Here is a 272,752-nt window from a genome sequence, read left to right on the forward strand (position 1 = left end):
ATGAACAATTTTGAACAGGGTGGAGCTGTGGATCGAGTTATTATACGCATATTTGGCAAAATGAAGAAATTGAGTCCAATTTTTTTGTTGAAAATTAATATAACATCGGAGGAATTGTTCTAAAATTTGATTAATTCTTTCTGATTGTCGCTCTCGGGATGATGGGCGGAGCTTAATCCTTGTTCAATTCCAGCTACTTGTAAAAGCTCCCGCCAGAAGTTGGCAACAAATTGTACTCCTCAATCCGATATTACCTTGGAAGGAAGAGAATGCAGCCTTACAATATGTTTCATGAACAAGCTGGAGAGCTTTTTTGTGGTAGGCACTGTTGTACAAGGAATAAAGTGAGCTTGTTTGGAGAACAGATCTACCACCACTAATATGCACGTACAACCTTTGGAGGGGGGTAGGTCTGTGATAAAATCCATAGAAATGACTTCCCAGGGCCGGGAGGGGGTTCCCAGTGGTTGCAGAAGCCCTGGGGGTTTGCCTCTTCTGGGTTTTGCCATTATGCAAGTCGGGCAGAAGGCTACATATTGGGAGACATCCTTTCTAATACTGGGCCACCAGAATTGCCTTTGCACTAGGTACAGGGTTTTTAAGTAACCGAAATGGCCTGCAGTTTTGGCGTTGTGGCATTGTTGTAAGACTTCTTTTCTTAAGCTAGACGGGATGTAAAGTTTGTCTCCTTTAAACCACTCTCCGCTTGCCGTTTGTGCCATTTTTCCTGTGGGCGCTTCCTCCCCCTCCTTTTCCACTTCGCTTTTCACTTTTCCTCTCCACCCCTCGAGGCTTTCCTGCTTTCTCATTTGTTCCTTGGTTGCCTGGCTACGCGTAGTCACTACACCTGCCAATTGGCTAGGGGAGAATACAGTGTCGATAGTCTCCTCTCTCTTGCTCTGATGTTGGGGCATGCGTGAAAGAGCATCCGCCAGGAAACTGGATTTACCGGGCAGAAAGTTTAAAGTGAAATCAAACTTTGAAAAGAATTCGGCTCACCGAAGTTGTTTAGCATTAAGGCGCCAGGGAATGCGAAGCGCTTCTCGGTTTTTATGATCAGTCCACACCTGGAAGGGTGGATCCCTCCAACCAGTGGCGCCAAGTGGAGAAAGCTATTTTTACTGCAAACGCCTCCTTCTCCCACACATTCCAATTCCTTTCCGCTTCTGTAAACTTTCTGGATAAATAAGCACATGGCCTTATTTTATTATCTTCCCCCTTTTGCATGAGGACCCCCCAATGGCTGAATCACTGGCATCCACTTGCACTATAAAGGGTCAATTCTCATCGGGGTGCTGTAGGACCGGCTCTGTAGTGAATTGGTCCTTCAATTTTTCAAACACTAGCTGACAGTCTGGCCCCCACCTTAGCTTCACCAATGGCTTTGTGGCTTGATCTCCTTTCCCTTTTGTTTTCAGCAAATCAGTTAGAGGGACAGCAATCTGAGCGAAACCCTCAATAAACGGCCTGTAGAAAATTGCAAAGCCTAGGAAGGACTGCAACTGCTTCCGCACTGAAGGCGCCTGCCAATCTTGTACTGCTTTAATCTTAGCGGGGTCCCTTTTTAGCCCTTGCCCTGAGACACGATAGCCCAGATAGTCCAATTCCTCCTTGTGGAACTCACATTTAGATAATTTGATTGGCAGTTTGTGGTGCATAAGGGTTGCCAACACTTTCCTGACCAATTTTACATGAGATTCTTTATTTTCTGAATAAATTAACATGTGATCAAGGTAATCAACTACTTCTTTGTAGAGGAATTCATGCAAAACTTCATTGATCATCGTCATGTAAACCGCAGGGGCCCCTTTTAAGCCAAAAGGCATTACGAGACATTCATATTGGCCTAAGGGGGTGTTGAACATGGTTTTCCATTCATCCCCTTCCCTTATTCTGACATGAAAATAAGCATCTTTGAGATCTAATTTCGAAAAGATCTTACCCTGCGCCACCACACTGAGCAGGTCTCGAATCAAAGGGATGGGGTAGGCGTTGGACATAGACACAGCGTTAATGCCTTGAAAATCCATGCAAAGTCTGAGTCCCCCATCCTTCTTCACGAACAACACCGGGGCGGCATGTGGGGAGCTGGCGGGTCGAATAAAGCCTCTTTCCAAGTTCGTATCTATAAACTTTCTGAGTTCTTGCTGTTCAGCTGGGCTCATGGAGTATAACTTTCCCTTGGGGAGCTTTTCGCCTAGAACCAGCTCTATGGCACAGTCCGTGTTGCGATGGGGAGGTAATTCAGCCGCCTCCTCCTCACTAAATGCTCGGGCCATTTTTCGGTACTCTGGTGGAATTAGATTAAGTTTCTCCGTCATAAGGAGAGCAACCTCCAAATTCGCCGGTGCTTCTTCCCCGCACTCAGACCTCCAGTGTTGCTTTTGGCAATATTCTCGGTTAAAGACTATCATCCTCTTTTCCCAGCTGATGTAGGGATTGTGGTCCCACAGCCATCTACTGCCTAAAATGAGCGGGTACTTGGCTACTTGACTGACCATGTAGGGGTGGTTTTCCCAGTGCTTGCCCATCCTGGTAGGTACTAACTCGGTTTCCAGTACTGCTGGGTTCATGTTAGAGCCGTCCATTTGCTCGAAGATTATAGGGGGCTCTAGCTCATCGGTTTCCAACCCTAACCCATTTACAAGTGCCGGCGCAATAATGTCTCATGAGCACCCAGAGTCTATTAAGGCTTGTACTCTTACATGAGTACCCCTCTTTGGATTAACTAATTTTACGGGGATGAATAATATGACCCCTCTTTCTCTCACCTCCTCTGGGGTGGTTGTCTCTTTGATCTGCTGCTGGGGCCTCCTCACGACAGATCCTCCTCGTTTCCTGGCTGCCCGAAGCTGGTTTCACTGTCTTGTGTTGGGGCTTCAAACTCTATTAATACCTCCTCAGCCTCTAATCCAGTATCGGGACGTCCTCTCTTGGACTGTCCTCGACCCCTTCCAGTCCGTGGAGCAGGGATGGATTGGGTCGGTGGAAGCTGGGGGTTCTGCACCCGACAAGGGCACTGCGCGACAAAATGTCCACTGCTCCCGCATTGCAGACATAGCCCCTGTCTCCATTGAGTCTCCCTGGCTCCTCTTATGACTGGAGCACCCTGTCCTCTTCCTGGGGTTGGAGGGACCCGACGAGATCCAGTGGCTTGTTGCTGCTCTACCAGGCGGATTACTTGGGTGTGGTTCTCCACTTCACAAGCCAGTTGGATCCAACCCAAGAGAGTTGGTGGATCATCTTGCATTAGCGCCCAATCTAGAAGTTTAGGATTCATTCCGTTACGAAACAGTTCAACTTTCACTGCTTCTTCATAATGCGGGCATTTGGCGGCTGTCGGAACTTAGCTGCGTACTCTCTTACAGATTGAGACCCTTGATGAATGGTTCGAAGTTCAGTGTGGGCCCTCCCGCCCTCCAGCGGGTCTTCGTATTGGGCTCTCAGCGCTGCTGTGAAGGCTTGTAAGCTTCCCAATTTCGGGGCCCCCATATCATAGAGAGTTACATACCATTCTGCCACTATGCCTTCCAGGAGGGCCGCTAGATGCATGACTTGGCTTGCCTCATTTGGGAAGGCCCCACTGATTGAAGAATTGCAAGGCTTGTACCATGAAAAATCCCAGCTTATGCTGCTCCCCATCAAAAATAGCTTCCAGCTTTATCCAACTCATGGGTAGCTCTGTCCCCCCAGCGACTAATGCTTCAATAGGTTGGGCTGGTTGACGGGGCAGTAACTGGGGCACAGGGCCTCGAGCTCGTGGCGGAGCGGGCTGTGGCGGTTGAAATGGTGCCCCTGCTCTCGGTGCTGGTCTCAGCGGCACCCCTGAGGGCCGGGTTGTGGCCGGAGAGGAGCATGCGGATGGACGTGTGGCCCCGCTCCTCCGGGCGGTGGTGGAGCCCTTGGCTGTGGCAAGCGAGGTGCCGGAAAGGGGTCCGGAAACATGCGAGGTGCTGATGCCGCTGGTGCAGCGGGGCCCGGTCCCGCTGGAGCCACTGGTGCTATCGGACCTCCCCCTGCTGGCACCACTGGGACTGCAGGTGGAATCACAGGGGCTACTGGCCCGGCTGGAACTGCTGGCGCTGGACCTCCCGGCGCGGCGGGAGAGGCTGGGGCCGGCGGAGGTGGCAGCGGTATTGGTGCCCTTGGGACGGGCTATGCAGGCGGCGGGACAGGGGCTGGCAGAGCCAGTAGGGCTAGGAGCGGGTGAGGGGCCGCTGGGGCGGGGGCCATTGGGGCTGGCCTTGCAGGTTGTGCTGGTCCAGTGGCGCCATCGGTACCCTGAAGGCCCGTCACCCCCACCGCATCTCCCATCGATCCCTGGACCATCAGACCTATGAGATAGGTGGCCTGTGCCAGATCCTCTCGCATTGCTTCCATTTGTGCTTCCAAAGCTCGGTAGCGGTCTTCTTCTTTGCCGTTCAGGCCTTCCTCAGCATCCCTTCCAGCCGTCTGCAACAACCCTTCCTCCCAGGCTCTCTGTGCGCGGTCAGCACACTGTATCTCCTCCTTCGGAAAACTGGCTACCTGGGGGTCGGGAGCCACAGAGGTCTCCGACATGGACGGACCAGGCATCTCCAAAACACTCGCGACCCAGCCTTTGACAATCCCGGTCACCGCTAGCATCTGATATTGCAACACCTGGGCCTGGTCTTGCAGGGCGTTCCAATGCTCTTTGCCCGCCGAGGCCCCCGCGTCACTATCCCAGGTTCTGACCGAACCTACATCGGCACAGTCCCAGCTCATTAATTCCATCCAGGGTGCGGTCCAATCCTGGAAACTTCCCCCTTCACCTGGTGGGGAACACTCCACTAAGCAACCCGCAGCCTCATCCCAGCGATACTGGGGAAGGGTGCTTATTCTGGCAGCTCCCGCAGACAACGTAGACGACGTCTGGCCGGTTTCCCAAACCGGACCTTCAGTGGTCCCCAGGCCTTCCGACACTGGGGCTAAACTGGAGTCAATCATAGAGCGAGAAAACATCATTCCATGATGTCTCTCTCGGCTATCCTGGGGTCGCAGACCCCACTGCCGGGGCCATGTGACCATTTTCAATGATGGCAGCCCACTGAGTTCCACCACCTCTTTTCCCAGAAAAAAGCCCTGAGCGTAACAATTCTTTAAACTGGTCTACAGTTCAAGGGATTCCTGAGACCATGACAGAAATAATGGAAGAAGTCATTTTAAATGTTAGGATTTGCCCTAAGCTCATGGAGAGGAAGAATCTCAATATTTAAAATAAACGAACTGACACGGTGGAAGGACCAGTTGGCAACTGCTCTGTGTGATCAAATTGTGTGTTGGTTCTTGCTCAGCCCTGAGTGTGTCAGATTCTTGACTGACAAACATCTCTGTGACGCAGAATGTGAGAGGTGAGATTGTCAGTGTTAATGTTACGTGCCCGATACGTTCACTGTGTGAAATCCTGAAAAGTAAAAGTCTACATTTTGAAGAAAGATCAGACTGGGCCACGTAATAGTGACCTGTGAGTTAACAATGGGCTTGTGGACAAGAATTAGTAGCCGTGTAGCCTCTCAGTTCCAGTCAGATGCATGAAGATTTCAGACTGGAGTGACTTGCAATTCTAACTTGTATGATTATGTGCAATAAACTTTACTGTCTGTGGTAAGATTGTAAAAAAGCAGAGGAAATGTGCTAATTTTCTAGGCTATTTGCATTCAGGAGGGAAAAAATACTCCTGGATTTATTGTGAGATACACTTACCCCCAGACAAAACAATTTTTTTCTGTCTGCCTTCCTTTTTTATGTAGTGCTTAACATAAGAATCCAGAGATGGAAACCCTGGAAGTATGAATTGGAAAGTCTTAACGCAAAAATCCAGCACAGGGTGAAGAAAGAATTAAGGGCCTCTTCTGCTTCGTGTTTCAAGGGCAGTGCCAACACACAGGGCAATTTAGGGAGCCAAAAAGAAATGGACCTTTTGCAATCACAGACCGTCGAACATGTCAAAGATGAAAAAGGGAAACCTATTTGATATTTTTTATGCCCACCCCCTCACATTCAGTAATTGATCTCTAGCCAGCTGTTTTATTGCAGTCCAACACAGCTACCTGCCTGAAACTGATCTCTACTTTGCACTTTACTAAAAGCTCCTCTCTACCTGGGACCAATCTTTGCATTAAAAGTCCCTGTGTGTGTTGGGGGGCAATGCCATGACTTTGCGTGAGATGTGGGAGTTTTCTGTGCATCCCAGGTGCTCGCCAGCTGTTTTCTGCAATGGCCATATGATATATGGGGAGAAGCTACTTCAGCCTTCCCTCCCATGGCACTTTGGCATCCCCCAACTGCCCCCATGGTGTCACTGTTGGATCCATCGTAAAAATGATGAGCAGTGATACCAATAAAATGAGTTTTGCAGTGAAGCCAACAGTGGCTCCAAGAACGAATCTGAGGATGTGAAAACAGCAGGGTGGTGGTGGAGCCACGAAACACAAGGAGTACAGGGCAAGGGGTACTGCTGCCCGGCTGAATCGCACAGTCATTTCTGGTTCCTGCTGCTAGGAATGGTCTCTGTACTTTTCTTGAATTTTGCATAATTACATCTCATCTTATGCTTTCTGCATTTTGTGGCCTTTTGACTCCACCGTTAGTTTTTTTTTCTTTGCCTATATAATAACTGTCTGCCTAGCAAGAACGCATCTGTAGGTGGGCTCAGCACCACAAAAACAAATGTTGGAATAAAATTTTGTTCGTCTTTGAATGACTGCTGTTAATTTTTGCTAAAGAAAATGGACGTTGCAAATTCAGCCATGCCTTAGCCTCCACACCATGTAAGCCATTTCATGTTCTCATACGCTTGTGGAGCCTGTGGATGGCCTGTTTTACAGAAGGATGAAACTGTTAGATCTTGTGGTTGCTGTTAACACACTGGACTCGAGGCTGCTGCTGAGCAGAGTCAGGGCAGAGCATGTCAAAAGAGTCCTCGTCTTTTCTCAGAGTGCGCTCACAACAGGCTGCACTGGGAGATGCGGAATCATCCCCTGAGGAGCTGATATGGATATGGTGGGGAAGGGGTGTGTGTGTGCCACGGGACTCTGTTTGATCTCCTACATTATTTACTAGCTATGTAAGGCTCCATAATGAGAATGTCCACGGTTTTGCAGTAGGTTGTCTTCAATATACAGATGACACCCAGCTAGACATTACCCTGAACTAATGAGGACTGCTGTCTCTGTGCTGGCCCTGCAGTCGTCCAATGGCTGGAAGTGCTTTTCATACCATTAGTGGTGCACAGCATCTGCTGAAAGACTCTGCGAAGAGCTTGGGAGTCTGGCCGGATCCTAGTCTCCCACAGGAGAAATAGGTATCCATGGCAGCAAAAAATGCTTTCCCCCAGCTTCATTTAATCAAGAAGGGGCTCCTTACTGCCCAGGCCTGATCTGGCCACACTGACCCATACGCTGAGTCCTGACCTCGAGACTAGATGACTGTAACAAGGCTGCCTAAGAGGCTGCAATTCAAGACAACCCCTTGCTGTCAGGGCTTAGCCAGCAGGATTGTAGCGCTCCTCTTCTAAGGTCCCTTCAATGGCTGCCGGGTAGTTTCTGAGTCCAGTTCAAGATGCTCACTCTTAAAGTCCTTCATGAACTCAAAGTGTCGGGCTTAGGCTCCCATGTCTTTGTGCCAATCTTCCCAGTAAGGCCTGTCATCAGGGCGCCGTATTCTGTGACCGTCTGGGCTTGGGCTTTGTCCGCGGCTCCCCCAGGCCTCTGGACCAGCTTCCTGGGACATGTCCACAGGGACTTTCCAGAGAGGCTGAAAAAGAGACCTGTTCCAGAGAGCTGGGGGGGGGGGCAAACAGCAAATACCTGGACAAACAGCAAATACCCTGCTAGTTCGGTTGCCAACCTCCAGTTGAGACTTGGAGGTCTCTTGAAATTATAACTGATCTCCAGACTACAGAGGTCAGTTCTCTTGGGGGATATATATATCCCCACAACAAAACACCCTGTGAGGTGGGTGGGGCTGAGAGAGCTCCAGAGAGCCGTGACTAGCCCAAGGTCACCCAGCTGGCTTCAAGGGGAGGAGCGGGGAATCAAACCCGGCTCTCCTGATCTGAGTCCTGCCACTCTTAACCACTACATCAAACTGGCACCAAACTGGCAGCTTTGGAGGGTGGACTGTCTGCCATCATAATTCTGCTGAGCTGCCTCCCTTCCTCAGACTCAGCCACCCCCACAAATCTCCAGGTTCTACCCACAAATCTCCAGGAATTTTCCACTTGGAACTGGCAACCTAACCTGCTGGTGGGGGAATAAGGTGCTTTTGACTGGCTTGTAACAGTTTTTATATCTGTTGTTTTAATGTTTGTGCTATTAAATTGTTTTTATATTGTTGTTACCTGCCAAAGGTCCTGAAATGCCCAGGACCAAGGTGGGCATATATAAATAAATATAAATATAAATATAAATATAAATATAAATATAAATATAAATATAAATATAAATATAAATATAAATATAAATATAAATATAAATATAAATATAAATACATTATGCTCACTTTTAGCCTAAATCATTCAGTTTGACACTGGACTCTGTGGACATGGCAGAAATTCAGAGGAGCCAGCTTTCCCAATCGCTTGTTACAGGCAGACCTAATGAACGGCTGTGTGAGGCATCCGTAAGGAACGATAAGCAACGAGCCCAAGGGCAATCCGGATGACCGTGCCAGAGAATTCTTAAGTTCTTAAGCGCAAGCCCTGCTCTTCACAAAGACCTCTTCCACTACACAAACAGAAGATAGAGCAGGCACAGGATGGACACACACAGAGAGAGAACTAATATCCAGGAAAAATGTTTGATATAAATATCTGCATCTGCTCTTTCACCACACAAACTATGAACATCTAAATACCCTGTTACAGTTTGGCATCAGCCTAAACTGTCCTGGTTTCATATAATTTGATTTTTGCAATAATAACCACACCCTGTTAGGAACGCAGAATCTGGGCCAGCTAAGACTTCAGACTGGAGTTTTTATTACCTCACAGGAGACCCTGGCCCGATACGCCCACACCAGTCAGAGAACAAACCAGGGAGAAGACGTTTTGTTACTATGACTGGGGCGGGCTCTTCTGGAACCAAGCAGCAACCATTTTTCTTAAAGGTATCTATTCCACAGAAAAGACTTTACTTCAACTATTGTTAGCTTGTCATGACTTAGATACAAAATTACAATGGAGAGGGAAACCTCACAACTTTATTAATACAGAACAGTTTTCAACCAGACTAACAGTGGTACGTCTGGGACATTTCTCAATTGGAGGTAATTGAAACTGGAAACTGGAAATATTTGAGTTATTTTCTGTTTGCGCACACGCACACACACATCACAAGCAGCAAAAAATCTCTAGTTTGAAGCAAAAAATAAGCTGATGTAACTTAGCTATTTTTAATAGATCTGCCTGAATTTTCATCCTATTACACTCCTCACTAGAGAAACGGTAAGTGCCAGATTTCAGCCTGACGGGGGGGGGGGGGGAATACCTGGGGTTTTGAGGAGTTGAGCTTTTAGGCATTATGACATTCGAATGATAACAGTCCCGTGTAGTTCATCTACAGGCAAAAGCCCCATTTCCCTTTCATTCTTTGGAGCTATTATATATGATAGTTTATGTTCTTTGAAGGTATTGCGAATGACGTGTGGTAATAAATAGTATTGACTATAATAAAACCAGTAAAATCATATTAACTACTAAAAATGAAATGTTTTTCTGCTTGCATTTTGGTTTGGGATGAAGATTGTCTTTTCTCTGTTTTTTCTTTGAAGATACAAGATCTCAGCTTTTGATTGGTGGGGGCAGCAGAGGGAGGAATTTGGTCTTTAAACCAGCCCAGTACTCTGAGAATGAGTTAAAAATTCGTCCATAAAATAAATACACAAATAAACAAACATTAATAAAAAAAACAGAGGCAGTCAGCTTCTCGGGGGGGGGAGGGGGGGTCCCTTTCCACTCCAGATCCAGACAGATCAAAGAGAAGGAAGGGCTGTCATGTGCGGAAAAGTTCCCAAAGAAAGCGGTCCAGAAAAGGCCCTTAATGCTGTCAGTCAGCTCAAGATGCAGGCGGAGACAGAGGGGCCGCTGGGGTCCTCTGGACTTTTCCCCAGATGGGTGGGAATTGCTTGTTTTGCGAGCAGCTCCCACAGTTGGGATAATGTTTAAATAACCCACCCACCTCACCACGTGAGGATGCTGCTTCATGGTTACGATCCATGATAGTGGCTCCTTTGTACTCCAGCCATGTAAGAAAATAAAACAAAAGCCTGGAGACATTTTCAAGAAAAACGAAGTTTTTTCTGGCATCACTTTTGGTGAGACGGAGCTCCCTTTATCTGGTGCATTGGAGTGTAAACCCATGCGGCAGCGGCAGCGGCAGCAGCAGCAGCAGAGAGGCAGTTTCAAAACAGATCCAGGTCAAAGATTAATAGGTTTACTCAGCATGGGTGTGAGACATGCCCAGCGGTTGCTAGACAGTCAAAGTGAGCAATCCTACACGGTCCTACCTGGTTGTGTTATGAGTGTTTGTGTTTATATGTTTTATTTAATGGTTTAATTATTTTATATATACTTGATTTTAAATGTGGTTTTAATGTCTCATCAAATGTTTGAATGTTGAAATGTTTTGATGTTTGCTGCCTTGGAGACCCTATTTGGATGGAAAGGCAGTATAAAATGATTTTAAAGAAATAATCAGGTCTCCTCAAAAGTAACCTTCCATGTTATTAGATGGGGCTCATTTCCAGGAAAGTGTCCTTAGCGTGGCAACCAAAATGTCACAGCTAGTGCCGGATGAAATAAGCAGATCCAGTAGGAAGTTACAGAAGTAGATCTGAAGTAATTAACGTCTGTAGGGGGTGGAATATGCAAGACATTAAGCACCTGCTGCAAGCAAGAAATCCAGTTAAGGCCTGGCTGAAAGATCTTGTTAAACCTCTTGATGCAAGTTAATTCAGCCTTTGCAGGCATTCTGTAGAACAGTGACTTTAAGACTGGGTAACAGCAGAATGCCTTGGAAGGGTTATGGTTCCACCACTCACTGGGCTTGAATGCCTTAGTTGTAGGGTTGCCACTGCCAGCACCTCCTCCGTGGGGCAGGGGATGCCCCACCCCCCACTCTCCTGACCCCAGAGCACAGAGCAAAGGGGCAGGGCCTTCCCCTGACATCACAGGGACAGTGGGCCAAACTGGTCCCAAACATAGCAATGTCGGGCACTCAGAGGAGGAGTGGCAACTCCCCACTGCCTGATCAGAATCCCCCTGCCCACCAAGTTTGAAAGTGAGGGGTGTGGCAATTCTATATTTGTGTCTGTTTAGTCTTTTGTGTAAGGGCTGACCTCTTAAGAGCCCTGAGAACACACAAAGTCCTATATGACACTGCAGGTGAACAAGCAAATGAGAACATTCATTTGGGTACTATTGAAGGAGGCCTCTGTGGGGCTGAGGTGACACCCATGTGTGGCCTGGAAGAACTGTGTGTGCTGAGCCCTCTTCAAGCACACAAGGGAATCCGGAGTGGGCAGGACCAGCCCTTGTGACTGGTAGGCCCGAGACAGCCTCTGCATCGGCCAAGCCTGCTCTAAACACGGGAGGGCTGGCCTTGTGTTCTTGCCTGGTCAAGAGAGCCGTGCTTGGCTTGCTGGACAACAGACACTCAGGGCTTTTTTTTAGCGGGAACGCGGTGGAACGGAGTTCCGGAACCTCTTGAAAATGGTCACATGGCTGGTGGCCCCACCCCCTGATCTCCAGACAGAGGGGAGTTGAGATTGCTCTCCGCGCCACTCGGCAATGCGGACAGCAATCTCAACTCCCCTCTGTCTGGAGATCAGGGGGTGGGGCCACTACCCATGTGACCATTTTCTTCGAGGGCAACCCACTGAGTTCCACCACCTCTTTTCCCAGAAAAAAAGCCCTGCAGACACTCAACCATGGTGGATTCAGTCCCATGGTTTGGGGCTCTAGCATGGATATGGTTGCCAACCACGGTGGGAATTTCTGGAGATATGGGGATGGAGACTGAGGAAGGCGGGGTGTGGGGAGAGATGGGACCTCAGTGGAGTCGAATGCCACAGGCTGCTGCTTCATAACATGCAAGGTGCCCATATTTGCTGGTGGGAATCAAAGCAGAAAATGTGATCACCGCTAGGGGCAGAAAAGAAACAGTGCTGCAGCTGGCCAGTCTGGCCACTCACTCAAGTCTTAGAGGGGGGTCTGCTTTAGAGGGGTGCACTGCAGCCTTAATTCTCTTTACAAACATGCCCTCCTGAACATGGTGCAGGCTCCTCTGGTGCAGCCAGCTGTCATGGCTTCAGAACTGGACACAAGAAGAAGACGTCTGCTGGCTATAAAGCTTGCTCTGAGTTTTGCTTTGAGGATCTGTCTCCTCTGCTTTTAAGGGCAGCTTGCTTTGCAGACGTTAGAGGGCTCTGCTTCTTTCAGTACAAAGCTTTGCCTACTCATTTCTACAAATCAGGTGGCTGTTAAAAGGCAAGACAGCCTTTTTCTTATCAATTAACAATCCTGGCTGTAATATATGTATTTTTAATCTAGATCTTCTAACCTCCCTCCCCTTTATTCTTGGACAAGGCAAGCAGATTGGGCAGAGAAGGGAGCTCACTGGAGCCCGGGGGGGGGGGGGGCTGAGGCTCCAACACTTCCAGACCCTTCTAGTTTCTAATATCAAGCCCATTTCCTTCAAATCCATGAAGATTAGGACCTTGCAGTTTTTAAAAAAACTTTTCAGGATTCTAAAAGACATATGGGTGTTTTCAAGGCAGCGGAGCATGTTACGGGTAAGGAAATCTCACCCCCACCCCCAGGAAGGAGTGTGCCGGGTGCAATGGGGGGAAGGGCGTGTCTCTCCCCTCTGCAATCCCAGCTCAGGGTTCGGCTGCGCCCCACCTGGAGCTGCACAGCTGATCTTGGCAACCAGAATCCTTCTTCTGCTGTGGTCAGGGCTTCAGCACCTCTGTTGCGGGAGGGACTCATTCCACCGGCCAATGACTAGCAGGGAAGCAGAGCTCAACAGAGCTGCATGCAGACCACGTGGCACCTCTTTTGAGTTATGGAGAAACTCCCTCCTCCGGCCATTCCTTTCACTGGTTCCTTTTTTCTACACAGCCACTCAAAGCAAAGGAGCTGTGGACAATTGCAGCTCTCCACAATTCATTCTATGCTATTCTCAGAATTATATCTGCCCTGCCTGGCAAGGGGGCTGGAAAGTCTTTATCCTGTAAGGATCTGCCAAGCAACTCTCAAAAGATTTCACTGCAAGCAGTAAAAGAACTTTATTGAAATGCTGCTGGTATCATGAGTTCACGCCATCTTTGCCAGGAATAACATTCACATGCAAGCACCAAACATATATAGGCTTCCAAAGCATGGGCAAATTCTAAAATCGCCACCCGCAGTCTAGTGGTCAACTAAGCAGGAAAGCATCTAAAAGGGAAAACAGCAGAACTGATGTATGGGATTTTCAAGGTCGTATTGTCTGGTGCATACAGATAACAGCAGGAACAAACGCCTCCCTTGCATAGTTTCACACTGCTGGTCCAAAAGACAAGGCAAGTAACATTTGCAGTCCAGTCAAAGAATAGCCTCAGCATTTAACCATAAACATAAAGCATTAGACTACAATCGTAACAGTAGCGTGTTGCTGGGTATGGCAGGTGATGCTAAGCACCTGACATATCCTCCCATTCGCTTCCTGTCCCCCGTTTTCCTCATCTCAAATCCAACCTAGCTGCTCTTTGCTGCCTTGATACTGCCTGGTGTTGTGTCGGACAAATTTTAGTCCCATGCAATTAGCTGTAGCCACTGGGGCCCAAACAGCCTGCCTGTGTGGATGTAGCCTATCTATATCTATCTATTTAATGTATAGCTTTCAAGGTGTTACATCACTGCATGATTAACACTTCCCCATCCTCTTCCCCTTTGTGGGATGCCCCATGTTGAGGAGGGGGAAGGGAACAACAAATGCCATGATGTCATTTCATGCACTTCTTCCTTCACACATGTGGAACATGGAGATACAGGCTGGCTGACGCCCATGTGCTTCCCCATAACACACCGCTTGCTTGGTCCCAGACGGTGGTTCAGAAGCAGTCTGTCCGCCTCTAAGCAGCAGAGACAAATGACCAGAAGGGCTGCTTTCCTACCATTCCCTGCTTCCTGAGCTTCCCATGGCCACCTGACCAGCAACCACTGGAGAGAAGAATGCTGGAGCAGATGCCCCTTCAAGCTGATCCAACCGGGCAAGCCTTCTGCTGCTCTACAGGGGCGCAAGATAGATTTCGGCAATAAACCACATTACTTCCTTGGAACTTGCTTTTCCTCTGGCATCCTAGAGCAGGTCAGAAGTATACTCCATTAAACATCTATAATTTAAAAATTAAAAATGTAGAAGAAACACACCCACAATGAGAGATTGTGGTGGGGAAGGGCAGGAGAAAGGCTGAGTAACAGTATTTTAAAAACAAAAATAATTTTAAAATACACACACACACGGAAACTGAAGAGTATCTTCTGAGCATGAGCTAATCCAGGATCTGGGGTGTGCTGGCCACCTGCCTCCCGCTGCCTGGCTCTCTCTTGGTGGGCAGCTTGCTCTTCCTGGCCAGTCCTTCTGGGTCTAGGAGGAGGCTCCTGACAGTATCGGTGCTTTTGCTGGACTCCCTCCTTCTCCAAACGCCCCCAGGTGCATCTGATGTTTAGATTGGCAGATGGTGTCTATCCCTCAAGAGTGCTAGGCCACTCCCCCCCACTGCCGCCCCCCCCCCATGGCATGGCTGCTTAAATGTTTAGACACTATTCCAGCCATAGGAAAGAGGCAGGGGTGTGACCCAGCTAGTTTCAGGCGAGAGAGCTGAAGGTGGTTGAATTGACGGGCGATGAAGAATGGCCAGACGAGAACGTTCAGTCTAGCAAAGGTACCCTCACAATGCAGAAAGAGCTTTCCTTGGAAAAAACAGCCGTAACTATTCAGGTTCAGTTGGAATACAGCTGTACACATCTGGAGAGATATTCCTCTCTTCCAAGGAACAGGAATACCCACCTTCCCCAGGACTCCCCCTCCCCCAGCTCTGGAAAGGTTCCTGGGCCTCCCTCTAGCGGTCCATCTTTGGGAAGCCGTTGGCTTCATCAAAAACTGCTACAAGAAGCAGACATCAGGGGGGCAAAAGCAGCCAATGACAGGCACTGACACAGTTGAGCTTTGCGTTTGGGAGAAACAGCTGAAGCTTACTGTTTACCAGCAGAGTGGAATAAAAGCGAAAGCTGTACTTTGGCCAGCAAGATAAGCCTCATGTCCAACAGTAGCCCAATCTCCAAGCCTCAAAGCAATTCCTGCAAAAAAAACCTGTACTCAATGTCTGCTTGAAACTGCCCTATTTGGATACATCCAAAGTTAACACACACGCAGACACACACAAATGGCTATGCTCTGCTTTAATTGTTAATAGAAAACAGTAAGGAGGAATGTTTCCAAATTAAGGCCATTGCTTTTTAACTAACTCCTCAAGATGCTGGCACCATCTCTGCTGGTTCTCTAGGAGGGTTTTTTAAATGCTGAAATGTAAACAATGTGCAATCTCTGGGTGTTTGAATTTCAAAACAGGAGAGTATAACAAAGATTTTTTAGCTGGAATTGCTCTGCCTTGTGATTACTACACATAAATCAAAGGGAATAGTGAAACTTCTCTTAAGTAGAGATATCATCTGATTGGTTTATTTATTTATTGTCCATCTTTCTCACTGAAACTCAAGGTAGATTACACAGTGTGAGTCAACACAATCGATAACAGGGAATTCAATAATTAATACAATAGGGCAAGCGCTGCAGAAATTTGATGAGAAGCATAAATGTGAATAAAGAAATAGACATGGAATATTGCCGAAACAAAACATGTAATTTCAGCTGTGGAATGGACTGCCTAGGGATGTGGTTGGTTCCCCCTCATTGGCAGTCTTCAAGGAGCAGCTAGAAGAATAGAAGAATAGCTTTGGGATGTTCCAGCTTTTGGTGGAGGGTTGGACTAGATAGTCTGTAAGGCCCCTTCCAGCTCTATGATTCTATTATTCTAATTTCATGTGACAAATTAAACGACCCAGAAACTACCTAGTAGGAGCTTAGCTCCCATCAACAGACAGTACCCAGTAGCATAGCCTACAGTCCCTGCCTTTCCCAAAGCATCTCTTAAGGTCATTTTTTACAGCATAGCCCTATTATGTGAGTAGAAAGACCCTCCTGGATAATTCAGTTTTGCATAGTTTGTGGAGAGCCAAGAGAGTGGGTTTTTTCCTGACCTCTTCAGGCAGACCATTCCATAAGGTGGGCGCTACCACCTTATGGGCAGCTGTTGACTTTGCCCGCTTGCAGAGTGGTATCTGCAGAAGGCCCCGTTCAGATGAGTGAAGCTGCCATGGTGGAGAATAGGGGGGGGGGGAGAGGTGACTGCACAGATACGAGGGGCTGAGGCTGTGAAGGGCTTTGTACGTGGTGGCCAAAACCTTTAATTAAACCCAGTAACTGATGGGTTTCCAGGAGGACTTACTTCACATGCAGGCACAACAGCAAACCACTGTTGAATACAAACCATTAAAACAAAGCTCCTAGTACTGGGGAAAGACCACTCGAGATGCTCAGAGGTAATTAAAAGGGTTCTACTATATATTATTGTTTGTGTTTGGGGTGGTGCCCAGGTCATGTACCTGATTCACACAACTTTGTTTTGTACAGAGGCTGTCCTACACTAAGGCACAGGGCTTTTTTTCAGCGGGAACGTGGTGGAACGGAGTTCTGGTACCTCTTAAAAAAGGTCACGTGGCTGGTGGCCCCGCCCCCTGATCTCCAGACAGAGGGGAGTTGAGATTGCCCCGTGCGCCGCTCGGCAGCATGGAGAGCAATCTAAACTCCCCTCTGTCTGGAGATCAGGGGGCGGGGCCACTGACCATGTGACCGTTTTCTCCTAGGGCGATTTAAACTTTAAAAAACTCCCCCCTTGTTCCAGCTGACCCCAAGTGACGTCATTGTGTGGTCCTGAGTTCCACCACGGAGTTCCACCACCTCTTTTCCCAGAAAAAAAGCCCTGCTAAGACAGATCAGTGAATCATGGTGTAGCAAGAGATTTCCAGTTCTGAAACAGAGGTCTGTCCTGGCCTTGCTACCTGAAGAAGCCTCAGACTAAATTGGGGACCTCCCAAGGTTCAAAGAGCTACTGAGCAAAGTACCCTCCTTTAATTGCAAGGACTCTCACCGTTTCCCTTTGTTTGGCATAATTCTGAGTCTTCGTGAGCCAGCACTGATCAGGATGGTCAATTCACGTTTCAAATGTTTTAAAGACACAGTGAATGTCAACTACTTGTTCACAAGACTGCTGGAACAAAAAACAGCAAAAAATGCTGTCTGACTTTGTTCCACAATCTCTCTGTAGACCACTTCTCAGTTTAAGTCACGGCGCCTCTGTTGTGGAAGCCCCTCACAAGAGCCGCAGGTACCGCCTGTCTCACCGGCTGGGTTTAAACAGCAAGTGGGAAATGTTCCCGTTTGTCCACGCCGGGAGTTTTGTTTGAGTGGGGGAGGGGGGGCTGACCCTGTGAGTTTCAACACTTTAAATATTTTTATAACTATTTCTAATATGCACTCCCATTTTTACATTTCAAAATGTTATTCCATCTGTGGTTCTTCTATTGACTGGATATTGAGCTGGTACTTCTGTTAGATTAGTATTTTTAATGATGAGTGGTTATATTTTAGTCAAGCTGAGGCAGGGATTGTGGAGGAAACCGGAGTGGCCAGATGAGGAGACAGGGAGCGAAGCCAGCCGTGAGTTTTGCTCCCTACTGACCCCTTTCCCCATCACAGCAATTCGGGGTGCCATACCAGTGAATCACCAGGCCTGAAAATCCAGTTGTTGAATGCCAGGCCAGTAAATGGTAGAACATCCACCTTCCAGGACAATCCTGGATGAACAAGCTGACCTGGCATACGTTACCTGGCTGGACACCAGTGGTGGAAGAGAACTGTCACGGTGGCCAGGTTTTTCAGCAGTGGCAGGCTCAACCTAGTTGCCTGGGAGGGGGGGGGTGCCTTGGCCCACCATTTCCCACTGTTCCATGTTCACCAAATGCCGAGTGCTTCTTCCTTATATTGGGCTCCCATGACAGAGCCTGTTGGAGTGCTGCCCATTCTGCTGCCTGCCTCCCTGCCTGAGCTGCCCGTGAGACCCACGGTGGATCTATACTGGTCTACAGATAGAGGCCATCCATTCCTGTTCATGCACCAGGACCATCAACTATCTTATGCTAGAGAGGCTTTGATCTTTCCTGGAGGGGAAGTTCTAGAAAATGGTGCTGCAGGACTTTTCCCTTTAGACCGCTGGCATATGGGGTTCCATCTTGTCCCTCACACTGTTAAGCATTCACATAAAACCTCTGGAAGAGATCATCCAGAGATCTGGAGTGAGCAGTCATTACTATACCAATGACACTCAACTCCCCTTTCCGTAACACTCCAGGAAGATGGTAAATGTGCCTTTAAGAAGTATCTGAGAGCAGCAGCCAGGGGTGCATGAAGGGGAACAAACTGCAATTTAATCTACACAACACGGATTCTTCTCTGGCCCTCGACACCCAGGAGGTGGAGGTGGCTAGAAGAGCCTTTCCTGTCATCAGCACATTCCGAGAGGAGATGGGCCTGGTCCTATTCACACTTGCCTCAGTAATAACATCCCGGCTGGACTACTACTTTGTATGGATCTGCCTTCCAGAAACTGGTCCAGAAACTTCAGCCGGGTCATTATGCAGCAGTCAGAACACCGAAGGGCTTATCATAACAAGCAGGAAATGTCTACCTGGTTCTATGGTTGTTGTGGGTTTTCTGGGCTGTATTGCCGTGGTCTTGGCATTGTAGTTCCTGACGTTTCGCCAGCAGCTGTGGCTGGCATCTTCAGAGGTGTAGCACCAAAAGACAGAGATCTCTCAGTGTCAATGTGATTTCTGCCTTTCGGTGCTACACCTCTGAAGATGCCTTAGAATAAGCCCAGCTAGGGCCCAAGAGCAGAGCCCATGAACAGAGAGAGGGACAATGGATTAGGTGTGTGCAATCTGGGAGCCAGGTGAAAAAAGCTGGATTTCTGCCAGTTCAACTAAATCCGGCGTTCCCAGATCAAATTAGAGAATCCCAGATCCAAACAAGACGAGGCTCACGTTGGCAATCTTCAATAAACAATAGCATTTGCTTTATAAACCCCTGCTGAACCATCATTTTCTTTCAGCAGAAGCTGTCCTTATTTGAGCAGTCTCTGGAGCACAGGTGTGCTATCCTCCTCTCTGCGCGGGATGCCTGCCCCCTCTCTGCAGGCTCACCAGGTGTACATGGCCTTCCCCTGCACAGTTTGCCAAAAATGTGCAGGAGGTTCTAACTGGATTCCTGCAGTTGGACTCTTCATGCAGACAAAGCAGAAGTACCCATGTCTGCAGCAGTCTCTGAATTACTATGAAGACCTTCTCCAAGTAGACCCTCCTTGAACGGCCGTGTAGGCTGCAGTCATAGAGTATAGAGATGGTCGCATGTGGCACCACAGCTCCCAGTACTCAGTACAACTGCCGCTGGATGCTGCACTGTCCCCCACATTGTCCCACTGATAGATGCCACATTTTGCCACTATTGCCACAGCTGGGGGTGTTCTATAAAAACCATTACGCTGAATCTCCTCCTGCCTGCAGGTCACGGCCACCAGCTGGTGCTGCCCACTGGCTGCCTAAAGGCGCAACTGCCAGTTTGACTCCAGGCAGCTTCTGCTGCTGCTGCTCTTCCCACAAGCCTCCTGCAGCCCTGTTCTTTGCACGTTCAGCTGCCTCAGCACCAAAGCATCGAGGGGGCATATTTTTACCAAAACACTGACCGGATATGTTACTTCAATAGTCACAGTCACTGATTTTTGCCCCTTCAGCTTAACACACTGGAAGCTAACTGCAGCTGTTTCCTCTGTCCACTATGCAGCCCAAGGAACATCCAGAGAGACTGGAGCTTGGTAGCAACCCCTGCCTGACAAATGTGTCCCAGAGCCTGCAGCTGAGAAAGGTAGCTGCCCAGCAAGCCCCTCCTGCAGTTGTCTGCTGCTCTGTCAGCTGGACTGTAGGCCCGAAGTCTAGGCCCACCCTGCAGTGCCCAATGAACTGCCTGGTGCTGCTGCATGTTCCTCCTGCACCCCCACCCCCACCCAATGCATCCTAGGCACCCCAGGGCCCTGCCTCAGGTCCGTAGCTGCTGCACCAGAGGCACCCATCGGGTCCTTGAAGAGAACGCACCACCCCACGGGGAGACGGATGTCTCCCGAGCCCTCAAAATAAGCTTCCACTCTTCACTCAGCCTCTCAGTCATGTGCAGCCTGCTCTTGCGGTGCACGGCCATGTCTTATTTGAACTTGTGTTCTGGGATGTAGTTGTCACCGTGGATGCTCTTGGGGCATTTGGAATTGGTGGGATGTTGGTGGAATTGTTTGTGGACTCACGTCCAGCCTTCAGAACACTCTTGGACCACTTCTTCCGGTCTTGCTGAGATACGTAGTCATCCGAAGCCAGACAGATCCAACACTGCCTGCTGACGAATGAGAGAGCCAGACTCGCCAACGGAGGTCCAGCATCCTACGTCAGACATGCAACCCAGGACCTGGCAGCTGGTCCAGAGGTCAAGGGGGACTCCCCCAGTGGCTTCAGAGGGCTCTTCTCTCTGGCAAGGAACCAGGAAAGGCCCACCTGGGAAGGAGCTCCTAGGTGGAATCTTCCAGGAAGGAGGCACGTGGATGAAAAGGTGATGGGGTGGGGAGAGGGTTCATCAGTGATGGGCTAGAGCTGCAGGCTTTTGCAGAATAACTGCCTGCCATTTCAGGATGTGAAATGATCCCACACGGTGGACATCCTGCCATGCTTAGCAGCACACGCATTTCTGACAAGGAGCGGAGAAGCAGGAGAACACAGACCGCTGGCCCAGAAAGTGGTGCAGGTAGATGCTGGTGACAACTTGCTGGCAGTTCTGGATCTGTCACTGCAGGGAGGCCCTTTGAACAGCAGCAAGAGTGGGTGGATGGACCTCAAATGTAGTCCTGTGGGAAATGCAGCAGGTACTGTGGTGGTGGTGGGGCCTGGGCCTCTGAGGAATGAATGTTGACGATGCACGAGAAAGGGTGCCCTCCTCTGGCTGCTCTTGAACATGCTCTGCTGCCACATCAGATGCATCGCTCTCTCACACCAACTCCTGTAAGAATGCCCCCATGAGCATCTGGAAGGGCACTCCTTTGCCCTCAACATGGTTTCTTGCTGCTCTGCTCTGGATGGTGTTGTAGCTGGAACAACTGGGAGCAGCCAAGGTCAGCTGACGAGCCCCAGATTCAGATTGTATCTTTGCCCATGGTTGGGAGGTCGGCCATGTCCAGACACGACTTCTGCAATTAAGCGAGATCAGGGTCTCAAGAAAGGATTCCCAGCCACCTTTCACCTGCTTCTAGGTGCACGGCCTGGACCTGAGCAAGCAAGCTTTGGGGCCGAAAGGCAGAGCTGATGCAAGCTGCACGGGAAGGAAAAACAGCAGCAAGCAAGGGGGAGGTACAACTTATGTCACAGCAAAGAGCCTCTGCCCATTGCCGCCCCCCCCCGGGCACCTGCACAAGAGCAAAAGGAATGTCAAGAACAGGAGTAGGAAAAACTCAGAGAAAGCGCTTCACTGGACAAGCTTGGAGACCCTCAGATATCCAAGCCTCGTGCCTCCTCTCCCATTGGGAAACGAGCACCGTGTTCACCTGGGGGGACACACAAAAACAAAGCTCTCTCTCCACCTCCCAGCCCCAGGTGTTAAGAAATCTTCAAGGAAACAAAGCCAGGCTGAAACATCCACTTTTCCTGGCACAGCGGACTGAACCCAAGTGGAAACATTCCACATCCCCTCTCCCTGAAAGGAAGCCCAACTCCTACCAGGGGGCCCTGCTTTGCAAGCCGCCGTCTGTCCTGGAGGTTTGGGTGTTCTTCTCTTGCCCTCCAGATCCGCGTCTCTCTGGTCTTCCTTGGTCGTGACGCCTCTCTAGCGCTGGGTCCTTTCTTGTTCTCAGTCCTTTCCATTTCTGGTGGCAATTCTCTGTTCCAAAATAAGCAAAGGTCCCAATAGCACAACAGGCGGGAGGACTTCTAGAGCCCTCAAGGCTCACCTTCTTCAAACCCCCTGACATCTCATTGATGGTTGCTGTGGGTAGAATGCAAAGACTTTTAAAGTGATGGGTTCATTTTCTTTTGGCCTGATTGGTAGCTGATCGCTCAGACGACTTCTTTAAACAAAAGTGCAGGGCCCACCCAGGAACACAAGCGATGAATATAGTGATTAGTTCTTGGGATCATGAGATACATGCTAGATACTGAGTTCCAACGTCATGTAAAACCATAGCTTAATTACACTAGTATTTTTATTTATTTTATTTATGTCATTTATAATCCGCCTTTCTCACTGAGACTCAAGGTGGATTACACAGTATGAGATTAGTGCAATCAGTAGCAAGTCCATTTCCGTACAGTGTCAAGGACATTTCCATAAACTATGCCATAGGGTAAATAGATACAAGTTTAAAAAACATAGTGTTAGCAAGAATCCAATGCAGAGTAGAAAAAATACTGAAGCAGAACATAAGCAGAACATAATCAATTCTAGGACTAACATTAGACAGCATGGACCACTGGTGGTACAGAGGAGTACATATTTATAGTAATAATAATATGTTTATTGCTTTTCCAGCCGAAGCCATAAGCCATACAAACACCAACAAAATAAGAACTGTACACTTGAACATACCCAATTCACATAGACATAACTTGTCATTATCACTTTAAACTATCTAAACTCATGAAAATCTTGTTTCTTTATTACCGTGGCTAAAAAGGAAGCCACTATAGCAGAGGTTTGATTGTCAGGAAAGTTATCAGACAATAACACTGAGATTGCCCAAGGAAGGAAGGGAAGCTTTTCTTTTAACATAATAGGAATAATAAATCTCTCTTTCCTTACTCCACTTAGGGCAAAAAACTATTATATGATCCAAGGTCTCTAACTTTCCTTGTCCACATATTTAAAGCAGCAGATAACATGTAAGGCAATATAGTGATGGAGTCTATGGTCCCTAACTCGAAGCATCTTCCCTACAATGCAGCCCTCCCATTTGAGTAAAAAGCCTTTTTGAATAGTTCGGTGGGGCATGATTAGCATGATTGCTTGAATTCAGGCCCCACTCCCAGGGTAGGTGGCCTGGCCAGCCACTCCCGGGTGATGCCGCAGAGGAGGCCAGGCGGCCAGCCAGGCAGTGCTGCACAGGCACCCGTCTGAGTGGCCAGCCACTCCGGGATGGCACAAGAAAGCTGCAGGAGGCCAGCCAGGCGCCTGGGTTGGCAGACCATTCCCACTGGCACTGCACAGCCCCAGCAGGGCAGCTGGGCACTTGGCCAGGCTGGGTGATGGAGGCAGAGCTGCCACTGGGGGGGTGGGGCTGGCCAGGTATCCAGTATGTGAGTCTGCAAGAGCAAACGCATACAACCTGTCTACTGTCTATCATTTGAGGGTAACGCACAAAAGGGGGGAGAGATTCTGGCTGCACAAGTGGGTCGCTTAGTGGGAGGGTCTGTGTCTCAGTGGAAGAGCACCCGCTCTATGTGCAGAGGGTCCCAGGCTCAACCCTGATCATCTCCAGTTAAAGGATCGGGCAGCAGGTGACGTGGAAGGCCTGGACTCTGGCGAGTCTCCGCCAGCCTGAGTTGATGGTGCTGATCTCGAGGGCCCAACCGGTCTGGCTCAGCATACGGTGGCTTCTTGTGCGCAGGCGACCAGAGCGAGACCCCAGGGAAATGTGCGTTTTCCCAGATGATGGGAAGATTTAGATCACAGAGTGCAAAAGTGACTGCATGCTGCAACACTACTTATTAACAACACACAACTACTTATTTGACAACGCACAACCAGGCCATCACCCTGGACTACCTAGCACGGACACCGAACAACAAGAGTCGGCCGATCTGCCAAGGGGGCTGGACTCCTGCATGAGCAAGAGGGCGGGCAGGATGGGAACGAGAACACAGCCCTGGAGCCAGCCCAGCACAGAGCCCCCTGGGCAGCAAGCCAGCCCTGCGGGGCCCACCACGGCCCCTGGCTCACCCACAGCTGCCTCCGCCTGCAAGCTGCCCGCAGTACTCAGGAGGCCAATGGCGAATTGCCCCCAGCACTCTCTGCTGCTGACAGGTCCAGGCCACCTGGCCCCTGGGGGTCGGCAGAGCTGCTGGGGCGGCAGTCTGCTTAGCCCTGGCTAGCTGCAACCCTCCAGGCCCACCAGGAAATGTCCCTGTAATTTCTGCCCTTGCAAGAAGATCAAGTCGAGTCTGGCTGGTCACCATTAGCAGTTCTGGTAACACGGATGGTTGTTTTGTTTCTCTTTTAATTAAGCCACCAAATGGTTTAAGTAAACAAATAAGTTAATTACCTGCCTTTAATCCAACCAGGATTAAATGAACACGCTATGAAGGCAATTTACAGTTTGATAAACTCCCTATGAGAAAGGTCCCTGTTTCATCTTCTGGCAGCAATGGCCGGCACCCAAACCAAAACGGCCTCAAACTTACCTCTTATCCCCATTGATCACAATTTGTTTCCACTCATTAAAAAGGGCTTCTACTAATTGACTAAAGTTTCAGTTGATTAATTTGGCAATAAACCCAATGAGAGGCTGCCATTCGGTTGGCTTGGCTGGCATGGCCATCCTTTGCATGCCGATGAGTGCCCTCAGGCAGGGTCTCTGCAACAGCCCCTCGCCCCAGTCTTTGGAGGGCCTTTGGCCAGCCCAAGCAAGCCCCGTGTAGGTCTTGAAGGGCCAGCGGGGCTCTGGAGGCACAGGCCCCACTGCGCCCCTCATCCTTGCAGAGTGGGGAAGGGAGGCGGGCAGCCGTAGCTAGGGGCGCAGCCACTGACCCGTTCCCGGTTCGCATAGTACCTGCGTGCCTTGCACAGTCAGATTTGCGCACCATCGGGATTACCTGCGGGGAAGATGGCAGCATCCCGTGCCGCACAGAAGTAACCGAGGAGCACCTGTGGCGCTGGCGAGGGCCTTCCAGGAAAGCCCCCCGAGTCGACGCCCAGGCTCCGCGCAGCAGCCAGGCGGGCGCCCCGGTCGCAGCCAGCGGCGTCGGCACCGCGGCCGGGCGGGTAGGCGTGCGCGCGGCCCGGCCGGCGGGCTTGGAGGAGAGCCGCCCGGGGGCACGTGCGGCGGGGCGTGCGCTTGCCGGCAGCAGCGCCGGGCGGCGGGTACATAAGGCGGGCAGCGCTCGCCTGCGCCGCTTCCAGGCTGCGAGCCGGGAGGGACGGGGCGCGCCGGGTCACGAGGCGGCGGCGGCGGCGGCGGCCCTCTGCAGGCTTCCAGCCGGCGGGAATCGCGGGACGGAAGGGAAGCTATTTCCAGGCTCGAGCAGCGCGAGAAGCCAAACCCCCAACGCCCGGATTTGGAAGCGCGGCGGCATTCCAGCGGGGCGGAGCGGAGCCGAGCCGAGAGCCGAGCCGGAACCAGCGAAGCAGGCGAAAGGGGAGCGCCGCAACTCCGGCCAAGCGCCGCGCCAAGTCCCCGCCGAAGCCTCGGGCAGGGCGGCCCAGGCAGTCCCCCGCCCGCCCGCCCGTCCGCTCGCCGCGCTCTCCAGCCCACTTGTTGCTTCGCTCTCCGCAGGGCCGGAGCGGAGGGGGCGGGGAAGGAGCCGGCCGCCCGCTCGCGGCTCCCTCGGGCCGAGCCGACCCCGAACGCCCGCCCGCCCGCCGCAGCCAGAGGCAGCCGAGCGCCGGGCCCGCAAGCAGCTGGCGTGGTGGTTCTGAGACGGGCCGCCCAGCTTCGCCTCGCCTCCCGCCGGCCACTCGGGGCCGCAACCTCGGCTCGCCCGGCCGGGCGAGAAACGTCAGTTCGCAATCGCAGCGCCTGAACGAGGCGGGCGGCTCCAGCCCCGGTTGTGAAAGTTGCCGAGGAGTTAATCATTGCCAAATCCCCGGCGGAGCTCGCTCTGCAGCGCGGCACCGGCAGCTCTGCTCTGCTCCGCGGCTCGCGGCCATCGCGCCAGCCTTCCCGGGCGGGCGGGCAGGCAGGCCGTCAAGGGGCCAGCCCCGAGCTCAGCCCGACAAGCCCACCGCCGCCGCACCTGCTCCGCCGCCCGCGATGGCCGCGCTCGGCGCCCGCCGCCGCCCCTGCTAGAGCCCCACGCAGGTAGGCAAGCCGGCTCGCGGCCGCTTCTCCCCGCCGAGAACCCGCTCGCCCGCCGCCGTCCCGCCGCGCCAGCCATGGAGGTGCACGTCGGGCTGGGCAGGGTGTACGCCCGGCCGCAGGGCAGGACCTTCCGCGGCGCCTTCCAGAGCCTCTTCCAGAGCGTGCGCGAGGCGTTCCAGAGCCCCGGGCCCGGCGCAGCGCGAGAGGAGCCCGCGCCCGGGCCCAGCCAGCAGGCCCCCGCCGCCGCCAGCCCGCGGCACCAGCCGCCGGCGCCCGGCTCTCCCACCTACCTGCCGCTGGACGAGCCGCCGCAGGTGAGCAAAGCGCTGCAGCCCGACGACCGGGAGCCGCTGCCGGCCGCCGCCTCTTCGGCCCCGGCCGCGCCGCCGCTGCCCCTGCTGGGCCCGGCCTTCCAGAGCTGTCCCGGGGACCTCAAAGACCTGCTGGCCGAGAGCGGCGCCCTGCAGCTGCTGCCGCCGGCGGAAGGCGAGGCGCGCGGCGGCGGCGGCAGTGGCGAAGCCGCGCCGGGCAAGGAGGACTTTCTGGGCGAGAGCGCCAAGGAGCTGTGCAAAGCCGTGTCCGCCTCCATGGGCCTGGCGGTGGAAGCGCTGGAGGCGCCCGGCGGCGAGCTGCTGGCGGCCCGCGGCGACTGCATGTTCGCGCTGCCCGGCGCGCACGCACGCCCGCTGACGCTGGGCAGCTGCAAGATCGTCGAGGCCGACGAGGAGGGCGCCGGCGGGCGGGCTGGCGAGGGCGCGCTGGCCATGGACGTGCCGGGCAGCCTAAGCCTCTACAAGGGCTCGCCCGAGCTGGACGAGCCGCTGGCCGCCGCCTTCCCTGGCCGCGAGTACTACAACTTCCAGCTGGCGCTCGCCCCGCACGGCCGCATCAAGCTGGAGAGCCCGCTGGACTACGCGGCCGGCAGCGTCTGGGGCGCGCAGTGCCGGCGCGCCGCGGAGATGCCCCCGCTGCCGCCCCATTACGCCGGCCCGCCCGGCCCGGCCTGGCACCCCTTCTTCGCCGACGAAGGGCAGCTCTACGGCCCGTGCGCCGGCGGCGAGAGCGGCGCCGCCGGCCCCTTCGGCTACGGCAGGAGCCCGGGCCCGCCCGGGCAGGAAGGGGGCGACCTCCCCGCCGAGGTGTGGTACCCGGGCGGCGTGGTGGGCAGGATGCCCTTCGCGCCCGGCGCCGGCTGCATCAAGACCGAGCTCAGCCCCTGGCTGGAGGGCTACGCGGGCGCCTACGGAGACGTCAGGTGAGCGGCGGAGCGGGAGCGGGAGCGGGAGGGGGACCGGGAGGGGCGCGCGCAGCGCCCGGGCCAGCTGGGCCTCCTCGCGGCAGCCCGCGGCGGCCCCTGCAGCCTCGTGGAGGAGCTGAGCGGGGAAGCGGCGGGGCCGCCAAGGAGCGCCCGGCGCGCGCTGGGCAGGCGGAGGCGCCCGCGGAGCCAGGGGCCGGCTCCTGCCCGGGGAGCGCGGAGCGCGTCCGGAATCCGGGCTGCCTCCGCGCCGGCGCAACTGCCTGGGCCCCGTGCACAGTTTGCTTTTGAGAAGGGCCCGGGGGTCTCGATGCAAACCCTTGGCCGCATCGCCTGAACTTTTGCTCGGCGCGGTCCACAGCTCCAGCGCCGCTTTTCTTGCTTCTCATGACTCAGGCAGGAAGGCGGCTGCTCCAGAAGCTCCATGTTGAAACTTAATCCACTGCAAGGTGACTTAGCGATTCCGTGGAGATAGGTTAGCTTTGATGACAGGTGTTTCAATGAGCTACCCGTTTTTGTAATATGTGCAAGTGTAGTTCTGATTTTTTTTGATAACAGTTTAGTTGTGGATGCAGAGGGGTTAGCCGTGTTAGTCTGTGGCCGCAAAATCAAAAAGAGTCCAGTAGCACCTTTAAGACTAACCAATTTTATTGTAGCAATAAAATTGCTACAATAAAATTGGTTAGTCTTAAAGGTGCTACTGGACTCTTTTTGAGTTTAGTTGTGTTTCACTCCCCCCATTTTCCTAGTTGTGTTGGAAAAACAAGAATCCCGTGACACTTTAAATATTAGCAAATTTATTATAGCATGATATGCGAAGAACTGATTTTGAAGCTTATGCTAAAATAAATTATTTCAGTTGTCAGGGCGCCCTTTGTTTTTCAGCAAGAGACTAAGAAACAAAGTGTATTGGCACGTCTTTAGAACCGCTGACAGTGGCCCTAGGAGAAAGCGAACCCTCCAAATTTGCTTTCAGGAATATGTTTTGCTGCTCTGAGTTTTAACATTGAGTTAAGAATGTATATTTAATTTTATCATGCACACATTTTCCCAGTGTCCTCTTTATGCTAAAGAAGAGAGATAAAACTTCTTTGATGTTTCAACAAGTAACAGGTTGCAGTGAAATTTTTGTTTTATCTTTATCCAGTTCTTTCTAAGGGAACAAAATAATGCAATGGATGGAAATTAGCTAAATAATGACTTATGCATGCCATAGATACGTGCGCATGTGTAAGTTCCTGTGGCGTAAAAATGCTGCCTTTCAGTTAATGAGGCCAAATAAGACACCATTATCTCTGGTGCTGTAGCAATGATTTCGCTGCACTCTACTCCGCTTAATGGACTGGAGACCATTCAGCTCTTACCTGCCTGCTTCCGCCAATTTCCCACATTCTCCCACAACTAGCTAATTTGCTTAATAAGATGGCATCATTACAGGTTCTTATACCCCCCCCCCTTTAAATCTTGTGTGCTGCTTTGAAACTTAAGTAACGTGTTTCTAGCTTTGAGGTCACCAATTCAGAACTAGTTTGGAGATTCTCGGCACAGGTCCTATTTAGCCAGTCTCCATGTTGCCACTGGCGCCCAGATTGACATTCATTCTCAGCAGCTGTGCCATGAGTTAAAATGGAGACTGGGCAAGTTTCTTCCCAGAATCCAGTTGCAAACAACTCAGACTTTATTTATCATTCCCTAAGTCTTACATCTCCTGATGTAAGAATGACTTTCATTTGCCCAGGTGGTAAAGAATCTGTCACAAGCAATAAATCCCCCATTGACATTTCAATATTTTTTTGCAAGGGAGTATTAGCCATGCTCAAAAGTAAGGTATTTTGGAAGCAGAGGCAGCTTATTAGATATCGGAGTTGTCTGGTCTTAACTGATTTATTGGAAAGTGAAGGAACCTTGAGATTGCAGCTGGGCACCTCCATCTTATTTTCAGTTACTTAAGTATTGCAAATGCTTGAGCCCGGGCTACAAGCCAGTTAAGCGGATCAACTAGAAGCTGAGCCTGTTCATTCCCATTGGCTACAGTAAGGTTGGTGATTGGCAAATGATCCTAACGTGCAGCCCTAAGGAGACTGCAGTGAGTTTAGAGTGGAGTAGCTCTAGTTAGGATTGCTCTGTAGCCGTGCAGTCCTAAGAAGAGTTACTCCACTCTAAGCCTCTTGATTTCAGTCGAATTTATTTCCACATGTCACGGACCTACAATTCTAGCAGTTAAGCTTTGCTGAGGTGTGCTTTGGACTGTTTGCTACAGAGCTGATGATTTGCAGTTGATTGAAGCCCTTAGCTAAGTAATTAGATTGGGGCCCCACCTGATTCAGAGGCTCTCAGTGAGCTTTGCAGGCATAACAGCAGCAGGAGCCGCAAAAACGGATCCCTGGTTCCGTGGCCCGGAATCAACAGGGACTGGAGAAACAGTAGGAGTAGCAAAACAGCAAAACCAAATGCAACTTTGTACAAAGTTGTTGCAGCACTTCTGTACTTTAGATTCCTCATCAAGCATTACAAAATTTAAGAGATATAATAAAACGAAGCTCAGATTTGTTTGTATGCAAACTGTAACCTAAACCCACCCCCAATATGATGCACGCTCACATTCGAATCAGGCGCTGCTTTTTACCGGTTTGGGAAGCATAAAGAATAATATTGCTAAAGAAGACAGGAGTTTCTGTAATGTCCAAGTGTGTGTTTTTGTGTCTGTATGAAGCTTGTGTAGAAAGTTTGAACAGTCCACCGTTTTCTCCAGACTTCTCTAAATGTAACAATCGTGTAAGTAAGAAGTTCTGCCAGTTCCTTGTGCCAGTTCCTTGTGGCATCCTTTGCACCCCACAGCACCCATTTGGGGTTTAGGGACAGTGTCCGTAGTAGTGTTGAACTGTTGCAGAGGCTCGCTGTTCGGTACAAGTGAACACCCACAGACACAGATTTTCTTTCTTGACGGTGCTTTGATGCTGAATGCCTGTAGCCATTGTTGTCTGAAAAATAGGAATTTAAATCCAAGTCTCTAGGGGATGAAAACTCTATCAGATTTACATGCCTTCCATATCAGTTGCAAGAATCAGAATTGTCCAGTCGATGAGATGGAGTATGTTACAAAGTGAAAAAAATTGAACAGGATAGGATTTCATGCACAGATCTCAACAAAAGACCTGCGAATAATTCTGAAGAAGACGTTTCGACTTAAATTATGGGGCAAGTGATTTTCGATGCTCCAAAGATTGCTTGTGCATCACATTTGTGCTCAGATTAACCTCACAATGCCCCTATGGTTTATAGGATGGGAGCCAGACATGTAGAAATCGGATAGACTTGCGTGGAGGAGCCAACTCTGGCCTGCCCAGGTTTAAACGAAACAAAACAAACCTCGCTATATTGAATGCAGTGGACTATCCTTTCCCTCCTTAACCTTTCCCTTGGGCCTCATCCTGCTGTCCACAGAATCTAATGGAAAGCCTCCCATTGACGTCAGTGGACCTGGATTATCCCTTTACATTTTATGATTATAAAGACCCGTTGCTGAGTTCAAGTGTGGTGGTCCATTCCGTTGCTGTTTGTAAAGTGTTACTTACTGTCGGTCTAGTTGGGTCAGCCTGGGAAACTTGGTCTTATGTGCACATTCAGCACAGCGTCCTCCTTGTAATAATTGGCGGTGAAGCTCCCGTGGCTTCCCGTGACCTTGTATTGAAGCCCCATTTTAACCATTGGGATACATCCCCCCCCCCGCCCATCATTTTGCCGTTTCGTACCTTATCAAACAGCCAGAACAGCAAAAGGTTTTGTGGCTCAGTGGCCTGAGAATGCAGGAGCAGCAGCAGCGGGGTGTGTGTGTGTGTGCATAAAGTAGTGAAAACTTAAATGCAAATAGTCTAATATATTCAATTTTGTTGATAAAATAAAATTACACATTAAAATTACAGACCAAGTGCCCACGTACTCTCAATCAGCCCAGTCTCTGGCTGTGATATTGGAAACCAAGAGTAGATTTATTTCTCTCCAGGCAGTTTGCTAGGAAACCGCCTGCTTTTTTCCCCCTTATATATCATAATGATTAAAATACTTTTATTTTGAATCCTTCCAAAGTTGCAGCACCTTTCCTATTAATTTCAGTGGCAAAGTTCAGCAAGTTCATGTTTTCCAATGAAAGCAAGTAACTGGAAGCAAACTTTCCTTTAAAGAGAGAAACGCCACCACCCCCCTTGCCAGACACACAGCTCAGTAATGTCTCTTTGGAGGAACTGCAGAAATGGTACCTGCGAGTCCGTATGGCAGAATATGCAAATGCACAGCCCTAAAGTTGCGCTGGGATGTCCCTCTCTCCCTTTCTGCTGATATATATATATTGATTTAATTATTAGTTAGTTAGTTAGTTAGTTGGTTTATGTATAAATCCACCTTTCTCACTGAGACCCGAAGCAGATTACACAGTGTAGGTTAATATGATCAACAGTTAGGATGTTCAGTACAAAATACAATAGGATATGGACAGCCTGAATCCAAATACAAGCATAAATCTGACTATAGGGATGAAACAAAACATAAGCAATTTGACGTGACATATTAAATGATGCAGAAACTAACCCACAGGTGCCTACCTACATCAACAGACAACCACTAAATATGTTCAGCTTTTAGTTATTTATCTTATTGGTCTTTTTTCTTTGGTTGCTTCTAACAACTTTTTTCCTTCTCCATGAGGGCAATAATGATAATAATATTAAATACGCTGATGCTGATGAGGGTCCCATCCATGTAGTCAGTGGCCTAAGCAGAGATTAAGGCAGCAGCCTTGCATGACTGTCAGGTGATTCTGCCCCCCCTCCCCCTGCCCCCCTTCTTCAGAAATTTTGAATTGCATCTGACCGTGCAACTGCTTTATATTTAGCTTTTTCGCTTCTCTTCGGTGTTTAAGTAAAGAGCAGAGAAAATTGCGTGTGGTCTTTCTCTTGTTGCTATTATACAGATCAGTCTCCACAGAGGTTATTTATTCTCTTATACTTGCTGTGTAACTTTATGATTAGCTGCCTGTTGAGTGGCTTTTGATTTACTCCCCTGATGGAAGGAGATAAGTAGTGAATAAATTGTCAGTGCTGTGATAAGAGTTTCTGATTTATACACACAGCCCCCCTTTTAAGCAAAGAACTGGTACAAAGGCAGAGTGTTGCTGTGGTTAAGGCATTTTTCTTTGTTTCCTCTTTTCCACAACTTCCTCTATTGAGAGAACCCACCACTTGGGACATGGGCAAGGCTCTGTATGGCCAAAGAGCACTTTAAATAATGGGTCCAGGACATCAGTTGCCCGCTGTCAGGTACAGCGTGGCAGGTACAGCATGGCAGGAGAGCTTTCTTCTGGCTCTTATGCGCAGCGCCAAGGGCTGGACATTCTCTTGATGCTCAGTGTCCGGTCTGCATTCAAGCTATGCTGACGTGTTAGCTCTAAACTGTTTCTAGACTGGAAGACTTACTGTCAGGATTAAGTCCCCATAGATCCTGGGATAATTCCTTCAGCTCGGTATTTCTTTTGTTATGAATTTAGAACATGTATACAATGGCCTCTCCAGAGAACTACTTGAGGCACATCACAAATAAGCTGTACACTATTGATTAAGAGACCTGCCTGCTGCGTTCCACAGAGCAGAAGGAAAAGAAGTAGATATGGGGGCTCCTAGAGTTTCAGCCGGCCAAGCTCCATCGCATGCGTCATTAAAGACCAGATTGGAAACAATCTCAGGCACCCAAGAAATTGATGCTGGCATTGAAGGATGTTTTGGCATTTCCCCTTGGAGGCTCAGTGTCCAGTGGTGCCTCAGTATTTGATGCTGACTCTGTCGCTCTGTCTGCTCTCCTTTGGGAGATGAAACAGAACACACGCACGCGCACACACACCCTGTTGCTTTTGCCGTGCTGTTTCACTTGCCCACTCATTACTGTTTCACCTGGGAACAGCATTCTGTCTAATTCGCATTCATTGTCTGTCCCCTGCCACTTTGCACCAGGCTTTATTTTAGCAGCTGCTTCCTTTGTCTTTCTTTAGTGCCGTAGAAGAGAACTTGTTGGCGTAACAGTTTGCCAGTGGGGCCTTTTTCACCTGCAGGCCATATATCTGGGTCAACTTCTGTGCCTTCTGCACAATAAATGGTTACTTTTCACCTGTAGTGCCTGCTGAATTCGCTTCTGGAATCAGCCAGATTGCGTGTGAAAAAACCATTTGCTTTGTGACAGAGAGCCTTGTCCCTTGATACTGCTGTTGAACCTTGCCTGTAAGATGGGGCTTGGCGAGAGACGGGTGGGAAGGAGAGCAAACTGTGTGTGTGTGTGTGTGTGTTTGGAGGGGGTTGAGTTCTGTTGAAAGGTTCAGGTTTCCACACACTAGAGCTGCTTGCCCAGAATTTCCTCAGCCACAAAGGGGATCTCAGTTTAGCCAGCCAGGTAACTACACTTAAAAATTAACGAAGAGAAGATAGGGAATAGATCAGTGGCCCTCAGCGTTACTTTTCAGTTCTTTGGGGTATTTAGTGTCAACAGCAATCTTCGTCAGATTAGCGCACTCTCCTTCAAAAGTTGTGATGAACGTCCTTTCAGCCCGTTCAAGTAACGGAGCTGTTCAGAAGCAAAGCTGCCGTGATTTCTACGAGATCATCATTGTATGGACAGGCAGCACGAAATAAATTGCGGACTTACTCCTATTTGTTCTAAACAGCGTTGCTTGGTTTGAAACAGCAGGACAGACTAGGGACGGGGCTAAGTGGATTAAACAAATTAGAGGGAGAGACAACAAGATGAAACCATGGCGGCGGGCACACGTCTAGTCTTCATAACCACATTTTTCCTGACTCTGTTATGGTGCTCCGTTCCCCGCCTCTGCCATTTATTTGATAATTATACCTTGATTTTTTATGTTCTGCTGTAAAGTAGATTGCTATCTTTCCAGAGTGACTGCTGCCTCACAGTGTGTGTGTGTTTGCAACATTAAACATATTATTTCTGGAGTAACTATAATACGAATGGATCATATCTGTACTCTAATAAATGTACTTGAAGAAATGATAATAACAGAGGAATAGCGATGAGAGCAAGATACCAGAACGAATGAAAAGGGGGTTGTTTTTGATCTTTTTTTCTCCATTAAAACTTTCCCCCAGAAATATTAACCACATTTTTATATGAACCAATCCTTCAGCCGGTCCCTGTTTGAGTATACTAGTGAAAGTGGTCTGTAAACCAGTGTCAGGAGGTGGTGTCTCTTTGGTTCTCCATTGTGGGGCAATACATTAATCTTTGGTTTATTCAGGTTGCCTGATTAGTGTCTGGTATCCTGTAATAAGGCCTTCATCCAGAGATAGTCATAAGTAGCATTGAAATAAATGGAGTGGTCAGTTAATCACAAGTAATCTGTCCAATTGATTTCAGTGAAATTTTAAACACATTTGATTTGCTCTCTCTGGATTGGGGTGTTTGATCAGAAGTGCTGAAAAATGTATGTGAGCTGTAGCTGTAGTGTTTGTTTGTTTGTTTAACAAAATCTTGAATTTGATCATGTCCCTCCTTTTTATTTACCCACATCACTTTAAGTAGGCTTTGAGTATCATTTGAATAAAGCAAATAATACTGAGAATCGTGTTTATGTTGCAAGTAATGAAGTCTTTAAGAATTCTGAAGCTTTTGGGAATATGTTGGTCTAACTTACGTATCTGCAATGAAATTGTTAGTTGAAGATAATTCAAAATTTTGAAAATAGGAATCTTTTAAAGTTGCATGTAGGTTTTTGTGCATGGGGCAGGGATGAGGGGAAAGTGAAACTAGTTCCGTAGGAGTTTTCAGTTTGAATTCAAGAAGATAATTTTTTTCAAATATTTTCCTGTTGGTGTCTATAAAAATAGGAATGCCCTGTTTTCTAATGGGTGCCTCTGACCTTTTTCTTTCAATTTAATGGCAATAGTATGCAGATACTTCTTTTGAAGATCAGTGGTGCATGGAGGAATGCTGCTTCTGAAACCTGCCCTTCTGGCTGGCTTTCGGATACACTCTCAAAGTCCGTGGTTGCTAGGACCAATTTTATGTCCTGTGAATTCCAGGTAATGGTGAAAATCATTGATGTGATAAATCCTGTCTTTTGTAGCAGAAAATGTTTGGGTCCATCTCTTCCTCATCACCTCTTTTTAACCTTTATTAGTGCAAATTAACAAGCAGAATGTCTAGGTCACATTGTCTTTGCAGTTATGCTTCGCCTCCCCACTTTTCCTTTGTCCCCAGCAGGTCTTGTAGTCAGGAAGAACTTTGGAGCCCGATATGGAGAGCTGGTATAAATATAGGAATGAGCTGAGCAGGGAAGACAAAGTTTATCTGTTTTATTTATTTATTTGGGTGTGTCTGTGTTCCTGCATCACGGTCATTATTTGTACGGCCTATTTGATGTACTTTAATGTGCTTTATACTGGGATGTCTTTGCTGACCATTTGGAATCCCCCAATGAGGCAGGCGTTGCCTGGAAACATTATTTCAAATGCATTGTGGACCTGATTTGATGCACAGAGATTCATGCAGAGAGGAGTTTACAGTGGTTGCCTCTCTAGTGTTCTTTTTCACTTGGAGACTCACTGAAGTCTTGGCCTGGGTGTCTTCCAGAAACAGTGTTAGCTGCAGGGGAAAGGGGGGCTTGGTTTTGGTAGCCAGCAGTAATAGGGAGGGAAAGAGTAAGATAACTGGAATGTTAAAATGCATTTTGTTTAGGTAAGAGACTACAGAGGATTATAATTCTTATCTAATACATCTGTTAGCAAGCTTGTAAAGTTGTTGTTCTCCTATTTTCTAATTGCAATTTGATGCTAAGAACAAAAGTGCTTGCCAAAAGGTAACTGAGCCAAGGATTTGAATGGAGGTTTTAGTTCAACCCAAATACATTGTAAGTATGGAAGATACTGCCTCTGTGAGGAGTCCCATGATCCTCTGGAGTCCCTCTCTTCCTTTCATTAGGAGGTTCTCAGAATTTGACAAAGTGAGCCATCTTTAATAAGGCAGGAGGGAAACTTCCAAATTGTTCTGAATCTCCATACAAGTGACCATGGTTTGCAATGTAATGAGCATCTCCTCTGAGGGTATCTGTTTAAAGATGGCTCACTTTGTCAAATTCACAAGAACAGATCATATGGTGAAAGGGTTCCTGGACTGGACCATCTCAGAGCCAGGCTACAAGTGACAAAAGGCACAGGTTGGACCCTTGTCAGCTTCCCTCAAGTTTTGATGGGAAATGTAGGCATCCTGGTCTTGCAGCTTGGCTCTCTGACTGCTGTCCAATGGACTTTCCAACTGTCACTTGTCCAACATTCCGCCAAGCTGCCTTGGTTCAATGAGTACCGCAGAGATGCTGGGCGGGGCAGGGGGGGGAGAGCTCTGTCCCAAGCAAATATCAAAGGAGCTCTCTCAAAGCCTCTCTTGGCAATTTACTCACCAGGACCCCCTGCCACACACAGACAGGCAAACAGCCAACCTAACCTCCAGTGATGGTATTTCTGTTCTTGGTGACTATTCTCTTGGGTTCCTGGTAAGAATCATTATAGCAACATGCTAAATTATTACTGTCTTCCAGCAGAAATATCCCTTTGACTTCTTATCCCACCACAGTCCACCACTATTGCTCTACAATGCATAATTAACTTACGAAATTCACTGCTGGAACATGTGGCAATAGGACACAGGATTTTTAAAAGCATCTGACAAAGCCATAGAGCACAGCTGTCACCGTAGCCATGCGGCCTGATGTTCAGAGACAGTCTACCGCTCTGATTGCCTGGCTCTGGAGACGAGTACCAGGAGATGCTTAATAAGCTCCACCAAATCCTTGACTTGTTTCAGACCATGAACAACTCACTGCCACCAAGAGCACACAAGGACGGCGTCACAGCACACTTTCTCTGCTGCTCATGTCCAGCATCTCCTATCCAGAGGTGAATGACATGAAGATCCCATGCGAAAACAGAATCAAGTCGCCTTCTGCCCACAGCCCTTCTAGCCAATATGGCCTAGCTACAGTTCCCCAAAATCACGGGCCAGGGTTTTCCCCAGTCCTGACACTCAAAAGACACTTTTCACTGGAAATTCCAGGAATTTTATCTGGAACTGTCAGCATGCCAAGCAAGCACTTTGGCCTCTAAGCTGTGCTCTCCCCCTCCCAATAGCTTCCACTGGGCCACCACGTCTAACAGACAGTGTGATTGGTTTATCCTCCTCCATGAATGCCTATCTCGTGGGGCCTGAGAGAGGCAGTGTCAGAAAGAGGTTATTCTATCTAGGACAGGCAAGTTGTGTGGAAAGACCTACGGTAGGGTGACCTACTGCCACCACTCACCAGGTTGGTGGAGGGAAAAGGCGCGGGGAACAGGCCTGGGAGGCAAAAAAAGCCCTCCCAGACTAGAGTGCAGTAGGAGCACTCTCCACAGGTGCAATGATGTCACTTTCAGGGGTGAGGTCATTATGCCTGGTTAGGGTTGCCAGCCTCCAGGTGGTGGCTGGAGATCTCCCGGAATTACAACTGATCTCCAGGTGACATAAATCAGTTCCCCTGGAGAAAATGGCTGCTTTGGAGGGTGGACTTTACGGCATTATACCATTCGGAGGCCCCTCCCCTCCCCAAACCCCATCCTCTCCAGGCTCCACCCCCAAAATCTCCAGGAATTTCCCAACCTGGACCTGGCAACCCTACGCCTGGTGGTGAGCATGCTCACACCCGTGGGGAGTGCACACACAGGTTATGTACATCCAAAGACTCAGGGAAGGTGAATGCCTGCCCCCCCTCTCCTGCTGGGAGGGCAAGGGGACCTGGCAAGCCTGGCCTGAGGGAATCTGTGTCTGTGGGGATGAGAGGAATTTTTATTCTGTTAGTGTGGAAAGTTAGTTTTTCCTGACTAAAGGTTGCCACCTCCAGGTTGGGAAATTCCTGGAGATTTGGGGGGGGGGGGTGAAACCAGGAGGTGGTGAGTTTTAGGGAGTTTAGAGGGATTTCAGCAGGGTGTAATTCCACAGAGTCCACCCTCCAAAACAGCCATTTTCTTCAGGGGAATTGAAGAATTGATTATTGATGTTTTTAAAGTAATATGTTTACGCATTTTATATATGTTGTATTCCACTCTGAGCCCATTCACGGGGAGAGCGGATTAGAAACAACAATAATCTGTGGCTGGGAAATCAGTTATAATCTCAGGATATCTCTAGCTACCCCCTGGAAGTTAACAACCCTACTGTAGCTGGGTCTGTGAATAAATATATAGCTATTTTTGAAAACATCAAGCTTATAAGCTATCCTGAAATCAATATGCTTATCAAAACTCTGCAGCCGTCATGCTTATGTTCTTATAAACCAAAGGACCCTATTTTCCCTGACAGACACCCCCCCCCTGCCACATGCTGACCATTCTGTCATAATACTATTTATAGCAAAACCTTCCTACAATACCAGTTAAACAAAAGACGTTAAAAAAGTAAAGGTAGTCCCCTGTGCAAGCACTGAGTCATTGCTGACCCAAGGGGGTGGGGGGAGGACGTCACATCACGATGTTTTCTTGGCAGAATATTGTTACGGGGTGGCTTGCCATTGCCTTCCCCAGTCATCTACACTTTACCCCCAGGAAACTGGGTACTCATTTTACCGACCTTGGAAGGATGGAAGGCTGAGTCAACCTTGAGCTGGCTACCTGAACCCGAACTCAGGTCGTGAGCAGAGCTTGGGCTGCAGCACTGCCGCTTATCACTCTGCGCCACGGGGCTCCTACTAAACAAAAGAGATCTAAGGCAAAAAGGAAGCAGCAGTATATAGGTCATACAAACAGGGCAAATGCCACAGGTGGTGTTAGCAGTGGGGTTCAAACCCCAAAGGGAAGGTGTTCTTGAGGTGAAAGGCCTGGGAAAAATACAGCGCACCTGCAGCTCTGTGTCTGTGGAAATAAAAGAAGCGTTGGTTGTGGCCAGGGCCCTCCTGAGGTCGAAGTCTAAGGTCACGTGAGGAGGAGCTGTAAAAGTCCAAGACAGGTTTACAAAACACAAAATTGTTGCAACCGCCTTTGGCCCGTAATCAATGGAATGATCGATCCACAGCACAGGTTTCATCAAAGACTTACTGGCCAATCAAGACCACCCAGAGCTGCCAAAGGGCCTGGAGAAAAATGTCCCCTCCCTTTAATAGAGACAATGCATGGAAATGGGCAGCTGCAGGTTTGCATAGCATTGAGGTAAACAATCTCACCCGGCAAATAACATCCCACTAGGCCGGACAGTTGGCACCCCTGACCCCACGTCTCATACCAGCCAAACAGGGAGAACTATTTGAAAGCAGAAGGGGGGAGAAACAACATTTGCAGTGACAAATGAAATATAAGACAAGACACATCATACAGGCAGGGACTGCTGTGAGCGCCTCAAACAAAGGCTTTTCTCCACCAAGCCAAAGGAAGAAAGAAAGGTTTTGTTTTTTTCAAGCAGGAGCAACATACTTTTTTCAGTATATCACCACCTTCCCTGTGACAAATTGGGAATGACATCCAAAATAACTCAACTGTTTGTGTTATTAATTTTTTCGCCTCAGGCCTACCAACAGCAATAGAAAGAGACCCCATCCTATAAAGAGATTAAGCCTTTTTATCCTTTGAGCAGAGAGCAGAATACGCTCGACTGTTGCTGAGCCAGTCAGGTTCAATCTTTGGATTCTCAAGAATTTATCTGAAATCAGCTCTCAAAAACAAAACCAGCTTCTACCTTATACTTGCTGCAGGCAGATGTCAGGAGATCAAGAGATCAAATATAGAAGCATCTCAATTATCAACGAAACACCAGTGTGGAAATCAACGTCACTAAAACAAAGAAATGAATAAGAAGAAAATATGAAAAAGAATTTACTAATGCAAAGTAGTCATCTCAGCAACTGGAAAACCAAAGAGTCACTGTCACTATCCATCTGAGAGACTAAAACCAAGAGCATTCCTGCCAGCGCTTCAGCCACAGCCACGAACCATCTACCAGGTTGGTGCATTTCCACCAGGGCAACATGGAAGAAAGAAAGTATGCATGATTCCATGCAGCATGTGTGTGTGCGCGCGCACACACACACACACAAACACACACAAACACACAAAGACAGAGCATGAAAACGGAAACAGAATTGCACTTTCTGAGACTCATGGTTAACGTTCTTAAACAAACAAACAAACAAACAAACAAGTTTCTAGGACTCGGAATTACTTTACTGCAGTATTCACACAGCTCAGACGTATAACCCCACACTCAAGAATTGCCAGTACCCCTGAGGGACACGAGAACCCGTCCGAGAAATTTCATTAATTTGCTGCCCTCAACATTCCATGGATGTGAATTCTGCTTCCGACCAAGCCGGGTAGCACCACAAAGGTGTGAAGAACCCTCTTGAGACATTTTACTAGCCTTGCTGAAAATTTTACTTATTTTTCTAGACTATTCTACTGACTCCATGCAAAATTCCCACTATAAAATTTAGTAGTCACAATATAAAATTTATAATTTCAATCACCAAATAAAATCAATGAAATCGTCACCAAAACAACAATGCAAACAGAGGGAGCTGCAGCACACCCACAACGATCTCTCGTTCCATAACAAATAATGTAGAACAATTTAATGGCAGAGATTTTAAAAAGCAGACCAATTTGCCAAGTAGTTAAATCATTATAGACAGCAGCATCAGCAAGAAAAATCCCCCCCCCAATCAGTCAGAAGGTCATCAATGACACTGAGCAGAAAGATAAAAGCAAGGCGGGTAGCTAGAACACCATGCAGCGATATAAAAATCTGATAGTGCCTCTGAAAATTCATCCAAAGGAAAAGACGATAAAATCGCACACACACACAAAAACAAGAAACATCAACAGTAGGAATAAAAAGGTGGTAAGACATTAAAATTACAGTAAAACTGAAAGACGTGTCCTTAGAATTTACAGAAACATAAAGAGTTTCTGTGGGGTCTTCCACTAAAAATTCATTAAAAGCTCTGGATAAATAAAAATGTCTCCACCTGGTGCCTAAAACCTTGAAGTCTAGAGACCAGGTGAGTTTCTGTAAGGACAGCATTCCACACTAAGGATGCTACCACTGAAAAGGCCCTGTCTCTGGTTGCCGCCCATTTTAAGAACCTTGGAGGCAGTTCTTAGCTAATAAGCAAATTGATACGGGAATTGGTTTTGTTACTCTCCAATTTGTCTTAAGCTTTTGGTCTAGGCAAAAAGCTGAGTAGAATCACAGAATATAATCATTTCCTTTGACGAAAGGGGGGGGGGCTTTACATGGCCCTTGAGGGTGGGGCAGAGGGTGCCAAACTAAAACTTCCTTGTTAGATTTATCTAGAGCAAGAAATCATGCTTCAAAATTCACTTGGTATAGAACTAACTTTTAAAGGCTTGTGACTTGCCCTAGCCTGACTCAGTGACACAACCAGACTTAGTAATAATTAACTCACTCTGCCATGGAAGGAAGCCTTCGCCTCAGTGACCTGCCAACTCTCTCTGTGAGGAGTCAGGAGATAGCCAAGTTCAAAGCAAGTGCCGCACCTCAGAGACGGTAAGAGAAGCACAAGAAAGAGGCACAGGGGGGCTTCCAGAAGCCGCCCCAGCAATCTCTCCAAAGCCTTCCCAAAGAACGTCTTTGTGCATCTTTACAGCTCCCCCCCCCCCCGAGGGCATTTGCGTCTCTTGTTAAAAGTAACTATGCCACAAATGGAGTGGTGGTGGTGGTGGTAAAGAATTATTTCCATAGTTATCTATCGTAGACACACACAGACAGCTGATTTTTAGTTAAGTTAATGGAGAACTAGGACCACACATGTCACTCCTTGGACAAAGGAAAGGACAAAAAAATGTACTAATCTGACAAGTAATTCTGAGGCTCAGAGCAGCTTCCACCCAAAAGGCCCTTCCATATTTCCCTTCTGGCCGCTTCTCTCCCATTTCCTTATCTTGAATGAGCCCTCAGGCTCCCAAGCGTGGGGTAAGCCTGAGAGGGACGCAAGGAGGCCTGGCTAGTGCCTGTCAACAGATGCCAGGAATCACGGCCACAACAGCACGAAAGTGATGAACAAAGGGTTCAGCTGGCAGAGAATGGAAGCCGCTTTGGCTGCTCTCAACACAAGGACTACAACGCTGGGGAAAAGCAGTTATATCTTACCCCAGCCATGGTCTCCCGGGGGAGCCTTGTGCAAGCCACTGCCATGCCCCTCAGCCCCTCCACTGTGATACAGGGAGGCTAATCCTGAGCTACCTTCACCTCATAAAGCACCATACTAAAAGGTAACTGTTTTACAGAAATCGTGGGGCGGCCCCCTTTGCTGTGGAAGCCAACTGCTTTCCTTGACAGATATCCTGCACCCTTTACAGCACTGAAGAGCTGCACGGCAGCAAAAGCCTCTTTCTTAGTGTGGGGGGACTCTGAGGGGAGAGAATGGGGGCTACCTGGGGCCTAGCAAGTCTTGCATTTTAACCAACCTCCTTATTTGTTTTACTACGGCCTTCACGTGTTTCCTAGAGACCGTGGCAGTGATCCTTCAGACTAGCAAAATTGTGTGTATGAGTTTTCTTCCATCATCACTGCTACACTCCCCAAGGGCTTTCCGCCTTCAAGATTCATCTGCCCTTCAGCAGCCAAGCAGAAATGCGCTCACGGTGGAGTGGTGTAAATACCTCACTTGTGTGGGAGACATGCGGCAACTATCAGCCTGTGCCCGCTCACCTGCGCATCATTCCTTCCGGCTCAAGAATGCCTGCACCAGGCGTCCCAAAGAGTACAGGCAGATGCTAAGAGACACGTGTGAGCTCCCTCCAGACTCCTCCAGGAAGGGCAGTGCCCCGGCTTTCCCTCCCCAATCAAGCCACTCACTGGCAGAGGATGGACACTTACCACAGCAGGAAGCCAAGTGGAGTCAGGAGAATTCTACCGAGCATCAATCAAGACAGACGTGTGGGAAGCAGTTGTCTGAATCTTACTGTGATGTACAGGAAGTCAAATGAAACATCCAAATTGCTTATAAGATATACATTTTCTTGAAGTCCCTCCTGGATGCTCACATAATCTTTCTCTGACCTGCTTTCTTCAAATTCCGGATGAGATCTGGGCTACTTTTACTGTTGTACTCTAACAAAGATGCTTAGCTTTAGCACACAATACATTGTTCATATTTTTTTAAGTGGTAGACACCATATTCTTACTTTAAATGCAACATCTTTGGCCTAAATATACAGCAGAATTATACATTTCAGAATTAATGTGGTATATCAGATGACTGAATATTCTTCCATGAAAAAATATTCTTGCATGTAAAAATCAGTATGTCAGGGAGAAGAATAGACAGAAAACTAGATGACAGGGAAAATATTCTTGAAATGCAAGGACCTCAAACATGTGACCCACCCACTATTTTAAAAAAAACCCAACCCGAAGCCTGACGGCGGAACTACAAGTGACAAAAGGCACAGGTTGGACACTGAGGTGTGTGTGTGTGTCTCTCATTGCTGTGTTTTGTAAAGATAACTAACAGTGAGGTGGGAGAGTAGCAGAGGCTGTGATTAAGATGTCCCTGATATCAGTGGACTCCAGTTCTTACGTACCCTTTGAGCAAAGACCGTGCCCATACATTTTGAAGTTTTAAAACCAAGATTTAGTGGCTAATGTACTGATGGTAGGAAGCCTTTTGTATTGAGCTTATATTAATTTTATCCCTCCATCTCCTGGTCATCAGGGGCTTTAAGCATTTATCACCATAGCTGCATGTATTCACAACATTTGTGGATTCTCCACTCCAGGGCAACGTCTGGCATCCTGAACCTTCAGTTGTTTTATCCTGGCCTTTATTCACCATATTTCCCTTAGAGTGCAAGAATATGTACCGGTGTGCACACATGTGGGTGTGTGGGTGTGTATAAGGAGAGAGCGAGTGCATGCAGCCTGTCCACTTTCAAAGAGGGGTGAGGCAGGAGGGGGACGAGTCTTCTGTCCCACACTGCTTTACAAATGAAGTTGCTTTACTCAAAGTAAATCCATTGGTTTATTTAATAGTCTTGTATGTTTAGTCTTGTATGTTCTGAATGGCAGTAGCTCTCCTGGGGTTCGGGAAGAGAACAGCATTTCCTTACACCTGCTACCCAGCACTGAATCTGGGACCCTTAACTGCTGTACCACTGAGCGAGCACTGCTTTTCCTACAGAGTTGCAGCATGCGCACAGCCCTACTTAAACTGCCTACCTATGGCATTATATTGAATTCTGAATGTTGATCGAAATCTCTGCACAATGGGGCCATGTACAAACGCCCCACGTTTGCAGAAAAATACAAAATGTAAAAGAATACATTGTGTGATTTAGACCCTCTCCCCCAAGAAAAATAATAAAAACAATGTCTACTTTATGAAGAAACAATGCCACTGAGATCTTACAAGACTTTATTGGGAGATCTTAGCAGTCATTTTGGAAATTGCCAGGCAACTCCCCAACCAAAATTTCTGAGACTTTCGAACCTCAGTTAGCATCATTGTGTGTGAGTGGGGGGGGGGTGAGGGGGAGGACACAAACTCAAAAAGGTAAAAGATAGAAGGAAGATAAAGCTGGAGGGGGAAGAACAAAAATGGGAAAAGGGGAGGGGAACACAAAAAGATTGGTGGTTAAGTGAATGCAGGGAAGAAGCTGCCAGAAAAAGAAAGAGGAAAGGGGTAGGTGGGAACAAAGACAGGGAGAGGCTGCAGGCACTACCAGATTGGGGGGGGGGGGGTGCAAAGAGGAAAAAGTGACAGGAAATAGGAAAATAAGATTCCCCCTCCCCCCCCCCCCGTCCCATGAGCCTTTGTGAATCTTCACACTCTTTTTTTCTTGTCTGTCTAATTTGCAAGTCAAAAGAATGTTCAAAGTCTCTCAATTCCTAGTAAGCCTATATGTTGAAAGTGGAATCAGTGATTCAAAACAAGTAAATAGATACAAAATCACTTCTACTGCAACGCCTCTTTTGGGTTAAGAACTTGTATGGGAGAAGCTGGAAGTTTGTGTACAAATTTCACCTTAGCTGCAAATGCATTAAGTGGCCTTAGTCAAGCTGCTGCTTCTCAGCGTAGTTTGGGATAATCCTGGCCTGTTCTACAGGGTTGTTGTGAGGAGTACTGAGATTAAGTATTGCAAGTGCTCCCAGCGTTCTAGAGCAGACTGGAATGTTCCCCACTGGTCCATTCTGGGGTTGCCTGCGGTTCCTTTGAAACAACACACATTCCTTCCCATGAAGATCAGAAATGGGGGAAAAAACCCTTCTCTGATCATTAGCTTGGCTACTACAATTGATTTTTTCCTGCAGTTAGTAGTTGTAGAGAAGTGTCAAGTTTGTCCTGCTCTGCTCTTACACTCTCAGTAAGTGCAGGTTGACAGTGGCTGTATTCACACAGTGAAGATTCTGCATTTTGCATTAATTGCTGCTATGAATGCAGAGGTTTGCGCATTTGGAATAGAGCTGCCACATGTGCATTTTCTGCACACTTTACAGCCATTTCCCCTGCATTACCCCCATTGCACCAACGGGGGGCTTTAAAAAACCCATTCAGGTGTGAGTAGTTCCTTAAAGACTAATAGAGTTTATTTCAGCATGAGCTTTTTTGAGTCAGAGCTCACTTGCTCAGATGCTTGGAAATGTACATCCATTAGGTTGGATTAAAAACTCAGAAGAAGGGGGAGAGGTTACAAAGAAAGGCTGATGTAAAAAATCTCCAGTCAGAAGAGAAATCAGTTCACCTAGAACAGGTCTGAAACACTCAACCAACCGCTGCAAAGCAGCAAGAACATCAAATCTAACGCAAGAAGAAATGAGAGAACAAATTAACAACTATTGGGGGGGAATATGCAAGCTATTATTAAGATGGCTACTCTTCTGAAATGAGTTATTATTTTAAATTAAAAACTATACATTACTATATTGTTTCAGTACTATAGCAATTACTCATTTTGTTTTCAGAAAGTTCTCAAAAAAATGATAGTATGGCTGGGAAAATGGCAGCCACAAGAGGCTGCCAGAAGTAAAATAGTGCCAATGTGGGAAGGACCGTTGAATGGGTGACCTTCCGGTACAGCCATTCATGGGCCGGGCCGGCCAACAAAAGTGGGGGCCACTGAGCGTGCAGTGGCGTGCTGGTGATACCTGGTAGCGAGGGTGGTTCAGGCACTGATTTCACATAGCTGTTAAAAAAAGTCCTAGGGCAAATCCATACAGCAAGTTCAAGGGGTCTGGAAGGTCAGATGCCAGTAAGTATACAGAGTCAGGCAAGAGTGAGGTCAACACAGTCTGGAGTCACAATGTGTAACAGGCCGTTGCCCGTGTCTAAAACTAAGCTTCAACTAGCCAGGAGAAAGATGGATCTCTCTCCCAGGAGGCCGAAAGCAGTTAGTCTTTAGACCTGTCAAACAGATAAGTTCTTTGAACCAGCTGTTTATCAGTACATGTATTTATATAGGGTTTAATATTGCTTTGCAGCTCCTCATCAAACACACAGACACCAATCTAGAGTTTATTTCACTTTATTGAAATTACACCCTAGTTTTTTAATGAAGCAAGTAATCAAAATATAAATGGCTATTAATATGAATCCTATAACAACAGAATACAGAAAGGCAATAAGAAATAAGTTCACTAACATTTCTTAATAAATCCTAAATTTAACATTGCTCAAAGTTTCTGTGAAATACATAGGTAGAATAAGTTCTCACCTAGATTCTCCCAAGAGATCTCTTCCATCAGTACCCTGCTTATTCTATCTGTGTTTGTAATTATATACCTAATCATATGCAAATATTTAAGGCCTATTCACATGATAGCACAAACAATGATTGGTTTGACACTTCACTGAATATTCATAATTTCATAGTACAGCCTTCCAATTAGTTAAAAAATTAAGTCATAGTCTGATCTGCAAGAGAAAACTATTACTCTCTAACAAGTGTCAAAAAAAGTTAAGTTGGGCAATCACCATTGGTTGAATCTCTGATAGAGGAACATCAATCTCGGTAGAGTCCACTATTTTAATTAATTGTCAAAGGATGAAAGCACACCTGCTGAATTACCTTACACATAGAAAAAATACACTGAAAGTTCATGCAAAGTTTAAAAGTTCATCTAGAGAATACAGAAGCTAGGCCTAGTATTGTTCAGTATTGATTATTGGCATATGATTTTAATCTATATTGGCATAACAAATGGTTCAGGCAAGATGCAGGTGGCAGCTGCAGCATCAGGGATTCAGACTTGTTGCCTCCAGGCCCTGCAGGTCTCCTGGGCTGCTCTTTATAGCTGTGTGCTGATCACAGCCAGCTGTGTGGGAAGGATGATCATGGGCAGCTGTGTGAGAGCCAGGCTTGCTCCACTGAGCATCGCTCTCCAGGAGCCGCTGGTGTCGACTCAGGAGGTGAGCAGCGCTTCATCACCTCTCCTGTAGGTTCATCCTCTCCTCTGCACCCGAATAGTCCTCACTAGAACTCAGCTCTGGCGTGGGGTCTGGCTGGCTCCTGACAGACTTCTTCTGGGGCTGAGAAGAGGGACTGACCCAAGACCACCTGCTGAGCTCATGGCGACATCAGCAGTGTGAGAACCTATGTGCTGTTTCCAGATCTGCACGGCTGGTGGCATCCATCCCTTCATGATTTCACCAAGCTGGAACATGGCTGAAAAATGTAGGATCAAATGAATTCTGAGCTGGTAATATGAGAACGTGTTTGGTGTGTGTGTGTGTGTGTTTAAAGATTTATCAGGCAGGCAGAGTGAGCATGGTCAGAAAATGAGAGACACCAAATCGGGACTAAGAGGACAAAGAAAAGTGTCTTCTTTGTAAGCAAGGCTTTCCCCCCTGCCATGTGCTTTGGGTGAACGAATACTGCTCCTGCATTGGGCAGGGGGTGGGACTACATGGTCCCACACTGTGATTTTATGATTCTCTCCTGTGATTCTATGATTGGGAGAAGGACAGCAACGGCAAGGCATTATGAGAATGTGCCATGCACCGAATATTTCCAATCCTTATGGGAAAACTGGATGAAGAAGCCTAAAGGATTTGGACAGTTAAAATGCCACGTGACTAGGCAAGCAGCCTAGTTCCTTCCCCCCTCCCCATTTCATCAGGCTCGAAACACACCTCTTTCATGTCACCACTATTTAATATACAATAAAGGTGGTGCAGAAAGGACAGGGGGACAATGGAAGTATGTGAGAACATTCATGCGCACACATTTTAAAATCCAGTTCTGACCAAACTGGAAAAATAAACAAAATGACCATTTGGGGAGGATATGGAAGCAGTTCAAACTGTGGCCCCAAACAAGGAGCATTCAAAAACAGGACATCAGGACGGCTTCTGCTGGGCCGATTCCAGACGGCCCTCCCCACCCCGAAACGTCGTGCGGAAAACATGAAATATCGTGTTTTCTCGCGTGAGTTTTGCGCGATGTCATGCAAAACTCGCGCGAGAAAATGCGATATTTCGCGTTTTCCGCACGACGACGCGCGACGTTTCAGGGTGGGGAGGGCCGTCTGGAATCGGCCCTGTTTTCTTCCTGCTCCCCAGTGCAGCAGAGGGGTGCTTCATCAGGCTCAGGCTTCAGGTCCCATCATGTTCCGCTTAGACGGCCACGTGGCTCACAGAGCCCCAGTCTAGGCTGGGATTCCAGATTAACTGAAGCCCAAGCTCAGAACGGCCAACTGATGTCTTGTACTTGACCTGTAGTTCCAGTTTTTCTTAGGTTTTAGTTCTGTGTATATTGAACCTCTGAACCTCACTGAAGTCATGCTGAAAGCTACTTGCTGGTCTATGACGGCAATAAACTTTGATGCCGTTGAAATCTGTAGGACTCGCTTTCTGACCTGAATAAAACACCTGGCATTTTGATGCAGTTGGGTGAGTGGGCACCATGTATAGGATGGCCCTACAGAGCTTTTTGCCAGTGATAGTCAGTCAACATATGCACTATTCAGAGACTCTGCGTGCCACCGCCAGTTAAGCTAAGAGTGGCAAGTTGGCAGCTTCTCTCTTTAGAAGAGGTCTCTTCCTCCAGAGGGCGGCCTCCAGATGTATTCCCCCCCCGCCCCCCATTTGAAATTTTGTACTGGCAGGCAGTCCCACTTGAGACCTCTGTCTGGGAATTTTAATGATGCTTGGCCGTGGACTTGCTGAGGAGAGCTGCGGATTGCTGTGCCTCTCGCTCTTCCAGATAAAGCTGAGCTTAGCCGGAAAGGGTGGCCTGTCAGTATCTTATGTACTAATAGCCAAGTGGCCCTGATCTGAGGAGACTCAAGTCCAGAGACTGAAGCCGTGAACGGACAAGGCAGCTCTTCCTGCACACCTGAAAAATGCCCCAGGTTTGAAAAAAAAATCTGAAATCTAAAAAAAAAATGCAATGTTTTTTTTTAAAAAAAACTCCAAAATGATTAAAGGGGCTCCTGTGGCTTTAACCAGATGCCTTCGGGGCTATTGCTGGGCAACCAAATAACAGTCGGGTCAGTTTTCCGGGCTTGGGTTCTGTCCAGAAAAGGCAGGGGGAGGGGCAGGGCCCTTTCCAGGGCTGTTCTGGCCTTTGAGGGAGGACTCAGTGGGGCCAGGCCCAGAAGCAGCCCCTGGGCAACTTAATGCTACGCAGCTTGCATGACTCACCCAGGCCCAGCTGCTTGCTACTGCTCAACAGCAGCCCCCACCCCACCGAAAGCCAGTGTAGCATAGTGGTTAGAGTTTCAGAGGAGGGTGTGGGGGGCCCAGGTTTGAATCCCCGCCCTGCTTTGGAAGCTCACTGGGTGACTTTGATCCAGTCACACACCCTCTGCCTAACCTTCCTCTCAGGGTCATTGTGAGGATAATATGGAGACGAGAAGCATGATGCAAGCGGTTTTGGGTCCCACTGCAGAGAAAGGTGGACGTAAATGAAGTAAATTAGTAAATACAGATGAAGATGGGGGACAGAAAAAAGGAAGCTGTTTAATAGTTTTGAAGGAGCGTATAGGGGCTGCCAGGAGAAGGGAATGAGATGGGGAAAGGGAGACGGGGAAGTGGAGTAACGCCCCCCCCACAAGTCCTTAGAAGTCGCCCCCCCCCCTGCAACTGGGCCTGCTCAGCCAGCGCCATGCAAGTGGGCTGTAGGGAAGAGGCTGCCTGGGGTGGGAGGAGGAAAAGTAAAATGGGGACAGGCAAAGGTGGGTGGGAAGGAGAGAAGGAAGCAGGAAAGGGGAGAAGCGGGGAGGGGGGCAGAAAAGGGAAAGAGCAACGTGGGCTGGGAGGAGACACAAGATCCCCCCCCCGCGCGCAAGTCCTTGCAGGTCCCCACTCGTCTTCCCTGCTTAAGGCTGCTGCCTGAACAGCAAGTGCTGTGCTCTGAAAAGGTGGCTTTGTGGGCACGAGTGGCATTTTACAGCCAGATACCTTGTAGGTGAGCAAAGGGCCGTCCTGATCCATTACTGTGCCCTGCTTGGAAGGGTTTGGCTTTGCATGTTGGCTTTTTAAGCACATGGATAGCTCGAAGGACGTCTGGATTTTTTTTTTAAGTAACAGGTGCAGCACTTTTTCCTATAAAATGGAAACAAAGGATTGTCTCTCTGGCTATCCTAGTTAAGCACAGCCCATTCTGCAGCAATCTGTCTACTTCTGTATATCTGTTTTCTGTTTTCTTGTCCTGCTGTTAGAGTCTGCATCATCCGGGCCAGACTACCATACGGTTGAAGAAATGAGACTCTGGTGTTTCTCCTTTCAAAATATGTTAAAATCTCCCATTCCCACATTCCTTTCTGTGCAGGAAGAAACGAGTCTTCAGTCTAAGCTCCAGCCCTGCCGTGGGCTAATATAATCACACACGTGAAGCTGCCTTAACCTGAATCAGACCGTACAGGACAGGATGGTCTGCTCAGACTGGCAGCAGCACTCCAGGTCTTTCCCGTCATCTGCTGCCTGACCCTTAACTGGAGGTGCCGGGGGGGAGGGGGGGCTGGACGTGGGGCCTTCCGCCTGTCAAACCGATGCTCCAGCGTTGAGCCTCAGCTCCTTCCCAGCTCCTGGTGATGCTGGGGATAGGCGACCCACAGTTCCCTAGTTGTACAGTGGGGATCATGGTCATCTCAGAGTTCGTGGAAGGGTTAGGGGGAAAGCAGAATGTGTGCCTTTGGTGCTTGGAAGTCTGAAGGATTTGTACAGCCTCATATTGGCCTGTGCCTTTGCTGCTGACTCTGAGGGATTTGAAAGAGTTTTTCCAACCCTTGTGAACTCAGTTAAAGACTGTAAACCACTTTTCAAACCAGATGTGTCGTATAAATGATAAATCGAAAGCTGTTTCAACTCCTGACCCAGCCAGTATTTGAACTGGTGACCCACTCCCAGAAGAGGCGATGAAACTCTCTGTTGGAAATGATCTCCTCCTGCGATGTGATGGGCTGTGACAGGTATCCCGTGACAGGTGAGCTGCCTGCCAGGGATTGATTGTCTCTCTCCTGCCTGGTTCGTTTTTGGCCTCGGCTTTTGCTAAATGGAACAGGGCCTTTTCATCGATGCAGAGGAGTAGGACAGTTGGGCCGGCTCTTGTTTCACAAAGAGATTTCCTTTCCATAAACATTTAGGTAATAAGAAGCAGGCGTGCTGTCTCCATGCACTTCGCCGACCAAAGTGCACGGCCTTCTGTCTCGGCCCTTCTCATTTTTCTCCTGGTCCCAGTCTCAAGGAGAACAGTTATATTGCAGTATTTCACTCATAGAAACTATGTGGGGGAAGAAGAGGAACTCCGAGTGCTTCTTGCTGCCGAATGATCAGTTTTATAAGCAACTGATGGAATTTTTATGATGGATTTTTAAAAAGGGATAAAAGCAACGAGGGCCTTCTTCGTAAGCCTCTCAAGAGACTCTCATGGTGTTCTGCCCTCCTTTCCTGCCTAAGGCCATTAAGGTTTCGTTAACTTACATCTGGAAGATCATGTCTGAAAGACCTGGCTGGTGAGGTCTGTCTTTCTATTATTTCTTTGTGCTGGCCTGCACCAAATCTTGGTGGCCTTCATACGGAATTGTGACCGATCATCCATGATGAAAAGGGCCAAAATGATGCCTTCTGCAAAGCGCTGCACAGTTGAGCCTGCTGTGTTTATACTGGGAGGGTTTTTTTAAGGGAACCTGATTCCTCTAAGCCACCTTCCCCTATCAAGAATAATTTCTCACTTTTTTTTTAAGTCGGAGATGGATGTGCAAAGGTGTGATTCTAAAAAAAAAAAGCTTAAAAATAATCTTTGAACATTGAACTGAGTGGAGAACAATAGCAATTAATAGTAGGTTCTGAGCTAAAAAACGATCCTACCTATTGGAGAACCCTATCCTTGCAGATCAAAGCCGGGCTGCTTCTCGCTGATGGCAGAATATCTGTGGGGAAACAATTTGGGAAGTCTTCATGTTTTATGACATTTCACCAAAACAATCCCTATTCTGATTTTGCTTCTTCCTTGTTCTAATAGAACCCAGCATGTTCATGCCATCTTCACCACACCAATTTTTTATTCTAAATTAGGGTTGAGTGTGAAATCCACTTTGGGCAGATTTTGCCATCTGATGTTGGCTCTGTCCCATTGTACACCTTCAAGGATTGAATTTCAGTTTACGGAAGATCTAAAGAGAAGTCACAGAAGTCATTTTGGGGTATCTTGATTCTCCCCACCCCAACAGTGCAGTCCTAATGGAGAGTTACTCCAGTCTAAGCTCATTGACTTCAATGGGCTTAGACTGGAGTAGCTCGCCATAGGATTGCACTGCAAGAGTCAGATTGTGAACACGGAGGAGTTTTTTTTCCTTTGGAGTTCCATACGTTGTGCTCGTCTGCAGCTACAAAGTTTAAGGGTCCTAGGGGAAAAAGGCACATCTGCACATAGGGAGGAAAAACACAAAATTATTAGACGCACCTTCAAAATTAGCCCTTTGTGGACCAGAGTTATCTTTAGCATTTTTTTGCACAAGGAGTTGACTTTGAATGGGCTTTTTTGTCTGTTGAAGAAAAGGACAAAAAAAGAACCTTTTATTTATTTATTTATTTATTTATTTATTTATTTATTTATTTATTTATTTATTTATTTATTTATTTATTTATTTATTTATTTTATTTTTTCAATTTATATACCGCCCATCCCCAGAGCCTCTGGGCGGTGAACAGTTAAAATAGATAAAAACAAAAACTAAAATCAATACACAAATAATAAAACAAATTAACAAGGTGCAGTGGTGGGGAGAACCTTCCCCACCCAAAGGTGGGAGGCCGACATGGCACCGCCCCCTTCAATCACCAAACGCCTGGCGGAACGGCTCTGTCTTACAGGCCCGGCGGAACGATAATATGTCCCGCTGGGCCCAGGTTTCCATTGACAGAGCGTTCCACCAGGCTGGGGCCAGGACTGAAAAGGCCCTGGCCCTGGTTGAAGCGAGGCCTTGTTGTGTGCCCCCAAACCTATATTTTAAGAGGATATTTTGGGCAAACAAAGGCTTGGGGTTTTTTTTTATATTGTTACTTCCATGCTGCAACAGATTGGTGCCTTTTTTTCAAGATCCACTCAAGAAATCCGCTGATGGGACAGGATTTCTTTTCCCATGGACACTAGGAGTGGGGGAGAAATCTCTGTTGGGAGCCTCGAGCACCTTTAGTGTGGGGAAAGAAGAAAAATTTTCATAAGTAAATAAAATTTAATCTGTGGGTTTTGTTCCGTGAAGTTCACTGAAATTTGACTGACGATCTTGGGCGGATTATGATGGAGTAGCCCCATGCCTTCCCTTTTACTCACTACTAAATTTTCGCAGATGGAATACAAAGAGCATCTTAAACATACCCAAGCAGTGAGATTCCCCTCACCTTTAAAACAGGAGAAACCCAGTCCCATATTCCGAACTGCCTTGAACACTCTCCTCAGCTCTGGAACCTGTTTCCCCTGTGTGAGAGAGGCTGCTGTGTGTGAGAGGCATGTCTAAAGCATTGCTGGTTGAGAGCACTGGAGAGCAATCCCAAGCAGGTCTACTCAGCCCTCCTCATGCCTCAGTGGGGCTTACTCCCAGGAAAAGGAATCCCTAGGATTGCAACCCTAGCCCTCTGAATCCTGACCAGTGTGTAGTAAGCAGCGTGCTTCACAGCCTCTCAGGTCACTCTTGCGGCAGCCCCTATTAGACCACATCCAAGTCGGCTGTTATCCTCTTTAACCCTCTGCATGTAAGCATGACAGACAGAAGAGAGGCTCGAAGCACACCTGCCACTTGGGCTCATGTTCTGCTCCTCCTTGTGCAGTGGAACTGTTTGCAAACAGCTCAAGCCTTTCAGCGGGATCTCCTGATGTAAACTGCCTGATGTGGTTGTCACAAACAAGGAGGGTCTTGAGTAGAATTAACAAGGAAAGATTACAAGACCGTCTAACGAAATCACCACTTCAAAAGTATACTTTTGAAGTGGTGATTTCATTAGACGGTCTTGTAATCTTTCCTTGATGTGGTTGTCAGCTTTACAGGGATATCAAGCTTAACAGAGTGCTGTGTATTAATACAAAATATTAGAAAAATAGCCGCAAAGCATGCCCTGATCTTCCAGCAGCACTTTAATATCAAAGGGCAAATTAATCCCATGTACCCCACTACCCAAAACAAGTCTCCTTGGCAGATAATTCCGTGGATGTGTAAATATATGATATTCACCATCGCCACCCGATGATATTTGACTTTTGTTTAAATATGTGGTATTAATTGACGAGGTGCAGTACCAATTTGTTTTACTGAATACAGGGCCTGTGAGATCCCCATCCTACCCCCCCCCGCCCACACCGCTATCCTTTTTGCTTTGCCTGCTCCTCTCCCCTTTGGCCTGCTTTTCTCATGCTTCACTCTGCTTCCCGGCTCCACTTCCTTGGTTTCCCAATTCCTTCCACCATCGCCAGCCCCAGCTTTGTTCCCCACTACCTCTGTGTTTGCCTCCATCCGTCTCTCCCATCTGAGTCCAACTATTCTCCACCCCCACCCCACCCCGCACTGTCCTCCATTCCTCCCTGTCTCTTCTGCTCTGCTGGGTCCTAGTTTTTCCCAGACCTGCTCTACTTCCTTTGTTCCTCTTAAAGGCTGGCCTTATCTTCTTTCCTGGCTCTCTCCCACTCTCCTCTTTTATGCCCCCCCCCCTTTGGGTGGGATTTTAATCCACTTTTTTGATAAAATCTTCCATATTTTTCTGCAAGCCTAGGGGGTTTCCCCTAAGTGTGTAGAAGTCTATCTTGTAGGACCTGTGTGCTCCCCCTTCAGATGTTTTGATCTGTACATGAGTCTATATGTCAGTCTCTGGCAGTTAAATCCCCAAGTTCTCCACAGTTAACACACAGGTGTTCCAGTAGAAGTAACTTTATTAGAGATCCATTCAGTACAAGGTGCTTAGACAGTGAAATTGGCAGACGTGAAGTATATGGGGCTAGCATTGTTAGTTATAGGGAATATTCCCACCTTGGGAAAGAGGACCGTTAATGGGGGTTGGGGTTGGAGTGAAACATTGTTTTAGAGCAGACAGTGAGAAAGATGAACTTATCTTTGGTTCTCAAGAAGGATACATTTCGAGCCAGTTTCAGCTGGTAGTCAAGGACACTGGCTCAGCGGAGCGAGAAAGATAAAGTAAACATTTGTGAGACAACATACTGGCATTGCCGCAATAAAGAACTTCCCATACTCTCAGAGACCAGAGGCAGAGCCAATATACATTCGTGGCAGATGTGCAAGAGTCATATATGACATACTGCCCTCCCCAAGAAAGCCCTCCCATCTTCACAAAGGATTTGGCTTATTGGGATAAGCCTTATGAAATTTACATATCAGTTTGGGAGCATTTACATCTGAGGCTTTTACCTACTCATTTTGTCCCTCATCAAAGTGCTCCCAGCGAATTAAGTAAAACAATTCTCCCCATTTTAACTTAGAGTCCAGAATGTCCTTCACTTCGTAGTGCAGTTGTCCATCCACTATGGGGGGGGGGAGTTCCTCGATCCGGATGCCATTTGTCGGGAGGGGGTGCTTTCTTCAGGAGGCTGAAATGGAATACGGGGTGGACATTTTTTAAGTTATTGGGTAGACTCACCTCTACAGTGACTTCATTGATTATCTTTTTTACTGGAAAGGGTCCCAGAAATTTCCACCCCAGTTTTTGTTGGGTTGTTCCCCCCCCCTTAGATTTTTAGTGGAAACATACACATAGTCCCCTGTTTGCAGTTTCCATGGAGCTGGTTGTTTTTTGTCAGCCTGTCTTGTGTAATCCTCTTTGGCTTTTTCCAAAGTATTTTTAATTATTTCCCATTGAGTCTTTAACTTAGACTACCATTCTCTTAGGTCCTCTGGTGCATCGCTGCCTGGGGTCTTTACAGAGGGCATTGCTTTGCCTTCATAACCATGTGCTACCATAAAAGGGGAGGCTCCTGTGGAGCTGTGTACCATGTTGTTATAACAATGTTCGGCAAAACACAGAAAATCAGTTCAATTGTCTTCTTGGTAATTAATGTAGCATCTTAAAAAATGTTCTAATACTTTATTAACCTTTTCGGTTTGCCCGTCGGTCTCAGGATGATGGGTGGAGCTAAGCCCTTGTTCAATTCCAGCCAGTTTCAATAGCTCCCGCCAAAAGTTGGCAACAAACGGGACTCCACAATCTGATATCACCTTGTCTGGAAACGAGTGTAGCCTGACTATCTTTTTGCATGAAGAGTGGCTAATTTCTTGGTTGGGATTTTACAGCACGGAATGAAATGAGCTTTCTTAGAAAATAAATCAACCACCACCAGAACTACAGTCTTCCCTTTGGCCAGGGGGAGATCAGTTATAAAGTCCATTCAGATCACTGACCAGGGCCGAGGTGGGGTTTCCGGGGCCTGGAGGAGACCTGGTGGTTCCCCCCGCCCCCGGTTTTACCCATCAAGCACACTTGGCACATGGATACGTATTGAGAGATGTCTTTCCTCATGTTTGGCCACCAAAATTGTCTTTGAACCAAATGCAGTGTCTTTAAATAGCCAAAGTGGCTGGCCAGTTTAGAATCGTGACAGTGCTCTAGCACCTCCCCCCTCAAACTAGCTGCTATGTATAGTTTGCCGTGATGGTACCATCCGCCTCCCTCTCCCTTTTCCAGTTCATCCTTAGGCAAGGCATCCCCCTCCTTCTCTGCTTCCTTTTTCGCTTTCTCCTCCCAGTCCATGACTGGAGACTTATGTTTCACTGGCTTTGCCTGGCTGCAGGTGGTTACTGCCCCCCGCCCCAACTGGGCCGGTGAAAACATTGTGTCTACTACTACTTCTCTCTCGCTCTCATGTTGGGGCATGCGCGAAAGGGCGTCTGCCAGGAAGTTAGATTTGCCAGGGAGATGCTTCAGCATGAGGTTAAATTTGGAAAAGAACTCCGCCCACCAGAGGTGCTTAGCGCCTAATTTTCACAGGGTGCGTAATGTTTCTACATTTTTATGACCAGTCCAAATTTCAAATGGCACCTTTGCCCCCTCCAGCCAATGTCTCCAAGTACATAAAGCCAGTTTGACTGCTGAAGCTTCTTTGTCCCACACTGACTAGTGCCGTTCAGCCTCAGAGAATTTTTTTGATACATAGGCACAGAGGTGCAGCTTCCCCTCCTCATCTGCCTGTAAGGTAACTCCTCCCATGGCCACGTCACTAGCGTCTACCTGCACCACAAACTTCCGATTTTTATTGGGGTGATGCACGACAGATATGCAGGAGGCATATATGACACTATACTTACAGACACATGCATGATGTGAGAACTGATATGCTGCATCTCTCAGCATCTGGTAATATTGGGCATGAAGAGGTCTGAGAACAGATGTAGTACCTCAGAGCCGACACACAGTAACAGTCTGCATGTGATAGTAAGTAGTAGCTGATTTGCAGTAGTATTTACAATGTTTGCTGTAGAATCATAGAATCATAGGGTTGGAAGGGACCACTAGTGTCATCTAGTCCAACCCCTTGTACAATGCAGGAAATTCACAAATAACACCCCCCCCCCCCCAACTGCCCCAGTGACCCCTGCTCCATGCCCATATTTAGGGTGTGTATATCTTATGTTCAGGGTCACCTTCTTTTTGACTACATATGTTAGTACTAGTAGTACTTTTGAGTAAATATGGTAGTACTAGTTGAATCCATTTATTTATGAATACAGTGAGGACACAATTTGGTATTTCTTCTTGGCTGACTGATCTGGTATATTGTCATTCTATCCAAACTGGTTTACAACTTAAAAGAATGTGCATAATGCAATAGACACAGTGGTGTGAATCCAGCCATTCTCCAAGGGGGTCTTCCTCCAACTTCCTCCACTTAAGCTAGAGGACATCTTCAGCTGGAGAAGGACTTTAAACAAGGAGAAATGAAAGACGAGTTATAAATATTTTGATAAATTGATGCATAAATTTTGTTCAGCTGAGTGATAGGTTCAGGGAACGATCCTCTCCAGTGCAAAAGGAAAAGAGAAATCAGGGGAAAGAATACCAAGCAATTTGCTTATAAATTGCAAATTAATAACTTAAACCAAAATAATCAAATTCTGATGGTGGGCCAAATCTTGATATGAAATGTTATTTGCAGAATTGGTTAAGTTCTGTTCAGCAGAGTTCATGTTTGAACATTTCTATCCAGTTCCAGAATCCCAGCGTTCAAGCCGTCCACCTTACGCAATCTCACCTTATTTTACCATCTGTAAAATTAAACCAGTCAGTGATTTCCCTTATTGGTAAGGTTGGGCATTTAACTGGTCAAAATTGGCCTGTTGAATCTTACATATTTTCAAGTATTTTAACTATATTAAAGTAACAAAATGACACTAATCATGAAGATACCTTTGTATTAAAAAAGGAATGAATTATTATATCTTTTAAAAGTGTAGGTAAGATTTCTGAACCATTCAGAGGGAAAGACTATTCAGTGAATGATCCTTCTCTCTGACTTTTATCTTGGAACACCAGGATCAGCCCACAATTTCCATTAAAAAAGTGAAATTTAAAATAGATGTGCAGCACAGTAGCAGCAACTACTGGCAAAAGGAAAGTCAGGGTTAAAGGCAGTTGTGCTACGTAGGAGACCAATTCTTCTTGTTTGGAGAAGCCAGCCAGGAGTTGTTGTGCAATGCCGGCAACCCTGGAACGAACGCCAAATGGTGGGATGCCAGGCTATTTTCTTGAAAGATGGGCCCAAGAAACGGGGGTGCTGGCACTGCTTACTGGGAATGGCAGCGTGGGAGAAGGCAGCCAGTATGGTTTACGCCCCTCATTGCCTGCTGGTCCTGCACAGCCTCCCGCGGCTCTGAGCTGAACTCACCTTGCCTTGCTCCCGGGGTTCCTGGCCAAGGGCAGCTATCTCCTCCCTCCTCCCTTTCTCCCTTGCTTGCAGGCCAGCCGACATCTTCTCAGGTGGACTCCTGGCCCAAGATGCTTGGATACCTTTGTTCAAGCCAGAGAAGGAGCACTGTGCTGTGAGGTTTGCCCTGAATACAAAGGCCTTAGGCTTAGCCATCCGCATGTCTGCGCTCCAGCTCACAAATGACACTAGAATGAACCAGAAAAAGAGAACCTCCCCCTTGCTCCCAGGCTTTTTAAGGTCAAGGAATATTTGAGAGGAGTAACTGATTACTATCAAATAATGACAACGTTTGACCAGTCGTTGACGAGTTGCCGCCCTTACCTGCTGAATTGTGTGGGCGCATGAGAGAGGTGTTTTCAACAACGTTGTGCAACAGAAATGGTAAGTGAAAGAGAGTAATTGAACAGTGCCACAAAGGACATATCCCCGCACAATCCTACTGTGTTGTAAAGTGTAGAAAACTTTGGCTGTATAAACAAATGGCTGACTGAGTCTGAACTGTGAGCCAGGAGTAAACTTTGTACATTTCCACTGGGATACAAAATTGTTTTCTGTTGCACACAGAGGCAAAGCCAGGGAAACATTTGCTTTCTTTTTGAATGATGTCTTTTGGGACTATACCAAATGTAATATTTTGGCTCCTGATAATTCAGTGAAAATATCTTTGTGTTTGAAGCAAAGCCTGTGTTGCCAGTTGAAAAGGAGCCCTGATGGCGGTTTTTGATAACGCCATTACCTGCGGCCAAGTTGGTGCATTTCACTCATTACATGTTATTAAAATTGCTTAAAGGGGGATGGGTTAGTTTTGTGTACTCTTGATATGCGTTTGAAATATAAGGCAGAAGTTCCAGTTTGGATAGCCAAATGGAGCTGGTGCCTCGATTCTTGAAAAATAACCCTACTGAACAGTAACTCCTCTTGCTGCTGCTCCGCGGGGCCTTGTGTTCACACAGTTCTCGGTAGAGGAGCCTCGCTCGTGAGATCTTGCTTGTTAACCTTACAGACTAGCAAGCCCGTTGGAGGGGCTGGAGTGGGCTTGCTTTTGAAAGTTTTATATTTCAAACTACACAGCCCTTTTCTCTCGCCCATTCCTTCATCTGCCAGTTGTCTTGTTCCGGGAAATATGAAGGAAAATGAGGAAGAAGGAAGGGAAGAAGCAGATGTCATAGCCAACTAGTTATTCACTTTAGAATCCCTCCTAGGCAACTAGAGTGGGTTGCCGAGAGCGCCTTTCCCCACCTGCTGAAGTCAGGGGCTTCCTTTGCAGGTTGATCTGGAAGCGTCTCTCCCACTGGTGGTCTCTGCCTTCTGGTATTGCAGGATGGATCTCCTGGGCCGCATGTGTGGTTCCCAGTAGTTCCAGACATTGGCTTTGGGTTGCCAGCGTGTGGTGCATTGTCTCTCCCTGGATGTGTTCTCCTGCAGCAGGGACAGTGCAATCTTCTTGAGGGATCGAGGCAGATGATCAAGTGGGGCTTTTTCCCTGCAGAGTTGAAATTAGTATAACATAAATTGCATCTCATCTTCACTTTTACAGCACGTCAAATAAGTTTACAGGCTTGTTATTCTTTTTTCAAAAATACCCCAGCAACTCTTCCACTCCTGCCTGATTGGAGGAGCCAGGGGTAGGGTGAGGGAGCTGAGAGGGAGGAGCGTGTATTCCCACTGATCTCTTGAGCAGCACGTGCAAAAGGGTTCTGTCTGCACTGGTGGAGGGTCATGCACTCATGGCTGTGGCGAAATTGGACTAGAGCCAGGTATGGGGCACATATTTGTGGCAGGCAAGCGGCCTCAGAAAATAAACAGCCTCAGAAGACTCTCTTTTCAGGCCACTAAAGCTTCCATTTCTGGAGGTGATTCTGAGTCCTCCTGGTCTTGCTTGAGACACCCTGCTCTCTCCTCTCCCAGCCTTTAGCCTTCCTCAGCAGCTGCTGTGGATTCTTCTCCTGCCACAAATGGTGCTTGTGGGCTTTTCCAGGTGGCTCTTACCCTTTTCTAATAATCGTAGCCTGACCTTTGTTAGCCACTGGCTCAAAAAAAATGATGTTGCATTGATCCAACAGAGACAGACTGGCTTGGTTGAAATCTGAAAGACTGCAGTGAGTTTATGGCTAAAAGGAAAAATGACAAATGTTTTTTAAAAATTAAGCCTTCGAACCTGTTCGTACAGAAGTTTACTGCTTGTTCATTAAGGATCAGCTGTCATGCTTATTTACACCTGCCATAAACATTCTGGACTCTGATTTTTTCCTGGTATATACAGCCAGGCACAATTTACAGCCTGATGTTGTAAAATAAGTAATGGAACTGTTAAAATGTAAAAAAATGAAATATGTCTCTTACTCTGTACATCAGCCTACTGGGTTTCTTGATCGCATACAAGAGTGTACAGCTTTGAGATATGATCAGGGAACACGTGAAATCCCTTAAGAAATGTTGCTAGTCTTACCCAACTTTTAATTTCTCTCAAAATTCCTCTAGTGCATACCTTTAAATATGTCTAAAATTTTGGTCTATAGGAAATTTGGTAGCAGTTTATAGTGAGGCACACCTCTCTTCCTCCTTTCAGACATGTTTGTAGTCTGAGAAAGCTGGGATTTATGCTATTTGTAGTCTGCCTTTCTCAAGGAGGTTTACAGTGTCCATCTATACGTTCAATGGCTGGTGCGTTCAATAAACAGTGTAATAGGATATGTATTTCAGTAATTTGAAAACCAGCAGAAATCCCTGGCTGAAGTAATGTGTAACAAACAGTTTTCAAGCAGGGAACGCAGAGTTGTAAACTACCCCCACCCCCCACCCGCCCTGTACTCAGAATTTTAGTTCTCGTTGCTTTAAAAAAAATCTATTTCTCATTTGTGGGCAAAAGCCGGAGGAATTCATTAAAAAGCTCAGGAACAAGAGGGAACCTGTGTGGCACTCTCAGCGATCAAAAGGCTGTTACTTACCAGAAAACCAGAACTGGAAGATACTACAGGAGCTATCTAGTGAGTTCAAAACTGTGTCCTTAACATGGGAAGTTCTATAAACAATCCAGGGCAAAGTGGATCCTGCAGTTTGCATCCTGGGCTCTCCTTCTTTGGAGGTCTTTAAGTAAAGACTAGATGGCCATCTGTCAGCGATGCTGATTCTGTGTCTCAGTAAAAACTTAAGGTAGTGAAGACAGATTTTGGAAGTCTGTGGGCAATACCCGGACAGATCTCTGTAGTATAAGTACATATATGAGCACCATTTCTGTTGGTCGGGTTGGGACTTCTGAGCCCTGCTAATTTAATTAGTTATAATTCATTATAATTCATTCAGTTTATCTTGGCACAGAATGTTAATCTTTTAGTACAAGCTATACCTAAAACATTCCCGAAAGATGCTCCTCCAGTCTCCTTTTAAAAGCTGGAGAAGCAGAAACTTGCAGCATCTTCCACTGTCAATTCTTCTAAATGCTACGAAAGCATCGTTCTAAATATTCTGTCCTAATCTGCCCAGCTGCAGTGTCTTCAGTCTGTACAGCAATCTGTCTTTCCTCTCCTCGTGGATGTACTGACAAAACCGTTCCAAATCCTGCAAGGATACCAGTTTCTATGGCCAGTATATATCGTGCTAATAAACATGTCTGTGCCGGTGGTGGGGCAATATAACCATTTGGCAAGCCTTCAGTTGTCTGAATATTTTAAAACCCAGTTGGAGTGTGGGAAGATATAGTTACCAGCAAAAAATAAAAACAAAAGGAAATCTGTTAACAGACGCTGCTGAGCCATGCATCCTTCAGTAGGAAAGCATCCTCTACCACTGGGAGACATTTTATTTATTTACTCCATTTATACCTCACCTTTCTCCCCAGTGAAGCCCAAAAGACAGGAGGCATACCTAGAACTGTTGTTTATTGTAATGTTAACTAAACATGGGTGGTATTCTTTCACCTTCTGCACTGCAAAATAATTGGGCAGGAGGTGGGAAATAAGAGTGGAATGAACCTCCACTTTAATACTGGAAAAGATGTGAATGCTGTACACCATTCATGATATAAGGGATTTATTGGCTAATTGTTGCATAACTAAGCAAATTGCCAGGTTTCTTCCAAATCCATCAGTTTCTTACATTTTTAGAAGTGCCAGTGCATGCATGGAACTCCTTTTCCTGCAGCCAGTCATTTTGATGGAGGCAGCAGAGCAAATCTGTGTCACATTCCTTGGTGCTCATAGCTCTACCCTCCACATTTGAAATGAATGGGTAACCCTGTCCACACAGAAGTTCCACGTATGCTTTAGGGCACATGTAGGACTCCATATCAAAGCAGATAGAGGTCGTTATACAAGCTCTGTGATTTGATTTCTCTGCCCCGTGCAGGGTTACCAGTCCCCCACTTCCAGCCTCCACCCCCCCGCCACCACTCACCTGGCTGGCAGGTGGGGGGAAGGCACCGGAACAGGCAAAGGACCCCGGGAGCATTTCTGTGTCCCGCTGGGAAGGATGCCCTTCCAAGTGTGATGCAGAAGTGCTCCCACGCGCACAAGGTGAGTCCTCCCGTCACCCCTTATAACCAGCTTCCAAGCCTGGGGGATCTGGCAACTCTAGCCCCATGGATAAACACTTTAATGCCAGACAGTCTCGATAGGGAAATAAAGTTTTTATTTTGTTTTTGTTCTCTCCATTTATTGAAAAAGAGACATTTCCTCACATCAGGCTTAAAATCAAATGTGCAGTTTATTTTGGCATGATTATTTACTAGCTCACCATGAAACTTAATTGCCTTTATTAGCTCTTGCTGTGACATGACTAAGGCCACTGGAATAGAAGGAATCAGTCCGGGTTGTCATGGCAAGAAGAGGAGTTATTCTTTATGTGCATTTTCTACTTCCTGGCTTGCAGCTCCAGTGTTTGCTCAGTGTGTTTTTTCTCTCCGTATGCCTTATCTTCTTCACTTGTTTAATTTCTAGAGTACCCAACCCAACAGAAGAATTCTCCCCCAAAGCCCAGTTCTGACGAGTGGTAGCTGTGTGGGGCCCGAGGCTTCCTTTCTCGCTGGGTCAGGATCAGGAACGCATCCAGAGAGGCCTCGGTTGGTTCATTTGTCTGTCAAGGCCCATTTCAAATGGTAGAAAGTTTTCAGCGATACAAGACTGTAAATCTCTTGCTTGAACATATCAATAATTGTGTTAAGTACAGAGAAAGAATTCAAACCCAGAGTCTCCAGATGTGGAATGAAAAATGTGTGACACATGCACAAAGTGTGAGTGAAAGGTGGTGCGATGTGATGCAGATGCTAAAAACAAGAGCCAGGAGGCCCCTGGTTTAAATCTCATTCAAGCAATAAACTCACCAGGGCCGAATCCACACTTCCCTATCTTCCTCTTTTCATACGCTATAATTGCGCTGGATTCTATCCCGCAATGTCCCAGTCTGTGTTCACAACCCCTCTTTTACTGCGCCAGCGTTGCGCTATACTCCGTTCACATTCCTGGGAGAATCGTGCAATACGAGACGGGTTTAGATCCACCATCGCTAATGACGACATCACGTAGCCTTTTTTAAAAAAAATTAATGCTAGATTTTCACTATATCGATTTTCTGCTCAGTTGCAATGGTGGGGCCACACCTACGATTGGTTAATGTTACCGCTCAACTATAATTATAGGATAGCAATTTTTCGCTATACCGATAATTTTAATATTTTTTTAAAAAAAAAGACGGAAAGAGTCAACTTTTGCAGGCACAGTCCACTTATCAGAAATTACCTAGGCTCTCCTTCGGCAGTGAAACATTATTTACTGGGGGGGAAATGCCCCCCTCCCCGATGCCTCCACGGACTTTTTACAACGCCACTTCCCAAACCGCTTGTCAGTGATCTTCATGAAGGGGATTGTGCAATAGCGCTAGGAATGCCCCCCCCTTTTTTTAAAAAAAAAAGTCAACCGGATGGGGGTGCGGGCATGCCTCAGACAGAGTTGGGACCATAAGAATTGCTTGGCAAAGAGGGACGGTGTTCCGGAAAGGCAAGAAACAAGGAAGTGGGGGCGGTTAAGAGGGGGCCGTCTCTTTGGGAACCGCTTCTATTTGTTCACATCCATGGTGAGAACTGCGCAAGAGAAACATTTGAAAGCGTGACAATCTCGTCTGAGGCGCGGATGCGAAAGAATGGCGGGATTGAGGTGAGAGTATGTGAACAGCCCTCTGAGAAGCGCATAAATAGCAGGTAAATAGTGGCAAACTTGAGCCGTGTGGATTCGGCCCAGGCAGACTTACGCTGTCGCCAAGGTTTGCCAAATAAAAAAAATCTTACTTTCCTAAACTCTATTTTCCAAACTCAGACCCTGTGCCTGAGATATAGATTCATTAGCAGTGGCTTAACTTGGAGGCCTCCTCTAGGGGTCATTGAGATAAAGTTGCTTTGAGAACTCCTGAGTGTTGCCTGATGTTGTTACTACAATTAGGTGGGATCCATCCCACTTTTCACCTGGTGGAAAACGGAAGAGGGTGTCTTTGGTGACGAAAAATGCTGTGCTTGAAATCCTGGGACCTGCATTGACAAAAGCCACGTAGGATGGATGCTATAGTAAGGAGGAGAATTGGGCATGACTGAGCTAAAGGGTGGCTGGGTCTAACCCATTGCCTACACACAAAACTCCAGGCTTTTGTCTTGGAATAAAGGCTTTACCACTAACCTGACTTCTCTTTGCTTTACTGTGCAAAGTTAAACTTTATATTCTGGGTAGCTCCAGACCGTATCTCTAATTGAAAATCATGGGCTTGCAGGTGGCTAGGGCGGTTTGTGGCTCTGAATTGCAGCCCTCCTCTTTCCCACTTGCTTTATTAGAAACTGCTTTTCAAGCTTCCTTGAACTGCAGAAATAGCTTGCTGTGTGATAGTGGTGATGTCTTGTGTTTTGGAAATGTATGTTCAAAGCTAACAACAGATCTTTGCATGGTCATGAAACTGTAATTGCTAGGGACCTTCGGGAACAGTAATGGTGGTTGAACTGGTTTGAAACCTGTTCAGATGTGTCAGGGAGATGTGCAGGAATGGAACTGTAGCCAGATGTCATGTAGAGCTGGATGAGGCAGCATTTTTACCCAGGCTGAGCATCCAGATGTGCTCCCACTTCCCAGACCTTTGGGTAGGGCTTTCCCTTCTCTGATGCGCACCCAAGCCAGGTGCTTGTTCTGCTGCCAAAATCCACATGATTTGCGGAGCTCAGCAAGCTCTACTTCCCTTCTCAGATACCTTTTCTGCTGTGATTGTTGGAATAGTGAGGGGCATGATCCATGGCTAATGGCCATTGGCAGGCTTTGTAAGGCTTGGCAGGGGTGCATGCTCGATTGCGACTGCAGCCCAAGAAGTGCTACTCTCACTGCTGGCCCAACCAGCAGTTGGGCCAGTTGCCAGGTAGGTCATTCCATAAAGTGGAGGCTATCTGTCAGGAGCTTGGGATGCCGAAGGGCTGGGCATCCCAAGAATTGGAATGCCGTGGCTGAAGAACTGAACCAGCTGCTTTTCAGTTTGGTTATACCTTTTGGGCTGTTTGTCTGGAATGAGCTGGAGGTGCGCCTAGATGGCGTCAAATTCCGACATGGATGTAATTACAGGATTTCAGTTGAGGAGTTGGTCTAGAACTTGGTATCTTTCTTGCACTATCCAGGGAGTATTATCAATACAATGTAAAAATCTGGCCCCTGTTCACGGAACTGGTATCTCCAGGCTTCTGACATCCCTGGCAGAAAGGCCCACAGCATGACGGAGACGCGTCATCTTTTCAGCTTGTTTCATTCCTCATGTACTTGAAGCTGCTGAGTAATACCATGTCAGTATAGCACCCAGTCCCGAGTCTTGTTTTCATCTGGCCACAGCCCTGTAGGCCTTAGTTAATACCTGGCCCGGGGAGGAAAATGGAGGCCTTTCAGCCTGCTGACATTGCACCCAGACTGGGCCCGTGACGGCTGCCTGACCTGTGTCTGGAGGAAGCAGAGGCACCCAGGCGGGTCAGGGCCCCCCTCTTCCTCTGGTTTACAGCCTCAGAATGGTTGGGGGGGGGGGCTCAGATGCTATGTAGTGGCATTTCTTAGTATCTCCACCTGAATCTTTGTTGAAGAGTCTGAACTGGTAGCTGTCATGTGTGCTTTTTGTTTAAATAGGAAACTGGATGACTTTGAGGCACTCCATGCAGCCTTGCCCTTGAAGAGCCTTTGCAGGCTCCAGGTGGTACAAAGCCTGGCCCGGTTGGCTGGTTTCTCAGGGGTGGGGCCTGGATTGGCTGGCCTGGATTGGCCCTTTGTCTCTGCCTTTCCCTCTGGTGCCTCTGAAGGTGAGCTTCAGGTGTCATCCTTGGGACGGTTGTGACTATCTGTGCTAAAAAGGCTGCACAAGTCAGTAGGAGCCCACTCACCTGTCAGGTTCTTTGCTCCCTTTGCTTCTGCTGTCCGAGGAGGGCAGCAACTGCAGGAGGCTGATTGAGGCCTGGGCAGACCCCCGCCCCCCCCCCCATATGTTGAGCGTCTACATTCAGTTAGGCAGGAGGGCTTACGCTGTAGGGGCCTGGAGAAGGAGGGGGGGCTCTTAGGCCCTCTTGTGTGCTGATGCAAAGGCCCCCTAAGGCGCAGTTTTGTGGGGCTGGAAAACCCCAATGGGGATGCTTTAGAGGGAAAGGAAAATGTCTTCTGAAACATGTTCTCTTTTAGACTGATGAATTAACTGCTTTGCTGGGGCTTGGAGGCCCTTTACTCCCTCAAAATGCTTTCTAATAACTATGAAAGGCAATCTATAACATCCTGATGTTAGTTGAAATATAATTTTGAGAACAGAAGCCGGTGATCTTTTAGAAGGCCATGCTGCTTAGAAACAAGTATTTTCAGTAGTATGATTATGATATATTATGTATTGTTTCAATGACACATGGCTAATTTTGTAGTTAGCTGTTAAAGCTACATTCAGAAATAATGACAGACCAGGGCCTGTTGTCAGGAGAATGAGTCTTGGCTCCCTCCTGTTCTCACTTGCAGCTTGGGAACTGAAGATTTCCATTCTTTTCTTTGTGCCCTCAAGTCTTAGCTGACTTATGGCGACCCCTGTTGGGGTTTCCATGGCAAGAGTCTAACAGAGGTGGTTGGCCATTGCCTGCTTCTGCAGCCCTGGTCTTCGCTGGAGGTCTCCCATCCAATTACTAACCAAGGCTGATCCTGCTGAGATCTAATGAGATCAGGCTCACCTGGGCTACCTAGGTCAAGATGAAGATTTCCATAGACCTGATTATTTGGATATATTGCTTATAGAAAAGATTTTCACCTTTCCACCAAATACGGCCTCAAAGTGGCTTAGAAAATCCACTAAGAGTACAACGAACTGGCAGGACGCATGCTGAGCTGCTGGAAAGAAGTTTCCCTCTCCTCTCCTCAAGAGCTTCTTGCTGCTGGTCCTCTGGCTCTTGTTCGGGGGGGTGAGGCTCCTCTTCCTCTGTGCAGGCACAGTGGAGGCTATAGCAGCTTCCTCTCCTGCCTCTGGCCTCACCAGTGGCAGCAGAGGGGAGCTGGAATGACATCTGAATGTAGTCTGTTCGTGTTGTTGTTGCTTGTCAAAGTGGTCAGGGATATTCTAAAATTTATCTCAATAGCTAGATTTATTGTTAGTAGCCGAGACAGGCACGTGTTTTGTTTTCTTTTCAGAGAGTTAGTTTGATACAGAACATGATGCGTGAGGTGTATTTACTAATCACACAGCTCATGGTCTCCGTTTTCAGCTCTCCCCCCGCACCCAATCTTCCTAACTGACACAAACTAAGTTACTCTTAGGTACTTTTTGCACTAGGATTTTAAAGTGTGTCTATACCTGTTCTGCATCCCATATTTGCAGGGGTTTCAAACTTGCAAGCTAGTCATGGGACGCGGTGCCGCTCTTCCCCCCCCCATTACCCTGATTTTTCTCCCTGCGGGCATACCTCAATCTTAATTTTTAATCAGCTGCCCAGTCGGGGCTGACTCAATTAATGCCAATGTGAACATTTCGCAGCACTCCCCCCCCCCTCTCCTTTTCCCTGGGAGCTGATTGGTTTGTGTGGAATTAACCACACCCACCAAACTCAGCTCTCTGAACTCCTTTTCGGCCATTTCTGCAAATGTTTAGCTCCTAAGAGTTAAGAACAAGGAGCTGGTTGGGGGGTTAGATCCACAGGCAACTGAGTGATCTTTGAATCATGAAAGCTTATGCCCTGGAAAATTTTGTTCATCTTTCAGGTGCAATTAGACTTACATTTTGTTCTGCTGCTAAACACTGTTACCCACCAGAAACGAGCTCCACAGAGTATCTTCAGACCCCCCCACCAGCCAATTCTTTTGAGATTTACTCTCTTTAGTTGTTTCCTTTCCTTGAGTATTTTAACTTTATCCGATATTCTCTAGCAGATGCTTCGACAGCTCCTTTCAGAGATATATAGTTCAACTGCATTGGCTTCTTTGCAAATCAGAATGCCATGTCCTTGGTTCCTTGTGTGGAATTGTGTGTTTATGTGTGTGCGGGTGTGAGAGAATAATCAACTGCATAAATATTTCCTTCATTTTTTTATGTCTAGAACAAAATCTGCACACTTTCTAGGATGATGCCATGTCCTTCAAACAAAGTATTTTCTTGCTATTTGACTGTTAAAGGGTTGATGAAGGGGGGAGGGCATTGCCACCTGCTCCACTCCCGATCTTGGATGGAAGATGGGTAGGCAGGCATTGCCACCTGCTCTGCGCCTGATTCCAGTGGGTTGAAGGGGGAGTGGGCATTGCCACCTGCTGCGCTCCTGATCTTGGATGGGTGAAGGGTGGGTGGCCATTGCTGCCTGCCCTGCCCCTGATGCCAGCCGGGTGAAGGTGGGGATGGGGTGGGCATTACCGCCTGCTCTGCTCCTGATCCCAGCCAGGTAAAGAGGGGTTGGACATTGCCTCCTGCGCTGTGCCTGATTCCGTCCAGGTGAAGGGAGTGGTCATTACTGCGTGCTTTGTGTCTGATCCCGGCTGGGTGAATGGGGGTGGCAGGAGTGCCACCTTCTCTGCACCTGATTCCAGCAGGTTGAAAGTGTAGTGGATGTTTCCACCTGCTTCGTTCCTGATCCCAGCTGGATGAAGGGGGGGGGCAGGCATTGCCATCTTCTCCGCTCTTGATCCAAGCTTTGTGCCTGATCCCAGTTGGGTAAAGGCAGGGGGTGGGCATTGCCACCTGCTCTGCTCCTGATCCCAGCTGAGTGAAGGGGCGTGGGCATTGCCACCTCCTCCACTCCTGATGCCAGCTGGGTGAAGGTGGGGAGTAGGCATTGCCACCTGCTTCTCTCCTGATCCCAGCTGGGTGAAGAGAGCCCGGGCTTTGCCACCTGCTCTGTGCCTGATCCCAGCCAGGACTTCCCACCTCAGAACACTCTCTGGAGAAACAGGCCGCCTTGTCTGGAATTCCCTCCACGGCAGCGCCCTCTGGAGGTGCACCAGGGTAGGAGCTGAGCTGTCAGGAATGTAGTTTGCCTTTTATATAGTAGGATGGCCTGTGTAATATGAAAGCAGCTGGTTAAGTCATCAAATGAACATCTTCAATGTGATATGTGAGCTGAAACCCAGGAGTGCTTGAATATGATGGCAGACGTAATTCCTTTATTGTATGTGGCAGGCATATTCTTTTAAAATTGTTCTTTTAAGCTGATCTTGTATCAAAATAAACTTTACGTAGCTCTTACCTAAGGGCCTAGGGTTGCCAACAAGTCTGGAGAAAAAAGTCCCGTCCCTTTAATATCCTCCAGATAACCCTTAAGGGTATTTGTATTTATTTTTAAAAAACATTTCTATTCTTTCTTTCCATCAAGTTCAGCGTCCCCAAGGCAACAAAAAAAGTCTCCACTTTCTGATGGAAGAAAGTGCTAGAGGGAACAAACGAATCTCCTTGGGGAGGACATTCCCTAAGTTTAGTGCCATGGCTGAGAATGCCCGTCCTCAGCTTGCCACCTGGTGAGCCTCAAATAGCAAGGGCACACAAGACGGGGCCTCCGCAGGTGACCTTAGCAGTTGAATGAGTTCAGGTGGGGTCGGGCAGTCCTTAGGTGGGTCTCAGGCCATTTCCGCCTTTCAAGGCACCCAGAAGCAAATTAGGAGCCAGTGCAGGGTGGAATAAGGCTGGAGTGAAGCTGCCTCTTCAGCCTGCTCCGGTCAGCATTCTGGACACAGCACTGTAGCCCTCAGGCCCCCTTCAAGAATAGCCCTATAGAAAGCTCATTGTAGGAGGCTGATCTAGATGTGTAGATTTTTCAGTCTCCTAGAGGGGGCTCCGACTGGGCCGTACCTTGAGAAGCCACAAACCCAAATGCATGGAGAGTCCTAGACTGTACTAGACTGTATACCCTGAATCCACAAAATGGAAGACCAAAGCCCAAGAGTCAGCAAAAACAATCAAGAAAAAAGATCTGAATGACAAAATTAAACACAAATTAGATGAACTGTTGCTAATCAGAAGAAATACATTCAGTGTGCACATTGCTAAAATTTCTTTCAGCCTGAATGTATTTCTTCAGATCCCATTAGCTATAATATGATCCTTCTTAAAGAACAGGATTTGAGTCCAGTGGCACCTTAGAGACCAAGATTTTCAGGGTGTAAGCTTTCAGGAGTCACAGCTCCCTTCTTCAGATAGGAGAAGGAATGGCGATTGGGTGGGGTGTTACAAGGGAGGGCATCAGGTTGTGAAGTTACAGTGCAGCTTGATTAGATGGGAGGGGTGTAGTTAAATGATCTTGAGAAGCAGAAGAGCTATGAAGTTGCCCCTTGGCTGAGGGCAGGAAAGCCTTTATGCTGTGAAGGCCGGAGAATGGCCTTTCTGATATGCCAGGTAAAACACTATTTGTAGTCCACCTTTCTCACTGGAACTCACGGCAAATTACACAGATAGTGTCAATACAGTGAACGGGACGGAACATCAGACAATGCGCAGCAGGATCAGGAGGGCTGGAATCCAGAACCAACCAGAAATATAAACAGAACTGAAGCAAAACATTAAGCATGAATATGGCATGTTAAATGATGCAGAAACTACATGATAGGATGCTACTTAGAACACACTGAACGAACTTCACACCTCGGTATACACCACAGTCACCAACTCTTTACCAAAACGTCTTTCTGAACCATTTTGTTACAGTAAAGCTTTATCGTCTGTGTAGAAAACCCCCTTTGAATAATAGTTGGTGGTAAGCCAGGAGAGCAGGAGCCTTCCTGACCTCTTCCGGCAGGCAGTTCCATAAAGGGGGGGGGGCACAACAGAGAATGCACATGTATGGGCAGCTGTTGATTTTGCCTGTTTACATGGTGGTGCCTGCACACCTATCATGACGGAGCAAGAGGAGAGAGGGAGTCCCAGGCTATGACGGGCTTTGTATGTAACAGCCAATAACTTGAACTGAGCCCAGGAACTGAAGCAAAGCTGGTGGGATGGCGATAGAATACGAGTCCTGTGCCTGCTCCATCTAGCTCCTGATAATGGCCGGACTGCAGCGTCCTGCACTAACTGGAGCCTCCAAGTTGATTTTGAGGAGACACCAATATAAAATGCATTACAGTAGTCTAGCCTTGATGTTGTCGTGGTATGGATCCAGATGGCCAGATTAGCCATATCAAGACAGGGGGCCATCTTTTCTGCTACGCTGAGTTGGAAGAAAGCATTTTTTGCAGTTGCATTAACTTACAACAACAGCAAAGCCTTTATTGGCATATCTCAGGTTATCGATACAGGCAGTAAACAAATATAATGTGTCCGGGGTCTGAGCCTCAGCCCCCAGACTTGACAAGAGGGAATAGCAGGTCAGCCGGGCCGACGGGCAAACAGAGGGGGCAGCCAGCAGCCAGCAGGTCAACTGGTCAGCCAGCAGACAGTAGGTCAACCGGTCTGACTGGCAAGCAGAGGGCGCAGCCGGGGGACAGCAGGTCAACCCCTCCCATGGGCAAATGGAGCCAGAACCTGCCTGTGCCAGGGGCAAGGGGCAAAGGCCCAGGGCCTCAGGAGGCAGGGGGAGACAGAAGGAGGCCAGCGAGTCCCACTCCCCTGGGGAAGGAAAGGGGACTAAGCAAGGCAGAAGGGGGCAAGGGCAGAGGGATTGGGGGCCCAGCAGTCACCCACCCAAAAACCTTACCTGAGGAGGAGAAGCAGCAGCAGCCCCAACAACCCAAAGCCACGCCCCAGCTAGAAAATAGTAGCCTGGCCCAGGAGTTGCCAAAAGCCAAGCCACTCCAGGTGGGGCTATTGGAGGCACTCTGCAGGGAGCCCTGGGCAACCAGCCAAGGAGCCGCAGCTGGACCCACCTTCAGCCATCAGCTCAGCCAGGCAGGCCGGGCTGCTAGCCAGGGGACTGCAGCTGGACAGGCCTGCAGCAATCAGCCAAGGCAGGGAGGCTGGGCAGCCAGGGAACAAGGCACAGCTGGTGCTGGTCAGTGGGGCCAGATCAGCTACCCCAGCTGCAACTGCTTGGTGCAGCCCAAGACCAGGCTGGAAGAGGGGTGGGACAGTAGAAGGAAGCCCTATAAAAGCTGGCTGGGAAGAGCCCTGGGGTGGTGGGTGTGAGTAGGGAGTGATGATGTGGAGCAAGAGCGGTGCGATGCAAGCGTGGAGGTTTGGAGGAGAGCTCTGGGAGGAGGAAGTGAAAGAGGACGCAGAGGGTAAGCAGGTCAGGTTGAGCAGGCCAGCGAGTGGACTGAGAGGGAGTCTGGGTGAGGTATACCGCCCCTCCTTCCACAGAGCAGGGTCCTGCAGAATCCCTGGCCCCCCTATGACGTCAGGAGCAGACCGCCCAGTGCCACGCCCAGTGGCAGCGGTGGCAAGCCCTGACAAGTTGGTGGCCCGTACGGGGAGAGACGTTCCAACGCAGGCGCCAGTCAAGGGGCGGCCTCCCAAGGCCGCCACCCCAGCGGAGCTTGGACTGTGGCTGGAGGAACGCCAGGATAGGATGTGGGGAAAGCTGGAGGCAGCCTACCCAGCCGCTCCAGTGGAACTAGCACAGACAGCGGAGCTGCGGTTGCAAGCCGGCGCGCTCACGGAGGCCTTGCCAAGGGTTTGTGCCCTCGTTTGGGAAAATAACCCACCGCCTGGCAAGCAGGTGCAGAGTCTATGCGCCACCGTGAAGATAGGCCGGCTGATCCTACAAGCCCTGTTAGACACTGGGAGTGCAGTCTCAGCAATTCGGCCCCAGCTCCTCCCAGCTGCTACCCCAGTGCACCGCTGGATCCCGGTGACGGATGTGATGGGCCGCACCCAGCCGTACCCTACGGCCCTAATCACGATAGAGTACCTAGGGGTCCGCCACCAAATGGAAGTTGCCCAGTTAGCTCACCTACCCGTGCCAATGCTGCTGGGAAGAGATGCCCCGGGGTTCTTCAGGCTCCTCCAGCAGGCAGCGAAGAAATTGGGAGGAGACACCCCAGGGATCGCCGGGTCTCGGCTGAAGGCAGCAGGGGAATTGACAGACCCCCAAGTTGCCACCGCTCTGCAAGTGGAGGAGGCCGACGACCCGGGAGAGGGTCCCTCTACCAGACCAGGGGCAGAACCACGGACTGGAGACCCAGCTGGGCCCCCGGCCGATCGCCCATTCTGTGACGCCCAAGGGACAGATGAGTCCTTGCAGCGCTTACGAGAGACGGCAGCTCGTGAGGAGGAGCTAGTGCGGGATGAGCGGAGGTCCCAACGGCTCCCGCGCATCGAGAAGCAAGGAGGGGTTTGGGTTCGCATAGCTCGCGCCCCAAGTGGCCAGGGGGAGGTCCGCCAGCTATTGGTGCCGACTGCCTACCGGGCCGAAGTCCTCCGCACGGCCCATGAGCATGCGTGGGCCGGGCATCTGGGGCACCACAAGACCCTGAAGAAGATCCTTGAGCAGTTCTACTGGCCCTCCGTGAATGCCGACGTGAAGGCCCACTGCCGCTCGTGTCCCACCTGCCAGCGGGTGGCAGCCCGCCGCCCACCGAAGGCCCCCCTCTCCCCACTACCCGTCATGGGGACGCCCTTCCAACGCATCGCGATGGACTTCATCGGACCGCTGCCACGCACACCCCGGGGCCACCGCTTTGCCCTGGTGATTGTGGACTACGCCACACGGTTCCCTGAGGTCATCCCGCTGAGGACCATGCAGACCCCGGGGGTGGTCCGGGCACTGTCCAAGTTCTTCGCGATGGTGGGGCTGCCGGATGAAATCTTGACAGATCGAGGAGGCCCGTTCCGTGCCACCGCCATGCGCCAACTCTGCCAGAGTTTGGGGATCCGGCAGGTGTTCACCTCGGCTTACCACCCTCAGACAGACGGTTTGGCAGAGCGGCTGAACCAGACCATCAAAGAGGCCCTGAAGAAGATGACACGGGAGAAGCCTCATCAGTGGGACCTGTACATCGACCCACTCATGTTTGCCCTCAGGGAGACCCCGCAGGCCTCCACTGGCTTCAGCCCGTTCGAGCTGCTGTATGGGCGCAAGCCAAGAGGGATGCTCTCCCGGCTGACAGAACGCTGGGCGCCCCAGGCCAGCAGCCCTGCGCCCACCGCACGGGAGTACATAAGCCAACTCCGTAACCGGGTGCAACAGTCCCAAGCCGAGGCGAACCGCAGACTGACTCGCACCCAGGCGAAGCAGAAAGCCACCTACGACCGGGGTGCACGGATGAGGGCCTTCCAGGCGGGAGAGAAGGTCCTGGTGCACCACTCGGTATTCCCCAGAGAGGAAGGGGACCCATGGAGGGGCCCCTACCCGATTCGGAGGGTGCTGGGCCCCACTACTTACGAAGTCCAGTGTGGGGTTGGCCGGCGTCGGCGGAGGACCCTGCACGTGAATCTCCTGAAGCGATGGCATGAGCGCCCAGAAGAGGAGTGTGACGTGGCTGAGGACCCGTTGGAGCTTCCTGACAGTGAGCTGCCATGGACCTCCGAAGCCCCGGAGTTCGAGGAGCCCAAGGTAGACCCCCAGCTTGATCCAGCTCAACGGGCCCAGCTACGAGACCTCTGTGCACGGGTTACCGGGGTCTTCTCCCGCAGGCCGGGCAGCACCAGCCTGATTCAACATGCCATCCCAACCAGCCCGGGGCAGACAGCCCGGGCTACCTGGCGCCCCATCCCCAGGAAGCGGTGGGAGGCAGTGGAGAAGGAGACAAACGAGATGCTCCGGCTGGGTGTAATCGAACCCTCACGAAGTGCCTGGAGGAGCCCGATAGTCCTGGTGCCCAAGCCAGATGGGACCACCCGGTTTTGCATTGACTATCGTGAACTGAATAAGGTGGCCCAGTTCGACGCCTACCCCATGCCCCGAGCAGACGTGCTGGTGGACCACCTGGGGTCCGCCCGCTACCTGTCGGCCCTGGACTTAACAAAGGGCTACTGGCAGGTGCCCGTACGGCCGGAGGACCGGGAGAAGACGGCCTTTGCCACCCCCCAAGGCCTCTTCCAATTCAAGAAGATGCCGTTTGGCCTGCATGGGGCAGCAGCCACCTTTCAGCGGCTGGTGGACCAGGTGCTGGGAGAGTGCCGGGCGTACGCCATGGCGTACATTGATGATATTATTATCTTCAGCCCCGACTGGCCCACCCACCTCCAACACCTGGAAGCCGTCTTAAGGGCCCTCCAACGAGCTGGACTAAGGGCGAACCCAAAAAAGAGCCACCTGGGGTTCCAGGAACTCCAATACCTGGGCTTTGTGGTCGGGGGAGGACGAGTCAGGCCACCACCGGACAAGGTGGCCTCAATAGCCGATGCCCCACAGCCCAAGACCAAGAAGCAGGTTCGGCGATTCCTAGGACTGCTGGGGTATTACGGGCGGTTCATCCCCCACTTTGCCTCCCGAGCGGCGCCCCTGACGGACAGCTTAAGGAAGGGGCTGCCCAACCAAGTCCGGTGGACCCCAGATCTAGAAGCAGCTTTTAAGGACCTGCGGTTAGCCCTCTCCAATGCCACGGCCCTATGGAACCCGGACTTTGACCAGCCCTTCACACTGGCCACAGACGCCTCGGACACCGGCCTCGGGGCTGTGCTGACCCAGGAGCGGGATGGCGTGGATGTCCCAATTCTGTTCCTAAGCCGGAAGCTCCAGCCCGCCGAGAAGCGCTATGCCACAGTGGAGCGGGAGGCCCTAGCGGTCAAGTGGGCGGTGGGGGCCCTGCAGTACTACCTGGCCAACAACCCCTTTGTACTGCTGACAGACCATGCACCCCTGCAGTGGCTCCATCGCATGAAGGCGCACAACCCCAGGGTGCTGCGGTGGTACCTCTCCCTCCTACCCTTCCAATTCACCATCAAATACCGCCAGGGGGCACGGCATGTGGACGCGGACTTCATGTCCCGCATGTTCGAGGCTGAACCGGACCCCCACAACTCAAAGCCAAGTGGGGGGGTGTGTCCGGGGTCTGAGCCTCAGCCCCCAGACTTGACAAGAGGGAATAGCAGGTCAGCCGGGCCGACGGGCAAACAGAGGGGGCAGCCAGCAGCCAGCAGGTCAACTGGTCAGCCAGCAGACAGTAGGTCAACCGGTCTGACTGGCAAGCAGAGGGCGCAGCCGGGGGACAGCAGGTCAACCCCTCCCATGGGCAAATGGAGCCAGAACCTGCCTGTGCCAGGGGCAAGGGGCAAAGGCCCAGGGCCTCAGGAGGCAGGGGGAGACAGAAGGAGGCCAGCGAGTCCCACTCCCCTGGGGAAGGAAAGGGGACTAAGCAAGGCAGAAGGGGGCAAGGGCAGAGGGATTGGGGGCCCAGCAGTCACCCACCCAAAAACCTTACCTGAGGAGGAGAAGCAGCAGCAGCCCCAACAACCCAAAGCCACGCCCCAGCTAGAAAATAGTAGCCTGGCCCAGGAGTTGCCAAAAGCCAAGCCACTCCAGGTGGGGCTATTGGAGGCACTCTGCAGGGAGCCCTGGGCAACCAGCCAAGGAGCCGCAGCTGGACCCACCTTCAGCCATCAGCTCAGCCAGGCAGGCCGGGCTGCTAGCCAGGGGACTGCAGCTGGACAGGCCTGCAGCAATCAGCCAAGGCAGGGAGGCTGGGCAGCCAGGGAACAAGGCACAGCTGGTGCTGGTCAGTGGGGCCAGATCAGCTACCCCAGCTGCAACTGCTTGGTGCAGCCCAAGACCAGGCTGGAAGAGGGGTGGGACAGTAGAAGGAAGCCCTATAAAAGCTGGCTGGGAAGAGCCCTGGGGTGGTGGGTGTGAGTAGGGAGTGATGATGTGGAGCAAGAGCGGTGCGATGCAAGCGTGGAGGTTTGGAGGAGAGCTCTGGGAGGAGGAAGTGAAAGAGGACGCAGAGGGTAAGCAGGTCAGGTTGAGCAGGCCAGCGAGTGGACTGAGAGGGAGTCTGGGTGAGGTATACCGCCCCTCCTTCCACAGAGCAGGGTCCTGCAGAATCCCTGGCCCCCCTATGACGTCAGGAGCAGACCGCCCAGTGCCACGCCCAGTGGCAGCGGTGGCAAGCCCTGACATAATGGTAACAAGGGAAATCTGAGTGAAAGCAGTTAGGCGTTTTTCAGTTGATCCTTGATTACCAGGCTTAAAAATAGGGCTACCTTTTCAGTTATTTCGGATGAGATTAACTTGCATCTCTAGCTCTTAAGTGAGTCAGCGAGGGTCCTCTGAATCCCATTCCCCACCATCCTTCCAATTCGAAGTAACTGTAGCCCAGGCTTCTGTCCTCTTCTACAGCCCTGCCAAAATAACACAACCCCAGTGACACCAACCAAACATAATACACAAACACTAAGCCGTGTTGCTCACATGCAACATCTGATTACCTTATTCAAGGTGCTAAGAGCACAAAAGTTGCTATCAAGCTCCCCGGCAACCAGCTTCTTCCTCAGCTCCTGGCTCTAGCTACAGACTTCGCCCTACTGGGCTAAAGCAAGGACCTTATAGGGGTTGCATGAGCAGCAGGTCAATGCAGTTGCAGAAAGTGCCTTCTTCAAACTCAGTCCAGCTCTGAGGAGGCCCCCCTGCCTTGACATGGCCAATCTGGATCCACACCTTGGTGATGTCGAGACGGGGCTACTGTAATGTACTCCACAGAGATTTCCCCTCAAAGTCAACTCAGGCGCTCCCGTGGGTGCAAAATGTTGCAGCTCAACTATTATCAGGAGCTAGTCAGAAGATACCTAATACTTTCAGCTTTGTTTCCTCTATCAGATTTCTGGTTGTTTTTAAATCTGGGCAAATCTGTATTACCCCGGCTGTTGCATTGTTTATTGACTATCCATGCTGTTGACAGTATTGACTTACGCTGTGTGATTCTCCTTGAGTTTCAGTGAGAAAGGTGGACTATAAATAATGTAATATAGATATAGTTAGAGAGAGAGAGAACTATTATCAGCATATTGATGACAAACAACCCCAAAACTACAAGAGATAGGATTGTGCCCTGTGGAAGAGGTCTCGTCCTAAAGATAACTGCTCTCCAGTGGTGACCCTTGGAGTTTGATCTATGAGGAATGCTATGAATCAGTTCAAAAGCATTTCTGGTGGTAGCCTTCAAAGATGTTTATCTTGTTCCCACTCAGAAGACAGAGCTCATCCTGAACTTGCAGCTCACTAGAATTTGCCATGGGTAAGGATGACGTCACGTGCATTGCAGGCTTTTGCACAACTGGCTTGGCTGCGTCTCCGGAACCACTTCAGTATGTTATGCTGTTGGATCCACATATCACAGTGAAGATTCACACCCTAGTCAATTATGTAAAAGGTTGCAATGCATGCGCTATCATCAACTATCACTTTCAGCTAACTTTTCAGGTTTGCTTATGTGTTGGCACACGTCTGTGGAAAATGAATCATGCAGATGCCTGCAACTGTTTCCAGAAACTTCATGAAATGTTTTGCTGTAGAACTCCAAATTGGTGAATTTCAAACCCAACAGGTCTGTCGGCCTGTCTGACTGTCTTTATTTATTTATTTATTTATTTATTTATTTATTTATTTATTTATTTGATGCCTCGCCTGTTTCCCTAGTGGGCACTGATCATTTCCCTTTCCTCCATTCTGTCCTCACAACAGCCCTGTGAAATAGGTTAGGCCAAGGGGGAGCGACTAGGCCAAGGTCGTCTGGCAGACTTCATGACATGTGAGAATCTGAACCTGGTTTTCTCAGATCCGGGCCTGTCACTCTAACTACTAAACCAGAAGGGCCATCAGCATCCATGTTTTCTGAATCTAGGGAGAGTGGACTGCCTCAGTCCAAATGTTTTGCTGTCAGGGTGGTCTTATGTGACTGTGTGGGGGGCAGAGAAGAATAGGCCAGGCTCTGTGCCAGGGGAGGAAAAACTGTTGGAGAACTTCCCATGGCTCCCCTGTGTCACTTCGGCAGTCATCTTCCGGAGGAGGGTGCCAGATCTGAGGAGGGGGGTTCAGGCTAACTCAGCTCTTGGCTGAGCTGGTTTGGGGGGGGGGGGGAGAAAGGCACTGCCTTACCAGGCACACCTCTTCAGCCAGAGTCTCTTAGGGCTTGACACACATCACTTGCCATAATTTGGTCAACTGTATAACAGAGGACTGACTAATTCTGCTTGGTGTGATTTTACACGTTAAGATCAGTCAACGCCTAGCATCAACCAGAGGGAGGCCCGCCTAGCATCAACCAGAGCTCCAGCCTGGTGGGACGCTTTGTCTAATGAGACCAGGGCCCAGCAGGAACTGTTACTGTTCCGCCGGGCTGTGAGACGGAGTGGTTCCGCCAGGCGTATGGTTGATGCAGGGTCGGCCCCCTGCCGGCCGAATAGGGTAGGGCAGAGCCCTCCCTATCAGAACATCCACCTCCAAAGAAACTTTAGTTACCGTGGAAATGGTTTAACTGAATTAATTTAGTACTGTACTGTATTTGTATTTTAAATATTTATATTGTATTTATTGTGTTTTTAAGTGTAAATTTTTAATGTGCATAAATGTAATCCGCCCTGAGCCTGCTAATGTGGGGAGGGGGCATAGAAATCAAAACAAATACATAAATAAATAAATGAGGTTCTGGAAGCCAAATCAGAAAGAATCTGAACTTGTCAGGCAAAAGGGGGCCATCAATACTGAAGGCAGACAACAGAGGAGGAGAAGTTTCACTCCAGCACCATTTAGGTTACTGGTTAACAATATTCAGTGGACAACAGAGAGACTTCCAGGCATATTGTTACGGAAGGTGTCCCATTCCTTGGTGCAGTTGTGGTTGTTGAAAGGTTCTACCCTTGAGTGACTGGCGGGTAGAGAGCAGGGAAGGGAAGACAAAGTCAACCTTTTGAGGAGTCACTCTGTGTTGTCAGGTCACTTTGCTCTTGGATAGCCCAAGCCAGGAGGAAGCGGAGGCAGCCTGAGGGTATCACATGGGGAGCCTGCGGATGATGCACGGCGGCTGGGGTGGGAGGCAAACTGGCGTGACCTGAATCTTGTCAGCCCTCCCTCTAAAACTTTATGCCCGTGCCAAAGGCAAACGTATGAGAGTTTTAACATCAAGGCATAGCTGTGATTTGCTCAAGGCAAGGTTGAAAATATCCCAGGCAGCAGAGTGCCCTGGAGCCTGGATGTCTGGTTCTTTTTACTTGGCAATTACTTGGCAATTTGGAGGATTTCACAATGGATGTAAATATATAGCAAAGTCTCATTTTGGGAATTGCTGCCATTCACCGTACACATTTTCCAAAATCAGAGATGGAAAATGATGTCACCAAGTTTACCCGTTTTCATGACGATGCCAGGATCTCAGAGAGCTTAGGGCTGCTCTGGCTACAGAGCCCGGACCCTGTAGGCCCCCTACGGAAGGAGTGGCTTACCTCACCACTGGCTAGGGTTGCCAGCTGGAGATCTCCTGGAATTGCAGCTCATCTCCAGGCATCAGAGCTCAGTTCCCCTGGAGACAATGGCTGTCTTGGAAGGTGGGCTCTATGGCATTATATCCAGCTGAGGTCCCTCCCCTCCCCAAACCCCACCCTCTCCAGGCAGGAATTTCCCAACCTGGAATTGGCAACCCTACCACTGGCTATGCACACTGCCGGAAGAGTCGCGTGTGGCATTATGGTTCCTCTCCTCTGTCCAGAGTGCCGAGCCCCACAGGGCCTGTCCTGTCCTTCTGGGATCCAGGTTTCAATACTCCCCCCATGTGAATTCACACAGTTTTCTAGTTTCTCTAGTGAAGGGCTATCTTGCAGGGAGGACTTCAGCCAAGGCAGGCCCTTCCCTTCCCTTACTCTAGCGGAGGGGCTGCCTGTTGGGACCAGCCTCCTCCTCGCTTTCTACTTTCCGCTTAAAATAGGGTTGATTTTGGATGAATGTAACTGGCATTTGTACAGGTTATTAATTGTTGATAGTTTTTGTATTTGCATGGCTTGTAGGCCGCAATAAAGATTGTACTCTACTGTACTGCTTTCCACTTCCCAGTTCTGCCCTTCCTCTGGGGTCGGGGTGCCATGTGTGTCCCCAGAGCTAGAAAGCAGGAAATGGGAGGGGGGGCAGGCACTCGCTGGGAGGACTTACCTCGTACGTGCGCAGAGCTTGTGCTCTGGAGCACTTCTGCGTTGTGCCATGAATGAAGTCTTTCCCAGCGTGATGAAGAAGCAATGGGTCTCGCTGGGAGCCAGTTGGGTAAAATTCGGCCCACAATCCTAGAGTTTGGGGCTGATTTTTATCCAAATCAGCTCCTGGTGCGACCCCTTGCTTCTGTGTCACGCCTGGAATGGTGTCGTTCCTGGTGCGACATGGAAGAGTTCTGACGCACGCTCCAGGGGGTTCTCCCCCAGTGCCTGCACCTTTCCCCCTGGCAGCCGTGAGAGAGGTGGCTGGGGGCAGAGGCTGGGAGTGGGGGAACCCCAGCCCCCTCCAGGAGAATGGGATCCCTGTTCTTGGTTCATCTGCAGTGGTCACGGCCCCAAAAGGGCTGGGGGAGGGCATTGCATTCTCGGCTGGGTGTGACATCATCACGGTCACTCTGCAGTGACTTGACTTTTGGTTTGGGCGGTCAACTTTGGAGGGAGCTGCTGAGGCTGTGGCAGGCTCTGGAGCTGACCCTCAAGCCCCTGATCACACTAAATAACCGAGCAAAAGAATGGCTGATGCGATTAAACTCAAGTGCAGGGAGGGACACGTTGATACAGCTCACTCCCCAGCTCCGTCTGTAAGCAGGGGGTGGCTGCTTTGGAAGCAGTAAGGAGATGTTCAGAATCATAGCCCAAAGTAGCAATGCCTTGCGCTCTGGCAGGAAGAAGATGCCAACTGCATGTTAGAAATGATGGGTCTGAAAAAAGCATGATGCTCTCAACAACCATTGGGTTTCCACGCTTGCAAATCCTGTGTGAAGTTCAGTCCTACCTGAAAATGATCAGGGAAAGGCCCTTAACTGGAGAATTGGTACTTTGCAGAATAATTAACCATGCATCAGGGCAACCTGATAGAAACATACAAAATTGTGCATGGTGAGAAGGAAGCAAAGAGGGGGAAAGGGTTTTCTTTCGTTTTCAAATATTGTAAATTGGAGTCAGCCATTCAGAGCAAACACCAGACAGGTCTTTTCTTTATAAGGCTATGAACAAGGTTTGTCCTTTTAAAATTAAGTCATTATTATAGCATCTATATCACTGTATAGCTTCAAGAAACAACTTTAGAAATGAACTGTCAAATTTTTTCTTTGAATGTGTTTATGTAGATAACTTTTAATCTGAAAAACATCCAAGGCAGCTAACAATTAGAAGCAGTTAAATGTGTACATGTTGCTTGTACCATCTAGTTCTGTCCTCGGGGAGGCCTGGAGCGGGTAACTGTCTCCCTTCCACCGTGCTTGCAATGCTGGGCGTGGCCAGAGGCAGGAGCCTTTGATGGGAGCCGCACGGCAGGAGCTGAAGGGTCCTCGGCTCCTGGCCCACGGCTTGTAGCCTGTGGCCTTATGGAACTGGACTAGAAGGGCCAGCACCAGCTCAGGACGTTGCCCCATCTTGTGTGTGTGTGTGCAGGTGTATATATTGGTTTAAATTGTACTTTTTATTTTGTAAGCTCTTTTGAGCTTCCATTTTCTGACAGAAGGGGAAATAAATAATAAATACATCACCTAATTGCAAGAAGGCTATGCGAGGTTAAATTTAAAACATACTTTTCTGAAAAAATTAGAATTTATTTATAACATACTGGAATACCACATTTCAGTATAATGTAAATATGTATAAATTATTTCATGTGCTCTTTCTTGGAGTATTTTAATTTTAAAATAATAATAACTATGCTTGTATACCACTCTTCTAGACAGCAATTCAGTTTTGTTACTATCCCCATAAGACAGCGGGAGAGCTAGGTTGAGAAGAGCAGCGTAGGCAGGGGAGGGCCACTTGCTAAGTTCATGGCAGTTGTGGCCTCTGGACATACAGAGTGCTGTTTTGCCCCCCAGCCACTTAACCACTAGGCTACAGACGTGTAAGCGAGCATTGTGGGACTCGGGGAGCTCTTTTGATCTGAGCTACAAGCAACTTGCCAGAAGTCCATCAGCAGACGGATCGTCACTGACTTGGCTGTTCGCTCTCCCATCTCTACCTGTGGGCTTTGGCCTGGTGAGGGAGTGGATCTTGGACGGCACGCTCTTGAAATCATGTACTCTTAAGAGGCGACATAATAAGGGCACGTAATAATAGCCTGCCCCTTGTAAAGCATAGTTCAGGGACTGGTTTTCATGAGGCAGGGTTGAATAGTTTTAACCTAGTTGTTAATTCTCCTCTTGTTCCTCTGGAGAACAGTCTTTTGCCTCAAGGACGTCCAGTTCCCACTCACAGGCAATTAGGGAGTTAAGAGCATTTAATTGTAACGAAAGATTTTCTCCAGCAATGCATTGTATTGCCCCTTTTCTTCTGGCCACCAACTCTGTTCTCTCTTTGCTTCAGTAGCTGAGCATTATAGAGGTTCAGTTACTGCTGCAGGCGGTTGAGCCAACTGGAAGGAACAGGAGCCTCCAGTTTCACTTCAAGCGACAGGCGCCCAATTCTCCTTTGTGGTAGTCCACTGTTTCTTTCTGAAGCCTTTAGTGAGACCAAGCGTGGTGAAGAGGCTAGAACAGGGGTGGCCAAACTGCAGCTCAGGAGCCACAGGCAGCTCTAGCAGACAAGTCATGTGGCTCCCAGAGGTCTCTGAGCATCGCAGCCGTGGCCATACAGTTTTAGTGGGGAAGGAAAGAGAAATAGGCCAGCTTGCAAGCCCCTCGCCTCCACAAGAGTCCTCCAGGAGGAAAGACCAAGTGGGAAAGGAGAGTGCACAACCACATCGCTCAGTGAGGGATCTCATGTCTGAAGGCTGCATGTGCCCCCAGCTGCAGTGGCAGCGAGAGGTGATCTGGGGAGCCAGTCGGCCAGTCAGGCGAGGCATGCACGCGTGCCCCTTCCCCATCCCCTGGCTGGGTGGCTGGACCAACAGCAGGTGGGCGTGGTGTAGGGCTGGTGTGGTCAAGCTGGACTGGAGATGTGGCCATGGTGCCGGGCCAGGAGGCTGCTGGCAGGCAGGCGGGCAAGGCAAATGATCTCAATACTTCTCTCCCTGATTGTTTAATCAAAGTTTGCAGCATGAATTCTTTGCACAGTGGTTTACACAGAAGGAAGCCCGAACAAGAAACTGGAACAATTTGTATCTGCAAAGTGCAAAGGACACCCCCCTCCCCCACAGAATCAGATGTACTTGCGCATGATTTCATGGAGAGGCATTTGTGTACTCCTCCCCCCACTGAAACTCAGTTTGCTTTCGGACAGGTGGAGCCTTTTCTAGCTCCTCGCCATGAGAAAAATAGCCATTGCCTCTGCATCTCCCCAGGTGAGCCCACCGCTTCCTTTTGTATCTTGTCAGGTTCATATCTGAAGAGGAATTCAGGGAGAACATGTCCCACATTGCAGATGGCTGGAGACTGTGGAACTTACAGTGGTGCCATGCAGACCCATAGGGTGATTGCCTACATTGTGGTCATTACTCATTTATGGCGATACTTCTTAAATAAAACAACTTGATATGGAAAGATAAAGCCCCCTTGAAAAGTCGGAAAGCAAAGCTATTGGTTGGATTTCCCTGATGTTTCTCCTGTGGTCCTGCGCAGGCACAAATGAGCCCAGTTCAGATCAGGATGCGGCATATGGGGAGCAGGGTCTTCAGTCTTCCTGCCTGTGCTGTTCTCCCAGCCTGAAATGATCCCGGGGGACCTCTTATTGGTCCCAGTAGTTACTCGACATGTACTCACGGGGCACACCAAGTTCCCCAACATGGAAAATAGAACGCTTTGGGTCTGTTACAGGTTGGGGAAACAATGCAGGGGAGTAGACTGAAGCCCCCTCTCCCTGAGCCCTGTGGTCCCAGTCCAAATCGAGGACCCATTTGTCTGGGATTAAGTTCCTGTGGTGGAACTTGCAATGTACTGTTGGTTATGCAGCCCCAGGGAAAACGGAGCTTGTAGTCTGGCCCATATTGTCAGAGTTTTGTTGCAGTTATGTGGGAGCATTCTCCATTCCAGCCTATTTTATGAGATTGGTGAAATGTTATACATGTGGCTTGCAATAATTGCCTGCGCACAGCTGCATCTTATGTGGCTGCTCAGCTTTTGACTCCTTGCCAGGCATGAAGCTCCAAGGATCTGTTTGATGGAGTGCTCAAGTCCAGAAAGAGGCAGGAGTGCTGTAGGGTTTTCGCAATAAAGGCCACAAAACAAAGCAGACATCCCTGGGGTTTCTTCCCGAAATACTGGCTTCAAAGGAGGCGAGGAGTAACAAACACACCACTGAGGGCCGCCGGTATTCCACTTGAAATCAAGGTGGGTTTGCATCACCGCTTCAAGGCAGCCCCTTTTCTGACCACAGGACAGGCCCTGCCTCTTCACTGTGACCTGGGGTGGGGGGCTCTGTGAGAGCTGCTCTGTGCAGGTCCTTTGCCTGTACAAGGATGTCTTCAGAAATTGTTTGAAGGTTGCTCAGAGATCACTCTAGACCTCTTGCTGGCTAGCGGGAAGTATGCATGTGTCAGGTATGTTTTTTTAAAAAAACAGCACATTTAGAATTCTGGGGGGCAGTTACCCCCTGCCCCCCCCCCCGCAGACACTCATGTGGCTGCGATGAATCCCTCCCCATGGGCTTCTGTTATGGTTAGGAAAGCGGGGAAAGGGGCTTTCCTTGTTGGGAACAACCTTTGACCAAGGGTTCCCTGGAAAGCATTCTGGTAGTTGCTTGCCACCACTCAGGTACCTGCTGAGAACAGCTAGACTGACCCACTGGGAAGCTGCCCTTCTAGCTCAGTCCTAGCAAAATAACAAAGGAACAGGGTGGAAACCCTGAAGAACTACCTTATAGCAAACTGGGTAGCACCCAAACGGCCTGGCACATAGGGAAGAGAGTCAGAGAAATATCCCAGAGAAACGTATCAAGGAAGCCAAAAACGCCTTTATAGAAAGAAGGTTTAATTCTAAGAAGAAGAAAAAAGAGGAAAGTGTGGGTGGATTCAAAAGGGTTAAGAAGCAGGACAAAATACAAAATCCAGGGGAAAGCACACTGCCACAAAGCGCACACGGTCTATCAAATAGAACAATGATGCTGAGCTAACTCAGCTAAGCACACTTTACCTAAGTTGCAGAAGGTTCCTCAGAGCATGCACAGAGTTCCTTGTGTAGTGGAGGAGTCCTTAACCTCTGGCCCGCTGGTCTTGGGGTCTCCATATACTCCAAAGTAGGGACAAAGAAAAGTCCAGAGCTCCCAGGTATTTATGGGCAATAGAGTCTGACCAAAGCCAGCCTTCTCGGTGAGATTGATTGGCAGATAAAATCAATCCCAAGCAAAGCTCCATCTCTGATGTCAGAGCCTATTTCTACCAATCAGAGAATTATTACAGGATGGTCCTGCCATTTGAATGGCTCTGCACTAACGTGACAAAAACGGATTCTAGCCCAAACCAGCGGCCCTGTGTCAGAAAAGGATTGTTGGCCGGGGAGCCCTGCTGTGGAATGGAGTATGACGCTTTATTTTCGTGCGAGCTCCAGGGGTCCAGGAACGCAGGCGCTCTAGAGGGCACCCTTGAGCCGTATGGAATCAGAGGGTTCCGTCACAGCCTCGGAAGGTGTCATGGGGAAGGTTGCCAGCATCTGGGCTTGGAAATTCCTGGAGTTTGGGGCGGAGTCTTGGGGGGGAGGGGGCGCCACGGCATCCACTTTCTCCCGGGGAACGTCTCTCTGTTGTCTGGAGATCAGTTGTAATTCTGGGAGACTTCCAGTTCCCACCAGGAGGTTGGCAACCCTAGTAACTTCATACTGTTTCCCTCATGAAAGAGATGGACACCTTCGTGAGGCCTTGGAAAGGAATAAAGAGGCTGTTCTTCCATTTCTGGTTGTGCCCTCTCAGTCATGAAAAGAACCAAGCGGTTGCCTTTCTTACGTGGTCTGGAAGACTTACACAGAGGCCACGAGAGAGATGCACCCATAAAATGTGGGGTATCAACCAAACCCTCAGAGCATGGTGCGCAAGATTTTGAATTCTCCAGATCTCTCAATCTGGTTGGATGTTAAAAAGCAAAAACGGGGGCAAGGGGGAGGTGGCTCCGGCTGCGGCCTTGAGGCCTCCTGAGTAAACTGCTGGGAAGATTTGAACGGGTAAAACGGTGATTGGGTGAAGCTGGTGAAAGGTTGTGCCTTCGGTCTTCTGGGGAAGAGGAGGAAACCTGGAAGCCACCAAATGAAAACATAAAAACAACGGCTGCTCTGGTGTCTCTCTGATACCTCACAGAATACACAGCTCCCTAGAAACAGCGGGGAAACATAGTCGGCCTCGGCATAACAGATTAATTTTAAGTCAAGGGTCAATACAAAATGGGTAGTATTCGTGTTAGAGAAAACCCCACAAGCACAGCTCCATGCTCAGATCTTTTTCTTCCAGCAAAACAATCTTTATCGGCTAATAAACTCTTTGCAAAATAGCACAAAGCAAAGTCAGAAAACAGAAGCAAAATAATAAGTAGCACCTTTAAGGCTAACCAACTTTATTGAAGAATAAGCTTTCTTCGTCAGATGCATCAACAGCTTTCGAGAGCTACAGATCTCTTCTCAAAAGCTGTTGATGCATCTGACAAAGAGAGCTGTAGGTCTCGAAAGCTGTCGGTGTAATAAAGTTGGTGAGTCTTAAAGGTGCTACTGAACTCTCTTACTATTTTGCTAATACAGACTAACACGGTTAACTCCTCTGGAAAAACAGAAGCCGTGTAATGCCATTTATTAGGATCAACCAACCCTAAAAACCTGTGTGTGAGCTTCAAGTTCTCTAGAACCATTTGTCAGGCTGGCCATTAAACCAACACAAGGTGAGAGATGCCTGATTCTTGCCCTGGCAAACAGGTGTGTGGCCAAAGGCACGCCAGCCGTGCTCGGTAGCGCTGCTCTGTAGGTTAGGCTGCCCCAGCACCGCCAGCTGGCCATCCTTGTTTGGCATGTTTACGTTCCTTACAGTTTGAGGACAGGGATCATCATTCCTGGAGGCAGGTTTTTGAAACATAAGGATACTGTGAGAGAGCTCAGGGCGTGGACTGGGGTAGCCCACGGCTGGGACCATTTCCCACAAAACAGAGTGTTGCTGTAGCCTGGTGGTTAAGTGGCTGAGCTGCAAGTCAGCACTCTGCTGGTTCGACTCCCACGACTGCCCCGAGCTCAGCAGGTGGCCTTGGGTGAGCCCCTCCTCTCAGCCCCAGCAGCTCCCCAGCTGCATGGTGGGGATAAGAACAACACTGACTTTGTTCTCTGCTCTGCATGGGGCACTAGTCTGTCCAGAAGGGCAGTATCTAAGCACACTTGTTATTCTGATCATCACCATCGCCATCACCACAGTCTCCTGCCCTGAAGTCTCTTCTATATGGCCCAGCGCCATATAAGTGACGGCAAGAGTTAATTAGTATGGTGCAACTAGATGGTGAAATGCTCTGGTGAAATGTTATGCTATTGCTTAGATGAAAATAATACATTTGCTTACTCAGAGTGTTTGCCTTGAGGGGCTGAGTGGTTACTGTTCGGTAAACACTTTGTCAAATGCCCCCTTCTTTCCTGCCCTGCAGAGGGGCAAGGCTGCTCCTGGAGTTTGGTCTTGAGGGTGGAAAGGGCCTGGAGACCTGTGCCTGCAAAATGGCAGGGTAAGTTCTTGCCACCATTTTGCAGGAGACTTATGGGAAGCTTGGCAATTTAATGTAAGTGTTGGGCAAGAGCTATGGATTGAATGCTGTCCAGGAGATTTATGTTGTGTTGCGTGCAGGAAAACATCAGGTGCGGTGGGGCAACAACTTATTGCTGAAACAGCAGCCTGTCTCAGAAACACATCAGCAGCCCTTGATTTCTCCATCTCTGGGACAGGCTCAAGTGGAAGCCCACGGACATGTCTCTGCCTGATGCTGCAGTTGTGCAGAGACGGAGATGCACGTGTGAATCAGCTTGCAGAGAGCAGGCAGCGTATTGATCTCCTTCCAATGGGTGGAGTGCTAGCCCTGGGGATGGCCCAGACTCAAGCCCAGCACCAGGGTTCTTCCTTACAGGCCTTACAGCAAGGAGGACTGTGATATTTATTCACTCAGTGCCTCTTTTTCGTGGCTTTTCGGCTAAAGCAGCCCTCAGAGCAGCTTCCAACCCACACGAATGCAATGACCCTTCACTCGCCTGCCTAAAACGGGCATGGGCAGAGCGGCAGCTCGGCAGGCAGGCAGGATGCCACCAGCACTTTCTTGAGCCACCTCCGGCGGAAGGGTGGCGGCCACAGGCTCCTTTCTGGCATGTTGGTTTGTTTTTCATTTATTAAAAGAGCCACACACACCCCTCTGCTGCCACCTTTCCCTTGTGGGCCAAAGCAGCTTTCAGTTCCAAAAAACCCAGATGAAACAACCCTGTGCAAAAAAAGCCTGTAACCCAGATCCCATTAAAAATTGGAGCAAATCCAGCGCCTTGTGAAAATGGCACCTGCCTCGCCTCCTCAGGGAGCCTCTTGTAGGAAAGCATTGGGCTCCAGTAGGCGCCGAGTGGGCAACCTTAAGCTGGGGGGGGGGCAGAAGGTGGCCACAGTCCTTTGGGTGTGTGGTTCCTAGGCCATGGAGAACTTTCAAGCAGTGCCTGGAACTAAACTCAACCAAACTGGCTGCCAGTCCATCTGTTTTCAACAAATGAGGGGGGATCCTGTCGGCTAGTTCCTGGCAGCACTTGAGCTGCTGCGTTCTGAACCAATTGCAGTTTCCACGTTGCAGTATTAGCAATACTTTCCCCAAATCCTGGCTCTCTATGAGATAGGGACGATAACAAGGCAGTGCTCAGTACCTGAACAGTGTGGCAGAAACAAGCCTGCCCTAGACTGCGTTGGACCGTTAGTCCCCATAGCCCAGTCTCGTTTCTCGTGGCATGGGAAGGTCTCTCGTGTCATCTCCTACCTGGTCCTTCAGGGATAGATTCTAGGGATTGAATGTAGGTCAAGCTGCATGCAAAGTGCTTTCCCACTGAGCTGTGGCCTCTGCCTGTGTTGCACATTTGTTCACATTACAGGTTCTTCTAAAGCGTTTGCGTAAGATGCCTGCAGAATTGTTGCCTGTGAATGTAATGTGCAAAGGGGTACTATATATGTGACTTGACTTCTTTGTGATATGAAATATTCAGCGGGATATTTCCTCCCTTAAGGCTCCACGAACATTTCTGCCCCAGTCTCACCAGCTTTTCATAACATTCAGTGTGTGCATCATATTTCTGTCGTGGCGCATCTGTCGTCCACGCAGCGTCATGGTTAGGGCTGGGCTCAGGGCCTGCGCCCGCTTGGTGACTTGGCCAGTTGCGTTCTGTCCACTTAGCCAACTTTAAAGAGTTCTTATGAGGCTGTAAATTGGGAGAAACACAGATGTCTCTGTAGAGGAAGTGTGAGATAAAAGTGTGTGTTTGTGTAAGGGAGAGGGAAAGGCGTATCGCTCGTTTATGAGGTGGTTTGGCCTTTCCATTGACTTTACCATAGTATTTCTTCAGTCCTCCATAACGATGCCATTTTGGACTGCCGTGAGGACCCCTCTGGCCAGCCCGCTGACTCGCCCGGTGACTTGGAGTGCTCAGAAGAAGAACCTGAGAAGCCAAGGCCGGGGAGCCCAGAGGGCCAGAGGGGTCAGTGAGGGCCTGACGCCGCAGCGGTGCCTGAGGGGCCGTCGTCACACGGGCATCTCTTCCGTTAAATTTACAGCATATAGCGTCCTACCTGTTATCGGCACAGTAACGTTTCTTTGGGTCATCTAACGGCTCTTTGCGCCACCAGCTGTCCACACCGAAGCACTCTGTTCTGTTCTCTCTAACCGCGCAGAAGCAGCTCCTCCCCCGCTTTTTAAAATTATTCTGGGGTTTAATTCCGCTATAACGGAATAACAGCATATAAACATTCCGTTAGAGCAAAACATTACGACCTTTTTGTTTTTCCAACTTTGAAATTATATAAATAGCCCTTTGCCCGCAGAAAACTCCCTGTCTGACGTGATCCCCATCGCTGAAGACTCTGCCATGGCGATTGAGTCATTTTTACTTCAGCAGAAATTTTGCATTGTGTTATGTCGTTATGGCGTTATAAGGACATAATAAAATAAAAAAAAGGGGAGTCGCAGGAAGAAATGGATTCTGGGATTGAAGGGAGGGCATAGGACGTTGCGAGGCGAAATACATCGATGTGAGGCATTCACACTGAGGCACAAAATAGCGCGACTATCAAGCACAAAGCAGAAGAGAGAAAATCGCTACAGTGTTGGAATAAGGTGGGTGTTTGCTGGGAAATAGCGCCATTTTAGCGCTAAATAAAAGCCCGTGTGACGACGGCCAGGGACCCTCTACTCGAGTCTGCGAGTGAGACCTTGCCACCAGCCTTGGAGATAACCACTCAGCCTCCTCCAGCCAGGACATGAACCCACTCTGCAAGAGCAGCATTGGTGGAAGGCCCCAGGGTGAGATAATGCAAAGGAAGCAAAGAGGCAACACGCAGTCCCCGCCTGGACCCAGAACCAGGCTCTGAGAGTAGTGCTGTTTTGCAGGATCCTGGCCAGGGCACACTTTGGTCTCAGGAGCCTCAACACCTGCCAGCCAGTGCTGCTGAGCCAGAAGGCTGCACGGCTGGATCACCCAGTCTACGACACATAAGCCCCGGGTCCCAGCTCCCTACCTGCTGCTCCAGGCTCCTGTCTACATTTCCAAGTCTAGCTAGCCAACCGGGCAGCACTACTCCAGAAGAGCCCAAACCTGGCCAGCCTGTAGAGTGCGGGTCAGCAAGAAGGAACCAGGAACTGTGCCAGGGTTTTTGTTTTTTACATTGTTCTCTGCAGAAATCACAGGTACCCCCCTCCCCCCCAAAAACCCCTGCTTCACTCAACAGAGCTTTGATCGTGGTCTGATCTGCCATGTTCAAAAAGTCGAAAGAGTTTATTGTCTGTAGCCATAGGCCGTCACAATCTGCCATGTTGTAAAGCCCGTCTAGAATGCTGCTGCAGGCCAAATGCCGACTGTAACTGGGAGCTGGACTCGCAGGGCCGAACGCCTCGCTTACAAGTCCCTCCAGCCTGCTGGGCTGGTCCCCTCATTGCAGTGGCTTGAATTGAGATCAGCCGCACTGCTGAGCAGCTCAGCATCCACACAGTAGTTGCTTATGCTTCTGGGTCAGGGCTGGGGCGTGGCCGATAAATAAGCCAAGTTTGTAGCTTATTTGTGGCCGGTTTTGTGCCTGTACAGTTGATGACTTGCTAATTAATCTGGTGGGTATCGACTGAGCAATGCTATCATATAACAGACGGAAACACCAAAACAGTCTGTCTCTCAAAAAACCTCACATAATGCTTTTAATGGCGACAGAAGATGCAGGGGAGGGGGCTATGGGTGCCAGGTCCAGGTTGGGAAATTCCTGGAGTTTTAGGGATGGAGCCTGGAGATGGTGGTGTTTGGCGAGGGAAGGGATCATAGTGGGGTATAATGCCAGAGAGTCCACCCTCCAAAGCAGCCATTTTCTCCAGGGGAACTGATCTTTGTCACCTGTAGATCAGTTGTAATTCCGGGAGATCTCCAGTCACCACCTGGAGGCTGGCAACCCTAGAGGGGGCAGTGGGGACAGCGGCTGGTGCAAAGCAGATGCAGTGATGTTTTCCTCTTCTCAGCCTGTTCAGGTATAGACAAATCCTGGGTTGGAAAATTTGGTACCCATGACTGCCACCTGTGAGCGAGGCGCAAGCTGGCGGGTAGAGGGTAGAGCTTCCTTGGAGCAGGCAGCAGCTCTTCGTGCCAGGGCAGAGTGGCCATTTAACTTGCAGAGAAGTTTCCCGGTGGGCCATTGCCCCGGGGGGAACGGTGGCCAGGAGCCAGCACCACCAAGCCCCAGCGGCTCTGCCAAAGCCTCAGGGGCTCCCTTGGCCCGGACCCCTCACCAGCCATGGTCCTGGGTCAGCTCACCACCTGTCTCCTCCTGCACTGCTTCCAGTTTAGGGAATGATGCAGTGGGAGAGCGAATGCCCTTGGTTGGCCCACTGAGCCGAGCAGCACTGCAGTGCTGACTTGTGCCGCAGCAGCCGCTTGGCTTGGCTTGGCTTGGCTTGCTCTGGGGCTGTTTTCACTGCGCGCTTCAGTCCTGTCTACGTGCCAAACTGAGTGTGGCCAGCTGCTCCTGTGAAGAACCCAGGGTGCTGTGCAGTCACCTGCCTGGCTTTGGCGAGGCAGTTCATAGCAGCACCCAAATTGCTGTGTTTCTATTTGATGCTCCGTTTCCGAGTTTCGCACTTTTTGGCCAAACCTCGTTGCTTCTGAGTTTGGCCATTTTTTTTTTAAAGGAAGCTCTGCATCCAACCTGCACCTGGATGTGGGCAGGGAGAACGTGCGAACTCAGTGCGAACTCAGCTTCAGCTGGTACAATCCGGGAGGCGCTGAGCTTCAAGGGGAAACGAAAGGACGATGTGGGAGGCGCCCTGTGACTGTCCCCCCCATTTCCAGGAAACCATCTTTGGCAAGGCCTTCAGAGGCCCTGGGGTGGGGGTGGGGGGGGCATGTGCCTGCAGTGAGCTCGGCACCTGATTGATGCAGTTCTGGATCATCGTTCTTAAGCCCAGCCAGAGAGGCCGATGGTTAGAGTGCTGGACTAGGATTTGGGAGACCCAGTTGGACCCCCCCCACACCATGAAGCTGGCTGGGTGAGCCTGGGCCACTCCCTCTCTCAGCCTCACCTGCACACAGGGGTTTCGTAAGGATGAAATGGAGGAGAGGAAAATGGAGTTGTAAGCTGCTTTGGGTAGGAGAAAAGTAGGATAGAAATAAATCAAATCAAATCTAAATCAAATAAATAGGGTTGGGGAGAAAAGTAGGATAGAAATCAATCAATCAAATCAAATCACACCCCATTCAACCTGGGAGGCGGTTTACTGTGTTTTCACAGTTGGGTAGGATCCAGACCCTTGTCACCGGATATTGCCACCATCCTATTCCTGGAATAGCCGTAGACTGTTTTTAAGGCCACCAGTGAAGAAACTAGGGCATGAGTTCCTGCAAACTGGCCTCTTGCATGAAGAGTCTTTAATGATCTGCTTGTGAGAGGATGCAGCTCGTTTACTGCCAGACTGGCTCCTGGAGGTGGCTCCAGCCCTGCCCAGTTTGCATTTGACCAGCTGCCTTAAATTACTGCTCACAGAATCACAGAGTTGGAAGGGGCCAAACAGACCATCTAGTCCACCCCCCTGCCCAAGGCGGATGAGCCTAAAGCATCCCTGACAAAGATCCATCCAGCCTCTTCTTGAAAACTGCCAGTGAAGGGGAGCTCACCACCTCCCTAGGCAGCTGATTCCACCTTTGAACTACTCTGACTGTGAAAAAGTTCTTCCTAATATCCAGCCGGTACCTTTCTGCATGTAATGTAAGCCCGTTGATTCGGGTCCTACCCTCTGCTGCCAACTGGAACAGCTCCCTGCCCTCCTCCAAATGACAGCCTTTCAAATATTTAAAGAGAGCCATCATGTCCCCCCACCCCCCGGCAATCTCCTCTTCTCCAAACTAAACATTCCCAAGGCTCTCAGCCTCTCCTTGTAGGGCTCAGTCTCCAGACCCCTGATCATTCTTGTTGCTCTCTTCTGCACCCTCTCAATTTTGTCCACATCCTTTTTGAAGTGAGGCCTCCAGAACTGCACACAGTACTCCAGGTGCAGCCTGACCAAGGCAGTATAGAGAGGGGCTATGACCTCCTGCAATTTCGATGCAATGGCCCTTTTGATACAACCCAAGACTCAGTTTGCCTTTTTTGCCACCGCATCACACTGACTGCTCATATTTAGTTTACAGTCCACTCTTACCCCAAGATCTCTTTCGCATACACTACTACCCAGAAGTGTATCCCCCATCCAGTATTTGTACTTCACATTTTTGTGGCCCAGATGTAATACTGTGCACTTATCTATGTTGAATTGCATCCTGTTCACAACCGCTCACTTCTCCAGAGTATTTAGGTCTTGTTGAATTTTAACTCTCTCTTCTTGGATGTTTGCCACTCCCAATTTGGTATCATCAGCAAATGTAATGAGTAGCCCGTTTACCCCTTCATCCAGATAAAAATATTGAAAAGTACCGGGCCCAAAACCGAGCCCTGCGGCACCCCACTGGACACTTCCCTCCAATCTGATGAAACGCCACTGACCACCACTCTTTGGGTGTGGTCCTCTAACCAGTTCCCTACCCACAAAACTGTCCTACAGTCCAGTCCGCAGTCTTCCAGTTTACCCATTAGAATGTCACGGGAAACCTTATCAAAGGCTTTACTGAAATTCAGGTAAATCACCTGGATTTACAGCAAGAGTAGCTTCTTGCTGTTTCTGTGGGCTGCTTAAAAAGAGCAGTGAGGACAGTTCTGGAGCAGAACCTAGAAGCGAAGAAGAAGAATCACACTGTGATTTACGAAGGCAGCGCTTTCCATCTTGTGAGCCACAAACCGAAAGCAAAAACATGTCGAGGTGGATGGGCTGCTTGCCGTGCTTCGGATACGAAGCTAGATCATAACCGATAGTGACGGGCCAGCACAGCCTCCTTCCGTGTTCTTCCTCCGAGGAGTTCAGGGTGATGCATGTGCCCCTCCCCCATTGCATCCGTGCCACAACCCTGTGAAGGAGCTTAGGCTGAGAGAGTGCGCCAGGCCCAAAGGCACCCACCAAGTTGCACGGCAGAGCTTAGACTGAAACCCAGGTTCAAATGCCTCAGCTGAAATGCATGGGGGGGGGGCGGGGCGGGGGGGCTTTTCTTTCCATGCCGTAGCAGGGGAGCCCCCCCCCCTCCTGGAGGCTGTTAATCACGATGACTCCAGTGGTGGAGGTGAGGTGGCAGCACTCCACCTGGCAGCCAGCGGGTCCTGGGGAGGTGGGAACAAGGGGGGGGGGGTGCTGCTTTGAGTGCACCCCAGTGTCCCTTCTGAGCAAACCGAGGTGTCGTGTCGCGTAGCTCTAGGAATTGCGGGAAATTCTGTGGTAAAGCCTAGGACTGTCAGGCCTCCTGCTATGGCGGGAGACAAAAAATTGAGAAAATGTTTTTTTAAAGGGCAATGTTGGCTAGAATGCTGCACCGTTTCCAGAGGAAACCCAGAAGTGATGTGGGGTGGCTCCAAGAACAGTGGCCTAGGCGACATTGCAGCCCATCTCCATGTCCCCACCTCTACCCCTCCCACCAGTTGCCAAGCACAGCCTGGCAAGTATGTCAAAAAACAGTTTCCCCAGTGATTCCTGGAGCTGCGTAACATCACTTTTGGATTTCCCCCAGAAACGGTCTCAGTTAGTAGTTGTAGAGAAGTGTCAAGTTTGTCCTGCTCTGCTCTTACACTCTCAGTAAGTGCAGGTTGACAGTGGCTGTATTCACACAGTGAAGATTCTGCATTTTGCATTAATTGCTGCTATGAATGCAGAGGTTTGCGCATTTGGAATAGAGCTGCCACATGTGCATTTTCTGCACACTTTACAGCCATTTCCCCTGCATTACCCCCATTGCACCAACGGGGGGCTTTTTCGGATTTTTCTTTGCTCCTCTCAGAGCTGTGGAGGGCAGTGAGACTGGCCCGCAGGATGCCCCCTGATGGAGCAGGAGGACTTGGCAGCCGCGCGTTGAGGAGCAAATCTCCTCACTAAAGACGAGGCCAAGTTCTCCTCTGAAGCTTTTGCTTCCTGTTACCTCAGTCAGCCGTACCTTTCCTGCTGCCAATTCATGTCTGCCAAATACTTGTACATTTTGAGCAAGCGGGAAATCAGTACAAAATGAATACAAGCATAATAATCTTTGATGAACATTGGGGTTCCCTGAATTTGGCCTCATTTTTAATTATATAAAATATACACATTAAAGCAGTTGCTAAAATTCAGAACTGAAAATTATTAACTCTTCTACCCTCTGACAGAACCCTATGGGTGTAGCTGCTGCTGCCCTGATAGGGGTGTCAGTTTTCAGTTCTTGCCCCCCAGGGCTTGTACCCAAGCCATTTCCTGGGGGTCCGGCTCTTGAAAGGGAGTGCTTGGGAAGGAGGGGTGGGGCATCCTTGCAAGGGCTGACTTTTCAGCCATGTGAACATGACTGAACAAATGATGTTTACTTAACACACGGTAATTGCAGCCTTGAAAACTGTGCAAGCGCTCAGCCTGCTGCTGGTGCTATGAAAAGTTAATAATGGTGCAATTAATTAAGCTTCCATTACCTTGGCTGTGCTAAGAGTATTTTGATTGTCTGGCAAGGATTTTTCCCCCATTATGTGTGTCATTTATGTTTTCCTGGTTTTTAAGCATGCAAATTCCCTTCCCATGTATGCTGCCCACCCCATTTGTGCACTTCAGCGCAGGATTAGCTCAGTTTTTGAACTTCTTATGTCACAACTAATCATGCACTATTTTCCTTAACAAAGCAATCTGCATAATCTGGGGGAGAATTCTCCCTTCCTGGAGGAACATAAAAACATACAGGCAATTAAAGGCTTTTGAAATGTGTTTGATTTGAAAGAGAACACTTAAGTTACAAATGCCCTGGTCTTGATGTTTGCAGGGAGTTTTTCAAATTGATTAAAAATCAGTGATCAATGGGCAGAGCAAATACCTGAATACATAGGGTGAAACGTTTGCTGAGCCCCCCCCCCCCGCCCCATTCCACTGCCCACATGATTCTAAATGCAAAGTAATGTGCAATGCAGATATGGCAGTCTGTTGTTTCAGGCACTGGCTGTTCAGGCCCTCTTTGCCCTAACTTTAGGGCAAGTTTCTGTCTTTTTCCATTGGCTCATGGTGTGCCCTCTGCATGCCCATGATCCCCACCTCAAGGGCTTTATGAGAGGTTTTCTTGGCCTTTGACAGAGTGGGCAGTTTGTCCAGTCCTGACTGCTCATGCCACTGTTTCTGCCGCAAAGAAGTACACACTTACTTAAACTTAAATCTTAAACTGAGTTACTCCAGTCTAAGCCCATTGATTTCTATTAAAGACTTAATTGGTAGAGCTGCAAACCTGATACAAAAGGCTTTAAACTAAATCCTATGGGGGAGAGAGAGAGACAAAAATTCAAAGCCTATAACTGGAGATGAGAACACTGAAGATTTGCAGGGAGTGGAACACATGCTAGGAAACATCAACTTGTGGGTAAGCACAGAAGCAAAAACCTCAGGGCATATAACTCATGGATTCCGATGTCTCTACGCTAATGCACAGAGTATGGGAAACAAGCAGGAGGAACTTCCTAATAGAGGAAGGGGACTATGACATCATAGGCATTACTGAAACTTCTTGGAATGACACTCACAATTGGAATACTAGGATTGAGGGATACAACTTGTTCAAAAGGGATAGACAAATAAGGAAAGGGGGAGGAGCAGCATTATATGTAAAGGAGGTATATACATGTGAGGAAATACATGTATCTGAGCATTAAAGTTCAGTTCTCTTGGAAAAAATAAAAGGAGTAAGAAATAATAGTGATATTATGGTTGGGGTCTGCTATAGACCTCCAAGCCAGGAGGTCTATAGCATACTTAGGTGAGAAACTCTTAGAACAAAGAGATGGGACACAGTTGCAATGGGATAGCTGTTGGCAGTCTGACTCTGCTAAAGATGAAAAGTCAAATAAATTCTTGACTTGTCTTGCTGACAACTTCATTCTTCAGAAAGTAGAGAGGGAAACAAGGGGTTCTGCTATCTTGGACCTGATTCTCACCAACAGGGAAGAACTGGTTGACGAGGTGAAAGTAGTGGGCACCCCGGGTAGCAGTGAGTGACCATGTGATTTTGGAATGTACAGTCTTGGGGAAGGGAAAAGCTGTACGTAGTCAGACATATAGGCTGGACTTCAGAAAAGGAAATTTTAACAAACTGAAAGTTATGCTGGGTAGAATCACATGGTCAGAAATCCCATGGTCAGAAATACTTAAGGAGAAGGGAGTTCAAGAGGGGTGGGAGTTTCTTAAAAGTGAAATATTGAAAGCACAATCACAAACGATTCCTATGAGAAGGAAAAAGGGAGGAACCTAAAGAAGCCAAGGTGGCTCCATAAACAGCTTTCTAAAGAGCTGTGAAATAAAAAAGTTAGTGCATGAGATTAGTGCATCCATCTCCTACTTGCTCTGATGAACTACCACAGGGATAGCTTACTGCATTTGTGCACTCTGGGGATATAGTGATCTGTTGATCAGCTGCCTCCCTCCCTCTGGCACCTCCAAAGTGGACCTCGTTTTTCTCCTGTCAAGGGAATTTTATCTCCTCTGTTCTCCCACCCCTTGGGGTCCGTCCTCCTTTTTCTGTTATTTCTAGGAAGGCAGACAATACAACATTTGGCATCCTCGCCTCTCTGTCTCCTCCTAGGTGTCATATTCTTGCCAGGGTGTAACATGGCCTTTTATTGTTCTCAGCTGCCTAGACACATTTGCCTAGCCAAACCTTAATTATTGGGTGCTTGTGAGAGCCCTCAATAGGATGGGGTGCTTGAGAGCAATTAACCTCCCTTTGCCCGTAAGAAGAGCCCTGCTGGGTCTGATTGGTGGTCCGTCTAGCCCAGCCTCCTGTCTCACACAGCGGCCAACCAGTTACCCTGGAGGGCCAACAGCAGGGCACGGAATCCACGGCCCCCCCTTCTGCTGCCTCCTGGCCCTGCTTTGCTGCCTCTGAATATGGCGATTCCATTTACGCACCTTGGCTGATAGCCATTGATGGGCCTCCCCTCCATGGATCTGCCGAACCCCCTTTCAGTAGCCATCTGGCTCTGATGTGCTGCTACAGCTGCTCCCCCCTCCCCTTAAAAGGTAAACTCCCCCCCACACACACACTGGCTAAAAGACACCGGAGTGAAAGAGAAGGGAAGTTGCCAGCTGCAGGGGGGGGGCATTCAGGGCTTCAGGGAATACTTGACAGTAGTCGACCATGGTCACATAACAAGCATTCAGTTGGCAATGTTATGAGTCAGTCCATCTGCATGCCTGTCTTTGGGGAACTACAGACCCATTTTTAACCTCCCATTCCTGTCCATGCAGTTAAAATGGTGGTGTGTTTCAACCTCAGATTGTTTGGGATGAAATAGATCCCCTACTTCCAGAGCTCATTTCGGGGGGGAACGTGCAGGAACGCAGTTCCGTCAGTTCCCCAAAGAAGTCACATGTCAGGTGGCCCCACCCACCTGACACTCGGCCATTTTGGGCCCGTTTCAACCTGGATTGGAGCCGAAACAGCCCAGATCAGGCCTCTGACAGGTGGTGGATCACTCTCCCACTCAACAGCGGCCCAATCCTGACCATTTTGGGCCCCTTTTTGGCCATTTTCAGCCCTTTTTTGCCATTTTGGGCCCAGTTTCGGCCCCGAATGGCCAGGATTGGGCCCAAAACAGCCAGGATAGGTGATCTCTGGGGGTGTGGCAAATGCAAATCAGTTATGCTAATGACACACTTCCAGTGATGTCAAGGGGTGTGGCATATGCTAATGAGTTATGCTAATGAGTTCCTCCAGCTCTTTTTCTACGAAATGACCCCTGCCTACTTCCATTTCAATTTCTCATCTGTCTTGGATTCAAGATAGGAACTGCCTTAGATGATTTGTACCAGAAAGGAGGGGGGAGGAGCCCTTTGGCTTTTGATGTCCTCATCCACAGTATTATTGTGATCTGCCTGCATGTAATGAGAGCTGGAAGCTTTGCAGTAATTCCACCGCTGTTCTGCAGATCTGTTCTGCAATGTCTCCCACACTGTTTAACATCCGCATAGAGTTGCTATGTGAGAATATTAGAGGTATGAGCAGAGTGTCACTCAGTATGCTGTAACACCCAGTTTCCCCCTTGATTCTCGAAAGCTTATGCTACAATAAAATTGGTTAGTCTTAAAGGTGCTACTGGACTCTTTTTGATTTTGCTACCACAGACTAACACGGCTAACTCCTCTGCATCAGTTTTCCCCTGCTATGTCATCATGTATTGAAGTGTCCACCTTGAATGACAGTCTTGGATCAGTTGATGAGGGTGTACCAAAATATCTGCTACTGCCATCTCTACTTTTTCAAAAGCACGCAGTGAAAAGAAATCCAAGTTTGATATTTTTGAATTGGAACTTACTACTTATGTGTGTGCCTTCAGTATCTGCCCGGAAGCCCAGCTCAACTTTTAAGCAGTTCTTGTGATCACTTTTCCAATAGGTGCTTGAGACTATGCATGCGCAAAAAGGAAGGCAATCCCACATCTACTGCTAAAGTTGCAAAGAAGGGAGGAACTGCAAGCAGTTCCATGCGTTACAGTACAAGTTGGTTGGTTGGTTGGTTTACAGGGCAATCTGAGACATCTTTCTAATCCCATTGAATTCAGTATACGCAGAAGTGTGTCACTGTGTTGAGGATTATTGAAAAGAAGCCCATTAGCATTTTAAAGGTTAACAAAACTTATTCCTATTTAAACTTCTGTGAGTCAGAGCCCACTTCATTACATGCATGGAGTATCCATCTAAAGCAGCTAAATTTATACTCAAAGCAACCAAAGAGGATGGGGGCAGGGAGGGATTACAAGGAGAGGCCAGCGTCAGACCAATTAGAGAGTAGTGAATCCATTCAAGGAGCTGTTGATAGATCAGAACAAGTCTAATTATGAGATGTACAGCATGAGACTCATTAAGCAGATTCAACAGGGCAGTACAGAAACCATTCAAAGGTAAAAGTAAATGAATTAACTCCAGCAAAGGGCCAGCTTTAGGATGGCATGTCTCGGCCCAACACCAGCCATGGGAGCTGATGCCTTTTTGCTGATTTTAGTCCCGGGACTGCGGCAGCCTAGCCTCCGGGCACAGCCGGCCCCTATGCAAGCGCAGAGGTGCTCCGCATGGGATGGTGCTTAGAAGGAAATTTGACAGGGAACAATTGGAATCTCACCTTGTCTGTCATCTAGGGACGGGGATTTGTAATCTAGGGAGTTCAGTCAAGCTATGCTTGCCTGGAGACTGTGTTCATCATGACTAACTTCCCAGAATGTCTAGTGCATGAGCCTGTACATTTTCAAGTTCTTTTTGGGTTCAGCCATCTTTGTGATGTTGCAATGCTTTCCATCTAAATTATTTATAATGAATTTGGCTGATTCACTAAATTTTATTTGATTTGCAACCATTGCCCAGAGAGGAAAGAAACGGCAAATACCCCTCTGCAAAGTCCAGGCTGCCTGGCAAGCATACCAGAGCCCCTGGCAACTGAGGCAGACTACACCCACCAATCTGGATGCACAGTGTGCCCTGAGCTGCATGGGTGGGCACAGCTAAACACTGCCAGCCAGTGCAACCACCGCCCCCAATGCCATGTTGCCTCCACCCACAGGCAGAGCTTCAGAAGCAGGGGAAACGAGGGCTGCCAGAGATGCCGATGGTGCAAGCAAGCGGTGGAGTCCAGGAGCAGTGCTGTAGGAATGGTTTGGATTCACACCTGCAGCCAAGTTTCCTTTTGCCTGGCAGGGGAACACAAACATTGAGGCATCCACAAGGCAACACACAACCACACCCTCAGCAAAGCCATCCTGTCCCCCTTCCCGCCCAAACTCACTGGAGAAGGGCACACATTTCACAAATGGGAGACAAGAGTTCGAGTCCCTGGAAGCAGGAACTTGGCCAAAAGGCAAAGCAGAGGACTGAGTGGCAGAAAAACACAGGGCAGAGGTCGAACCCGCATCATTTGATGCCAGCTCCCTAACCACTTGGCCAACTGGGCACATACATAGGAGACACTGCATAGGACATTGCACGTTCCCCAGGGGGGAGGGGACAGCCATTCTGATTGGCTCTCCTACGCATCTAGCGTTTGGGCTGACATGCCTTTTACACAACAGCTGCACCCAGCAAAGACCAAGAGGACATGTAGCCAAGCTGCAAGCAAGCATCATATGGGAGAGCATAGGATATCAAATGGGCGTGATCCTCTCTATCAGAGTCTCCAGCTTGGGGCAAACTAGACAAGAGAGCGCCCCCGAGTTTGCCCCTCACCCCATCACTTTTTCCACTTGGAAAAATGCCATATCCTAACCCTGCACTACGGGGGGGGGGGGGCTGCTGCACTGTTAAAAAGAGTTCTCCAGTAGGGACTCACTCTACAAAATGTCACCAGTCACCACATCCCCAGGGCGAACTTGGGGGCATCAGGCAGCTTGGACACTCCCTGGGCATGAGAGGCGGGCAGCCTTTTGGGCAGGAGAGCCAGCTCAAGCAAGCCTCCCTTGGACCGGCAGACAAAGCGAGAGGGAAAGGGCCAAGGGGGTGCCACCCCACACCCGGAGGTGCTGACATATGTTGCAGCCCCTTGAGGAATGCCGCCCCGGGGAGAGATGTCTTTGGTCCAGGTAAGCAGAGGCCTGCAACGTAAGAAGTGCCCTCCAGTCCCTGAGTTCATTTGCTAGGTATAATTTGGGGCCTCTGGCTCCAGTCAACAAATAAATAAATGATGGGCATTTAACACAGTCCGTTTTAAATTTGCAGAGGAGTTAGCCGTGTTAGTCTGTGGTAGCAAAATCAAAAAGAGTCCAGTAGCACCTTTAAGACTAACCAATTTTATTGTAGCATAAGCTTTCGAGAATCAAGCTCTCTTCGTCAGATGCCTGATACAGTGACTGGTCAAACACAGAAGAGCAGGAGAGGGAAGAGGCCATTAGGGGGGGAGGGGGAGGGAGCAACCAAAACATTCCTTTGCTAGTATATGTAAACATCTCCTTTTGGTGTGTGTATCAGTTGGCTTCAAAGGAGTTTGCCCTGTTAGTTTGTAGCAGCCAAACAGCTAGACCATCCAATTCCAATGTAGTATGGGCCTTCGACAACCACAGCTCTCCCTGCCAGATGCATCTGACAAAGAGATCTGTGGTTCCCGAAAGCCCACACCAGGTGCCACTGAGCTCCCCCAGACCCCACCTCTGTAAAGGAAATCTGTTACCTGTGGTAATGTGATAACCATTCATAGTCCCTATTCAGTCCCAGCTTGACAGAGTCAAATTTGCATATGAATTCCAGTTCAGCAGCCTCCCGTTGGATTTTGTTTTTGAAAGGTTTCTGTTGAACTACAGTGACCTTTAAGTCTTTGATGGAATGTCCTGGTAGATTGAAGTGTTCTCCCACTGGTTTCTGGACGTTTCCATTTCTAATGTCAGATTTGTGTCCATTTATTCTTTTGCGTAGAGGTTGGCTGGTTTGTCCAATGTACAGAGCAGAAGGACATTGTTGGCACACGTTTTAAATTTAACTCTCTTCCAGGAAAGACCGGCAGGAGAGGGTCTGCTCTTGCCAATGTTCTCAGGTCAGCCAGTGAAGCCCTGCTTTGGCTCCCACTAGACACACCAAGGCCGAATCCACATGGCTCAAGTTTGCCGCTTTCCCCCCACAATTTATGCGCTTCTCAGAGGGCTGTTCACATACTCTCACCTCAGTCCCGCCATTCTTTCGCATCTGTTGCGCTGCACCTCAGACGAGTTTGTCATGCTTTCCAACAAAATCAAAAAGAGTCCAGTAGCACCTTTAAGACTAACCAATTTTATTATAGCATAAGCTTTTGAGAATCAAGTTCTCTTCATCAGATGCCTGATCAAAACATCATCAGGCATCTGATGAAGAGAACTTGATTCTCGAAAGCTTATGCTATAATAAAATTGGTTAGTCTTAAAGGTGCTACTGGACTCTTTTTGATTTTGCTACTACAGACTAACACGGCTAACTCCTCAGGATCTATGCTTTCCAACGCTTCTCTTGCGCTGTTCTCACCATGGATGTGAACAAAAAGAAGCGGTTCCGAAAGAGATCGCCCCCTCTTAACCGTCCCCTACTTCCTTGTTTCTTGCCTTTCTGGAATACCGTCCCTCTTTGCCAAGCCATTCTTATGGTCCCAACTCTGTCCAAGGCATGCCCCCCGTCCAGTTTATTTTTTTCAACGGGTGCTTTCCTGGCGCTATTGCGCAATCCTGTTTCAATTCCCAAGCGGTTTGGGAAGTGGCGTTGTAAAAAGCCCACGGAGGCCGTGGAGTTGCCATTTTTATTACAGTGAATAATGTTTTACTGCAGAAGGAGAGCCTCGGTAGTTTCCGATAAGTGGACTGTGGCTGCAAAGCTGGACTCTTTCCAGGTTTTTTTTTTTAATTTAAATTATCGGTATAGCGAAAAATCGCTGTCCTATAAATATAGTTGAGCAGTAACACAGTAGTCTGTGGCAATTGGCCATGCGAACACCTGTGTCCCACCAATGTCTGCAGTCTTTTTCAGTGACCCATTGTGCTCTCCTGGGGCTCTCTGATCAACAGAAAATGCTCCTTCAGTCTCACATGGCCTGAGCATACGATGCAGCGTGGCGTTTTCTATAAATCAAACGTATTTGCAATACAGTGGAAAATCGATATAGCGGAAATCTCTCATATTTTTTTTTAAAAAAATGTCATCTCATCGGCGACGGCGGATCTAGACCCCGACAGTGGATCTAGGCCTGCCCCTTATCCTGCTTTTCTTTCAGGGATGTGAATGAAGCATAGCGTGACGCTCACTCAGTAAGAAAGGGATTGTGAACACAGCCTGGGGCATTGCGGGTTAGAATCCAGCGCAATAAATGCACAGGAAAACCGGGAAGGCAGGGAAGCGTGGATTCGGCCCAAGAGATTGTCTTCTATGAACAGCAGTGGTACCAGAGCAGTGCTGTTCCCTCTTTCTAGTTGTTTCAAAAGAATTTAAAGACATTTTTAGGTCCTGGTTACTGGTCTTTCACAACTGCTGCTGCTATAATATTGTGCAACGTTGTATATTGTTCGATTCTTTTTTATGATTATATTTTGAGGGCTTTTGAAATTTTGTGTATTTCTTTGTGCGTGCCTGCTTTGCAGTTATTGAAAAATGGCCTATAAATGGTGTGTGTGTGTTTGTTTAATTTATTTGGAAGAGTTACAGGCCCACCTTTCTCCAAGCAATATGGGCCCCAGTGTGGGTAACAACATAAACTGGAACAATAAAAACTCTGTAGAGCGATGCACTTTGAAAAGACCTCCCACAGATTTTGTTTTTGGAACTGTGCTGTGCAGGTGTGCTGTGCATCACTTGTAGGGGGGACCTGACAGATCAGCAAGATGATTACAAGAAGTCGACGTTTCTTGGTGCTCCCTCCTCCCACTTGACCTATGGAGTGCCACCATATCTGTCTCCAACCCCTTTGGAGCATGCTGGTTGCTTTGATTGGATCTAGTTATAGCTCATTTTGGGACGAATCTCTGCCTCCTTGTGACATACTCCCCAAACACACAACATTGCATTGAATTGTAGGTTTAATTGTATATGGCCAAAGGCCATCACGATACAAAGTTAAGAAAAGTAAAAATAGAAATCCACCTTACAAGCATAAAATACAGTTATTAAAATAATAAAAATACAATACAATTAAAATGGGACCTTAATAAATAACAGATAGTTATGAAAAAAGTTATGTTTCTGTGGAAACCATCTTGGCCCTAATCTTTTTTGCAGCTAAGGCAAACAGGGATACTCTGCTAGTGACAAATGAATCAGTATCAGATAACAAAAAAACTAATTTGTCAATATCAGAGGTAAAGTTACGCCCCACTAACAAGTTAGCAAGAAATTTAGCTCTAACCTCTGCATACATGGGACAAACATCAATATTAGCGACTTCGCTGACAGCATCGTCTGAAGCAAGCCCCAGGTGTGTTTGGATGCAAGCTTTGATTGACAGTCACTCAATCAGGCGTCTGCTTCTGACCGCAGAGGTCATCCACAGGGCAAGGTTACTGCCTCTTTCAAAACATGTGGACCGGGAATGTTTGCAAAGCAGTTCTGAGGAGTGGGGCCGGTAGGTGCAGATCATTTGCAAGCGCAGTACATTGACCTAAAATTCACAGCATTTGTTCCACATTTTCTGTGTTGCTTCTTCCCTTGCTTCTTTCCAGTATGTTCTTGTTCAAGATGGAAGGCACTGCATGCTTGAGAATTGGGGGCGGGGAGCGGGGAGTTAGTGTTAATCATCAATTTAAAGCCAGGTTTAGCTTAAGGACCAAGAAATCCCCAGACTGCCCATCATGACCCGTCTACTAGGATAACATCCAGCAGCAAGGGGGAGGATGCAGGATACGTGCGCAGTTCACATTGAACTCTAGCCATTGTCTTGTGTGAACTCCAGAAGGGGCCCAGAATCCTCTGCAGGCAGCTCAAGGAGAAAGGCGGGCAAGTGTGGCTTTAAGAAGATGGTGGCTAAACAGAAGCCCCCCCCCCCCCCCCCGTCTCTCTATGTAGTTTTGGGAGCAGCATTCAGACAAGATCAGGGTTTGGGAGCTCTCCAAACTTCTGTGCCTGGAGCAGAGCCCTTTTGGGGTGAGCAAGTGAAGCCTTTGCTAGTCTAGCTTTGATCTTTACAGCTTTGATCTATCCACGGGTTTCCACAGACATATTTTTTTTGGCCCTTAGTTTTCACCTATGCTTTGTGTGTTTGTGTGTTTTATTCTTTTGAGTGGTTCTTTTGAGACCACTTTTACCCCAATCCTGTTTTAGAAAGCTGATTCTCACTTGTTTTCCCTGTGTGGAATGCTTCTTTCGATTTTGTTTGTCCTGCCATTGCCCACCTACCTCTAACTCACTTTTTGATTATTTGTTATTCATCATAGTCAAACCACTCCTCCCTCCCTCTGCCTTCCTTCCCTCTCCTGGCTTCACTTTCAGTCTTTTTTTTCTTAAATCATCATTTTCATAATGTTATGATGATCTTCTAATAACAGGTGCAGCAGGTTCTCTGAATTCCCAGCTTTCAAAAAAGTAAGGCTCTAGCCCTTTCCACGGATGAGGTATAAGGGAAAGGGCACATCACAAGTGAAGGGGGTGGAGACTTCTTTAAATGAAAGCTGGGGATTCAGAGAACCTGCTGCATCTGCCGTTACAGTGTTAGGTCATTGTAACGTTATAAAAACGTTTTCACAAATTGCATGTGCTAAAAATATAAAAGCGGAGGGGCACTGTCACATCACTGATGATGACTTCACCCTTGTTTGGAAATCCTGCGCGCGTGTAGGAAACAAGAGGAAGAAAATAAACCCACTCCACAATGTAGAGGGGGGGAAGAACTGCACCCAAACTGATTCCCGTGTTTGTGGATTGACTGCTAAGAAAATCAGGAATAAGCTGATTGTGTGGAAAGCCAGAGGCAGGCAGGCAAGAGGCTGTTCTCTGTGCCTGGAGCTCCTGGCTGGCCGCTCTTTGCTTCTCCACTGGTCTCATTGAGTAAATATTACCAGGCTTAATGATTTAATAGGGGAGAGTAACTGTGCCTTCTCCCATAAGAATAGCATGCTGTTAAGCAATAATGTAATCCTTTTTGTAGCATGCAAAATAAAATAACACCCTGCTAATGGCTTTTGTCTGATCTTTAGCAAATGTTCTTTCTGTCATTCTGGCAGGGCCTCTCCAGGGCATGGAAGACTGGGATTAAAACTATTTTGTTTCTTGTGATCTCTCTGACACTCACACTCCCTTTACATTGCCAGCAGGGACTGGAGTTTATAGAATTGGAAGCCTGCAGTTGGAGTGAAATGAAATTAGAAAAGATTAGACAGGACAGGTTCAGGTTGTTTCCTTGGGAACTGGTTAGGACTCTTGGAACACTGAAGGCAACCCCAAGGTCCTCTCCTTGGCGAGTCAGGTAGCTCTCAAGTCACAAGGATAACAACAGTGTTCAGATGTGGCAGCCGGGTGACCGCTTTGAAGGCTGCTCTCAGTTTCATCCTCCCTTTTCTTTTTTTCTTGCATTGCTCTGACAGCCTGGATCATCTTAGCCAAGGGTCAGAACCAGAGTCTTGTGGACAAGTTGATAGTTAGCGCTGCTGCACAAAATTATGGGTTTTGTGAACGGGTTATTAAATTTGCAGCAGAACCCACCACCACCACCCCCACGCAAAAAAGTTGGGTTGCATACTTTAATTAATACAGTAAGCGATGCAACATTAAGCCACATCATTAGAGGGTTTGGTTTTGATTTGAATTTGTTCTGCCTCCAGTGCACTTTAGGAAATGCCACGGCGTGGCTTGCTACTATTGAGCATCAGGCAGTTGTGCTCAGTCAGACAGTTTGTATGCTTCTGATGCAGAAGAGGAAAATAATTAACAACTTTGCTCTTTGATGGATAATATACTGATTAAGGTTCACGTTTAAAGTTAAAGAATTGCTATGGTGATGTCTTTTAGTAGCTCCTACCGGGGTAACCCTTTTTGTGAAGCAGGGATACATTAATATAAGGCAGATTTAAGTATATTGTCTATGGCTTTCACGGCCGGAGAACAATGGTTGTTGTGGATTTTCCGGGCTGTATCGCCGTGGTCTTGGCGTTGTAGTTCCTGATGTTTCGCCAGCAGCTGGCAAAACGTCAGGAACTACAACGCCAAGACCACGGCGATACAGCCTGGAAAGTCCACAACAACCAGATTTAAGTGATTGACAATGTCTGCCAGAAATATGCTCTTGTCAATATTTATTTGTATTATATATTGTCTGCCTTCTCACTGAGACTCAAGGTGGATTTCACATTAGAAGTCAATATAATCAACAACTGGAACATTCCATGAATAATGAAATAGTTGGAATGCAAATACAAATGTGCAGAAATTTGAAAACAAGTAGAAATCTGATGTAGAGCTGAGACAATGTATTTAAACATGACATATTAAACAGCACACAAATTATCTGATAGGAATATACTTAGATCAACAGACAGTAAACAGTAATATACTCTATAGTCCCTGTCCCTCTACTAGTGCATCTCTTTGAACTGTTTTCTTATAGCACAGCCTGATTACCTGTGTAAAAAAATCCTCCTGAATCATTCAATTTGGCATAGTTTGCAGAAAGCGGAGAGAGTAGGGACGCTCCTAACATTGTCAAGCAGCCCATTCCATAAAGCGGGTCACGAGAATGTGCATCTACAAGCATGTGTTGATTTTGCCTATTTGCAGGGTGGCACCTACATAAGGCTCAGTTCAGATGAGCAAAGCTGCCGTGTCAGAGCATAGGGAGAGAGGCGGTCCTGCAGATATGAGGAGGGGCCAAGGTAATAACAGGATTTGTATTTGAGAGCCAGTACCTTGAATTGAGCCTAGTAACTGATGGGAAGCTGACGGAGTGACTGCAGATTGGAAGCCGTATGCCTAGCTCTTGATAATAGCTGAATTCCGGCATTCTGCGCCAACTGGAATCTCCAAGTTGACTTCGAAGGGAGACCTAGGTAAAGTGCACTACAGTAGTCTAGTCGATGTTAGTGGGGCGTGGATTCAGGTGGCCAAATCAGCCGTGTCAAGAAAGGGGGCCATCTTCTGGGCTGAGTTGGCAGAAGGCATTTTTTTGCAGTTGCATTAACTTGCCTCTCTAGCAGTAAAGCTCAATCCAGTATAGCCCCTAGGCTCTTAACTGAGTCAACAAGGGTTAGTTAAACTCCACTGAAAGTGGGGAGTACAGTGTCCTTCAAGATGCCCCTCTTCCCAACCAGCATCCCCTCTGTTTCGTCTGGGTTCAGTTTCAGTTTGTTCACTTTCAGCAATTTGAGCACAGCTGTCAGGCAGTAACTCAAGGTCTCTATGGCATCACCAGGGGATTTGGATAGTGAAATCTAGAGCTGGTGTGGATGGTTTCAGAGAGATCCCCCTGACTTAAGTGAAGTTCAGCATCTGCAAAGCAGACACTTGTCCTTCCTGCCTATTGAAATATTGCCAAGATACGACAGGCGCATCTTTGGCCAGGATTCAGCCTTCATAGAGGGAATTTTCCTTAATCTTTTTATGGAGGAAAGAGTGAAACTTTCTGTTGAAGACGCCTAGTGTTCCAAAGAGTAATTTATAGGCCTGTGTGAGATTTGCTTTATGGGCGTAAGGCTTTTGAACAGGTGGTTGAGTAGCTCCAGGCATACCTGAAGGGTCCTTCTCCCTTTGATCACTTTCAAACTTGTTTTATGCCTGGTTAGGGGGTGGAGGCTGCTTTAATCATGCTGATAGATGTTCTTAGACTTCAAATAAATACAGGGATATTCATCATATCCTATCTTTTGATAATACTAAATCCTTCTGTAGCCTCTGGACCCCGCTCGTTTGTTCCATCACCTAGAAAAGAAGACGGGGTCTATAGGCACGGCGCTGCTGGTTTCAGTCCTTCTCATTGTATATAATGCGGAAAGTCTCCCTGCCGACTCAGTGGGCTGCCCTGTGGTGAGCCTCAAGGTTCTGTCGGCTGTCCAGTGTTCTTCAGCATTTATATTAGACCTTGAAATAACAACATCTGGATCTTGCGGTTGGGTGTCAGTACACAGGTGACACTCAACTTTATATAACTTCTACAGTGTTAATTTAAGCTTCTAAATGCAGCTATCACAATCTAAAATCAGTGCTTAGATATCCTGGCCGAGGAGGTAAATAGATGGAGGTGATACAGTTGGCACAGCTGGTGCTCTCATGAGATTGATTTACTGAACCTTCGGTGGTTTAAAATGGTTCACAGATAATTTGTTGCTGGGCATAATTGTTACGTGAGAATCAAGTGCAGGAGGTGGCCAGGAAATTATTTGTTTAGTTGTGCATAGTGAAAAGAATATTCTCCCTTATAGACTTGACTGATCAGGCCAGTCTGATTAGGGGATATTTGGGTATGCCCAAGCCCAAATTAAACCTGAAATTGGTTGTTTCAGGTCAGCTTGACTCAAAACACTTGTGAAATTCTAAGAGTAATGATAAATTATGTCCCAGAATTTCAAATGTTTCACTTTTGGGGAGGTGTAGGAAGAAGGGAGTGAGGGGGAGGAAGTGGGCCCTGGCTCCCAGCTGTTCTGCGGTGCATGATTTCCTATGGGCAGCAGACCTGTCCTTGGAGGCCGGGAGTAGGCTCCGTCAGCACACCCCCAGCTGTTCAGCAGCAAATATATGCTTCGTCTTTTAAAGGGCCATTATTTTCAATGGGGGTGGGCCTGGCCTAACAGCTGTTCTCCGGGGGGGCGCTTTCTCTTCTTCCCTGTTCCTTATGTCGTTTCTAAGGTAACTGCACTAGTTGTTGATTTGTTTCTTGGTTCTGTTCAGGATATCGGATCTAACCTTTACAGCCCTTCACAGCCTCATCCTCACAGATCTAAGAAATGCCCCCTTCTGTGCATTCATTAATCTCTGTCCTCAAATTGCATCTCATCTCATCTTTAAAAGTACAGCTTGGATTTGTAGACAGAGGGGGACATCTTTTCATTCAGTGAAGCTGAGAAAAGATTGTCAAATTGATTCAGGCCTTTTTCTCTCCTTTTAAATTGCTGCAGCCTCAGATTATCTTATTGATGATATAAACAAATGCAATATTTAAGTGAATCAAGAGGTTGCAATTTCAGACTAAGTAAGGGTGCAAGCAGGCTTTAAAAATTACAGAGGTATTCATTAGAATAACTGATGCTGCCTTTGAAAAGTGCAGTGGCCATCATCCCAATTGTTCTAGGTCTGTTTGATCCCTTTTCTTATTATCAGCGCTGGCTGAAACATTGCTAGCACCCCTGCCAATATTTGTAAGTGACTAAATGGAAAAACCCAATTTCTTTCAGTGTGTTTACTGCAGCTGCCCCCCTGCAGGTCAGAACACAGTTTCTGTCTCCCAGAGATGCTATCTTGCACTTCTGCCTTCCTGGCGGCACAAACAGACAAGGGGGGATTCATCTGGAAACATACTCAAGGCTGTGGCGGAAAAGAGAAACAAAATTCAGTATGTTTGCAGACTGAATGCAGAGTGATTGACAGAATAGAAAACCTGGCAAAACTGGCTCTTTTCAGCCAAGCATCTGGCAGAGAATATAGAAGCAACCTTCTTCCCACCGAAGTCAACCAGTCTTTCCCAGTCCCCCTTTCAGAAATGCAAGCATTTCCGTACTCATACAAACCGATGAGATATAGAGAATTGGTGTATTGTTATCATTATTAACTTCATTGATAGTCTCCCGTTCTCGTTGAGGCTGAAGCCTCCACACATGTCTTGCATATAATGCAAAAAGCACATGACCTAACAGGCCGTGCATTGTGACGCACCAGGAGCTTGAAAAATCAGCTGGAAATTGTGACACATCTAGTCTCACGCTCAGGGACTGGTAAAAATAAGGTAGACATCGTTTCATCCCTGCAGGCAGTAAGCATGCTTACCCCAAACATCAAGTGTGGATGGGTGATTAGACCTGTGGTCGTTTGTACAGGCTCATTATCACATGTCACTGAGCCTAGTCGAAGACCACAGGTACACACGACTGCTTGATGTTGCTTCTTTGTTTTCCCCTTGCCAGTTCAGGTACACGTGGAGACTTCCACACATGTCATTCAGCTGCCTGACACACTGACATCTCATTCAAGCCACAGGCTTGAGGTGTCCTTGAGTCATTTGTAAAGGTAGAAGTCTTTGCGTCTTCCTGGGCCAGCAGAAGAGCAGAGGCATGGGGGCAGCCTTGCCAATCACTCCAGTGATACCTGGCGCCTCGGGAATGTTACAGCTTGTAGGACTGGCACACAAACCGGGAAGCCATGGGGTGGTCAAAATTCTCCATAGGCAGCACAGTGAGAAAGAAACACGACGACAGATCAGAATGGGATGAACTGCCGACGCAGCAGCAGCTGTGCTTGGAAAAGGAGGCTGCAGGGACACTGTCTTGCAAGCCCCGTTTCTGTCCATGCAGGAGCTTGGAAGTTTAATGGCCATTCCAGGTCTCAGCCCATCAGGGCTTTCTCCTTATTTACACCTGGTGTGTGTTGTTTCACTCTGGGTAACCTGTTGCCACTAGCTGACCTTGAAGAGTATCTTCTGCTAAACCTCTTTAGCACTCCTTACCCTATGGCCACTTAAAGGCTCAGCATTGGTTTTGCTTTTGTGACTTGCTGTGGGGACTAAAATGCTGTTGAGCACAATGGTGGTGATGAGTGACTGCTGCTCCCTCACCTTCCTTCTCCGTGGTAAGTGTGACTGAATTGGGCTAAATGTAGGTGAAGAAATCAGTTTACCAATGTTCCAAATTTAATAAAGAAATAACTAGCGCGGACAGCAATTTGAAATCACATCAGAGCAATAGCACACAGCCCCTAACTCTGTACATGCCCTAACAGATGTTAAATCAGGACAGGGTCCCTAGTCTCAGAGTTGCAAGCATTTAGAAATCACCCATTACCTGGGTTCTCAGGGTCTGGGGATTTCCTCTGTTCAGCTACATATGCTCAAAATGGAGTTATCACTGAGAGCAAGAGAGAAATAACAGCAAGAGAGAAATAACAAGACAGCTTCTCATTCATGTCTGAGTTTAAGTAATTTCTCCTTTGCCTGCCGTTTGTGGGTCGTCATGTTTTTTCTAGGGGTGCCAGGTCCCCCGGTCCTCCTGGTGGGAGGTGGGGCCCCCAGCCGCGCGATGATGTCACTTCTGGGAAGTGACATCATCGTGCGGCTCACTGCTGTCCCCGGCAGTGTTCCCACACTCCATGGGGGTCCTGTTCAGGCTGAATTGGGCCCAATTTGGGCTGAATCGGGCCGCTGTGTGGTGTGGGAGCGCTCCTGCACTCCACAGCAGCCTGTTTCAGGTCGATTTGGGCCCGATTCAGACCCAAATTGGTCCTGCGGGAGTGTGCATCCAGGAGGCCTGTGCCTCCCCACCGGCCAGGTAAGTGGGGACGGGGGGTGGAGGATGGGAACAGAAGATTCCCCACCCCCAGCAGGGGAATGGCAACCCTGATTTTTCCCTAACCTCAAGAGGATGATCTTCTTTGTCCCTTTAGACCTCCCAGCTTTGTGGCTTGAGTGTGACTCTAGCCTGTATTCTCCCTTTTGTACCTGTTACCTTGCAAAAATGCTCCTTGTAATCTCTGAGCCTGTACAGAGTGCAGACACAATTGATGCAAACTTTGAGATGAATTCTCAATAATATTCAGCTGAAACCAGCTTTGAATTATCGCCTTTCTCATAAACTGGTTTGCTTTCACTGGCTGCTAGAAATCCAGACTCGGCTACCCTGTTTTCTAATGTCTCACCTCTCAAAAACATGGTACCAGAACACTGGCATGGACCGTGGCCAAAACTGGGGAGCCAGGGGCTGCTGAGACTAGAGGGGGACAAGGGTTCTGGCAGTGGGAGTGAAGGTGTGGAGAAGGTGCAGACATCGGGCTTTTTTTCAGGGGGAACGCGGGGGAACGGAGTTCCGGAACCTCTTGAAAATGGTCACATGGCTGGTGGCCCCGCCCCCTGATCTCCAGACAGAGGGGAGTTGAGATTTCCCTCCGCGCTGAGGGCCATCTCAACTCCCCTCTGTCTGGAGATCAGGGGGCGGGGCCACCAGCCATGTGACCATTTTCTCCGAGGGCAACCCACTGAGTTCCGCCACCTCTTTTACCAGAAAAAAGCCCTGCCTGTAACAGTCATTGGATGTCAAATCAGCATGCAGTGCAGATTGTAGTATAAAATTACAGCATGTGCTAATTTGTTAAAAATAAGAAGAGAAGAGAATTCAAGCTGATGAAATAAAAATAAGATTCTAGTTTGGCAAGACCCTCCCAGTTTTTATGAAGGGTGTTACTTTATTGTATAGCAACACATGTTAAACATAACTTGGCCAGTGCCTGTATTTGCCATAAAACAGTGGTGGTCAAACCAGCCACGGGGGTCACGAGGGGAACAAATTTCAGGGATTTATTGACCACTCAAAGTGTCAGAATCCCAGAAAACGGAAGGCCATTCTTTTGTGAGTAGAACAACCAGAGCAGAGTTGAAACGGCCCTGTATGCGGCAAGATTCAGCCCTGATCTCAGATGCCTTCACAGACAGGGCGTTTGTTTGATGTTAAACAAAGCAACTCCCATCAGCAGTGCAGAATTCAGTGCTATTTTCCTACTTCTGCAGCCTCTGGATTTTTGGGGCCAGTCTGGTCTCCAGGGAACACTCTCTGATCTGTGGGCTGCAGCCAATGGAGCTACATCTAAATACCTGCATTGACACTGTAAACAGAATCCAGAAAGAGGAAAAGGCTATCACAAGGGGGGGGGGCGAGGTGGATCACTCTACACATTACTTGAGCTTGTTTGGAGGTTCTTTACTTCTTTTCATTACTTCTTTTACAAGTTCTCCACAGAGCCAACGCATGCTCCACGCAGACACATGTAAGCTCTGGGGACTGGCTTCTGTTAAAAAAACGAGAGCGCACATGGTCTCAGAAAGCCACTGCTGTGGGAGGGAGAGCTCACGTCTTTTTCCCAAGCTTTTTTTCCCTGTGCAAAAACAGTTTGGAGGGGAGAGATTTCCCCATTTCTGCTGCTCCATGTGGAGGTACTGTGTGTACACGCGGCAGCAGAAAGGGGAAAACTCTCCTTCCCAGCTCTACTTTGGCTTGGTGGGAAAAAAAACTTGGGAGAAAGGCAGGAACCCTCCCTCCCCTGGCGGCAGCTTTCCAAGCCCATTTGCCCTCTTGTTTTTTATAGAAGCCAGTCCCCAGAGGAAAGTAGTTGGCTCCATGCAAAGCCATCTGTACATTCTTGGAGAATGCCCTGGGTGTGCAGGAAAAGTAGGACTTTGTAGATTAACCCAACCCCTTACGTCTTCGGCCCCTCTGCTCTCCAGTGCCCTGGCCTGTTGAAGACTGACTGGGCAAGCTCTAGAACGTTGAGAGCTGTTGAGAGTTGGTTCAGCAGAGAAAAGGGAAGGGGGATTCCAGGAGGGCCTCACATAATCCTGGAGGAGAAGATTTGAAGAGCAGGGGGGAGATTTCCAAATTACAGCCCCCCACATACACAATTCCTTGTGAGCCCTCGGCTTGTATGCTTTTTATGTGTTTGTTTCTACCCCACCTTTATTCCCGATGGGAAGTGCTGCTCAGTGGTGGAGCATCTCCTTGGCATGTAGAAGGTCCGAGGAGGTTCAGTCCTCAACAACTCTAGTTAAAGGAATTAGGTGGTAGGTGGTGATGGGAAAGTCCCGTACCTGAAGTGCTGGGGAGTGGCAGTTCTGAGTAGATGATACGGACTTTGATAGACCAGTATAAGGCAGCTCCTTGTTGTGTTCTCCTGTCCTCCATCTTATAGTCGTATAACAACCTTGTGACGTAGGTTAGGTTGAGAGTGCGTGACTGATCCAAGGTCACCCAGCAAGCTTTCGTGGCAGTAGGGATTTAAACCTGGGTTTCGGATCCTAGAAAATTCAAACACTTGCACTGGGCTTTGTGTCATTTTTAGTTGGTCTTAATACAGGGTGGCACTTTGCTCTTAGGTCTGGATTTGACTCAGACTTGGAAATCAAATTGCTTTGGTCTTGTATCCTCCAGTTGACCATTCCTCCTTTAGGGAGAGAATTTATGTCACCCTTTTATTCCAAGTCTGTATGGTAGAGGAAGCCAGAGGTCTCCGGATACCCGGCGCCTTAAGTATTGGGTAGGGATGCCGCTGCTGACAGCATTTAGAAGGGGACTGAGCCTGTTGCTCGTAATTCAAACAGAATGTGGCGTGTGTAGAATGTTGGGAGGCAGGACCCCAAGCGTGAGCGCACGTCTCTCACGGTGCTGCCGATAGCGAAGTACCCGATGCTTTCCCCTGGCCCACTGTAAGGATCGCAAAATCCCACACGCAGGAAGAAGCCAGTCGAAGAAATCCTGTGTGTGAACACACAAATTACAGATGTCTGCGATGCGGCTGCCCTTGAAAAGGATGTTCGACTCCTCTCTCCTCTTTTATTGTTCAGGTGTAAATTGTTAATCCAAGCAGTGGCAGGAGGGAGTGGACGAGGTAGCGGGGGGGGGGGGGGCTGAAATGCCTGTTTATTCAAGATTGCCCTCAGAGAAAACAGGCGGATCGCTGCAATAAACTATTGACACCCTGGTGATTGTTACCGGGCTAGCTGAGCGGTTCTTGGCTGCTGGAAAATGCCTGTACTGTGCGCCACGTTTCCATGTCCCCTTAGAGCTGCAGAGAGCATCCTAATCAGGGTCTTCCATCTTGCACCAAGGAAAAAGACAGGGCAAGTTTGTTTCTTTCTTTCCTTCCTAAAGCGATGTGAATGCCTCCGACCTTGACTTTCCAGTCATGAACCGGGTGAGGAATCTCTGGCCGACGTCATTCCGGCACCACCCGGGTTTGCTTCGCGCTGCCTTATCTTCATTTTCTGGACTTGCCAGCTCTGCCAGAAGAATTGCTGTGCATTTTTTAGACAGCATTTGCAGTGTCTGTTGCCATGAGGCAGATGCAAAAATAAAATCAGATGCCACCTTTGGGTCTGAGTGGCCTGGCCTCTCTCCTCGCACCCCTTGTCCCTACGGGCTTCTCTACTTATCTGGCTCGGAATGTGTGCTTGCCAGTTGTGTAAATGGTGGAGAGTTGTCGATGTTTTCATGCAAAGGAGAAGAGAAGAACTTGCATGGGATGGATTTTGAAAATGTCATCAGGATCTAGATTCGAATCCTGACACTGCCATAGACTCATTACGTGGCGGTAGATAAGCCACTGTCTCAGTTTCTCTTTTGATAATAATGAAGTATTCACAGTCCAGATCTTACTACATTTCTTTGCATGTCTCATCATATTAATTATACTGATTTACTCTGTGTAATCTGCCTTGAGTCCCAGTGAGAAAAGTGGACAATAATCATGACATTTCCCTTGAAACTCTGAGCCCAGTTGAGTTTTGAGCTTTACTATAAGTCTGTCTGGCTTAAACCTGCAGTTCAGTTCTTTTCTCTTGAAAACTGCAGACTGGGTGTTTCCCATTGTAAGCCTGACTTAATGCCATGCGTAGATGTCCTTTCCCCACGAGCCATTTTTTGTTCAACCCCTCCCCCAGCTGCTTTTTCATTCAGAAACATTCCTAAAACAATATTTCATTGTTTCACCTGGACACCCCTCTGCCCCCTCAAAGGTCACTAGGTCTCCCTGGCAACTGGTGTGTGTGTGTGGGGGGGGGTCAGTACTCACTGATGTTCTTTCCGTCATTCACATGCACACCCGGTCTGCACATGACAGCATCACTTCTGGAGGTGGTATTCTTGCTCTGGCTGAGGGAGTGCCCCTGCACTTTGTGCAGGGCCAGTTCTTTAAGAATTGCCCTGTTTGGGACTGAAATCGGCCCTGCGCAAAACTCAGGAGCCCTCCCACAGGCAGTGTGATGCTGTCACTTGTAGAACTAATGTTGCAGCCAGCCAGGAGCTTGTGGGCACTGCTCATTTGTCCAGGTTGCCTGCCAATGGCAGGTGATTGCCAAGCATCTTACCCTCTCCCACTGCTCACTGGTGATCAGCAGGCACAGAAGCAAACTTCCAGGAGTTTGCCCCCCCCCCCAGCCACGGGCATCTGGGTACCCCCCTCCCTCCATGGTGGGAAAAGCAACTTGTGTGGCAATTATGTGGACTGGGAAAACTGGGTTAAATCTTATCATTCCTTAAATCATAACATTTTTTAAAAAATACTGCTGGCTTTTGTTACATAGATTTGCATGTAACATATCATTTGCCTAAGAATTGCATGTCTGAGAGGAGATTAGCACCCCTTTCCATTTCTGATCTGGAAATGCCTTCAGATCTATGAGCAGAGATGAAACAGGACCTTTTTGGTCCTGGCTCCAACCTGGTGGAACCCGGGCCTGGCAGGATTGACTATCCTGTTTTAAGCTGTAAGTTTTATTATGACTGTTTTATAAATGTAATCTGCCCTGAGCCTGCCTATGCAGGAGAGGGTGGAATAAAAATCTAAATAAATAAATAAATCAATAAGAAAGCCTTTCTATAATTCATTATTTTAGCTGATGTGCAAGAGTTTGCCCCATCTTGATGTTAAAAAAAATCAGCTAATTATTTTACACAGCTCACAGCACCACATTCTGCCCCTGTTTCAATGTTATTTAAATACAGGTTTGTTTAATTTTGTTTTATGTCAATAAAGGGACTGACTGACGGACGGACTGACTGACTGAGAAAATCTGCTGTTAGCTCCAGTGGTTCTGAGCATGCCCAGCTGTTTAAAGGGGGGTGAGGGATAAAAGGAGAAGTGGCCGCCGGGTCTGAGTTGGGGAATGCCTGGAGATTGGGAGGTGGAGCCTGGGGACGGCAGAGTTTGAGGAGGGGACTTCAGTGGGATCTACTGCCACAGAGTCCACCCCCCCAAAGCTGCCATTTCCTCCCTGAGAACTAATCTCTGCAGTCTAGAGATCAGTTTCAGTTCTGGGAGATCTCCAGGCTTGCATCTGGTAGTTGGCAACCTTATTATTGAAGCAGCCAAAAGCTTCTGATATTTTATATTTCTTTTAGCAATTCTTAGACACTAAATGCACAAATGACACTTGGGCCGTTTCCACACGGCTTACCTGAAGCCGGGCCATGCCACAACGTTGTGGATCGTGCCAGGGAAAATGCGAAATATTGCATTTTCTCGCGCGATTTTTGCGTGACGTTGTGCGAAAGTCGCGCGAGAAAACGCAATATTTTGCGTTTTCCCCGGCACAATCTGCAACATTGCGGCATGGCCCGGCTTCAGGTAAGCCACGTGGAAACGGCCTTGTGAGAGGTCTTGTAAACATGATTGAAGGTTACCTGTGCATTCTTATTCTGTTCTTGTTCTGTGGGCTTGCTCAGCCTGGGATTCTACTCCTCAACATCTCCTCTTGTTGCTCTTCTTCCCTTGCACTATTTGTATCCCCTTTGTGACCTATTTGTGGTGTTTTGCTGCTGTACAAAAGGTCTCCTCTTCAACAGCAGAAAAAACATTGCACAAAAAGAAAAAACATGCTGAACAATGACTGGAAGGCTGTTTGTGATGGCTTGTCAATGTAAGCAAGTGAAGCTACAACACTGCACAAAAGCTAATTCTGAAACACAATGTGCATGAAGACAATTATTTGTAGATTTTATATCGGTTTATCTGTATACCCTAGTCATTATGAACTTTGGCAAATGGCTCATGCATCTGTGTCTGTTCAAAATTCAGAACCGTCAGGGGATTCCCCCAATGCCTTGATTCCGTATCAGAAACAAGACCAGGTAACACGGAACTCCAAGATCCAGGGAGAAATACAGCCGAGGAGAATTTCTGAAGCAGTCAGAGCCCTCGATTTGGAAGTTATGGAATTTCCATTCATTTTTGTGGTGGTGGAGGCTGGCTGCAGCCCAGTCCTCTGGCAGCGCACCAATAAGTGCTGGCCCAATTTGGGGATTGCTTTAGTGGCTGAATACTGCTGTGTGAGGCTGGGGTGGAGGGAGCAGAAAGAGCTTCTGTAGGGAGAGAGCTTTCGATCCACTCTCAGCACCAGATACGGCAGACTCATTCAGCAGACTTCGGACTTTCCAGGCCCGCTTTCACCCCTCAGGAGGCAGCCTGAAAACCACTGAGTTGCAACTACATGGCATAAAGTTATGTGACATCAGGAAGAAGAAGAACCAGAGTTAGGACCTCAGTGAGGGCTGTGCACCCCACAAGCACTCATGGAACACTGGAGGTGGGTGGGCTGGAGTAGGGGAAGAAAGAGAAGCTGTGGAAGAGCTTTTGGGTAGGGAAGGGTCAGTGAACCTGTTTGTGCCAAAACAGAAGTCCTCTTCAGCCCCAAGTGGCCTGTCTTGGCTGTCCTGGTGCTCCTCTGATTACGCATGCAAAGAGAAACAGGAGGCCACATGGAGCAGTTGTGCTTTGCACATGAGCACTAGCAACAGGTCCTTCCAAAGAGCAGCCCAAATTTTGCAGTTCTGCAGAGGCTCTTGGCAACCTCCCTGAGGCCTGAAGACTGCTGAGCTTGTTTGTCCCTGGTGTTCTTTTGAACCTCAATCACAGAAAGAGGTTTACGCCTAACAAAAAGAATAAGATCTCGTTTAAAAGCAGGCTTACTCTGCTTTTCTCACAGTTGTACAGTAGTCTTATTTTTTTAATTCCAGATTAGGAGATCTAGTATGTATTCAAGAGTAGGAACGTGGATTAGAAAGTCTACTCCATCAATTACACTTCCTTGGAAAACTCTAATCCTCTTAATCATATTTAAACCAGTCTGTTGAGTGAAAAGAAAGATGACTGTAGTTCCAACTAATGATTTAGGATCCTAACCTAATGGTGCATGAATTTCAGTGGATTTAGAAGGCTGTAACTCCGCATAGAGTGCATTTAAGGGTTAACCAGAGTTAACTAGACATACTCAGAATTTAGAATCTGAAGTGAAGTTCACAGAGAAAATATTTCATGAAAGCAAGTACAAACAGTCTTGATAAAATGAAGAGCATGCCCGTACATGAGCAAATGTCAAAATTATTACTGGAAAAAATAAGTAATTTTGAACTTTTCCATTTTAGCTCTGTGTTCCCCTTTCAAGTAGTTCTTAGTTTGTTTAGCTTTCAGCAATTAAATCATAATTCGAATTCAAATTTCTTTGTGTGTAACCCATAAATTGCAATTTCTACTGCTATGCAGATGGTGAGTGAGGCAGGAGGGTTCCATGTTCTATTAATTTCTACCAGACACATTTGTGGGATATAATTGGAGTCCGTGCTCAGCTGCAGAATCACTTTTTAATGTCAGGATCCAGCCATGGAGCAATAAAGCAATGCGGAAGGAGCAAGTGCCTTTGGATATGTACAGAGCATCTTTCTTCAATGTTTCTCCAACTTTTCAAACTTGGCTCCCTCATGCTCAGCTTGTTCTTCCGTCTCCCAGCATCAACTAGAGCCTTCTTGCACGCAGGTTGCGTGGAGCGTGCCATGATCTGTGGGCTGGAGTGCTGGTCCGAGCTTTGGAATTAGAAAGAGGAAGGAAAAAAGACAAATGTGGCCCCCACCTGCGACCACACACAGCAAAACAGGACTGAGCAAATGCGGCTGAGGTGGTGGGGCAAGTTTAACTCCATGTCAATAAATGCCCGTCTCCTCCTGCTAGAGGGTGTTGAGCCCACTCGAGCCGTGCTGATGAGGGCAGGAGCGCTTCAGCCTTGGAGTCCTCTCCCTGCAACTTGGCGTCTTCCCCCTCCAGGCGTCCCACCCCCTACAAAGAGGGTGTAATTGAGATCTTGGGTACATCATTCATTAGGAGGACAGGCTCCCAAGACAGAGCACCCCATTTCCAGACAGGCCAATGTGGGCACCTTTTTTTTGAGGAAAGTTGAGAAGAAAATTATGGAATAGGCTAGTTTATTCTGTAGTTTAACAGGCATATACAGCATGGTGAGGGAGAAAAAAGTTAACAGGTGTGTATTGCAGAACAAGAAGCAAAACCACATTTGTTGATCATCTCTGGACAGTGTGAGTGGCCAGGATTCCACCCACAGAGGGGCTTGTTTGCACACAGAGGCACTTCTGGGACAATGGCCATTGGTTTTCGACTGTGTTCTTGAAGGTGCTTTGCGTCTGAGATATCCAAGCATTTGGAAGATAGTGGCAGATCTGTTGCTGCAGCTGTTAAGTCTGTTTGCCACAGAAAATGCTAAGTGAACCTTCCAAACTGAGTTTGTCACAGGAAGGTTTGGTGTACTTGACTGCCAGCCAAGAATTGCTTGCATGAAGCATTTACACAGAGACTCGGTGGTTCCTGGGTAAAGAGGACTGCCCTGCTGCTTGAGGGAGAGTCAGATCCTCATAATGGATTTCTGAAGAGGACAGTATAACTGTTGCATAAAAGTTTTGGGAGGGGACTTATCATGCCCTGGAATTGGTTGGGAATAGCATGAGCTGGGAGGCCTACTCCTGGGGTCAGCAGTACTGGCCTTTCTGGATGTCCAGTCATTGCTTGGCTGCTTCAGAGGGAGGAAATCTCTTTCTTCCAGTTCATTCTGCTCTGGTGAGCAAGATTATGCCTTCCCAACATTTAAATGACACTCAAACGCCATCATGGGCGAACCGTGCTCTCCCACAGGCAACTCTTCCATTGCTGTTTGGAAGGCCACGTGCAACAGGGGTGCAAGAATGTCTCAGTCAGCTGCTAATAGAGACAATGGAGACCCTTGCCCTCCTGCTCCACTGCCTTTGTGAACTCTCCCTGTCTTTTGGAAAGCCTCCTGCACTTGGTGGATATCTTATGTACTAATAGCCAAGTGGCCCTGATCTGAGGAGACTTAAATCTGGAGATTGTAGCTATGAATGGACAAGACAGATCTTCCTGCACACCTGAAAAAATGTCCTGGGTTTGCAGAAAAATCTGAAATCTAAATATATATACACACATTTTTTAAAAAAAAAATGATAAAAGGAGCTCCTGTAGCATTAATCAGATGCCCTCAATGGTTGTTGCTAGGTAACCATGATAGTTCAGCCAGTATTCCAGGCTTAGTTTTTGTCAATAAAAGCAGGGGCCTTTCCAGAGCTGTTTTGGCTTTTGAGAGAGGGTTTATTGGACCCTCCAGCAACCACTAGGTGATATAACACATGACTTGTATGACTCACCCAGGCCTGACTGCTTGCTACTGTTCAAAAGCAGCCCCCCCCTCCAGCCAGTGTAGTGTAGTGGTTAGAGTTTTAGAGTAGGCTCTGGGAGACCCAGGGTTGAATCACCAGTCTGCTGTGGAAGCTCACTGGTTGACTTTGATCCAGTCACACACACTTAGCCTAACCTACCTTTCAAGGTTGTTGTGAGGATAATGTGGAGGCAAGGAGAATGATGTAAGCTGCTTTGGGTCCCCATTGTGAAGAAAGGCAATATATAAATGAAGAAAATCAAGATATATAAATGAAACTGGGGGCAGATAAAAGGTAAGTTTAGTGGGTTTGAAGGATAGCTGGACATAGGGAAAGGTGAGCATATAGAAGCTGCCGGGAGGACGGAAAGAGGAAATAGTGTGGGGAAAGGAATATAGGGGGAAATGAAGTACCCCCACAAGTGCTTGCAGGTTCCCCACCATGCAACTGGGCCCTGCTCACTTAGGGGTGCCATCCTCCAAGCAGGGCCTGGAGCTCTTCCAGAAATACAATCTCCGGGTGGCAGAGATCAGTTTTCCTGAAGATAACGGCTACCTTGGAAGGTGGACTCCATGGCATTGTACTCACCTGAGGTCCTTCCCCTGCCCAAACCTTGCCCTCCCCAAGTCCCCTCCCAAAAACTCAACCAGGAATTTCTCTACCCTGAGATGGCAACCCTCAGTGGCACCACCAGTTTCCAGCCAAACTGGAGAGAAGCTGCCAACTCATGGTTTAACCAAGCCGCATCGTGCTAACTTCAGACCAGGATGGAGTGCAGTGGAAGCAAAACTGTTTATCTCGCTGGATTCCATTGGCTCAGCAGATGGCCCTGACACACCTGCTTGGAAGAAGAATCTGACTTTGCAGCGGCCATTTACCACTCATTTCTATCCAGCACTGTTCTCTCGGGCTTCTGCTTATCCGTGTGAATATCAAAGGTGTTTACTACTCCAAAGCTGCCTGCAGTTATGTCTGTAACATTTGACTTTCAAGCGCGTGACATCTTTTCAGGCTGGGCATTTGATGTTCTCATTACGTGCTCACGAAGCCTCCCAGAGGCAACCGAGTAGCAGATTGGAATGTCTCCATGTGACGTAGGTGTTCAAGGGTAGAACTTGTGGCACAGCCTTCCATTCTCTGGGGGAAGTTGTGTGGTTTCCAGCAAAGTTAATTGGAGACATAGGTGGGGCACCTCCCAGGGCTGCCGACAGCATCACCAAGACACCCGCCCCCCTCCCCCATCCCACATACTGTTAAATCCTTGGAGCAGTTCTGCAAGTATTTTTAAGATGTGAGAAATGCCACTAAGACATTTCTTCTGGCTCAGTCAGGGAGATTTTCATACACGAAGAGAGGAAAGGGGGTGAGACGCAGGTATGGGGCCCAAAGGCTTGGGTTGTGACATTTCTGTGCAAAAATGTAAAGTATACAAATAAGCACAAGGATCATTTGTGAGCTGCAATTGGTGGCAACACAGACCTGGAAACTCTCCCTTGGTTACATCTGAGAGCCAAGCTACAAGTGACACCTTACCCAGGTTGGACACTTGTCAGCTTCCCTCAAGTTTTGATGGGAAATGTAGGCATCCTGGTCTTGCAGCTGTAATGGAGAGCCAAGCTCTAAAACCAGGATGCCTACATTTCCCATCACAACTTGAGGGAAGATGACAAGTGTCCAACCTGGGTAAGGTGTCACTTGTAGCTTGGCTCTGAGAACTTCAGAAGAGTCCAGAGAGCTCCGAAGTCATGCTGTACCCTCCAGCACCTGGAAGTTCCCATTCTGTGCGTGTGTGTGTGTGTGCGTGCGTGTGTGTGCGTGTGGTGGGTACGTCCTTTTTCTTTCTGAATCTTGGAGTGCAGATAGAAGGGGCAGTGTTGCACCTTCGCATATTTCAAGGTACGGAGAGGAGGCAAAAACATCTTTCCCAGCAGTCTCAGTTTATTTCCGGAACTTGTACAAAGATAACAAACCCTGACTCTACTTTAGTGATGCTTTCGTCCTTGCTGGCAGCCTTGTCTCCCCCGCCCCCCCCCCCCCCCGCCTCTAGTGATAACCCAGTCAACAGTCCATAGGACAAGGTGAGTGTGCTGCAGATGCAAAGGGTGGCTAGGACAGCAGCTGCTTGGCCAGATGGAAGAAATGGGGGGGCACAATCCTGGTCTTTGCAGGGGGAAAGGAGACCCCCATTGGCCTCTTCTGTCACTAGACTGGGCCTATCAGCCTGGCAATAGCGCTCAAGATGATGGCAAAGGGGTGGTCTGTTAGTTTTTTTGTAGCAAAAACTTTTAAAAATCTAGTGGCACCCTAAAGACTAACAGCCTTTATTTCCATATGAGGTTTTGTGGGTCACAGCCCACTTCATCAGGTAGATTTGTGAGTGTGATGGAAGACCATACTGAGGAATTTCATGGGATAGTTTGGAAAGGGGGAGGCATCAAGGCTTGATGTGAATTACGCTTTGAGCCTTTCCAGTGTCAATTCTCAGTATCAGAGGAGTTGATGAAGAAAGGTAGGTGTGAACATTGGACGGCAGGCTGGAGGCACTGGTTCATGGTTGCCCCTCTCTAGTCTATGGCTCCAGTGGTGGCTCAAGAAGTGGCACCGACTACCCCACCTGTGCAGTGCCTGCAGCTCAGCCGTATGCAGGACATGTTTTGACAGAGTTGTACAGAACTGAGTGCCGTGCTGATTGTATAAGAAACCAAGGACCTGCGCACATCAGGAAGTGTTTTCTTGGCAATTCCAACTCTTACCACTTATTTAGGAGCATGGCTCTGTTTTTCTTTAATTAACATGGAGGAAGTTAGTTGATAGGAATCAGCATTATACTTTCAGACATGCTTCCTTTGCTCCCAAAGGGATTTGCTCTGAAAGCAGAAGGCTGGAGGAACAGTCAGAAATGCTGGTGCCACTAAACTCTGGTGAAGGAGTGGTGGGTAGCACTTAAAATAAGGGTAGCTGTGATATTTGAAGCTATCAGAATTCAGTCAAAGAAAAGGGTTCTTCAGGCCCTCCTATTGTTCTGAAATTGCTGGCAGCATTTCTGAATCTTCAGCGCTCACATCTGAAATTGCAAGACATTTCAAACAGTCTGATTGAAACCATCATAAATGCTTACCCTGTATGTAAGTTTTTTATGAAAAAACCCAGTTTGTTCAGTAATCTTGTCATACTGTCTCCCTATAATCTATCTCATCACTTTTTACTTACTGCTTGTTTAAAACCTGCCCGCTGTCATCCTTCTTTAGGATTCCAAGTCAGGTGCGCTGGGCAATGAGCTTCCCGAGACCACACTTACAAGTATTAGGGAACTACGCACAGAATTTGCTGTCCAGGTTCCAGAAAAACAGCATTCTGTAATAATGAGCATTCACTTTCAATTTCGTGAGAAACCACTCCTGGGAGAAAGAGACTGGGAGCTAAACTACACAAGAACTTTCTGGAAGTTAGAGTGGTCCCTCAGCGGAACAAGCTTCCTCAGGAGGTGGTGGGCTCTCCTTTGGAGGTTTTTAAGCAGAGGCTAGATGGCCATCTGACAGCAATGCTTTATTCTGTGAACCCAGGCAGATCATGAGGGGGAGGGCAGAATGGGTTACATCAGTGCTTAGTTCTCGTGGCCTTCTTACAGCGCCACCTTGGGGTCAGGTAGCAATTTTCCCCAGGCCAGTTTGGCTAGGGATCCTGATGGTGTTTCGCCATCTTCTGAGCATGGAGCAGGGATCACTGGGGCAGTTGGTGGAATAGATGTGAAGTTCCTGCATTGTGCAGGGGGCTGGACTAGATGAGGTCCCTTCCAACCATATGATTCTAAGATGACCAACACAAGTTGAGTTCCCGCAGGCTTACCTAGGAAGTGTAGTTGGGCCCAGTTCCCGAGCTCCTGGAGGAAAACCCAAACAGAGCAGATTTTTGTAAGAGACACTCTTGCCAAAATCTGCTCCACTTGGGTTTTCCTCCAAGACCTTGGGGGTGGGGCGGGGCATGTCAGAGCAGCAGCAGCAGCAGGGCCAGAAGGACAGAAGGGAAGGAATCAGCGAGGGGAGCCCGAGGAGAGCCAGGCCTGAAGCTGCCAGGTGGCGAGCAGTGGCAGAAGGAGCTGCTGAGGCTACGGCTGTCATCACAGCTGCTAGACTCAAACCTCCCTTACCACAGAGCTCCGTGCTTGGGGGACTCAAGTCTCCTTCCCCTCTCTGTGAGAAGGAATGGCTGTCTAGCAGCTGCGGCAGTGGCAGCAGCCTCGGCCGCTCCTGCTGCTGCTGCCGCTAGCTGCCTGTCAGTTTGGGGCCTGGCTCTCTTTGAGCGCTCCTCGCTGACATTTTCTTTCCCCACCTTCTGGCTCTGCTGCTCTAACATGCCCCCCTCCCCCGCCCAATCTCTCGGAGAAAAACCCAAGCAGAGGAGATTTTTGCAAGAGGCGCTCTTGGTGCGGAGCAGGACTACATTTCCTAGGTAAGCTTACGGGAACTGGACACCTTTCGGGCATCTCGTGTAATTTAGCTCTGAGCTGTACAGCTGTTGGACTAGGATGTATTAATGCGCTTAAGGAAACCTGCATTTCTCATTTCCCAGAATTTTTGGCAACCAGCAGAGCCATATTTGTTACTGTGCATGAACCATTCTGGGCCTGGTTTTGCAGAGTTTAACAGCAAACGTTTCAAACACCTAGTCACCAGTGACCCATTTGGAGCTGAGGCCCACTTAGAAATCTGCTCTTGGTGACCTTGGAGATCCAGGTCTGAGCTTTCCCCTGCTGTCCCAGGTGCTCATCGCAGGCTGGGGCAAAGCTGAGGTCTTCATGCCAGAGAGCCCAGGTGGCAACCTGAATGAAGCTCTGACTGTGAGGTGGAGATTTGGGTTCCTGTTCACCCCATAAACTTAGTCTTGTTATTAGACAGCAGAGGCGAAACTCTGAGTGCTGCTTGGAATCCATACTTAGCACCTGAAAACAGAATCCGTATTGGTGCTGCAACTGGATTTGTAGGGCTCTGTGTTTAGGGTGTAGGGGTTCCCTGTTTTTCTGTGGCAGAAACTGAAGAGGTGAAGTTGCAGAAATCCGCTCCGGGGGGGGGGAATGTGGCAAGTTAGTTGCACCAGTGGTGTAAAATTATTTTTCTGTTATGTATATTTTATTGAATCATATGTACTCAAATTATACATTAGTGTTCTTGTGTCCTTTTTATGGCCCTTATGCAGTTCACAGTAGGTTAAGGGAAAATACAGGATGCTCTTTTCTGACAGCCCATTAAAGGACCTAGTAACCCCCCCCCCTCAAGATGGAAGCCCTCTAAACCAGTGAGAGACAAACGCATCCCTCACTGAACTGGACTCCTTTGAATATGACGGGTGTCTAGCAAGAACCTTTCAAACGTGGAAGCCTAATCCAGCCCGGAGTGCCTGTCTCGTCTCCCACTTGCAGGATCAGAAGGAATGCCAGGACCTGTTCCAGCCTCTTTCTTCTACTCCAGAGAGGTGCTGGAGTGGAATGAAATAAACTGCCCTCTGCGCAATTGCAGTAGAACCACATCTGGGCCTTCTGGCCACCCCTGTGGCAATTAGCCGCGTACTGCCGCTTGCCAGGTGCTTGAGAGCTTTTCAGCTTTTTGACCCTGGGCAGGCAACCCAAACATGGTTGAAGAAGCTCTTGCTGGACCAGTGCAGGGGGGTGGGAGGGGCGTTCAGCTTGGTGGGTCGCATGCTGCACACAGGTGCAGACCACCAGTCCAGCTCTGGCTTCCTGTTCACCAAACTCTGCTCACTAATAATGGTTGAGCCCACAAGTGCCTGCCTTGCTCACCCATGGCAGTGCCACCTCTGTTGATGCTTTGTTTTTCTTTCCTTTTGTATCCAAAGGTTGGAGTCGGCCAGGGACCACATGCTGCCCATTGACTATTACTTCCCACCACAGAAGACGTGCTTGATCTGTGGGGACGAAGCTTCTGGGTGCCACTATGGAGCCCTCACCTGTGGGAGTTGCAAAGTCTTTTTCAAAAGAGCAGCTGAAGGTAATGCGTCTTTTGTTGAGCGAATGGGGAGAGTGCAGATTGGAACATGATCCTGGATGTATCTACCTGGAGATCACCCAAGGATAGGTTACCAGTCAAGAATGCCTGTGGCAGGTTGAAGCCTTGTGGTTGCCTCTCTTTACCTGGTCATGGCTACGTGTTTCTGTTGAGGAGAAACTACGGATGTTCACACGCAGCTTTGTCATCAAGCCCATAACAGCTCTTTTCTAACATGGCCTCATCTTCTCCCTCCACCCCACCTTGCCTCTTGCCTAGGTTCTCTTCTGGCCCTGTATCCTCCCTCCCAAAGCCAGTTCTTGAGTGCTGGACTGAGGAGGGAGTCCCTGGTTTAAATCCCTGCTCCCTTCAGAAGCCTGGATAAAAGGAACTCGCCCTGACTAGCATCAGCACAATAGTCCCTCAAACTTGGGGCACTCAGGCCAGTGATTTTTCATTCCCAGACCTCTTCACTGAGCTGTGTTCTCAGCCATTTGGAGTGAATACAGGCAGCCATTTATCCAGTGATAATTTAACCACACTGTTTGTTGTGACTGTTTGGTGAGTCAGCTTTCTGTCCTGTCAGAGGAAGAGGAGAATTGTGCCAGAGATCTGTGTTAGACCTATGGTCTAGGGAAGCAGTGAAACAGCAGTTTCTGCTCCTCCATTTGTTGAAACCATCCAGGGGACCAGCTAAGAAGTGCCCTGAGCCAGAGTGACCAGTTTCCTCATTAGTGGAGTCCCTTCCCTGTTGAACTAACCGTTGATCCCCAAGGTCCACAGTAATAGCTGCCCCGTTGCTACTTATACTTGTCTGAGGCTTCTGAACTGTCTCACCTTCCTCATTGGCTTCTGGTTTCCTCACACCAACAGGGCTTATTTTCTGGGGAAAGAGGTGGTGGAACTCTGTGGGTTGCCAGCACAGGGGGCAACTCCTGGCGGGAGGTGGTACCCCTGGTACCACATGCGTGTGCGCAAAGTGCGCGCATGGTCCCAGAACCACACAATGGTCCCAGGACCACACAATGATGTCCCTTGCGGTCAGCTGGAACAAGGTGGGACTTTTAAAAAGTTTAAATCACCCTAGGCAGAAATGATTACATGGCTGGTGGCCCACCCTCTTATCTCCAGACAGAGGGGAGTTTAGATTGCCCTCCATGCCACCGAGCGGCACTGAGGGCAATCTCAACTCCCCTCTGTCTGGAGATCAGGGGGCGGGGCCACCGGCCATGTGACCATTTTCAAGCAGTTCCGGAACTCCGTTCCCCCGCGTTCCTGCTGAAAAAAAGCCCTGGAGGCCAAGAATATGAAGCTCAGTTCAGTAGGGTCAACTCTCCCAGTCAGCTGCCCGTCACAGTATGGGTAGGAACTGAGTTTAGAGAAAAGAAAGATGCATGGCCAAGTGGTGCTGTGTTCCCTTTGGTCAGGTCCTCTCATCTAGGCCCCAGCCTTGAGTTCTACTGCCTTATCATTGCTGTTCCGCCACAACTGCATCTTAACATACCCAAGCTTGAGTTCTCATCTTACCCTCCCACTCTGGTGATGAAGACGGGGCTGAGCGGGCTTGGACCTCCGTGGCTCCCTTTGAGTTTTGCAGTCTCTGTACTGAGCAACAGGAGAGGAGGTGGGGGAGAGGCCTCTCCCCCTCCCCTCACGAAACATGACAGGCCTGTACGTGGTTACTGGACCTTACGTCTAAATGACAGGAGCACCTTCTCCAAAGCCCCAGGTGTGACTGCGCCCCTTCGGTGGTTTAGTGTAGTGGATTCATTTACAGTAAGGACAGACTTTGTTTTTCATTTAGAAAATGCAGGCAAGTGAGAAATTTCATTAGACTGAAGGGTAAGAAAAGACTGTGGATTGTAAACGTGTCCCGGCAAGGCTGTGAATCTTTGAAACCCAGCTGGGATTTTCAGAGGGCACCTGACTAATGCCAGTTGTAATTTTTCTGCTAGTGGGGACATCTACTCAATGCGCAGGCTGCTGCAGGTAATAAGTCATTTGCTAGGTTTTATGATATAATTTAGCAAAAAGGTACTTCTCGGTCCGCCAGCCGACACTCTGGCACTTGGGAACCAGCTGTGTTGTTCCTTCAAATATATGTTCTCTAGCTCATCATGGAAGGTTTCTGTGGCTCCTGCTTTTCAGGTTGCTCTGTGCAGAAGTACATGTTGTGCAGTGTCTGCAATTGCGGTGGAGCCACTCAACTGAGAGCTTCTGCAGCCACCCAGAGCAGCGGAACTAACACAACAAATCAGCAAGATGGGGAGATTGAATCCCAGACTGCATTATTTTCAGGGGGGGGGGGTCTGCCTGCATCTCATATCTACAAATGCTCACCCATGTAAAAAGCTCCCTGCAGGTAGTAAATTGAACACCAAGTAGTAAATTGTGCCAAACTTGGCTATTGTTTGTAATTTGCTATAAGGAGGAAATATATTACATGGGAAAGCTTTAACAATATGAATTTCCACAGTTCTGGGAGTGCGACTTGATTAGCCGTACCCACTCTGTTCATAACACAACCCATTTTCACATTCCTTTCTAAGTTCTCCAGCCAGGTTTCAACTCCGTTGCCTTCCCTTTCCCTTTCCCTGTTTCTCCTCCTCCTCCTCCTCCTCCTGGCCTTTTTATCAGAGCTTCCAAGCTGCTGGATTGCAGCTGATGTCTAGAACTGGGTGACAGTCTGGTTGTCCTGAGAGCTCCAACGGCCCCCTCCCACTTAGCAGAGCCCTGCTGGCTCCTTGGGACAATGAGGCAATATTGGGACAATAGCTAGGGGGCAGTGGCAGGACACACGGAAGGAATGTGAGCAGACATGAGCCGGGGCACAAGGGAGACCCTCCTCTGGGACTGTGACGCTGGCCACGGAAGTTCCTCTCCCCACCCCTTTGCATCTGCACAAAGCCATTCAGTGCAGCTTTTCTCTGTAGTTCAGTGCCGGTTACAACGGACCACACAGGCAGACGTAGAAGATGCCTTTTCAGGGGCCTTTTTGCAAAAAGCAGGGCTCTCGTGCATTCCAGCACTACACTGTGTGGCCTACAAGAACGAACCACGTTGCCCTTTTCCTGGCTTCGTCGGCTGTCTTTCGGCTGGTCCACACAGGGTGTTGCCTGGATCCTTCCAGAGATCAGGCCAGCCACTTACATGTTCAACCCTTTTATATCTTTCCTGCTTCATCACAGTATTGTGCAGCTTTGATGCAATTCCCCTTTCCCTTGGGTTTTCTTTTCTTTTTGACATTCTTTCCAAAACCTACTTTAATCCAGTCTTTTGGGGAAAATTTCATCACTAAGAGATTGTGGCAACCTTCAGACAAGATGGAGGTACCTTTAGCTGGCATCATGTCTTGCCTGAAAGTTGAAGGTTGCATCTTGGCAGAACACTGTCTTATGATGTTTAATATTAACAAGAAACTGGGGCAGGGGGGTCAAGTCTCAGCTTTGTTGTCGTTGTTGTGGAGCTGATGCCTCACTTCTGTGTCTCTTTCCTATATGTAGCTAGGAAGGAGACCACGGAAACTCTGAGACTGAGGTCACTGGTGGACTGGATGGGATAAACAAGGAAGGCAACAAGTTGAGGGTTGCATCTTGGGGGATGCTTCTGGAGCTGTCTATGTTTTCAGCTAGCCAGAGAGCAACAGTTATAAAGGGAGGAAGGCTTTATCAGCATCTGCTCATTCACCCCCCCCCCCAGCTCTGTATCCCTTCCTAGACAAGAAGGCTTGGAGCAGCTGTACTGATGCCTTAGTACAGAACTGCTCTAACGCTGTAAGTGGGGCTGCCTTCAAAGAGTTCTTGGAAACTGCAACTTATCCCACACAGACCTATCTGGACTTTGAGGGCATCTCCAGAGGAGTCTTTGCCCCTTTTCCTGCTTGTGGACTACTGTGTGGGGTTCTGGTCACCTTCTCTCAAAAGGGGTGTTGAAAAGCTAGAGAAAATTTTGATAGAGTAATTAAATGATTAGCGTGATACAGCCTTGTTCTCAGAAAGACAGTGGAACTTTTACAAAACAAAACTCTGTAAAGTTTACAAAATTATGAGCCGAGTGGATAGAAAGAGCTCTCTGCCTCTCAGTGTACGGAGTTTGATATCATCCTCAGAAGCTGGTGGTGATAAATCAGTAGAATGGTTTATTCATGCAGCACACAATTACTTTGCAGAGTTCATTGCCACAGAATATTGTGGTGGCCACAGTCAGTGATGGCCTTTACTAGACAAATCCATGGCACTTGGCCATGTCTGCTAAGAGTGGAATCTCCATGTTCAAAGGCAGTATACCTTTTACTGCAAGGATTTGGGTGCCTACCTCCAAAGTGAATTTCCCAGGGCAGAGTGTATTTATCAGCCCCTGATCATTTGTCATTGATTAAAAAATTAAAAAGGAATAAATTCAAAGGGAAGTCAAAGTCTGTAGACTGTTGATCTCAGTTATACCTGTTTAGGGGTTGGGAGTGAGAAGTTGGGCTCAGACCTTGCATAACAAATGGGCTTAATTTTTTGGTTAATCCAGCTGTGCTCTGACTGCCCGATGAGTTGCCAAAAAGACAATGCAGTGGTTCGCATAAGAGCCATTTCACACACAATTCAGTGACAAACCCAGATTTCCCCATCAGATTTATAATTTTATAATTTAACACACTAAACAGAGGTGAATCTGGGTTACGTGGGAGGATATTGGATGCTGAAAAGTTAAGGTGTGATGTGTCTGCGAGAGCCAGGCAGGTGGGTGCATAGCTGGTCATGCTGACTTGCAAAATCAAAAAGAGTCCAGTAGCACCTTTAAGACTAACCAATTTTATTGTAGCATAAGCTTTCGAGAATCAAGTTCTCTTCGTCAGATGCATGATATCATGCATCTGACGAAGAGAACTTGATTCTCGAAAGCTTATGCTACAATAAAATTGGTTAGTCTTAAAAGTGCTACTGGACTGTTTTTGATTTTGCTACCACAGACTAACACGGCTAACTCCTCTGCATGCTGACTTGCTGTCTGGAGCCCGTGAATCGTTTGCACGTTGACAACATAACACCTAACTGTGCTGCATAAGGTCTAGAGCAGCGCAGGGGCTGGGACAGTTTCCTGCTTCCTCCAGATTTCAAGGTCTGGTTTCATTGGCAGAGTCTAAAAGAGTTTAAAAAGCATAGTATTAGCAAGAATCCAATACAGAGTAGAAAAAATACTGAAGCAGAACATAATCAATTCTAGGACTAACATTAGACAACATGGAGCACTGGTGGTACATAGGAGTACATATTTAAAGCAGCAGATAACATGTAAGGCAATATAGTGATGAGGTTTATGGTCCCTAACCCATTAGTGAAGCATCTGAGACCCCCTCCCTACAATACAGCCCTCCCATTTGAGTACAAAGCCTTTTTGAATTGTTCAGGAGTCATGCTCAGAGACCCCAGGAACAAAATCACTTAGGGCCAGGGGGACACGAGCTAAAGGGCGTCCGTAGATCCCTGCAAGTAAAGCCAGAGGTTGGCAGCAGGAAGTGTCGGGGGGGGGGGGCAGGGAGAGGTTTCGCTGTTTTTATACCCTGTGAGGCCTGGTCAATCCTTTCTCCTCTTTGGAGCTTCTGCAAGGGATATTTTGCCTGGTGGGGTTTCAGTGTTGCATTGCAGAAGACATGTGGGGGGTATCTGTCACCAAAACCGGAGGGGTTTGTATAGATGGCCAACGCATTTTGCAGGCACCCAGGCGGTTTGGGTTCCAACCCGTCTCTGCCTTTCCCTTGAAAGAGTTGTCAGGATGAAGTAACAAGCTGCCAAGTTGCCAAGTAGCCGCTAGAAGCTGGAAGACCTTTCTGGGTGTGCTATTTTCAGTACCTGGTGGTGCTGTTGGTGGTGGGTTTGTCTATATTTAGTAAGTGAGGATGTAAGTGTGACCTCTTTGGCTGCTGTCTTGAATTCTCATCCATTTTCTTTTGCAAAGCACCGCTCTCTGGGGTCAGAAGGTGTCCTGAAGTTCCTGTGTCATGCTGTTCAGCTTGTGGCATTAGGGAGCTCTGTGGCAGATTCGGATCTGGGAACCCTAAAACATCCTGCTTCCGCCTGAAATCCTCTACTAGACCAATGTGTGCAAGTCACTTAGCAGATCTGCTTTTGCATGCATAACTGGCTGCTTGGCTGCAGTGGGGGAGGAAACCTAACTGGCCCCAGATAAAAATAGGGAAGGGGCAGCTTCCTCTTTAAGAACCTCCATCATGTGCTCTCACACAATCTGGTTCTGCTTAACAAAAAGCCCTGCTTATTCCAATGGGACTTACTGCCTGCTGTGGCCAATGCCAGCCGAACCAAACTTGCCCAGTTTCCCAAAGTTCAGCAAGCGGGCTCAGTGCTGTTGCACCTTCTCCAGAAACTGATGGGAAACCCTTCGGGCTCTGGCTTCCAGTCCCCGGCATCTTCTCCCTGCTGGCCTCACCTCCTTAGGCAAAGGCCTGCCAGCAGGGGCCCATACAGGCTACACCAGAGTGGGCAAAGTGAACTTCAGTGGCTATCCTGGCATTGGTGCTCACGAATCCCAGCCCAGCCTCCAGTGCCGATGCAAGAGCCGATGCTGGCGCTCCTGCCCTTCATCCCACCCTATGCCTTTCCCCTGCCACAAGCGGCCACCTCAGCCCTTTGCCCCAGGCCAACCTAAGTAGACGGGGGCTCTCCCATCTGGGTTTGGGAGGGCCGTGGGGCCCCCACGGGGCTCCAGCAGTCTTGGAAAGGGCTGCAGCTTGTGCAGGCCCTTGCTTGAGGATTCGCAGCTGCCTGGAAGGGCTTCTTCCCATTGCGTCCTTGTTTCTGGTCCCTAAGGGTGACTTCGCCAGCCGGAGTCTTGGAGAGGAAAAAGGCCAACTCAAGCCCTTATTAAAAAGGCAGCCTGAAAATCTCCCCCTAGAGGCAAAGCCAGGACAAGAATTTGCTGGAGACAAAATCACTGTGAAAAGGGAGTTGGGATTTCCAGCGCAGAGATCTTGCCAGGGACTCTGACTGGTGCCCTGCTATTCCTGCCCCCCACCCCCCACCCCCCGCAGTTGTCTGTCCTGTCTTCGGAGGGGGGGGCTGCGTTGTTGTCCTGCTGAGGGCTTGCTGCACTTCTCTTTCTCGTCTGTACTGATTCCCTGATACTCCTCCCCATCGAGCGCTCCTGCTCAAGCTGATGTGGTGAACTTGGCCTCCTGATTCTGTCTAGCATAGTTTTTTCCACTACACAACTTCCTTTACTTCCGTGCTACCCCGGCAGTTCTCTTTGAATCTATAGTTCTTCCAAGAGATGGGGTGGCCCCACTTAAATCCAGCAGGATTTGAGTCCAACGGGATACCTACTCGTGTCTGAAGAAGGGAGCTCTGACTCTCGAAAGCTTGCACTCTGGAAATCTGGTTGGTCTCTAAGGGCCCACTGGACTCAGCCCTGCTGTTCTGCTGCAGACCAACGTGGCTCCCCACCTGAACGATCCGGCTTAAATACAGGGGTTGCTCAGTCCACCTAGAGGACTCCACAGCCAAAGCTGAACAGCCTGGGGTTTCTTTCCGGTTGTTGATCGCATCCCTTTCAATTTCTGTCGTGGTTCAGTTCTGCTTCACGGGCCATTCAGGCAAGCTGGTTTGCAGAGCTTTGTGCTTTCCCACTTCTGGTTGGAGCACCTCTGGGAATCTTTTTGGATGCTGCAAGGGGCCTTCCTGCTATTGATAATTTCCAGGGTCAGGTATAATCAGCGCAAAGCAATCCCATGTTCTGTGGCCAGAATAATAGCCATGAATCCATGAACTCTGCGCAATTTTCTACTCCTGCAGGTCTTTCAAGTAATTTAAGAGAGAATAAGAGAACGGAAGCGAAGCAGAGCAAGGGGGGGAAAGACTTTGCACTTGCTTCAGGGCAGGCGCACCCATGCACAGAGCAGCAGGGACCCGGCCAGGGGGGGGGGCAAGGCAGATGCTGGAAGGCCCCCGCCAGGCAGTAAGGCATCAGGTGTAGCTACGCCCAGGCGTGGAGGTGACAAACGCAATACCAACATGGTCAGGAACCAAAAGCAACGATAACGGCAAACGGTGTCGCCTTCCGGCGGAGCGCAGCAGCCACTCCCCACGAGTGCCCTTTTCAGCACCGCCAGCAAGTAGTGACACTTCTCCCTCAGCTGCCTCTCGTGCGTGTAGCCAGACACACAACGCAGCCACCCTTTCAGAATGTGCCTGGTCAGAGACGATGCTCGCGCAGGTGACCCTCGGCAGCGCTTACCACCTTGTGCCCCAGCAGCACTCCCTACCAGAAAGTGACAGCAAGAGGACTTTCAGACAGCATCATTTTTTTTTCCATTTACTGGGAGCAGCCTTGAATACGCCTGACACAAAGGCCCCCCCAGTGCTCTGGTCTCCCTCCCCCAGACTGCTGCTCCTGAAAGGCTTTCTCGCTCACATCCACGTCCAGGTCAGGTTTGCATTGAAACGTCCAAGTTGTTGCATTGAATGGGAAAGGGTGTCCTTTGCTTAGGAGCTCTAAAGCTGAACTGAAGTAGGGGGTGACATAGAGACCAAACAATTATTTGTTTGGAACATTGTCTTACATGCAGGCTTTGAATGTGAGGAGGAGTTGTTTGCAAACTTTGTTCCAGGAAATAGGGGCTTCCTGGAAGCTTATCTGAAATTTCTCAATTAGAAGGTCATAAATGGCCTGCTCGCCACTACTAGCTTGCCCCACTGCAGGACGTTGGGTTTGCTCTAACATGCATTCACATGGTACGAGCAGGAGGCCCAGACTGGTAGCTGGCACGAATGGACTGTGTACTCTAGAACAGAGGTCTCCAAAGTGGTGTCTGTGGTGTGCCTGTCAACATCTTTCCTGGCAGCTGCCAAGTGTTTCTGGAAAATGGGTATGGTAGGGATTCCAGGCCCCCAGTGGAGGTGGGGTATCCCCCACTCCCACCCTCCACCCCCGTCACTACTCACCTGGGCAGTGGGAGGGAACAGTGGGGGAATGGGGCTCCTGGGTGCACTCCTGGGACAGCATGACATTACTTCCGGGCACTCCCACACTTCTCAGCAGGCCAATTTGACATCACTTCCAGGAACTGACATCATCATGAGGCACCCACACGAGCAGTCAAGGAATGAAGAGAAGGTGAGTGCCAGGTCCCCCACTCCCGCTGGGATGGTAAGGGGGCCTGGGAACCCTAGGGTTGTTGGGCCAGGGAGAGCTCCTGCCCAGCAGGGCTTCTGATTGGGCATTGGAGATCTGATTGGCAGTGCAGATTAAAATAACATTGTTTTCACGGGAGCTGCTGTAACCTGTTTGGTTCAAGGGCAATATCAAATAAATAGATTTATCTAATTTGAGAACTGGGAGAGTTCATGTCTATGACAGTGCGATCCCACCTTGTGACACGTGCGTTTATAAAAGATTACAATGAACAAACTTGAGAAAAAACAAAAAGAGTCCAGTAGCACCTTTAAGACTAACCAACTTTATTGTAGCATAAGCTTTCGAGAATCAACTGTGATGCATCTGACGAAGAGAACCGTGATTCTCGAAAGCTTATGCTACAATAAAGTTGGTTAGTCTTAAAGGTGCTACTGGACTCTTTTTGTTTTTGCTACTACAGACTAACACGGCTAACTCCTCTGCGTCTTTGAGAAAAAAACCATTTTATTTGGAACAATACAATAATAAAGCATATATAACAACAATCATGTAACAAACTCAAGCAGGCCCAAGTCTCAGTCTTTCTGACTTCTGCATGGTGGTCAGTCCCTTGAAATGCAGCCACTTGTAGCTGTGCTCTGCGTTGAGATGCCTTCTGTTCTTCACAGGAGTCCTGTCCCATTAATAGAGAGTTCATAGAAAGGAGTGCTTCTGAGGCGAGAGGGGGCTTCTCCCTGCAGTCTCAGGCCTTCCCATCTCTCAGGGGAAATTGTGCCTTTTTTCCCTTATAAGGAATACCCCAACTGTCTATCTCCCTCTAGTGGGCAAGGGTTACACTGCCACTGCTCCAGAGTGGGTTTTATTCACTTCCTCTCCTCTTTTTCGGAGCATCTTTAAAACTTACTCCCCCTCCCCCCTGCACTTTGGCTTCTTTGAGTGTGTGTGTGTGAGAGAGAGAGAAAGAGAGAGTTTGTGTCTGTGTGGCTCCGCTTCCCACAGTGGCCGTTTTGTGGTTGCGCCCTCCCCCATCCTGTACCAGGATTCTGAAGGTGCCCACAATCTGGAAAAGGGTGGGGCCCCTGCTCTAGAACGTGTCCCGGCATCCTTCTTCCATAGAGGTTCTCTCAGCCTTTCTTCCGTAGAGGTTCTCTCTTGATGCTGGCTGATATCTTACCTGGATTCAACCGCAGCTTGTTTCCCCTCACCCCACTGACAGTGGCAGACAGCCCCTGGCCCACTTCTGGAGGCTTAAATACAGTTATTTATATCTGGGAGTCCCATCAGCATATTGATGACACCCAGCCCCACAGCTACAGAGGATCCCATTTTAAAGTTTTCACTTAAATATTGAAAAGCTGGGTGATCCCATAGGACCCTGTGGAACCCCACTAGATAAATCTCACGACGCACCTGCAGTTTCCTCAACCACAGCCCTCTGAACCTGTTCAGTTAGAAAAAGAACTACACCGAATCCTTACTTTCATTTCTAGGTCTTCTAATAATACTGAGTTGTTGACCATGTCAACTGCAAAGTCTCTCAATATTACCACCTTGTTAGCCAGCAAATGGAGATCATCCGCCAGAGCAACCAGTCTGTCCCGGTTTCCAAGCGAGGCCTAAGGGCAGTGGCAGAGAGGGATTGCTCAGGCCTTGGCCAGTGTGCAGTTGCCTCCTATACAGTCTCTAAGAGTGCAAACTCCCTGCGGGGCCTTTTCCAGCCCAGCCTTTAGCCCCAGAGGGCACTCTTGGTCTGCTGCTGCGCCCGCTGCTCTGCCTGCTGAAGTCTTTCTGAACAAACTAGTCAGTGACCGTCTCTGGCAGTTCCATCCGAAGAGCAAGGAAGTTCAGTTGATATGAGCTCCTTTAAATGATAGTCCCACAAACAAAAATGGTGCCACAGTTTATTAATTATTACAAGTGTGTTTGTGGTGCCAGGCAAATACTTCTTGGCTTGTCCACATATTGCTCTTTGTTCATATGCAGTTGTATGGAAATGCCAGTGGCTGAGATAAAGTTGGGATGATAGAAAGCTGTGGCTCCCTTGTGCAGCCAGGCAGGGTTTCCCCCCCCCCCCCTCTTAATTGTATGTTTTTTGCTCCATGTCCCAAATGCTTCACATTTTGGCCATCCCATCTGTGGATGACTGTGCAAGATGCTTGCCTCACGGAAGTAGAATCACAGTGCCAATGGCTGGGTGGGAAGCCAACTTGGTGAGTCAGTGGAGAACTTGACCCATATTATGCAATTTTGCTTCTCAGATCACACTCTGAGGCTGATCTGTGTTAGAGTCTTCCAAGTCAGAACCAATCCAGAATGCAACGAGGAGGGTGAGGTCTGCATGACCAAATGCTGAGACATTTTTTGGATATTGAAAACTAACGTGCTGAGAAGAAGGACTGTGTGCACCATATACGAGGCAACTGCACATTGACCAAGGCTTGGGAAAATACAACTTTTTCTGCAGTGTGTTAATTTTCTACATGCAGAAAAGGGAGCATACAGACACAGGAACCCTCCCTTTTAATTCTGGAGAGGTGTATTCTGTCTGTTGCCCTGCCTATCACATTTACGGAAGAGCTGCACCATGGGATTCTTCTGTGAGTGCATAGCTCAGGTCTGAGTCAAAGGAGTGCCCCCAGACTTGCCCAGAGCTGAAGAGAGGGTTGAGAGGCAAAGGGATTCCTCTCTTTCCCTTGACTGCCATTCCCAGTATACTCATAGCTGGCTGAGGCTGAAAATCCTGGACCGAGTTACTGGATTTCCTGGAAAGGAATGTGGGATAATGACCGCATATACTGCTGACTGTCCTCTGCTCTTGAAACTGGTTTGGAAAAAATTGGCTGAAGACAAAAATGTCTTGTTCAAAATCTGGAAACCTCAAGGAGAGCATTAGGCCAGCCTTGGGCTGATAGTAGCCAGCCACTTCATCCAGGAGACAGGGCGACTTAGCGGAAATAATTGGCACGTGTCTAGATTGGTAACCTGATGCCTTTGGAGGATGTTTTCTGACACAGAGCAAGCAGGCAAGCTGCCAGTTTGGTGTAGTGGTTAAGAGTGACGGGATTCTAATCTGGTGAACGGGGTTTGATTCCCCACTCCTCCACTTGATGCCAGCTGGGTGACCTTGAGTCAGTCACAGCTCTCTGAAGCTCTCTCAGCCTCCCCCATCTCGCAGGGTGATTGTTGTGGGGATAATCCTAAAACATAAAAGGCAAACTGAGTTGCCCCCACTCACTGCACGGCTGTGGGAAGGCCCAGTGCTGTGGAGCCGGGCCTTCTGCTGCCTTGGGGTTTCTCAGTTTGGCAGTGAGAAGGCAGAGGCAAACTGCCACTTTCTCCCTGCCCAGCTGATCCATGGCCCGGCCCGGCCCAGCCTCCACTGCTAGAACCCGTGGGATTCCTTCACAATGGGCTCTGCCGCTACTAATAACATGCTTTGTAAACGGCTCGGAGTGGGTGTTAAGTTGTCCTGAAGGGTGGTATAAATCAAATGTTGTTGTTGTTGTTGTTTATTTGTAGTTTGCCCTTTTCACTAAGACTAAAGGCAGATTACACAGTGCAAGTTAGTAAGAACATCAGCTACAAATTCCAATGAACTTTTAGTATGCACAACAGCTACAACGCTCAATAGGGTACAGGTTGCAGAAATTTGAAACCGAGCATAAATCCAACCACAGAGATGAAACATTTCTGAAACGCAGCATAAATAATTAAGCACAACAGCTTTAACGATGCAGAAACTACCCAGTAGGAGCATATCTCCAAGCACCCAGTGGAATAGTCTACAATCCTTGTACCTTTGCCAAGGCATTTCTTGCAGCTTAATCCTATTACCTGAGTTTAAAAAACCCCTCCTGAATAATTTAATTTGGGAGAGTTTGCAGAAAGCAAGTAGAGTGGGGGCTCTCCTGATCTCCTCAGGCAGGCCGTTCCCTAGGGCAGGGGCCGCCACAGAGAATGTGTGTGTGCGTGTTTGTTGACTTTGCCCATTTGTAGGACAGCACCTGCATAAAGCTCTGTTCAGATGCGCAAAGCTGCTGTGACAGAGCATAGGGAGAGGGGTGGTCTCGCAGACAAGAGGGACAGCGGAGCTGGGTCTGGGGTGACCCCTTGGCTCCTAACCGAGTCAGCCAGGTCAACTGAACCCCATCAACCTTGGGGAGCACAGTGTCCTTCACAAGACTTCTGCTTCTCCAGCCAGCATCGCTTCTGTCTTGTCTGGATTCGGCTTCAGCTTGTTTCCTTTCAGCCATTTGAGCACAGCTGTGCAATAGTGACTCAAGACCTCTACTGCATCCCGCAGTGATTTGGATAGCGAGATGTAGAGCTGGGTGTCACCTGCATATTGAGGCACGCAGTTCCATAGCTGCAAGTGATTTCTCCTGAAGGCTTTACATAGAGATTACATTAACTGGTTGGGAGAATGCAGCCAAATGGCCGTCTTACAAGGTCATCGGAATCCAGGAATTTCCAAACCCAGAGTTGACAACCCCAGCACATTTCAGACCTTGGGGGTGAGAACCCTGAGGGACCTCTGATTGGGGAGGGCTTCCTGGTTTCTCCATAGTTAGGGCCAAGTCTCAATATCACACCTGGCCACAGAGGCTCAGAGCACAAACACCACGTTCCTCCTCATAAAGACTGTTTTGGCCTGAGCATGGAGCCACAAAGACCTAACCGTAGGCTCCCGAAACCCGAGTCAGCCATTAGCGTTTAATGCAATTATAGCTTTCGTCTTAGAACCATTTGGCTTGTGGAGGATGTTGCTGTGTGGAATTCATTGATAAATGGAAGTGACAGACAGGCCTGAGATAATTGTCCTTGTTTGTGGCGTGCATCTCTTGATGTGCATCTTTGTTCCTGATGGAGAGGAAGGCTTCACTTGTTCCTGCTTTTAATTGTGAGGTCAGCTAATGAGCCACGATTGGAGTAATAGTGGTGATTACATGGGCTTTCTCTCTTTGTAGTATATAGTGGAAAGGCAGAGAGCAGGGAACCCGCAGTGACACAGCTTGGTAAAATCACTCCAGTAATGCGAATGTAACATGGACCCAGGGAGGGACGAGGGGGAGGGAGCCTCCTTGGAACTACTCTTTGCAATTTCAAATTTAGAATCTCCCGCTCATATTTTTCTAAGCATGTGTGATTAAAGATTATATTGCACGTGTCAGTTTTAGGAAAAGTAAAAATATCCAGTATGGCAAATCAATAACATAACATAAGCAGATCATAATCCCCAGCCAACTTTTTGAAAATGTATGAATTTCAGAAGAAGGGAGAATTCTAAAATTGGCTCAAAACACTATTTGCTAAAATGCGGGCGCGTGATTTAGAGTGCAGCAGACAGAAATTGGTCAGCAAATAGGTGCCTGTGGCGTTAAGGACACAGCAGTGCCTTCCCCATCGCACAAGCAAATGGCCGCTTGCAGGCAAAACTGCTGGGGAAGTGATTCACTGGAGGCGGCTTTTTCTGTGTGGCTTTCACCTGACTAAGCACTGAGGCGTACCTGCCTGCAGCCTTTGCTACTTAACCACAAGAGTGGACCCTGGCAAGAGTTATGGGCAAGCCCATCTGGGCAGACCCTGGCTTTCCAGTGGCCTTCCAGACTCGCCCCCCCCCCAATTCTCAGAAGCAATCAGCTGCTTCCAGTCTGATCATATTTATAGCACAACACCCCCAAATATTGTACACCCAGTACACACATTACATATTGCATGGTTTTCATCCGAAGAACATTCTGACTATAGGAGGAAATGCCAGCGGCAAAATGGCTTTAATTTTACAGTTTACAAAGTACATTATTATTATCCCCACAACAATCACCCTGTGAGGTGGGGGGGAGGGGCTGAGAGAACTCAGGAGAGCTGTCACTGTCCCAAGGTCACCCAGCTGGCTTCAAGTGGAGGAGTGGGGAATCAAACCCAGCTCTCCAGATTAGGGTTCCGCCATTACACCAAACTGGCTCTTCCATCATAGAATCATAGGGTTGGAAGGTACCTCTAGGGTCATCTAGTCCAACCCCCTGCACAATGCAGGAAATTCACAAATACCCTCCCCCGACTGCCCCAGTGACCCCTGCTCCATGCCCAGACCTGGATAGGCCAGGTGAGCCTGATCTCCTCAGAGCTCAGAAGCTAAGCAGGGTCGGCTTTGGTTAGTAATTAGATGGGAGACCTCCAACGAAGACCAGGGTTACAGAGGCAGGCAATGGCAAACCACCTCTGTTACTGTCTTGCCTTGAAAACCGCACTAGGGATCATCATAAGTCAACTCTGACTTGAGGGCACTCTCCACCACTATGTATTTGCACAATGGTGTCTAGAAAATGTAGGCCCAATCATGTAGGTCTCCCACTACAACATTACCCGCCCCCCCCCCTCTCTTATTCCCGGCTGCCAGTTCTCAGGCTGATGGGGGGAGATGGAGGCATGTCAATGTCACACAGAAATGCAGTGTTTGCCTGTAGTGCAAAACCAGCAGTGACATCATCATGTTGTGGTGATCCTATAGGATTCACCCAAAACTCTATGATTTAACTATAGAGATTAGGACAAAGCCTAGAGAATAGCTCTGGAGTGATGTTATCACTTCCAGTTTTGTGCCAAAAGTGGCATCTGAGCCTGTCCTTGCCCCTCAGTTTCTCCCAGTGAGTTGCCAGCTGCAACATCAGTTTTGAAATGCCTCTTTACACATTATGTAGTACCTGTTTGGGTGTGGTGCAGTTTGCCTTAGAGGAGGTAATTAAATTGTAGCTGTGATGTGAAATGTTGTGGGAGTTTTGTGAGCAAAAATAATCAAGTTTGGAAAGGGGTAGTTTCTAACAGCATTTGAAAGGACCATTTCTGCTTGCAAGTTGTGAACGTCTCCTGGGCACTGCAGGTGCAGGGAAAGACACAGCCGTACAGGAGGGGCCCTGGGAAGGCTTAAGTGATGTGCCAACCTGGCAGCAACCCTGACAGAGCAACCTTGGACAGGGTTATGTCAAACACAGGCACAGGGGCTGCCCACACAGCGCAGGGTGTGACGTTATCAGGCTGTACACGCATGATTTGTGGATCTGTAGAGCATGGAAAAGTTGGAGGACTTTTTCAGTTTTTCTAGTGGAAAAATTGGGACATTTCAGGGAGCACCGAAAAAATTCCTATGATTTTTTTAAACCCTTTTTGGAATGACAGACATGAAAGACAAGGTTTTAATCAAATTTAATAGTATGAAAATTTGTACGTAAGATTATCTAGAGTAGTATATAATGATCATTCCTAAGTATATGGCATATACAACATTTTCAGGAATATTTATGTTTAAATGTAAATCATTTTGCCAACAATTAATATGCTATAATGTTTGTGATAAAAATATATTAAAGTGTTCAGTGTTTTCAGAGTTGTTTTAATGGCCTAAAATGGCTCCAGCGGGAGCTAGTCCTTCTCCAGCGTGCCGCCGTGGTGAGCTGAACCGGACACCTCCACGGGCACAGAAACTGAGGAGAATCCACAGCTGACTTCTGACTGTTACACAGGGCCCAGGGTGGGGACCCCAGGCACAACGCGTGCCCCCCGTAATATACCAAGTGGCATCGAAGGTATGCCTGGTTAAATCTGGAGAGAGTAAAGGGAATTTCAGTGGGATTTTGAATGGTCGAGGGGAAGGACTTTGGTGACCAGCATGACTCTTTTCTTCTGCCCAAATTAATAGAATGTCCAAACAGATCTGAAAATGTGCTTGAGGTGCATCATCTAGGCAAACCACAGTGATGGGGAATATCAGAAGACATGAGCGTGTTAGGCTCTCAGCCCAGAAGTCAAGTCAAGTTTATTATTACAGTCTGCGACCAATACATATAAAACCATTTGCAAAGGCCCAGAAGTCTCTTAAGCTCACAAGTCTACTATTCATGAGCTTTTTCCTCCAGCAATGAACACAGGCTTAAACTAACTTAGCCGAGTCTTACTTTCTCTCCAGAGAACCCTGGGAACTGCAGTTGTGAGAGCAGAAGTTCCAACACCGGTGGTGGGCTTAGCCACCAGGCTGCTGGCACCAGCCTCTGACCTCCCACTCCCTCCCCCATATGCCAGCCCATCTGGGCAGCAGCTGGGCAGCATCCACACAGCCTCCTTGCTTGAGGGAGGGGGAAGTGCTAGTGATTTGGGGGGCCCGTCCTGGACTTTTGCCCAGGGGTCTGAATCACAAGGATGACCCCAGTCTCAGCAATCTTACCAAACAAAAGTTCCCAGAATTCTCTGGGAAAAGCCAGCCGGATAAAAGCATATATAAAATCCAAATATGTTTGCAGTGTAGCTGTGACCAGTGACTGGCAGGCTTACTTTTCCCTCACCCCACTGGAGCCTGAGGAGACGTCTAGGAAAACTCGAGGGTGTGCCAGAGGGCTGGGCAGTCCAAGATCTCTCACTACAGTGAAATTGCTGCTGAATCAGACAGGATTGTTCCCACAGAGCTATCAGTCTTCTCACCCGGAGATACAGAATTTCTGGAAACATTGAGGCCTTTTGGGGGGACACTTTTTCTGTCCCTGCACCAAAACGAGAATTTGAGGATGAATGGAAATATGTGCAATACCAACTTTCTTATCACACCTAAATAAAGTACATCATTTATAACTGAATTATAAAAATGTATTTTGATGTCTTTATGAAATTTAAAAGTATAAATGCCTTAGTCTTCTAGAAATAAATTGTCAATATATCCCAAGACCCAGAGAGGTGATGTGATATAGTGGTTAGAACACTGGACTGGGATCTGAGCGACCCAGGTCCGAATCCCTGGACCAATCACATCCTCGCAGCCAAGTCTACCTCCCAGGGTTGTTGTGAGGATAAGGTGGAGAAGAAGAGAACACTGTAAGCCCCCTTGGGTCCCAATTAGGAGGAAGGTGGGGTATAAATAAATTAAATAATATAAACAAACACATAAGACGGACACAGAACTGAAAATGCTGCTATCCCTGTTGTCCTCATAGCCCATATATTCTAGTTTTTGAAGTCTGAAAAGTAGGGGGAAATAATAAATGTATTATTTGGACAGAAATGTTCTCATACTGTCATAACAGGGATAGCAGTATAAACCATCCCTTACTTAAGGCCCCGAGTGTGTGTGTTTGTGGCCAAGGCAAGGTTCAGACCATGAGAATTTCCTTCCTTGTCACAAACTGTCACACTTACTGCATTTCAATCATGTGTTGGACGTGGGGCGGCCATTGCAAAGTGTTCAGAAACACTAGTGGGAGGGGTTTCTACAAGTATAAATTGGTTACTGTTGAGCCTGAGTCTTCAGTCTGTCTGCTTCCAGTCTCCAATAAAGATGTTTATTATAATAAAGAGCTGTTAATCTCAATATACAATAGGTCCCCTGCAAATATGGTGCCATTTCATCTACAAACACTGTCTTCAGACCCCTAGAAAGATCCCCTGTTCTCCTATAGGGAGCAATGGGCCAAAGATCCAGAAGTCCAAAATAAACCCAAATGAGTTTAGGGACACCCAGGGCTTTTTTCTGGGAATAGAGGTGGTGGAATTCTGTGGGTTGCCCTCAGAGAAAATAGTCACATGGCTGGAGGCCCCGCCCCCTGATCTCCAGGCAGAGGGGAGTTGAGATGGCCCTCCACACCACTCAGCGATCTCAACTTCCCTCTGTCTGGAGATCAGGGGGCGGGGCCACCAGCCATGTGACCATTTTCAAGAGGTTCCGGAACTCCGTTCCACTGCATTCCAACTGAAAAAAAGCCCTGGGGACACCCAAACAATTAGTCCTCCCACCTAAATTCCAAATCCAAATTTTACCAATTGTTTTCAGATTGTACACCTTAAATTTTAAAACAAGACTTGCTTGAGACAGGCCTGTTTTTATACCCCAGTAAGAATTCTGTGAGATAACTAGATTCTCTTCAGGACTCAAAAGTTGAGATGCTTTGTATCATCCCAATTAATATGACCAAATAATGATGAGTGTTATCCAGCTAAAGTAGTGCAATTTAGCTGTGCGTTCAAGAGTTCTGCATCTCTTGTAATGTCATTATAACTAAAAACCTGCACCCCAGCATAATGCTGTAGAGTTAAATGGATTAGGACACTCTTAGAATTGGCTTAAATTGGATTTGTTGAATCGAATGCACTTTAGAAAGAGTTTTCATTTGCAATGTCAGACCTATTAAAATGCTGCTTCAAAAATGGAGACCCGTATCCAGACCAGTATGACAAATGGGGATGTCTAGGAATTCATGTTGTGCATCTCTGGTGTATCAACGGCTTCATTCACAAATACAAGGTCATCTCTTGATGACGGCAACAGCCACTGCAGACTGGACAGTGACGGTATAGATCCACCTGAGCCCTTTTCAGACATTACCCATGTGTATTGGGAACCTCACAAACGTGTAGATCATTCTGCTATGCACAGTTGCTATGTTGTCTGAACAGCGGCAACATGTGCATTTTGTATGCATGTACAGCTTTGGTATGCGTGATCTAGCTACTGGATTGGGAGGGGTGGTTGTGTTTACCAAAGCTGAATACCCAAACAAAATTTAATTTACTTACTTACTTACTTAATTTATACCCTGCCCTTTTCCCCCAGTTGGGACCAAAACCAACTTACATCATTCTCCTCTGCTTTATCCTCACAACACTGTGAAGCAGGTTCAGCTGAGAGTGTGTAGCTGGTCCCCCGGTGAGCTTCCATGCAGAGTGGGAATTTGAACCTGGGTCTCCCAGATCCTACTCTGGCACCCCTACACGACACTGTCTCTCACACGTTCCCCCGTTCCCATAATATGGTAACCAAATGTATCAAGAGCATTGTGGATATTTCACACATAAAGATGATTTACTCGTGAATAGGTGATTCTGAAGCAGAATTTGCATTGGATTAACCATTACCCCCCCACACACACACACTCACACACACCCTCACATACATTCACTCACACTTTCTGTGAATAAAATTTGTGCGCATTAACAAGGAATTCTATCTTGACCGAGGGAGCAAAAGCACCACAAAGTTCCTTCTTGATGAACAAAAGGGGCAAGCAAACAGTGAAGGGTGCCCTCAACAACACCCTTCCCAAGCAATATCCCCTAGTCCTGCAAGATCATAGCTCTGGTCCTGAATTCTTTAGCTGCTATCCATAATTCAAAAAGGGAAGGAAGGACAGCATAGCCAATGAAAACAGCGAATCAAACATGGGAAAGCAGCTAACCAATTAAAGGCAGACACATATGCAAGGTGAGCTGTGCAGGCAGTAACTGATCAAGCTGCACAGTGATAAGCGCGCGTGCACACGGATTGTGTTTGATAGGTCATACCATTGCGTCGGTACAAGTGCAAAGAAAAATAAAGTAGAAAAGGCTGCAAACTAAACAGTCGGTAAAGAAAGGTAGGACACACACACAGGGAATTTCCATGTAAAAACCTGCAATGTGAAACAATCACCTTGAATGCACTGTGATTGGAGGTGCCCTGGAGGCAAGGAAAAACCAGCTGCAATCTGGGAAACACCAAGAGGAGACTAGATGCACCGCGGGTCTGAATCGGTATGAGGCGGCTTCTCCTGTTGCAATGATTAGCAGACATTTTCAGCCCCTCCTTTCTCGATGTTTACTTCCGCTTCTGAGAATGCTGCTGAGATAGAAAAAGCTTTTTCCTGATGCCCTTGATGAGACAGCAGCATTGGCAAGGGAGGTAAATTGAGATGCGTAATTGTTTGGGCTCTCGATGTAGAGAAGTCCATGATAATTTATTACTTGCAAAATGGGAAAGGATTGGACCCTTCTGAAATTAAACCTTGTCATCAAGCCATTGAAAGGTTTTACAAGCAAGCAGAGAAGGAGGGGGAGGACCCTCAGGATTAAATAAATGCCATTTTCAGTTCTGTATCTTTTAAAGGATGGCTAGCTGAGTATTCAGCTTGTTTTGAAGTGCTGAGAATGAGTCATCCCGAGAATAGTAAGCATCGATATAAGAAGAGTTATGATCGAGAACTATTCTGAGGTTTATACATTTTTAGATCTTCTCTTGATTTTTTACTATTTTGTGTCATTGCACAGGTGAACACTCACATGGGGACCTGATTGCTGTGTTGGTTGTTTCCAGGGCTTTTTTTCTGGGAAAAGAGGTGGCGGAACTCAGTGGGTTGCCCTCGGAGAAAATGGTCACATGGCTGGTGGCCCCGCCCCCTAATCTCCAGACAGAGGGGAGTTGAGAAGGCCCTCCGCGCCGCTCAGTGCTGCGGAGGGCCATCTCAACTCCCCACTGTCTGGAGATCAGGGGGCGGGGCCACCAGCCATGTGACCATTTTCAAGAGGTTCCAGAAGTCCGTTCCACTGCGTTCCCGCTGAAAAAAAGCCCTGGTTGTTTCCATCTGGCAAGCAGTTTCTCATCTAGAATGGCTCATCACATGGCCTGGGCTCTGGGGAGTTTTTCCTTTATGTTGCCCATCGAACAGAAGCTCGGTCTTGCCATGGAGAAAACAGGACAGGCATACTGGCCAGTTGAGCTACTGTAGACTGCGTGCGCTTACATTCCAGGGCTTTCCTCAGGAGGGGAGGGATCTTCAACGCAATGTCTGCATTAAATAGACAATCGGGCAGCCTCTGGATCAGCTGGGCCTGGTAGAAAGACCAAGAAGGCTGATTCCACACACTTTGAATAATGCACTTTCAATACACATTAGAAATCCTTTGGAAGTGGATTTTTTGTTTCACACACAAAATCCCGGTTCCAAATGATCTCTAAAGAGCGCTGAAAGTGCATTAACCCACGTGTGTGGAAGCAACCATTGTGTTGTCTTCTGGCCAGGATCCCACCCCAGCTCCTGTTCCACAAAAAGACTGCAGGGTTACCAAGCAAACCAATAACCAACCAACCCCAACTTCCTACGTCTGGATTTGGGCACAGCCATGCCTGACCCTTGCCATCTTTGGCTCCAGGCTTTCCCAGACATTAATGTTGGGGAAATTTAAAATACGTATTTTTGTTTGATTACGCTGCCTTCAGCAAGGGTTTCTTTGGGATACAGAGTCCCAGAAGAGAAGCCAAAACTTAATTTGCTCTGATGTGCCTTTGATACATCAAGATGATTCTGCTCATTTGTTCAAAGAGTGCACAGTGAGGACAGCAACTCCACACACTTCTAGCTGTTGGGCATGCCCCCCCCCACCGCTTTGGTCCCGCTTCTGTTTTGGCCATGTTTTTTCCAATGCCCCCTCCCACGTCTGAGCTGCCCAGAAATGTTCCATTGTGATAGTCACAACAGCACCCTCTTCTTTACCGAGGCCACCTCTGAAGGCAGCCGTTCATGTCAGGCCTCTTGCTTGTCATTTGTTGTGTGTTGATCGTTGCTTAGAGGTGTCTGGGCAGGGCTGTGAGGAATCCTGTCCTTTTGGCAGGGACACTCTTCAACCATGTGAAGAACGCATTCTGTCCTGCAGTCCAGCACGTGCATGTTGTGGGCGGTCATTGCAGTCTCGTGAGGGCTGCGCCCTCCAGGTGGGGGAATCCCTGGAGTTTGGGGGCAGTTCCTGGGGAGGGCAGAGTTTGGGTAGGGGGAGGAGTTCGGGGGAGAGATGTGATGCCACAGCGCACACCCTCCGGAGCTGCCCTTTGCTCCAGGGGCACTGGAGTCTGCAGTCTGGAGGCCACAGTTGTTACTCCAGGAACAGCCTAGGCCGCTGCGGGAGACTGGCGGCCCAGCTTCTGAAGGAGGGAAGGATACTTTTTCCTATACTTGGAGCAATGCCCATGACTAATCTGATATGGGGGATCAAATAGACCCCTCCGAAATCGTTGCTTTAAAAAAATAGATAAGATCCAGTTCCAATGGCACCTTAAAGACAACTAGATTTCCAAGGTGTGTGCTTTTGGGAGTCAAAGCTCCCTTCAGCAGGCCATCTTCATTAGCTATATCTGATGAAGGGAGTTCTGAGACTCCCGAATGCTCGTATTTTGGAAATCTAGTTGATCTTTAAGGTGCTGTAGGAACCTGATCATACTCCTTGACTGCAGGCCAACACGGCTACCCACCTGAAACTTGTCTTTAATTAAATAGTTGCACTTGATATTGTATTTGATCCCTTGTACCTCACTTAAAAATATGCACGTGTATTAAGAGTTATTGTGTATGTGTAGTACAGAGCTGTCGGCTGTATAAAAATGGCACCTGCGGCTTGTAATGCTGTTTCCTGTGAGATCTCCCAGGCCCCTGGACCTTACTCATGAACTTCAACTGCAAAGCTGCCCCAGATTGTTAGGGTTAATTGGTGACCAGGCAAAGCCATGGCAAGTGGACAGATGCCAAGGTATCTCGGGGATAAATCCTCTCTTCATACTGGCAGAGAGAGAAGGACTGTTCCACACAGTCTAAACTTTCCAATTAGGTCTGCTGCATACAAGCATTCTTTCACCATGTCTTACATTTCTTTAATATAGTCTCTCACAAAGACAGAAGAAAAACAGCATTTTCTAATCTTCTTTTGCTTAAACACAGACACACAATTCGTGTTTCAGTTTGAAACCCGGGACCACCTCTCCAGTTGTGGTGGGATCTTTGCATCCTCCCTTTCCCACTGACACCCAAGAAATGTCTTGCTACCATTAGGTGTATTAAGGCTCCGTTCTCTTCTGGGCACTCTCCTAGAGTCTGTCTACCAGTCTGGGAATTGCAAAAAAACCCTTCCTCTTTTACGTTGTCTCATCATCATAACAAAAGAAGCTGTCACTAAATGCCCCCCATAATATCATTGAATGAACTATTGGCATGAATTGCAAAAAAAAAATTCTTCTTTTACATTGTTGCATCAGCATAACAAAAGAAGCTGTCATTGAATGTCCCCCATAATTTGTAAATGCTGCATTTTGTGTCACCCCCCTCATCAATTTACTTGAATGTGGGTCTGGCTCCAGGGCCCCTTTAAAGTCAAATAAAGCATTCAAAGTAAAATAACGGGCAGGAGGGGGGAGAATGGAAATGTTCCAAGAGAATCAGCTTCATTATGTAATGTGAAGTTCTTCTACAGGGGCAGGCAGCCGTTAGTATGCATGGTAACCAGTGGCAGGCAGGGTGAGTCCCTGAGGTGCTGGCCCCTGGCTTGCTCCAGTGTCTCTCACCGTGTGCAACCCTTACATCTTTCTTTCCCCCACCCTTTTGTTGCAAAACCTTTGTTTGCCACACACAACCATCTTCCCCAGTAGATGTCTTGCTACCATTAGGTGTATTAAGGCTCCGTTCTCTTCTGGGCACTCTCCTAGAGTCTGTTTGGCGCTCAGATCAAAAAGGATTGGATCAACACAGTCCCCCTTGGGGTTAGTTGCTGCCCCAAATGGACTGAGACAGTACAGGTTGGTGAGATGAGTTGTGAGCAGCAGTAGTGAGAGGGTGTAGCGAGCAGCAAGCATCGTGAGAAAGAAGAGGGTGGGAGCAGACATAGAACATGGGAGGCAAACAAAGACGCGTGTCTCAAGGGTTAGTCATCTGTCTATATCAAGGGAAAGGGCTGAAGGATCTGTTGAACTTTGCACAAAACTGTGGATAACAGTAACCCTGGAGCAGCCTTGCATTTTTCCTGCTTTATCTTCCTTCAGGGTAAGATAAAGTTGCCTTGATCTGCCTTCCATCCACCCCACCCTGCCAATTTCACATTCTCTTGAAAGGTGTTGGGTAGGTTTTCTGGGAGCTGTTTAGACTGTGGCCTGCAGGAAGGGTGTCAGGCAAGAAGTCAAGCCCAGCAGTGCTTTCCAGGCATGTCTTCCCAAGCAGCTTCTGCCAGGCAGCAGTCTTCCCCGTGGTCCTTCACCTGCAGTTTTGGAAAAGAAGCAGCATGTGGGTGCAGAGAGGCAGTGGGGGGTGTTTGGGAACCTGCAAAGGCACAGGTGGTAGACAAGACCTCCAAGGACTGCCACATGCTCACTTTGGATTGGGGCCCCGCAGCCATTTTCAAAGAACTACAAAAGCTTCTAAAAAGGCTACAGTGCCCATGGGATGGACCCGTGACCATTGTCACGTGTAGTTTGGCCCTTAGAGTTCATGTTTCATCACCTGGCAAGCCCCTCCTAGGGCCAGGATTCAGCACTGGGCAGGCTTGGCTCTCATTCCGCCCGCACGTTCCTTGTGTTCTTTGGCAGCAGAAGGCAGCATCAAGCGGAGGGTGCTTCCACATGTCTCGTCCCTGTCGCTTGCCCCCACCCCTTTCATTTTTGAGCCAAACAAATCTACTTTTCTTTATTGTGCACCAATTGCTTTTTCCTGAAACATAATTTTCCTAGAAAAGTTGCTCATTTTAATGTTACTTGTGGGTCAATATACGTATCAAACCTTATACTTTATATTAACAGATAAAAAAATGACATACTTTGTACATATACATTGTGTATAAAAGCCTACAACATGCATAGGCTTACCAGGTGTTTAGTTCTGAACTGTCCAATATTTTCCAATAAAAAATGAAGAAAATACTGTATATATATATGTCCAGTATTTTCCAGTTAATTAAGCCTGCAACCACCGTGGCCAACCTCCGTGCACGAGCTCTTTCCTTCCCCTCCGGCTTGCTAAGGCTGTGCCCCTCCCTCCGCTTGTTTTCCGTAGCAGCCGGCAGGGCTTGAAAGAACCATATACATCACTCAGCAGCCACAAGGATGCTAGTGGAGAAATCCCATTGGATTGACAGAAGAAAGCTGGACAGAGAGACATTTTTGTGGCCAATGGAGGCAGCATATCTCTGAGAGGGCAGCATCCACATGGTGTCCAGCCCTGAGCCGGCACTTCAGTACTACTAAGTACTTTAAGGCAGCAATACTATGTGCATTTACCCATGAGTAAGTGCCACTGAGCTTATTGAGGGTTGCTTCTGAGTAAACATGGTTAGGATTCCAAGGTACTGGTATAAATTCTCCTAGTAATTTCAGTGGAAGAGTTAAGCACAGGGCTTTGGGGTACTGGTACTCACGGCTACTGAGTACAGCACCTTTCTGGGGCTTTCCCAAGTCCTGAGGGAGGAATGGGTGGAAATCAGTGCAACCTTATCCATGCATACTGGCACCTTTTAAAAAACCAAAAAGCACTGGTTAAGCAAATGCTGCTTCCCTTTCAGGACAATGGGGAGTTTAAAATGCTTTGCTCTGGATGGATTGTCTCTCTTAATATGCTCTTTTTATACTGTTTAAAATATAATTTGCTAGACTATCTTTGTAATCATATGCAGATACACACCTTTGAAATTATTTCATTGATTTAAATGGACTTAGACTGAAAGTAACTGCATAGGATTGAACTGTACATAATATTAAATATAATCAACCTACCCCGCAAGGTTGTTGTGAGGATAAAATGGAGGAGAAGAGAATGACGTAAGCCGCTTTGGAGCCCTGTTGGGGAAGTAAATAAATAAAATAAAACAACTAAACCCTTAGGCATATAGAAAACTGGAAATCAGGGAGAATAGCTCCAGCTTTGGCTTTTTTCTGGCATGCTGTTTTTCTACACATGTTACGTGCAAAGGTCTCTGCACAGACATTGATGCCATGTTATGTCCCCTCCCCAATTTGAATAAAGTTGGTGGGGAGAACAAGGGTTTGAGAGAAACGGACGTGAACCAGCAGGTGTGGCAAAACGTGTACAGCACTTAAATATATCTTTACATTTTACTACTTCTCCTCTGAAGACCATAATATGATCTGGAACTCAGTAGTTGTTTTTTTTTTTTTTAGAAGATATAAAATAGCAGTATAAAGAAACCTTAACCTGTATTGTTAGCTTTGTCTGTTGAATTTCTACCTGTTGCACAACCATTTTAAACCCAGAAAACCCTGGGTGTATTTGTATGTATGAAATGGGGGGTGGAGTGATATAGAAGAGCTCGGGCATGGACAGGGTAGATCCTGTTTGGGGTTGCCAACTGCCTGGAGAAAAATGCGTTGTCCCAGTAATAGAGGCTTAATAGGATCCATGCCATTAAAAGCTTCAACAGCTCGTTTCCACATGTAAGCCTCTATTAAGGGGACAGGGCATTTTTCTTTTTTATCGTGTGTGTGAGTGCGCCTGTACGTGTGCACTGATGTGCTGGTCAACAAAGTCAACAACATTGGTGTGCTGATCAACAAAGTTTTATCAAGTGTGTCCAGTATTTTTGTTGAAACCATCTGGCAATTCTAAACATGCATACCCATACAAATTAATTTGCCACATTAAAAATGAAGGGTGAAAACCATTGTCAAAATCTAAAAAGAAAGCGAACAGAGAACAGTAGCCCAGGGTCCCCAATGCCAAAGTACCCCAGAGGGTCCTGGGAAGGCTTGGTCCCCCCCCCCCACCCCCTGCTCCATCTGCCCTCATGTCCTATCTAAAAAGTACACAGATGTTGCTGGCCCTAGGCTCCCCTCCCCGAGTCAAACAAGTATCCTTAAAGCTGAGGATGGAAAAGAATGAGCGGGGGGGGGGGTGGACAAGAGAGGCGCTGCTGAGAGTCGGTTGTGTTAAAAGAACTTGGTGAAATATCACATTAATGCACTCAATGCCCATTATGTTTCTTTTCCTGGCAGCCAAGGGTCTTGGGTGTTAGAAGCAAGTTCTAATAAGGGCAATTACAAGGGGTTGTTGTTGGTTTTTTTTTAAACACAGGGTTGTTTTTCAGGCCTGTGCCATAACTTCACGCTATGCATCTTGAGAGAGCGAGAGCATTATTTTTTAAAAAAAGCCTTATAATGACTTCTATACAAGACCTTGATTACAGGTTGTTGATGTGATTTTTGCCAGTGGAGGTCAACAGTGTCAAACAAAGAGCACAGTTGTGTAATGCCAGGAGGCCGAAGGCAGGAAAATGGGAGTGCTTGTCAGGGGCACAACAGTTACCTGGGATACTGCTGATTCTAATAGTCTGCAAGGAGCTCTTCTTAAACGCTTGGATGAAATTGCAGGAATCAGATGTGGCCTTGGGGACTGGCAGGAACACGCATGTTCCCTTGGCTGTCTTTTCTCCTGCCCCTGTAGATCAAGGACTACAGTACTGTGGTCCCAGGCCAGTTCTGGGCTCACGAGTGGTCCCTTCTGGACCTCAGAGAAGTGGGTGGTTAAGCTGTCGTACTGGGACCGGGCCTGTTTGAAGAGAAGCGCACGAGGTCTTGACCCACCAATCCCCCTTCCCATTTCCTGTCAAAGTGTCCCTCTGGCCAAGTTAGCCGCTGATCCCAGTGGATCAGGTGGTTGAGAGCCAGTGTGTGGAGACCCAGGTTCAAATCCCTACTCTGCCATGAAAGCTTGCTGGGTGAGTTTGGGCCAGTCACACACACTACCTTACAGGGTTGTAGTGGTGATAACTTGGAGGAGATGACACTGATGTAAACCACTTTAGGTACCAACAAGGAAGAAAGGCAGGATATAAATGAGGTAAGTAAGTAAGTAAGAAAAGAAAGAAAGAAAGAAAGAAAGAAAGAAAGAAAGAAAGAAAGAAAGAAAGAAAGAAAGAAAGAAAGAAAGAAAGAAAGAAAGAAAGAAAGAAAGAAAGAAAGAAAGCAAGCAAGCAAGCAAGCAAGCAAGCAAGCATAGATGGTTGACTAGAGGCAAGTTGAGAGTACATCAGAAGCTACTTCTGAGTACATCAGGGGCAAGAAACCACAGGAGCCCGTCTTCCCGCTCCACTCCAACTGTTCTGTCCAGTAGGTCACACCAAGATGGGACCTGGAGCAATTCTGGCATGGGAAGGAACTGCACTGAGGATTTCTCCTATGTCTCTCGCAGGTTCTCTACACTGTTAAAGACATGTTGGAAGGGGCTCTCCACAGCCTTGGGCATCTTCTTGTCTCTTAATGTAATCTACCTTACATGGCAGCAGTGAGGCAAACATGAGAGAAGGACACCAAAGAACCAATCCCTTGAGCCATTGTGATGTAGTAGAAAATTCTGCCCATGAACGGCTAGTGTTGAAGACTGCTCAGAATTTGCACTTACATTCTGCTCATGTTGTTGACTTGGCTGGAAAATACGGGACCGTTCCATTCAACTCGATCTATGTTGCCACTGGAATTTCATGCTGTTGTTGTTGCTGCTATTATTATTAACAAGTTGTTAGCCAAAACTGGTACAAGGTACTCCTGGCCACAGCTGCCACCTCCTCATCCAGCAGTAGGCATGGTCCAAGAGCTACGAACCTGTTTCTTCAAGGGGAACGGGACCCTGTCCAGCACAGGTGACCCCTTAAATCCTGGGTCAGATCTTCCACTCACAAGTAGGACTTCTGGCTTGTCAGGATTAAGCTTCAGTTTATTAGCCTGCATCCTCTACCAAACTGCCACCAGTTTTTCTGGCTAATAAAACTAAAGCAAAAGTACTAGATAGAGTCCCCCAAATAGATCAGCTAGGGGTTGTGTATTCTATATTATGAAATTAAATATTAAATGCATAGCATCAGAAAAAAGATAAGATTTGTAAATGATATTTTAAAGGCTGGTAAGAAAATAGTCTGATTATGGAGAAAAGCTGACTACCCTCTTCCAGAAAAGAACTGTTTTTACCAATCTCCAGAAGACCATAAATGAGGAGGGAAACCAAGTCTCTAGGAACCAGGCGTTGAAGGTCTTTTGGACCACAATAGAGAAGGCCTTTATTGCATGCCTCTCTAGCATTCCACGTGCTGACAATGGGGCCACTTCCACCCCCACTGCTACACTAATACTATACAATAACAGATCTGTTAGGAACAAGGTTGCATGCATTGCTGGGATGTTGCAGGAAGAAGAAATTGATGCGGCTTGCATAACAGAAATGTGGCTGCAGGAAAATGACGTGGTGTATCTGTCCCAACTAACTCCTCCTGGCTATGTGGTCCTACACCAACCTGGCTGTGGTAGCCGGGGAGGAGATGTTGCTGTTATTCTTCATGAGTCCTTCAACTTCCATAGACTTCCTGTGCAAGCTATGTCTGATATTGACTGTATGCTCCTGTCTTTGGAAATTAAAGATAGACTGGGTATCCTGCTTGTTTACAGACCACCCAGCTCCCCAATAAGCACCCTTTCTGAAGAAACGGTGTTAATTAAATGTTCCTAGAGCTTGGCTAATGACTTTAGAGTTTTGATTAAATGTTCCCAGGAAGGAGTTACAAACTTAATCAGAATGGATTGATGGTCCTCAATCGTGGGATAGGACTTAATCAGTGCAAAGACGGGAGATTGGAATGTATGGTGACTCACAAGCACTTTTATTGTCGAGATAGCATATTCCGCAGCATGGGGAACATGAAGCCCCTTGAAGCTATTGATACCATTGCTCCTTGTCTATCCCTCCGGCCTTTGGGATGGAAGCCAGCCTCCGTGGTTTTCCATGGAGCCAGCTGACCTAAAGAGGGTTGGAAGACGCCTAGAAAGACGCTGGCAGAAAACCCATGCAAAAACTGATAGAATATGCTACAGAACCCATCAGAGGACCTCTGAAGCAAAAATTAAAGCAGCAAAGAAACGTTATTTCTCAGGAACCATTGTGTCAGCTTGTTCACGACCATCCCAATTTTTTAAGGAATTTTTTTTTAAAAAAATTAAGAATTAAGAATTTTATTAAAGCAAAGAAATTAAAATAAAGTAAGTGCATAATATAAAAGTTATACAGATTCTAAATTAGACAGTAAGTTGAAAGTTATATAGAAACATAGTTGATAGTGCTATTCTCCTTTCTCCTATTACACCACCCCATAACATTCCATGACAGTATAGAGAGTTCTTGTCTGCACATATCAGTATTCCTCAAGGGCTCTTTGGTTGTCAGGCTGTCGTAATCCTATCCAGGTCCCCTTCAGGATCATGGTAAACACAGCCATCAATAAGACGACGGCCATTTGAGGGTTCATTGGCCTTGACTGAGACATTGTCTGTTGATTCATATTGTCTTCTAGTGGGCATCGCCAGTTGTTGATTGGAGAAGTCACTTATATCCGTCTTGCAGTTACCTTGAGGAATCTTTTAATCTGTATTCTCTAGTTTATCTCTGTAATACTGATCATTCCTGTAATTCTTTTGCTGGTCTAGGACCGTAATAATAAATTTGATTTGAAAGTTATATAATCTTATACAACCAATAAACATATAAACAATATAGGTATAATAACTTTGGGAGTAAAACAAGCAATACATTCAAGTTTCCTTAAACCTAACTACATAACATTTCTCCTTCTCCCTCCCTCCCTCTCTCTAAGCTTCTGTGTCAATTAGTTTAGCCTAAGTAATCAAAGAAATCCTTCCATTTTTTCCAGAACTCGGTTATTGGTCTACTTTGTAAGTAGATAGCTTGGCCATTGAAGCATATTCATAAATCTTATGTCTCCATTCTGAGAGACTAGGACTTCAACTTTTTCTGAATTTCTTCTGTCTCCGATAGATCCAATTTGTTCTTCAGCTGCTTAATTACTTCCCATTTTTCTCTATCCCTTGTTCTTTTATGGTCCTGTTCCATTTTTTTCAATTTGGGGGTTAAATTATTTCTTTCTTCAAACTTAATTTTCTTCTTTTTGGACGCTATTGCCATCAATATTCCTCTTAGATAGGCTTTATTTGCTTCCCAAATTATTATAGGTTTGGCATCATTTGTCGTATTTATTCTAAAATAGTCAATTCTTGCCCGCATTTTTGCAATAGATCCTCGTTTGTAAATAAAGTATCGTCCAATCTTCATCTTCTTTCTCTCTTATTGCCTATTTGACATACTATCTCTGTTGGATTATGATCTGCTATGATCCTTGGGATTACAATAATTTCTGTTAATGTGAATGAATTGAATTCTCCTACTAAAAGATCAAGAATATTCAATCAATCGAAGAAATTAAGGGCAGATACGTATTATCTGCATTCAAGAAACTCACATCAAAAAGACCAAGAATATTTACTAAATTGTAAAAATTAGCAAGTTTTATGCATCTTCATTGCAACTGAAGAAAAATGGTGTGGCGGTATATCTCAATAATCAAAACTTTGAAATCCTACAAGAATTAAAAGACGAGGCGATATAGGGTCTTAAAAATAAGACTTTCTCATGAACAAATTTGGACTTTGATCTCTTTATATTCACCAAATGATGGCCAAAAGAAATTCTGAGAGATTCTTCCAGAAATTGCTAGATTTTCAAGAAGGAGAGACTCTAATTTTTGGTGACATGAATGGTGTTTTGAACTGTGAGATTGATAGATCGACAAGGGTAGGATGAAACCTGTCTAAATATGTATTCAGTTACATGTCAATTTTGGAAGCAGAGAACGCCTGGAGATCACTATATAAAAAGGATAGAAATTATACATTCTTCTCAGATAGACATCAAGCGTACCCCAGAATAGATATGTGTTGGATATCTAAGAGTCTTCTGACACAGGTAGAAATTGTTTAAGGAATCTTGACACCCCCATCCTAACCCCGCAATCTGAACCTTTACAGTCTCAAGAAAAAGACAATTCGTTGTGAGGCCTTTGCTAAGTTTTTCACTGATAAAATAGCATGAATATGCTCTGATCTAGATGCTAGCTGAAATACAGATGAGATGGAAGAAATGCTTAATACATCATCTGGCTCACATATGGACTGCCTTGAACCAGTTACAATGACAGATCTTAACAGGATCCTGACATCTATGAAAGCCACTACTTGTGCCTGGATTCTTGTCCTACTTAGCTATTAAAATCAAGGAAGGGCCACATAAGTTAACCATTGAAGTCTATTGTAAATCAGTCGCTAACTCAGAGCACCTTCCCCCAGCCACTCAAAGAGATGGTTATCCACCCACTAATTTAAAAAAATCCCTGGACAAAAATCATGTGGCCAATTATCGCTCAGTCTGCCCTTTCTGGGCAAAGTGATTGAGAGAGCAGTAGCTGACCAACTCCAGACCTTCTTGGATAACTCTAATGCTCTGGACCCTTTCCAATCAGGTTTCAGACCAGGGCATGGGACAGAGATTGCACTAATAGTTTTAGAGGATGATCTCCCTCTGCATATAGTCAAAGGCCGTGCCTCCTTATTGCTTCTATTGGATCTGTCTGCAGCCTTTGATACAGTAGACCATGCCATCCTGTTGAGGTGTTTAGAAACAGAAGTGGGCATCAAAGGATGTGCCCTGGACTGGTTTAAATTGTTTCTCTTGGAGAGGAGTCAAAGGGTTGCCGTTGGAGATCAGCTATCTCCAGAATGGGAACTATCTTGCGGGATTCTGCAGGGCACAATCTTATCTCCCATGTTATTCAACCTCTTCATAAAACCTTTAGGACAACTCATTCGCAGCTATGGAGCTGAGTGTCATCAATATGCAGACGACACTCAACTCTGTATCTCGCTATCCAGGTCCTTGCAGGATGCAGTAGAAATCTTAGATCACTGCCTGACAGCCGTAGTGAAATGGTTGAAAAAAAACAAATTGGAATTGAACACAGACATGCCAGAAGTGATATTCACTGGGAAGGCAGAGATCTTGAAGGACGTTGTACTCCCCACTTTTGATGGAGTTTGTCTGACCCTTGCAGACTCAGGTAAGAGCCCAGGGGTTATACTGGATTCAGCACTACTGCTAGAAAAGCAAGTTAAGGCAGCCACAAAAAATGCTTTCAACAATCTCACTTTAGCCTGGAAGATGGCTTCCTACACTGACATGGCCAATCTGGCCACCTGGATCCATGCTATGGTAACATCAAGACTCGAGTATCGTAATGCACCATATATAGGTTGCTCGTCTAAGGTAACTAGGAGACTCCAGTTAGGGCAAAACGCTGCAAAACCACTGCCCTGAGTCCCTCTGTTTGGGATACAACAAAAACCTCTTGCTAGGAAAAGCTGCCCGGCAAGGCACTGGGTTACCTCACCTCTGCTTAAGGGTTACCCTCAGCCTCTCCTGGGGTTGGCTTGCACCTTGTGGGGTTCAAACTGTCCACAGAGCCTCTGGGGGGGGGGGGTTAAGGTTTTTCCTGTCATGCACCCACACACACACAACACATACATTTTTCCTTTCTCTCTGTGCATTTTTTTTAATGTGGCTTGCTTGATCCCAAATTCAGGCAAAAATATCATCATCAGCAAATCATAAAACTCTACCCTATGGCTCTCCATGAAATGCCAGCTTTCCCATGTTTTGCCAAAGAAACACCAGAACATGGGCCCTTCTCAATTGAACCAACTCATATTTTTTCCTGACATGGGGATTTGGAGTCTAGCCAGTCTGGAATATCTTGCAAACTTATATTTCAGCCAATGAAAGAAAGTATTAAAATTAGCCACAATGTGGTTTTATGAATTTACTAGAAACAAAGCCCATTGTGGGGGAAAAATACAACGGGCTCTAGAAAGGAGTGGGCGGGGAAGCCGGCATTGCTTCTTCCTCTGTGCCCTGATACCAACCAGGCGGAAGGGGGGGGGGCGGCCCTTGCCTCCTGCTCCATGCCTGATCCCAGTTGGGTGAAGGGGTGGGTGGGGTAGGAAGTTAGTTGTCTGTAACACGCTTAGCCTATTATATAGTAGGATATAAATGATAGCAGGAATTAAATCACTAGTGGTCCAGACTTAGCATAGACAAAGAAAAGTTTTGGTCGTGGAGCCTGTCAGGTTAACTTGCCATATTTTAAAATTCAGCTTATAAGTCTTAACAAGATTCCTTGCAATAATAAAAACTATATTCTTGTACAAGAATCTGAGTAAGTCTTTCTGGTGGCCATACTTTTACATAGTAACTTGAGGACGCAGTTGAAGAGTCTTTGGCCCTTTCACTTGTCGGAAGGTTGGCTTTGGGGAAATACTCCGTTTTCACATTGCCCTTCCCCAAATACACCTTCAACCAGGGTGTGGCCAAAAGAACCCATTTTAGCTACTGCTGCAAGAACAGCTAGAATGACCTTTCTTTGGTAAGAGAGACTGTCCCTGGCAGTTTCCAAGGAGAGGCTGGGTGAATCTTGGTCAGGGATGCTTCAGGCTCACCCTGCCTTGGGCAGGGGGTTGGACGAGAAGGTCTCTGTGGTCCCTTCCAGCTCTGGGATTCTGTGAAATGGGTTACATCCCACTAGCTGGAGAAAAAGGAGTGGATCCCACCAGAAAGCCTATGCTGGGGATCATGGGTATTCTGTGGATAAAAAGCCGTGTGGGACAGGGGCTGACATAAGAAGAGGGATCGCCCGAAACCTTTTCATGTAAGTTCTAGCCCCATAGTACTTTGATTTATCCCCTGAGCTCTATGTGCAGGTTTTTTGCCTTTAGTTTTCAGTTTGGTTTTTTGTTTGGTTTGGTTTTTCCCCAGGTTTCTTGGGGGGGGGGGGGGGTTAGACCACTTTTACCTGAATTTTTTTTCTGGAAGCTGGTTTTGAATCCATTTTTTTGCCTCGTGCATAATATTTATTTTGGTTTTGTTTGTCCCACCCACTCCCACCCACCTCCAGCCCACTTTTTGATGATTGGACATTCCTTCATCATTGAACCACTCCTCCCCCACCTTCCTTCCCTCCTCCTGGCTTTCTTTTCTTTTTCTTTTTTTTAATTCTCATTTTCATACCACTTTATCCACCAACTGTTGTATTAATAGATGCAGCAGATTCTCTGAATTCTCAGATTTCATTTTAAGGCACGTGCAGAACAAAATAAATTGACTACACAAATCTAAAAATGCGGAGGGAGGGCACACTTACAGAAGAACCGTACCCAAACCGATTCCAGGGCTTGGAATGGACTGGTAAGAAAATGAGGAATAAGTTGAGTGTGTGGAAAACCATGGAGTGAAAAAGCTGGCTGGATCCAGCCCATCCCAGCTACAGTAAATCCTGATTGCAGTCATGTGTGATGTGCATGCTCCCATCTAGGCCCTGATAGTAACCGAGTGGAGGCATTCTATACCAACTGGAACCCCAGTTAATGGTTTCCTTTGAAGCAAGGGGTCAGGAGCCTAGCTGGAGGCTGGGTGCCCTCTTCTGAAGAGGCTTGCAGTCTAGACTGCTGTGCCCCAGCTTGCAAATAGCAGAAGAGCATGCAGAATGGCTCTCTGTTTTCCTCAGGGCTTAAATGTCCTGGGGGTCAAGGACCCCCCCCCCAATTCCTGGGCTTCATGTGGGCAGGGCTTGATTGACTCCCAGTTCCACAAAGCCCTGAGTATATGCGTGTGATCTGGCTCGATAGCTGGAGCCTGAGCCGCCACCCTGGTGCTTGGTTGTTGCTGTGCTGCCTCATTGTGGGCTTGCTGCCTCTGTCACTCCTGCGAGGCGGGAAGACGCTCTGGGGTTGGTAGTCCGGGATCTGCCCGCACAAGTCCGGGGCTTGCTACTTCGGGGTCTGGTATGCTGGCAGCATCTTCTCGATCTAAGCCTTCAGATTCTTCAACTGAAACCTTGGAATCCAGGAGATTTGGGTCTGGATGGATGTCCCTGGGGCCTCCAGATCTTCTCCAGGTTATTCCTTGCCTCGTCCTGGTCATCATCGTCTGAGGAGTCTGTTCCTGCATCCAGCACAGCTGGCATCACACAACAACAAAGCGGGACTCTGGCTTCCATCCCACAATAAAACGCAGTAGAGGTCTGCATGCTGGGCACCTTGGCTGTCTTCCTCTGGATTTGCAGGAGTTGGAGAACATGGTGGGATCCTCCCAATCTTTGCCCTTATCCAGGAAAATGCAGAAAAAATATAGCAAATTGATTGCTCCTGCATGATTTTGTGTGTCAAAGAATTTTGCTTTAAACACAATTTGGGTTATCTTGGTGAAATTTTTGATTTCATTTTATTTTCAAAAAGCATACGACCTTGGCAGTATAAATGAGGATATTTCTACAGCATATAGCTCTGATCTGATGATGTGTTTATTTATTGATTAAAATATTTATACCCTGTCTTTCTTCTTGGCTCAGGGCTGCTCAAGCATTTGTAGTAACGTAAGGACTATTGTTATACACTCATTGTCTCTGGTTTTGTTTTTTTAGGCAAACAGAAATACCTCTGCGCCAGCCGAAATGACTGCACCATTGATAAGTTCAGAAGGAAAAACTGCCCTTCCTGCCGTCTGCGAAAATGCTATGAAGCAGGGATGACCCTTGGAGGTAATCAGTGCTGCGCTCAGGAACCTTTGCTTCTTTCGGCATAGCTCTTTTGCTGCTTATGTGTCATTCACCTAGATAAGGCTGTAAATGGGCCGGCTGACAGATTCTCAGCTGACGCAAGAGTTCTCTTGGCTGGAATGTCTGTGCACTCTGCCCTTTTTGATCCATTTTTCTGCAGGCTGCCAGGCCTCAGGGTGTCAGCCAGAAGGTCAAAAGAGACTTGATCCGGGCAAGTGTTCGTGTGCAACAAGCAAAGAACAGGAGGGAAAGGGGGTCTTTTTGAAAGAATCTTGTGTAAGAAATCAAGGGGAGACAAGTGGAGATCTACAGCAAAACGTTGCTGTGTGTTTCAGCTGGCTTGAGGACGGCTGCCCCCTGCTGCCCTCCTCAGTGCTTCAACAGCACCAGCTGGGCCAGTCCCAGCACTGGCTATTCTCTAACCCGGGGGAGGGGGTGGCTTCAAAGGATAGACCTACAAGGAATTGTGGGAGAGGGGAAATCCAGTCCCCGCCAGTCCCTTTCTGCCCCTGCCCCGCCCTCACTGTCTACTCCTCCTGTGTCCCCCACCTCAGTCCTGCCGCCGCCGCCTCCCTTCTCCACCCTGCCTGCATCTCCGCCTCCCCTTGCTGGGGCCTCCTCCTTTGGCTGCTTTCTTTCTCTCTCACCCTGGTCTGATTTTAATGTTTTTAAAATGCCTAGTTATGATACCAGCAGTGATCCCACAAGGTCATGGTCAGCATCTTTTTGCTTGAGTTGCCATGTCTGTGCAAGCAGACGCACACTGCTCCTCTGGCTGGTTAGTTGGTTTTTAATTTTTTTAAAAAACTGTTCTGATTTTTCTGCAAAAACTGAAGATGGGTAAAATGGCTGAGACCGGCTTTAGCTGGAAGAACATGACCACCGGAGTTCTTTGACACATCGACGGGTTCTGATGATGCCACTGAAGTTCGCACTCCGTGTGCTAAGAGCACCTGCAGTTGCTTTCAGTGGAGTTGCCCCAGCTCTGGGGAGCCACCTCCTGGAAGGACGGGGGGCAACAAGCGTCCCGTTTCTTTCACAGTTCCATAAGGGCTGCAAGGGAAACTTCTTAAGAGTGCCTTCGGTGTCTCTTGGGGGCTTCTGTGGCCTGCGAGGCTCTGTTTTGAATGCCATTTAGGAGGTTGCCGCAGGCTCTTTTAACACCTGAGTATTTGAAACTTTCTGTGTTTTATATGGTTTTTATTCGAGTATTTGCCTCAAGTCCCAGTCAGGCAGAAATATAAACATTTTCAATCAGTAAGTCTTGTTTGCTTATCTGAGCCCCACAGCCTACAAAAATCATCTCTGGCTCAGACAGTAGATGTGAGCCAAAGAAGGATTCCACCCCCTCTCCAGATTACCGGCTGCTATGCCATGCTGCAGTGGTGGCAGCGAGCTGGCTAGCTTGGCAGGAGGATGGACGAGTCCCCCTCCCTCCTCCTCCTCATCCCAGCACCTCACCTGTTCCCTCCCAGTGCGTACTGGGAAATGACGGCCTGGAAACTCCATTTCCCAGCATGCACACCTCAGTCAGTAGTGGAACAGGGGAAGCAGGGGGCCCACAAGACTGAAGGGGAGCCGCTCTTCTTAGCCAGCGCCCTACCTGCCTGTGATTGCAGCAGCAGAGCAGTGAGCAAGCTGGTTTGAGGCCAGGGGTTTCCACCAGGTGCCCTGGCATTCTGAGCCCCCTGCTCAGTTATTGCACTCAGGCTTGGATTAACCCGGTGTATCGGCACAGTGCTCTCCTACCTGAGCCAAATCAATGCCAAAGGTGCACACTTCAGAGCTGCTAAACACACAGTGCGTAATGGTTTTTTCTGATGTAAGAACAGGTGGGAAAAGCGGCAATCACGGATTATCCCATCCCAGACCTGGCTGGAAAGGCAGTTTTGAAACTGACCGGGATTCACTTGGTCTGGGCAAAGGATCAATCGTGTGACATGCTCTTTAATTAAAATCACTTTAAAGAGGTTTTGTAATCTCTCTTGGTACAGCTTTGCCCTACAACAGGAGGTTCCCACTCCCTATAGGAATAGAGTCATAAAGATGATTTTTTAAAAAGGTTAATTAAATAATTAGTCATAATCCACAGAAGTGAGGCAGTTCTTCTTCTCTTCCTATCCCCCCCCCCGCCCCCCAATCAGAAACAGAATTATCCTGTCTCGTGGAGCAGATAAAAACTGGGTGGAAGGACAGAGCAAGGGAGGAATGAAGATGGCATGCAGAGCAGTTCGGAAACCAGGGCTCCCCCTCACTTGCACGGCACCTCCAGTTCTCTGCTGGGACATTCACATCAGCAGCCAGGCCTGGCTGGACACACCTTCTTAGCAGCCACGGAAATCCTTTCACCAGGGCCAGCCCGGGCAAGGTGGCTGCTTGACTGCCTGTGCCTCTGAGCCAGCCCTGCCCAGAAAGGAATCCATCGCAGCGCCTTAAGGAGAGCAAAGGATTCCACGGTGCATCACAGGAGCAGCTCTGTGGGGTTGTGGTGGTGCCTTCAGCATTGAGCAGCACGAAGAGCTGGGCTTCTTTCGTTCACGGCTGCTGTGCACTCCAGCACTAGGCGCAGGTCAGCGGCCCCAAGTGGCTACGCACACTCCGCCCCCCCCCCAATGGCTGCTCCTCCCCTGCATTGGCATTACAAGGAAGACACAGAGCAGAAGAGTAATAGTAATACTGGAGTACCATATAGTGTACCCTGACCTGGATAGCCCAGGAGAGCCTGATCTCTTCGGATCTCAGAAGCTAAGCAGGAGCAGCCTTGGTTAGCAGTTGAATGGGAGACCTCCAACGAAGGCCAGGGCTGCAGAGGCAGGCCATGGCCAACCACCTCCGTTAGTCTCTTGCCATGAAAACCCCGCCAGGGATCACCATATGTCAGCTATGACTTGAGGGCACTCTTCACCTCCTCCACCATACAGTGTAATACTATATTGCCGTGCTATTTAGTATAACGGGCGGTTTCAGGAAGATGCTTTAATAAAGGGAGCAGGACTGTGGGCTGTAGTATGTATTACCTGCTGAATTTATTATCCCAGTCTCACAGCATTAGCACCTCGTGCTTAATGCTGTGCTTTCCCTCATAAGCCAAGTGCAAGAAGCATGGCAGGTGAGAATGGGGGGTGGGGGGAGGCTTAACCCTTTGCTCCCTGAGCTAAAAGCACTCAGGCTGTAGAATTCAGCTGGGCAAAAAAGCAGCTCAGTCACACACACACACACACACACACACACACACACCCATTTGCAGGGCTACGCAGCACCTCCCCCCCCCACCACATTTATGTTCCCTCAGCCACACATTTGACAAGGTAACGAGCAGTTCAGCCTGGACTCAACCTCCTGGGGAGTCCCTTTAGAGTTGCTAGGTCTCCCCTGGCAACTGGTGGGAGGGAGGGGGGGGGTAAGGATGCTTCCCGCGGCACTTTGCACACATGCTTGCAGCCCTTACCGATGATGTTATTTCCAGGGCAATGCCAATTCAGTATAAATTGGCCTCAAATGCCATGTTTTGAGCTGATTTTTAAAGAACAGGCCCTGGCACGATGCCCTTGCTTCAGGGACATGGTGGGGAAATCACATCAGTGGCAGGGGCCTCGGACACACGGGCTCACTTTGCTGCTTGCCCCCTCCTGCACGGGCACTTCTCCCAGGCCTGCCTCCTTTCCTGCTGATCAGCTGATGCTGTGATTCTGTGAATCGTGGGCAGAGGCAAGAATCACCAGGAGCTTGGCTGCCACCAGCGGGCACTTGGTAAGCCCAAGTTCTTTCTCAGCCAGGTTTGTCAACTCTGGGTTGAGAAATTCCTAGAGATTTGGTGTGAAGCACATGGAGGGCGGAGTCTGGGGAGGGGAGGGGCCTCAGCGGAGATCTAATGCCATAGAGTCCACCCTCCAAAGCAGCCATGTTTCCCAGGGGAATTGATTTCTGTAGTCTGGGGATCAGTTATACTTCTGGGAGATCTCCAGCCCTACATACCATAGAATCAACTCTCCTAAGCACCCGTTTTCTCTGGAGGAATGGATCTCCACTGTCTGGAGATCAGTTGTAATTCTGGAAGATCTCTAGTCCCCACCTAGAGGTTGGCACCCATATTCTAAACAGCTGGCTCAGCGGTCACACAGGCATCCGTTTCACCACCAGATGAGTCTTTAGAAGGCAGAAAAGTAACCCTCCTCATGCCATCCTCCATTTCCATTTCAATAGCTACCTGTAATGAAGGATCTCCCTTGCACGCTGGGGTACAAGGGGGCTTTGAGGGGGCTTTGCACAAGGGGAACTCTTTCGAAGAGTCCCCTTCCTTCAGTGTTTCATAACATAAATGGAGCCATTCGTGGCTCGTCTGTTCTTCCCCTTGTTATTCTGTTTTCTCTATCAATGTTACTGAATCCCCCCTCCCTCCCCCCACACACACCATGTTGGTCCATCTCAGTTGTGGGAAGTTCTAACTAATTGGCTCACCTTCTTTCTCTTCCTAAAGGAAAGCTGGAGGAAGGGGATGAGCTTCCCCTGTAAGCTGTAATTGAGGGGCTACTGCTCATTTACTTATCATGCATTGGCTCCAAAAGAAAAATGAGCAACACGCTGAAATATGCACCTGGCCCTGTCTCCAGAGCTGCTGAGTCATGTTTGCTGGAACCGTCTCTTCCAGCTGCTCAGGGCGCCTGCTGGTATTGCTTCCGTAGCTGAGACCTTAAATAAGAGTTTTCTTTTCTGGAACATGATCAGTGCTGGTGAATCCCACCCACAGAATGATAATAATAAGCCTGCTAAGTGCTTTTGTTCTAATGCATAAATATTGACACTCAAAGACTTACAGCATCCTGGTGAGGAAGTACCTTGATCCTTTTTAGGGAAAGAACAAAATGGGCAGGTTGGCATGAAGAATTGCACAGCATCGGAACTAATTGGAAGAAGCTGCCACCAGCCTCTGCCGTGCAGAATGGTGGGACTCATTTCTTTCCTTTTAAAACAATCAGCACATGCACCAAGTGCCCTCTCCTCCGATCTTCAAACCCTCTCTTTATTTATTATATTTGGTGAAAGCTCCTCAAACTGATTATAACAAATGTAAACCAAACATTACAAGATTCAATAAAAGAAAATACAGGGGTGGGGGAACCATCAAAAACAAAATAAAAGGTAAATCAAAGACTACTCCAGCAAAACACAGCCAAAACTCAGCATCAGCAAGAATTCAAATTAATCCTGGACAGAATCTCTCCACCACCATCACTATTAACTCAAACCAGACAGGAAAAGGATAGCCTTCACCTGCCTTCTGGAAGTTTAAAGGAGAGGGACTTCCACAGCCTTGATCTGCTTAAGGATAGTGAATATGGAGCTGCCCTGGTGGACCCAACCAAGTCCTCGCCCTTTTACGTAGAGTCCACATGTGTTCCTAAAGCTCTAAAGACAAAGCACTGAAAGTGGTGCTCAGGGAAAACCCAGTGTGTGTGTGGGGGGGGGGATCCTTCACACCGTTGGAAATGCAGGGGGGGCAAGGGGGAAGCTTTGGAAAGAAAATACTGGCAGAGTGGTGGCGGGCCTTAAACGCTCCCCAAAGCACTGCATGAGTCTGGGCCATTAATATTGGCATCTACATTTCACATGGCTTTTTAAAGGCACTTTCGAGGCTCAGCCATTGTCTCCATATTGTGCTTGTGGACTTCCAGGAAGCCGATCACCACCTCAAGGTGGCGATCAGCATTACCCTGGTAATGCATGTAAGAAGGCTACGAGAACTAAGCACTGATGTTACCCATTCTGCCCTCCCCCTCATGATCTGCCCAGGTTCACAGAAACAGCATTGCTGTCAGATGGCCATCTAGCCTCTGCTTAAAAACCTCCAAAGAAGGAGAGCCCACCACCTCCCAAGGAAGCCTATTCCACTGAGGGACTGCTCTAACTGTCAGGAAGTTCTTCCTAATATTTAGCCAAAAGGTCTTTCGATTTAATTTCAAACTGTTGGTTCTGGTCCAACCTCTCGGGGCAGCAGAAAACAACTCTGCACCATCCTCTATATGACAGCCCTTCAAGTACTTGTAGATGGTTATCCTATCACCTCTCAGTCATCTCCTCTCCAAGCTAAACAGTCCGAGCTCCTTCAGGCTTTCCTCATAGGACTTGGTCTCCAGAGCCCTCACCGTCTTCATTGCCCTCCTCTGGACGTGTTCAAGCTTGTCTATATCCTTCTTAAATTGTGGTGTCCAAAAGTGAACACAACACTCTAGGTGCTGTCTAACCAGAGCAGAGTAGAGCGATACCATCACTTCTTGTGATCTGGACACTATGCTTCTGTTGATACAGCCCAAAACTGCATTTGTCTTTTTAGCTACCACATTTTAGCTACCACGCTGCTGACTCATGTTCAGTGTATGGTCTACTAAGACCCCTAGATCATTTTCGCACATACTACTGCCAAGACAAGTCTCCTCCATCCTATAATTATGCATTTGATTTTTCCTTCCTAAATGCAGAACTTTGCATTTATCTCTGCTGGAATTCATTTTATTTGTTTTAGCCCAGTTTTCCAGCCTGTCAAGATCATCCTGTAACCTGACTCTGTCTTTGACCGTATTTGCTATCCCTCCCAATTTAGTATCATCTGCAGATTTAATAAGCATTCCATCTTTTCCTTCATCCAAATAATTTATTAAAATGTTGAAGAGAACAGGTCCCACGACTGATCTCTGAGGAACGCCACGTGTCAGTCTTCTCAAAAGGATGAGGAACCAATAACTAGCACTCTTTGGGTGCGATCTGTCAACCAGTTACACACCCACCTAATAGTAATAGGATCCAAATCACATTTTACCAACTTGTTAACAAGGATATTATATGGAACCTTATCCAAAAGCTTTACTGAAATTGAGATAAACGATGTCTACAAGCATTCCCCTGATCCAGCAAGGTAATAACTTTCTAAAAAAAAAGAGAAGGTTAGTCTGACATGACTTGTTCTTGAGAAACCCGTGCTGGGTCTTAGTAATCACAGCCTTCCTCTCTAAATGCTCAAGGACTGACCGTATGATGATTTCTAAGATTTTTCCAGGTAAAGATGTCAAGCTGACACGTCAATAGTTACCTGGATCCTCCTTTTTCCCCTTCTTGAAGATGGACACAACATTTGCCTGCCTCCAATCTTCTGGCACCTCGCCTGATGTCCAAGAATTCTCAAAAATAAAGAGTCTCAGAAATTACATCTGCGAGTTCTTTTAGTATCCTTGGGTACAGTTCATCTGGCCCTGAGGACTTAGTTCCATTTAAAGAAACTAGATGTTTACGTACTACCTCTATGCTGATCCTAGGCTGTAATTCCCCCCATCAGGTGTTCTGTTATTGCCCTGATGAGCACCATTTCCCTCGCAGGAGAAGACTGAGGAAAAGTAGGAATTGAAAAGTTCTGCCCTCTCTTCATCACCTGTTACAATTTCACTTCCCTGTCCCTGCAATGGGCCTACCATAACCTTGCTCTTTTTCTTTCTTTGAACATAAGCAACGGACCCTTTTTTGTTGTTTTTAGCCTCTCTTGTTAGCCTATGCTCGTACTGAGCCTTAGCTTTTCAAACACTCTCCCTACAAGCATTGGTTATTTGTTTATATTCAGCCTTGGTTACAAGGCCCTCCTTCCATTTCCTAAATGAGTCTTTTTTATTTCTCAGTTCATTAGAAAGCTGTTTATGAACCCACCATGGCTTCTTTAAGCTCGTCCCATTTTTTCTTCTCATAGGAATCGTTTGTGATTGTGCTTTCAATATTTCGCTTTTAAGAAACTCCCACCCCTCTTGAACTCCTCCTTAAGTATTTCTGACCATGGGATTCTACCCAGCATAGCTCTCAGTTTGTTAAAATTTGCTTTCCTGAAGTCCCACCTATGTGTCTGACTACATACAGCTTTTCCCTTCCCCAAGACTATAAATTCCAAAATCACATGGTCACTGCTACCCAGGTGCCCCTACTTTCACCTCGTCAACCAGTTCTTCCCTCTTGGTGAGTATCAAGTCCAAGATAGCAGAACCCCTTGTTTCCTTCTCTACTTTCTGAAAAATGAAGTTGTCAGCAAGACAAGTCAGGAATTTATTTGACCTTTCATTTTTAGCAGTTAGACTTCCAACAGATATCCATGTAATTGAAATCTCCCATGACCACTGTGTCCTATCTCTCTGTGAACTTCGTAATTTGTTCTAGAAGTTTCTCATCCAAGTCCTCTGCTTGGCTTGGCGGTCTATAGCAGACCCCCACCATAGTATCAATATTATTTCTTACTCCTTTTATTTTTACCCAGAAATTCTCAACTGAATTTCCATGCTCAGTTACATGTATTTCCTCACAAGTCTAGACAAGTCCTTTACATATAATGCTACTTCTCCCCCCTTCCTTACTTGTCTATCCCTTTTGAACTAGTTGTATCCCTCAATCCTAGTATTCCAGTTGTGAGTGTCATTCCACCAGGTTTCAGTAATGCCTATTATGTCATAGTCCCCTTCCTGTGTTAGGACTTCAAGTTCCTCCTGCTTGTTTCCCATACTCTGTGCATTAGTGTAGAGACATTGGAAGCCATGAGTTATATGTCCTGAGGTTTTTGCTTCTGTGCTTACCTGCGAGTTAATATTTCCTAGCATATGTTTCACTCCCTACAGGTCTTCAGTGCTCCCTTCTCCAGTTACAGGCTTTGCATTTTTGTCTCTCCTCCCCCATAGGATTTAGTTTAAAGCCCTCCTTATCAGGTTTGCAAGGCTCTTTCCAAACACATTTTTTTCCTACCCTCGTGAGGTGCAAACCATCTTTCAATAGAAGAACTTCATCTTGGAAGTGTAAGCCATGGTCCAAAAAACCAAACTACTCCCAATGCCACCATCTACGTAGCATGCAGCATTATTCTTTCCCTTCCTAAACCACAGCCTGTGACAGGAAAAACTGATGAAAACACAACCCGTACTCCCAGGTCCTTAACTCTTTTACCCAAAGCCACATAGCCTTTTTTAATGTGTTCTGGACTGTGCCAGGCAATATCATTTGTTCCCACATGTATTAGGAAGAAGGGATAATAATCTTTGGGCTTGACAAGTCTTTCTACCCTTTCTGTCACATCCTGGATGCGTGCACCAGGTAGATACTATACCTCTCGAGACAACAACTCTGATTGGCACACTTTACCCTCTACTCCTTTCAGTAGGGAGTCCCCAACTACCAGCACATGCCTTCTCCTATATTAAGGAATGGAAGCTCAAGTCTTCTCATCCACAGGGGCCTAAGAAATTTCTATCAAGGTTCAAGGAGTCTGGGGAAGTAGCTCTTGATCCAGTGGTCCAGAATCAACATCTATGTGGAGATCCTGGAACCGATTGCTTAGCATCAGAGGCTCAGAATGTCTCCTGATTATCCTGCTCCTGTGGGTCACTTTCTTCCTCGTGCCCACCTCTTGTATTGGGTGCTCCTCCAAATGCTGAGATACCTTTCCCTCCGCATGTTGCCCTCTGAAAAGTGCTTCATGCTTTCTTCCCATGTACTCTTCACCTTCCCTTATTAAATTGAGTGTGGCAAGCGTGCCTTAAGTCCCTGTATCTTCTCCTCCAGTAGGGCTACCCACTTACACTTGCTGCAAGTGTAGTTGCTGTTACCCTCAGGTAAGAATGCAAACATGCCACAGCCTGAACATGTCACTGCCTCGGCTCTCTCACCAGCCAGGCTGCTGCACTCCATTTCAGAGGTAGTTCAGGTTTCATGGTACTTCCCTGATAATTCCCCTGCCCCCTGCTGGCACCACTTTGCAGCAGGCTCAACACACTCACCCCCCTTCCCAAACACTGTCCTCCCTCACAGTAACCTCAGTTAATTCCCCCCAGTAGTGAAGGAAGGCAACAGAAAAAGACTCCGGCAGCTCTCTTTCCTGCTCCCTCTCAGAGCCCAGATGGTTGTGATGGGCTTCCCAGAGGCTGGGGTTCCGTCTGGGACATACCTTCATGCCGGCCTTCTCATTCATTCCAAGGAACTCTGAGGAAGGGAAGAAATCGAAAGGTTGTGTTTTGCTTGTACAGTCTTTCTGGGGGTGCGGCTACAGAGGTGCTGAGAGGTGGGGTGCCCAACATGGTTCCTGTGGGCACCCTGGTGCCCACCAACACATTTCCAGGCATCTGGCACACCTTTTTAGAAAGTGGGAGGGGCAAGGGTGGCCTTGGCCCAGGAGAGCTTCTGATTGGTCACTGGACATTCAATTGGCTGTGGAGATGTTTTTTTAAAAAAACCTTTGCTTTGGCAGCCGCTGCCACCACAGCATCAGGTTCTTCACTGTGTGACTGAAGTTAAACTGTTTGCATGCAGGAAAATATTTTTAAACAATATGTTTGTTTTAAAAGGCATCCTGTTAAACACAACTCCTTCCTGAAATGTTGAATAATATCGATTAGAGTTCTGCATAGCCTTCCTCCTTGACATGTTGTGGTCTCTCCCTCCCATGGTAGCCATTTTGTGGTTGTGCCCTATGTCAGAATGCCAGAGGTGCCCACAAGTTCAAAGGGCGGGGGCTAGGCTAATGGGCATCACTACTCTACTTTGTACAACTGAAAATATTTGTGGGTTAGGGTTTTACCTCATGTGTGCTGTCTCCTTACATTAGCAGTGTAACCCAAGAGTAATATTATGAATTTTAGCCACAGCAACAGCTCTGAGTGCCCAAGTATTTTGGGGAGACTTTACAATCAACTCAGTGCCATGCCATAGGTCCACGAGGAGACCACTCTTGCAAAGGAGTCAGAGGCAGTGGGCTCCAGGCCCAGTGTTCGGAGAAGTTACTCCTTTTCTCCATTATTTCTCCTCGTACTTTCAAGGAGCAGAAGAGATATTTCCCTTTTGGGGATGTTTTTTGCCAGCCCATCAGGACCGTGGGCCATACCGTCACCTCACTCACCAGAGACAGAAGCGAGTGGCAGAACACTTTCTATAATTGCCCAGAATTAACTGATAAATGCGCTCAAATTACTCAAATGTATGCTGCGCCAAAGCCAGCACCAACACTCTTTGGAACATAGCATGTGTGGCAGCTTTAAGCAGGAGAGAAAGGTCAGGCCCTGCCCCATTGCTCCCCAGAGCTCAGATGCTGGCTGTGGGGCTGAAGAGTGAGAGCAGATTCTGCTGCAGCTGCTTTGTTTGGTTGAGGCTATTACCAGGTCACTGTGCTCCTCGCACAAGTCACAGGCAGCTGTTGTTTGTGGAGGGAATAGATTCCAGACACTTAGCTTTATTTTTGTTACAGCAAAAAACAAAGTAGAATTTTGCAGCACCTTGTGGCTTAACAGATGATTTGGGGCAGATGTTTTTGTCCCTCTCCTCTTCCCACCTTCCTACAATGAACAGAGGAGTTTTCCAACAGAGTCCTGCTGCACTCTCTTGGCACGTGCAGAGTGCCCAGGAAACACATACTTTGATGACCAGAACGGCTCTTGAATCTTCTTAGAGAAAATTTTGGTGGAACAAATCCATCCTGTGCTGTCAGATCTATGGAGCGGGTTGTGGACTAGGCTGTAGATTCCACAATCCACTGGAGAGTGCAGCAAGAGACCACAAAAACTTTATGATCACCACCCTTCTGTCATACCAGCAGACTCCCCTCTGTTTGCAGAGGGACCACAGAAAGGACCATAATAAATTAGAAACAAACCCTTAAATATACCAGGTGGTTTGGAGGGTCTTGAGATTTAGAGCACTGCCATGCCTTTTCACAGCTGTAGAGGAATCATGTGATTTGTTACGATCCCATCAGAGCAAGATGACAGGAGAAGATGAAATAAAAATTAGATTGGAGAGTGCATCCCCTGCTGGATTGGAGAGTGCATCCCCCCATTAGATTGGAGAGTGCATCCCCTGCTAGATCAGAGAGTGCAAACCCCCATTAGATCGGGGAGTGCATCCCTCCATTAGATCAGTGCATCCCCCCGTTAGATCAGAGAGTGCATCTCCCCGTTAGATTGGTGAGTGCATCCCCCACTAGATTGGAGAGTGCATCTCCCACTAGATCGGAGAGTGGATCTCCCATTAGATCAGACAGTGCATCCCCCCGTTAGATCAGAGAGTGCATCTCCCCATTAGATTGGTGAGTGCATCCCCCACTAGATCGGAGAGTGCATCCCCCCAATAGATCAGAGAGTGCATCCCCCCCATTAGATTGGCGAGTGCATCCCCCACTAGATCAGAGAGTGCATCCCCCCATTAGATCAGAGAGTGCATCCCCCCGTTAGATCAGAGAGTGCATCTCCCCGTTAGATTGGTGAGTGCATCCCCCACTAGATCGGAGAGTGCATCCCCCCATTAGATTGGCGAGTGCATCCCCCACTAGATCGGAGAGTGCATCCCCCCGTTAGATCAGAGAGTGCATCTCCCCCTTCGATTGGTGAGTGCATCCCCCACTAGATCGGAGAGTGCATCCCCCATTAGATCAGAGAGTGCATCCCCCCGTTAGATCAGAGAGTGCATTCCCCCCGTTAGATTGGTGAGTGCATCCCCCACTAGATCGGGGAGTGCATCCCCCCATTAGATCAGAGAGTGCATCTCCCCGTTAGATTGGTGAGTGCATCCCCCACTAGATCGTAAAGTGTATCCCCTCGTTAGATCAGAGAGTGCATCCCCCGTTAGATCAGAGAGTGCATCTCCCCATTAGATCGGAGAGTGCATCCCCCCACTAGATCAGAGAGTGCATCCCCCCCATTAGATTGGCGAGTGCATCCCCCACTAGATCGGAGAGTGCATTCCCCCGTTAGATCAGAGAGTGCATCTCCCCGTTAGATTGGTGAGTGCATCCCCCACTAGATCGTAAAGTGTATCCCCTCGTTAGATCAGAGAGTGCATCCCCCGTTAGATCAGAGAGTGCATCTCCCCATTAGATCGGAGAGTGCATCCCCCCACTAGATCAGAGAGTGCATCCCCCCCATTAGATTGGCGAGTGCATCCCCCACTAGATCGGAGAGTGCATCCCCACATTAGATCAGAGAGTGCATCCCCCCATTAGATCAGAAAGTGCATCCCCCACTAGATCGGAGAGTGCATCCCCCCGTTAGATCAGAGAGTGCATCTCCCGTTAGATCAGAGAGTGCATCTCCCCGTTAGATTGGTGAGTGCATCCCCCACTAGATCGGAGAGTGCATCCCCCGTTAGATCAGAGAGTGCATCTCCCCGTTAGATTGGTGAGTGCATCCCCCACTAGATCGGAGAGTGCATCTCCCCGTTAGATTGGTGAGTGCATCCCCCACTAGATCGGAGAGTGCATCCCCACATTAGATCAGAGAGTGCATCCCCCTATTAGATTGATGAGTGCATCCCCCACTAGATCAGAGAGTGCATCCCCCATTAGATCAGAGAGTGCATCCCCCCGTTAGATCAGAGAGTGCATCTCCCCGTTAGATTGGTGAGTGCATCCCCCACTAGATTGGAGAGTGCATCCCCCCATTAGATCAGAGAGTGCATCCCCCCATTAGATTGGCGAGTGCATCCCCCACTAGATTGGAGAGTGCATCCCCCGTTAGATCAGAGAGTGCATCCCCCGTTAGATCAGAGAGTGCATCTCCCCGTTAGATTGGTGAGTGCATCTCCCACTAGATCGGAGAGTGCATCCCCCCATTAGATTGGCGAGTGCATCCCCCACTAGATCGGAGAGTGCATCCCCCCGTTAGATCAGAGAGTGCATCCTCCCGTTCGATCAGAGAGTGTATCTCCCCGTTAGATTGGTGAGTGCATCTCCCCGTTAGATTGGTGAGTGCATCCCCCCACTAGATCGGAGAGTGCATCCCCCCGTTAGATCAGAGAGTGCATCTCCCCCTTAGATTGGTGAGTGCATCCCCCACTAGATCGGAGAGTGCATCCCCCCATTAGATTGGCGAGTGCATCCCCCACTAGATCGGAGAGTGCATCCCCCCGTTAGATCAGAGAGTGCATCTCCCTCTTCGATTGGTGAGTGCATCCCCCACTAGATCGGAGAGTGCATCCCCCATTAGATCAGAGAGTGCATCCCCCCGTTAGATCAGAGAGTGCATCCCCCCATTAGATTGGTGAGTGCATCTTCCACTAGATCGGAAAGTGCATCCCCTCGTTAGATCAGAGAGTGCATCCCCCGTTAGATCAGAGAGTGCATCTCCCCGTTAGATTGGAGAGTGCATCCCCCCACTAGATCAGAGAGTGCATCCCCCCCATTCGATTGGCGAGTGCATCCCCCACTAGATCGGAGAGTGCATTCCCCCGTTAGATCAGAGAGTGCATCTCCCCGTTAGATTGGTGAGTGCATCCCCCACTAGATCGGAGAGTGCATCCCCACATTAGATCAGAGAGTGCATCCCCCCGTTAGATCAGAGAGTGCATCCCCCGTTAGATCAGAGAGTGCATCTCCCCGTTAGATTGGTGAGTGCATCTCCCACTAGATCGGAGAGTGCATCTCCACGTTAGATTGGTGAGTGCATCCCCCACTAGATCGGAGAGTGCATCCCCCGTTAGATCAGAGAGTACATCTCCCTGTTAGATTGGTGAGTGCATCCCCCACTAGATCGGAGAGTGCATCCCCCGTTAGATCAGAGAGTACATCTCCCTGTTAGATTGGTGAGTGCATCCCCCACTAGATCGGAGAGTGCATCTCCCCGTTAGATTGGTGAGTGCATCCCCCACTAGATCGGAGAGTGCATCCCCACATTAGATCAGAGAGTGCATCCCCCCATTAGATTGGCGAGTGCATCCCCCACTAGATCAGAGAGTGCATCCCCCATTAGATCAGAGAGTGCATCCCCCCGTTAGATCAGAGAGTGCATCTCCCCGTTAGATTGGTGAGTGCATCCCCCACTAGATTGGAGAGTGCATCCCCCCATTAGATCAGAGAGTGCATCCCCCCATTAGATTGGCGAGTGCATCCCCCACTAGATTGGAGAGTGCATCCCCCGTTAGATCAGAGAGTGCATCCCCCGTTAGATCAGAGAGTGCATCTCCCCGTTAGATTGGTGAGTGCATCTCCCACTAGATCGGAGAGTGCATCCCCCCATTAGATTGGCGAGTGCATCCCCCACTAGATCGGAGAGTGCATCCCCCCGTTAGATCAGAGAGTGCATCCCCCCGTTCGATCAGAGAGTGTATCTCCCCGTTAGATTGGTGAGTGCATCTCCCCGTTAGATTGGTGAGTGCATCCCCCCACTAGATCGGAGAGTGCATCCCCCCGTTAGATCAGAGAGTGCATCTCCCCCTTAGATTGGTGAGTGCATCCCCCACTAGATCGGAGAGTGCATCCCCCGTTAGATCGGAGAGTGGATCCCCCCGTTAGATCAGAGAGTGCATCTCCCCGTTAGATTGGTGAGTGCATCCCCCACTAGATCGGAGAGTGCATCCCCCCATTAGATCAGAGAGTGCATCTCCCCGTTAGATTGGTGAGTGCATCCCCCACTAGATCGGAGAGTGCATCCCCCCATTAGATCAGAGAGATTGCATCCCCCCATTAGATTGGCGAGTGCATCCCCCACTAGATCGGAGAGTGCATCCCCCGTTAGATCAGAGAGTGCATCCCCCCGTTAGATCAGAGAGTGCATCTCCCCGTTAGATTGGTGAGTGCATCCCCCCATTAGATCAGAGAGTGCATCCCCCCATTAGATCGGAGAGTGCATCCCCCACTAGATTGGAGAGTGCATCCCCCCATTAGATTGGCGAGTGCATCCCCCCCTTAGATCAGAGAGGGCATCCCCCCGTTAGATCAGAGAGTGCATCTCCCCGTTAGATTGGTGAGTGCATCCCCCACTAGATCGGAGAGTGCATCCCTCTGTTAGATCGGAGAATGCATCCCCCGCTAGATTGGAGAGAGCATTCCCCATTAGATTGGAGAGTGCATCCCCCATTAGATTGGAGAGTGCATCCCCCATTAGATTGGAGAGTGTACACCCCGTTAGATCAGAGAGTGCACCCCCCGCGCTAGATCGGAGAGTGCATCCCCCCGTTAGATTGGAGAGTGCATCCCCCCCCCATTAGATTGGAGAGTGCATCCCCCGCTAGATTGGAGAGTGCATGGAAGGAGGCATAACACAGAAGTACCGAGTATGTGTGGCATGCAAACAATTCCACATTCAGTCTAAGCAGCCAGCTAAATGTCCCAATAAGCAGATGGTATAAAGTAGCTTCAGATATTCCTGTAGGGACCCTGAGAAGGGGGCTGGCCCAAGAGACCATTCATTGATATCCATGCCTGGAAACCCTTCACTATATCCATATAGGTCAATGGAGTCATAGTCATGCCATTGACTTCCAAAGAGAAAAACAAAGACATAGATGGAGGAGGGGCCATTAATGTGAGGTTGACACACATGTTCTGATGGGAGTGCCACTATTTGTGATGCTGGTAAGGGGACTATGCACATCCTCTATTCAATAAAGTGACGACATACTTGTCATATTGGCCCAGAGCATGCAAATGATAACACAAAAATCAGTACTGAGACTCCCAGTATATAGATGGCCTATGTAATCTCTGTACCGCAAAGACTCCTGTAATGTTCTTGCCAGTAGCATCTTCTAGCCTCTTAGTAAATACTAAAAGTTCCAATTCATATAAGCATGGAAAGCCAGTGTTGCAAATATGGCTTCACACAATGCATACGGAGCATAAGTGGTTCATTGATTCAGCAGATTAAACTGAAATCAATTCCTAGAGGATCTGCAGGAAGGCCTGTCAATCGCTTGTCTCATGACAGCTACAGGCAGCCTTCCTTTTTAGCGGAAGTGTTGGTTCCAGATTCCTGGGGCAAAGCTGAAGCGTTGACTGCCTGGATCTTACTGTGGCTACTGTTGGAGACAGATTGCTGGACTGCAGAGACCTGTGATCTCATCCAGCAGAGACAATATTCACACCATTTTGCTTCCCTCGACTATCCAGCTGTCATTAAGCATGTTAACTAGTTCACGGATGCGGCATTTTTTTAATATCCAGGAAATCTCATGGTACTAACAGTAGAACTCTGAAGCTGCTCAGAGCCAAGCTACATGATCACTACGTGATCAAGTGGAGCGAAAGTGGAGGGCAAGTGAACAGGGAGGAATACACGTGAGTCTGTTCACTTGTCTGGCAAGTGTAATTCGTCACTTGTAGCTTGGCTCTCAGTTTCAAGAACCATGTGGAGTTTTTTTTTTATAAGCTTTGAATTTCATTTTTTGTTTTGTTTCAGGAACCATGCATTTTTATTTAAGCCCTTGTTAATACAGCTTTGATTATATTTTTTAAAATCTTTCAATTTTTCACGCAGTGGAAATGTGTGTGCGCCAAAGGGGGCGGGGGGTGGGGGGGTCTTACCTGGAAAATGTCCGGGTGTCAGGAGTATCCAGGATTGTCTGCACTCACTTCAGATTTGACTGAGTGGGGGGTTGTTTTGTTTTTAAAGGCTTGCACATTCTTGGGCTCCTTTGAAGCCGCGTCTTTAGCTGTTACTTGCTCTCAACAACTAACCACTTTGACATCTTTTCTGGGCCACATTAACAAAAAGATCAATACACCAAAGAACTTCTCCCATTTATTTCTGCCTCAAAAGGTCTCATATTTATAAATGCTGTTATTTTCAAAACTGTTGTTGATTAATCATCTGTGGCAACCCTGGATGTCCATTTGGAATTGCTGTTGGAGGTTACAGCACAGCCTCAAGCCAAGCAGACCCCGCCGGCCTATGATGGAAAGGCACCTAACAGCTGGTGCAAGTGGTGCAGCCCCTTTGGCTGACAACAGCGCCTGGCAGCTCGGAAGCCCTGCACGATACAAGACATAGGAGCCGTCATTCAGGGTTGGTAGACACCCAAACACTTGCTAATTTGCTCTGCGGCTATATCACTGTAGGACTGCAGTATTCTCATGGAGATGGTTGGGAACCCTGTTAGTGTAACGTGTAGTCTGCGTAAGGTCCAGGATGATTTCACCAAAATGCTATGTTACGTGTAACGTGAGCAGTACAGAGACTTGCAGTAAGGCTGCCATTTTCATGGTGGGATGGGGAATCTCCTGCCCCAGCAGGCCCTGCCCACCACCCAGTTGAGCTGCAGCAGGAGAAGAACAGGGGTGGACTAGTAGGGAGTGATTGCCAGTGATTGCAACTTGACTCACTGCTGTCACTTCCAGTGTGGCCAGTGATGCTCTAGCATTTGGTCAAAATTCTATGGTTAAACCATAGGGTTTTGACCAAATGCTAGAGCATTGCTGGTAATGTCATTATATTGCTGGCAAAGTGCCACCCTTGCTGGTTCCCTAAAGTATTGCAAGGACAAATGAGGATTGAGACCAAGGTGCAGGGAGAAGAGGGCCTTCAGGCTCTGTGAGGTGCAGCTCCGTGAGGTGCAATTTGCTCCATGAGGGGAGCTGCACATACAAGTATTCTGTGCAAGTGGAGCCCCCCCCCCAGCTACCCCCCAGCTAATAGCACTGCGGAGGACATTTCAGCTTGTGAACATGGCACAGTGGGGAAGGCTAAAGCCTCTCCTCCCTCTGCGCCGTGGTCCTGAGCCAGTCTGGGCCCCGTGGTCTTTTGGGATTGAGTTCTTGTTCAAGTCCCCATGACAATCGGAAGTTCCACCTAACGTGTCATTTTGCCCCTTTCCCTCCTGTGGCAGGGACCTAAGGCCTGGGCATAGCCAGAGGAGTGAGTTGAAGGGTAAGAGCCAAGGGGACTCTGGGCTAGGGTTGCCAGGCCCCTATAACCTCCCAGCTCTTTAACTCCCTGTAGTGGACTAAGGGTTATTTTTGTAAGCCTCTCTGGGTGTCCCGTGAATGGCAAGAGAGTGGGATAACAAGTGCCCTAAGTAAACAAACACCTGGGCCTCCCATGTTGCCCTCAGCACCATGCAAATCTTTTCTCCTTGCCCAGCCATTGCGCATACGTAGTAGGGCAGTCCTTACCCTGTCCCCTTGGGTAGCAGCTGGCAATGCATTTGCACAGCAGAGGTGATGGCAACACAGTATGGTAGAAGAGGGGGAGGTTACCCATAACCAATTCTCCTGCACATTCAGGGAGTCTGAGGACTAAAAAGGGGGAGAAAAATCTTTTTTCTGGCACGCAGCGGGATTAGCCTGCATGGTCTGGCTTGCTGTTTAGTTGTCCTGTCTGTTAGACGGGGGAGGAAATGGCTGGCCAGACTCTGAGCAGTGGGTGTGCCTTAGCAGGTCTGTTAAGGTGGGAAACGGGCATTGCAAGTTGTTCCAAAGAACGGGTTGTTGAGAGGCATCCCGTGTTTGGGATTTGCACTGTCTCCAAGGTGAGTCTGAAATGGTACTTTGGGGTGATGTTGTCTGTCTTTGTCAGGTACTTAAACTGGCTACATTTAAAAGACCGTCAGTCTCTTTCACCAGAACAAGGCCAGGGATGGATGGGCAAGGGACAAATGGAGCCCTTCCCATTAGTCCGCTTCAATGCAGGCAGGCAGTAATAGGGGAAGTGAACTGCTCAGAAGAGCTGGAGGGGAGAGAAAACCCCAAATGCCCCGTGGCTGGGAGGCTTCCTCCTTCCTCAAGCACTGAGCCAGGGCTTCTTCACAGCTCCAGCTGCCAGCACCGCGACCCACGTTTCCCTCGCTCCAGTCTGATGGTGGAGTTGTTGCACTACAGGTCCTCCTGATTCCACCCAAGTTAGAAAATGGCCAAGGAGCACACAGACGAGTTTTGCAAAACGACAAATAGTGTGGACAACTAGAAAGGTGCGTTTTTTCCTCTCCTCCCTGTCATGCACAGAAAATAGTACATTGGAACCAATACCAGGCCAGCTTAGTTGTGTATGTGCTTGCCACCAGGCAGCGGGTGGCCACAGTGGCCGTGGCCTCCCTGCTAGTGGATAGAGGGTCTGAGTAGGAGACCCAAGTTCAAACCCCCACTCTGCCTTGGCAGCTGGCCGGGTGATCTTGGGCCAGTCACACACACTTGGCCTAACCTACCTTACAAGGTAGTTGTGAGAAAATGGAGGAGGGGAGAAAAATACTCCAAGGTTCTTTGGGTCCCTGTTGGGGGGAAAGTAGAATATAAAGAAATAACTGCAGATTCCCCCCCCCCCCAAAAGCAGGGCCTGTGTGAAAAGAGGTTGTGGCCCCTGGCTTTTCCTAGCTTGGACCTGTTGGGGCCAGCAAGAAGGGGCACAGGACCCAGTTTTGCTGGAAGAAGCCCTGCAGCCCCTTCTTTCCTCCATGGGCTCTTCCTTCCTCCATTGCGGGGGGAGGGGGCAGGAGAGGGGAGGGGGCAGGGCCCTTTCCTAGTTCTCCCATGAATGACTTCAAGCTCTAAGGTGAGGTGGAATATCTGACAGGCTGCCCGTGAAGGATGCTTACAAACTGGATCTTGGTGAGGCCGGGAGCAGCGCTTGCTCTTTTCGTCTGTGGGTGCCAGTGTTGTTTATCCAGTTTCACAGGCCAATTTCACAGCTCCAGCACCAGCACACTGCCCAGTTGCCGTGCAGGGGGCTCGGCTCCTGTTTCTCCACCTGGCCCAGTTGCCCCTGGCACCCCGCCTGCCCAGGCAGATTGCTGGCCTGATCCCAGTGCCCTGCCGTGCTCACCATCTTCCCGGCCCTTGCAACTCCAGGCTGTTGTCATTGGCATGATTATGGGAGGGACTGGAGCACGAAGGCCACTGGAAAAAGCCGGCACAGGGACCAAAAGGTGCATGAAGGCAGGGGGGAGTCAGAGGGAAGGAGTTGATTCCCTCAGGAGTTTGACACGGATCCAGGCCAACAGGAATGTCCTTTGCCTGTTTATTCCCAAAGCTAGGATGCTTTCTTGATTGAGCTTGCCTGTTTACATCAGGCAGGGCTGTGTTTTCAGTTGGACAGACTGACAAAATGCATGCTCTTAACAACTGTTTATATTTATTATTTATTCATTTATTTATAGGTCACTCTGACCTGTTCTGCATGGTCTGTTTTTGGTTTGTTTTTAATGTTAGCTCAAAACTGATTGTGGAAGCAGGTGTTGAGGCCTAAAGCTCCTCAGAGCCCTTCCCTCTCTCCCTGTGCCTGTGCCCCTGCCTGCCCCATGGAAGGGGGCAGCATGTTCAGGAGCACTTCAGCAGCTGGGCTGCTGCCCTCTGCGGTTCATCGCCAGCCCCTTGAGTTGGATGAACCGGGAGGAAGGATTCCGCCTGCTGGCCGTTGGTGCGGAAAAGGGCGTGCAGCGCACACTCGTCTTCTGCGGATTCCACGTCGCAGCACCAAATGGTTCCCTGAAGAAGAAGAAGAAGAAGAAGAAGAAGAAGAAGAAGAAGAAGAAGAAGAAGAAGAAGAAGAAGAAGAAGAAGAAGAAGAAGAAGAAGAAGAAGAAAGCACTTGTTGATTTAGTTCTTTCTAACATTAGGCCTGAAAGCCATTAAAAGAGAAACAGGAAAATGTTTCCAATCCACCACTTGCATCTAACCAATAGAAGCAAAAATAGGGAAGCAAGGCGGTTAATCAGCACGAGCGAACGCTGGCAGATTTGTGGCCAAAATCCACCCACGGTAATGCCTAAGAAACTTGCTCCTGCCTCGTAGGAGTACCATTGCCTGGAGTGCTTCGTTCTCCTCATCTGCAGGGACCCTTTCTGTTTCTCTCTTCAGTACTCCTCCGAGCAGGACCCCCTGTGTGATCAGACGTGAGACTGCTGCCCCAAAGAGTAACCCCACATCAGGGCCTCTCTTCCTCGCACGCGGGAAGTTCAGGTTACCTTGCAACCCTGTGTTGCTCCAGTGAGCTCCATATCCCTTCAGCGACAGCCAGTAAAGCACAACAGTATTTAGGCATAGTGAGCGACCTCCAGATTTGAGGTTAGCCATGTAACTCCCGGGTGCAAAGTCGAAAGATGGAGGAACGACTTCTCCACCAAGCAGAAGACCAGCTTTCCCCCCAAAATAGCAATTTCATCTCAATAGGATGATTGTCAGTTCTGTACATTCCACTTCCTCATGCCCTCCCCACAAGCATTTCCCTTCCTGGTGGAGGGGAGGGAAGCACGGTGGAGATGGCGAGGCATTTGCTGGGTCTGTCCCAGGTCCAGCGCTGCTGGGATGCTTCCCCGCTGCGTCGTGGTGCATTAATGTGCCTTGGGGGCGGGGGGGGGGGGTTGCCTGGCTTTTTGCTGAACTTTATCAAACCTGCTTCACTCCAAAGTTTTGGGAAAGATCGCAGTAAAGCCTGGAAGGCTGCTGCTTGTGTGGGAAAATTCAGATTTTCCCACTCCCATAATCATCATTTTCTTTGACCCTGTCCATCCAACAGCTATTTCCTCTTCCTGCCACCAAGGGGCTTTTTAATTTTGTTTAAAAAATCAGCACTAGAATGTTGTTATATCAATATACCATTGCATCGATAGGTGCAGCAGGTTCTCTAAATTTCCAGCTTTCATTTTTTTAAAAAAAAATTCAAGTATCTGCCCTCTTTCCTTGCAGGAATATAAAGGGAAAGGCATATGTTTGCAACAGAAGGGGATAGAGACTTGACTTTATTAAAAAATGAAAGCCAGGAATTCGCAGCATCTGTTACACCTGTTGATAGAACAGTATATTGCTCTACCAATATCCTAGTGCCAATAATTTTTTTTAAAGTGCGAATTCCTTGATGGCCAGGGGAGGGGAGGTGGCTGCTGCTGGGGGCATCTTGGCTCTGAAAACAATAAGATGGTGTGGCGTGTAAGAGAGGGATTGCGGACCATATTGGGCCTCTGTGCTTAGCCCTGCTCCCCATACTGCACATGACAGAAGCAGAGGAGGACACGAGGCTACCATTTTCTTCAGCAGCCCTGTGTTACTTATAGCATGAAGTTCCCACTAAGTCTTTGCTGGTGAAGGTCATTCTGTTTCTAAAGTGTTCCCTTATTTACACAATGCTGGTATTGCAAACTCCTCCTGTGCCTTTCATGGCTGCAGCTTGACAGGGAAAAATCCAGCCGTTGCTACCTTTCCTGGCATTGCATCTTCAGAATGGGGAAACAAACTATTGCTGTTCCTCCTCCTCCTCCTTAGTCAGGAAAAGACCTGGCAGCATTGGGTGAGGCAGGCTTTTCGCCTCTTATGGCATCCAACGACTGGGCTGTTTTCCCAAAGGCCATCAGTTGCGCCACGCCCAAGCATGACACTGTTTTTAGAATACTTGCTGATCGTGATGGTCAGAATTCTACCAGTCGTGCAGTAGAGAGCAAGGCCGAGATAAGCCAACACCTTAGATGTAACCCCAGATACTGATTCTCTGGCACGCCAAGGGCAGTCGGGCATGGCCTGGCCGCCCCAAGAGGGCCACCAGGCAGGGCGCTATTCATGGCAGTGGTGTCTCTCCTCCAGAAGTATTACTGCTATGCTTGGCATTGTCAAGGGCTGACTGATAAGGAGGTGCTGCTTAAAAGTCAAGGGTGACTTTGAGGAGCCTGCCCATCCCATCTCAGGGCACATTTTGTTTTCTGATTTAAAATGCATTCAAAATGAATAATGGCCTTCTCCCCTCTGGCAGAAGTAGCAGTCCCAAACAGAACATTCCAGTTTTATAGCCGTTGTGGCTGGCTGCTTAATGGGTTTGTCTCATCTTACAGAACACACTTATGTTTGCTCTGGGATCGCCAAATATTTTCAGATGCACTCCATTCCTGACCTGCCCTACCTCTTGCCCAAGGCTCTTGTGACCAGATTTTCAATCATATCATGCCATGTGATGGACAGGAATACTGTCTGTGCTGTGATGGTTGTTTTCAGCCTGCAGCGGATTTTGTACTTCAGCAAGCAGATGGGAGGCCAATATATGAATTACAAGGTGGTCATTTTTCCCTCCCTCTTTGTTTCCCATCACAACTTGGATCTTTCCTTGTCTAACATATGCAACGATTGTCCTCGTAAGCTGCGCCTCTGACACATTTGGGAGATCAGAATTCTCCTCTGGGGCCCACATGAAATTTCCACCTTGTCACATCCGTAAGCAAACGTCCACTCACCATCTGCAGGAATCCGCATCGTGTTAAAGTAAAGCAAAATCTAAACATTTAGAGCAGTGGTGCTGCTCTGAGCTGACAGGAGGGGGACACCTGGCCCAAATACTGTATTTGTGCAAATTTTGGGGAGCCTAACCAGTTTCCCACTAAAATAACCTCTCCTGTTTTCAAGAAAAAAGGCAAAGTGAAAGGTTACAGGTCTGTCTTTCCCACCTCAGTCTTGTACCACCTCCAAAGAAAGGATGCTGTTTTCAGTTGATTTTTAGGCTCCCTAAGATCGCTTCAGCACCCAGTAGAATAATGCAGTGCCTTTCTCCTTGTTCTCTAGACCACTTTCCCCCAAGGACTCAAAGACTAATAGGCAGACTGTAAATAAAGACTGCAGGCCGACGGCTGTGAGGGAAATGTCCTGCCCGAGAAGTCCATGTTGATGTGTGAGAGGGATCCCATAGAATCGCTCGGGATGCTGCCCCGCCTTCGTGTGCAAGAGGCATCCTGCTAGCAACACCGTTTGGGGTCACAGAAAGAGCAGACAGAAGGGAGGCTGAAGTCCTGTCCCTTGCCTTGTCGCACTGAAGCCAAGTCTGAGGTGACAGAGCAGCCTGTGCTGCTTAGCACTGAGAGAGGAGTTGCTGTTTTTTAAATTATCCTCTCCATGTGTAAAAAGCAACCGGCGCATCTAAACATGTGAACGGTCAGGGCAAAGGTTTTGGAGACGGCCTCTCCATGCCAGGGGAGTCGCCTACTTATATGGGGTGTTCGTAATGCAAGGGAGCATTTTAAAAGGTGGCTCCCGTGGTCTGCAGAGCCGCCCCCCCCCCCCAGGACTCTGCCCCCGGCTTTCCGTCTCATTGTGCTGCAGGTGCAGACAAGGCTTCGCACTCACCGCGTATCTGGAAGGAAAGAGTGGTGGCGTTTAGGAGTCTCACACATTCACCCACAGCTGGTGTTTTCCCAGTTTATTGGCGCCACCCACCCTCATGTGGCATCCAAGATTCTTACCTGGTTGTAAGGCAAAGTGCAGGGCCTCCAGGGCCAAAGCCAGCCAGCCAAAGCCACTGGGCAGCCCGAGGCGAGTGCCCCTCCCTCTCCAGAGTCTCACAGGATTGTTGTGAGGTTGAAAATGCTGCTCTGAGCTCTGTCAAGAGAGGCCGGGATGAAAATGTCACCAGTCAAATAAGTGTCCAACTCAAGGAGCTTTCCACCCTCGGCATACGGGAAGCTCCACAGAGGAAGTGAACGTGCAAAGCTTTCTGTGGCCGAGCCTGCCCCTTGGCCCCTTCAGCGCAGAACTGTTCATTGTGTGGCTGGCTGTGCAGGGCCTCAGACAGAGTCCGAGATCCTTTAAACTGGAGGTGCAGGACTGGACCTGTCTGCCAAGCACTGAGCTAGCCAACATGCCCACGTGCCACTGCCGCAGAAATCTAGTTTGGATTCTGTACGCCAAAGCCTGACGTTTACGTAAGTAATGCTGCAGTCAATGCCAGCTGCACTTTGCACATTTGTCTTGGGTATTTGACTGTGGGCCTCAGTCTGATTTTTAGCCCTCTTAGCCCAACGGGACTTTCTGCTCATAACTTATGTAGACATTTTAAAAGGCAGCAAATTGAAGCCAGTGTTTGGCCTTTATTTGTCTTCAGGTCAACCGCACTTGTTTTCATCTGTGACGGACAAGAGGTAAAACAGCCACTCGACTGTTTCCTCCCTGAGCCTACGAGAGGGCTGCCCCCAGCATCCAGTCCCCTGTCAGAGGGGGAACGGAAGGTGGGGGGGGAACCTGAGCAGCCGTTCAGTTTGGGGCTGCCCCCGGGAGACACCAGGCAGGAGCAAGGGTGGCCCTGCTGGGTAGTGTGGCTGAGGGAGTGAGCTGTGCCTCGGGTGGGGGGACAGAGTCGTCGTGAGCCCAGCCTCTGGGGATGAGCAGCCCTCGTACCCTTGAGTCTGACTCTTGAGAAAGGGCAGGCGGGTGTGGATGGAACCCGGTGCGTGTTTGAAAGGTTCCAATCCGGTGGCTAGGCAACGAAATCCTCTTTGTACTGAAAGCCTTAAAGGAAATTAAAACAATAACCTGAAACCATAAGTTGTTCAAGTTTAAGCGCCTTTTTTGAATGTTGGGAGACTAGGACTGCTGATTGGTTCTTTAACAACAACCTGGACATGAATAAATCTTACTTGTGATTTTTATAAGCCTGCTTCAATAATCTTTGAATCCTTACCACAAAACTTACCTCATGGCAGTGACCACAAACACTCACTACTATATGAACATCTAGCCACTGAGAGCCAAGCTACAAGTGACGCCTGACACAGGTTGAACACTTGTCAGCTTCCCTCAAGTTGTGATGGGAAATGTAGGCGTCCTGGTTTTACAGCTTGGCTCTCCATTACAGCCGCAAGACCAGGACGCCTACATTTCCCATCAAAACTTGAGGGAAGCTGACAAGTGTCCAACCTGTGTCAGGCGTCACTTGTAGCTTAGCTCTGAGGGTAAGGGTACATTTCAAAACAAACCTTGTTCCCCAAACTGTAGGAAGCTGTGTGGGTTCCCTCAGTGGGAAGGCAGACCTGTCACAGACTTCCTTCTTACCTTCCTTCAGCTTTTGGCCTGAAGGATAACTGTGCAGTGAAAAACCATTTGAGAAGAGAAAGGGATCGTGGGTGCGAGAAGGATCACATTTCTGATCATAGGCCAAGCTGCCGGGTGCTGTGTGGGTCCAAATGGGAAGTGTCCATGGGCTCTACTGCGTGTGCTGTCGGGATTAATTGCCAGTTGGGTTCCTTTGACAACTACCACGTTTCTTCTCAGTTTCTAGTGGTTGGAGAGACACAAATGTGGACCCATGAGGAGCTCCTGGGGGAGGAGAAATCTGACCCCCGTGCCGCCGCCTCCTTCCTTTCGTCTTGCTCAGCCTCCTTTCCACCCAGCCCTCAAACGGCCATTATTGCGTCTCCTCCCTTCCTTCCCTGTCTCACCCTCGTGCCTTCTCTTCCCACCCACTCACTGCCGCCTGCTTGCTTGCTCCCCCCCCCCAGCCCCACCGGTGGCAGCTGTCTCTTCCCATCTTTCTCAACCCCCCCCCCTTCCCTGGCAATGAGTTCCACTGGCTTCTGCCTTCTTACCCCTACTGGCGCAGTTTGGGTAAGAGCTCTCCATGCTATGTGGCAAGATTCTTTTTTTCCTTTAACTTACCGTTCCTGTGTGAATGCAAACTTTGTTTCAGCAGTTGGGAGAGGGGTTAAACTCTCTTCACCTCTTTTCTCAGTTTCAGGTTTATTGGGGGGGCAGGGGGTTGGCAATAGGGATCCCAGGTCCCCTAGTGGGGGCAGGGGATCCCCCACTCCCATGCCCACTCCCAGGGGATCCCCCACTCCCACTTCATGCACAGGCATGAAGAGCACACAAGGAGCGAAGAGAAGATGAACACCAAGTCCCCCCCTTCCCGCTGGGAGGGCAACCCAAGCTGGCAAACCTAAGGTTTGTAGGAAAATCTCACCAACCCTTAATGGCTCCCTTGCCAATTTTTTTGAGCCACACAGGGACATGTTTATGATGACATAAATAATTTTATTAACTTCTGGTTTTATATTTGCAAATGGAAGTTGTAATTGTCCTTGCCTCTTCCAGGAAAGCCAAGAGTGCCCCCTGGCATCAGATCCACCCAGTGCCCCTCTTTTACTGGTCATATCTGACTGGCATTCTACACGGGATGGCCTGAGAGATCAGCCTTCTCTCCCCTCCCCTCCCCTCCCCTCCCCTCCCCTTTTTTCTCTTTTAACATCCAGCCAGATGAAGAGTTCTGGAGAACTTGAAAGCTTGCACATTATTCTGTGTTATTTTGATTGGTTCTAATGAAAGAACAGCTCAAGTAACCCAGCATAACTCAGGTTCCTCAGCACTTGGAAGTTAAGTCGGGTCGGCCATGGTTAGTACTTAGATGGGACACCTCCAAGGAAGGCCTGGGGCTGCCAGGCGGAGGAAGGGGGGATGGCAGGCACCTCTGCTCATCTCTTGTCTGGAATGCCTTGTAGCGGAAGTTGCCCTGAGTCAGTTGCAATTCAATGGTGCGTTCTTCTCCTTCTCCTCCTCCTCCTTCTTCTAATAAAAGGTGGCCTTCAGTTTGGGCTCTCTAATCTCGGATCCCACGGGAGCCCTGAAAAGTTACCAGTTTCCTATCCATTATAGTTCCAAGACAGGTTTGGCTGTGTATTGACATTCTGTCGTCTTTGCGGAGGCTTCTTCTACCACAATGTATTTGAGGACGTGGGTTATACTAACCCATTTGTTGCACCAGACGGAAACAAAATGAGAGCCAGTGATCATAAAAGACATGTTCTGTCTGCATCTGCTTCTGGAGATGTTCCTCGTGGGCATCTCCTCTGGGAGACAGGCGTGTGCTCTCTTCAATATGCTTACATTCTGGGCTGGACAGAGCTGGGTCTTCAGAACAGAACCCCGGGAGCTGCCTTCTTTGCCAGTGGATGGTTCTTCTGACCGGAAGGGTGCTGTGATCTCCTATTTATCCTACCCTGTCTGAGCTCCTCTGAACTTTGGTTCAGTGACGGCCTTGTGTCTCCCAGTTCTTCTCTTCTTTTAGCGAAAACAACTGACATTTGCTGCTTTGTGGAGTACAAATAGGCCCCTCCCCACTGAAAACGGAGTTCAAGGGGAAACAGTCTCAAGGCTAAACGGAGTGCCAGCTGCTGTCCTCGGGAGCCGTCTCCTCTGGCTGTTTTCAGAACTTTGTGGGAGCCAGAGATGAGTAGATCCCTACCCCGCCCCCGCCTTGGTTGTGACCCGCTCAAATAATTGCTAGGATATGTCACACTGCACTTTGCTCTTGTTTTTCCAAAGCTTACTCACTCTCATTTTTATTGCTGTGTTCCCATTTTTCAAAGCAGCCTCCCTTAATTGCTCTTACTGTAGATCATCCAAAGCATATTATTTAAAGATCAGCTTTTGCATTGATTTACTGAGCTGCTCTTTGATTTGACATTTTTACGTTTGGCGGCTTATTTTTCTAATTATGGCCAAAGGAAGTTTCAGATAAGTATCATTTAATGTAGGGAGCCAGAACCCCAAGGACGGCAGATTCCATTTTATTTTTCTCGTGCTGAAACCCAGCGATCAGGATTCACCACCACCACCCCAGCTCATAATTAATTTTTTTCCCTCTTCCAAGTTGTCTGCCAGGGAATCTGGGAACAGGGCATGGGAGACTTTATCCTCTAGATCAACCAAATTTGGCTGTGCAGGCTTTGTGGTTATAAGTATAACAATTGATAAAGCAGACACCAAGGAGTGAAAAGTGAATAAAATAAAAGAATAAAAAGACGTAATAAACCATTGGTTACAGAGTACTGAAGAGTCAAAATCCCAGGCTTCCTGGTGTTTTGTCCGTGGCCTGTGTGCTGCAGGCTGCCTGGTCTGCGCGGGAGGGTTGTGGTCTGGGCGGGGGGGCGGCCCTAAATCCTCGCAGCTCAGCGTCTTCTTCAGTGTTCAGCCAGAGCCAGTTCTTTTCCCACTGTGAGCAAGCGAGCGATGCTGCATTTTTTGGAGCTGTGCAGCACAGAGACATCCAGCCGCACACCTCTTGGTGATTGTTACCGGTCAAGTATTTATTCACAAGGGTAAGCTCACACCTGTTCTTGTCATAGCGCTGAAACATTGCAGCCCACTGGGCCGTGGAACGCAACCATAACTAGTCTGTGCTGAGCAGCCTAACTTGCGAACATGTCTGTACCTGCCATATGCTTGTGGCAAGCCAGATTCTGAGAAAGCATGCTTGTGGCTGGTTCATAATGCTCAACCATTTATACGGAAAGACTTTTCCAGCATTACATGCTTTCCCAACCAATGACGTGTGCAACTGTTGCATAAGAAGGCAACATTTCCATTCATTTCCCAGAGAAGATGCCCATTTGGCAAATTTTCAGAAGCAGATATGGGGAGTTCCATGTAGTTTCCATAAGGAGGTAAGAAGCGCCTTGCTGGATCAACCCGAATGGCAGTCCCGCAGCCTGTTTCCCATAGTGCCCAGCTGCATGCCTCTTTGAAACCTACAGACAGGGCATGAAGACACGTCTTCCCTGCTGCCATTCCCCTCGACTCGTGTTCTGAGGTTTCAGTTCCATTCAGCAGTTCATAGCAATAGCTGTCAATAGTTAGGAGTGGATGTGAAAAAAGACAGATACGGCAGGAAGCCAAGTTGCTCACTTGAGGGTATGTCATGCAACCATTCAGGAGCAAGGCCACTACAGTAAGTCCTGCGTTAGCCTGGCTTTTGTGTGCGGCTGCCGCTAGGCTGACTCTGCAGCAGGGCGCAGAATTCAGGTAGCATTGCCCATTAGCTATCTAAGCAGTTACGATAACTTGCCCAAGCCTGGATTCTGCATACAGCAGAGGCCTTTTTGCCGCTAGACAAGAGCTGAGATGTGAGAGGGCTTGTAAAGAGCCAAGCCTAAGACTGCCACATGTCTGCAAGTCAGCTGAAGAGGCCCCTCACCAAACAAGCGGGGGGGACTTTTCTGAGTAATCTTCTTATTCTCTGCAGCCCGCAAACTGAAGAAACTGGGCAACCTGAAGATGCAGGAGGAAGGAGAAGCGGCCGGGCCTTCAAGCCCCACAGAGGAGCAAGCCCCAAAGATGACCATGACCCGTATCGAGAGCCTGGAATGCCAGCCCATCTTCCTCAATGTCCTGGAAGCCATTGAGCCCGGTGTGGTTTGTGCAGGCCACGACAACAACCAGCCTGACTCCTTCGCTGCCCTGCTGACCAGCTTGAATGAGCTTGGTGAGAGGCAGCTGGTGCATGTGGTGAAATGGGCCAAAGCCTTACCAGGTAAGGAAGAGCTTCTGCATTCTCCTAATCCCACCTCCCACCCACACAGAGTCAGACCTCACACTGGCACAAAATCTCACCCCCAAAGCTTCATCAATTTCTGCTAAGAGCTTGGACTTGAAAATTCAGGTTGGATTCCCTCAGATGGTGATGAGATGTCCATTGCTTTTGCCACAAAAACAAGGAGCCCTTCACAACTCCAATCTAGTCCTCAGGCACTTTAGTCTTCTACCCGAACTCGTGCCTGACCCCTCTGACTTGGTCAGAGAAGTTCAGGGCCACTGAGTTCTTTGCCTCAAAGGATTTCCTACGAATTCTTATAAATGGGGCTGAATTTGTTCTGTAATACACAAAAAACCACAAGACAAGTTCACTGCTGTACTTTATACAAAGGTAGTAAACTGCATGTCGTTGCACAGTTTATTCTTCTGACATTAATTGCAATATGTTATTTGAAGAATCTGACAAAAAAGGAGTTGAGTACAAGAATGAAATGTTTAAAAAGTCCCCAGTAATATAAAAAAGAAAATATTCCTCAAGCCCAGTAGAAAGTTTGGATGAAAAAATTCAGTATTTCAAAATATATGGGAACCCTCCAGGACATCAAACGTATTATTAAAATAAATTTCAAAGAAGAGGCCATGTTAGACTGGTACAGCCAAAGTAAGAGAATCTTGCAGCACCTTAAAGACTAATAGATTTATTGTGGCAGAAGCTTCCAAAGGGCAGATCCCACTTCATCAGTCTGCAGAAATACATGTCACTACACATAAAAGAGAGAAGTTAGTACAAAATGAGGCCAGGAGGTCAAACAGTTGTGTTACACTGCAGGGCACATATAAAAACAAGATCAACTCAAAAGCACAAATTTGTGCCTTATGTTTTTAAAAATTATGCCTCTCTTTTCAGCACAAAGGCTGTTTACAACATCCATTAAAACAAAACAGATTATTAAAAAATCAGTAAAATGTTAATTAAAAACCATTCCAAATCAAATTGCAGTTAAATTTGCCATCCACGACATAGAATTAAAACATCAAGATGTAGAAAGCATCAGGCCAGAATCCACAGAATTGGGGGGGGGGGGGGGCTGAACAAAAACATGTCAGCCTAACACCTAAAGCCGAGTGTGCCCAGCCTGAGATGGCGAGCAGTGATGAGCGCATTCCATAACCAAAGTGCCATTACAGAGAATACCCACCTCTCATCAGAAGGTAGGTGGACACCAAGCGGGTCATCAAATGGGAGGAAGCCTTTCTTTCTTTCTTTCTTTCTTTCTTTCTTTCTTTCTTTCTTTCTTTCTTTCTTTCTTTCTTTCTTTCTTTCTTTCTTTCTTTCAGTGCTCTGGTCCCAGACCACAGAGGCCTTTCATGTAATAGTGTGATGTTGTGAATTGTGTTTGGGAATGAATGGGCAACCTGTGCAGTTCGCCAGGGGAAGGAATTGCTCGTTCATGCTCTTCCAGGAAGGGCCACAGGAAAAGTTGGGCAAACACTTTGCAAGCCACAGAGGGAACCTGTGCTCCCATCTGTAATAGCACTTCCAAGCTGCAAATCTGCTGTGTCAGGGAGAGAATAGCTCCATCTAGGGTGGGCTTAGCCCCTGGTTAGCCTTACAAACAATGCAACAGTCTTGTCTAGATTAAGTTTTTATTTATCAGCCTTCATCCTGTCCATTACCATCTCCCAGGAGTGAAAGTAACTTAGATTTCTTACCAGTACTCTCTTTAGAGGGCTCAAAGCAAGATGGGAAGTACCGCTTTAGCTACTTTCTTCTTGCTCTTCCGTACCATCCTATACCAGCTTCCTTTTAGCCCTGTCAATTCCACATGCTGGTTTGAAATAGTTTACATCAGGCTCAGAAGAAAAAGAGAATAGAATTGTATCTTGTGTGTATTGATGGCAGTTCCCTTCATAGGTGTTCCCTGTAAGTTTTGCAGTTATACAAGTTTACATCATTGAGGCCACAGTCCCCTCAGAACAGCACAGCTACATGTCTGCTCAACGCAGAGTTGGCATGGATCACGAGTGGGGATCCCCCCCCCCCCCGCTTAATAGCCCCCATCTAACTCAAGAGCTACAAGGCTGCTGGTTGGTAATAAAGGCTTACTGCCATGTCCAGAGCAGAGTGGTCTAGAGTAACTGTGGCAATCTTTTTGTCTCCTTTACATTCACTGAAATCCATGTGTTGCCAACCAAGCAAACTGTAGATTCTAACACCAACAAAATGTGAAAGTACCCAGCTTCAGAAAACGTATTTTTAGCCTATGGGGACAAAAACTTACTTTCAGAAGCCTTGCTGATAAAGTAACTGCTGGGCTCGGTTTGCTCTTCCTAGAACCTGGCTTCCTCCCCATCGGCTAAAGATACATTTGAATAAGTATGCGTAATCTTTTTTAAAAAAACACAGGGATACGTAACCACAAAATAGGGATGCTTATGAAATCCTCCTTGGATTTTTGGATTCCGAATGATCAGAGGCATTTACCAGAGAGAAGCTCATCATGTTGAATTCTAGGATTCTTCTGAAGTTGAATTCCCAGAATGCACTCACAAAAAGAAATAAAAGACCCCCCCCCCTGTAAAACTAATCCTGCAGGTGCTGAACAATATTTCTCTTTCCCAGTTTTCTGCAAGTTGAAACTCAGCTTTACTTCCCTAAAATCCAGGATTATCAGTTGTTTAGTTAGGTGTATTTTAGTATTTTGGGTTAGTGAGCACACATTTGTGTTAGAGTTACAGCAGAAATGTGAGCTTACATTAAACTACAGTACAGAAAATTCGTACACACATTGCCTTTATTGGATGAACCACAACAGCCTTTTATATGTGTATTTTCATACTCCAAATAGCCTTTTGGTCCTTTTCCAATTTAAACTCTGGCTCTGGAGCCTCTGCTTAAAGTATGAAGACTTTGTGGCATATATCTAATGTATTAGATCTGAATAATATTTAGATGCTGAGTCTTTGGGGGTGTCTGAGGATGGAAAATGTGGTACCTATTTTCAAGACTCTGGTTGGTCTAAAACTATTTTTTGGCATTTGGGTTGCCAACTCCATGTTAGGAAATTCCGGGATAATTGGGGATGGAAACTGAGGAAGGACGTGGCATCAGTGGGGTATAATGCCATACTTCACACTCCAAAACAGCCTTTTCCCCAGGGGAACTGATTTCTGTGGCCTGGAGAGAAGTTAGAATTCTGGGAGATCTCCAGCCCCCACCTGGAAGCTGGCAACCCAGCTGACATATCCTGCCATTACTGAAAGTTCTCAAGAGTAGAGATGGGCACGATCCAAAATAAATTAACGATCCAGCTGATCATGGATCGGCACCAGCGACGATCCCCAATAAACGATCCACACCAATCATCTCCCGTTCCCGATCTGTAGATTGTGGATCATGGAGGCCAAAGCAGGACGCGCTGCTATTCCCAGCTATGTGGGAAGGTGGATGTTGGCGGCGGTCGGCGGGCACGGGGAGACGGCGACGAGCCGCCTCCCCTCAGGGGGCGGGGGGTCTGGCTTGTGTTTGGCCATCAGAGCTGCCTATCAGGGTTTGCAGGGATGAGATTGGAGTGCCCATGGCTACAGAACACCCCCTTCCCCCTCCCTCCCCTGGCTGTCTTCTCCCAACTGGTGGTGAGTGCGTTGCTGCTCCATGGTTGGAAGGAAGCCCTGCTGATCAAGGAAAGCTGGGCTTCCATTTGGGTTTCCAGGGCGACAGAAGGAGGGCAAACACAGCTCAGGCATTCCCCTGGCTCTGTTGCCAGGGGAATAGATTGCTGGCGCCTGAGTGTCTGGCTTCCCGATCCGAGCACAATTGACCCGATCAAGCCTCGATCCAGCCCCCCCCCCCCCCCGATCGCTGGATCGTTGGCCGTGGCCGAGCACGATCCGCTGGGTCCTAATCGCGCGATTGCCATTATTGTGGGGGGTTTTCGATCGCAAGCAGATCGTGCCCATCTCTACTCAAGAGTCACATGACTCACAAGTGTAGATTTGCAGATTTCCACTGATCAAATGTGGATTTTAACATGGAATTTGGAAAAAAAACAACTCCTCCCCTTTTTTTTAAATTGACAGCTGAGGTTTCATGTCCTCAAAAACAGAGGGACACACATGAGCCATGATAACCCAGGACCATCTACTCAGCATTGACATGCGTAATGCATGACGGGCACTTGCTTTGGGAAACTGGTAACTTCTAAGACAAGAAGCAGAAGCTGAGATTTCACAGCTGTCATTAGAAACGAAACATTTCCCCATTAAGCTTAAAAGCTCATTTAAGAATCAGTGGAATAAGACATCAGCTAAAATGGATGTGGGCAGTTTTTTCAGCCTGACAGCCGTATCTGATTTTGTGGCTTGCTCATGAAACAGAAAGAGCTGGCAACTAATTTCAGGCTTTTTTTCTTTTAATAATCCTTGTTATTAATATTAGTACTGCCTGGAGATTTATCACATTTGATGTCTGATGAATTGGAGCAGGGCTGAGGAATAAAATCTTCCAGTCCTACTGAGAAAGGTGGGTTAATCAATAACAGGACAGGTCCAGGTTGGGAAATTCAGTGAGATAAAGGGGTTGGAGCCTGGAAAGAGTGGAGTTTGGGGAGGGACTTCAATGGGATATAATGCCATAGAGTCTACCCTCCAAGCAGCCATTTTCTCCAGGGGAACTGATCTCTGTGGTCTGGAGATCAGTTGTAATTCTGGGAGATCTCCAGCCACCACCTGGAGACTGGCAACCCTAGTTAATAACAATAATACAAACAATAAAAATAAAGCAGAGAGAGCTCCAGAGAACTGTGACTCGCCCAAGGTCACCCAGCTGACTCCTCCACGAAGCCCGCTGGGTGACCTTGGGCGAGTCACGGCTCTCTGGAGCTCTCTCAGCCCCACCCACCTCGCAGGGTGGTTGTTGTTGTGGGGTAATAATAACACTTCGTAAACCGCTCTGAGTGGGCATTAAGTTGTCCTGAAGGGCGGTATATAAATCGAATGTTGTTGTTGTTGTTGTTATTAAATAGGTTGCAAATTTTGCAAATGACGCCACATTGTTCCGGATGGTGAAAACACAATGGATTGTGAGGTGCTCCAAAAGGACCTCTCTAAATTTGGTTAACGGGCAACGAAATGGCAGGCGACACAAGAGTCCTTAAGAGTGACCAGAAACCCCGGCGCGGTCCTCCCTCCCACTGGGACACTCTTCGGGGTCCTTAAGCTGTTCCGCAGTTTTTCAGAAGCTTGAGCTTCCTGCCCCCCCCCCACACACACACACACACACTCCAGCAGCCGAATGCTTTCAGCACCCGGTTGCCCAGCTTGAGGGGCCGGACAAAAACTCCCTCGGGCCTCAGGCCTCAACCTGTTTTTATAATTGGTTTTAAGTTGTTCTTTAATCAATGTTGTACCTCGCCCTGAGCCCGCTTGCAGGGAGGGCGGGTTAAAAATAAAATAAATAAATAAACCCCAGGCCTTCATTTGCCTATTTCTGTCCTCGGATGAGTCAGAGGGCGACAGAACATGGGTGGGGAATATCCAGAGCAATTCCTCGCGTGGAATTATGAGTTGGGGCTCTTGAGAATGTATCCGCAGGATGTGAGGCTAACTTACAACTTTTTCCAGGCTCGATAACGTTGAGTGACATAAATGTTTTACTTTTATTCTACCCTAGCAAAGCATGTATCCTTCCCAGTTTGCTGTGGTTTAACTAGGGCCTGTGAGAACTTTCATTTTGCTCCTGATGGCTGCCTCTGCCTGTTTCATAAGATTTACATGTATGTTCAAGACCAGGGAACGGAGCAGTCAGAATAGGCCATTTTCACGTGTCTTACCAGCGGCGCAAAATCGCGCAAAACTCCCGGAACGACGGCGTCTTCCTGACGCAATTTCCCGACATGACTCCAGTTTGTGGCCCAATTCGCGCCCAAGAATGTGAATTGTGTTTTTTTGCTGGGTGTTGCAGTATAAATTGAAAAGTAACATCTGTTACAATAGTAACAAAAATAACTCCGTTATGAGTTTCATGCTCTACTGAGCTACTTTCTCCCATGACAAAGAGTGCGGCATTCTCTTTCTTTCCCTCTCAGCTTCCCAAATGAAATGACATCGATTATACAAATTGCAGAAAGCGGCACTACATTTGGAGACGCCTGGATGCCGTGCCTGGATGCACACACACACACACACACACACACACACACGTCCTTTTATGCCCCTGAGGTGCTTTGTCCCCACGCTGACCTCCTGTTGCCCGTTTCCTTTCCTTGCTCTAGGATTCCGTAACCTGCATGTGGATGACCAAATGGCAATCATTCAGTACTCCTGGATGGGTCTGATGATTTTTGCTATGGGGTGGAGATCATTCACCAATGTGAACTCGCGGATGCTGTATTTTGCTCCAGATTTGGTCTTCAACGAGTAAGTCCTAGCTTTCATTTGCACTGTTCGCCTGCCTCTTTCATGTTGTTAAAAGGAACGGGATAGAAGATAGCTGGGATAAAGTGCTGTCATATTTTAAGGGGGCTCCTGAGTAACAGCAGGAATTCCTTCAGATTTTCCACTTGGATGGGAAGCCTGCTCCGGTTCTTGGCCTTCAAGAGCAAGTGAGCAAATGCTTACATGGTAACACTTGGTTTGTGCCTGTGGGGACATTCCTCAGGAACCCGTCCGTGGTTGGCTTTGATTATCCATGGCTGATTTTTGAACCGCTTTCATAGACAAGCTCCAGTGATGTGAGGCCTGCATCTGGGGTGACCACTTCACAGATAACTTCGTGTTTCAGTCTCAAACATGGACATGTATATTATTTTATTATTTTATTTATGTTATTTATAGTCTGCCTTTCTCACTGAGACTCAAGGTGGATTACACAGAGTAATTCAAGACAATCAACTGCTGGGACAGTCAACGAACAATAAAATAGGGTATGCAAAGGCAAATTTGCAGATATTAGAAAACAATCAAAAATCCAACTTAGAGGTGAAACAATGCTGAAACGAATCATTAGCAATTAAACCTGGCATATTAGACGAAGTAGCAGCAGACAGTGCCCAGTAGAATAGCCTACAGCCCATCCCTTTACCAAAACATCTCTTTGAACCATTTCCTTACAGCACAGCCCTCCTGCTAGTGTAAAAAAACCCTCCTAAGTAATTCAAGTTTTCATACTTGGGGGAAAGCCAGGAGAGTGGGGGCCTGCCTAACCTCACCAGGCAAGCCATTCCATAAGGTGGGGCCACAACGAAGAACGTGTGTGTGCGTAGGCAGTTGTTGATTTTGACCATTTACAGGGTAGCCCCTGCAAAAGGCAACGTTCTGGCAGATGAAGCTGCCATGGAAGAGCACAGGCAGAGGGGGCATCCTGCAGATATGAGGGACCAATGCCAGAAAGGGCTTTGAGCATGACCAGTGAGAGTAAAATGCACGCTCCGCTTAGCTCCGGATAATAACCAAACTGTGGCTTTCTGCACCAACTGGAGTCCACAAGTGGACTTTGAGGGGATTACAAAGTGCATTACAGCAGTCTAGCCTCGACGTTACCATGCCGTGGATCCAGGCGGCAAGATCAACCATGTCAAGGGAGGGAGCCATCTTCTAGGCTAGACTGAGTTGGCAGAAGGCATTTTTTGCAGCTGTCTTAACTTGCTTCTCCAGCAGCAATGCTGGGTCCAGTATAGCCCCTAGGCTCTAATTAAACCCCATCAAAAGGGGGGAGCAAAATGTCTTTCAACGTCTCTGCTTTTCCAGCCAGCGTCACTTCCATCTTGTCTGGGTTGAGTTTCAATTTGTTGGCTTTCAGCAATTTAACTGTAGCTGTCAGGCAGCGACTCAGAACCTCTATAGCATCAGCTGAGGATTGGGATAGATACACAGTTAGGTGTCATCTGCATATTGATGCATACTGATGACATCCAGTTCCATAGCTTCAAATAATTTCTCCTATAGGCTTTACATAGATATTGAATAACATAGAGGATAAGACTGCGCCCCATGGAACCCCACAGATAATTCCCACACTGAAGATAGCCGGTCTTCAGCACCAACCCTTTGAGTTTGTCCCACGAGGAACGAATTAACCCGTCCAAGGCACAGCCCCTGAAACCTACTTCTGCCTCTAAGCACCACAGTAGGATGGCATGGGTCTTACTGCATCAAAGGCTGCAGATAGATCCAGAAGGAGCAACAAGGAAGCATGGCCTTTGTATACATTCCGGTGGAGGTCATCAACGTAGAGCCACCAGAGCCGTCTCCGTCCCATTGCCTGGCCTGAAACCAGACTGAGAGGGTCCAGAGTTATCCAAGAAGACCTGGAGCTGGTCTGCTACTGCTCCCTTGATCCCTTTGCCCACAAAGGGCAGATTAGAAATTGGGCAATAATTGGCCACATCAAGTTTGTCTCGGGGTGGTTTCTTACATAGTGGGATCACCACCTCCTTGAGCGGTCGGGGGAAGGTGCCGTCGTTTAGCGACTGATTTATAATAGGCATCAGAGGCTCGTTTACATGATTCTAGCAGCCAAGGCGGGCAAGGGTCCAGTGCACAAATAGTGGCCTTCACAGATGCCAAAATCCTGTCCATATCTATCACTGTAACTGGGTCAAAGTGAGACCACGTTGTGCAGAATCATCACGTTGCTCAGCAGCTGCTCTTCAGTCTCTCTGGTGGGTCAAAGGCTTTCCCAGCCCTTACTGGCCCTGCCAGAGACCTTTTAAGTGGAAATGCGGGGATTGGTCCCGAGGCCTTTTCCGTGCAAATCCTGTTCACTGGGCTTGAGTTCTGGCCTCTTTTTGACCTAAGCCGCCTTTCCCTAAGTCTTTTGCATCTCCTGGAAGCAGGTTGCAGCAGGATTTGAACTGACAACCACAGTAAGAACACAATCTCTTGAGTGTGTGAACTCATTAGAACAAGGGTGCCCAGCCGCAAAACGTCAGGGAGGTTAAGGGTGCCACTTCAGCATTTCAGCTAGAAGCTGTCTTTAACAGGATTACTTTTAAAATGAACACATTGTTTAAAAATATTTCCTTGTACACACACGGTGATGGAGTGAAGATCCTTGTGTCATGGTGGCAGCCGTGGCTGAAGCAATAATCTTCACAGCCAATCAGATTTCTGGTGGCCAATCAGAAGCCCTGCTGGACAAAAGCCTCACCTGGTCCCACCCACTTCCCAAAGTACTTGGGCAGGTGCCTGGAAAAGTGTTGGTGGGGTCAGGTGGGGCTTTTGTGCAGCAGGGCTTCTGATTGGCCTCTGGAGATCTGACTGGCTGTGAAGATTTTTTTTTAAAGTTGCTCTGTCGGTACCCAAGATACTGTTTGAGAATCAACAGTTTCCAAGATCCAATAGTTAAGGGTCTCCTGAATTATTTGGTTGGCATGGGGATTCTCAAGACAGTTTTGCTGCCCAACCACACTGTAGGAAATGCACATTCTGGTTCTTGTGAACTGATACAGGAAGGAAGCAGGGAGTCCCCGGCTGCCTGCAAGGAGCAAATGTTCTGTGAATATTCAAGTAGAGCCGCATCTATCAAACCTCCCTGCACGGGCACTCACTCTCTAAGTTAGGTGTTAACATCCCAAACTAAGAACAGCATTTTTATAACACCTTCTGGAAAGAAGAGGGGGAAGCAGCTCCATTTTATATCCCCTGGGGCTTTCCTGAAAATTGTATTCTAGCAGAGTTAATTCCCATAACTCCATCTCAGTCTTTGCCTTTTCTCCCCCTGCTCCTTTGTGTGAACCTTCATTCAGATCTGCATGATCTGAAGTGTGCACATGAAGAATAAGCCAAAACAGCATGCAAAATGCTGATTATGGGATGGGCACAAATCCTGGAAGAGAAGTGCCCTACAAAGATAAACCCTGGCTATGCTAAACTCTGATATTGAGGTGGGGAGGACATGAGAGTGGCAAAAAAATCTCTCCCGGTTCATTTCGCCAGTGGCTGCAACGTGTGGTCCTTCTATACGAAAACCAGATTCCAAAATTCCATCAGTAACCAAGAAACCGACTCCAGCCTGGGGCTGGGTAGAGAAGGGGTGCTTCGTAGGTGGGTGCCAGAGATGGGGGACAGAAGCAGCTCTTCCCTGACGCTGCACTGAGCGAATGCCTGCGTTCTCGCGCACAGAAGTGATTCACTGCTGCTTATTTCTTACGAGCAAAAGGAAAGGACTGGGGGGGGGGGGAGTTGCCGCAGGTCAAAATCTGCTCCTGTCACTAAGTGGCTCGGCCTTTCCTTGCTGTCAGAGCTTCCACTAGAGGGGGCAATGTGTGCACCCCAACCAGAACACCAGGCGCTGCTGTGCTCACAAGGAAGTCAGGACGAGAGTTTTCAGCTTCCAGGCAGGGCCTGAAGATTGCCCAGAATTATAACTCATCTCCAGACTACAGAGGTCAGTTCACCTGCTTCAGAGGGTGGATTCTGTGGCATTACACGCCGCCGTTGAGCTCCCTCCCCAAAGTCTGCCCTTCCCAGACGCCACCCCCAAATCTCCACGAATTTCCCTTCCTGGAGTCGGCAACACATATCACAACTGATTTGTGCGATCAGAAGAATCGTCCATCGACTGAGTCCAGCCTTTTGCTGGCCTCACCAGTAGCGTGCTTCTGGCAGTTCCCAAGCAGAACGGCACCGGGGGGGGGGGTTCTGCTCCGTGTCCCCGAGGTCTGGTCCCTGACATAGAATCAGTCTGCACTGGGTGGTTTTCTTCGGTTTTCACTCCTGACAATCCCAGTTAGCGGTCTTGTTTTCAGCCAAGATTTCCCTACTCTTTAGACATGCACTGGTAAACATTCGCTAGAATATCGCTGCATTTTCAGATATTCACATCGGTCGTCAGGAATTAATTTGTTTATTTTACTTCATTTATATCCCTCTTCCCTGTTGGGGGCACCCAAAGTGACTTACATTGTTATCCTCCCCTCCATTAATGCTCACAACAACCCTGCGAGGTACGTTAGGTCACTTATGGCAGAGAGTTTTCCTGGGCTTTCTAGGGCCCAGTCGGACCCTCTAGTGACGGCACCAGGCACGTCAACAGGCCCCAGGTCCTCACTGTTTCACTGCCACACAAGAGAGGCACAGGATCACTGGCGGAAGGGAGACTGTTTTCTAAGGTAAGGTTAAACAGTGTAGGGAAACATCCGGAAAGGAAGAAATGTAGAAGTATCCCCACAGAAGGGCAAGACGGTAAATCCCACACTCTCTGTCCTGTTTTGAACAGGCCAGAGATGTGAAAACCCAAGCCGTGAGGCTTGGGAAGGGTGTATCAAATGCTGGTCCCCATCTCTAGACCTTAGCCAAGCTCACATCCAGTGGTTTCTTGATGCTCTTAATACTTGTTACACATTATCTGTCATTTGTCACATGTATTCTGTAACTGGTAATCTGTTTGATATCAATTAAAAAAACCAACAGGCCCTAGAAAACCCAGGAACGCTGGCCCTCCCGCTGCGGCGCCCTCCGGAGGGACGGCCCGGCCCGGCCCGTCTTGCTTGCAGGCAGGCACACCAGGATAAGAAGTGCATTGTCAGCAATATGGCTTGCCTTTTATGTAGAAAGATCGGTTCATAGCCGAGGAACTAGTGGGACTAAACTGTAGTTTGAACCAGAGAGGCCGCTTAGTGCCAACAACCTAACAATAGTAATGTCTCCGTATGGCAGTTTAGCAAATCAGCATCAGTGTACTTCCTTCCAGCTCAGCTGGTTAACCCTCTTGTTGACTTGCTGGAGGCTGAGGCAACAGCCGTTCAAGGGCTCGATGGAGTGCCTCTGCACCTGCCCATCTGTTTGGATGATGCCGTTGACTTGGTCAACTTTTAAATGTTGCCAATCTTTTTTCAAGAAAACAGAGGTCAAGGAGACCTCAGCATGTCATGTGATCATCCATAATCTGACAGTTTAGAACATTCTCCTCTCTCGGAGCCAGGACAGACCGCCATCAAGATTGCAACATTATCTAGGAGTTTGCAAAATGGAATGCAGCATTAGGGGGTGGAGGGAGGGAGGGGAGGGAGGGAGGAAGGAAGGAAGGAAGGAAGGAAGGAAAAGGTGGTTAATTGCTTCATTTTTAACGTTTGCTTTTGTCTCCTCATCTCCCCACTCCTACCCTTCCAAGGTACCGGATGCACAAATCTAGAATGTATAGCCAGTGTGTCAGGATGCGGCATCTGTCACAAGAGTTTGGATGGCTTCAGATCACTCCTCAGGAATTTCTCTGCATGAAAGCGCTTCTCCTCTTCAGCATTAGTAAGTAGCACCCTTTCCGTGTGCATTTGAAAAAGGAAGAGGCGAAATGGTGCCGATGGCAGTCAGACATGGCGGCTGTAGTTGAAGCATATGCTCTGATAAGTTATGGCTCTGATTCTTATCTTCTGAAAACAAGTTCTGCCGTCGTGAGAATTATGTTTGGACTTAAGGTTGCAGTCCAGCGATGGCTCTCTCGCAATCACGGATGGAAGAGGGCCATGTATGCTCATATTTATGTGTCCCAGGTCCCTTTTGCTCTTTGTTTCCCCATTTATTGCTGTTTCCTCTTTCTTTCTGTCCCAGTTCCAGTGGATGGCCTGAAGAATCAGAAATTCTTTGATGAACTTCGGATGAACTACATAAAGGAACTTGATCGTATCATCGCTTGCAAGAGGAAGAATCCCACATCCTGCTCTCGCCGTTTCTATCAGCTCACCAAACTCCTGGACTCTGTGCAGCCTGTGAGTGAGAGATGGGGGAAGGGGGCTTGACCACCCGTGTGGCAGGAAGGGACGGAAGTCTTGTCGAGTCTGTTGAGGCTGAGGCTTTTGTTACACTCCGGGTGCCCTGAGAGGGAAACATAGATGGGCCAAGAAGCCCAGGCTGAATGTGGGGCTCAGTCTTGGGAAAGGCAGCTGTGACATGGCAGCGTTTTTCTCAGACCTGGGACCGTGCAGCCAAAGGCCCATGGGAGACTTGACAGCCTTCTGATGCAAGTCACCTGCATTCCTACTGCAAAGCTACCAAAAGATTGCTCCATGTTGTTCAGGTACTCTTAGTAGAAAGCAAATAGTCCTAGGCTACTCCCTCCGGTCACTTTATTAATACCCTGCTGCATGACCGAATATGAGGCCTGAAGGACCCAGGCAGAGTGAAGACGAAAGACCACTTTATTAAACAAACACATGGGTGACCCACCCCCCAGCCTCCCTCCCTCCAGGCCGCCTTGGCCCGCTTTCTCTCTCTCTCTCACTCTCTCTCTCTTGGCTCTGCCAACTCATCAGAAACTGTCTCCTGCTTTTCCCTCCATTTCCTCAGAGCCAAGCTACAAGTGACGCCTGACACCGGTTGGACACTTGTCAGCTTCCCTCAAGTTTCAATGGGAAATGTAGGCATCCTGGTCTTGCAGCTGTAATGGAGAGCCAAGCTGCAAAATCAGGACGCCTACATTTCCCATCAAAACTTGAGGTAAGCTGACAAGTGTCCAACCTGTGTCAGGCGTCACTTGTAGCTTGGCCCTCAGTCCAGTCCTGACGCTTGGAGGTTACCTGGGAAATGTAAGCCTGCAGGGAAATGTGCGGCCAGGCTTGAAGGAAGGCTGCCAGGCCCCCCTTTGCAACCGGTGGGAGACTTACCCGTGGGGGGGTGGGGGGGGCTTGTTGTCAATGTGCTCACATCACTGGCAGCATGACCAGAAGCGCTTGTCAGTGCAACCCTGGGAACACTCTGTTTTATCATAAAACTCTGGTTTTATCACAGAGCCTATGCAGAATGCCCGGACATCTCTTGCCAGCCCTCCCCTCTTTGCTCCTTTCCCAGTTTCTCCTGCTCGTGTCTGAGGCATCAACAGGCCTCAGAGGGATTGGCAGGAAATTGCCTGCCATAAGCACTTGGCAGGCCTGTGCCTGAGGGAAAGGCTGCCCTGAGGCCTGCAGAACGCCCCACTCCACTGCCTCAGGCCCAGTCCAGAAACGGGGAGCGGGAGGGATCCAGTGTCATCTAATTCACCCACCTGGATCATGACAGGTCTGAGCACAGCCCACCAGCATCACGTCCTCACCCACCAGGGCTTTATAATCCTTCCAGTTTTGTAACAAAAACGTAGATTAGAGATGCTTCTTGACTGAAAATACATGTTAACTAGTTGCCGTGTGCCTTTATGACTAGCTATACTATTCCTCATTGGTAACTTCATAGGGACTGCCCAGTGAAAGAGGGGGGGGCTCGCTGGCAACATGATGACACCAGCAGCGACATGCTGCCCTCTGATGCCACTGCATTGCAAGGGACATTTTAGCATTTGGGCAAACACCGTGGCAGAAAACAAGAGCCGAGGGATCCCTGGGTGAGAAGGTGGCAGCTGTGGGGACAGGCTCAGCAAGTGCATTTCACATGACTGACTACAGCGAAGGCAGTGCAATAGCCGTTTTCAAATGGGATTGCCATGGGGGGTGGAGGTGTCTTCTTTAAGAGGCGCGCAACATCTGGCACAACAGAAGCAGTTCTCAGAATACGGTGGTCACCATCTTAGGGACGCCAGTTGTCCTCTTCTGGCAGGCATTCTCCTGCTACTGGCCCCTACCAGTCCTCACTGCTGGTGTGAACAGGAGGACCTTGGGCGGGGGGGGGGGGATTACCATAGAGTTTCTAGAGCATGGCTGATGCGCCAGTGTCACATCCAGGTTATCGCTCAGACCTGACATTGCCTTGTAGCTCAGTGTCATGTCCTCCCCTTGCCCTGCCCCCAAACTCCCAGGGTACAAGGCAGAAAACTTCACCTGTTGACTTATCCTGGCTTTTGCAACTGTTATAGGGCATGGAGACCCTGTCAGTCTAAGAAAACCAGGCAACTCTGTCCCCCAGCATCAGATATTAGAGTTACAGTACTGGGGGGAAATACCGTGTTTCTTCAACAGAAGTGCAATTTGGAATAACAGCATCTAGATCTTGCCTAAGAAATAAATAACTACCACGCACTAATTTCCATTTGATGCACGTGCACATGCACGCACGCGCGCACACACACATATTAGAGCCACAAGAGGCTCCCTCCCATGTTCTCAGGGTGCCTCACTGCCTCCTTGTGGCTGTTGCCAAGATCAGATGAGCACACTGTGGAAGGACTACATCAAACCAATGCAAATCACCGGGAAAGGCCTAGTTCAACGTTTTAAAATCTGTGTACTCTTTATAGGATTCCTAAATAAAAGATAGGCCAGGTGAGCCTGATCTTGTCAGATCTCAGAAGCTAAGCAAGGTCAGCCTTGGTTAGTAATGAGATGGGAGACCTCCAGCGAAGACCAGGGCGGCAGAGGCAGGCCATGGCCAACCACCTCTGTTAGTCTCTTGCCATGAAAACCCCAACAGGGGTCGCCATAAGTCAGCTATGACTTGAGGGCACTCTCCACCACCCACCCAAATAAAAGTACATGCTCATTGGTTGCTATAACCATAAAAACCTTGATATAAAACTGAATAAAGCTTTTATGCAACTTAATAATTTGTTTAAATACTTACTGTTTTATAAAGGATAGAGAATACATTACATTTTTAGCCAGTTTACTACTCGTGGCCCCAAATAAGTTCTCTCTTACAACTTGTGGCCACAGTGGGTTTCCTTTTTGGCTTTAGTTTGCCGCTTCTCCTTTAGCATATGACGGCCTTGCCCTTGCTCTGCCCTACAGAGAAGTAAATACTCTCAACTCAGAGCAAAGCTGTGGGGTAGTTACTGGGCAGGTCAGTATTCTCTGTGGAAGGCAAATGTCCGTGTTCTCTCGTTGATGTTTCTGTTGTTCAGCCATTTCAGAGAGCAGGTACTTACTAGACATAAAATGAGTAAGCAAATAAGGATATAAGAGGAGCCTTTGCAAACTGGTCCTAGCTACAAGCTTGATCACTTCATTGCTTTTTCCCACAATCCCAGATCATTAACAAACAAATTAAATAACACCAGTCATAATACTGAGCGCTGCCTATTTCCCTCTATTGCAAGAACTGCCCCTTTATTTATACTCTCCACTTCCTGTCATTTATCCAGTTTCTAAACCACAAGAAGACTCATCCTTTTATCTCTGAACTGCGAGGTTTACATAGGAACCTTTGACGATGTTTTTGGAAGCCCATGTAGGTCGCGTCTCCCGCATCACCCTTGTCCACATGTTTGTTAACCTTCCTAAAGAACTCAAAAATGTCCGTGAGGCAGGATTTCACTTTGTAAAGACCACATATGTTTTGCTTCAGTGGAGCTTGTTCTTCTACATGTGTATAATTCTAACTTGAATAACATTTTCCACCAGTTTCCCCAAAATACATGTTAAGCCCACTAGCCTCTAAGCTGTACTCCTTGGGATCCCGTTTTAAAAATTGGCAGCATGTTTTGTTACCTTCCAATTCTTTGGCAGGGAGAGCAGTTTTAGAAACAGCTTGCATGTTAAGACCTCTGAGTTTATTAAGCGCCCGTGAGAGTAAAACATGCAGTCCTGGTGACTGCTTTTAATTTGTCATCTTTTAATTTGACTACGTTCTTTAGCCATCCCCCTTGAAAGTCGTGGTTGTGAGGTAGCTACCCCCCCCCCATCTCCCACAGTAAAGACTGACACAAAGAATTCATTCAGCTCCTCTACAATCTTGTCTTCCTTCAGCAATCCTTTCACTCCTTTGTCATCTAATGACCCAGCTGCCTCCATGGCCGGTTTTCTAATATAAAAAAATTCTTCTTATCCATCTCAATGGGTTTAGCAGGATGCTCCTCATATTGTTGTTTTGCCCACCTGATCATGAACTTAACGTGTGGAGTTTATTGCCAACTGTATTCCCCTTTATATTCCTCATGCAGGGTAAATTTGCCCCCTTTTAAAAGATGTCCTCTTGCCTTTTTTGGCTTCTTTGGTTATTTCTTAACCACCCTGAAACCCTATGAGATTTAGTGGAAGCTTTCCTTATCTGTAGAATACATTCTACCAGTTTCAGTTATTCTAAGCCTACTGAAGAGACCTGGCCCTCTTTATTCTCCCTTTCAGCTTCCTTTTGACTAATACCCTAACTTTTGAGAAGTTTCCCTTTCTGGCATCAAGCGTAACTGTGCTGGACTTTTAGGACACCTTTCCATCTGTCTGAAGGCCGGATGCCACCTCGCTCTGTTCCCATCGGATTCCTCTCGCCCCAGGTGCACCCTTCAGGATCAAGTCAAGGGCCACCTCCCTTCTAGTCAGTTCTGTAATTAGCTGTTCCAAGGTGCCATCATGTGGGTCTCTTGGTCACGACTGTAATAGGAGTGTACCCACACAATGGGAGGGTGGGAATTGCCCGTTCTTTCACAAGTTTCTCCTTTGTTCACCTCCCTTCTCCCTTTTTCCATCTCAGCTTACCTCACTCAGTACGGACTCGCTCAGGCATGGTTTCTGTGCCCTTCGCAATTCTGTGGGAAAGTGTATTCCTTTTTCTAGCTTATTTAACGGTCTGCCCTCTTTGACAGACAGAACAGCCCCTGAAGGTCCTTCCCGGGCCTTTCTGTAGCTTTAATAATGGTATCCTACTGATTTCCCCCTTTCTACCAGATTTTTGAATCTGTCGTTGCATCTGTGTTCTCTTTTACTACCCAGTACTCTGGGTCCCCATCTTATTTATCTATCTGTCTATAAAAAATTTATGCTGCCTTTCTAGCACCTGCTTGTGGTGGCTCACCACATAATATGTTAAAAACACAACCAACTAATAAAACAATAAAACAAAACAAATCTATAAAAAGTTAATAAAAATGACAAATCAATTTTTAAAAATCTCAATGTGGAGGTCTCTAGCATTGGCATATAAATACCTCCATCTTGTTTCTTTCTCTGAGATTCCCCCATGTGTATATTTTTCCCAGTGTCCCTTTGATCATCATTTCCTGCCACAGACCCTCTGTCAAGTTTTAGTCTGTCCTCATTTTGATGACTGAAAATGTTTCTTACATTCTCTCTTCAGGATGATTATCCTGAACTGAAGGCTCTTCAGCAACCTCCAAGAGTTAATTTTAAAAAATGCATTGCAATATTTTTTATATTACACACCAGCAGTCTGGTTCCATTTCACTTCAAGGCTCCTCCCAAAACATTCCCACAGTTTTAAACCCTTTCTCCTAGCACCATTCATCCATTAGTTGAGACTCCTAATTTCCACCTGTTTAGCTGTCCCTGCCTGTGGGATAGGTACCATTTCCAAAAACATTACCTGGGAGGTCCAGGACTAGGTAGGACCTCTGCCTAGTAACCTAAATGTTGCCTGCAGAGCCACTGAGCAACACTGCCCAACACGGATGTCTCTTCTCCACACAATGTACCAGCTTATCTAGACAACATCCCTCTTGAATCACCCAAAGTCCCTTCCTCCTTGAGCACCAGGATTAGCTGTTCGTCCTCAGAGGGACGTGTCGCCTTCTACGGAATGGCTGCCCCAGGACCCGTGTTCTCCGTGACGTCAGAGCTGTCAGCACGGGAACAAGATGGTGGCGGCAGGTCCCAGACAGTTGCCTCTCTGTGCCTCACCGCCTCTCTCAGCTTTTCCATGTCACCCTCCCCAGCTTCTTCCTTTCTTTCTTTCTTCTTGGTTGTCTTCTGTTCTTGGCAAAATATACATATCTATACACATACATGTATTGGTATCTGGAGTATACATACATTCAGTGTTGCCTCAATACACACATATACATACTCATACGTGAGGGAAAGAGAGTCCAATATTCTGCAGCTGTCCTGAGGAACTATCCAAGAACTATTGGATGGAAAATAAGTAAGAAAATAATTACCATTACCTCGACCTCTGAACTAGGTAGTCAATTTTTAGTTTAACAAATTTGAACCAAATTCCTGTGCAGCATGATATACAGAAATTAACAAAACTGTATCTTTGTCAGCCATTTTCATTCTTAGAAAAGCAAAACCTCAGAATTCAGTTCAAGGTGCAAGACTTCTGCATTCATCACACTCAAGATGAATTAAAATGGTTTCTCCGTTTTTACCCTGAAATATAGTGACCCCAGAAATGTAACTAGTCTAAACTAGAGATTCAAATGGCATGTATGCTGTTAGACAAAAGGTCTCAGGTATAGTTTCCAGTCACCACCTACTTTACAAAGCAAAACAGCTTTTCATAAGCGCATGAAAAGGCCACAGTTCAGTCTTAAGTGACGGTACCTCGCGCCCCTCCTTGAGATTTCAGAGAGGCACCAGCTCATGGTTGCTGCCCTTGCCCCAGTAGTTGCCAGGGAAGAGATGCCGCCACCCCCTCAGAAAATGGACCCTCACCTGATGCTTCTTTGTTTTCTCTCCCTCTTTCCTAGATTGCCCGAGAGCTGCATCAGTTTACATTTGACCTCTTGGTTAAGTCCCACATGGTCAGTGTGGACTATCCAGAAATGATGGCTGAGATCATTTCCGTGCAAGTCCCCAAGATCCTCTCTGGAAAAGTGAAGCCGATCTACTTTCACAGCCAGTGATGGAAAGGGAGCCAAGACCCCGCCCCCGCCGATGCCCTTTCAGCCATCGCCTGCCTGTCCTCTCTGCACTACAGCACTGCAGTGCCTTGGAATACTGTACCTTACAAAGATATACAGTAACAAAACACTACCTGCTGAGATTTCTTTCAGTTTTGATTAACCCTTTTCCCCCTTCTTGAGGTATTCTGCAAGCTGAGTTTTGTGTCCTGGCTTTTGCCCTGCTTTGAATGGTGTGTCTCCCCCCCACCCCCACCCCCACCCCCACCCCAGTTGTTGTTGTTTTGGGGGGTGGGGGTGGAATTCGAGCAGGGTAACAATGTGGCATGATGCCCAGAGACATTTGTTTACATGCTTGCACTAGTGCATTTCCCACCATGGTTTCTGTGGCCGCCTGTGCTGCCCTGGAAGCTTTGAAACACGCACACAAAACACACACATCTCCTTTTGGCTATTGTTGCTGTTGTTGTTTATTTTATTCTTTTTTTAAAAAAAAACACAAGCTGACAAGCAAGTTGAAATGAAAAAAGAACATATTGGGAGCGGGTAAATTTTTCTTACTATTATTGTTTTCTCAGTGGGGTCACCCACATCTACAAGATGCAGGAGGATTTCCTCAGAGAATGTGAGAACGGAACACGTACCTGCAAGTCCTGTGCCAAAAAATCAGCCCGTGAGATTGTAGCGGAACAAACCCAACAGACAATAGAAAGATCTCTTTTTGCAGCTGTGGACATCACACCAGCCCTGATTCTGCAAGAGCGTGCCTGTGCAACTGGGGCTACATTTCTGCATGCACAGAAAGCCCCGGGCACCCTTGCTGAGCAAACTATGCATAGAGAGCCATGCAGCCGCCATTCAGACCAGCAGCGCCAACCCTTCGCCTCCCAACAGACTCACTGCCATGTTCTTGCCTGCAGTGCCGGGTGCTGCCCTGCCGTGGCTACCCGGGCATCTCTGTTGGCTTCAAGGTGCTTGCAGCAGCATTTACTTGACAGGGGACATGTCAGATCTGCACTGTGATTCTTGTGTTCATCAAAAGAAAAACAACCCGAAGAGTTTGAGGGGGTTGCCAGTGCCCCGAAGACTACAGGGGACTGTTTGGCAACCATTTTTTCTTCTGTGGACCTTGAGTCCAAACGAAAGCTTGCCCAGTGACTGATCACATTCCATTAGGCTAACTTTCTCATCCACGTCACACAGGAAGGTGCTCTTTTGAGAAAGCAGGCCTTTGGCTCCGAGTGCCGGCTGCCCTTCTTGTCCCTCTCCCCTGCCTGTGCCCGAGGCCTTCGCCCCAGGGTGCCTCTTGCTCAGCTGGGCTCACCTGGAGACACCTCCTTGCTCGACTTGCCCTTTCAACCAGCAGCAGGTGGAGGTCCCAGAAGCAACGCACAGCCAGAACTCAGCCTTTTGGACTCCTGAGAAACTATATAGCATTTCATCAAAGCCAACTCCCCACTGGGGAATCTTTTTTTAGAAACTGGCCTGAGTCTGCTGGTGCCTGGTGGGGGAGAGGCCCTTGGGCCCCCGTTGCCTTCCTGCTGTTCTTGTGAGATGCTCCTTGAAACTGCCGTTTGCCAACCCCCGGCAGCTGAAGCCGCCTCTGCTGGGAAGAAGGAGGCTCACGCGCCCCCCCCCCCCCCGTGTGATCGCTGACTGCCGAGTGTCACAGGCTGACCCTGGGTGCTAAGCCAGGCAAGGAAAATGTATTTCAGGCAGGACGCCTTGGAGTGCTCAAGACTCTCTCAGAAAAAAACCAACACACACACGGGCTTCTTGTTTTGCTGCGTTTAAAAGAATGCAGTGATTTGAGAAACACCATCGGACAGTGCAGTTTAATGTGCTAAAAGCACGTTGGTTCGATTAAGAACCACAGTGATGTGTATCTTGTTTAACCTCTCCCCCTCCTGCAAAAAAAACCTTGTTTGCCATCTCCTCGGAGTACCATCGTGGTGCCAGTTGCCCAGCATGTTCGCTGTAGTCCATCCACTACCCCTGAGCAGTAAAGCTTTTGTCTCAGCCTGGCGGGTGGAAGTTGGTCCATCCTCAGCAGTTTTAAGTTGCCGCTTCTCTTCAGTGGTAATCCGGTGACGTTGCTGCTTTCTGGCATGCTCTGAAGGTCATTAGAAGCAACAGCCCAGAATCTCAGTTAATCATTGTGGAGATGCATTGTTAAAACTACCGCTGGCCCCAGAGTAACATAACCTGGCTGATGCTTTTCAAGGTTTGCAGAGTTTTTCCATTGCTTACTATCTATCATCTGTGCTGTCCTTTGTGGTAGCAAATAGTTGACCCCCTTTCCTGGCTTCCCTGCATTACACCGAGTCTATATCGTTGCGCTGAGAAGTTAGTGGAAAGTCTTGTTTGGGCTTCTTCAGCGGGGGGGGGGGGGGGCGCACAGATAACTGCTCAGCTCTCCATGTGAAAGTTTTGGCTGCTTGGTGCAGAAATAGCCACCTTTGAAATTCAGCAGAACGGGTGACAAGCGCTGTCCATCCTGAAGCATCCATTGTTTGGATCAAACACAGATTTAGTTTTTCCTCTACAGATGCAGAATTTGTTAGTTGGAAGCCATCAGCACCCCTTGTTACCCCTGCAGACTGGGGGGGTGAGAAATAACAGAGTTCAATTTTATACACAAACAATAATGAAATCAAAAATGAAATTTTTGAAATCAACTGTGAATTCTTTGGAAAAGGTATATGTGCCAACTTGAAGTGCCATCCACTGACTGAAGTTCTCTCTGCTGAACTTTTATTTGTGTTTGCCTGTTCAGACCTAGCAGTGGGGAGTAGCGTACTTTCTAGTTCCATAGCTCATAAGTCTCAAGGTGGGCCCCCCCCCTAACAATTAACTGGTTCTACCAAGGCAGATTCTTCAATCTGGGTATGCCGATGCATACCAGGGAAAGTGGCACCACATCCTGCAAGAATGCCACAGTCCTCCAGCAACCGAAAGACTGACGGGAAGGTTGAGGTGGCATCTGATAGCGATCTTCTACATGGCAGGCAGCTTCCTGCATCTGAGGAAGTCACTTCGGACCTACAGAAGCAGCCACCATAAACTTGCCAGTCAAAAAGGCCACAAGATGCTTTGTAATTTGTTGCTCTGACAGAATACGTAGCTGGTCTTTCAGGACCCACCCTTCTCTCTACCATCAGGCAACATATCAGGCATGTGGCTCGGAAGAGAACGGGCAGCTGCTGCCTCCAATGAAAACGATGTCAATATTACTAGGGGGAAGGGGTAAAGTATTTACTTTCTTCAGTTTACTTTTCACGGCTGCTGCTGCAGTCGCAGTTTTTAAAAAAAGAGCTTGGGAAATACCAAAAGCACCTGGCAACGTCTTAGCCGTCCTTGTTTTAATTATGTATTGTTATGCATTTTTAATGTTTTACTTATTGCTTGAGAACATTTTATTCAGCTGTTTGAAAGTTGCCCTTCTGAACACTATGCAGGTTGTTTAGGCATTTTGCTTGCTGGGTCTGGGTCTCCATTTGGACTTTCACGTTCTTGAAGGTCCTGCAGTCCCACCACCCTCCTGACTCGGGATGAGGAAGCAGTGGAAGGGAAACATCCCCCAGATACAAAACAGTGGTGCACTTTCCCAGGCTGTTGCTTGCTGGGCACGGCAGGATGGAGCTGGCACGCGTTCAGTTGGGTGTCCCTGGGATGACCGAAGTGGTCTGGGCAACAAAGTGATTTCAGATTTCTGGAGAAGCCCCTTTAGGATTTATGCACTTTCGGGAGACCCATTTTCCATAAGAGGTCAGGGTATGCCATGGTGAACATCGGAGGATGTGAAGGGAAGGGGAGTATTTTGAAGCACAGGACAGAGCCACAGCCAGACCCCCTATTTGGAGAGGCATACATCACCCCTTTACACATGACAGCATCCCCGGGGACATAATACTGGGTGCCTAGCAGCTACGGAAAGGACTCATTGCTCCTCAGTTCTGTTCCTCTTGTGATGCTGGCCTCTGCTCTTTGGCTTCTATGAAAGCAGAGGGCACATCAACGGAGGCAAATCGCAGCCTGTTTACATTTTTGCCAATTGACTAGAAGCAAAGAAAGGCTATAGTTGAGTGTACCGCACAGATAACAACATCCCTCCATAATACATATTTTAAAAATCTGCACTTAAAGATGCCTTATATGTATCAGTATCCTTTGCTCATTCTCTGTCTCTCTCTCTGGTTTTGGAAGCGTTTTTCCTGTGCCATATTGTAGCCACAGGAGCTGCCCACAATCACCTTGCAAACTTTGCTTGCCTTTCCTTTTCAGTTGCAACACTTCCCCAGAGGATACATTGATGGTGCTATTGCCAAAGAACGACAGCTGTAAAAACCAAGGCCTCCCCCCCACCTCCACATATCACAAGGACTATAATCAAAGGGGAAGGAGGCCATTCGCCACTTTAAGGCATGTGTGGCGAGAGGAGAATGGGTCTAACATATGTGTCACTGTCTGAGGTTTTTTCTTCTCTGTGTTCCTGTAGTGGAGCTGATTGTGTGGCTGTAAACTATGCCTCCAATTTTGGTGTGCCCAGAGCTGCCAAAGTCTTCTACTGCAGAAGGAATCGCATTTGGTTTAAGGGACATAACTTGCACTAGAGGGATAGCAGGAAGACCGGCCCGTTTCTGCTTCCCTTTCAATAGCATGAAGGGTCTGTTTGCATACGGAGTGTTCAGAGTGTCCAGAATGTATTGTGAATGAGTGGTGGCTGCTACAGCACCTTGGGGTTTTTTTATACATTCAGGGGATGCTTTATTTGAACAATTACCAGATTGCTTAACCCCCCCACCCATTTTGCAACCTTCATATTACACCTTGAAAGTGAAGCAAGAAACCATAAGGAAGCCTAGGATCAAGTGGGAGAGGGTGGAGACAGTGGGGCCTTTGGCCTTTTGCACACACCGGCTGAAAAGAGAAGCCATTCCTGAGCTTTGGGGGTGTTCTGGAGACCCAGTGCACACACAGTACAATCCCAAGTGGAGTGACACCCTTCTCAGTCAGCTGGCATCAAAGGATTTAGAAGGGTCTGCTTCTGGTTGCACTGTCAGGCTTTCTCAGGCGTAAAGTTGGGAAGAGGGCGTGTTTAGATGTGCTATTGCTCAGAGGTAGTTGAGTCAAGCACAAATCTTTTGCTTGCTAGCCAGCTTTGCAGTTGCAAGAAGTGTAATTGTTCTTGCCTTTGTAGCAGATGGAATAGAGAAAGGGACTGGATCAGCTCTTCTCTCAGGTGGTGGAAACGTGCTCTGCCTTCTTGGGGTAAGCTGCAGACCCTTTTGGAAAGCTTTGAGAGCTGTGATCAGTGTCCACTGGTGCTGGCAAGAAGCCCATACCCTGCTCAGCATTTTGTGCTATAAAGGGTGGATTTGGAAGATTGCAGCACCTTTTAAACAAAAAAAACTTTTATTTGTTAGCTTGTTTCCATCTTTTTTTTAAAAAAAATCTTCACATGCATATGTTTTTGTTTGTTAGATAGGGAGACAGGAGATGTTGATTGTAGTGTGTGCGTGAGTGTGTGTGTGTGTGTGTGTGAGGGGGCGGGCTATCTGTGAAAGGAGGGGAGTAGAATGTTAAGTTTTCAGTTGTCTTAATAAAGCCAAATAAACTTGTGAAGCTAATAAAATCTCAAAATCAGCAAGGCAGCTGAAATGTATAATATATAGACAATTTCATAAGCTGGGGTGTGGGTTTTTTTCCTCTCAACTTTAAAGAAAAGTGGGTTGTTGTAAAAATTCAGTCAATAGCAGCAGATTTATTCTGCTGTGCCTTGCCCCAGGCCTGGTGACATGCCAGCCAAACCGCCTGGCATGTTCCTCCGCAAGGATTTGTGTTCAGTTGGCTGGTCACACACAACTGTGGCTTGTTTCAGAGAGTTGCCTTTACCTTGTGGTGCCAAACCCCACCCGCAAGTTCTCCTGCTGAATCTGGTGGGGGAGCTTGGGGTGGACTTCTGCAGAGCCAGCATGTGGCACTGAAGGAACCCCCAGATGGAGCCGCTGGGTGCAGTGCCATGGGAACAGCTGCTGTACAGGCTTTGTTGAAAGGAAGGAAGGGTGTTCCTTGGTGAGTTGTACCCTTGGAAATCAAAGCACTCCGTCCCCAAAAGCTATCTAGGGCGGCTGGAGGCCCCTCCCCCACCCACCTGTATTGAATTGCTTTCATTTTGGCTTGGCAGAAAGCAACCAGGTGGCGTGGGGCGCAATGAGCAGAGTACCGTACTAAGAGGCCTAGAGTTACAAAAGAAGCCTGTGGGTTCTCATGGCTGCAGTCCCTGGCTGGCTTCAAGGGAGGGTGACCAGCCATCACTGGACTGGGAGGAGGGCACGTCCAATGCTGTACTTAAGAGCTCATTTTTTGTAATCTTGGATTTTCTGGTTGCTCCAATTATAATAAAAAAGCAAAACTTTGTTGGATTATACTTGTGTGGATTTGGCTGTGTGGTTTTTCTTTTTCTCCATGTCGATACAGCATCTACTGACTTTTTCCAAGCACAGGGGTGGGGGAGGAAAAAGAAACTGGCCTGTTTTCATGAGTTGGGGGTATCATGTGTTGCTTCCCTCCACCCTTTTCTTTGAACAAAAGCTGTTATGGAAAACCATCTTAACTTGATTACTGGTTCAGACAAAAAATGACTATTTGGGTCGGAGGAGCGCCTATAAGATTCTCTACAACTGGGTTTTTGTTTGTGTGTTTCTGTCTTTGCCAAATACAGGCACCAGGGCCTTCCCTCCCCTCCCCTCAAGTAAATCATGGTGTACTTCTGAACATTCATTGGCTCTGGCTTCATTCGAAGAATGACCTCTGATCTCCACGTAATAAAGAACATTGTGTTCATCAGACATACGTAGTTCAAAGCATTGGAGATACTTTTAAAAGAAGTTGGGGTGTGTTCACTGTTCAACAAGACAAAGAAAATGCTGCCACCAAGCCACAGCCACCCTCTTTGGCACATGATCAGTTTCTGCACAAGCATGCGCTGGTGTCAGCAAGCTCCCTGCAGACACACATCAGCTGAGGGGAGCTAAGAAACCAAGAGCTCAAGCAAGCTCAGAATGGCACCGCAGGGCGAGGAAAGGCTCCTGCTGCCCCCCCCCCAATGCCATTTTCTCACATGACATCTGTGTGCAAGGGGAGTTTTTTAAAAGAAGCCATTTCCTTCAACTGATGTGTAACTGCAGAGAGCATGTTAAAACCAGGCAGTGCATGCCCATGCAGAAACGTATTGTGTAGTGAGATCCTCACAGACGCCTTCTGCTAACCTCGCAGCTGGGAAAGAGGTCTCTGTTTTGGGAAGCCCCGTGATGTGCATCTCCTGGCGATGAAGCAGAGCAAGCGAACAGCCACCTGGGTGGCAGGTGGGTCCCTTGGGGGAGGAAAAGCCAGCGCCAGCCCTGCCTCGGGTCACAGCCTGAAGTACCCATCATTCCATCAAATCTGCTTTCTCAGGAGAAATGTAAATAGTTGCGGCATTCAGGGAGGACGCCAACAAACACTGACAAAGCATCATGTGCAATTTCAGGGAGGCAGACGTGGGAAGGAGGTTTGGGTGCTAAAGTGGGAGACTTTCAGACAGGAAAAGCGGGGTGGGGCACAGAGTGTAGTTTGGGTGCGGAAAGCTGAGAGAGCAGTTGGGCTGGCCGCTCCTGCCCCAAAGTGGGGCAAGATGGATCTACTCACATCCAGGGTGTTCTGTTCCAGGAGGCATGTCAGGAGCTGCGTGACTCTGGCCTCCATGTGCAGACATTCCATGGCAAGGAGGCCACAAGGGCTAGAGGCGCACAGCCTGGCCAGACGTCGGAGGGCCCCAGGGACCTGCAGCTCTTCTCCGGCTGGCTGCAGCCTGTGCCCAGCTCTAGCTCAGAGGCACAGTGACTCTGCAGTGGAAGAGGAGCCTATCTGTGGCCTTTGGGAAGCACCGTGCGAGTGCAGGGCAGTGGCCACACGTGCTGACACTCTGGAGGCTTCTGCTACTGCTGTGCTGAGGAGGTTGCTGTCTTTTTAGTTTAAATGTAAAAGTCCACCCCACACACTCCAGTTTGGTGTCCACAGACATGAACAGAGATGACAGTGCCCCCCCTTTGCCAGCATGCACTTATAATGGGCAGTCCACTCTTGCCACTAATGTGCAGCACATCAGCTGAAGCCAGCAGTTCGGCAGTGCCCAGAGGCGGGTGCGTGGAGCCTGGACCCTTTGGGCTGACTGGGGTGCCTGCGTAATGCCAGCACAGGTTGTCTGCCCTTTTCCACCAGGAAAAGATTGCAAAGAACACTGCTATCAGCCTCACCTAGAGAAATCACCAACGCAACCCTTCACGCAATCTTTTTTTCCCCTCGCTACCATGGCAGTCTTTTAAAATTCAGTAAAATTCAATCTAACAATAGTAAAATTCAATCTAACAATATTTAAAATTCAATCTAACGATATTTAAAAGTTATTTTTAAAGGAACTCTTTTAAAACTTAGTTTTAAAAATAAAATGAGAACCAGCCTGGCTCATGTGTAGTCAGCTGCATAATGGTTATGGGTGAACAGGACATTTCCCCACAGAAATGTTCAGGACAGAAGGCGGAGCTGCCGCCACAAGGCCACATGAGCTTGTATGCCTTGTTTTGAACAGCACATTGATGCTGCCTTCAGAGTAGCCAAGCACGCTGGAGGAGTTACCTTAGAAATCCTGACCACTCCCTCGGGTAGATTATCCGTTCCTTGAAATGGTTTGAACCGGGGGCTTCTTCACAGCTGCTGAGCCTTAGCAGTTTGTTTACGAAATAGCCCTAAAGCAAAACCTTTACAAGGCCACAAATGCACAAGGCTACATGTCTCAGCCCCCTCCCCGCTATTATTTCAGTCTCTTCTATTTCAGCCATCGGCCCTCTCTAATCCCCCACCAGCCTTGATCTCACCAACGCCACAAATGTGCTTTTGCCAGAGTGTACTTGCAAAGCAGGCAACTTAATCAAAAGTACACACTTGCAGGTACAGACTAACCTTTCCATGGAGAATCCCGAGCCAGAGACAGGCTCCCATTTAGCAACCTTATTGCAGCATATGTCCACAGAGGAGCAGCTTGCAGATTGCATTTCATGAAGGCTAAACCGTATAGGCACTAAACCTCTTTAGCTTATTAAAAAAAGATTGGAGCGAAGAAAAGGGAAGGGGGAAGGCAGCCGGTGTTGGGTGCTCAAGGTTTTTGCACACTGCCAGCTCCTGCAGACAGCCAGGGCCGGGTCAGCCAGCAAATGGACCCAACAGAAGTCGCCAGCACTTCTGTGTCTGGAGGCTCATCAAACCCAGCAAGCCACCTTGGATTGCAGGCTGGAGCAGGCCCACCCCAAGGAGACAGGGCCTCAGGAAGGCAACTCGATGTGCCGCTCCTTTCAAAGTCCGGGCTAGAAAATACCTTGAATGCAGCTTGGGAGGATGCCCTCCTTCCATAGAAAGCTTGCTTCCCAAAATGTCAAAATACAGAGAAATCTGGTAGGGGGGGGAATTAAAGCACCAAAGAAAAATCTGCAGCTTTCAAATGAACTCTTTTAGAGACTTTGGCCGTTTCCACACGGCTTCCCTCTGCCCGTAACGACCCGGTAGATCGCGCAAAAAATGCGGAAGATCACATTTTCTCACGTGAGATTTGCGCGACGTCACGTGATGTCGCGCAAATCTCGCACGAGAAAACGCGATCTTCCGCTTCTTTTGCACGATCTACCGGGTCGTTACAGGCAGAGGGAAGCCGTGTGGAAATGGCCTTTCACTGTTTGGTTTGAATTAAATTTCCAGGTTCTCTTGACAGCGTGCAGTCTGTTACAGGACTCCAGGTGGGAGGAAATTCTGCATGAAGAACTGTTAAGTTCTGGTTCAATTCTTCCAGTCCCTTATTTGTTAAGATGAGATAGGCAAGTGATCTACTCGGGTCACCAGCCCTGGGAAAGTGCAAGGGGCGGTATGGGGGCAGATGAGTCACAGGATGGAGCCAACAGGGAAACATAATATTCATCTAAGGGGCTTACACGTGCTATCCTTCCACATGTTTACAAGTCCCACCAAGCAATAGACACCCATATATAATAGGAGGCCAACACCGATAAACCTGTCACAGTCCAGATTCATATTATACCACAAGCACAAACCTTTTTACACAAACAGATGCAGCCCTATTGTTCACAGGTTCACAAATACATATGCAACACATTATTGAGGACCTAAATATACAGCATTTAGAAACAACTGAAAGCATTTAGAAACAGTTCTTCCATTTAATAGATGGGGAACACCAAGGCTATGAGTCTCTAGTTCAAAAGATAATCAGTGAATCCATTTAACTCAAAAAAATGAGCCAGGCTGCAGATCACTGAATGCACGCGTGGCAAGAGTATTCAAAACTAAATAAAGCAACAAATTTCTGGAAAAAATGAACTAACCGCAGAGCAAGGGAGACCATAGCAGAGAATCCCAAACCCACCTGGGCACGACAGACACACGCTCTCTCCCGTCTGGCACATTTTCTGGCACGTTTGCTGTGCCCGCTGCATTCAACCTCGACCCTTGGTGTTGGCAAGCAGGCACCAGAGTCGGTGGCTGGGTGGGGAGGCTGCCCGTGCTGCCTTCCACGAATTTGGCAGGGGGGAGAGAAAAGCAAAGAAGAAAAGCACGTGAGGAGAAGAAATGCAGGGTGGCAGGTGCTATACAGGGCTGGCAAGAGGCATACGAAGGAAATGGGAGCTGATAACAAGAAAGGAGGGAGGGAGAGAAGACTGGGTCAAAGACCGGGGAGGGGGGGGAACGAGCGCCTCCTCATCCTCCTCTGTTGCCATCGTGGCCACCAACCTTCCTTGGAACTGCAGGTTGCCAGCTCCTGGCCGGTACAGGAAGGGATTGGAGTAACTGACCCATTGCAAGCTAAGCAATGGGACTCTCAGGACTCTCTAACCTCCTCTCAGAACAACCATGTGGCAAAATGAAGCATACCCCCCCCCCACACACACACACAAAACCAAACCTTTTGGTCATGAAAATGTTTTGGTTGCCAACCTCCTGGTGGCACCTGGAGATCTCCCAGAATTACGAGTGCTTTCCATACTGTAGAGATCAGCTATCATGGAGGAAAGGCTGTTTGGGAAGGTGGACTGCATGGTGTCACAATCAGCACTGAGCAGTTTCTCCTTCCCCAGGCCCCACCCCCAAATCTCCAGGTATTTCTCAGCTCAAAGCTAGTAACCCTAGAAAGTGCACAGACCAGTGTGTGTGTGTGTGTGTGTGTATTTGGGCATTCTAGACAAGCAAGCAGGCAAAGAAGAGACCCACAAGAATTTACTGGTTGCATCTCATTGTAATCGTGGTCTATATGATATTGATGCAATTTATGATTGGCTATTTATGAAAGTTTGTGAAACATTTTGATAAGGATTGACATTACTAATTATACATTGGAGCTGGTTATAGTTTCATTGATTTTTCAGGGATAATTTGTAATTGAGTACTTTGCATTTAAATAGAAATGGTTTATGTAAGTTTTGTACTTGTGCTTATCTCCATGGGGAATTTTTGTCTTTCTGGTGGAGCCTGAGTCAGTCCTGGAACTCATGTGAGAACAAGTTGCCCTGGCGGCCGCTGCCAGGTCTATCCAGATGCCCTCCCTCTAAGGCCAAAACAGCCTGGGAAGGAAGGGGCCTGGCGCCCTCTCCCTGCCTTTTCCGCACAGAAAACAAAGCCTGGGGACTGATAATGCAGCTGTGGGTCCCTAGCAAGAGCCACAGAGGGCATTCATTTTTTAAAGCTGTAGGCATTTGGGGGGAGGGTTAACACCCAATGTTTTGGGTTTTTGTTTGGCTGGTTTTTAAATTTCAGATTGTTCTGCAAACCTGGTGTTTTCAGGTTCGTAGAAATATCGGTCTTGTCTGTTCATGGTTCTAGTCTCTGGATTTAATTAACCACATAATGGCCCTGGACAGATTGAATTTAAATTAGGAATTTGACTATGCACTGTGCTCATGTTTTGGCTCAGTTGGCTGCTAAGTGCACCTCCCTTTAAAAAAGAAATTCCCCACCCACACAGTGGGAGCAATCACCAAGGCTTTCCTACAATCTTTCCCAAAACTTCACAGCTGTCAGCAAAGCAAGCTTGAGAAAAACTGAAGAAAAACCCGGAAGGTTCTTAGAAGGGTTGTTTGGCACCCTTCAAAGCTGCTAGAAAAGGAGAATCAGCTCTGCGAGAGAAAAGGCCTGACTTTCGCATTCTGCCTGAGAGCCAGTCTCAGCCAGGGTTTTGAACACAGGGCGACAGATACTTGCTTCTTAATGAGTTCGCACCTGGATCCATCAAGCTCAGTATTGTTGGCTCTCACTGGCAGGTTGGGGTTACTCTCTCTCTGATTCACTGGCAGAGGTCTGTCACGAGGCCCTTTTAACTGGGCCCTGCCCCTTCACCCCTCTGTGCCCACTCCCAGGGAGTGTCCCAGCCTTCGCTGGATTTCTGCCTTCCAAGAGTTGGCAGTGCTACCTTCAATGTACAGGTTATTGAAAAGGGTGGGGGACAGTTCTTATGCCATGCTGAGATTCGACAGGCAGTTGCCAGGAAGAGATCATGGTCTCTCACTCATCAATCAGCACTTGAGTGGCAAACTGTCATCAGTGGGCCAATTTTAGTTCGTGAATTAGGAACACACCTATTAATTTTTAGGTTAATTTGTTTCAGGGGTGTAATAATAATAATAACATTCAATTTATATACCACCCTTCAGGATGACTTAACGCCCACTCAGAGCGGTTTACAAAGTATGTCATTATTATCCCCACAACAACAAACTCTGTGAGCTGGGAGGGGCTGAGAGAGCTCTGAGAGAGCTGTGACTGACCCAAGGTCACCCAGCTGGCTTCAAGAGGAGGAGTGGGGAATCAAACCCGGCTCTCCAGATTAGAGACTCGCGCTCTTAACCACTACACCAAACTAGCAGGGTATGAAAAATAAAACATTTAAAGTGGCATTTCTTTCAAGGAATAGAAGTTTTATTAAACTGCAAGTTCTCAGGCCACTTGACCAAAAATTCCCATCTGGCCTACTCTCATTTGCCATGAGATTTTCAATCTGCTTATTTCTAGACCTCAGAGATAAACATTGTCCTTGGAGCATCAAGCTTCTGTGGAAAGACAGAGCTGCATTAGCCAACTGAAAAGGTGGCAACCCTGCAAAAAGATTGCCACGACCTATGTGACTGCCCCAAGGATTATACACCCCAGCTCACGCCATTCAAACCACTCACAGTCCAATGGCCCAGGCCTTCAACCTGGGGGTGAATCGGCCAAACGGAACGGATTCTTCTGCTTCCCCCTCTATTGCCCCAAGAGGTCTTGCTGGAGGGGAGCTTAACTCGGAAGTGGCTCTGAATTGCCAACCTGCCACAGCTTCTCAGTGGCCCACATCTGTGCATCCCATTTGTACCCCACCCTTTCCCCAAGGAGCTCAAGGAGGCCTGTTTGGTCCTCCCTTCCCCTCAAAACAGTGGAGGAAATGAAACTGGATCTCCCAGATTGGAATCCAGCACTGCAGCCGCCACATGACACCAGCATGGGCAGGCGTCCTAGATTTGGCCATTTTGAGAGAACCCAGCATAGTGGCGTGGAAGTTAAAGATACAGCCTTAATTTACAATTCCCATAAGTTTTGGACCATGAGCAAATTTTAAGCAGAAGTGTGCAAAATGAAACAAATATGCTGGAAATTCACTGTTTCATTTCATTAACACCAGCTTCCTGTTTATGTCACCAATTTACACCAGTTATCAATTTAACTGTCCTTACGATGTCTGCCAAAGATTCACTGCAGGCCACAACGGCAACCTGAGTTCTAGGAGCAAAGTCCAGCCCAAGAGCACCCACAATCGGTGCACGTTGCTCTTTGGGGGTGGGGTGGAACGCGTGACCCTGTCCAGAACAAGCAATGCTCCTCTGCTCCCACTCTGGCAATTAATCAGGGTTGCCAACCCCCAGGCTTGAGGGTTTAGGAGATATTTACCTATCCAGACATCTGAGAGAGAGAGGAGCAGCGCTGAGCAGCCTGTGCTTCCAGGTGGAAGAGACTCAAACAGAGGTTCGAAGGTAGAATGCTGGATCCAAGCACACACATATTTTGGGGCTGAGACGCAGTCTACTTTATACAATGGATCCTACCCCAAAAACAAAGGCTTGAGTAGTTGGTCCTGTGGCGAGACAAAGGATTGTGAAGTTGTCTCTGGGGCAACTGCCGCTTCTTATTTTTCTGCTCAATTCCAGTGTGTTCTTTTAAATATATATATATAGCTTAATGCTATAGCATTGTACTGATAGGTATAGCAGGTTGTCTGAATTCCTTTTTTTAAAAAGAAAGAATCTCTAGCCCCTTCCTTTCTGCAAAGGGCTAGAGACTTACTTTTTTTAAAAAATGAAAGCTGGGACTTCAGAGAACCCGCTGTATTTTTGTGCTGATTTTTGTTTAATGGCAAAAGCCCCGGTGGCCAAGGAGGGGCAGCGGCAGCTGCTTCTGGTGCCAGAAAACTGGCAGTCTTTGAAATGTCCACAACAATATGCAGAAGCTTCAGAAATGGATGGAGATGCTGTTTGAAGTGCTGTCCTCATGTTGCTTCACATGATCAGAGCAGCAATGAATAACAATTGGGTTAAAATGGAAATTTGAAAGGGGCCAACATAAGCTGCTTTGGGAGAAAAGTGAGGTTTCAGTGAAGTAGATAAATAAATACACATAGAATCTAATGGACCAATAGCATTTCTTCGTATCCAAGGGGACGTGTAAAAGCAGGTTCATCTCCACCATCAGTTTGTAAAACAGAAATCAGGATGGGAGTTCTTTTCTGTTCACATATCTCAGTCACCCAAGGCTAAGTAGCTGTAAAACCTTATGGAAAGAACACACCCTAGCAGGCAAAGAGGAGAGGAAGCTTGGCTTGACAGGGAAAACAGGGTTGCACTTACCTGGAACTGTTGTTTGTCGAGTGGTCTTCTGTTCAGGCACTGCAGTGGCCATTTGACGGGCAGGAAGGGCTGGAGAAGCCGGCTCCAGGCTTCCCTGCCACCCTGTGGGGCCACACAGCAGCGGAGGAGGCAGCATGGCCCCCACAGGAGCTGGATCTGCACTTCCGCACCACCCAGTTGGCCACTGCGGCAGCAGAGGAAGCAGCACAGGCCCTGCAGGAGCTGTCTCAGCGCTTCTGCGCCACCCAACTGATCAGCTTCCCCTCTCCCTGCCTGCCAGGTAAGTGGGTTGGGTTGGGGGTTTGCCCCGAGGGTGGGGCAGGGGGCTTGCTCCCCTTCACTTCAGTATGCTCCACATCTTTATGGAGCATAATGAAGCAAGCTGAATACCAGAATTCTAGTAATTCCGGATTTTTTTCCCCCACTTCGGGTAAACCTGAAGCAGGAAACCTGAATTTTTTGGCAGTGCACACCCCTAATCGTAACACTACTTTTTGCACAGACGTTTCATTCCTGGGGCCCATATCGATGGAGTATTGCTTCATGAAGGTACACTCGTGGCCAAAATTGTGGAAACCTTTTGGGAAAAGTGCATTTTTTGTGGTTTGATGGCTCATAATAACACTACCTTTTTTTGGAGTAATACCATAAAATTATATATCAATGGAAAGATAATTTGATCAAGAATGTAATGCAACAAAGTTTGTTCAATTGTCTGTATTCTATCAAATGTTATAGCCAAATAACCAGGAAAAGGAAGCACAACTTGCTTAGGTTGATATGAAGTAGCTTTCCTTCATTTGAATGTAGCCATTCAACATAATACAATTAAAGAAATGGCACAAAGAGTTGACTGGTCACCCAGAAAGCAATGTAAAATAGTACTATTAAGTGAACAAGGCTACAGTTATGAAGAAATTAGAAGAAAAATTGGTGAAAACTTAACCAAAGGTGGCATTTCTAAATTTTTGAAGAGGTAGAAGGCAACTCAGTCACTACAAAACCAGACTGGTAAAGGCAGGAAAAGGTGCACACAAGCAAGGGATGGTAGAAGAATTGAGAGACTGAGCCTAGATGAAAGAAGAAAATCATCAGGGTGTATACAGAACAAAATGACGCAATTCAATGTGAAGTTGAGTGCAAGGACTGTTTGGCGCAGACTGGAGGAATTTGGTCTTAATGCTAGAATTCCATGAAAAAAGCCATTGTTATCTCTCAAACAAAGGTTGAAAAGATTAAACTGGGCTAAAGCACATGTTAACTGGACAGCGGAACAATGAGACAGTGTTATTTGGAGTGATGAGACCAAAATCTCCCTGTTTGGTAGTGATGGCATAAAATACGTGAGAAGAAGAATCGGAGATTTACATTCTGATTGCATTACACCTACCATGAAACACCCAGTTAGTGTTATGATATGGGGTTGTATGACATCAAATGGTGTGGGCAGAATTTGCGTGATAAATGGCAATATAAATGCCCAAAAATATATAAATGAAATACTTGAGCTCAAACTGAAGCCTTCCACACGTGATCTTTTCCAAGATAATGAAGCATTTATATTTCAACAAGATTCAGCTCCATGTCATGTTGCTGCTGGTGCAAAAAGTGGTTTCAAGATAATCATATTCCGCTGTTGGAATGGCCTGGGAATAGCCCAGACCTTAACCCCATCGAAAATCTATGGAGCCGACTAAAGAAACTGGTTAGTGAGAAGCAACCCAGCAATAAAACGCAATTAATAGAAGCAATAACTCAATCGTGGTTTCACATTATAACAGCTGCAGAACTAAAAAACTTGGTTCACTCCATGGGAAGGCATTGTAAGGCTGTAATTAAAGCAAAAGGTTACCCAACTAAGTATTAACTGATATGGTGAGAATTGTTGTATAACTCATTTTTTCTGTGTGTTTCAATTTTCTTCTTTATAACTACTGTTCTAAAAAAACTTCCTTCCTAAAAGTTATTGCATTACATTCTTGATTAAATTATCTTTCAAGTGATATATAATTTTATGGTATTACTCCAAAAAAAATGGTGTTATGAGCCATCAAACCTCAAAAATACACTTTTCCCAAAATGTTTCCACAATTTTGGCCACTAGTATAAGTGGAGATGACCAAGTGGCAGCTCTGCATATATCAAATCAGAACGCATCTTCAAAGAGCTGCTGAAGAAGTTTGCGCTCTTGTCAAATAGGCCTGAATGGGAAATTGCCCGGGCACCTTCACAGTGAAGTTGGCTAAATAAATAGCAGAAACAACTTACCTTGAAAGAGTTTGTGAAGAGACTGTCCTACCTTTGCTCGGGCCAGCAAAACATGTAAATATGTTCTTGTCTTTCCAAATGTCATTGGTACAATCCAAATAAAAAAGCAAAGCTGTTCATACATCCAGAGTTTGAAGTCAACCTTCTGCATTGGTACTGGGGCAGGGAGAAATACAGTCAACGCGCCACATCTTGAGCTAAGTGTAAGTTGGACACCGCTTTAGGTATGAAGTCAAGGCTGGGTCTAAGGATCACTATTGTCTGAATGAAAGTTAAAGGGCTCTAAGGGCTCTCAGCTCACCCACCCTTCTTGCAGAGGAGGTGGCAACTAAAAATGCTGTTTTTTAAGATTCGGTTTCGTTTTCTCGGCCATGTCGGACGCTCCTCTCCGCAGGTCCGGGAGGAAGCGCCCGAGCACCCTGACCGGGCGGCTGATCTGCGAAGATTAGCCCCCAGGACTCCCAGTGAGGGAGGCAGGGTCCGGGACGCTGCGGGAAGAGCCCCTCGAAAATCAATGCGGGGGGTAAATTGCCCGTTTGTCCCTATGGAGGCCGGCAGACGTGCGCGGCGCCTCGAGTGCTGCCGGGCCATGGAAAATGGCAAAGAGCAGAACTAGGCGGAAGCCTGTAAGTAATCGAATCCCTTCTGTTATTACAAGCGCACGTGAAGGAGTGGTGGGATCTGAAGCTAAGAAGGCTAGTTCTTCCCCCTCGCTGAGTTTCAGAATCCGGCTGGCGGTCCCCCCCCCCCCTAAAATGGCAGCGAAAAAACAGAGTCCCGCTCTGGGCAAGTCAATTTCGGCTGCCCTGCAGGGGAAAGGAGAGTTGCTCGAGGAATTGGTGCGGAGGGCGGTTATCGAAGCCATAAAACCCTTTGTTGACAAGCTGAACGAAACAGATCAAAGGGTGGGCTTAATTGAGAGCGAAGTGAAAACCATTAAGGAAGTAGCGGGGGGGCAGAGAAGTCTGCTCGGGAAAGTGCGTCACTCGTGAAGGCTACGAATAAAGAGTTAAAGCTGGTGGAGAACCAGCTGATCGGGCTACAAGTGGAACGAACACAGACAATTTTGCGCCTCCAGAACGTGAAAGAGGAGGAAAATGAGGATTTATGGGGTCTGGTCTCGGAACTATTGGCGACACCCGCGAAGGCAACTAAAGAAGAGGTTAAAAGCACCATTTTGGAAGTCCGCTGGGCTTCTTCAAAATATGCTACGAAGCGTCAGCTGCCTCGTGAGATCATCATCGATTTTTCATCTAAAAGGATCCGAGACACTATCCTATACAACTCATACAATGCGGATCTGGACTTTTTGGGTAACAAAGTCAAGATACTGAAAGACGTCCCATTTTTAGTTCGGAAAAGACGATTTAAGTATAAAAAGCTCGCAGCTCTTCTGAGGGAACGTGGAATAAAGTATAAATGGCTATTTCCAGAAGATATCTGGTTCAGTTACAAAGATCAAGCTTACAAGATATTATCAGAAGATCAACTAAGGGATTTTGAGGACAAAAATCCGGAATTTCAGCGAGACACCAAGCAAGAAGAAAAGGAGAAGTCTGAGGGGGGGGGGGAGGAAACGAGCACTGCGGCTGCAGTTGCTCAGAGGGAATTGCGTCCAGGACCCAGGAGTGGGAGGAAAACTTAATTTGAATTTGAATTGTAATCTGCATTTTGTAAGGTCAACCACTCCATCAATATTATACAAAGCTTTAATTTTTTTAATAATGGCAGTATGAAGGGAAAGCATTCTGTGTAGTGTAGTTGTTATATGTTGTTGCTGGGTTTTTTTTTTCTTTCCTTCCCTTGTTCCCCTTCCTTTCCTTTGTATTGTTAGTTAATGTAGTTAATAAAAAGAATAAAAAATCTTTTTTAAAAAATGCTGTTTTAAAAGAGAGAATAGATATATTGCATTTGGCCAAAGGTTCAAAAGGTTTGTGCATTAAACTTACTAAAATTAAACTCCATAAAAGTGCAGGGGAAACTCAGGGGGAATAGAAGTTCAGCAACCCCTTTAAGAATTTTTTGGATAGTTGCAAGGAAAAAACAGTAGCCCCATCAATTGAATTATGAACAGTTGAGATGGCAGCTAAGTGAACTCTGATGGATGACACTGCTAGACCACTATTTTTAAGAGTGAATAGGTATGGGTAAGGGACAAGGTGATGTGCCTTGGGAAATTGACCAGTATATGAAACTTTGACATTTGCCAGCATATGACTGGAGGGTTTAAGGGACGCAAGTAAGACCTGAGCTACCCTGTCTGGCCAGAGGAGGTTTGCCCGAGGAGCCAGGCTGTCAGATGAAGAGATTTCACATTGTGATGGAGGATGGTGCCTGCACTGATAAGATTGTGGGAGGAAGAGACAGAAATCTCCCCCTGGCTAAATCCCAAAGGATAGAGAACCAAATCTGATGGGGCCAAAAAGGGGTTATGAGAGTACTCATGGTTTGATCTAGTTTAAGTTTGGTTATTACCCTGAGAATGAGTGGTAGAGGAGGAAAAGCATGTTAGACTAACACTCCAGGAAATTTGGAAGGCATCTCTTAGAGAGTCCAGGTGTGTTGTCTCTAGGGAGTATTGTTGTGTGATGCAAAATGCTCAATGGACAGGAAGGCCCAGGATTGAAAACTAGGGATTAAGTTGCACTCCTAGAGTGACCATCTGTGGTTTGAGGGGGACAGTCTGCTTAGGGCACCTGCTGTGGTGTTGGAGTATCTCACAATATGAATAACCTGAAGAGAAATGCCTCTTTGAATAGCCCATTTCCAAATGCTTTTAGCCTCTGCAGACACTGCACAGGAATATGTGCCTCATTTGTTGACATAATATTTTGCAGTTGTGTTGTCCATTGCTAGTACAACACACTTCCCCTGCAGGGTGGCCGCAAAAGAAGACAAGGCAGGTCTGATTTCCCTGACTCTAGTAAGTTAATATGCAATGTAGCCTCAGATTGTGTTAAAGGGCCACTGGTACACAAGTCCCCCCAATGAGCCCCCCATCCAGACAAGGGCCGTCGTCACATGGGCATCTGTTCCGTTAAATTTCCAGCAAATAGCGTCCTCGTTGCTATCAGCACCATAATGTTTCCTTCCATCACCTCGCGCCTCTTCACGCTTCCAGCTGTTCACACCTTAGCGCTCTGTGCCGTTCTCGCGAATGGGCACAGAAGCAACTCCTCCCCCTTAAAAAAAATTTTTTTTCCATATAATTCTGCTATAACGAAATTTCATTATATAAACATGACAGTAGCCTAACCCTGAACGAGCCTGATAGGTTGCCCAGTTTTCCCGCCCATGGAGTGGCCAGAACATTGGTTGACCCTTTTATTTTCCAATTTTAAAATTCCATAAATAGCCCTTTGTCTGCCAAAAAGGGCAGATAAAAGTATGCATTATATTGCTATTCCATTATACTGTTATAAAAAAAAATTAAAAACGCAAACCTGAACATGACTAAACACAGCCTTTTTCTCGAAGTATGGTTTTGGGTAAAAGGGAAAAGGTCTCTTAGGCAATTCAGTTGGTTTGAGTTGTTATCTTCAGTAGTTTGCAATCTTTTATTGTGTAATGTCGCAATAGCGATATAGGGACCTTTGTTTAAAAAAAAAATCGGTGCACTCGAGATGCGCGTGAAATGGCTTCTGGGATTGAGAAGCGGAAAAGAATGATGGAGGGATGGGCCTATGGTGTGGCGAGGTGATAAACATCGATGCGGGACATTCACACTGAGACGGATAATATCGCGAATATCAAGATCAAAGTAGAAGAGAGAAACTCGCATCAGTGTTGGAATAAGGTGGGGATTTGCCGGGAAATTGCGCCATTTTCGCGCTAAATTTATGCCCGTGTGACGACGGCCAAGGTGGAGATGGTAATTGGAATGCTTCTCCCAGGTGGACTTGGAAGAGGCAGAGAGTAGCCAGTCATCCAAATAAGGGAATATGAGGCACCTTTGCAACCGGAGGAAAGCTACCACAATGGACATGCATTTAGTAAATACCCGAAGGGCTGTAGAAAACCCCAAAGTGTATCCTGCTAGAGTACATCCCCCATTGGAAGAGGAGGCCGTACCTGCATTCAGTATGAATGGATATGTGGAAATCCAGGACTGTGCACCATGAATTTATTTTCAACAAAGGTAAAACATCTAGCAACACAACTTCCAGGTGAGTACTGCAATCTCTGAGGTCCTGTATGGGCCTTCTCCTATCCTCCTCCTCATCAACAATAAAATACCTGGAATAAACCCCTGACAAACTTGAGAACTTGGGACAACTTCCTTTGCCCCTTGAAGTAAAAGCTGAGCAACTTCTTCATCTAATGCTTTAGACTGTACTTCAGTGAGTGTGGAGGGTGGATGCTCAGTACTCCCTAACTACATATAAAACCCACGAGTCCTCGGCAATTGAGGCCCAGGCTGAACTGAGTAGAGACGATTAGAAAAAGATGTCTCTGACTGGTGAACAGGTAGTCATTGCTATGATTCCCCATTGGCAGGAGGGTCCCTAGGTGATTGGGAAGGACGTTTGGTCCTCTGTTGACCCTGTTTTCTCCCCTGGGGCTGCACCTTATACAGAGGATGCTAAGCGGGGTGCGGTTGGGCAGGATGGCACCTGTAGAGCTTCTGATACTGTGCCTGATAGTGAGACTGACGGCTCTGTGTAGGGAAATTCTTGGGTTTGTAGGTTGAGGCTGGTTGGGATTTAGCTGTGGAGTTTGGTTTTATGTAGACTATCTAACATGACATCTATTTAGGCACTGAATAAATCTTTGCCCTCAAAGGGCATATCTTCCAGTCCAGCTCTGGTGCCACTGGGTAAGGCAGTATTGCACAACCAAGAGTGACATCGAGGCACAACTGCTTAAGCGATTGCTCTGCTAGAGCAGTCAGTGGCATGTCTAGCTGCATTGCCCAGTCTGACTCCCTCAATATGCAGCACTTTTGCCAGAGCACTTTTGTCTTCAGGAAGGGTATCCATATATTGTTCCATACAATTCCATAAAAACGTTTGATATCTTCCCATAATGGCAGTAAAATTAGCCAGAGCTCCAAACAAACAAACCTTTCATGCCCGGCCATCAAGTTTACATCCCTCAAGGTCCAGTGGGGCAGTATGAGGCCCTCCCCTTTGCCTGGAGAGGATGACATCTGCAACCATAGAGTTAGCTTGAGGGTCTATAAAGAGAAATTTGCATCCTTCTTCATGTACTTGATACATACTGCATAATTTTCTAGCCCACTGCATCGTCAGGAGGTGGCTCAGAGGGCACATTGGGGGCTGATCCTCCTGGGATTCAGGCTCATTTGGGTCCCTACATGGAACTGATGGTGGGAACTTTTTCAGTGATGAAGGATGTAGTTGAGTAACGTCTCAATGTTTTGACTTGGACACGTGGCAGAAACTGGCGATCCCACGGTGCCCACCGAGGAAAGAATGCAGGTGAAGAGGTCGGAGGGTAAGGATACCAGGGTGCCCCGAAATGGGCAGTTGAGGCATTGCTGGTTGAGAGGCTGAGGTGACATGGATAAAGAACACAGTTCCACAACGTCATTGTCATCTGAAGACGAAGGCGAGTGTGATTTTGACAGTGGAGAGAGAGTACGTGGTGGAGTTGAACACTCTCAGAGCGGATATTGTCTCGGAGCCAATGATGAGGCTCTCAGTTCCTTACGCTCTTTCTTTTCTTTTGCCTTCTTTGGCAGCAGTTCCAATATGCTTCTTGGAACTGAGGTCAAGCTTTTGGAGGCAGGGCAATCTGGATCTTTACTGGGACCCAACAGAGCAGATGCGTCAGATGAATTTCTAGTGTCTTTTTCGGGCTCCGAAGGGTTTGTGGTGGCCCCAGGGCCTTTTCCCACAGAGCCACTTTCAGGCCAGGCCTTTGGAGTAAATTGGTGGCAAATACTGCAGGTAGCTCCATTACGAGCCCCCCCTAGGCACGTTGGGCATTGGTTGCGATTGCCAGGCTGCACCCGTTGCATGCTACGGTCAGCGCACTTTTTTTTTAAAAAGCCATTATTCTAAAAAGGTGCATTCTCCTCCTTGGAAGACCATGAGGCAAGAGAGAAAAACTCTCACAATGGACACAGGGAGAGGAGAAAGAGTCAGGGAGGTGTTGCCGCCTTGGGCAAAGAGAGGTATTTTGCTGATCAGGAAAAACAGAGAGAGGGAGGGAGAGAGAGAGAGATGCCGTGCCCCCGCCTCCCCAATATCCATGTATGCTGACTCGCCTATGACAACGGTGCTGCTGCAGAGTTCACAGAAATACCTGAGGACAACCTCCCACCACCACCCATCTCAAACACAATAACTAGCATAATGCTGCAAAAAGAGTCACCACTCAATATGTTCCAAAGGGCACTGAGTCCCGATACAGACCAAAATGATGAAGGAGGGGAGGAAAGACCCATCCTGGATTTAAGGTCTCTAAATGCATTCATTAAAAAAACCATGATGAACAAAAGATGTCTAACATCAATGTCCATCAGGGTCACAGAAATGGGTCTCCTTTCTCTGCTCTGAAAAGAACTCATTCTCTATCAGGGAGCTGTTTTTATATAGGCATTTTGCACTTATAATAATAAAAAAGCATTTTAGATTTCCATATGGGAAGTTGTCAAGATGATGCAAATTCTTATTAATAATAGATAATTTTAATTCTCAATTACAAATTAAAACTGTTGCCCTTGTAATGGTTTTAAGAGCTATTAACTGTGCAATACTATGAGTGTTACCTAATTTTCACTTCAGATTCTTGAAAAGTTGTTTTCTAGAACTGTGTTTAATTAATTTTGTTTTGCCACTTCACATGTGAAAAAATTATATTACGAAGTGCGGAAGATGGTGCTATAATTAAAAAAATGAAACAAAACCTAACATCCGGCACAGAAAGGCTTAGCTCCTCACATTTGTTTCTGTTTTCAAGACCAGGCAAGCGGCACTTCCCCCCAGTCAGTTGGCTACCGCACAAGTGGGAGAGCAATGCTGGGACAGCAAAGGCAAGGGGGGTGGGCACTGAGGGCCAAGCTACAAGTGACGAATGACACTTGCCTGGCAGGTGAACAGACTCACATGTATTCCTCCCTGTTCACTTGCGCTCCACTTGCCCTCCACTTGATCACGAAGTGGAGGGCAAGTGGAGGGCAAGTGAACAGGGAGGAATACACGTGAGTCTGTTCACTTGCCAGGCAAGTGTCATTCGTCACTTGTAGCTTGGCTCTGAGTGTCACTGGCAGGCAGTTGTGCTTTCTGCACATTGAGTCTTCTTGACCTCCTCTTTGTTTTCCTTCTCTGTCCCCCTTCTTTATTGGATGAAGCTGCAAATCCATTCTGCTGGGAGGTCCATCTGACGCACGTCAGACTTGGAGTGTGTGTGGAACTAGGGGGAGATCAAGGGACAAATTGTGTGAAGGGCAAGGCTGAAGACGGGGTTCTGGAAAGCACCGTTATTCTTTTATGAAGCTTTGTGGAGAATAAAGCGGCCGATTTCAAGTCCAGTCCCTTTGTGACTTGTTTAACCCTCACCAGGGCTTTTGTTCAGGGGGAACACGGGGGAACGGAGTTCCGGAACCTCTTGAAAATGGTCACATGGCTGGTGGCCCCACCCCCTGATCTCCAGACAGAGGGGAGTTGAGATTGCCCTCCACGCCACTCAGCAGCATGGAGGGCAATCTCAACTCCCCTCTGTCTGGAGATCAGGGGGGCGGGGCCACCGGCCATGTGACCATTTTCTCTGAGGGCAACCCACTGAGTTCCACCACCTCTTTTCCCAGAAAAAAAGCCCTGACTCTCACCATGATCGCAGGAGCAAAGCATCTTCTTTAGAAAATGGAACCAGGGCTTCAAATGCAAGGTATCGACAGGACTGTTGGCTCAGCCTTGCCACCAAGGGCCAACCTGTGACCCAGGTGTGATTGTGGACCCATCTGACTCTGCCCTGACCTCACCACAGCTGGGCCTGCCAAATGCTGAGAGCCTGGAAGGGGACATTCTTCCCTCTAACCTTGCAGTCTGCATTCATATGGGATCTCTTTTTATTTTCTTTATTTTGTGTAGAAGCTTACTACAGAATTAGTTTCCAAATCTCTGATTGTAGACGGTATTCAGAAGAATATAGTAATTATACAGTAATTATATAGTAATTATACAGCAATAGTAATTGCACAGCAATTATACACAATAAATTACATTTTATGTAAAAATCCTTCCCACTGGAAAAATTGATTTGGTAAAGTTAGCTGTAGTAACTGAAAAATTTTCCCTTCCCTAAATTTAGTTAACGATCTCACCTTTCCAATTTGCTTTATGTTCCAGATTGTATTCAGCTTCCCCCATAACTGGGCGACTGATAATTTTGTGGCTGCTATTCAAGTAGAAATAAGCTCATGTTTTCCTCTTCCTGTCTTTTTTCTCAGCTGGTCTCCCAAAAGCACCCTGTAGGAGCCATTGACAACAAGCACTATGATAGTGCCGTCTCTAAAGATGAGTCTGTTTAGAAATCTTCCCATCACAACTCATCCCTATTAAAAATAAAAAGAGCAGAAATAGTGCCATCTTGAGCACAGTACAACCTTGTAAGCCCATGGAAGTCAATGGGCTTAGAATGACGTATTATGAGGAGTGACCTGTAAATCGTCTCTGACACATAGCTGTGCCGTTTTATTTGTTTTTCTTTCAAGACTGGAGGTTTGTATTTTAAAAGTGCCTAGATTTTGCAAAGAATGTATAAACCCCGTAATTTCTACCTTCCAAAGTGAAGCCCTTGAGCCAAAGTCAACATGGAACAATGTCAAGTGAGTAATACTAAGCAGCAAGACAGTGTACATCTTGAGACTTTGGAAAGCCATCTGGCCCGCGTTTTCAAAAAGATGAGAAATCATTCGCATCTTGGACTTGGAGGAGAATTGGTGTCCAAAAGAAATGGGGGAAAGCTGAAAACTTGTAGGGTTTGAAGCGGCTTTTCTTTTTTGAAACCCAAGCCAGAAGTTTTCCACATTACCACAGTATTCTGAGGAACATCTTAGAGCTCTGTGCCTATTTTTTATTACTTCTCAGGGTGCATGTGTTGGACATCTCTGGTTCGGCCATGGAAGTAGTTCCAACTCTACAATTATTGAGTTCAACAAAGCCATGACAGTTGGAGGACAGCCTTTTATGTGGCTTAGGGAACTGGAAGGGGGGGAAACACAACAGCCCCCATTGGAATGAAAGAAATGCACATTTGAAGACGAGTAACAATGAACGTTCCATTCGTAGGGATCAGATCTCTGTGTTTTGAGATGGTGCAGTCTTCCTCTTTAAAACCTAATAATTTATGTGAATAATTTTACTGAGGAGTATTTACAGAATATGTTGATAGAAGTAAGGAGCTACCTTGAGCTGGTTCTCTGGAGAGGTAGCTTAGAAAGTTTCTAAACAAACAAGTGATTATTAGCAAAAGAAGCTTGAATCCCATAAATCTGGTTAGCACAAATCCAAGCCTGAAGAGCCCCCACCATTCCATTCTAAACCAAGAAAGTTTCCATTTCAGTTTTGGTTCCAGGGGGTTCTGGAATAATTCTATTTCATTACTTGTTTCTTCTGGGTTATCCAGTGCTGGCTCAGAACTGATCCATTTGGTTGTTTTCATTTCAGATGTTGCATGCACATTGGCTGCATATGGCTGCATGAGGCTGTGGGACAGCTGTTTTTGCACTTAACAAAAAACAGCATCAACCATTCATCCCCTTCCTAGTCTAAATCATTGATCCACTGAGTAGTTCCTCAAGCAAAATAACACACACAACAAAAACAGACATCATAGAAGGAGACTGCCAGTGGGTGGAGCAGTGGCAATGGGGTGTTCCCAAGTAAGAGAGCGCTCCAACAAGTGCAGTGCAGCAAGTGCAAAAAAAAAAAAAATCCTGCTTCATGTCTACTTTTTTCTATAGTGCCGATAACATTTCCTTTGCATTCTGCGGTTGCCTGTTGGTATCATGTTTCCTTGTTCTTGGGCGAATCCAAATACTTCCTTTTGATGCTCAGCATTCAGCTGCAAAATGGAGCGTTCTCACTACCAGTCTTGCCCATTGCCCCAGTGTGTGCAGGCAGGCAGGCAGAATGATTGTCTGAACCCCCCCCCCCCCCAATGTGCATGCACCCAGACAGATCTAAGTTTTCCTTTTTCTGTGGGGGCAGGCAGGATTGTTTTTGAAAGGGGGAGCAGGTACATGTTTGCCATTTGACTCAGAAAAAGAGGGAGCCCTGAAAAACTATAGAAGTAATCCTAAACAAGTCTACTCAGATGTAAGTCCCATGTTATTCAGTAGTGCTTACTCCCAGTGAAGTGTCTTTCACATTGCAGCATATCATTGATGTCTCCCTCCTAAATGCTTCAAAAGCTGATAGGAGGAGAGAAGAGGGGCTTACCCTTGTGAGGACTGGATTATCAGGGAGGCAGAGAATGCCATTTCCTGAGTAGCTATGGGGGATGCACTCACACCATGCACATTCATCTCATTCTCCCTTCCTGCCAACAGAGTTACTTAACAACATAAAGTCTCTCTCCCCTTGGGATCTGATTGCCTTTGTTCAGGAAAACAAGCCGCTGGCTGCCAGGCGAGCCCAGTGCCTGCCTGCTGTTGGAAGGTATGGACTGAAATGAAAGACATTAACTTTTTGGTGGGGTGGACAAGTTACAAATTAGTTTCCTGGATTTGGTTCAGTATTCTGGAAGCTACTTTAATGGGCTGAATCAGCAAGTTCCATGTGTACTTTCTGCTCTTTTTTTTCCATTATGCACACATCTATTCCATTCCCATGTGGCTTGCCCTGCCTAGGGCCCACTTTGAGTCTCCCATGTTGAAGGTGAAATGTACAAATGGGAATGGTATGCCCCAGATTTCAGCATACAGAGAAATACATGAGCAACTTCAGCACTTGCACCATCAGTCTACAAGTGAAGCCTGACTGTTACGTTCTAAAAGTCATCTGAGCAATAACCTCAAATGTCAGGTTCTTTTAAATGATTTGGCTCCTGAAATTACTGAAGCAGTTGCTAATTTTCTTGTGGAAGTTCTTAAACTTAAAAGTAATTTTAATTAGTAGTCTGTATGGATTTGTACATTTGCAAGTTTTTGTATGATATGGACCGGATACCTTACCAATCTAGTGATTGTTGTCATGCCAATAAAGGTTGATGATGATGATGACGATGACAGCGACGATGACAAGTGTACACTAAAAAAAAATTCGGCTGATTCAGGTTTGGAAATTTTTTTTAGCATTGCCTGAATGCTGAATTCATTCTCCAGTTTGGCTTGGCAATACAGAGCAAATTCGGTAAAATTCAGCCATTGTTTTCAATGGGAAAAGCAATTCAGGGCTTTCTGGGGCCCGAGGGGGACATTTTTGGACCAAATTTTACCAAAATTGCTGGAAATGTCCTCTAACTGTCCTCTAATGACCCCCAAAGTTTAATGAATATTAGACTTTGAGACTCCAATTTCTATTATTCCATATGGGGAAAACTATGGGGCTGTTCAGGGGTATGGGGTGGTATTTTGCAAGAAAAATCCACAAATATTTCAGTGGACATACCCCTGACTGTCCTCTAAAGAACCCCCAAGTTTCATGAAGATGATTCCTGGGGGCAATTTTATGCCCCCCCCCCCAAGAAGGTGCTCCCAGCCACCTCAAATCTTCATTATTCTTCATGGGGGAAACTAGGAGAGCTATCTAGAGGGTTGGGGTGGCATTTAGCAAGAAAAATCCACCAAATTTGCAGGAGACCTATTCCTAACTGTCCTCTAAAGATCCCCCCCCCCAACAAGTTTCAATGAGATTTGGATCCTGGGAGGCCGCTTTAGCCCTCAGCCAACTCTAATTGTTCATATTGTGGGAAAAAATGACTCCCATTGCAGGAACACACTGACCGTGGCTTTCATGGCCACAGACACACTCCCAATTACAATCTACACACTAGACAGCACAACAGAACCAAATCGAAGCCTCTCCAAACACCCCAGCACCCCTTGAGCAGGCTGACCTGCCCCTCTCCATTGTTCCCTATGAGGACCAACATCACACCAGAAAATCACCCAAACCAAAATGAAGCAAGGGAGAGTCTTACAACTCAAGCAAGCCATTGAATCCCCCACCCCCGAACCAAACTTATGCAAAGGGAACCGTTCAAATAAATAACGGAAAATTAGAACAGTAATTTCTAGATCTGTTTTGAAGTTAGCAAATGCTTATTTTTATGAACTTCTTTTTCCCTTCCCAAATCAAGCTAGACTTTTTTTTCCTTTTCTCTTTTGTAGCATATGGAATAACATGTTTATTTTAAAAGTTCCGGCCAGTTAAGCTCTTTTAGTCATTGGTTTCAGGGACAGAAGCCTGTCTTGCATCTTTTCTGTTGAAATAAATTGGACTGAAAAGTGTTATGATGTAGGAAGCTGGGGTTGAACACTTTGTCTAGACTTAATTAACTGTGTTTCCAGTTGCAAGTTGAGTTCCAGTTGCAGATAAAATTTGTGTGTGTGTGTGTGTGTTTTTACCAAACCCTGAACCTGAATCACACATCCCTACCAATTATTGCCAGTTAGGGGTATACACTGAGAAAATTTTTGTTTCAGTTTCAGTTCCAGGAGTTCTGGGATAATTGTGTTCCATTACTGATATGTTTTGGGTCTGCCAGTGCCAGCTTGGAACTGATCCATTTGTTTCTTTCATTCTCATGCGTTTCAACCCATTGTGCACACATTGACCATGCTTGCACAAATGTGCACTTTTCTTTTTAAGAGGTGGGGGTGGGAAAATGAAGTTCTAGGGCAGCTGTTTTTGCACGCAACAGCAACAAAATCACACAGAATACAATCTTCCCTCTAAACAATCCACCCACGAAGTTTGAGAGCGGGGTTTCATATTTATGGATCCCAAGGAATGCTTGGGGAAGGAGCGTATCAAGGCGAGTGTTATGCTGCGCAGTGTGCACACAGGCACACACTGTTGTTTTCAGGGAGGGCCAAGTTGGGGAAATAAGGCTCTATTCACACTTAACCAAAAACTTCATTGTCCAAAACCCTTCAATCCAATGAGTCTCTTCTCAAGCACATGACAGCTCATACAACAATAGACCCCCTCAAGAAGGTTGCTGGCTGCCTGTCTCCTTGTCCAACTAAGACTGTTAACCCAGAGTTGAAAAAGGAGAAATCACAAGAAGATAAGCAGAAAGAAAAAAAACCTGACCAGATCAGGGCCAAGCTATAAGTGACGCCTGACACAGGTTGGACACTTGTCAGCTTCCCTCAAGTTTTGATGGGAAATGTAAGCATCCTGGTCTTGTAGCTTGGCTCTCCGACTGCTGCCCAATGGACTTTTCAACTATCACTTGTCCAACATTCCACCAAGCTGCCTACATTTCCCATCAAAACTTGAGGGAAGCTGACAAGTGTCCAACCTGAGTCATTCGTCACTTGTAGTTTGGCCCTCAGTCTTTCCACATGGAATACTGATCTGGAAAGACTTTGGTATGTGTGTGTGTTCACAGACACCCGCTACCTCCCCATCATTTAACACTGGGGTAACAGTTTTAATCAGAGAAGCCCATAAGGCCTGCCAGAAGGTTTTCTGAGCTTGATGAAATTCCTCCTGGTGCTTCTTGACCTCTGTCTTTGGAGGACTTCTTTAGTCACTTTGAGTGGCCCTGGCACCATGGCCCCTAAGCGAAGGACAGCAGCAGCAGCAGAAGGCCACTGAATTGGCATGAACCGGCTCCACAGGCCTGGGACTTTCTGGCTTTCCGTTAATAATAGCTTTTTCTTTCCAATTTTCACCCTAATATGCATAACATGAGCCTTTGTCGCAGCCGAGAGCTCAGAGGCAGAAGGAGATCCCTCCCTCCTCAAATCTACATGTGGCTGGCCTTTCCTTGCATTGTACCATGGCCCCATGCCATCTGCTTCTCCCCTCCCCAGTGTAAAGCAAACCTCTGGTCCCTACTCAATGCCAGTGCTGTCAATCAGACCCAAATAGTGCCTTCACTTCCTTGTCACGCTGGGAAGGACTTGCTCAGTGTATCTAGTGGAAAATTAGGACATTTTGGGGAGTCCTGGGTGTGTGTGGAAACAATCATATGATGTAGATGTATAAAACATTTTCATTTTTTTTACTTAAATAAAGCATGTTTGGGAACAATTAATTCGCTTACTGTATTTAGTAATATATTGTTATTAAAGAGTTCAGTATTTTCAATGTCCTAATGTTGAGCTTAAGATCTAATCATCTGGGCAGTTTCTTCTACTTTATGGGAGATTCTGGGCAAGTGATACACTTCCATTTGTTGACTGCATGATTTGTTTTCTAGCTGCAATTTTCATTTTTTCCTACCCCTTCTAGAGTAAAAATTATAGATATGTGTGCTCGTTTTAGCACAGGGTGTAGCAGTTGGCAACTGTTTCTCAAGTACTGGGCATACTTGCCATTTTTCTTATAGCTTTCTTTATGCTTTTAAATTCCTAAATATAACTAAATAATACAATATGATACACTAACTAGGAAATAAATTACATATTTTATGTTGTTCAATTGGCAAAAGAAGTTCAGGTTTGATTATGAAAATTAGTATTGCATATATCTCAATTTCCTCCAAAATTTCCATACACACACCTATGGGGAAATTTTTTCCCCATGGCTTCAAAGTGTCTAGGAATTTTACATCTCTATTTGTTACCGCTGTGAGGTAGAGATGCTGGTTAGAATATTTTAACAAGTGCTGCTTAAATAATCTTCTATAAAGTTGTTGCTTTATTGCTGTCTTTTATTGTTGTTGCGGCTCTTTTAATTATTTTTTGATCATATCTTATTTTAACATGATTGTTGCTGTTTTTTAAGGTTTTATTGATTGTGGTATTTATTATATTTGATAGTGTACTATGTTGTGATTGTTTGCTACCATGGACATTTTATGGAAAGGGTAGACTGTTCTAAATAAATTAGCAAGCAAGGCAAACAGCAGAAGCACTAGCAGTTTACCTCAGAGTCACAAGCAACTGGGCAGGTCTGGGAGGCCATGACGGAGGTAGAGGAAACCTCAAAATGATGGCTGCAGGAGGTGGAGCCACACAGAGGAAGCTCAAGAGAAAGGGAGAAGGCAGGTGACTGAAAAAATACACTGGGAGTGAGGCGTGAGAGAGAATAAAACAAATACTGTGGGGACAGCTGCTGCTGAAACAATGTTATAAAATATCTGCATAGCCAATCCGATATTCAGTGGCCAATCAGAAGACCTGCTGGGGAAGAGCTCACCTGGCCCCACCTAAAAACAATTGGTGAGCGCCAAAGGTATCAGAGGGTGCCATAGTGCCCCATGTTGGCGGATTCCATGCCTACACACAAATAGAAGAGATTCTTAAACAAGGCCCTGAACTACGTGGTTTGATGCTTGGTGTGTTGTGTACTGATTTAAGAAGGAACTCTAAAACAAAAGGTGTAAAAATGATGATCACAACTAATTGATTTGATCATAAGTATTTGGTCTGAAGTGCATTCTTGACTCACTTGCAGTCTGATTCATGAGAGGGTGTGTGTCAAGTGCAGTCAAGTCACAGCCAATTTATGACGACGCTCCCATAGGATTTTCAAGGTAAGAGACAAACTGGGGGCGGGGGGCGGGGCGTGCCATTGTTTCCTGCCCATTGTGTCCTGACATCCTTGTCAAAAACATTATGGGAAAAGAAAGTTCTAGCCAACCCAGTGGGTCTAGCTAGGTCTGCTTCCTCCAGCTCCTTCTATTAGCAGAGTTGCTTAGTAAGCACAGCAAGGTGGGGCGTGGGAGCTGGCATTGCAGAGTGCGTGTGGAAGAGAGAAACAAACTTGCACGCAGAGTCTTGATAAGCTTTAGAAACAAAATGAGCTCTTTACTGTAAGAACACCATACAAGATGGGAAAGAGGAGAGAGAGATCTTGATCTACCTGTCTAGTCTAAGGATGCCTGTGGATGGCAAGACCTGCGCCCACAGTGCCAAGATGAAGGAGAGAGTCGAGAATGTGGCAAAGAGAGGATGATGAGGTGTCACAAAGAGGAAGTCCCTGGGAATAGCATCAAAGCATCAAATAGCAAGTCCCTGGGAATAGCATCAATACATCAAAGGACAGCGCCAGGGGAGTAAAGAGCAGTGAATAAACAGACCCCTGATCTCTCTCTCTTTCTCTCTGATTTGTCCCCCTCTGAAACCTGAATAAGAGACAGCATTCGGCCCTCTTCTTACATCGTCTTGCTGCATGAGATCTCCAGGGTATGGCGAATCCTGGGAAGCAGTTTTAAGGAAAACCTCCTGTGGAAAAAGTGACGTTTGCGTGGCTGTCACCAGAGGCTCCTCTTCCTCTAAGCGCTCTCTACCCTCCCTATATGAGGAGTCTGCATGCGCCAGATCTTTGGAGTCTGGGTCTAGCAAAGGGCATTGCTGTCTGCGATGTGCCGAGGAGAAGGACCGGTGCCTACAGTAGCTGGAGCTCTTCTGAGCAGGAGGGGCTGGCACACCGAGAAGATAGGGCAGACTCTTCCTCTCTCCCTCCCCCAGCGGATCTGGAAGCGGAGCAGGACTGGTTTCTGTTTCTAGATTTTTGCATTTGGTCCCTGTGTATTGGACGCCTGCCAGAGCAGAAAGAATGAAAGAGCTAATCTCCTTCTGCATCTCTTCCTTAATCCAGGCAAGGAGGTTAGAGTTCTTGCTGCTTGACCGGGCATTGGCAAGTCCCCCATTTTTCCTGGATGGACCGTCTCTCCTGGATGGAGAGGGGCTAAACTGGAAGGAAGAAAACAGTGTTGCACTTACCTGTAACTGTTGTTCATCTAGGTCTTCATGCAGGCACACATCGGGACTGAGCACACGCAGGCCTGCCGACCGGAAAATATTCTTTAGCTTTAAACAACCAGAAGGGGGTGCTCCACCCCTACTGTGCATGCGCAGGAGTTTCCCGCCGAATGCAAGTAGAGGCGGAGTGCCCCCATTCCCCTCATTTCTCCTGAGCGGCCAGAGGTATGATATAATACAAGCAAACACACTCACAGCGGGGCAGGAGGGAGGGAATGTGTGCCTGCACAAAGACCTAGAAGAACAACGGTTACAGGTAAGTGCAACACAGTTTTCATCTGTGGTCTTCAGTGCAGTCCCACATTGGGAGAATAGCAAGCTTCTCACCAATGGAGGAGGGTGTGAGTGGGTCAGCCAACCAAGGAATGCAGGACAGCTGTTCCCACTGCTGACGCTTTTGGGCATTTGTGTTGCCAACGTAGTGTTTTACCAAGTTATATCAGCTGCAGACCACATAGCAGCCTGCCAGATGTGCTGAAGAGGGATCCTTCATGAAAAAACTGCCAACGAGGCTTGTATCATAGTCGAGTATATTCTGATCTCCATGGTTCAAGTGACCTTAACCTCATCAGAGCAGAGTTTAATAACGGACACTATCCGTCCACATAAGGTTTGGAAGGACTTGGGAGACCCATACATATGATGTCCCATATGATGCCCTGACAACACAAGAAAGCATTCAGGTTTGTGAACCCTTTGGTTCTTCTAATTGCTACAAAAATCACTTCTTTATATTAAATCTGTGTAATTTATGTTCTGCACCATTAGGGGAAAAAACAGCTGAAATTCTGACACCACATTTGGGTGGAATTTGAGGCTGATGTGCCAGACAACTGCATTCAGAGCTTGGCCCCAGGGCCTGGCAGCAGCCCTGGAACTAGAGGGAGGGGCTAGAGCCCTAGCCCAGCACTCCCAGAAACCTGACCAGATCAGGCGCTATGTCAGGCTATGGGTGACAGGGTATGGTAGACAGGTCCCTGCACCATTGCAACAAGGAGTCCAAGCTCTTGGTCAAATGATTTTATTCAGAAATCCAATCTTTTCCATATATATTTCCATAGAGTTACTCAGAGGCAAGAAAGCATCTCAGCAGTACATATTTCCTTGACAGGAATAAAGACCTGAGGAAAGTACAACTCTAAATACCCACTCACTTCCCCCCTCCCAGCTAGACCACAGGTTTGTGCGGGGAAATGGCCTGGGAATGCATGAGAGTAAACTGTAACATTTCAGATGGTACAAGGTCACTCCAGTGAGCTTCAAAGAAACGAGATAACACAGCTGGGTTCTCAGGCTGTTACAGAAACGAAAGTGTTAGAGCATTTGCAAAATGAAAACAAGGTACAGCATTAGCAATGGTTCAACACATAGAACAATGTTACGGATGTAGGGGTACAGACATGACACACTAATAATAACGTGAGCCGTCAGCCAAGGTGCCCACTGAGCTTGGCCCCCGGACCTGGCAGCAGCCCTGGAACCAGAGGGGATAGATCCCTATCCCACCCACCACTCACAGAAAAAATCCCAGCTCCAATGCACTCTCCCTGTCTCTCTCCCAAAAGGCTATCAACAGCTCTGTCCCACTCCACTGCCTGCTGAAACTGAAAGCCAGAACTGGGAGCACAGTGCCCTTTTATAACCAGAGGTCTCATAGAGAAAAGCAGGAGGTCTGTGGTTGGCAGTCAGAACTGCCTAACAGGGTTTTGCAGGGATGAGATTGGAGTGACCATGGCTACAGAACACCCCTGCCCCCCTCCCTTCCCCCTAGTCTCTGGTCCCATGTAACCAATTGTAACCAATTTGGAGCTCCACACTTGGAAGGAAGATCTGCCCATCAAGCTAAGTTGGGCTTAGATTGGGGTTTCCAGGGCGACAGAAGGAGCGCAGACAGAGTTCAGGCAGTCCCTGCCTCTGTTGCCAAGGGAAATGATTGAAGGTGCCTGACTGTCTGGCTTCACGAACAGTGGACGAATGCAATGAACCAGACTTGCGATGACCACTTGTTCATTTACAATGGCGCCTCACGAACGGCTTGTTCGCGAACAGACGAACGGCTTGTTCGCGGAGGTTTTTTGTTCATATTGCTGTTCGTGCCCATGTCTACTGCCTATACAGCAAAGGGTTAAGTCAGGTTTTAAGCAGGTGGAGCATTCCAGATGAGTCCGATCTGGTGAATTACGTTCTCTGCCAGAGAGAGGAAAGGTGTGTGTGTGTGTGTGGGGGGGGGGGTGGAATTGCTCATCATCTGACGAGCATCCAACAGGGCTTAGTCGGAACCGGCAGTCAGAGCCTCCTGTTTAGATTTGAAATGTGGCCCGCAGAACCAGCAGATGGTTCAAAGTGCGCTGACTGCTCCAACGTAGCAGATAGCTTTGCTATTGGATGCATCCCTCAGAACTGGAGTGACGTTTCAAATTGGCTGGCAGTTCCATCCGAGTGGATAACTTTGCAGCTGGATCTGGCCCGAAACCAGAGTTCACGGTTCAGGATGGGCCAGTGGCTCCGTCGGAGTGGAATACTTTGCTGCCAGATCTGGCCCTCAGAACTAGAGTTCACGGTTCGAGTGGGCTGTCTTCATTGTGGCAGAAATCTTTGCTGCCGGATCTGGCCTTCAGAACCGGTTCCTGGTTGGAGAGGGCTGCCGGCTTCAGCACAGCAGGTATCTTTGCTGCTGGCATTTATGAGCCAGGGAGCACCTTCTCCCATAACGCCGCTTGAGCCAAGAAGATCCCTCATCCCTGGCCTAGGCGTGATCCCCTGGCAAAGGCTGCCTCCTGAAACATTATGAGTTTCACCAAGACGCAGCAAACAACAACCATTTCATGGCGAGAGGCATCTTTATTTAACGTTGTAAACATTTCCTTTAAAATGACCTTGAGTCATGACGAGATCCGAGGAGTAGAGCTAAGGAGAACCTCTCCTAACAGTGGCAAAAAAAGAACTGAGGGCAATGGGGGCACTCCTGGGAAACTCCTGTGAGTGCGCAGTAGGGGCAGAGCGCCCCCTTCCGGTTGTTTGGAGCTAAGGAATCTTTTCTGGCCAGCAGGCCTGCACATGCGCAGTCCCAATGTGGGACTGCACTGAACACCGTAGATGAGCGCCCTCCTTCCCCCAAGCTCTGCTGCATGTCAAAATTGACCCAAAGAGCACCTGCTGCCATTTTGTCCGTTTTTTTCTGGCTTGATCCAAAGGAAAGGGAGGGAGTTTAGGCCCCCTCCCTCTTTCACTGCCTGCCAAACTGCAGTTCTGGCTTTCCCAGTCCAGACAGCACAGCAGCGGTGGGAGGAAAGCTCTGCTGCAGGCTCCTAGGAATGTGGGCCAGTGCAGTGGGGATAGTGCAGCCCTGGAACCTGCCAGTCTGACCCAAGTGTCGGAATGAGTTCACCATGGCCTGGCCTGGGTGAAGGGGCTCCTCCTCCTCCGCTGCCTTGGAGGGAGCAACAGGGGAAGCTCCCGGCCGAGCACAAACTCCCTGCAGGGAAGAGCAACTGGGAGGGAGGCTTTGTTCAAAAGAAGGGCCCAGTACTGGCTCCTGCAATGGCAGGAAAGAAAAAACGCGGTGGAGAGAGGAGTCCCCGCACTCTTCAACCTGTCTGCACACTAGACAGAACGGAAACTGGAAGACTGGGAGAGAAGCCCTCCCACAAGAAGCTCTTGTTGGTTCTCACGGGTTATGACGGCCCTCCCGGGACCACCAGAGCTTGACCATGCCCCTTCCTTACCTCCATTGTGGCATAAGCTGAGTGAAACCAATGCCTTCTCATTGCTGCAGTGGGCTCTGCCCCCCTCCTTCAATAACAATTGTTTCTTTGTTTCAAACTCCAACATTTACTGATCTGCAGGCGCCAATGTGCTCACAAGCCAAAGATCACCAGTCCTTAATGCTCACCCTTGGCCACTAAGGAGGCATTGCAGAGAGGTTTGAGACTTGGAGCGCATAAGAGAAGCATGGAAAGGGAGATGTGAGCGTCTGACGGGATTTGCTGCTTTGTCAAACAGACCCCTCAGCTGCCACAACCACACCGGTGGCGTGCAGGCCAGAGCCACGGCAGTTACGCCCGTGTGCCAACCTCTCTCCAGTGGCCAAGGCCAGGGTGGTTCCAGCCCACGTTCCTTCTTTCTAACTCCTGACCTCAGCTGGGATCCCCGTGCCTGAACTGCCACACACCCCTCTCTCAACAGGCCGCTGCAATTGCTTCTGCAAGCCAGGTGAGCAGCTTTAGCCCTCTCCTTTATAAATGGGTGGCCGTGCCCTCCCCCTTCAGTTTCACCTACCAAAGAAGGAGGTTTGGGTGAGGCCGGAGCCTTCTCACTTGCGTCGCCAACTTTAGGCACACACCAGCCATCAGAGCTCCATCCAAACTCCATTCTGATGGCCTTCCACAGGTTTTCCAGGGTGCACCACCTGCTCCAGTATTTTGCATATGCTAGAGACAATCTGTTTTCTGATACATATTCTAGAAAAAACAGTGCCCCATGTTGTGCTATGGGGAGAATTTGGGGGTGACTTTTCAAATTTGGTTAGTGAGAGTTGCTTAGCGTTGCCTCTCGTGAGTGTCTACAACTGGAATTGTCAAGCAGAGAAGTTCCAAGGCAGGCTGACCTTCATGTACAAAACCACGAGAGAACGTGTAAGATACGTGCCACCATGGCAGAGGCTGCTGCAGGCGGGGTTCATTATCAACTGATGGTGACATATTAAGTGGGCAGTTGCACTACACCCGAAATGTTAGGTCTTTCACCAGAAACAACAAAACAGCCCCTTTGCCTTTAAATCAAGGCGGGTTCAAGTATGCAATCCAGCTGTGTTAAGAAATCTTGTACTCTGGGGCATATCACAGCTGGAGTGGTCAAGAGGGGCATCAGGCAGGACAGTGCCTCAAATTGTGATGTTAGTTACATCAACATCGAGACATTTCCATGTACTGCTTTGATGTCCTGTGCAGAGCAGGGAGTGGGGAGCAATTATTTTGTAAACATGCCATGTGGCACAATGTGCAAGACTCAGAGACACTCATCTGAGGCCTAGAAAGCATTAGCACACGGGAAGTTCCGCTGGGAGAGGGAGATCAAAGCTTCCACGGGGCCTGCATTGCCTATTGTAACAAGAGACTCTAACAATCCAAGAAAGCGGAAAAATCTTGGCCAGATGGCCCTCTTGACCGAGGTGCTGCCAATTTGGGAGACTTGATCCCTTGAGTTCAGCTGCCACGGTAAATCAAAAGCCAGTCTTAGGTGCATCTTATTATAAGCAGCGCCTAAAAGCATACCGGGTGTTATGCATAAATCCGGAGAGAAGGCACTGACTCACCATTTGAATCAAATTGGAAGGGTGGGCCGAGCTGTGCCATCTTCATCCTTCCCTCGCTCCAGACCGGGGCGGTGTGTGTGTGTGTGTGTGTATGCGCACCCAGGGAGCAGCATATGCTGCACTGAACAGCCGGCCTGGGGCCCGCCGGAGTGATGCTCTACGTTTTGCAGGCCTCCTCCCTTCATGGGGACTTCATGAAACGCCCTGCTCCCTTCCCCTTCCATTATCAGCACAGATGGACGTTCTGGGCGAGCGTGAGTTCTGACAGATGTTTGGTCCCCAGTATCCTCGGACAGGCTCACATTGCTTGTTTCTTGATGCAGAGACTCTTTGGTCTGTCTCCAGCTACATTTGAGAACTCTGGAGTGAAGGTGGTGATTGTTCAAAGCAAGATGGGGGACGGTTTGTATTTCTTGTTTTTAATTTGAAATATAAGCACTCAAGCTGTCCTTGGAAAGCTCGCAACCGGTTTCTTGGAGGCAGACGACACAAGGATGAAGCATTTCATATACTCCACCTGCACCTGCTGGATCATTCTTGCCTCTAGGCCAGAAAGTCCCGCTTGCATCCATCCACACGCATTAAGCTCAGGCATTGCTCAAGAAGAGGCTGAGAGGCTGGCATCTCTAGGCATTGCGTGAACACAGGCCCGTGTGTGCCTGTGCAGGTCTGTGGCCAGTGCCTTTCAGACTAGGCCTGTCGGGCCCCTGGGTTGCTATGGTAACAAGGACAATGCTGGACCAGCAGCGTGCAAAGGTGAAGTGTTGCACGTGCCAGCAAGTCTTTCCCTCCTACTGGATTCTCTTGGCGAAGCGAATGAAAGCCGTAAGTAAAATGCAGTTCAAACAGTGTTGCAGGGGCCTCACTCTGGGGCCCAGCAGGTCCCCGGCCTCTTCCTCTCTGCCTCGCTAGGTCAGAAAGGAGCCCCTGTTTACATGCAGATTAAAAACATGACAGAGAGTATAAATCTTAAAAAAATTATGAGTACCCCTTTGACTGATTTTGAACAAATTTTAAACTATACACAGAGGGAGAAAAAGGGGATGGTATCTAAAATATATGCTATTCTGCTCTCTTGTTTAAAAAGTACTGATTTACCTTGCCAATCCAAATGGCATCAGGATTGCAATACTGAAAAAACACAGGAAAAATGGGAGGAAATCTGGTCATCTTCAATATTTACATCAAAAGTAATTTCTATAAGGCTCCAAACGTTTAAAATTATTCACAGGTGGCACTTGATGCCTAAAAGATTGTCTACAGTATCATCCTCTTGCTCTCCCCTGTGTTGGAAGGGTTGCAATGAGGTAGGATCCTTCTCTCATTGTTGGTGGGGTTGTCCACGGATAGCCACATTTTGGAAAGAAATATTGGAAGTAATAAAACAGATTACGAGTTACGATATTCCATTATCGCCTTCAATTATATTTCTAGACCAATGGAATATTCCGCAGATCCCAAAAGCTATCAGGAATCTTATAGCAATTTTGTTAGTTGCAGCGAAATCAGCGACAGCTTCAGTCTGGAAACTAAAGAAAGTGCCAACTAAAGAGATGTGGCTCTCTAAGACATGGGACCGTTTCATCCTGGATAAAATTGATGACAATATCCTCAATGCTGAACGCTTTCCCGCCAGTTCCAATTTCTATGAGAAATGGTTCCCTTTTCTTGAATTTATAGACATGCACGATTTACATCCCAAAATAAGAATTGCTCAGACGTTGACTCAGTTTTCTGATATTTGGTAATATTATGTATGCTTTGTTTAAAAGTTATTGTAATGTTCATATTCTTCAAAACTTGTAAACTATTATTGATTAGTTGTTGTGTTACAGTTGATGTTCATCGTTGATTTCTATTTGTTGTATGTTATAAAGCTTAATTAAAAAAATTATTTTTTAAAAAAAAAGAAAAAGAAAGAAAGGAGCCCCTGCCTCTCCTGGCAGCTCTAGAGCAGAAGCCCATCAGCTCTGCTAGGTGGTTGTTTCCATACATGGGCTCCAAGCTCTGCTGTCAAGGAGGACCCCATTTAGGGTTGCCAGGACCCCTCAACATCCTGGTTACCTGGAGCCTTGGCACTTCCCAGAAGTGACATCATCGCTGGGGTAACGTGCCGCCTTGGGAGCGCTCCTACACTCCGCAGGGGGCCAATTCAGCCCCAATTTGGCCTTGACTTGGGCCCAACTCGGGGTGCTGCAGAGCATGGGAGCACACCTGCAGCAGCCCAATTTGGCCCGAATCTGGCTGCTACGGAGCATGGAAATTCTCCCACATTCCACAGCAGCCCAATTTGGGCTGGATACGGCCTGCATCTGGCCCAATTCAGACCAAAATGGGCTGAAATGGGCCCGAATCAGGCCGCTGCGGTGCGTAGAAGCATTCTGCGTAGCCCGGGAGTATGCCTAGGGAGGTGTGTCGCCCCCAGCCAGCCAGGTAAGCAGGGACAGGTGGGGGAGGGTGGGGGGCTGGCAACCCTAATGCATTCTGGGCCCAGAGCAGGTCCTCAGAGCTGCCTGCTTGTCCTTCCTGTCTCCTGCCAGGCAGCACGCAACCTGCTCCTTGAGTGGGAATTGTGCATCATGCCCCTCAGTTATGCAAGCTCTTCCACCTTTACAACCAAGACACATTCCCAATAAAATAAACCCATAATTAAAATGATTCCAAATGGAAATCTAAAAGGTGGGAGCCAAGAATGCTGTGACTCAGAGGCTTTCAAACAGGACACTCCAGAGCTTCTCTGCAATTTCCTCACAGAGCTGCAACACTTATTTAGCCCCAGTGGGCCTGTCGGGGGGGGGGGGGTTCTTCTGGTAGCACACTGGTCTGACATATAGAGGTAATATTTCAGGGAATGTTGCAGCCACGGGTGGGTTTTTTAAAAGGGGAATTATATGATTTTGCAATAGCTATTTTCCTATCAAATGTAAACTTGTTTTGCTGGTATAACAACATCAAATGCCTCATTTGTAATGTTAGTTAGCATATGAAATTGCATTGATTGGCACAGCAGTGGAATTTAAAAGTATCAGTACCTTTGTTTCTACATGCCAACAGACAAATGCACCCAATACACAGCAAAAGACAACCCACAGAAGCTTTTTCAGTCTTTCCCAAAATTTCTCATTTTTTAACACTGGAAAAACTGAAAACAAGGCCTTAAAGAAAACCACATTTCACCAGGCTTTCTGGGCCTCCACAGCCCTAGTTTTGCGTCCAGAGTTCTGGGCATTGCTGGGGGATTTGCCACTCAGCTGCCCAGAAACCCCCAAGAGTTCCTTACGGAGGACCGCGCGGCTCACGTTGTTGTCGTTGCTGCTGTTTACATCTGGGCTGAACAAGTCAGGCATGATTGGGGAAAGCAAGCTGGCAGGGACCAGTCCATGGGGAAAGCGGGTTTCGTGGCTTGGGAGTATGCAGCATATTTTAGTGTTGGGTGCATCCTGCAGCTCGGATCTGCAGCCAGTGTGGTTTAGCTGTTAGAGTGTCCAACTGCAATCTGGGAGAACCAGGTTCAGATCACATGGCAGCTCACTGAGCGAACTTGGGCCAGTCACGCACTCTCAGCCTAACCTTCACAGAATTGGATCGAACGGAGGACACGGAAACGGTATAAGCAGCTTTGGGTCCCCACTGGAGGGGGAAGACAGGATATCAATCGATCAATCGATCGATCGATCGATCGATCGATCAATCAATCAATCAATCAATCAATCAATCAATCAATATCAATCAATCAATCAATCAATCAATCAATGTTGTTACACTGGATGGCCAGATATTAACCATAGGAGGGAATACAAACCTGTTCCTTCCAAGGTCATTGGATGCTTGCTAGCCTAGGGGTAGCTGGTTTAGTTAGCAGGCAGCAGGCAAACAAGAGGGTCTTGGAGCACCGTAAAGGCTGACTAGTGGATTGTGGTGGGAGTTTTCATGAGACAGAGACCGCAACATCGAACTTGCACATTCATACCCAGTCACAAGAATAAAAGATCCACTCAAGATCTACTCAGGATGGGTGTAGACCCCCCCAGCCATTAATGATTTAGCAAAGGAGGGAGAATTGGGCCCAAAATCCAGCAAGGAAGGAGAGTTATTTGCTACAGTGAGCGAATCATCTCCAGACCCTGGTGAGTTGAAGTCCAAATCTGTACATGGAATTTTAACCCTGGACCCTCTTGACGGATTTCCTCCGGAGTCCATTCTGCCGAAGTACCGAGGGCCTTTACATCTATTATGGAACGCACAGGAAGACTGAAAGGCTCCTCCAGAAGTTTTAGGTTTTTTTGTCTTCATTTGTGCTGCTCAGGCAACTCAGGGCCGCCTACACACAGGTCTGGGTTTGCAAAGGGTTGGGCCAGGGTTCCTTGGACCACAGTCAGGTTCCCTACAGCGACGTAGCAGCTGGGGATAATGGGTTTTTTTTTGTTTAAAAAATATAATAAAGAAGAGCGGAAAAGGGCTGGGAAGGTCGTCAAGAGGAGGGGGCTTCCTCTGGCCCCTCTGAGCTGTTTTCCTGTGCAGAAACCTGCACACTGTAGCAGTATAAATGGGGAAATGACCTCCCCCACAATGCTTCCATACTGGAAAATGGCTCGAGGGGTGGGGTGTTCATCACTCACCCAAAATTCACACTCATTACTAGGAATCAAAACACTGCTCCACTTACCCAGTCCCGCTGTGGATCCTAAACCCTATACAGAATCGGGCCAATCCCCAAGTTTCCAGTGAAGCTTAGTCATTTCAGATCCCATTAAACGAGGGTTTCAAACCTTTGTAGATAATTCTGCTACTGGACCTTTTCCTGCTGAAGTCACTCCACTCCAGCTTCGTGGTTGATTCCACACCCAAGCTTCCTTCTTCAACTCTGCACTTTGTTTGCTGAACCACTCAATACCCTTCTTACTCTCCGGAATGTTAATTGATCACCTGGATCCCCAAGTTCATAATTGGTTTTGGATCTGGACTTTTTCTTCTGCCTTGGAACCTCTTATTTGACCAAAATCTCCTTTCCTAATCTTAGATTGGATTTAACGTCTCTGAGGTTTCAAACAAGCCCTCAGCCATTCTAGATAGTCATGACACACAAATACCAATTGGTATCCATGAATTTACGAATTCACGGAGCATCAGTCCCTGCAGACCTTCCACACTATATTTTGTTCTGCCCTTTCTACATGGAGCCCTAAAATAAATTTCTTGGTGAAATCCTTAAAAACATTGATTCTTCTCCTGTAGTGGGAAAACTAATCCTCCTTTCTGATTTGTATCCATACATCTCTCATACAGTAGCAGTTTGCCCGGGCAGCTAAGTAGATCCAGGCTTGAAATTTTAGTTTTATTGTTTATTGTTCATGTTTTATTTGCTTAATTAGGATGGTCTTTGGTCAATGCCAATAAACTTTATTCTGATTCTTCTGTCCTGGGACTCATCAGTCTCTTCTCTTCAGGGCGCTCAAAACATTAATTTCCTTCTCCCTTTATTTCACACAGCTTAATTAGGCACCAACAAAGGGCGACATCGCTTTGGTTGTGTTGCTGTGTTGCAGTTGTGGATTTGTGCTTTTGCTTTCCCTCCCATTTCATTCTTTTAGCCTTCTATCTCTGTAGGGGAATATTTTCTTATTTAAGATTTTCTCTCTCCATCTCTTGTTTCTAAGGGTATCATTCTAGAAAGGGATCCATGTATAGTATAAACTGAAATGGCCCCAAATAATTACCCCAGAATGTGTGTGTGGTTGTACACAACTTCAAAGGGCTATAAATGTCATGGGGAATGATTCGAGTAACACCACCCCAACTCTGTCCAGGGATACATAGGTTGCTTTTGTACATCCCAATACACACTGTTTTAAAGCATATTGATTTAAATCTCTTGTTTTTACTAGTCAAAGTCCATCATCACAATGTGTGTGAAGATTAAGGACTTGTGCATTTCATTTACACCCAGCTAAAGGAGCTACGGCAGTGACAGCTGCAACATGCAGCAGTGGGAGGCGAAACTGCCCTTGCCACAAGGTAGAACACTTCACTTTCCCCTGCGTGATAAAGCCCTCCAATTGAAACAACGTGGTATAGAGAAGGGGTCGCCAAACTTGCTTAATGTAAGAGCCACATAGAATAAACGTCAGATGTTTGAGAGCCACAAGACAAGATGCATTGAAGTGACTTTAGAGGAAGAGGCGAGTTTGGGGAGTGTCCTGAAAGTGACATCACAGGAAGGGGTGGGCTTTTGGGGCAGTATGCTAGAAGTGACATCATTGGAAGGGATGGACCTTGGGAAGAGCCATCACCTGACCTTTGACTTGGAAGTGACATTACAAAAGTGATGTCACATCCTTGCTAGGCTTCACCCCCAAAATCCCCAGGTATTTTCTGAGTCAGACCTGGCAACCCCAACACTTTTATTGAAAATATGAAAGACATGGAAAGAAAGAAGGAAAAAAGGAAAAAGGAGGGAAAGACATGGAAAGGAGGAAAAAAGGAAAAGGGAGGGAAAGACATGGAAAGAAAGGAGGAAAAAAGGAAAAGGGAGGGGAGGGCAATAAACTAAAGTGTATGGTCACAGCGGTACTCGGAGACCTCCAGGAGCGACACAATATGTCTAGAAGAGCCACCTGTGGCTCCCAAGCTGCAGTTTGGCCACCCCTGGTATAGAGCAAAAGGCCAAGCAGCCAACTGATGATTCTCTTTTCTGAAAAGGGTTTTTCTCCTTTCTGAAAAGGGTTTTTATCCTTGTGAACCTCCATCGGAACCCCTTTTCTTATGGGAGTGATCTAGAGTCGTCTGGCAACAGGCAAGAGTACATGGGGGGGGGGCACTGTCAGCAACACGTTTCATGTCACTTCTGGAGAAAACCCAGAAATGATTTTATGCCTCTCTACAAATCAATGAAGGGTTTCTGTGATTCCTAGACAGGAGTGACTTCATCTCTGAGTTTCCCCGGAAGTGATGTCACGGCATTGACCCGACTGCAGTTTTTTCCCCTCCCACTGCTGTTCCAAGTGGAAGCAGGGCGAGGGGGTAGCCAACTGGATGTTTCCTGTCATAGCAACCTTAGAGTTATGTACATTTGTAGTTGTTGGTGGTGTGAATCTTTACTGGAGATGTTGCATTTCATGGTATTGTGATCTGCTACTGAAGAAAGACATGAAAAAAGGTGTGTGTGTGTGTGAGAGAGAGAGAGAGAGAGAGAGGGAGACACTGACTCATGGCCTGTGACCAGCTCTCATGCCTGCTTGAAAACCAGTGGGCTGCCCTCCCCAGTCCTGTTCTCTTGCAGCCCCCTAGCTGGCCCAGCCCATTGGTCCCGTGACTGCAGGCAGGCCTGTTCCTCCTCCTCTTCTCGTCAGTCTTCTGGAACTGCTGTTGCTCCGAGCCCATCGGGCTGCTTGTCTCAGTCATTTGGGCTCCAGCCTTGAGAGAGTGGCCCTGTGCTAACAGCAGCAACAATTATGAATACAGAATATATCGTTTAACAGTTGAAAATCAGCACAAATGCAAACAAAAAGAAAATAGACCTCAGCAAACGGAATTGAACTCCAGAAGTGTGGCCCAGTTAGATACAAGAATACTTGTACAAGAAAAAGTAGTGATTCCAGAAAACAATCTCTGTTGTTATATTGGTTTTGCAACAAATATAAAAATATATTTCAGTACTGGGAGACCACTATAGCCATTGCCGTCTCTTTACCAGCTTGTGGCAAAATTTGCATTAGCCAGATCTGATTGTGAAAGAACTCCTTGGAATTAAGTTCTGACTTCCTAAAGGCATATTTTGGGGCTGCAGCCCAAGAGAGTGGAATTACTTTGAAAAATGTTATGCTCTTCACTGCTCTGTGAATACTGCTTGGATAACCATGTTGGGTGGCATAATTTGTGTTTCATACCAAACAAAAAAAAGTGGGCAGCTGCTGGTCAGAGAGATCTTTTGTTGCCTGCGGCAATGATTTTTAAGAGTTCCTTCCCTCTTCTCTTTAAGTTATCCCTTGCGCAGGAGAGGAACAGCAATCTTGGAAGCTTCATTTAACAGACTGAGTGTAAGTGCAAGCCAAATGCTTTCACGTTTTCATTTTTAATCACAATCAGTTGTGAGCTTGTTGGTTTATTCACTTGTGATAAAGTTGAGATGAATGAGAAGATACCTTATTCATTTTTACTGTGCTCCACATTCCGTGAGCTTTGATGCACATAAAGGCGTGAGCTTTGATGCACATAAATACATCTCATGCAGTAGCTAGGAGAAAAGGTAGCACAGTATAGCCAGAGCTCATCAAATTCGGAAGCTAAGCAGGGTCAGTACTTGGATGGGGGCCACCAAGGAAGACCCTGCAGAGGAACGCAATAGCAAGTCACCTTTGCTTCTCATTTGCCTTGAAAACTGCTTGGTGAGGTTGCTATACGTTGGCTGCGACTTGACAGCATATACATATATACCTACATAATACAGTAGCTGGAGGTCTTCTTGTTAGCCCTCTTCTCCCATTATACATCACCACACAAACTGCCTAGCTTTGGGACCGTGTTGTGCAGTGGAACTCTGATTCTACCAGGAATTGCAGAGGAGGACATGGAAATTGGTTCTTTAGAATGTATCTGCTGGCCCAATCAGGCACAGAAGTCTTGTTCAAGTTATCAGCTTGCATGAAACGTATAACTATGAATTTATTTACAGCAGCTCGGATGCTACTAGCATGGGCATGGAAACAATTAAAAATCCTGAGATTGAGAAATGGTCCAGGAAAGTATCGTTCACAACGTTAATAGGAAAGATATCAGCATACAGGAAATCTTGGGAAGGAAATAGATTTTCCCAAGATCAATTTATTAAAGCACCCTGTCCTTTTATTATAGTTTGGAATAGAATTAAACCAGACGAGTCTGGTTTAATTAGAAGTTTTCAATTTTATTTAAAGTCTGATAAAAAGGACATGAACATTTGGACCTTTACTTAAAAAAAAATCGGGTATCCTTATATTTGATGTCATATTGTATTCTGTTTGTTTCATTGTATGTTGAAATGTATTATGTAATTCATGATTAGTTTATCTAATTCATGATTAGTTCAACCAATTACAGTGTGGGAAAAGGTATAAACTTGTACCTCCATTTCCCCCCCCCTTTCCTCCTCAAGCACTGGGACTGAGCCTGCATGGGGGAGGAGGAGAATGCACAAAAGGATCAGCAGCGGGGGGGGGGGGAGAGAATCTCTGCTGCATCTCCTGGGGTGGAAGGGCGGAGCTGAGGACGCATTGCACCGACCCTCCACGGTGGCACTACAAAGTGCCGTGGGAGCAGCTCCTGGCACAACACCCTCTGTTCCCCAAGGGCAGGCCTGAGACTGAAATAGCCCCTGCCTAAGGTGGAAGTGCGGGCGCCTCTCTCCCTCAACCCAATGGGGGCACTGTAGATCACACAGCACACAGACCACAGGCCACATGGATATGTGTGCAATTTTGTGGCCTATGACAAAAGGTGCAGATCAGCAAATGAAAGCGGAGCATCACTCTAGGAGAGACCAGCCCATTACCCAGAACCGCTCTATGAATTCTCAGACCAGCCCAGACTCCCACTTAGCTGTTCTATGGTATGTCCAGGCCCCCTTACACAGAGAGCAGGCTGATCCTGAAGACCACCCCCCACAACTCTGGGTTTGAGCGTGGCACTTATGCAGAAGAGGGGGAGCTGGAAGGACATTGTCTGGGGGATGCCAGTCTCAGGCCAGAGGGCATGTCAACACTATAGGCTAGGCTTCTCAACTCCAACCACACTTGGATAAGCTGGCAGAGAAGCCTCAGCTTGAACTGAAGGTAGAGTCAAGTTGCCAGGAAATGTGTCCAATGCAGGAAATATGCAAACTGCATTACAGGAGACTAGTCTCAGTGTTACCATGTCATGGCCTCCCACCTTTGGGGTGGGGGAGGGTTCTCCCCACCACTGCACCTTGTTAATTTGTTTTATTATTTGTATATTGATTTTAGTTTTTGTTTTTATCGATTTTAACTGTTCACTGCCCAGAGCCCCTGGGGATGGGCGGTATATAAATTAAAAAAATAAATAAATAAATGGGTCCAAGTGGCTAGATTGGCTCTGTTGAGGTAGGGGGCCATCTTTCAGTCTATACTGAGTTGGAAGAAGGCAGTTTTTGCAGTAATAGCAATGCTGGATGTCCAGTATAAGCCCTACTAGATGTAGCCTTGATTCGGTTTTGACTCAGCTAATGCAGTCACTTGGATCTATGCCATGGTGCCCTTGAGATTAGACGAACGCAATGCCGGACTGTGTGAAATCAACTCAGAGACAGAGTTGCCAGGGCTCAGTTCCTATCAGAAGTGAGGCAGATTATTCATATTACACTCATCCTGCCGTCACTCCAATGTGTCAGGCCTGGCTAGGAGATTCTCTCAGACTTGCCACTTCATCCAACACGGTTGTATGAGTTCTTTAACTCAATTCAGATAAAACTCCCTAGAAGTGCACTGATACATGGTACTTGCCTGGAATGCTGAAGCAAAGTCTCCCCCAAGAGGTTATACCCCCCAGTCCCCTCCCCCACAGTCTAAACAAGTCAGTTGAAGTCAGCGAAAATCCTGAAAGAGATGCAAAGCTGAATTTCCCAAGGTCGGTTCCCAGACTGATAACACTCTGCAAAGCGTAACCAAGATGCAGTGAAAGAGAAAAGTTACACTACAAGAAGTAGTACTCATCCAGTACTCATAGATTGAGTACAAAGCCCCCCCTCCCGCCCAGTAGGCAGGGCTTTTTTTCAGCAGGAACGCAGCGGAACGGAGTTCCGGAACCTCTTGAAAATGGTCACATGGCTGGTGGCCCCGCCCCCCGATCTCTAGATAGAGGGGAGATTAGATTGCCCTCCGTGCCGCTCGGCAATCTCAACTCCCCTCTGTCTGCAGATCAGGGGGCGGGGCCACCAGCCATGTGACCATTTTCTCCGAGGGCAACCCACTGAGTTCCACCACCTCTTTTCCCAGAAAAAAAGCCCTGCCCGGAGGTATGCATTCATAGTTATGGCAGGCTGGCTGGCTTGCCTGCTTGACACAACGGCTACCTATCAGTTTCCAGGTTCAGTTCCCATACAGGTTATCATATATGAAGTCCCTCATGGCCTTCGACCCTCATTTCTACAGGACCACCTGTCCTGCTACACTCCACTGTGAGAACGCTGCTCCTCTGAGCAAAGCCTTTTGGAGGTACCACCCTGCATATGGGCGAGATCAACCACCACCAAATGCACTTTCTGTTGCAGCTCCCACCTTGAGGCATGGCCTGCCTGAGGACATCAGACAGGCTCCCACACTTTTGCCGTTCTAGAAACTAAACAGAACAGAAAAGTTCAGGAGAGCATTTTTATAAACGGGCTATAGAATGATTCAGGAAGGCACTTTCATGGAATAGGGCTGGACTCTGTTTTTGTTTATTGTACATTCCTGGCTCTTGCTACATTTTTCTACTTTTGGAAATCCATTTCTGCACTTTTTGATATATCGTATCTAATACTTTTGCACTGCTTCTAATGTACAATCCTACAGTGTTATTGCCTTGCTTATTAGATTCCCCATGCAACTGGACTGCATTGTTTTATATGATGTAATCTGGTGTGAGTCTCAGTGAGAAAGGTGGACTGTAAAATAAATAAATAAATTCCAGGATTAATGTAGTTTCAACCCCATTAAAAGTTTTCACAAATATAATGGCCTTGCCGTAAATCTTCTAAAGACAGTGCACCCATCATCTCCTCAGGGTTCCCTTCCCACAAGGTGGGAGCCACCAGACAGAAGCCACAAGCCCTGGTCAATACCAGAGGACGACAGTTGACACACAGGGTCGTGTGGGGAGAGAGAGGAGACAGCCCATCCAGGCCATGAAAGGCTCTGCAGGTTATAACCAGCACCCTGAATTGAACTTAGAAAAGAACTACCGCAATGCACTCTACACGGTCTGTAGTAACCAGTGTAGATGTTTAAAACAGGCAAGATGCATTCCTGTTGGCTAGCCCTGGCAACAATAAAAAGTGCAAAGTAAAATGCAGACAATTGAATCAACAAAGACAAGTCATGTTTTTTAACCCATAGAAACTTTATGAACATAATGACTAATTGGACAAAATACATTAGAAAATACCTTTAGTGCCTTGAAACTCACAGAAAAACACGTTGAATTGTTGGACATCTTTAGGTAGCTTAGCTTGTGATGTATACAGACATACAGAAAGATCCACTTGACTATAGATGAGGTGGCTGGAAACTTTGTGGAGAGGAAGTGTCCACAGGAGCAGGATCTTCCCAAGCTGTACACTTCTCCCATACCACATGCCACTCTCGAGCACTGATTGTATTTCAAATTCCTCCCTAGTCATCTCCCACATGCCGACTATTAGTATTTGTGTCCCCTTCCTCCTCGCATTCAACAGTTAGTTGGAACCATAGATTGAGTACATTAAAAAATCATCCTGATCTTTACTTTTCAGCTTGGTCACAACCACCCGTCGCTGCGCCTGAAGAACACCCCCCCCAACCTGACCACAAGCAAGTTTTGATCAAAGGCCTTCAGACAGACTGCCAGTGCCCCACTGGGCCCTCTTAAGCATGACAGTTGATTCATTTCACTAGAGTTACCTGCAACTGTGTTACCTGACTTGCTCTTGCTGTCACAAGTTGGACAAAATGGAATGGATTACATTTTCATATTTGACAGCAACTCTTTGTCGTTCCAAGTGTGCAGAAGGGCTCATATCACTTGAAGACAACATTGACAAAGCCAGCACTGCACTTGGACAGAAAACAGCATTTGCACCAATGACACCAAAAGGCAGGCAACCAGGGATATGGCTAAAGGGACACACAAGGCTAGGATCTCTCTTGGCATAATGTGATGTGATGGTGGCGATTTTTCGGTTTTGGTCCCAGAATATATGTGAGCTCAGACCTGCAAAGCACTGGCACCTGAAGGAGTAATCTACCCATGATGCTGATAAGCAGAACATGCTAGCATCCCAGGAAGGAAGGAAGACATTGCTACAATTACTCTAGACAAAAGGCTGCTATGGACTCCACTGAGCTAAGAAAATGAGGGTCTCTGAGGCTTTTAAAGCCACTCCAACATCTCCTCCCTCCCACAGTCCAGAGAAAACATCAATGGCAGAGTTTATTGCATGCTCACAAAAGCAAAAGGGTCACCCTCCCGTTCGGAATCCAATTCCCCGTGGCCCTCCTTTGCCGCAGCACTGGCAGTCCAGC

At 47.8% G+C, this 272,752-nt stretch overlaps 2 protein-coding genes across 2 annotated transcripts; both read left to right on the top strand.

Annotated features, from left to right (window-relative positions):
• The first annotated feature begins 14,910 nt into the window (after positions 1-14,910).
• Positions 14,911-26,268, top strand: LOC129341312 (collagen alpha-1(I) chain-like). The gene is made up of 3 exons (XM_054996440.1): positions 14,911-14,949; positions 24,963-25,652; positions 25,756-26,268. The coding sequence occupies exons 1-3, from the start codon at positions 14,911-14,913 to the stop codon at positions 26,266-26,268; spliced, it is 1,242 nt and encodes a 413-aa protein (XP_054852415.1).
• AR (androgen receptor) lies at positions 25,395-226,523 on the top strand. Its single transcript, XM_054996389.1, has 8 exons — positions 25,395-27,535; positions 132,568-132,719; positions 169,770-169,886; positions 200,369-200,656; positions 206,931-207,075; positions 212,771-212,901; positions 213,205-213,362; positions 219,941-226,523. Exons 1-8 carry the CDS (start codon positions 26,355-26,357, stop codon positions 220,094-220,096), a joined length of 2,328 nt encoding a protein of 775 aa, XP_054852364.1. The 5' UTR covers positions 25,395-26,354; the 3' UTR covers positions 220,097-226,523.
• Positions 226,524-272,752: the final 46,229 nt, after the last annotated feature.

Source organism: Eublepharis macularius, chromosome 13 (assembly GCF_028583425.1).
Source record: "Eublepharis macularius isolate TG4126 chromosome 13, MPM_Emac_v1.0, whole genome shotgun sequence".
NCBI lineage: Eukaryota > Metazoa > Chordata > Lepidosauria > Squamata > Eublepharidae > Eublepharis > Eublepharis macularius.

What these genes read in the sequence shown, in the direction of transcription:
- LOC129341312 (XM_054996440.1), top strand. Translation starts at nt 14,911, where the DNA reads ATGAAGAATGGCCAGACGAGAACGTTCAGTCTAGCAAAG. An exon ending in GAACGTTCAGTCTAGCAAAG is followed by an intron (nt 14,950 to 24,962) that starts GTACCCTCACAA and finishes TCATCCTTGCAG; the next exon opens with AGTGGGGAAGGGAGGCGGGC. An exon ending in CCGGCCAAGCGCCGCGCCAA is followed by an intron (nt 25,653 to 25,755) that starts GTCCCCGCCGAA and finishes CGCTCTCCGCAG; the next exon opens with GGCCGGAGCGGAGGGGGCGG.
- AR (XM_054996389.1), top strand. Translation starts at nt 26,355, where the DNA reads ATGGAGGTGCACGTCGGGCTGGGCAGGGTGTACGCCCGGCCGCAGGGC. An exon ending in ATGGGCCAAAGCCTTACCAG is followed by an intron (nt 200,657 to 206,930) that starts GTAAGGAAGAGC and finishes TCCTTGCTCTAG; the next exon opens with GATTCCGTAACCTGCATGTG. An exon ending in CCAGATTTGGTCTTCAACGA is followed by an intron (nt 207,076 to 212,770) that starts GTAAGTCCTAGC and finishes TACCCTTCCAAG; the next exon opens with GTACCGGATGCACAAATCTA.